The sequence below is a fragment of the Equus przewalskii genome, unplaced genomic scaffold (assembly GCF_037783145.1).
Source record: "Equus przewalskii isolate Varuska unplaced genomic scaffold, EquPr2 ChrUn-10, whole genome shotgun sequence".
NCBI lineage: Eukaryota > Metazoa > Chordata > Mammalia > Perissodactyla > Equidae > Equus > Equus przewalskii.
Window position 1 is genome coordinate 4,306,692 of NW_027228747.1, and position 222,229 is coordinate 4,528,920.

General features: G+C 41.1%; 8 protein-coding genes and 1 long non-coding RNA gene across 56 annotated transcripts; 3 read left to right on the forward strand and 6 right to left on the reverse strand.

Moving 5' to 3' along the window:
- Positions 1 to 9,547: 9,547 nt before the first annotated feature.
- Positions 9,548 to 21,103, reverse strand: MRPS21 (mitochondrial ribosomal protein S21). Of its 2 annotated transcripts, none has more exons than XM_008514899.2 (3): positions 21,015 to 21,103; positions 20,438 to 20,552; positions 9,548 to 9,851 (listed from the first exon to the last, which is right to left on the reverse strand). In XM_008514899.2, the coding sequence occupies exons 2-3, from the start codon at positions 20,518 to 20,520 to the stop codon at positions 9,671 to 9,673; spliced, it is 264 nt and encodes an 87-aa protein (XP_008513121.1). In that variant the 5' UTR covers positions 20,521 to 20,552; positions 21,015 to 21,103; the 3' UTR covers positions 9,548 to 9,670. The 2 variants fall into 2 exon arrangements, with proteins under 2 accessions (XP_008513121.1, XP_008513122.1); XM_008514900.2 differs by having other exon boundaries at positions 20,770 to 21,025.
- A 4,273-nt stretch (positions 21,104 to 25,376) lies between these two features.
- CIART (circadian associated repressor of transcription) lies at positions 25,377 to 29,183 on the reverse strand. Of its 7 annotated transcripts, none has more exons than XM_070607143.1 (7): positions 29,007 to 29,109; positions 28,535 to 28,656; positions 27,996 to 28,421; positions 27,735 to 27,810; positions 27,428 to 27,506; positions 27,200 to 27,311; positions 25,377 to 26,023 (listed from the first exon to the last, which is right to left on the reverse strand). In XM_070607143.1, the coding sequence occupies exons 3-7, from the start codon at positions 28,359 to 28,361 to the stop codon at positions 25,502 to 25,504; spliced, it is 1,155 nt and encodes a 384-aa protein (XP_070463244.1). In that variant the 5' UTR covers positions 28,362 to 28,421; positions 28,535 to 28,656; positions 29,007 to 29,109; the 3' UTR covers positions 25,377 to 25,501. The 7 variants fall into 7 exon arrangements, with proteins under 7 accessions (XP_070463244.1, XP_070463247.1, XP_070463249.1 ...); XM_070607146.1 differs by having other exon boundaries at positions 27,996 to 28,167; positions 29,007 to 29,085; XM_070607148.1 differs by having other exon boundaries at positions 27,996 to 28,115; positions 29,007 to 29,084.
- Positions 29,184 to 30,685: 1,502 nt separating this feature from the next.
- On the reverse strand, positions 30,686 to 39,868 carry CUNH1orf54 (chromosome unknown C1orf54 homolog). 16 transcript variants are annotated; one of them, XR_011536552.1, is made up of 9 exons: positions 39,738 to 39,868; positions 37,514 to 37,580; positions 37,286 to 37,341; positions 36,743 to 36,801; positions 35,439 to 35,522; positions 34,965 to 35,074; positions 34,442 to 34,557; positions 31,461 to 31,559; positions 30,686 to 30,775 (listed from the first exon to the last, which is right to left on the reverse strand). XR_011536552.1 is itself a non-coding variant. In XM_070607166.1 (9 exons), the coding sequence occupies exons 4-8, from the start codon at positions 36,786 to 36,788 to the stop codon at positions 31,464 to 31,466; spliced, it is 399 nt and encodes a 132-aa protein (XP_070463267.1). In that variant the 5' UTR covers positions 36,789 to 36,801; positions 37,193 to 37,341; positions 37,514 to 37,580; positions 39,738 to 39,817; the 3' UTR covers positions 30,686 to 30,775; positions 31,461 to 31,463. The 16 variants fall into 16 exon arrangements, 14 of the variants coding, with proteins under 14 accessions (XP_070463267.1, XP_070463269.1, XP_070463266.1 ...); XM_070607166.1 differs by having other exon boundaries at positions 31,461 to 31,562; positions 34,442 to 34,552; positions 34,965 to 35,023; positions 37,193 to 37,341; positions 39,738 to 39,817; XM_070607168.1 differs by having other exon boundaries at positions 34,442 to 34,552; positions 34,965 to 35,023; positions 37,193 to 37,341; positions 39,738 to 39,799.
- Positions 39,185 to 50,165, reverse strand: CA14 (carbonic anhydrase 14). Of its 14 annotated transcripts, XR_011536546.1 has the most exons (15): positions 50,003 to 50,058; positions 49,746 to 49,849; positions 47,637 to 47,733; positions 46,576 to 46,755; positions 46,039 to 46,181; positions 45,718 to 45,813; positions 45,458 to 45,524; positions 45,122 to 45,279; positions 44,889 to 45,009; positions 44,624 to 44,644; positions 44,429 to 44,513; positions 44,181 to 44,306; positions 41,992 to 42,027; positions 41,753 to 41,868; positions 39,185 to 40,335 (listed from the first exon to the last, which is right to left on the reverse strand). XR_011536546.1 is itself a non-coding variant. In XM_070607155.1 (12 exons), the coding sequence occupies exons 2-12, from the start codon at positions 49,798 to 49,800 to the stop codon at positions 44,243 to 44,245; spliced, it is 1,011 nt and encodes a 336-aa protein (XP_070463256.1). In that variant the 5' UTR covers positions 49,801 to 49,849; positions 50,003 to 50,165; the 3' UTR covers positions 43,831 to 44,242. The 14 variants fall into 14 exon arrangements, 7 of the variants coding, with proteins under 7 accessions (XP_070463256.1, XP_070463254.1, XP_008513117.1 ...); XR_544024.2 differs by lacking the exon at positions 50,003 to 50,058 and having other exon boundaries at positions 47,713 to 47,733; positions 49,746 to 49,950; XR_011536544.1 differs by lacking the exon at positions 50,003 to 50,058 and having other exon boundaries at positions 49,746 to 49,874.
- Positions 40,117 to 56,994, forward strand: APH1A (aph-1 homolog A, gamma-secretase subunit). Of its 4 annotated transcripts, XR_011536550.1 has the most exons (8): positions 40,117 to 40,250; positions 40,809 to 40,979; positions 41,136 to 41,209; positions 41,443 to 41,565; positions 41,719 to 41,846; positions 42,277 to 42,400; positions 48,920 to 49,823; positions 51,301 to 56,994. XR_011536550.1 is itself a non-coding variant. In XM_008514894.2 (7 exons), exons 1-7 carry the CDS (start codon positions 40,138 to 40,140, stop codon positions 42,783 to 42,785), a joined length of 798 nt encoding a protein of 265 aa, XP_008513116.1. In that variant the 5' UTR covers positions 40,117 to 40,137; the 3' UTR covers positions 42,786 to 43,508. The 4 variants fall into 4 exon arrangements, 2 of the variants coding, with proteins under 2 accessions (XP_008513116.1, XP_008513115.1); XR_011536551.1 differs by lacking the exon at positions 41,719 to 41,846; XM_008514894.2 differs by lacking the exons at positions 48,920 to 49,823; positions 51,301 to 56,994 and adding an exon at positions 42,721 to 43,508.
- ANP32E (acidic nuclear phosphoprotein 32 family member E) lies at positions 49,454 to 82,476 on the forward strand. Of its 4 annotated transcripts, none has more exons than XM_070607157.1 (7): positions 49,454 to 49,823; positions 71,368 to 71,517; positions 72,241 to 72,363; positions 73,119 to 73,284; positions 74,385 to 74,563; positions 79,149 to 79,203; positions 80,112 to 82,476. In XM_070607157.1, the coding sequence occupies exons 2-7, from the start codon at positions 71,458 to 71,460 to the stop codon at positions 80,180 to 80,182; spliced, it is 654 nt and encodes a 217-aa protein (XP_070463258.1). In that variant the 5' UTR covers positions 49,454 to 49,823; positions 71,368 to 71,457; the 3' UTR covers positions 80,183 to 82,476. The 4 variants fall into 4 exon arrangements, with proteins under 4 accessions (XP_070463258.1, XP_008513113.1, XP_008513114.2 ...); XM_008514891.2 differs by lacking the exon at positions 49,454 to 49,823 and adding an exon at positions 67,935 to 68,502; XM_008514892.2 differs by lacking the exon at positions 49,454 to 49,823 and adding an exon at positions 68,878 to 69,695.
- An 11,614-nt stretch (positions 82,477 to 94,090) lies between these two features.
- On the forward strand, positions 94,091 to 138,925 carry LOC139081439 (uncharacterized). Its single transcript, XR_011536557.1, has 2 exons — positions 94,091 to 95,091; positions 135,946 to 138,925. It is a non-coding gene; the product is annotated as an uncharacterized lncRNA (long non-coding RNA).
- Positions 131,287 to 140,157, reverse strand: PLEKHO1 (pleckstrin homology domain containing O1). Of its 2 annotated transcripts, XM_070607176.1 has the most exons (6): positions 139,878 to 140,157; positions 139,113 to 139,259; positions 134,741 to 134,881; positions 133,946 to 134,050; positions 133,453 to 133,554; positions 131,287 to 132,304 (listed from the first exon to the last, which is right to left on the reverse strand). In XM_070607176.1, the coding sequence occupies exons 1-6, from the start codon at positions 139,905 to 139,907 to the stop codon at positions 131,600 to 131,602; spliced, it is 1,230 nt and encodes a 409-aa protein (XP_070463277.1). In that variant the 5' UTR covers positions 139,908 to 140,157; the 3' UTR covers positions 131,287 to 131,599. The 2 variants fall into 2 exon arrangements, with proteins under 2 accessions (XP_070463277.1, XP_070463278.1); XM_070607177.1 differs by lacking the exon at positions 133,946 to 134,050 and having other exon boundaries at positions 139,878 to 140,062.
- A 4,719-nt stretch (positions 140,158 to 144,876) lies between these two features.
- On the reverse strand, positions 144,877 to 205,705 carry VPS45 (vacuolar protein sorting 45 homolog). Of its 6 annotated transcripts, none has more exons than XM_008514884.2 (15): positions 205,489 to 205,705; positions 204,716 to 204,850; positions 201,431 to 201,491; positions 197,623 to 197,702; positions 196,499 to 196,567; positions 196,246 to 196,383; positions 195,698 to 195,808; positions 193,037 to 193,171; positions 192,206 to 192,319; positions 191,626 to 191,793; positions 182,433 to 182,591; positions 181,841 to 181,948; positions 180,898 to 181,019; positions 169,358 to 169,489; positions 144,877 to 145,509 (listed from the first exon to the last, which is right to left on the reverse strand). In XM_008514884.2, the coding sequence occupies exons 1-15, from the start codon at positions 205,579 to 205,581 to the stop codon at positions 145,422 to 145,424; spliced, it is 1,713 nt and encodes a 570-aa protein (XP_008513106.1). In that variant the 5' UTR covers positions 205,582 to 205,705; the 3' UTR covers positions 144,877 to 145,421. The 6 variants fall into 6 exon arrangements, with proteins under 6 accessions (XP_008513106.1, XP_008513108.1, XP_008513107.1 ...); XM_008514885.2 differs by lacking the exon at positions 144,877 to 145,509 and adding an exon at positions 158,467 to 159,748 and having other exon boundaries at positions 205,489 to 205,702; XM_008514886.2 differs by lacking the exon at positions 204,716 to 204,850 and having other exon boundaries at positions 205,489 to 205,702.
- Between the last annotated feature and the right edge of the window lie 16,524 nt (positions 205,706 to 222,229).

Here is a 222,229-nt window from a genome sequence, read left to right on the forward strand (position 1 = left end):
AGGACTCTGAAAATAGCCCCCCCCCTCTATGCCTTTTGTTTCATTCATTAACAGAATATTTATTGACTGCCTACTACTACGTGCCACACATCCTAAGAATTAATATTGCTTAATGATGAAGTAAAAACAGGGGCTTTAAAGCCAGACTGCCTAGATTTGTGTTCCAGCTCTCTCACTCATTAGCTGTGACATTAGGCAAGTTACTTAAGCCCTCTGCTTCCTCACCTGAAAACAAAATTCACCTCATATGGCTGCTGTGAGGATCACAAGAGTGATTGGGGGTAATGCACTTTAAACAGTGCTTCTCACAGAGTTCAATAAAGCTACATGATACATAACAATATATCCAATTGCTTACATAAATGTAAAATAGACATCGCAAACTTACCTAATGAAAACTAAGCTCCTGATTCTAACCACCACCTCCCCGCAAAAATCAGCTCGTAACAGTCTTCCTCATCTCAGGTAATGGCAACTCTATTCTTACACTTAGGCAGGCCAATAATCTTAAGAGTCATCCTGGACTCCTTTGTTCCATTGACCCTTATTTCAAAATATATACAGAACCCATCTGCTTCTCACCACCTCCACTACTATCACCTTTACGCTCGGTGTTTTTAGTAATCTCCTAACTGCTTTCTCTTGCTTCCACTTTGTCCCCTATTAGTCTAGTCTCGTCATAAAGTAATTATCTACTACTAGCACGGTAGGCACTATAGCGATCATGTTAACACATCAGAAAGGTCATATTACTCCCCTGCTCAAAACCCTCCCCTGGCTTTCCATCACTCAGAGTAAAATGCCCTATAAGATCTGCCCCACTCTGTTACCTCAGTGATGTCATCTGCTACTACTCTTTCCTTCACTCATTCAGCTCCAGAATCCTGACCTTCTTCCTTGAAGGTGCCAAGCATAGTTTCACCTCAAGATCTTTGCACTAGTTGCTTTCTGCCTGGATTGTCATTCATCCAGATATCTGCATGGTTTGCTCCCTCATCTCCTTCAGATTTTTATTCAATGTAACCTCAGTGAAGCCTTTTGGGACCACCCTATTTAATTCTGAAGGCTGTGTAGCAGTCTTGGTTCCCCCCAATACTTTTTTTTCCATAGAACTTACCACCACCTACCATACTAGTACTAGATAACTTACTTATGTTTATTGCTTATCATCTGACTCCCTCTGCTAGAATGTGAACTCCTTAAAGGCAGAAATCATTGTCATTGATATATCTTAAATGCCTACAATAGCACCTGGTGCAATTATATTAATAAATATTTGTTGAATTAAAGAATGAATCTTTTTTCAGCAGTAGAACTTGCAGACCTCAGAACCTACTTAAGTCTGGTTTTTACCTAAAGAATGGAAATTCCTTAAGCGTAGGAATTGTGTCATATTGTCTTTGTATCTCCAGGACCTAGGACAGTACCAGACACAGTAAAGCCTCAATAAATGATAAATGAGTAAGACCTGTCAGTACTGTTTTCTTCATTCTAGCAATAAGCCTGTATTTTTCCCTTTCTTCAAAATGAGGCTCTAAACTTTACTGCCCCTTTAAATCAGTGATTCTGAAAAGCATGTGTGTGGGCAAAATATAGTTTGGAAAAAGCACGTCCAATCCATTATGACATGATTTCATATATGGGAAATGAAAAAAAATTCCATAATATTAGATTACAAACTATAGAAGAAACTAAAGATTCTGGAAACTAAGAAAAAGAAACTAAAATTCCAAGATGTTTTCTTAGATGATAGGCTCACCAGAAAAATAGTTATTCTCTAGGGAGGTTATTGGAATTTCCCAGGGAGCACAAGACTTTTGTACCTAAAGGCTGGTTTTTAAGAAGTTTGAGAAATACATACAAAAACCCCCCTTCCCTGATGGTGCAGCATGACATAACAGATTAAAACTTGGCTTTGGAGAACAAATTGAGGAAGCTTGAACATGTTGCTCAAGTTATTCATGCCTCAGTTTCCTCATTGTAGCTACAGCACCTAACACCAATGTTTCACAGAAGAGTCAAAGAAAAAAGTCTGTTAAATGGGTTAATGAGTTCCAATTCTGTGGGGTTTTAAGTTTCTTCCAGTGCTTTTAACCAGCTGGGTTTAATTCCCAGAGGGAAATGTTTTTCTAGGAATTTATTTTATTTCTGATATTTGGGTTTAAATCCTTAGTCTCCCAGTTACTAGCTGCAATTCCTTCAGGTAATTAATTTTTCTGAGATTGTTTCCTCAATTATAAAATGAGAATAAGAATTTCTACTTCAAAAGAGTGTTGTGAGGAGTATGTGTAAGGTATAAAATACATTTAGTGTGCTACTGGCATAAGGACATACAGACCAACAAAAGAGAATAGACAGCCTAGAAATAAGCTTTATATATATGGTCAGTTGATTTTTGACAAGGGTGCCAAGACCATTCAGCGGAGAAAAGACAGTCTGTTCAACAAATAATACAGGGAAAACAGGATATTCCTATGCATAGGAATGAAGCTGGATCCCTTCCTCACATCATAGACAAAAGTTAATGCAAACTGGGTCAAAGACCTAAACTTAAGAGCAAAAACTATAAAATTTTCAGAAGAAAAAATGGGAAAACCTTCATGACATTGAATTTGGCAATGATTTCTTGGATAGGACGCCAAAAACACAAGCAACAAAAGAAAAAAATAGATGAATTGGATTTCATCAAAATTAAAACTTTTGTACATCACAGGACACTATCAACAGAATGAAAAGACAATCCACAGAATGGAAGAAAATATTTGCAAGTCACATATCTGATAAGGGATTAATATCTAAAAATGTATAAAGAACTCCTATAACTCAATAACAACAACAAAAAACAACCCAATTCAAAAATGGGCAGGGCCGGCCCCATGGCTGAGTAGTTAAGTTTGTGTGCTCTGCTTCAGCAGCCCAGGGTTTCGCCGGTTCGTATCCTGGATGCAGACCTGGCATTGCTTGTCAGGGCATGCTGAGGTGGCATCCCACAGAGCAGAGCTGGAAGGACCTACAACTAGAATATATAACTATGTACTGGGGGAGCTTTGGGGAGAAGAAGAAGAAGAAAACAAAGACTGGCAACAGATGTTAGCTCAGGTGCCAATCTTTAAAAAAAAATGGGCAAAAGACTTGAATACACATTTCTCCAAAGAAGGTACAAAAATGGCCAATAAACATATGCAAAGATGTTCAATATCATTAGTCATCAGGAAAATGCAAATCAAAACTACAAGGAGAGGCTGGCCCAGTGGCATAGTGGTTAAGTTTGTGTGCTCCGCTTCAGCAGCCCAGGGTTCGAAGGTTTGGATCCCAGGCATGGACCTAGCACTGTTCGTCAAGCCACACTGTTATGGCATCCCACAAAAAATAGAGGAAGATTTGCACGGATGTTAGATCACCAACAATCTTCCTCATCAAAAAGAGAAAGATTGGCAACAGATGTTAGCTTAGGGCCAGTCTTCCTCACACACACAGAAAACCCACAAGGAGATACCACCTCATACCCATTAGGATGGCTACTATCAAAAAACCCCAGAAAATAACAAGTTTTGGTGAGGATATGGAGAGAAACTGGAACCCTGTGCACTACTGGTGGAAATGTAAAATAATGCAGCTACTATCTAAAACAGTATGGTGGTTTCTCAAAAAATTAAAAATAGGGGGCCGGCCAGGTGGCGCAGCGGTTAAGTGCGCACGTTCTGCTTCTCGGCGGCCCGGGGTTCGCCAGTTTGGATCCCGGGTGCGGACACGGCACTGCTTGGCAAGCCATCCTGTGGTAGGCATCCCACATATAAAGTGGAGGAAGATGGGCATGGATGTTAGCTCAGGGCCAGGCTTCCTCAGCAAAAAGAGGAGGATTGGCAGCAGATGTTAGCTCAGGGCTAATCTTCCTCCAAAAAAAAACCCAAAACCAAAAAAAAAGTCCTGATAAACTACAAGGAGAAATAGGCAAATCCACAATTCTACTCAGAGATTTTAATACCCTTCTCTCAATAACTGATAAGACAAGTAGGCAGAGAATTAGCAAGGATATAGTAGACGTGAACAACACTATCAGCCAAAGTGACCTGGTTGACATTTATGAAACACTCCACTCAATAACAGCAAAAAATAAATAAATAAATAAAATAAAAAATAGAATTCCCGGGGGCCAGGCCCATGGCCGAGTGGTTAAGTTCTGCTTCGGCGGCCCAGGGTTTCACCGGTTTGAATCCTGGGCATGGACATGGCACCGCTTGTCAAGCCATGCTGAGGCAGCATCTCACATGCCACAACTAGAAAGACCCACAACTAAAAATACACAATTATGTACTGGGGGGCTTTGGGAGAAAAAGGAAAAAAAAGAAATCTTAAAAAAAAAAAGAATTCTCACAGGATCCAGCAATTCTCCTTCTGGGTATACTTAAAAGAACTGAAAGCAGGGTCTCAAAGAGATATTTGTACACCCATGTTCACAGCAGCATTATTCACAATAGATAAAGGTGGAAGCAACCCAAATGTCCCGCTGACAGATGAATGATAAACAAAATGTGGTATATACATACAAAGGAATCTTTTTTTTTTAAAGATTTTATTTTTCCTTTTTCTCCCAAAGCCCCCTGGTACATAGTTGTATATTTTTAATTGTGGGTCCTTCTAAATTGTGGCATCTGGGATGCCGCCTCAGCATGGTTTGACAAGCAGTGCCACGTCCAAGCCCAGGATTCGAACCGGTGAAACCCTGGGCCACCAAAGCAGAGCGGGTGAACTTAACCACTCGGCCATGGGGCTGGCCCCCCATACAATGGAATCTTATTCAGCCATTAAAAGGAATGAATTTCTGATGCATGTTACAACATGGATAAGCCATAAAAATATGCCAAGTGAAATATGTCAGACACAAAAGGGCCAATATTGTATGATTCTACATATATGAGGTATCTAGAATAGATACATAGAGACAGAGTAGAGTAGAGGCTACCAGGGTCTGTGGAGAGGAGGGGTGTGAAATTATTGCTTAATGATTACAGTTTGTTTCAGGTGATGAAAAAGTTTTGGAAATAGCTAATTGTGATAGTCACACAACATTGTGCATATACTTAACGCCAATGAATTGTACACTTAAAAATGGTAAATTTCATGTTATATGTATTTTATCACAATAAAAAAAATTTAGTACAGTGCCTGGTACATAGTAACACTCAGTAGATCATTGCTATTATATATTCCTTCGAGAAATCTTTACTAAGCATTTAAATGCTGGGTATTATACTAGGTGCTGGGAATATAGTGATAAAAAAACCAAAGACTTAACCTTCAGGTAACTGAAAATCTAATGAAGGGAGAAAGACAAATAAGCAATAAATCACAACATATTATAGAAATAAACTACTATTACAGAAGCAAATTTATAAAGGTAAACTCAGGATACAAAAAGAAAATAGAGAGGCCAGGCTGGTGGCGCAGGGGTTAAGTTTGTACATTCTGCTTTGGAGGCATGGGGTTCGCCAGTTTGGATCCTGGGTGTGGACCTATGCACAGCTTGTCAAGACATGCTGTGGCGGGCATCCCACAGATAAAGTAGAGGAAGATTAGCATGGATATTAGCTCAGGGCTACTCTTCCTCAGCAAAAAAAAAAAAAAAAAAAAAAGGAGGAGGATTGGCAGCAGATGTTAGCCCAGGGCTAATCTTCCTCAAAAAAAAAAAAAAAAATAGAAGAAAGGAAGCTGGTAAAGGGATTAGGGAAAGCATCTCAGAGAACATCAAAACTGAGAGCTGGTATACAAGCAAGGAGAGCAGAAAAATAACATGTTCTGTCATCCAGAAGTGCATTTGAGGGGAGAAAAGGCTAGCGAAAAGCAGGGTTCAATCATGAAGGCCCTTAAATGCCATGCTAAGTGGTTTGGACTTTATGTTGAAAACAACAGGAACCAATTACCAACTTAAGCAAGAAAAGTAAAAAGATCAAGGTTGCATTTTAGAACAAACATTCTTGCCAAAGTGTTAAGGGATTGAAGGCCAGGCAACACTGAGAGAAGATGGTTAAATGGCTGTGGTAATAATCCAGAAGAGTTATGACAGTGGCTCAGACTAGGACTGTGGCATTTAGTCATGGAGACAGCCAGAAGGGATTAAGTGGATGCTGGTGATAGTTGAGCAAAGAGGAGGAATCAGTGATCAGGTTTCTGGCTGGCACAACTGGGGGATTTTTATTGTTAACATTTATTAAGCTCTATGTGCCAGATACTATGCTAACTACTCGACGTGCATTATCTCATTTAATCCTCACTACAAACCTGTAAAGTAGATACAATTATCCTCATTTTACAAGGAAAAGTAGAATTTATGTTAAATAACTTGCCAAAATCATGATTGAATCCAGATCTTTTTGACTAAGTAAAAAACTATAGGGGCCAGCCCGGTGGTGCAGCAGTTAAGTTCACACATTCCACTTCTCGGAGACCCAGGGTTCACTGGTTCGGATCCCGGGTGCAGACATGGCATTGCTTGGCAAAAGCCATGCTGTGGGAGGCGTCCCATGTATAAAGTAGAGGAAGATGGGCATGGATGTTAGCTCAGGGCCAGTCTTCCTCAGCAAAAAGAGGATTGGCAGTAGTTAGCTCAGGGCTAATCTTCCTCAAAAAAACCCACAAAACTATATATGTAAGGTAGCTGGCATATAGTGAAAGCTCTAACACTTTCCTTTCCCTTCAGTTACCTACATTTAACACATCACTCCATTGTTACTTTGTTAGCATACAGTGAGTTATTATTCCTTAGTATTTTCAGTTAACATATAAGCAAAATCTCACTTCATATTTAGTGCATTTCTGAAAATTTTAAAGTACAAAGTTACTCAACAGAGTCCCAATTTTTTTTAAAGATTGGCACCTGAAGTAACATCTGTTGCCAATCTTCTTTTTTTTCCTTCTTCTTCTCATCTCCAAAGCCCCCCAGTACATAGTTGTATATTCTAGTTGTAGGTCCTTCTGGTTGTGCTATGTGGGACACCGCCTCAGCATGGCTCGATGAGCAGTGCCATGTCTGAGCCCAGGATCTGAACTGGTGAAACCCTGGTCACCAAAGTGGAGCATGTGAACCTAACCACTCAGCAACGGGGCCAGCCTCCAGAGTCTCAGTTTTAAATGGGTACCTGTTTCCAGAGCCCTAAACACTGTAAGACCCTTAAATTATGACTGGAACAGGCCTGCCAGAGGCAATCCCAGTGGATGTCTAAGAGATGTCACAGATGCCTAAGATCAGGGTAGGAGGTATCGCATCCATCACCCTGTAAGTGGGTAAACTCCTGAACCCAATGCCGGGATAAAAGGAATAGGGCAATCCCTACTCATTATATGACCATGAGGTATCTTCCAGCTTCCCAGAGCAGGGAATGGAAGGTCTTTCTCCCTGCCAAGACAGCACAAGCCGAATGGGCCTTCAGCCAGCCAGCCAGTGAGGTCTCTCAACTGGCTATCTGCTAAAACCCACCATTTTTTCACTGCTCTGGAGGACACGGACAATGATCAGAACTAGAGATTAGGATAAGCGGGAGATAATTTCAGAGACAAAGTAAATTCCAGATCTTAGCCATTCCTTAGTATTTTGGAGGAAACCCAGGAGCAACTTTAACATCAGAGGAATACTGATAAGTAACAAGCCTGTTTCTGCTATCACAAACATACCCCACCATTTTGGCAGAGGCCAGGCCTTTATTCTTCAGCAACAGCAATTGGCAGGAGGTGATACCATGCCATGGCTCACAATCATTCAAAAGTGATGTATTAAAGATCAAATTCAGAGACTGAAAGGTGATTAAGAAGTATCCGTGTCTAATTTAACTTGTTAAAATGAGGTTGAACAAAGGTAACAGCTGAAGACAGCCTCTATACAGAATTTTTCCAAGCACAATGTAAGTTTCCAGAGGGCAAGATCAGATCTTCTATTTAGAGCTATTTCTATGCAGTGCCCTATAATATGCTTTATTCACCATGGGCCTTACTGCTAAGGAGTGGAAGACAGATGATCAAGCCTGAGAGGCAAGGAACAGTGGTTCCAGTTTATCTTCTTGCAGGCTTGCTTAATCAATAAGTATGGTAATTGTGAAAGGGAGAAAAGATATTGAAGACAAAATTAAGGCCAGAAGAAATGTGAAGCCACGCTAGTATACCACAAGGGGGCAATGTTTGAATACCAGCAACCTGGAGACTAGGGGCCTCGGGAGTCGGCTCTCTATTTACTTCCTTTTTGAACATCATGCTGAGAAGGCTGCAGCCTGGGTGGGGAGAGGTGGGCTGGCCTACCCTCTGAGTTCTCCTACAGGGGCTGGCACCAACTCTTCTTATACCAGCATCATGGCTGTCGGGGGACCAAGGCCAGAGGAAACAGACAGCAGGAGAGGAAGCAGAGCGGCTGGTCTTCCCACAGTGGTCAGACGGCCCAAGCTGTCTAGTCATACCCAGGAGTGCCTGTTGAGGAGAGGTAGGGACCCCCACCTGGAATCTTTTTTTTTTTTTTCCCAGTGAGGAAGATTGGCCCTGAGCTAACATCTGTGCCAACCCTCCTCTATTTTGGCTCGATGAGTGGTGTGTAGGTCTGTGCCCCAGACCCAAAGCAGAGCATGTGAACTTAACCACTACACCACCGCGCTGGCCCGTGGAATCTCTTTTGACTACTACAGGACAGTGGTTCTCAAACTTTAACAGGCATCAGAATCACCTGCAGAGCTCGTCAGAACAGATTACTAGGCTCCAACTCCAATTCAGAAGATCTCAAGTCCCGGAATTTTCATTTTATAATTTCTCAGGTGATACTGATGCTGCTGATCTGAAGACCACACTTTGAGAACTGCTGCTGTAGATATTTCTGGTTCTCTGCCCTTCTGTCTCCCAACACTCCGCAATTCCCTCTTTTCTACCATCCATCTACTGCCGTACTTCTTCCCCACCAAGCCTCCGTTAGTCTCCTTTAGGAAACTAAAGGAAAGATAGCGAACAGGAGTGAATGTTAGATTCGTATTAAGGATTCCTTTGGGCAAGGATTCCAACACTCTAGTCTAGCTGATGGATGTTTCAGAAGCAGAATTTATTCCAAATACATACACGCTTCCTCTCCTTTACTTAACAGTTGGGGGGCAGTTCAGTAAAGACTAACAGATGCTTTTCCAATAATAAGATCTTGCTTTGGGTTTCATAAAAATTGGGTGGGGAATGGTAGATATATTCCACTACGTTTTAGAAAATTTCCTCATCTCAACTATTTAAAAAATTATTATAGTAAGATATACATAAAATTTACCATTTCACCCATTTAAGTTTATAGTTCAGTGGCATTAAGTACATTCACACTGTCGTGCAATTATCACCACCAGCCATCTCCAGAACCTTTTCCATCTTCCCAAACTGAAACTCTGTACCCATTAAACAATAACTCCCCATTCCCCCTTCCCAGCCAGCCCCTGGCAACCACCATTCTACTCCTCGACTACTTTATGACTCCGTTTCTTTCACTTAATAAAAGAGGGTCCAACACTGACTAGTGGGATTGCTTCTATATATGCAGGCCTTCTTAGATATACGTGACTGAGTTTATTGTAAGAAAGGTAAGAGAAAATGGGATGGGAAAAAGAAAGGAGGTGGAGATAGAACTGGATAGGGGTTTTCATACTGGGCCGACTATCCACAGGCCTCAGCAGCCTTGCCATGGATCCGCCCGATTCTTTCGCATCAAGAAGTTGATCTTGCGAGCCATTTCCATGTTGTAGATTCGCCGGCAAGTTTCATAGCTTTCCCTCTGTCGCCGGCGGCAAGGCTTCTCATAGTACCGCCGTCGCTTAATGTCCTCAATGAGCCCATCCATGGTGAGGATTCTGTATAAAGGCAGGCAATGAAGTTAGAAGCTTGGGCTCTATTATTCTTTTCCAATTTCACAGGTGGCCAGAAGTCAACTGACCAAGCAATTGGTGTCTCTAAAAATTATGGTGTGAAATGGTGGCAATATAGCATTAATGCCCTACTGATAGAGGCATGAAATACGAATTTGTGGGGAATTAAAAAGCAATTAACTACATAGTCCTTGCTCTTGGGGAATTTCAGTCAAGCTCATGTTCTCAACCTTTTTTCTACCATAGCACACCTGAGGGATATGACACAGTCCCATAAGAACAGTGGCTCCCTATGGCAGTGATTCTCAACCAAGGGGTCATTTCCAGATCTTCAAATGAGGTGAGTCATATTTGAAGCAGGAAAAAAGTCACTAGGGTTGATTCCTACTTGGTCCTTAGTGGAGAACCTAGTTCTAGCCCTAATTTACTTAAAAACAGATATAGCTGAAGTCTATAGGTCTGAGAAATCTCTGGGCCTACCTAACACAGGGAAGGAATAGGCCCTTATCACACCAGTGATACAAATGGAAGCATTAAAATCACAGACTCACTCATCATTTTTCCATGTACCACCTGCTCCAACCACACTACTCTGCTGACTGAACACATTCTAATACTCTTTACTCATACTGCTCCCTCACCCTAGGATGCCACCCCAACCCCCAGCTGCCAACCTTCTGACTGACATTTCCCTCATCTTTTTGATACGAAATCCAGATACCAGTTCTCCAACAAAGGTTTCTCATCTTCTTAGAGAAAATCATTTATTTTATTGTATACCCATTTAGCAATGATTTCATCCTGCCATTTGTTATTATACAAACATCCCCCTCATTAGACTGAAAATCCCTCAAGGCAGAAACCGTGTTTTGTTAATCTTTAGGTGTCCATAAAATTGAGCTTAATCTGTTTTTTTTCCTGCCCACCCAATTCCTTGCAATGCAGCTTCTCTTGTGGGGTTTACAACACACCTAACTCAAACTCACCTTTTTGTTCTCACTCAGCCAAGACACTGGGGCTTATTCTATAATCTATGTAATCCCTAGGCTTCTGAGAGCTCTGGCTCTACTCTGTAACTTCTCTCTACCTCTTAACCCATCATCAGTTGGTCCTGAGGCGGTCTGGAGGCACCTGCTGCTGCAGCTTTCCATTCATAGCGTTGTTTATATGGCCCCATTCTTGCTTACCCTGTCCTTTCCTTACATGTAAAAAGTAAGTCACAAACACAACTGGAGATAAGGAGGTTAAGACATGGCTATTATAATTGGAAGGGGGACAGAAGAAGGAAATAAAAATAAGGGAAACCACTAGCTACTTCTGCCAGTGGGAAACCCTATTTATTGCTGCTGTGTGATACCAGAAAGCCCAAGATAACAACAATAGCTTGAATATGAACTTGAAAAGATTTAAGCTTTGGGTAAATTACAAATGTGAATAGACATGGGAACCACTGTCCTATGGGATCCTCTCCCAGGCTCTTCCTTTTTAATATTAAGAATGATTTGTAGGCTGCTAGAGAATTGTATTTGTATAGATCAGTTTGTTTAGGTTTTAGTGGCAGGGAGATGGGAAGCAAGGAAAATGCTGCCAACTCCCAGAAGCAGGAGAAGCAGATAATTCGGGTTCTGTTGGAGACACAGCCATGTCCAGAAGTCATGTGGATCCAACACTAGAGGCTTATAATAGAGAAGTAGGGCACCAAAGACCAAAAGACCCAGTATCCTGGACCACAAAGGGTATCCTTTGCTGGCTTTCTTCCTCCATTTACCCTTAAATGTTGGTATCCCTCCAGATTCTGACTGTAAACCTCCTCCTTTCTGATTCTACGTGATTTCCTTAACCTTTACCAGTGAGCCTCAACCCTGATGCACAATGAAATCATCTCCTAAAGGGTTTTTAAAAGGTCCTAATGCCTAGGCCCCATTCCTCAGTTTGATTTAATTGGTCTAGAGTGGGGTTATGCACAGGAAATGTTTTACAAGACTCCAGGTGTTTCTAATGTAAAGCCACACTGAGAACTGAGCCAGAGACTGCTGACTTCTAAATCTTTATCTCTAACCCCAATCTTATCTGAAAGCTAGCCTAATATTTCCAATTGCCTCAAAGCCTACAAAAACCAAATATATTGTCCCCTCTTAAAATCTATTCTTCCTCCTCTACACTCTGTTAATGGCATCTCACCAGATACTCAAGCTAAAAATCACAGCATGTTCCTGAACAAGGCCTTCTCCTTTACTTCCTACATCCAGTTACCATATCATATAAATTCTATAACCTGAAAGAGTTCTTAGATTTCTTCCTTCTCTCCTTTCCTATGGCCACAGCTCTAATTATGGTCCTTATCCTCTTGTACCTGGACTAGTGAAATAATCATCTAAATTGTCATTTAATCCTTAAGTACATATGGAATCCCAACTCTGAACCAGACACTGTGTTAAATGCTAAAATAGAAAACAAACCTAGACATGGTTTCCTACCTTGTAGTCTAGTAGAGAAGACAATTATACAAGAATTACAATAGAGTGTGATAGGTGCAAAGATAAGAGAAACTGTTATAGAAGCACCCAGGAGAGCCATTTAATCTGGACCTGAGGCTGAGAAGGTGGTTATGAAGGCTTCCTAAAGAACAACGTTTGAATGGTGAAGGGTAAGTAGGTTGCCCTATTTCCATTCTCCTTCCCTACACCAATTACTGTTCTGAAACATAAATTGGATCATGTCACTCTGATGTTAAAAAATCTTTCCCAATATACAGAATAGTCTAAGCCAGTAGTTCCCAGACTTGTCTGCACATTACAGTCACCTGGGGATCTTTTAAAAATTTCAAACCCTAGGTCACACTCCAGACCAATTAAATCACAAGGGTGGAAGGACATGGGCAGGGTTTTTCAAGTTCCCCAGGTGATTCCAACATGCAGATAAATTTGGGAACCACTGGTCTAAGCTCAAAGCCTAATCTCTCCAGCTTTAATAACTTGCCCTATAAAGCCCATGCCCTAGTCGCACTGAACTAGGTGCAGTTCTCCAAACTTATTACATATCGATTTTTGACCTTTGCTCATGATGTTCTCTTTACTTGGAATATCATTCCTTTCTTTTTCTGTTTTATGAAATGCTATTTATTCTTGAAGGCCCAAATCAATGGTTACCATGTCTGTAAATTGGTCCAGGTGAAATTAATCACTCCTTCCCTCCGATCTCAAATTTTAGCATGCAGCAGTCATGTGGAAAACTTGTTAAAACAGATTGCTATGCCACCCCCAGTTTCTGATTCCATAGGTCTAGGGTGGGGCCCAAGAATTTGCACTTCTAACAAGTTCCCAGGTGATGTTGCTGCTGGTGGTCCAGGGAGAACCAATACTGTAGCACACCGTTAATGCTTCTTTTAAAGGACTGAACAGATAGTATTATATTTAACCATGTTTTGTTTATTTTTTTTAATCTCCCTTACTGGGTCATGTGCTTTCTGAAGGTTAGAGATTAAGTCTTTATTCATTTTTGCATTTAACATAATGTGTGGCAAAGAGCAAATTATCGGTAAATCTATGACAAAAACGAATCCTCTAGGTGACTGACAAATGTCCACAGCTCAAGGGATTAAGTGACTTTATAGTAAACACAGTTCTTGGGAATATTAGCTCAGAAAACCTCAATAAATATCACCTTTACTAAGATGGCACATTAGGGTTTAGATAGAATTTTCACATCCATGATCCTAATTACAATCCTATGAAATTGACTAAGTAGCTAACGTCATATTTTTACAGATTGGGAAACTGAAGTTCAGAGAGGCTGACCTGCCCAAGATCACAAAATGGACCTGGAAGCAATACTCAGGTCTTTAGTGCAGTGTTCTACAATAGCATTCCGTCTCTCAAACAAAAACCACTGAGGTTCAGAAGACAAATTATTACAGTGTCTATGGGCAAAGGAGACAATGAGGGAGGAAAGAGCTGCGCTAGGCTTCTCACTAAGAGCAGAGATGGGGCCGGCCCTGTGGCCGAGCAGTTAAGTTTGTGTGCTCTGCTTCAGTGGCCCAGGGTTTCGCCGATTCGGATCCTGGGTGCAGACCTAGCACCGCTCATCAAGCCATGCTCATGCGGTGTCCCACATGCTGCAACTAGAGGGACCCATAACTAAAATACACAACCATGTACTGGGGGTTTTGGGGAAAAGGAAAAATAAATTTAAAAAAAGAATAAAGAGATGGAAGCCAAGATGACATGGCACACTGAGTCAAAGGAATGATCCAAACATTTAAGTATTTATTTCTGTCTAGATCTTGTTTCCTGCTGTTTAATGAAGGCCATTTTTTAGACTAGTATATCGGAGAAAAAAGTCCCTGAAACAGAAAGACAAGATCACATATAATATAAAAAGGACAAGGAGAATGGATTTGGGGAGAGACTGTAAAAAGAACAGAGACCCTGGATACAACTTCACCTAGGAAAAGGATCCTACTGGAATGACAAAGACAGTTTAAAAGTAGGATAAAAGAAAACTGCAAAAGGTGGAAGGAATTTAGACGCATACTCAGATATCTTACTGGAGTTTCAAGTGTTTTGAAACAGAAGCGATCACCTTACCAAGTAAATTCCTGTGTGGTCAGGCAAAAAAGCAAGACAAGAAAAAATCAACAAAAAAATATGAGCAGAGGAGGGGAAAGAATGAAAAGATCAGTGGCCCCCAACATAAGGACAGTGCTCCTAAATGGTGTTCCCTGGATGGCTCTAACTACTTCCAAAACACAGACCAATAAATTCCAAGATACCAGCTGAGGATTCCCTCCCTTACCCTGCACTTTCTAGTTATCCTAAAAAAGCACAGATTATCTTCAAATGCTCCAGAGTCCCTACAGTAGAGGCATCTACTCATTTCTAATAAAAAAGGATGCAGGAAGAGCTTTGTAAAACTCATGAAGTAAACAGAGAGGGTGTTACTAATGATGCTTCCACTTCCAAAGGCAGTTCAAGGACTAACAGACCAAGAGCTGTAAAGTAAACAGATCAGCCTGGAGTTTGGGTGCCTGGCAACATAACGCTAAAGGAGAAATCGCTGCCAGGTTTAGTGAAATTCAACGGATTATGTAAAAGGAGCTGAGCTGCCTGGGCTGGGGGAGGTTGGGGGTAGCAGACTCACATGTCAGTGTAGCCAGCCTACGTCAGGACCAACGTGTATGCAGAAGGATTCAATGGGCCCAGAAGGTCACCTACCAGGAATAAAAGGGGTCGACCGGGCATGCTTCCAGTATGCTTGCCTTTCCTTGCTTGGGGACCAGCCAATCATGTGGGGCTTCCTAGCAACCCCCACCTCTCCATCTCCTCATCACAGGGCAGCAATGAGGGCCCTCGTTATGTAAGAAGCATTTTGTGGCATTCTCGTTGGGCAGACACATAGGCTGTTTCCTTTGTAAGACTACCTCTGTGCTGTAAACATGCTAAAACTTTAACCACCTCCCTCTCCTTCCTACTGTTGTAATCAGACCATGGAACATGCAACTTAGTTTAAATTACCAACTATCACAAAGCTGAGAGAAAAGGAGACGCCTGGAATGTAAGAGAGATAAAGAAAAGGTGGCCAAAGAGAGGACATTAGGGAAAGGCAGAGAAAAAGAAGAAAAGTATGTCAGAAAATACTGTTTGACAGATAGGAAGACTGGGACACTCCAGAACCAGATTGCTCACATTACCATGCTTAAAAGTCCTTGCCTAGAAAATTACTCTAAGAGCAAAATACGTTTTTTTTCCTGAGGCTAAAATGCAATGTAAGGGATATGTATCTAACACTCCAAGATAAAAGGAACAGAAATGCAGCTTCCTAAAGAGTAAATCTAAATTGACAAAATAAGTATCCTCCCCAAAGATTACAAAAATCACTGCCATAATACTTGCCCCAAGCTGGCTCTTTCCAACCATATCCACTTCTTGCACTGCTTTCCTAGATAATCCCAGCTACAAAGTTTGAATTTTCCAAATTCGTAAGGAAGCCTAAAGGAGTTCATCACATTTCAGGCCCTAAGTCTCTGGGACTTGAATCTCTTCATTTATTTTTCTGTCTAACCACTCCTTTCTGATCATTTTATTTTCAAGCAATGTGAATTGTTTTCCCCCAAAACCTATTCCTATGTTGGTGTTTTAATTCCTGAAGTGAAGAAAAAGTAATGCCATGTTTCTTAACTAGGATACCTGACAGAGTGCCAAGGGCAGCATCCAGAGACAAAAGTCTCTGGATAAATCTGATGCGTCTGCTTGGAGCACCAATTTTAACTTTTTTTTTAAAATTTTATTTTTTTATTTTTTGAGAGGAAGATTAGCCCTGAGCTAACTGCTGCCAATCCTCCTCTTTTTGCTGAGGAAGACTGGCCCTGAGCTAACATCCATGCCCATCTTCCTCTATTTTATATGTGGGATGCCTACCACAGCATGGCTTTTGCCAAGTGGTGCCATGTCTGCACCTGGGCTGCCGAGAAGCGGAACGTGTGAACTTAACCGCTGTGCCACCTGGGCGGGCCCCATCCAATTTTAACTTGAATGGGGGTAGGGGTGCTAGTCCTAAAATAGATGTAATGACAACAAATTTAAAAAAAATCACCTAAAAGTTTAATTTAAAAAAAGAGAGACTTCAAAGAAATTCCATGTTTGCTTGTAGTGGCAGAACCCCTATAGTTCTTTCACTCTCTTCTGCTGTTAAGGACACTTCAGTGGAAAGGTTTGACAAACACTAAAGTAAGGGATTGACGGAAGATAAAGGAACATTTACATTCATTAAGTAGACATTTATTGGGAGCTTTCTGTGTGCCAGACACTTTGGTAAATACAAGGGATATACAAATGAAAAAGCACAGGACTCGGCCCTGAAGAAGCCTATTACAATGCTGGCTGAATATTAAAATCTCATGGGACATTTTTAAAAATATTGCTGGTCAGACACTACCACCCAAAGACTCTGATTTAGTCTCAGGTTGGGCCCTGGCATCAAGAATTGTTTTTTTTAAAGGGTCCCCAGGTGATTCTAATTGGCAGCCAGGGTTGAAAACCATGTGGTGTCACACTGACCAGGCTCCTGCTCTGACTAAAATTAGCAGTTCTATCCAGGAATAAAGTATGTATAAACTGCTAGTCACCTATAAAAAGAGAATCTTAAAAGAAGCATAAGGCTGTTGTTTAACAAAAAGGAGAGAAAAAAAGGAGAGAAAGAAAGAAAAAAGAAACTAATTTAGAGATATTTGATAACTGATTCCTAAGAGCAAGAAGGTCTGAGATAGTCCTGGCCAGGCCAGATGCTAGAAGGTTTCCACAGAAGCCTCACCTTCTGCCATTTATTTATTCTTCCCTCACCTACCACCCACTCACACCTGGGATCAAGAATGATTTTTAGATAAAATTTAAAAAAAGAAAAAATAGGAAAAGCAAAACTCTAATGTTGATTAAATAAAAAAAGATATTGGCTAACTGAGGATTTTGCCAGAGGCAGATATAGAGAGGTTTGGTGCTGAGTTAATTAGAATAATCCCAGACAAAGAAACAGGAAGTCTTCTCTCAGAAGGTGGAGCTGGCCTTGTGCTTTCTGCAAATCTGGCATCAATGGAAAGATGATCAACCCTTTCGGATAGGAAATTAGAAGTATTTTGTTTTTCAGATTTTAAATTTTTGTGAGTAGAAATGGGGGATGAGGGAGCAGTGCATACAGAAGGAATAAATGCTGTTATTCCAAAATTAGATTAGCAATAGGTTAAACAGAAGGAGCCTTGGTTGGAAAGAATCACTGCCTATAAGAAAAAGCATTCCAGGGGCCCGCCCTGTGGCCGAGTGGTTAAGTTCGCACGCTCCGCTTTGGCGGCCCAGGGTTTTGCCGGTTTGGATCCTGGGCATGGATGTGGCACCACTCATCAAGCCATGCTGAGGCAACATCCCACATGCCACACCCAAAAGGACCCACCACTAAAAATATACAACTATATACCGAGGGGCTTTGGGGAGAAAAAGGAAAAATAAAATCTTAAAAAAAAAGGGCATTCCAATACCAGTAGCATACCGGATCCTCATGACAAAATAAAGCTTAATTATTTTCTCATTTTTTCATCTCCAGGCCACCACGAGCACAACCCAATGATCAAGGAAGATAGGACAAAAAACAGCTAAAGCAAACTCTCAATCTCTCAAAATAAACAAACATATCACCCATCAAACAAAACCAAAGAGTAAAAACTTCCTTACAGTGACTTTCAAATTATGGTAATAGCTAACACATAATGCCTATGTGCCAAGCACTGTTCTAAGTAATTTAATTATATTAACCAACTAAAATCCTCACTTGAACTCCATGAGGCAGGTACTATTATTAGTTCCACTTTAAAGAAGAAGAAACTGAGGGAGAGAGACATTAAGCAGCTCACCACGGATCATGAGGCTAATAAGTGGCAAGGCTGGGATCTAAACCAGGTAGTCTGCTTCACAGTTTGAAGCACTTAATCGCTAAGTCATGTTGCCTCATTTATGTAAGAAAACTATTTTCAGGGTGTGGCTTTGGTCAAAAGTATTACAGTTGTAGCTACTTTTTTGATACAATTATAAGAAATAGTTCAATAAATAATGCTGCACTACAAATTGTTTGGCTCTTTGTCAAAGTAGCCAATTTCCTAAAAACAAACTTCTTGCTATTGTGTTCCCTGCATTTTAGGAGTGGGAAAGGTGAGAGGAGCTAAAGCTGAGCCTTTACAAATCTGTTTTACCATCAAGTAACAGCTGCCCTTTGATATCCCTCAATAATACAAACATCTCAATCACCCTGGCTGGAAGACCCACCTAAATCCACCAAAATAAATCATACAGAAAAAGACTTACAGGGAGAGGTCACAAAAAGGATGAAGTAAATTCCAAGACCTCCTTTTCAAAAATTCTGCATTTCATCTCACTAGCTAATTCACTACAGAGTCTGTAAAGACATTCATTTTACACTTCTAGCATAAGAGTAGAGAAGGATGACTAGACATCTCAACTCTCTCACAGATGTGCCACTACAAGGTCTGAAACACCGGAGAGCTGGCAATGAGCAGTGGTAGAAAAAAAATGAAGTAGGTCATTTTACCACCCAGTACTTAACTGATAATCTTTATTCTCAATGTAAGTGACAATGCAGAGGAAACAGCTTCTGCCCAAGGACATGACTGGCATGTACAGACACAGAAAGAGGTAATAGGGCTGACCGAAGACCAGATCCTTTTAAAAGACATACAAACCACCCTGAGCCTGCAACTACTTCTCAGTTACCCAGCTTCTGACAGTATCTTTGCCCTCATTTACTATGGTCTTCTGCCATCCAGCCCTCCACACCTAGAACTCTTTGCTTTGCAAAGAACTAGGTTCTCTTTCATTTACCCTCTTAGTTCCCAAGAACCCCACCAATATTTAAATCCAATCAAACACAGATCCTTAACCGGAAAATGACTGCCATAGGTCTATTTCCAGAGAAACTAGCAAATAATCTAGTAACGTAGAGCAAAGAACACTGCACTAGAAAGATGTGTTTTATACTCTTCTCCTTCACTGAATAACCGTGTGAGCCAAGAAATTTAATCTCCCTAGGCTTCCCTTACTTGTGAAATAAAACTACCTTACTAGCCTTAAGGAAGAGGGCCAGCTCATATGATCTCTTAAGATCTCTCTGATACAATTCTTTGATAATTCAACTCTACAAGCATTTGTTTCTCCAAACTCTGCCTCACAGTGGGGGGGAGAAAATGATGAATGAAGCATGCCAGAAAGTCAAAATCCTTAGAACTGATGACAAGGGAAGGCTAAGGAACTATCTGCTTGAGAAACTATGGTGGTAAGGCATTCTTTATAAGGGCCATTCTAAATCTCTTACCCTAGCATTCAAAACCTTTCAATACAGCTCCTCCACTCCAGCCAGTTTATTTCCATCTCTATGTTTTTGCTTATGCTGTAACCTTCCTTTAAACCTGTAATGCTTTTCCATCTCTTGCTTGCCCCTCCAAGATCCCAAATCTGAATTCATCTCTTCGACTGGCCTTGTCCCACAACAATCCCTCCCTTAGCATTCTGTTTATCATGGACTATGTTCCTGATCCTAGCAATTTTATATATTCATTTTCGCTTTGGCTCTTTTTTAAGTCTTGGATAGAATTCAGGTTCATTGTGAAAGGGATGATTGCTAATGAATAAGCTTCATACAGGCAGGTTTGGGGAACAGCTGCCGCTGCTTTTTTTTGTGAGGAAGACTGGCCCTGAGCTAACATCTGTGCCAATCTTCCTCTATTTTATGTGGGATGCTGACACAGTGTGGCTTGACCAGCGGTGCTAGGTCCGTGCCCGGTGTCCAAACCTGTGTACCCCAGGCCACCACACAAACTTAACCACTACGCCACTAGACAGGCCCCAAGAGCTTCATTTTTAAGATAAAAAGCTGAGGGGCTGAGAAGTTTCAAGAGACTGTAAACACCTGGACTGGCACTAGTTTGAGAACAATCTATGATAGGGGAAGGGAGAGAATAACCACTGCACTTCCCAAGAGAGCTGGTCTAAGCATGACTCTGGTCCCATAACAGTTACCTGTTGAGGGTCCTATATGCACCCTCCACGTTCCCTTCCTGTACCATCACAGTCCTGGCAATGAACTTCAGGTGTTTTGCCATAACCTTGGATTTAAGTCTGCACTCTGCAGGACCTAAAGGGATGATGGAGAGAGGAGGAGGAAAGTATAGAGACCAGGTAAGACAAACAAAACAGAATACACACTCTTCCGCGTGGCTTATTCAAGGTCTAGAAATGCAACGTGCACGGGAACATGCAAAACAGGGGCATGTGGAAGTCCTCTTATCCTAGAAAGTACACGCGAATCGTTATCAGGACTCCCTCGTTCTCTTTGCCAATACAAACCTTACCATAGGGAAGAAAAGAGACGGTGGCAGGGCGTCACCAAGGAGATTTACGTGGCTGGGCACCCGAGGACCGGGACACACCGCAGGGCCCCCTACACCCCGCCCAATTCCCGTTCATGGCCCCAGGAGGATTTGGGGTGGGAGTTGGGAACCGAGTCTTTCTCGGTCTTTCGGAAAGGGGGTAATAGCGCCCAACCCTGCCCTGCCGCCACAGCCGCCTTTCCCCATCGGCTGCACTAGCTCCTTACCCCGCGCACTCAGGACGTAGCCGACGCGGCGCTAGCTAGCGACCGGAAGCGGAAATACGTAGTCTCCAGCGCTGCGCAAAGAAACGGAGGCTGGAGGGAGAAAGCTATGGGGAAACCTGGACAACGTTCTTTCGGGCCCGGGTTAGCGGGCTTTCCGCTCCCCTAAATTTCCCCACCCCCAGGGCCTGGACTCAACACCTGAAAAAGCAAAATATTTGTTGCCTTAAATTCCCCTAAAACAGGGTCTCGCCTTCTCATGGAGTCGTCGTCCTTCAGCCTCTGAGAAGCTCAGCCCGATTCCGTACCCCTTAATCTCCTTAAATCCTTAATAGATATTTAAGCCATTTCTTTTTCTGGAAGGAAAATGAGAGACATATGAGAAGCTTCCTGAGTGTGCTTCCTGTTTTCTTTTCGCAAAGGACATAGATTCTTTGATATCTGCTCTCCGAATGAAAAACAGCTTCACACCCCTTAGTTGCCTAAAAACTAAGGAAAAGAAATGAACAAACCGTGAGTTTCCTACTCCATCATCTTCCCAACCGTTTCACTGAATAAAGTGAGGTCACTAAATAATTGGAAAACATCTGCAAGATTTAGAATCAAAGACTTTTGTAAGTCGGCTTGTATCCCATTTGCCTCCTAGTGAGACCGAGTAGAAATATATGTTTGTAATATATATATTTTTTAAAGATTGGCACCTGAGCTAACATCTGTTGCCAATCTTCTTCTTCTTCCTCTTCTTCTCCCCAAATCCCCCCAGTACGTAGTTGTATATTGTAGTTGTAGGTCCTTCTAGTTGTGGCATGTGGGATGCTGCCTCAGCATGGCCTGATGAGCGGTGCCATGTCCATGCCCAGGATCCGAACTGGTGAAACTCTGCGCCGCTGAAGCAGTGCATGCAAACCTAACCATGGACAGTCCTGAAATATCTTTTTTATTTCTTCCTCACTGTGGAGACACCCTTCCTTTTGTTTTATTTGTATGTTACTTTTACATATCCATTTATGGTTATTCACGTAAGTTCAGATCTAATGGCTACTGGAAAACAGTAGAGAAAGGATCAAAGGAAGAAAGCAGGTCCCAAGCAGGTACTTGTGTAGTAAGGTTTTTTGAGTACCTCCCCTAAAACACACAGGTGCATACACACCGATGCATCCTCCATCAATTATGCTGATAGAACACACACAAAAACTGAAGCCAGCTGCAGAGTCAGCCAGGTTCAAAGTACCAAAATAGAGCTAGACTGGGACATCATTATGTTTATCAATGAACTTACTGAATGCCTACTCTGGCTGGTACTGTTGATACCATTCCAGTGTTTTGAACCACGAGAGGACAGTGCGTAGATATAAAAGATAAACAGTAAAACAAGGTAATATATAATAAATGCAAAATAGATAGGTAATAGCATAATATGATAGAAAAGCACTGGATTAGAAGTCAGGAAATCTGGATTCTATCCAAATTCGGATACTTATCAGGCATATGACCTTGAACAAGTCACTTAAACCAGGAGTCTGCAAACTACTGCCTACAGGTCAAATCTAGCTCCACCCTGTTTTTGTAAAGAAAACCATATAGGAAAGCAACTGTGCTCATTTGTTTATATATTAGGTATGGCTGCTTTGGGCTACAATGGCAAAGTTGGGTACTTGCAACAGAAATATATGGCCCACAAAGTCTAGAATATTTACTATCTGGCTCTTGCTGACCTCTGGTAAACTCTAAGTCTAGCTCCTCATCTGTAAAATGGGACTGATATCTGCCCTCAGTCACACAAAATTTGTCATGGGAATCAAATGGGATATAATATAAAAATATTTTGAAAGAAAGGAAAGGGAAAAGTAACATTTTTGAGAGTCTATTATATACCAAACCTTGTACTAGGCCTGTTATGTACAAAATCTCATTTGATAGAGTAAAGGGTCAAAAACTGAGCCTATATATCACGTTTAATGGAGAGAATAATTGAGAGAGGGACTTGAGTTTGTCATTGAAAGAAAGGCAGGGTTTGGTTAACAGAAGCAGGAAAGGCTGGGCAAGATGAACAGCATAAACATGGAGTTTCAAGGAAAAAAGGCTTACAGTGTTCAGGGCATATAAACTGGACAGAGGGATCCTGCAGAGGAACAGAGGGAGAAATAGAGGCCTTGACTAAAGGTTTTGGACTTTTTTTCTCAAAGCATTGAGGAGTCATTAAAGGATTTGAATAGGGAATGACATGCAAAGCACTGTTCTGGTTCCACTGTTCTAGAAAATTAATCTCGTTATCAGCGAGAAGGGATTAGAGGTAAGAGAGGCTATTGCTATAGTCAAAGTTTAGACCAGAAGGACCCACAACTAATATATACAACTAGGTACTGGGGGGATTTTGGGATAAAAAGCAGAAAAAAAAAGTTTAGACTAGAGAAGTGGCAACAGAATGGATAGGAAGAAATGGATTTTAAGAGACATTCCAAATACAGAATAAAAAGCATTTGGTGACTGAATGGCACTAAGTTTTAAACCTAGTTATCTAGAAAAATGACAGTACCATAGACAGCACTAACAGAAGAAAAAGAGACTGTAAAAAGGCAGACAGAACAGGACATCTTTAAAAGAAAGATAATATTTTGATTGGTGAGCACTGAATAAAGCACCAGACTGGAAACCAAGAGTTGTGTGCCACACATTGTGTTGTCTTGCCTAAGCCACCTAAGTTTCCTCATATATAAAATGAGGGGGTAGAATTAGATACAAAAGGTACCTCTTGGCTCTAAAATGCTGAAATTTTCAATAAGTTTTAGTGTTAGTAATATGTAAATAGAACTGTCTAGCAGACATTCAGTATGTCATCTCAGGGGAGAGACTGGGACTTTTAAATTAAAGCCATGAGAGAAGATGAAAGCTTTAAGTGAAAGAATGTAGTCAGAGAAGAGTAAAGGGCCAAGGACTGAGCCTGGGGGGACACCCACAACTCTGCAGTGGGCAGAAGTGGGGCCATTAAGAGATACAGAAGTTGCTGCCAAATAGGTAAGAGGAGAATTAGGATAATGTGCTGTCATGGGATCCAAGGGAGGAGAGTTTCAGTAGGCAGAATCAAATGATATAGAGACCATGAAGCACATAGCCTTTTTAAAGGCCCCTGGTCTTGCTATTGATTGGGTGGAAGCTATATTATAATACCCTAATTCTGTGAGATCATTAGTGATTTAGGAAGGTGCAGTAGAGAGATAGCAGTAGAAGCTAGGCTGCGAGAGGTTAAGAATTGGGTGGTAGGTACTCCCTCTTTCAGGAAGAGTATGATTAAGACTACTCTGTCAAGAATTATGGAGAAAAGATGAGAAAGAGGACAATCAGGCTGAAGAGATGTTTTCAAGAAGGGGGGACCTGATCACAACTGTAGGAGGAATAATTATTACTTCTAGAAGAAAGCAATAAATAATAAATAATGCAATAACAAATTGCAGTTACAAGATAAAGAGGGGATAAGTGATACAGCAAAAGTTCGAGAGGTGGATGGTAATCAAAAGCATAGAGAGGTTTGCCTTAGAAAGGAGGTCATGTTCTCTGACATAAAAGGAGACAATTATTCACTGAAAACCGAGAACTTGAGAAATAGGGGAAAGATGTATCACTAGTATGAGAAACATGCTAAAGAGCCGATAAGCAATAACTAAAATGACTAAGTAGTTTGGTACACTGCAAAGGCTTAGGATGGAAGAGGACATTGTTCTTTTGGAAACTGGGACAAATCAGAGTAATATACGGAAAAGGGTAGATGTAGGTAAATTCACAGACTTCATTTTTGCCTCCTGATAACACTGGGTAGTTTTCCTTAGTCTAGCATACATTTAGCAGCTGCAGCTTTTTGAATAAGGATGACGCCCAGGGTCTGAGGGGATTCCCCATTCTGACAGTTCTAGGGTGCCCCTTCCTCTTCAAAACTAGCAACCACAGTGCCTTTTCTGGTTCTTGTGTCCCTTTTCAGGCAGCAGTAGATTACATATGCATTTATCCACAAGCATCAATAGCTCCCATCAAAGCAAAGAGCTAGCCCAGAGCAGAAGAACCTGCTAGTCTGGGCCAGCTGGAAGATTACAAGAGCAAGAGACACAAAGGGAAAGGTACTAGTCTCTGAGCCTGAATGAAAAAACAAACCCAACTCTGAACCCTGTAACTGTCCCAAGGGTGTTCCCTAGGACAGCAGCAGAGAGTTCCTTTTCCTCTCCCACAGGACTTATATTGTCCAATCCAGACTTCTAACTTGGTGGAGCTAATGTTCACAAGTGTTCCCATCCCCCTTTCTTCTTTTTTGAACCTCAGCAGATAAATATTGGTATTTTAAACAGAAGGTTTCAATTTCCCCCAATCAGCAAACTGTTTAGGTATAAAATTTCTTTAATCAGAAAGGATTTATCTTCCTTCAACACAAATGCACACATTAAAAATATATATAAGTAGACATACATTCACACAAATTATAAACCATAGTCTCAAGTCCTGGATTAGGGCTTGAGAGGACGGACATCAGGAGCAATTGGAGGAAGGCTTCTCATCTGCTCTAGGTGTCTTACATTCATCTCTCTGGTCATGGTGGGTAGACCAGGAGAAGACAAGGTACAGCTCCAGTCTGATAGAGTTACTGGCAAACTGTGGCAACGAAGTCCCTCTCCAGATAGTTTCTTAGGATCACCAGGGATGACAGGAGTTGCAGTAGTAGGTAGGACTGGAGTGGTTGGGGCAGAGTGGGTGAAAGGCTGCACTCCATGCTGGAGGAAAAGGATGACTCCAATGCTGGTTCCAGTGCCTAACGGACTATGGCTAAAGGAGATAGTACCTGGGGAACTTAGAGGGGGGTTGCAAATTGGAGTGGTGTGGATCCAAGTGAGGTTCATAGCTGGCCATTGAGGGAGGTGCCAAGGCTGCTTTGGTTTCAATACTAGATGTCCTAGCCGTGTCTGGTCCATCTTTTCCTTGGGAGGTGCAGGAGAAGAAGCAGTTGGATAACCTTGGTGGCTTGGAAAATGCTAGGGAGGGGGAGAAAAGAGGAAACAATTATATAAGAAAGCTTTCAGATGAACTCCAGCTGGTTGCTTAAAGCTTTGTTTTCCTTGGGAACTCTGCAATACAAATATACAGATAATTTCCTGCTAGACTATGATTAACGAAAAGTTTGAGTGATCAAATTATACTTTCATTTATTTAACAAGTACTTGAGGGCCTACTATGTACCACACACTATGTTAGGCACTAGATATCCAGACGTATACAAAATAAACAGTTCCACAGGTTAAAATGAATTTATAATTTGTAATTTGTAATTTGTAATTTATTTTAGAACTTCTTTTTTAAAAGTCTATTTTTAATTTTAATTTTAATTGCAATCATCATTTACTTCTTTTTTAACAGTCTTTTTTAACAGTCTATTTTTAATTGGAATCATCATTTCTCAATTTCTGTATTTTAAATTCTAATTTCCTATGTTGAGTTGCTTAAGAAGTGTAAATTAATATGCAGGCAACATCCTCCTGCTTATTTTAAATCAATTATTCCCACAGCAATAATAATTTTGGTAGTTGAAAACAAGGACTATCCTTTATCTTCAGGAGACTTTCCCCTCCCCATCATTTGAGTGCCCCCTAAATACCCTGTTATTTGAAGGCACAGAAGATGTCACTTCCACACTAGGTGTAAGAATCTATCCAACACTCCGTCTCTGGGTGCCCCACGAGTGCCCTCCTCCCCTCCTGGTGATGTACCTCTTATGACCAGTCCTTGAAACCCAGGCTTCCAAGAGGGTTTGGTACAAGGATACTCGAGCAGGAGTAAAAAGAGGGAGAGGGAAAGGGTTTTAGAGGCAGCAGAGGAGAAAGAATTTGTAGAGAGAAGCTGAGGAATCTTCCTGCATGACTCATTTGGCCAGGTAAGAAGCCTTCTGTATTTATGCAGAAAGCAGCTAAGCTGCAACATGAGGGAGAGGGCTAAACTTCAAGGAGTTCTTCACAATGACCCAAACAAAATGGAATAAAAAACATCTAGGAATCAACACAATGAAGGAAGATTAGGCGTTCCCTTCCCTGAAAAAAACTTGTTGAAAAGAAGAAAAGACCCAGAAGAAAATGGAAGAGGGAGCCCATTTCTGCATATACACTTCATTTCCTTGGCTGTTTTCCCACCTCTTCCTCAGGTTTATAAGTTCTTACCTTGGTCAGCTGGTGCCTGCTACTACCCAATGATGACTTCTGGGCAGCTATATGAGGAAACCAAGTCTTTAACATCCCTTCTACCTGTAGCAGGGTCCCTAGATAACGCTCCCTGTAAAAAAGGACATTTTTTTTTTTAAGCTGTTAAGTGTAAAAAAAGCAACAAAACAGGACTGGAGATATTTCCTTTTTTATGAAGTACTTAGGAAAGAACCAGGGGGGACTTACCCCATCTGTGGCTTCTGCAGAACACCTACGATACGCTGGATCCTGTCCATTGCCACACTCTGCTGGAAACTGCTCAATCCTGGGGTCAGGGAGAGACAGAGAGATCAAGGATTGAGATTCAAGAATTTAGTCAGGTAAAGGAAGGACAGAAGGGGCTTAAAATTGATTCACTTAAAGAAATTAAGTCACAGAAGCAAAAAAAGAATAATCCAGGCCCCAAACAAAGATTTAAGAGAAACAGACATTTAAAACATTAAGAGAGAAAGATGAACCTAGACCAAATGAATGCAGCTAATCAGATAATTACCTCTCTCAAAGCGACCCATCTTGAGCCCATTCAGTAGGTCTGTGAGAGGACGTATGAATCCTTGGAGTTCTCTGCACTGCGGAAAAACAGGACAAAGGCTAAGGAGGCTAAGAACTGCCCACACCAGGACTCAGTCTTCCTCCACCTCCAGATCTGGGAGCCAATACTATCCTCATAGGGGCGTTACCTCATAAGGCCCTTACCAAACAGCTGGGCGCTAAGCCACTCCAGTAGTGTCTCCTTTCACCTGCTTTCTCTTACCTTCTGAGCAAACAGCAGATCTCCTTCTGTGGTATAACCTTGGATGTTTAGACTGGTCTCCAATTCATCATCTCTTGGTCTTTTGACCCCAGATCCTGCCATGGGAGAAGCCAATCCCTGCTGTTCCGAGTGAGATGCTGTATGTTGGTTACTGGAAACCTTGGGTCGTTGCCTGCAGCGGATAGGACCAGGGCTGGGCCGAGCACCTGGCCTCTGCCCAACAGTGCCTAGGTTGGGGCCAAGGGTCCCCTTGTCCTCCCCCTCACTATCAGAGGGGAAGCCAAAGTCACTGTTCACTGGGGAGGTGGAAAAAGAGGAAGAGAGAGAGTAGGAAGAATAGGAAGAAACGCTAGATGGAGAATCCATAGATTCAGAAGCAGGGACTGGAGAGCAGCTCCCGGAGTACCCAAAGATCCGAACCTGCAACTGAAGAGCAAAGCGAGGGAGTTTGAAACCAGAATCTGAGGATTAGGAAAAGGACTCGGAGACTGGGGTGTACTGTCAGGGATAATATCTCTCCCCTCTCTCCCCAATATTACCTGTCTCAAAGACAATAGAGAAAGTCATCTCCCCCGCCTCCTTCCCTCCATTAAGAACCTGGACGGCCTCTCTGACCTCCGCAGAGCAGCTCTTAGACGACGCGGGCTCTGTTCTTTCTTTCCTGAGTTTAGAGTAAATTACCTGACTTGACACCTTCCCCCAGCCTGGTTGCTCGCCTGGTCTGTACCCAATCTGACCTCGCAGCGAGCCTATCTCTGCGGTCACGACACCAGCAAGCCGTAAATCTCCGGCACTCGAACCCAACTAGTGACCCTGTAGGAACCGCGCTCAAAGAGACCTCCTGCCTTTTCCCAATCTTTTCGATCAGGATACCTGCGGACCCTTTCCAATCGCGCCTGCCACGTGATGCGATCCCTCCCAACACCAAGATCAGCGTTCGGTCCCTAAACCCACTTCCTCCGGGTCTGATCCTCTCGCGCAGATCGCTCCCGGTCCTCCGAGTCTCCTCACCTGTGTTGGTCGGCTCAGCCTAGGCTGTCTCCAGCTCCTTCTCAGACTCTCCCAGTCTAGGCTACCCACCTCCGCCTCTCTCCCAGTAGGTCCCGCCCCTTCCCCCTCCCAGACACGTGCGGCTCGGCACGTGCCTTCCCCCTGCGTACACAGACCTCACATCCTCATTGGTTGTCTAGCCGGTGGCACGTGACCCTCGTTACTGAATTTCACATCCCATTTGCTACAGCATACAGGGGCTCGGCCAATAGAGAGGTAGTCAGGTGACGATTGGTTGGAAGGGAAGCATTCCGTGCTCCGCCCCTACATGCGGCTAGCAGAGAGCACCCGGTGATGAGAAAAGGAGGAGGATGGAAAAAGAGCGGAAAAGAAGCGAGGGGAGGAAAAGGGCGGAGCCCGTGGCCTTAAATAGGGTGGTGGTGCGCCGGAGACTCGTGGTTGGAGTGTGCAAGCTGGTTGTGTGACCTGAGGCGCGTGTCTCGAAATGTGGGATTCCTGGCTCCTCCTCGGGAGCCGACCTCTCTGCCCCCTCTTTGAGCGCCTCGGCTCACGAGTGCAGCACGTGGAAACCGTCAGCGACTTGGATCGGCAACGTGTGTGAGAGAATGGATGTGTGCCATAGTGTATCCTCTCCCCCCTCAGCGGCCCAGCCCTCGTGACTCCCGGGTCTCTGTTTCACTCTCCCCTCCTCCTCCTTCTCCTACAAGTTGGGTGCCTCCTGCCCTGCTGAGTGAGGAGGGTTGAGGACTGCTGCCGAGAACACCGCGTTCTCTCCGCGGCCCCCCCTGGGGCGCCTCCTCCAGCCCTTGCCTTTACATAACCCGTCACGCACGTTACCAGCTCAGATGCCAGCCCGCCTCGACTTTAGAGATCAAAGCCGAACTCGGTTGTTCCTCACTTTTCTACCCGGGCTCCTTGGACCCTGGGCCCTGAATTCTGTGATTCCTAGCACAGGGAACAGAGTGAGGGTAGGTTCTTGATCTCCTAGGTTATGCCTTTGTCCAGCTTCAGTTTCATCATTTGTCCGCTGGTGAAGATACGAAAGGCTCTGAAGGAGGGAGGTGGCAAGTCCGGAGTTTACTATTCGCTGCCTCTTGCGTTATTTAAAGTACAGTGTAGAGAAGGGGATAGGGATTCAGGGACTGTGGACTGATTGAAGCTGTGACATCGAAGAGACCACAAGGGGGCAGCCCAGTTCTGATTAGGGTCCCGAGGACAGAGAAAAAAACATTTTAAAGTATGTCCCTGCCTGCCCTAATTACTAACTGGAAAAGGCACATTGCTGCTGGTGAAGTGGGGGTAGGAGCGTGTAAATGGAGGAGGGTGTGAATTTTAAAAATCTATTCTAAGTAGTTTTTGATATTTTACATATGTTTAACAATGTGCTTATTTTATAAAAAGAAAAAAGTGTTCTAAATAAACCTCAACTCTTTCCCCAAACACATTGTCTCAACACCGTATATAATAAAGCAACAGAATAAGAGGGAATTATGGACTGTGGTAAACCTGTTGTCTGTGGGTGCTCTTCTCCATTCTTCCCCAAATTTCAGGTTTATTTACAGTCCTAATAATTCCCTTAAATTCTATTGTCACCTAACTCCTTTTCTAATCCCTTCCTACCCCCATATCCTGGTGCTCTCTTTAGTGTTGTGGCTTTAGAACAGACTCTCATGAAGGAGTAGAGAGTAACCAGATTATTTCATTTATTTTATCTTCCAATTTCATCTTCCCAAATCCCCATCCAAAGAGTCATAGCAGCCTTCTCTCTCCTAAAAAAGCAAAGAAAGGGGAAAAAAAACCCCCACAGGGTCAGGGGACTCAGGAAATTGCTCCATGCCCCCACCTCGATGAAAGCTCCACACATTTCATATTCTGAGCTAGATCTCCCCATGACTTCTCCTGGAAGATGTGTCCCCTCTCCTCTTCACTCCTTCCTTCTGCTAAAACTCTTCATGCCCCATAGTGTTTAGAATCTCAACCTAAATCCCTTCCCTGTAATACAGATTTCTCTTCCCTCCTCATTTCCCCAATGATTTCTCCCCTACATTAGGGAAACACTACCCCTCTGCCTCTGAACTTTGCCTCTTGACTCTACCGGTTGTAATGCCCCTCCCATTTTGCCCTTGGCACTTCCTATGCCTTAAATGACAGCTAGGCTGGAACCAGCTTTAATTACTCAAGGCAGACCGCAAACCTAGACAGGTTTCATTTCCATTCCACCTGCTTCTGCTCTACGAGGTCCTGAAATCCTCCCAGTTCAGAAAAAGTAAAGACTTATTACAAAAGTCCTTGCCTCAACATCTCCTAAACTTCTTTAAAGTTAGATAAGATTTTTCTAAATGTGATCCCTGTTCTTTTAAGCCGCTGAGAATTGACCATGCTAGAAACACTAGCCAGAGATACTGGTAAAAACTGCTTCACAGACTCCCCCAAGGCCAACGGCTGCACTCTCACCTTCTACGTGAAATACATCCTGCCCTGAACGAGGGCCCAGGACAGGAGGAGGGGAACAGGACTCTGCAGACTGGATGCAGCATCAGTCAGATCTGGACTCTGCTAAAATACAGACATCACACCACAGCAGGCCAGTGTCATCCTTCCTACCACCCCCACCCCCTCCGGAAGAATAGCCATCCCTTTACCCAACCTGTCTTCCTTTCCTCTGGACTCAGAGAAAGATCCAGCCCTCCTCCTCATCATTACAAGGAGTCCTTTCCTCTGTGCCTTTCAGCCATTCCTGACCATACCAGGGGAGGCCTGATTCAATTCAATGACATGTATTTCTTATCTGTTATGTGTATGACATTATGCTAGTCACTGTGCTAGGTGTTACAGGGGGGATATAAATATAATTGAGACATGGCTCCTGTCCTCAAGGAGTTTACAATCTAAAGGGAGCCTATGATATACTTTAAAAAATTTATCTGTCCTTGTTGTCAATCATCAGCTTTGCATTCCTACTGACTCCTCCCATCTGCGTTCAACTCATATTCAGGCTGTACTTTGCTCCTGGTTGCCCTTTCTAGCTGTTGCTTCTCTTTGTTCATTATCAGATTTCTCAAATGGTTGGTCTATACTATCCCTCCACTTCTTCACAACATACTCCCTCTCTAACTCCACAAAATCTAGCTTTTGCTCCAACCATTCAATTAAAACTGCTTTCAGGGCTGGCCCCGTGGCCGAGTGGTTAAGTTCACGTGCTCCGCTTCAGCGATCCAGGGTTGTGCCCATTTGAATTCTGGGCGCAGACATGGCACGGCTCATCAGGCCATGCTGAGGCAGTGTTCCATATGCCACAACTAGAAGGACCCACAACAAAAATGTTCAACTATGTACTGGGGGGATTTGGGTAGAAAAAGCAGAAAAAAGATAAATAAATAAAATAAAGTTAGTTGTTTAAAAAAAAAAACCTGCTTTCTTTGGGGTTACCAATGACCTCCTTCTCCTTGGTCTCTTGGTAGCTTTCGATTGATTATATTAAACTTTCTTTTCTAGACTCTACTTGGCTATCTGCCTACCTCTCCAATCAATTCTACGCCATGTCCTGGGATGATTCCTCCTCCTTCTACTAACTACAGGCACAGTCGTTGGCTTTTTGGTCTTCTGTGTATACTGGCTCTGCTAAGCTCATATACTTTTTTTCCCCTTCTTTTTTAAAAGATTGGTACCTGAGCTAACATCTGTTGCCAGTCATTTTTTTTTCTTCTTGTTCTTCCCAAACCCCCAGAACATAGTTGTATATTCTAGTTGCTGGTCCTTCTAGTTGTGCTATGTGGGATGCTGCCTCAGTACGGCCTGATGAGTGGTGCCATGTACCTGCCTAGGATTGGAACCAGCAAAACCCTGGGCCACCCAAGCAGAGCTCAAGAACTTAACAACTCAGGGCCGGCCAGGTGGCGCAGCAGTTAAGTTCGCACGTTCCGCTTCTCGGCGGCCGGGGGTTCGCTGGCTTGGTACGCCATGCTGTGGTAGGCGTCCCACGTATAAAGTAGAGGAAGATGGGCACGGATGTTAGCTCAGGGCCAGGCTTCCTCAGGAAAAAAGAGGAGGACTGGCAGAAGTTAGCTCAGGGCTAATCTTCCTCCAAAAAAAAAAAAAGAACTTAACCACTCGGCCATGGGGCCGTTGCCAGAGCTCGTATACTTTTGCAACTGTGACTTTGCAGTTAGAACTGTAGCCCCGACCTAGTTCAGCTACCTTTAGAGCACCCTCATAGGCCTGTTACCATGAATTCACCTTGGCCAATGCCAAATTTATAACTTCACTCCTAAACCACTCTGACCTCCTACAGTTCCCATTTGGTCGACAATTTTCTCAGACATCCGTGTTTAAAACTTATAAGTTATTTTAGCTCTCTCCTCATTTATTGCTCATATGAAATTATCACTGAAGTAAGCTATTTTCTTCAAAATATTTCTTATTTTTCTCCTGTCCCTTGAAAACATCACTTCCCTAGTCCAGGCCTTTAATGAATTGTTTCTGGAAGGATGCAAATCTCATGAATCTCTCTCCACTTCATTGCATCCTGCATACAAGCAGACAAATAGTTTTTCTAAAATACTACTTTCATTGTCTTTACCATACCAAAGAACTTACGAGGCTCCCTGTTGCTTTTAAGTCCAAACTTCAGCCTGACATTTCAGACTTTCTATAATTTGGCCCTATCTTGCCATATATGAAATTACCAAGCAAATACTAGAAGCCTTGTAAATTTTATTTTTTAATTTTCCACTGTTCCTTTCCATACACCCTCTCCTTCAATCATACCCCATCCACTAAACATGCTATGCTTGTTCTATCCCCCTCATTTATGCAGTTTTTTCACTCTTGGAATATCTATTCTTCCTTCTAATTGCTTTCATCCTTTTGTAAGTTACCATCAGTCAAAAACTCAGTTATTCTTCAAAGTGTACCTTAAGCACAATCACCTCCTAAAAGTCTTCCAGACAACTCCACCCTATACTGATCTCTCTCCTTCCACTGCCTAAAGCACTTGTCTATGTCATATGCTTTTAAATTTATATGTAATTTAACATTGTTGCAACCTTTTTCATTTTGATCTAAATGTTTCATAAATGTAAACTTGAGTTTTATAAATACTTGAGGGCAATAACAACATCATAGATTTCTTTTCCATCATCATCAGCATCTTGCAGCTTTAGGCATAGGTTACATACACATTAAGTACTACTGCACTGAAATTTAGCTGCACCAAATATTCCCAGTGTTCTGTATACAGGCTTAGTATTAAATCTCAGTGAAAGACAACGGCCAAGGTGGGATGAACACCTGCATTGCAGTACTAGTTATTTGGTTCCCCCATCCACCAAAGCCAGGTATTCCAGTCCTCCCTCTGCTGCAAATCATCAGCCCTGGGATCTATCCAGGGTAAGGGATATCTTGTCTCCCTCCCCGCTTATACCCAGTCCACTCACTGGTTCCATTGTCACTGGTTTCACCGTTACAGGCTTCTGATGGTCTGCATGTTCTGTTTCACGACTAATGGTAGTCTCTGCTGGTTCCATTACCTCCTTATCCAACCTGTTCTGCCCTCAGTAGGATTGGGAAACACAGAGTTATCATTGCCTCCTCCCAAGTTCCTCATAGATTCGTAGATTCTCTATTTAGAGTTCTTCTCTCCTTCACCCACCCCCCACTTCCTCCAGCCCCCACCCAAGACTTAAGCTCAGGCATCCTCCCTATTTTATGTTTGTATGGATTATGTACCCACCTCATTATGTACTCTTAACTCAAAGACTGCCCCCCTCTCTCAGCATCTTAGCCAACCTACTTTATTCTCCTCCCCAGCGGTGGTTAACAAATCTGTTTCCGGCCCACTACTTAGTTTCCTTTCACCTAATTCATTTATGTTCCTGCTAATCACTTACATTTCAACATTGCCCAGTTTCTTTTTAACAGTTACCTATCCTGACCCACTTACATGTAGAGATCACTTACCAGCCTGTCCTCTGACTCAAACAGGGAGTAATCAACAGTGAAATTTACACCAAAGTCATCTGGGGAGGAGGAAAAAATCAGTGGTAACAAGGAAAAAGGTAGCACTAAATCTAGAAATGAGAAGAGGAAGAAGCTGCTCAGAACATTTCAACTTGCTCAAGTTGTAAAATTTACTGATATAATCTAATTCTAAAGAACTTTAATGTCAAAAGTGTTTGTGAATGTGTATGCACTTATATTTTCAACCAGGTATCCAAAATAATTTACAGATTTGAAAATATTCAAATTGTTTCAACAAGTTTCCAAGGAATTAAAAATCACTAGCTTGAGAAATAACATCATGAGCCTTGATAGTCTTTGCTGATAGCCAAATTTCTCTCTGTCCGCGTTGCTCCATTGCAAAGGGAAAGACGAGACTTCAGACTAAGGGCCTCTCTCCATCCTGCTAAGGGCCAGAGCCTTACACATACTCACCATAATTGGGGGTGACTGTGTAATAATAGACCACCTGATAATAATCATCCTCTTCCAGTACTTCTTCATCCTCATATTCTTGTCCTATGGGGACAAGGACTAGAAGTCAAAGGGCACCTGGAACTCCTTAGCAACAGAAGGACGCCTGAAGTTGATCTCAGTTCTATCAGATTCCTTTCTCTTGGCCTCCCTTCCAAGGGTCCTACTATCTCCCTGCCTTTGCACTTTGAAACCCTTCTCAGTCTTCTGGGCTCCATATCTGTGATGAAGCCTGTTACTCTGTGCCCTTTCAATCCAGGAACTCCCAGAACAGAAAACAGATCATGTCACATACTGTAAACCCAAAATGAGAACTACACCTGAAAAAGATAGGAATCAGAGAGAGACCAGAAATCAAGAACCCAAAATCAACTATTCTGTATGCTCCAGACAGTATTATATTTTTAAAGGATCTTCTCTTATCAATGTCTCTCACAAATAAGGAACACACACACACCCTGAGGCTTTTAGACTTGGGTTTTAGTTTCAGGTTTACAGCTAATAGAAAAATCAGGAACAGGCCATTTAACATCCATTTTCTTAAAATGAGTCAACTGGACTAAATGATCCATCTGCATTAGTTTTTCTTCCTTCCCAGAACTAAAAATATGTGACTTTAACACAATTGTCAAGAATTCTAGGCCTCCTGCTAAACATTTCCCTAAGCTCCTTGAATGCTCTCCCTTAATACCATGAGATGACACAAGAATCTGGAGGAAAAGGAAACAATGAGAGCACCTGGGAGACTGGGAACAAAGGAGGGAAGGAGCCAAGCTGCTTTGGAGACCCTGTCCCTGAAGGCAGCCAGTTTTCCACTATCGTAAAGGCCATCCTCACTTCTGTCTTTACTAATACAAGATTTTTTCTCCAACTCTCTCGGAAAGAAGATACCCTGTCTTCCCTCACTAGCTTCAGACTGCCCACTTCAGAGTCCCCCTCTCTCCTTCACTCTCTTTAGTCCCTCTCACCTTGTTCAACTCTGTAGCGATGGAGAGCTGAATTCACTCTTGTTAGGACCTCCCCATGTCTGGGCTAATGGGCTCTATCCCCATCAGCCATCTCTTCTTTGACAGGATTCAGCTTTCCTCCCCCTTTCCAGGCTCGTTCTGGATCTCCCCTCCGCCCCCGACAGTGGACTCAAGCACAGATGAGAGTTATCACTCACCATGGAACTGCACCTCTCACCCTCTCCTCATTTTCTTTTCTCCCACCCTATTTATGGTAGAATACCTGGCCCAAAAGCTCAGGGAGAGAAGTGAACTTACCTAGGATAAGTGGCACAGCAAGGATGGCTACAAAGAAGATATTCATTCTGGATTGTGCACTATTGCTGTGAAAGCGAAAAAGGAAATTACAGCGTTTCCCACCAAACTTAACCCCGCCTCCCGCCCTCCTCCAAAGCAGGGAGGGAGCTGCAGCAACTCTTCACTCAGTGGGTGGGATTCCCTGACCACTTGCTCATGGACTAGATCATCATCAGTTACTACCGGTCCAGTCCTCCGCCAGAGCTGCCCAGATTAAGAGAGACAAAGTGGGTTCTGATGTGGACACGTTCAGTGAGCTCCCCTAGCCCTAGATTAGATCCATTCAGGATTCTCACTGCCACTACCAAAAAAACAATGCCTCTCCCCTGCCCCCCAAAACCTAACCTACCAAGGAGCTTCCCTTCTCCCCTCCTTTCCTTCCTTCTCTTCCAGGCCTCACAAAAAGCTCACCCTTGGGGCCTCCCCGTGGCTGAGTGATTAAGTTTGTGCGCTCCACTTTGGCTGCCAAGGGTTCTCCCTTTCGGATCCTGGGTGCAGACTTACACACCGCTCATCAAGCCATGCTGTGGCGGTATCCCACATGGAGGAAGTAGAATGACCTACAAGGAGGATATACAACTATGTACTGGGGCCTTGGGGAGAGAAAAAAACAAAAACCAGGAAGATTGGCAACAGATGTTATCTCAGGGCCAATCTTCAAAAGAAAAAAAAAAAAGGCTTGCTATAAAAAAAAAAAGCAGCTCACCCTGCCTCTCACTGTCCCTCACTTACCATCACCATCCAGAGTTGCCCTTCTCTCTGAGGCTTGATCTCAGTCTTTCTTGAAAGTCGAAATGTTCTGAGGAAGTGATAAGCATTTTTCTTGACTGAAAATAGTCCCTCCCTTCTGCCTATCTTGGACTGCGAAGGGGAGCAATATCAACGCCATTGTCCGACTATCAAAACACCTGCTGCATTGCTTCTGATCAAAATCTCTCAGCCAAGGCCAGTTATTTCCTCTCTGGTAACTACTGACCTCACCTCACCTCTTTCTCAGCTTTCTGGACACAGGACGGAGGAAGAGAGGAAGCAGATCATCTCTTTCTCTGCTGTGGGTGCCACGCCCCTCTCCCACTTTCAGTCTCTTGGTGTGTTCCCTTCATTCCAACCGACAGGGTAGAGTTCATCTTATCCTTCTCTCTGCTTTATATTTCCCACTATCATTCAATTCTATTCAGAAACATTTAGTAGTATGTGCTAGGCGGTGTGCTGGGCCTAGTTCGATAGGCAATTCAAGGTTCACACACAAGCAAATAAGAAAAGAATACTATTATTTTTTTAAAGGGGGTTAATAAATATGTGTTCAACATCTACCATGAGCCAGGTAGGCACTATGCAAATCTCAGAGGAACCACACATGAATGAGATAGATTTGGTACCTGCTCTCATCAGTCAGCAGATGCTGTGGTAACAACCCAAAGGAGAGATGAGAAGAGTTGTCTTAACCCTATCTCTTCCCCTTACTTGGCCTGCTAGGCTCAGAAGCAAGACACACAGAGCCTTGAGCACTGGCCAGGATGCTCCCACTCTGTCAACCTTATTGGGGGAGGATTTGCTTGGTGACTTTCCATGTAAATCTATACAATCTATTCCTATTTACATTGAAAAAATGTAGTGGTTAAGTTCGTGCGCTCCACTTCAGGGCCTAGGGTTTTGCTGGTTCAGATCCTGAGCGTGGACATGGCACTGCTCATCAAGCCATCGTGAGGCGACGTCCCACATGCCACAACTAGAGGGACCCACAACTAAAAAGTATACAACTATGTACCAGGGCGCTGTGGGGAGAAAAAAGGAAAAATAAAATCTTCAAAAAGAAAGAATGTAAACACTTATGTGGATGTCCATATATGCATTAAATCATAAATCCCTTCAGGAAGGAAAGAGGAAAGGAAGCCTGGTTCTCTCTGAACAATTTCTATGGGTTTTTGGTACTTTGATTACTCTCTCAAAAACAATATTCCAGGGGCTGGCCCAGTGGCACAGTGGTTAAGTGTGCACTTCTGCTTCAGGGGTCTGGGGTTCGCCGGTTCAGATGCCGGGTACGGACATGGCACCGCTTGGCAAGCCATGCTGTGGTAGGCATCCCACATATAAAGTAGAGGAAGATGGGTACGGATGTTAGCTCAGGGCCAGCCTTCCTCAGCAAAAAAAGGAGGATTAGCAGCAGATGTTACCTCAGGGCTAATCTTCCTTAAAAAAAAAAAAAAAAGAAAAGAAACCAATATTCCAGATTCCTTCACTTTCCCATTCTGGTACTCTTTTGCCTAAACCTTCTCCCTAAGGACTAACCCCACCCCCATCTAAAATCGGTTACTATACTCTCCTCTCCTACTTTAACTTTCTTTCACTCTAATACAAAATGCTTGCCCCTTCCTCCAACCTGAGGAAAAGACACCACTGAGGTTCACTTTCAGAAAATAAATAGAGGAAGTATGACAAAAGGAACTGAGTGACTTGGGCGGGGGTGGGACGCGGGTATGACACATGACACACACACGTGTCATTTTCCTTCAACCCCATCTCTCTAATTGCTTTTTACAGTTTTAACTCTGAATCCCCCCTAAGCTCCTTCCTAGCATTGCTCTCTTGCGTCTGATTCTCTTGTCATTACAGATGAAATCTTCATTAGCGATACCGTATTGCATGTTTCCTATACTAGTCTGTTCAAAGAGCTCCTACTTTTAAGTCTAACCTTCATCTCTTAGGCTGTAGCTCTAGCCCATTTCCTTTCATTCAAGTAAGAACAATACCCGTCCCTATCTCTCTGCACCCCTTATCCTGTGCTCTCTTTGTATTTATCCCTTAGGTTCTAACAGGATCTTCCCCCTCTACAGTTCTTCAAGAAGAGATGGGATTGCTACCACCCTTCCCCAGAAAATAACGAAAGGAAACCGCGGCCAAGGCCCAGCCGAACCCAGGAAACCGTGCCCCACCCAGGCCCAGTCCCTGCCCACACCCTTTAACCGGCTCCAGCCACTCCCGGGACCGAGGTCGAGGGCTCAAACCGGCAGCGGGACTACAACTCCCAGCAGGTTGTGCAACCACGCCCCCGCCTCCGCAGCTCCCGCCCGCCCCCCGATTCTCCATTGGCCTTCCGGGGGTGGGGATTAAATGGGAGGTGGCCGAGAGGCTGCGGCCGGGGTTTGTCCCCTGCTCGGCTTCCGTAGAGGAAGGCGCCCAGACCTGAATCTGGGATTTCGGTTCCCCCCCCTACCCCTTCCCCGGGGTCCGGGGGTGACATTGCACCGCGCCCCTCACGGGGTCGCGTCGCCACCCTACGCGTACTCCCTAGCTGGCGTGCTCTTCCCATTCGCCTCTCTTGGCCCGGCCTCCACCCCGCCCCCAGCTGCCCAGCCATGGGGGCCGCGGTGTTTTTCGGATGCACTTTCGTCGCTTTCGGCCCGGCCTTTGCACTTTTCTTGATCACTGTGGCTGGAGACCCGCTTCGCGTCATCATCTTGGTCGCGGGGTGAGTAGGGGGTCGGGGAGACGTGGGAGGGAGCCGAAGAGAGAGATCCGGAAGGGGCTGGAGGAACTGGGGCTAACCTGGGAGCCTGAGTTGGGAGAGACAAGTGGGAGGGGAAGATTGGAAAGGGTCGAATCAGGGGTCTGGGTGATTTGCCTTCTACCGCAGTTGATTTCCACCTTCCAGAGATCTCACAGATTCCTCCTATACTCCTCCCGGCGACGTCAGAGGAGGCCCAAGGCCAAGACTTGTAAGGGGGCTGTGCTGACCTCGGCCAGCTCTAAGGGAGAATCCAGGAATGGATACCTCGCCCTACTGTGCTCGTACACTCTGGCTCTCATCGCTCTGAAGACTCTTTAATCAGATTTCTACCCTTTTCCCTGCGTCCAGATCCATACAGACTCTCTTGGTGGAGACACCTATCCTATCTCCTCCCTGTTTCCCTTACCATCCGGAAGTCTTAACTTCCACTTTTCATGCTGCAGCTTTGGTTGGTTCCCCTCCTTGATTTCTCTGGCTGCCCCTATCCTTGCCTGTCTGATTGCCCTTGTCTTTCCTCAGGGCATTTTTCTGGCTGGTCTCCCTGCTCTTGGCCTCTGTGGTCTGGTTCATCTTGGTCCATGTGACCGACCGGTCAGATGCCCGGCTCCAGTATGGTCTCCTGATATTTGGTGCTGCGGTCTCTGTCCTTCTACAGGAGGTGTTCCGCTTTGCCTACTACAAGCTGCTTAAGTAAGAAGATGGGATGGTCTGGAAGGGAGGGCAGAGGATTGCACTGTAGAAGTGGGGCAGCCCTGGTGGTGGTTTGGAAGAGGAGGCACTAAGGGAGGACATTAGAGGGAAAGGAGCATTCCTGCCTTCCCTCATGTTTTCCCCACCCTACCCCAGGAAGGCAGATGAGGGGTTAGCATCGCTGAGTGAGGACGGAAGATCGCCCATCTCCATCCGCCAGATGGCCTATGGTGAGCCAAGGGAGAGGGACTGCAGGAGGGAGTTGGACACCCCCTTCCCAGGGAAGTCTCTAGACATCCACATGTTCTAAGTGGCTTCTTGTTTTCCTTCATACCTGACTCCTAAGGAGAGGTGGTCTGGAGGGAGAGTAGGTGTGGGGGAGTTGTGACCTGGAATGGGGAGGGATCACTGGTAATCAGGCTATAGTGATCTCTGACATTGATGAGACCCTCCCTCCCCCCAGTTTCTGGTCTTTCCTTCGGTATCATCAGTGGTGTCTTCTCTGTTATCAATATTTTGGCCGATGCACTTGGGCCAGGTGTGGTTGGGATCCATGGAGACTCACCCTATTACTTCCTGACTTCAGGTAAGATCCACTTTCTGTCTCACCTTCATGCCCCAACTGTCCCTGGCCCTGATCTGATTTATTGGCCCTCCCTGGGAGACTTCATTGGCTCACCATCTCAGGAGGCTGGGAGAAGATGAGGGATGTAGCTCATCCCCATCTCCCTCCCTGCAGCCTTTCTGACAGCAGCCATTATCCTGCTCCATACCTTTTGGGGAGTTGTGTTCTTTGATGCCTGTGAGAGGAGACGGTACTGGGCTTTGGGCCTGGTGGTTGGGAGTCACCTACTGACATCGGGACTGGTGAGTTGGGGATACCAGGGGCCTGAGTTAGAGAGAAAAGAATTTAATGGTGAGTGGGATGGAGGGGAAATATATCCTCACTTCTTAATGTCTTAAAACTTACCTTGGGAGGAGGAAGAAAGGTGAGTCTTTAGAGGTTTCTCACCTCAGCATCAGTTGTATCATCTGCTCCAGAGATACCCTGGGGAGGAGTTTGAATGGATTAGTCAAATTGTAATGCAGCTGGCGTGAGGTGAGCAGGAGTGGCAGAAACCTCTTAGGGAGCTGAAAATCAAGTCTCCTTAGCCACAACATGTTGGTGCTCTGAAAGGAAGGAATGGGGGATTTGAGTGAGATATCTGGGGGAGATTTGGGTCAAAGGCACAAAGAGAATATGGAGATTAGGCAGAGGGAGAATCTAACCTCTCTTCTACTCTTACCCCATCCCCAGACATTCCTGAACCCCTGGTACGAGGCCAGCCTGCTGCCCATCTATGCAGTCACTGTTTCCATGGGACTCTGGGCCTTCATCACAGCTGGAGGGTCCCTCCGAAGTATCCAGCGCAGCCTTTCGTGTAAGGACTGACTACCTGGACTGATCGCCTGACAGATCCCACCTGCCTGCCCACTGCCCATGACTGAGCCCAGCCCCAGCCCGGGTCCATTGCCCACTCGTCGGTCTATCCCACTACCTTCAGGGTTTTGCTTTGTCCTCTTGTGACCTTTAGTGTCTAGGCTTTACTAGGAGCAGTCTGGGTTCAGCCAGTCAGTGACTGGTGGGTTTGAATCTGCACTTATCCCCACCACCTGGGGACTCCCTTGTTGTCCAGGCCTCCCCATGTGTCAGTGCTCTGCTCTTACCCTGCCCAAGACTCACCCCCCTTCCCCTCTGCAGGCCGACGGCAGGAGGACAGTCAGGTGATGGTGTATTCTGCCCTGCGCATCCCACCCGAGGACTGAGGGAACCTGGGGGGGACCCCTGGGCCTGGAGTGCCCTCCTGATCTCCTCGCCCTGTATTGCTCCATCTCCAGTACTGGTCAGTGCAGGTTGCCAAGAAAAGGGACCTAGCTTAGCCATTGCCATGGAGATGAAATTAATGGAGGCTCAAGGGTAGACGAGCTCTGAGTTACCCAGTACCCCCTCCCCAGAATGGACATCTTGGTCTTTTTCTCAGGTCTGAGGGGAGCCATTTTTGGTGTGATAAAGACCCCAAACTGCCTTTTTTTGTGTGTATGGGGAGGAGGTATGTTGGAATTCTTCTCCTAACCTCCTTGGACTGTATTTTCCCTCCTCAAATTGCTCCTCGTGTCTGGGCTCATATCTGTCCACCTTTCCACATGGTCCCAGGCCTTGGCAGAAAGGAAGGAAGTGCATGTTTGGGAACTGGTATTACTGAAAACTAATGTTTTAACCTCCTCGACCACCAGCGTCCCTCCTCTCCCCAAGGTGAAGTGGAGGGTGCTGCCGTGAGCTGGCCCACTCCAGAGCTGCATTGCCACTAGAGGAGTCAGACTACCATGACATTGCAGGGAAGGAGGGCAGAATTTTTTCTAGTTTTTAATTAGGGTGTGTGGGGGGCAGGGAGGTTTTCTATAAACTGTATCATTTTCTGCTGAGGATGGCATGACCCATCCTTTTAATCAAGGTGATTGTGATTTTGACTAATAAAAAGGACTTTATAATTGTGGGGGAACTTGGCTTTTAAGGGAGGGGATAACATGTTAATTTGCCCTCTTGCCTCTCTTGTCTGCCTTCCTTCCTAACCTGGCAACCTCTGATCCCCTCCGAGCATAGCTTAGGAGCAAGGGCAGAAATCTGGGCTGGTGGTCTAACATGTTAGAAACTATGGGTTAAGCATTTTCCAAAAGTGGATCTCCCCTTCCAGGAATTGGGTACCAGGAGTTATTCATCCCTGCTGCTTTTTCCCTATCCTTTGCCCGCTTCTGCCACCTAAGGGTTAAGGAACTCTCCTAATCTCAGGAGCCCCAAAGATAAGGCCAGAGGTGAGGTCAGAAACTTTAATTTCCAAATATATTGAGCAAAAAAATAGAACCCCAACAACAGCAGCCTTTTTTTCTAAGAGGAGATCCTGCACTATATCTAGGGGAAGGGACATAAAGGTGAGGGGGTGGGGGACTTTGGGGTACATCCCCAACTTCCTGTAGAATTTAACTTGCTCTCTGCTTTGTCAACTTAGGGATTGTCTGATCTCCTTCTATATGTTTTGAGAGGCTGGAGGCTCTGCTGTTCTTCCTTAAATGAGGGCCTGTCCATGCCTCTCTGTAGGGGCTGTTCAGAGGAAGGAGGGGTGTCGCCCTACAGCTCCTATAGTATTTTCTGGCCAATCTGAGTACCCTATTTTAGAAGCTCCCTCATAGGCATGACGGGAAGGCATCCATGATGTCCAAGAGGGAGTCTATGCCTCGGTGGCTCGTGCTGAGGTGAAGACCACACTTTTCCGGCTTCCCAGCCTCTTCTTCCTGAAAGGGGGAATGGTTCATGGAAATGACTAGTGTCCTAGGTGAAACAGATTAGAGGTGGACTAGGAGAGTGCTTTTCAGTAGAAAAGAAAGGATTAGAAGAATGGAAAGTAGGACCTCACCGAATCTTTCTAGCAATGAAATAAACAGCCAGCAGAAGGCAGAGACAGCCAACCACGATTCCCACTCCTAGACTCAGCATTTCTCCTGGGAAAGACAAAGGTGGAAGGTGTCAGCCTAGGACTAACAGAGATTTTGAGCCTTTCCCTTACTCGCTGAGGAGTCCCCCACCCCATACCTGGGTAGAGCTGTCTTACCTGTGGTATACAAGAATCCTGCTGTAAGGGAAGAAAACTTAGGTCAGTGAGACTTCGCATCCCCATCCCAGCTGGGAGAAGCACACTGTACTTCCATGCCTGGGGAAATCACCTGGCTACTCGGGGTTCGGGGATGGTTCCCAGCCCAAGCAAGTCCTGGAAACCTCTTCCTGTCTTAGCCTTCTTTTCCTTCTCAGGGGCTCCCTAGTTGCTGCCATTGAGTCCCCCAGTTTCCCATCTCCTTTTCCGAGCCCTGTGCACTCACCTTGGATGAAAGAGGCAAAGACTGTTCGCTGATTGAGAGGCTGGGGGGCTCGGTAATTCTGTACCAGGAGCTCAGGGGGCTCTCCTTCTGTGGAGAACAGTGTCTCCTGAAGCTTTTCCAGCTGAGGAGTAGAAGAGTGGCATTGGCGGGGAAATGTCACTGGCTTTGGGGAGTGGAAAAGGGTCTGAGGTTACAATGGTGTCTCTCTGCTCCCTCACCTCTCCACCACTTACCTGTTCCATTGAAATCTGGGCCCTTTGATTGAAGACTGTCCAGAGCACGCTCTGGTAGCAGGGGGGTGTGGTAAGCGAGCCATTGTAACGGAAGAACTGCCCCAGCTGAGGGGGAAGCAGCTCTCCCACGTTGAAGGGAGGCACGGAGGTCTTCTCATCTGGAGGAGAACAGACTAGGACTCATCTTCCTCTCACTGCACCCTAGCTTACCTAGACAGGGCTCCCAGAAGTGAAGCCCCCTGGCCCTAAAGCTCACTGCTTCATCCCAGGCGTCTTAGGGGAATTTTCCTTGAACTCTAATCGTACTTTGTCCTAAGATAGATTTTTAGGGCCCACCTTTATGCCTAATTTCATGCAGGTGACCCAGAATGTGTTCATAAGCTGGATTCTTAGTCTCGCCCGCCTGGAAGGGGAAGAAAGGGAGAGAGTTTGGAATGAATCAATGTTCGCAATAAGACATTCATGTATAGAATAAATGGTCAGAGTGGGTTGCTGACTTGCCTTGGGAGGGAGACCACCAACAGACATGGGCAGAATAGGGCTGAGGGATACAGACGGAGTGGAGAGAGACCTGGGAGGGAATGGGGGCCACTGACCTCAATGAGGATGCCCAAGACAGCCAGGCCCTGAGGTCTCTGAGCAGCTTCACTCAAGCTATCATAGGAGTCAGAATCATAATGTACGATGTGGAGCTGAGGGAGGGGAGAGGAGATTGAATCATTTAATGTTTTTCTACTACCTCCTCTCAAAGGTTTTGACCCTAGCCACCAACACCACCTCTAGCATGCCCTCAATCTGTCCCATAAAGGTTGACCTTATCCACCACGTAGGACTTTCCCCAGTTTCCAGATCCTTCCTTTCCCCAGCACCACCCATGCCTGTCACTGTTGCTTAGTCCAAGCTTTGCTCCCTGGTACCTCTGCAGCTGTGGCTTTGCTGTTGATCTGGTGCTCTGACCCCCCCGGGGCTCCTTTCTGACCCCAGTGCAGATGGAGCTGGGCAGCTACATATTTTTGAGGAAGTCCTTCCAGGTACAGGGCAGGAGGCAGAGAGAGTTGCACTGTGAGGAAAAGAGAGCAAGCTAGGGTTGATGGAGGAATGTGAACACATTCCCACCTGTGAGTTGCCACCACTTCTTGGGAGACTTGGCCAGCCTTTTCTCTCTCCCTCCCCCAGTAGCACCCAGCTCTTCCCAGAGGTCACTGCTTTTCTAGAACTTCTACCCCTTTCTCAGTCAAGATCAAGTTGATGCTATGATACTAATCCATCCATAGAGATCTTGATCACAGACATTCAGTTCCCTTTTTTGGCTGCTGGAGCCTCATCCCCATTCTCACATCTCCATATTTATAGATGAAGTCTTCTGAGAATTCAGAAGTTAGGAGAAGGCCTCTTTCCCTGCCTCCTAAGATTGGAACTGGAGCCTACACCCTCTTGCAGCCTGGGCTTTTTACCTGTGTGACCATTATTGTGCATGTCCAAAGGCTCAGTGCCAGGCTCGTCATATCCGTGGGGCTGCAGAGCAGGCAATTCAGGATCAAAAGTCACACTGTCCGTCTGGATATTTATGGGGGACTGGGCATTGCTTCCACACTCAGGGTAAGAGGCTGGCCAATGGTCTTGACCATGTGGGCCTGGTGGGGGGAGTTACCATGGACATTTGTCATGTCCTTCAGCCCCAGCCACACTTGAGCAACCCCCCCCCCCCCAAGTAATACATCTGTGTGGAGGTAGAAATGCTCTTCCCTCCACCCCAGGTGAAACCCCGAGTTGTGCAGGGCTGGGTGAGGTAGGAGTCCCTGCTGGGCTTGCTGCTGCAACTCCCTTCACCTCCCCAGAGGCAGTGATGATTCCCCGGCTCTTGTGATAGATGGGGAGTAATGGCTTTACTTACCTGTAGTTTGAGGGCAAGAAAGCTGAATAAGAGGAACAGGGGTGGGTAGGAAGCCTGTGTACCCAGGGAGCTGGGATTAGAGTAGGAGCAGGACAACTGGGAAGAAAATGACCCTGGAGAGAGGGTCTCTGTGGGACTGTAGCAAGTGGCCTTGGGATTCAGATCTGTTGACTTGTCATCATTCATGTCTTGCTCTCACACTGGACCTTGCATTGACTCTGGAATTCCGTTGTTATTAATCAGGAGTTCAAAGGAATTGAGTTCACCTCTACCAGGGTCACAAACTCTCCTACCAGCCTCTTCCTCACCTGTGATCTCAAGCTCTGTCCTAATGCCAGATATGAGTTGGAGGGTGGGATTGATTAGGATAAAGAGAGAGCCAGGAGGAGATTTGGCAGCTAAGCTCAGGGTTTCTTTCCCCACCCGGTTTCCTTTCCACTCCAGCTCCCTCACTTCCACGTGGATTGACTGAGGACATAACTGGCTTTTCTGCTGAATCAGGAGGTGTGGGATTTGATAGTTAGAACAGAGTCCAGGAATTATATATGCAAAACCTAGGACAAGAGGAGATGGGGAAGGGAGGAGCTAGGGTGAGAAGCTAAAGGAAACCTCCCCACCCACACGGCAACAGTCTTTCTGCCAGGTGAAGAGGTCCCAGTGTGCAAGGGGTGTCGTAGGTCTTGGGTTCTGCTCTCACCCTCATAGGTCCAGTGTTGACCTGCAAGGCAGAGTACTTTGAGTTACAGCCAGTGCAGCCTGGAGCAGCGCCCTCCTCCACTCCCCTCTCTCTTGGGCACTCTGCACCGCTCCACCTCCCTCTGCTCTTTCTCCTCCCTCCACTCCAGCACTTCCCAGAGGAAGCCCTGAAACTGGACACCTCGGTGGAAAGGTCGGGGGGCCTATTTAAAATCACCAGCCAGGCTGTCCTTGTGTTTGCTAAGTAAAGGGGGAGGAGAAATGAAAAGAGATAAAGCCCAGAGACTAAAATTAACCTGGATCCAAATGTGCAGTCTGCCCAACGGTCAGTTTTCTCCAGCCTCTGCCAATCCAATCTAACACTTAGAAGATTGGTGTGAGGTGAGGGTGTGGGCAGAGGGTTTGGAGGAAAGGGACTAGAACAAGCGGAAGGAAAGAAGTTCAGAGTGGGGGGTGGTGCTGCTGAGGGGAGAAGAGCGATTATTCCTTTGCTTTGAAGAGTTGCAGAATCAGGGCACTGAGCTGTAAATTCCCGTTTAAGTTCCTCCTTCTGGTCTCAGTAACTCTAAAGGAAACATTCTCCATCACCAGGAGCCTCTGCTCCCTAGATTTCCAGTTGGCTAAGGAAGGCAGGAGTCAGGGCAGGGTCCACTCCACATTGAGGGTGGTGGGTGGCCACAGGCAGCCAGGCTGGCAGGGACAGGATGAAAGTGAAGCATTGTGTGTGGAAAAAGAGAGCTGCCAGCTGGGTCACGTGCCAGGCTCTCGTGCAGTCCTGTCTCGGGCTGAAAGGCCGGGGGTCTGCTGGTCGAGACCTCATCCAGGGCCAAACTGCTTCAAGGGAAAAGGGAGGCCTTCCTGCGGGTTTTCTCTACATTATTCAAATTGCTGGAGACTTTGGAGAAAAGTCTGAAATTCCTTCCTCTGTGTTTCTTGTTCCCTTAAATTCCTCAGACTTCTAAGATATCCTTGATCTCATCCCTGGACTCTTCTGCTGGCCCATCCCTTGGTTCAGATGCCCTGAAAAGCAGCCCAGGGGAGGGCTGGTGGCAGCCTCTCGTTTGCCAGCTCAGTGGGACACCCCAACAACTTGAGTTCCCTGGTTCTGTGCAGGCTGGCAGCCTTGCCCTTCACCACTCACTAAATCCTCAACACACTAATTCTACATCTCTTCCTCCTCTTTCCCTATTTTTTTCCTTTTTCCTCAGATGCAATTTGCAACTCTCCATTTGGTTTCCCTTGCCCTGACATCATCCTCTCTGCATTCCCCTTTCGCTCTCTAGACACCACTGCCCACCCCTCCCCCACCACATTCTGTTCTTCCAACAGATCTTAATTACACACCTACTATGTGCTGGATACTGGCTTAGCCACAGGAAACACAGAAATGGGGGGTAGGGTTCCTGGGGACACTCCTGGAGCCCCTTGGTCTGTTCTCCCAAGAGTCCCTCCTCCTCTCCTGGGGGCTCCTGAAAGTCCTTTGTACACTGTAAAGGGCCCAACAACGTTGACTATTATTGCTACTGGTTTTAGGGAAAAACTGAGGAATTTGTCTCCCTGTAGAATCAAGAGGGGACCTCAGCCATGAGGTTCATGGTTGAGAACTAGGGTCTGAGTTAGGCAGGAGGTGTAGGGTATACCCCCAACCCCCATCAGCCCTCTATCCTTTCACTCCAGGCCTCTTTGGCTCCATAATTGGAGGAGTTTGTAAATAAAGAAGGCCAGGAGGGCTGCCTGGGACTAGGGCAGTGAGGGAAAGGGCTCCAGAGAGAAGCTGTAGCCTGCAAAGAGATTCCCGCAGTGTGTGTACACATCCTGCCCCCGGCTGGTTCTCTCCTATCTCCGCAAACAGCAAGGCTGAAAAGGCAAAGGGAAAAGAAGGAAAGTGGTCTCCTTCCCACTCCTCTCTTTCTCTGCATCCCTGAGCCTATTATTCTAGCCCCGAGGCTTCCTTTTACACTCCTCCCTCCGGTTAAGCATGCATGGCGACTTGTGGACATCAGCACAGACACACAGACATCCAGATGTACCTACCCCCGTCTGCAGCCAGGATCCAAAGCACCTCTAGCAGGAGGCTGAAGAACAACATGGTATCCTCAGAAGGAGCACAAGGTACTGGGAGTTTGGGGACTAGAGGACTAGGGCAGGCAGAGAGAGGCGGGGAGGGGGAGAGAGAGAGAGAGAGGGAGAGAGAGGGAGAGGAGATTCCTGAAGTTGAGTGTATTTATTTTTTTCTCTTGCTATTTCTATGTCTCTGCGGGCTTCCAGGGGATTTGGTTTTCCTAGGGTACCGTGGGTTTCTGAGTCCCCAAGACAAAAGTCCTGCTGCCTCTCTCTCTGTTCTCTTTTTTATCTCCCTCTTGCAGTCTTCCCTCCACTTGCTGGCCAGCGACTTCACAATTGCCTCCTGCTTTTAAGGTGGCTCTGAAAGGGTGTACGTGGGGAGGGGGGGCTGCCTGGGTTGCTGGCGAACAGCTCCTTAAATAGCCGATTAGGCACGCAGGCTGGCCCTGCTCACAACCGAGCGCGGCGGGTTTCACAGGAGTCCTGGCCCTGGCTCAGGAGCCCAGCTGGGGTGAGCTCTTCCTTCCTCTGCTGTTCACACAGACACTGTTCAGATGAGTGTCCCCTGGAGTGGGCAGGGGCAGGGGCAGGGAAGGTGAGCTTTGGGGTTTAATCCAGCCTCCTCAGGGAGACACTGGGTTCTCATTCCCCGTCTGGCTTCTTTGAGGAGCAACTCCTTGGGTAGTACGGGCAGATGGTGGGAGGACCTGTTCCCAGTCCCCTGCAGAATTTGAGCTGCCCTGGAATAGGAAGAGTCCAGAGTTAGGAGAGAGGTAACAAGAAGGAGTTGGGAGACTCTGGGTGCTGGGGGAGGGTAGGAAGTCAAGGACTAAAACCTGGGTTGTGGCGAATAAGAGAAGTGAGGCAAAGAAAACTTGTTTGGAGTAATCTCTTTCTCCTGCGCCTGTCACCACCCCCTTCCCACAGTGAGGCCTGGGTCCACGTGCCTGTGTGGCCTGGGTGGGGGGTGGTTTGTTTGCTGTATAAAGCCCATTTGTATGCCCAGTGGGGGAGGGGCTGCAGTAGCACCATGGGGAGACAGCGGCTCCAACTGCCAGGCCCAGCCACCTCCCTCCCCAGGGAGCCCAGATCTAGGGCGGCTTTTGTCACTGAAGAGGACACTGACCCCTGGCAGGGAGGCCAGCGCAGGAGGAGAGATGGGGAGACCTTAGAAACAATCGCTCCCACCATCAAAAAAAGGGCAGACTCCAGAGAAAGGGGGGGAGGGAGCAGAGAGACCATGTGATCCAGCTGGAAGAGGGGCCCGGGGTCTTCCCTCCCGCCCAACAAAGGGCTGAGCAGGACGTGTTGGGCTGAGTGAAGCCTGCCACCAGGAGCTGGGAGCTGGGCAAGTGGAGCATAGAGGCTGCCGTGTCTCAGGAATGTGGGCTGGTGCTTGTTCCTCCACGGGACTGGAAATCCCGATCGGAATGTACATCCTAAATCCCTCATTAGAGAATGTGAAACTCTCAGATAATTTCATGCCAGACATTGAAACCTCTTTCTTCTCCATACCCTTCACCAGAGTCACCAGCCAGGAAGATGCACCTGATTGAGCTCCCTCTGCCGACCTTCCTCCTGCCAAGTAGCAATAAATAGCCAAAACAAAGGGAGCAGAAGCTAAATAGGGAGCAGGATGAAAGCCAAATGAGCAGAATAATGCACGTCCTGGCTCATCAGCGCCTGCAGAGGCAGGAGCCCGCCGTGCCTTTCTGTCCCCTGTGATTGATCTGCAAAGCAAAGCTATTTTGCAGATGTCATTTCCTTTTTAATTCTCTCATCACCCTCCAATTATTTTTCCCTTACAGAAAAGTTTATGATTTGAGGTTCCCCCAAAGCCCCACCTGTCCCATCTAAGAAGAATGAAAGGCTTAAAGTGTAAATCAGACTTCCTGGGAATCAGGTTAGTTAACACAGAGGAAGAGAAAAAAGAAATAAAGCAGAGATTTTTTGCACGGTAGGAAAGAAGATGCTTGGGCAGAGTGACCTCTGCCAGGACAGAGTTCTTTTGGAGCGTCTGGGACTGCGATGCAGCCTCCCAAGGCAGTAGTGTGTCTCGCCAGGCGCCACCTCCCGGTTGTCTATGAATTTTTTAGTTTTTAAAACTTTAATTTAAAATGTTTTGTGTGTCATTCCTTCTGGGAAGTGTTTCACTGCTGATGGGCTTCGGGATTTTGCCCACACAATTCAACATTGTTTCAACAAAGATGTCCTAGCCCCACATCAGCACTTTCCACTTCTGACTGAGCAGCCCCTCCAGGCCCTCGTGCTTCCTCAATGGACAAAGGCCCTGGTTTCTAGGAGAAAGGGAGAAAGGAGGCAAACGCCGCCTTCCTGGGACTTCCCTTGACTTTGATCTTTGGCTTTACTGTGGATATTCCTGTTGTCACCAGACTGATTTGAAATAGGTTGTCAAAAGGACCCTTATATGTTAAAAAAGACACCTCCTAATCCCAACACACACACACACACTCTCTCTCTCTCTCTCTCTCGCTCTCGCTCTCTCTCTCTCGCTCTCTCTCTCTCGCTCTCTCTCTCTCACTCTCTCTCTCACACATACACTCTCTCCACCTTAGCTGCTACTCAAACGAGCACTTTTGTTTCAATTCCTGCTTCTCCCCCTCCAGCCCATTCCTCACTCGGGTTGGCTAAAACCCTCCTAAAACCAAGGTATTTTGCTGCCTTCTGGCGCCATCTGCTGTCCTTTTAAATTCAGTGAAACGTGAACAGATCGGAGAATCAAAAGTGTCCAACTGTGTTGCCTATTTCGTTAATTTTTTCTTAAAAGGTCCTTTTTAAAAAGGGTATTTAAACTCACTAAATATCCTAAATAGTCTGAAAAACTTTACAGGAATCCACAAAGGGCTCTGAGTTTTTGTGGTGGGGTATGTGAAAGTTAATGAAGGAGGAAGGCAGACCAAAAGGAAAGGAGAATGGTCAACACAGGAACTTAAGCAGTCCAGGTGGTAACTAATTGCTGAGAAGAGAGAATCAAGGAGGAGACAGAATTAGATGGAATTTGATTTCCTAAAAGGCAAGCCATGTTGTGCCATGAAATACTGTAGACCCAGAGATATTCTGATTTGATAGGTAATCACACAAAAGTTTTCAAGAATTAAAGTCAAAGTAATTTGGGGGTGGGGATAGTCAGAACTCTTTGGATCATTTTCTTAGTTTTCCAGTTCTCGTTGCACGACAGATGCAGTATGAGAATCTTGTAGACAGAAGACAGGTAAAAGTTTGTGGTCTGAACTGTTGCAACTTTAATTAAAAAGGAGTAATTTTGTGTCCTGCATTGATTTCATGCCCAGAACACTGCCTGGTACGTAAATATTTGCTGATTGAATGAATGAATCTAGTCATTGGAACATATATTTACATTCTGCCTTTGGCATTTTGCAGAATTTTAGACCAGAAAGGTCCTCAGGCATCATTCCAACTCCCTTGTTGTACCCTGTAAAGACTGAGTTTTGAGGGATTTCAGGATTCTCCTGTGGTTAGTCATATACCTGCTAAGCTAAACCAGCACAAGGACACAGACACCCTTGAACGTTCTCCTACACTACCGGTTCTCAAATGTCAGTGTGCATCAGAATCACCTAGAAAGCTTGTTAAAATACAGATCTCTGGGCTTCCTCCCATAGCTCCTAATTCTGTAGGTCTGGGGTATGTCCAGAGATATGCATTTCTAACAGGTACCCCAGGTGATTGGTGCTCTAGTGGTTAAGATTCATCACTTTCACTTCTGAGGCCCAGGTTCGTTTCTTAGTGGGGAAACCGCATCACCCGTCTGTTGGTTGTCATACTGTGGTGGCTGCCTGTGGCTGTGATGCTGAAAGCGATGCCACCAGGATTTCAAATACTGGCAGGTCACCCATGGTGGACAAGTTTCAGTGGCATTTCCAGACTAAGACAGACTAGGGAGAACAACCTGGCCTTCCACTTCTGAAAAAATTGGCTGTGAAAACCCTATGAATAGCAGAGGAACATTGTCTGATACAGTGCCAGAAAGTGAGAGGATGGCATAAAAAGTCCGAGCAGGTTCCACTCTGCTGTACACAGGGTCACAAGGAGCCAGAATCGACTCAGCAGCACTGACAACAACCACCACCACCCCAGGTGATGCTGTTGCTACTGGTCTAAGGGACCACATTTGAGAATCAATACCCTACACCCACTGGAGAAGCAGAGGTAGTAAGGAGTTTGCCATTCTTTGTAGGATTCCAGCCATCTGGAATTGTTCTTTGCAGTCACCTTTGTAGAGGTTAGCAACAATTGCTTCATTAGTTTACACACGTATATTGAGTACTTGTAGGTGCTGGGCACCGTGCAGGCCCTAGAAATAAAAAGTTAAGAAGACATAATCCCTGCCCTCAAGAACTTCACAGTCTCTTAGGGGATGCAGACACCTTACTCAATTACTAGAATACATCATGAGACATTCTAAATGGTGGTAGAGCAAAGTGTTATGGGAACCAACGGAGGTAGGCAATTAGCAGTGAGATTTTCTTTACCTGACATCAACAATCATCCCACAGGATGAGAGCATAACCAGGTCTTATAGTTATGTTCAAGAAGATAAAAATTGTCACTCCAATGTAGGCTGACCCATGCTTCACCCTCTCTGAGAGTGACACCAAAGGATAGGTTATGTCAAAGCAGGATTCTCCTTATTATGTTTAATGAACTGCTTCCTCTGAAAAGACTAAGGAAAAAGGATATCATGGTGCCCTGTAATTGTAATTGTTTGTTCCGTCTGCTCTGGTGGCACTTCATTCTGCCTGTCTTTTCCCTTTTCTTCTTGTTCTCTACCATTCATCTAACTCAGATGAAGGTTGTGTACCAACCCAAGCAAAAGACATGATCACTTCTACCACTTCCCTTCATTGATGAGAAGGTTCTAGTTAGAGATTTTTTCTTTCTTTCTGAAAGAACTGTTATGTCTGAATTGCTATAGGAATAGGAATCAGAGGATAATATAGCAAAATCTCGTGGCCATGGGTAGCTTATTACTGGTTTAATCATCCCCCAAATAAAAAGTCTGTTCTCAGATCAGATTGTGACAAATGATTTGTTCTTTGAAACCTTATAGTGAAAGTTTGCTGTGCTTTCATTGACATTTTATTTGCTTCAAAATATCTATACATTTTTTTAAAAAACATGAGTCTTGAGGGGTAAAGGGAGTTGGCTGAGGTCACATAGAAATATTACTAGGACAAAGAATCAGGCTCTCACTGATCTTTCACTCAAAATGTGTTAACATACTTAAAAAACAAAAACAAAAACCTTTAAAGAAAATAGAAGACATTTTTGGCTCTGGCTGCTGCTGCCTCAGTTAATTCCCCTAGTGGGTGGGGCAGCATTGATCTGAGGAGGAGATCCAGATACAAAACCAACAACCTCTCCCTTTTTTTTTAATGCTTCAGGTCATTTCTAAGGAACATCTGCAGAAGTGCAATCCAGTTATTAATGAGCTCCTAGAGCCTGCATTCTCCCCATTTTTCTACCATCCAATATGCTTATTATTTCATGTTTTACATATATTTTTGTTTAATTAGCACTATCACAGGATGGTTATAAATCCATGCACATTGGGAAGAATTGACTTTTTTGCTCCTTTTTTAAAAAATAAAAAGGAAATAATTACTTAGAGTTGGCTCCAGAAAGGTAGGGAACATCAGATCTTAGCAATGGCTTGTCGCTTTTCCTCTTATTATTTTTTAATTATACAAATCATACCTGATTAGTCTAGGGAAAATAGAAGATTCAAAAAAACAAAAATAGTAAAAATAACATCATTCAAAATTCTCCCAATTAGAGATAACCCCTGTTAACATTTTGATACCTTACAAACTTTTTTCTATGAAGCTACATCTAAATGCATATATTTTGTGTGTATAAATACTGGTTTTTTACAAAAACTACACCGTACTATGTACATAATTGGCATATAACCTTTTTTCCTTAATACTATTTTGTGAACGTTCTTCTATTCTTCTATGTCAGTAATTATATATCACTATATACTTATTTATTTTTTTAATTTTTATTTCTTTCTTTATTTTTTGAGGAAGATTAGCCCTGAGCTAACTGCTGCCAATCCTCCTCTTTTTGCTGAGGAAGACTGGCCCTGAGCTAACATCCATGCCCATCTTCCTCTACTTTATATGTGGGACGCCTACCACAGCATGGCGTGCCAAGCGGTGCCGTGTCTGCACCTGGGATCTGAGCCAGGGAACCCCTGGGCCGCCGAAGCAGAACAAGTGCATTTAGCCGCTGCACCACTGGGCTGGCTCCACTGTCATCAATTTAAACTCCGTAGTATTGTATAGAAGTAACCTAATGTATTTAACCAATTCTCTGCCTTTGAACTATTAGGTTTTTAAAAAATTTTTACCTATGACAAACAGTACTTCAATCATAATACTCTTGTTCATATATATTTACACACTTGTCCAATTATTTCCTAGAAGTAGAATCGCAAGAGGGTGTATATATATTTTTTAATTTTTTAGTATGAAAAATCTCAAACTCCTTTTTTAAAGTCAGATTTAAGAAGGTATAATTGAAATAGAGTAAAATGCACCTTAAATGTACAGTTCTGAGTGTTGAGGAATCCATACAGTTGTGTAGCCACCTTCATAATCAAGATACGGAACGGTTCATCACCCCCGCGCCACCATAGTTCCCTCGTGCCCCTTTGTAGTCGGCTTCTCTTCCCACACTCATCCTTTCATAACTACTGATCTGCTTTCTGACCCTATAATTTTGCCTTTCCCAGAATGTCTGATGTATTAAATTATACAGTATGTAGCCTTTTGAGTCTGGCTTCTTTCACTTAGTATTCATTCATGTTGTTGCATATCAGGAATTTGCTTCACTTAATTGCTGAGCTTTTCCATTATGTAGATGTACCACAGTTTGTTTATCCATTTACCAGTTGAAGAACATGTGGGTTGTTTCTAATTTTTGGCAACCATGATAAAACCACTATAAACATTCAAGTAGAGGTTTTTGAGTGGACATATGTTTTTATTGTTCTTAAGTAAATACCCAGTGCTGAGTTGTATGGTAAGTGTATGTTTAACTTTGTAAAAACTGTCAAACCGTTTTTCATAGTGGTTGTACTGTTTTTCATTCCCACCAGCAGTGTATGAGAGCTCTGGCTGCTCCAGCACTTGACAGTGTCAGTTACCAAATAAAGGTAGCCATTCTCATAGATGTGTAGTGATATTTCATTTTGGCTTTAATTTGGGGTATGCACTATTTTAGAGTTTTTGCTATATTTATTGCCATATTGCTGTCTATAAATATTATACTCCTCCAATGGTATATACACAAGTTGTCACTCTTTTCTTCTTTCTTTGGGGAAATAAACAAAGGACCCTACAATTGGTGTTCCATAATTAGGCAAAAATTCACTATTTTTCTTTTCCTCGTGAAATTTTAGTTATCACACAAATAAAATTCATTTGTATCATGGTTAAATTTCTATACAATGAATCCCATCTTCTTACGGATTTTCAGTGTAAAGTGAGAGATCTGTTCATTTGGAGGAAATTTTGGCTTAAAGATGAGTAAAGTCTACATGAGTGAGTGTAGCAAGCTCTTCAAGGATACATATTGAAAGTAAACCCATCATTTTATAAGAAATCATAATGCTAAAGTAATTTATACTAATGCAAAATACTACTTGTCAAGATAGCTCAAATAACCAAGCAGGAGAAAAGCTTAATGAAATGGACCATATTGCACCAGTCACCCAGCTTCTATCAAATTTTGATATATTTCAGTAGGATTGCATTCAACACTTTGATTACTAAGACTGCTTTTGGCATTTTGTGGAAGCCATTGGCTTGATTGAGTTGAAGTTAAGTAGAAACAAAAACACAGCCTTGGCAAAAATCTAAACTGTATTAATAAAGAAACAGGGGAACATACTTACTGAAACACATGGCAGAAGAGTATACCAAAATCCTATCGACAGGCATTGTGCATTGAGTAAGTTGTTTATCTTGTAACTGTGTAAATTTTGATTTGGCATGCTAAACTCCCACACAACAAACAAAATACCTATATTCTTTTTTCTTTTTTTTTTTTGAGGAAGATTAGCCCTGAGCTAACATCTGCTGCCAATCCTCCTCTTTTTGCTGAGGAAGACTGGCCCTGAGCTAACATCCATACCCACCTTTCGCTATTTTATGTGTGGGACACCTGCCACAGCATGGCTTGCCAAGTGGTGCCATGTCCACACCCAGGATCCGAACCAGCAAACCCCGGGCTGCTGAAGTGGAACGTGCGGACTTAACCACTGTGCCATTGGGCCAGCCCCTATACCTATATTCTTATCTTTTACCAGGGAATAAGAAAAGCAGACATTGGTTTAAAGGTAGCTGGCCCATTCAATATGTTTTGTTGTATTTGTAGAAGGTCCACAAGTCAATTGTTAGCTACCTCATATTTTTTTTAGTTTTTATTTTTATCAAAGTAGTACAGGTACATAGTTTAAAAAGTCAAACAGATCAATAAATGTCATAATTAAACACTCTAGTCTCTGCACATCCAATTCCTACTTCCTAGAGATAATCACTGCAACTTTTTAACTTTTTTGTAGTCTATTACTCCAAATTTCCAATCTGTAACTCCAAATTTCCAAAAACACGTTTACACTGCTATTTCTTCATTTTTCGATTTTAGATATTATTATCTATAAACTTCCAACTATGAAAGATGAGCATTTACCTCTTTTACACAAGACTCCCTTCCCAACACGTTTCTACCTTATCTTCCTGATATAGTTATTATATCACATTTTAGTTAAATCAGCATTCAGCATTTAAATTGTCATCAATATTTACTCACAGCTAAGCCAAGGAGTGAATTATGATATTCCCTTTCTTTTACAACCTTTTTTTTTTTTTTTTTTTTTGGTGAGGAAGATTCACCTTAAGCTAACATCCATTGCTAATCTGCCTGTTTTTTTACTTGAGGAAGATTAGCCCTGAGCTAACATCCGTGCCAATCTTCCTCTAGTTTCTATGTGGGATGCCTTCACAGCATGGCTGACCAGTGCAGTGGGTCCACGCCTGAAATCCGAACCCCATGAACTCAGGCTGCTGAAGCAAAGCGCGTGGAACTTTAACCACTCAGCCCCGGGGGCCGGCCCCTCTTAAACAATTTAATTTCCCTTGTATTGATAATGGCTTTTTTCCTCCTTTTGCTTTAGTTTTCTAGTTGCTTATTCATCTCTAAACTCGCTGTTGAAAATGTGACTCCTCTCTTACTATGTTCGAACATGACGGTAATCTGTCATAACATTTGTAAAGGACTTTTCCTCTTGGAGCCCTCCATCCTCTAGGTCTAAGGACTGGCTTCTCCTCTCTCTGGAAGCTTTTTAGTATATTTCCTTTATCCTAGATGTTCTATTGTTTCATGATAATGTATCTTGGTATAGGTCTTTTTTTGTTTCTTGGAAGAGCACTCAGTGAACTCATTTTTCTAAAAGCTTATATCCTTCAGCTCTGGAACATTTTCTCATATTTATTTCTTTGATAATTTTGTTTTATATGTTCTCTTTCTCTGAAACTCCTGTTAATTGTATGTTGAATCTTCTAGACTGATCTAATATCCTTAACTTTTGTCTTCTATTTTCCATCTCTTTGCTTTTTGTTCTCCTTTCAGAGAAATTTCCTCAACTTTATCTGTCACCTATTCTATTGAATTGTTAAGATCTGCATTCATATTTTTCATTTTCATAAGCTCTTCTATGAATGTTCTTTTTATAGCATTATTATCGTGAATACATTATCTTTTATGATATTAACTTAGTCTTTCTTTTAAAGACTGTTTTCTTCTGCTGCCTGTCCTGTCTCTTTTTACTCTGAGTCATTTTTTTCAGTTTGTTTATTTTTGGTCTCTTCTTTTATGTGAAAGGCCTTTCTAAAATATTTGGTGATCATTACCTCTCCATTCACATTTAAGAGTGAGGCACTTAAAAGGTGTGTGCAATCACATATGAAAGCTTGTTGACTGGTCGACTCATGGTGAGGGGATGGAACTGGTATCTGGGCATTTGCTACCGTTTTGTCAGTATCTCTGGACTTGTCTCTTAGGCTGGTCAGTTTCTCCAGAAAGGAAACTTTTAACTTTTTACTGGAAGGTACACGCAATTGTAAGATGAATGGAGGAGAGAAAGGGGTTGGTTTGTCGAGGAGAATTCTCTCACTGTTTGAAATACAGATTTTCACTTCTTCTGCCAGTTTTCATTGCATCTAACCTGGCCTTAGTTATGCCTGGTGCCTCCGAGTTTAGAGTACTTTATTTTGACTTCTGTGGGTCAGAGTTGGGAAGGAATTTAGCTGCTTTTAATATGACCTTCAATCGATTCTTCTGTTTTAGCCCTACCCTCACTCTCATCTTCAAGGATTTTTAGTACTTCCAAATTCAGAATCTTTGTGGGGTTCTACAACGTAAATCAGTTTGTCTATCTCCTGCAGGCAGTTAGGTTTCAACTTTCTCCTCTCTGCTAAGACAATTACCTCTAGTCTATTGGGATCTCTGAAGGGGATCCCAATACTGGCATTCCTTCTTTGTTCAAGGGTTCTGAACAAGTTGAGAAAGAAAGCACAAAGTAAATGTGAAGGTAAACGTGTCATCTTTATTACTGTTACAGGCCAGATTGGAGGATGCAGCTTAGTGTAAGCGTCAGTGGGCCTGCTCACTGTACCCTAGAATCAGGCAGCCTGGCTTGGGGCAGACTTCAATGTGGAGGAGCACAGTAGAATATGTGTTCTGATGAACAGGCTCCCTCTCCCAAGAGCAAGGGGGATGGAGCAGAGTGGAACACTCCACTTAGGGTGGATGAAGAAAGGGCTGAGAGAGGCCCAGTTACACTGATTGAGCTCTTTTCACAAGAAGGAAAACGTCAGAAGTAAGGAAGAAGCATTTCTGAACTACATGGTTCATCAGCTTTATAGATTCCAAAATTTCATTGAGCTCTCTCATCAGCTGTCTTCTCTTTGCTCAATCTCTTTGTCCTTTTGGGTTTGGTCTTTTTTTTTTTTTTTTTTTTAAGGTTATAAAAGTTAACATCCTTGTGAAATTACAGTTGTACATTATTATTAGTCATGTTGTAGGTACACCACTTGACCCCTAGTGCCCTCCCCCCACCCCCCTTTCCCCTGGCAACCACCGATCAGTTCTCTTTGTCCATATGTTAACTGCCACCTATGAGTGGAGTCATACAGAGTTCATCTTTCTCTGTCTGGCTTATTTCACTCAACATAATACTCTCAAGGTCTATCCATGTTGTTGCGAATGGGACAACTTTGTCCTTTTTTATGGCTGAGTAGTATACCATTGTATATATATACCACAACTTCTTTATCCAATCATCAGATGCTGGGCACTTAGGTTGGTTCCATGACTTGGCTATTGTGAATAATGCTGCAATGAAGATAGGGGTGCATGGAGCTTCTGAAATTGCTGATTTCAGGTTCTTAGGATATATACCCAGTAGTGGGATGGCTGGGTCATAAGGTATTTCTATTCTTAACTTTTTGAGGAATCTCCATACTGTTTTCCATAGTGGCTGCACCAGTTTGCATTCCCACCAACAGTGTATGAGGGTTCCCTTTTCTCCACAGCCTCTCCAACATTTGTCATTCTTGGTTTTGGATATTTTTGCCATTCTAACAGGTGTAAGGTGATATCTTAGTGTAGTTTTGATTTGCATTTCCCTGATGATTAGTGATGATGAGCACCTTTTCGTGTGTCTATTGGCCATCTGTATATCTTCTTTGGAGAAATGTCTGTTCATGTCCCCTGCCCATTTTGTAATTGGGTTATTTGATTTTTTATTGTTGAGTTCTGTGAGTTCTTTGTATATTACAGAGATTAACCCTTTGTCGGATAAATAACTTGTGAATATGTTTTCCCACTTGGCTGTTTTTTTGTTTCAATCCTGTTTTCCCTTGCCTTGAAGAAGCTCTTTAGTCTGATGAAGTCCCGTTTGTTTATTCTTTCTATTGTTTCCCTCATGTGAGGGGTTATGGTGTCCGAAAAGATTCTTTTGAAGCTGATGTCAAAGAGTGTGCTGCCAATATTCTCTTCTAGAAGACTTATTGTTTCAGGCCTAATTGGGTTTGGTCTTTTAAAGATTTTCTTATTGAGATATAATTGACATATAACATTATATTAGTTTTAGATGTACAACATAATGATTGTATATCTGTGTATATTGTGAAATGCCGACCATAATACATCTAGTTAACATCCATCATCATACAGAGTTACAAATTTGTGTTCAGGTCTTATTCTTTCAAAGTCATTTTAGGGGGCTGGCCCCATGGCTGAGTGGTTAAGTTCGCATGCTCTGCCTCAGCAGCCCAGGGTTTCACCAGTTCAGATCCTGGGCGCAGACATGGCACTGCTCATCAAGCCATGCTGAGGTGGTGTCCCACATAGCACAACCAAAAGGATCTGCAACTAGAATACGCAACTGTGTACTGGGGTGCTTTGTGGAGAAGAAGAAAAGAAAGAAAAAAAGAAGATTGGCAACAGATGTCAGCTCAGGTGCCAATCTTTAAAAAAAAAAAGTCATTTTAGTAAGGTTTGAAAAGAAATGGAAGTAAATATGTATATTAAATTCACATTTAACCAGAAGTTTCAAGTTATTTTAAGTAACCTTGTTATCAAGGTTACAAATTTCTTTTAAGGCAAGTATTTGTTATTTCTGCTACTGGAGAAATGTAGAAATGCAATAATTCTTAGGGGGCAAAATCTCTAAGTCATTCCTAATTGATATTGCAATTTGGATTTATTTGTAGAAGACTCACTCTTTAATTTGTTTGACTTTGACTAATGTTAAAACTAGTTTACATTCCATTAGCTTATAAAGAGTTGACTCAAGTTGGAAAATCTCAACATAGAATTTTAAATTTTTGTAAATATTCCACAGAATTTGGTATTCACATAGCAATAATCAAAAGTTTACTGTAACAGTATGCATGCTTTCCTCTTCACCACTTACTGCCCATCCCTACAGAGAAAAGGATCCCAAATTAAAGAGAGAATGGGATTGGAAAAAACCTGGAAAACGCAGGGTAGTTCAATCATTTTATAGTATTCATGGTGCCAATCCAAACCTTTTCTCAAAAAAAAATCTGATAAATATCTTCAACTAAGGTTTAATAGAATAATCAAGTTTACTTATTAGTTATCCTGGGGTTTTTGTATCTCAACAGGGGTCATAATATCGAATGTCTATTTGTGGCATTTTGGGCATCAGTAGGGAATGATATTTTAGGAAGCAGAACATTTTGTGCATCCATGAATTAAACAGAATTATAATGGTCACCTTTGGAAAAAGATTTGAACTTTGATCAGAGGAACTGGGTTTGAGATTCAACGTTACAAATTACTGATCATAGGACCTTTGGTATACCCTTATTTTAGTCTTCTATTGCTATTGTTTAGTTATTCATTGCTAACAAATCACCTCAAAACTGAGTAGTTTAAAATAACAACCATGCTTTATTTACTCAAGATTCTGAAATTTGGACAGGGCACGGTGGAATGGCTCATCTCTGCTCCACATGGTGTTGGCTGGGGCAGCTTGACAAGGGCTGGAGGATCCAAGATGGCTTCACTCACATGGCTGGGGCCTCCAATAGGGTGGCTGCGACAGCTAGGTGATGTCTGATCTCTCTCTCCCTTCATAGTCTTTCATCCTCTATGGCCTCTCTCTATACATGGCCTATCTCTCCAGCAGGGTATTTGGACTTCTTTATTTGAGAACTGGCTCTCTGGAGAACACAAACAGAAAGTGCCAGGCCCCTTAAGGGCTAGACCCGGAACTGGCACAGTGTTATTTCCACTACATTTTATTGGTGAAAGCAAATCACAAGGCTAGCCTAGATTCAAGGGGAGGGGACATACTGATGGGAGGAGTGCCATGTGTGCACCGACATGGGAGAAATTGTTGGTGGCCATCTTTGGAGACAATTTACCCTACTACTTAACCTCAATAGGCTTCACTGTTTTCCTTTGGAAACTTTAGATAGATATAAGGCCCTATACAAATATAACAACTTACCCTGCCTTGAAGAGTGCCGACCTGGAAGGTTCCCACTGGATATTAGCACAATGGGCATATAGAATTATTGGTGTTCTCTGAGTATTGAGCATCTATGCTGGTGTTAAGGGGAGCAGTAGTGGCCTTGTTGGATGGTTTTCTGAGATGGGATTTCTCAGAGGCATGGGTAGGAATGATTTCTGGTAGTTCTAAATCAGTCTGAATTCTAGAGGACATACACTGGCATTAATTGCACTAGCTTAGTTTTATCTTGTGACTGCAAATTAACTAGTTTGGAAAAGGAAAAGGTAACAAGTTAAGAGGAAGAGAAGTTTGCAGTTATCTTTCACTCATACTCCATCACCTGTTCCCCAAGAAGGCATCAACCACACTCCATATTTCCTAGTGGAAGTATGAATTTAAACTACCACCTGAGAATTATTTGAGACCTAATCAATACTAAACATGTCTTGAGTACCCACCGTGTGCTCAGCGCTGTGCCAAGTCCTGTGAGTGATGCCAGAGAAAGCCAAGTTACTGACTTGGTTTTTCTCTAGGATTTTCCAATCTGGATGGGCAAACCAGAATTCAAAAAACATATATGAGATTTTGTGAGGCAGTGTAGGATAAATGCTGAATAAATAGAACATTTAATAAGTCCTCAGAATTCAGAGGAGGTAAAATCATTTTGGTTCAGGAAGAACAGCATAAGCAAAACCAAAAAAAGCAGAATGACTTTCACCTGTACAGAGCAAAAGGGCACTAGTGAGACGAGCAGAAAAATGTGTAGCAGGGAGATATTCCAGTTACTATTGCTGCATAACAACTCCCAGTTTAGAGGCTTAAAATAATAATGACGATTTTATTATCTTTCATGGTTTCTGTGGGACAGGAATTTGGGAAGGGCTCAGCTGGGTGGTTCTGACTCAGGATTTATGTGGTTGCAATCAGACAGTGGCTGGAGCTGGAGTTGGGGGCTGGAGAGGCTGGGGACTCCGTGGGTACCTCTCACTCTCTTCATCTAGGCTCAAGGCTTCTCCATATAATTTTTCCTATAGGTTAGTTTGGGCCTCCTGAGAGGGTAGGTATTTGGAGAGGGCCACTGTCATAATTTGGGTTCCCCAGGAAGTAGATTGGGAGATGGAAATAGCAGTCAGGACGTATATTGGGACCAATATCTGTGGAAGGGAGGAGAAGGAAGCAGGATTAAGCGGTGGGAGAAACTGAATGGCAGTGCAGTCCTAACAAAGGCCTCAGCTGACTTACTGGGGGTGCCCTGGAGCTGGGATGAATGATCCATCAGAGTTTGCCTAAGTCAGGCAAAAGGGCTGGCTGGGCCTTTATACCTCTGCGGTGGTCACTCATGGGATGTGGGCTGCCCCCAGAAGGAGGTATAGATAACCTTGGGCAAGGCAATTTTCTTCAGCAGAGCTAATCCCCTACAAGGGCTGACCCCTGAAGGTCATCTCCCAGCGGTACTCCCAGCACTAGAGGGAATATGTCCTTCATTCCTGAGGGAATTTCTCGGAGGTGCAGCGCAGTGTTCACCACAGCCCTGACAGGCTCTGTGGCTGTCACTGGAGGGACTGGGCCCTTTTGTAATGACCTGGCACTGAGGAAGTTGGGGAATAAATACTCCAACTTCATTATCCTCCAGACTTCCGATCTCCTGCCGATACCCCTCTCCCACGTACCTAACCCAGGAAGTCATAGGACTCTGTGGGTTTTGAGTCACAGAGCAGGGTGGAGAAGGGTGAAGAGTCGATCTGGAGGGGCAACAGAAGATACTCAGCAGCAGAAGATGAGTTTAGTTTTTGAACGTTAAGGACTTGTTGAGTTAAATAAGATCCTGATGCATACTTCTCATTGGTGGATTAAAGTAGTGTTCTGAACCACCACTCATTCATTCCACTCCTTGCTCCTTTGCTTTCATCCCCCTCCTAATTACTTAACCTCACTCTTCATTCTGCCATGTAAACCCTGCCTTATTACTTCAGCTTAAAACATGTCCTAAGTTCATGAGTTTGACTTTTCTCCTGGCTATATTTCATTTTTTCACCCTTCATTTAGGTCCATACACCCATCTACTAGCCGGGTAATCTTCATCCAGCCTATTCCCAGGCACTTTTCTTTCCGTGCACCAGCCCTATGGAGAATCTTTCCTCCCCCAGCATATTATTTACCCTGGCTTCTTGATTAAGACTGGAAAGAGGTAAGGTTCAAGGTACTGAGGTAACCCACATGAGAGGTGATATGAAGGTGGGGACAGTGGGTATGGGGAGAAGGCCCTCTTTAGCAGATCCCTGTCTAAGCTTACTGTGGTGTACTTTCTGAAGCTACTATCCAATGGTAAAATGAATTCATGGCCTTTTCTCACAGTCATTATTTCCAGCATACTCTCCCATTCTGTCTAATGTGTTCCAATACAAAAGCCCTGCCTTTTAACCCCAATAATCATCTCTTCTTTGAAACTCTTTGGTTTCCTACATTTTTTCCAAATTCGCCTCCTTCTTTTCTGCGCTCCTCAGTTTCTTTGACTACTTTGGTAGATAATCCCTCTCTCCCCTTTTCCCCCTCAACCGTGTTTTGATCTCCTTTGCCTGATAGTTCTTATTAGATATATTCTCTGTGGACATCTTATTTTTTCCTCATGTCCTCAACTATCACCCGTATGTAGATGGTTCCTAATAGGAATCTCCTCCCTTTGAGCTCTCTCTGGGATTCCATTCCAGAGTTCCAGCCCCTGCCGTGGCTGGTGGGATCAGAACACAGGACTTCTTCTTCCCAAGCTGGAGCTAAAATGTGCTTTCAGGTTTCTTTTTAGCCCTTTTTTTTCCTAGCCTTGTTTTTTAATTCTTCCTTGAACTGTTCCTCAATCCATTTTGGTTCAGTTTTCATATCATCCTGGTTTTTTCAGTCTGTATTAAAACAAACAACAAACAAACAAACAAACTCAACGAACTCCAAATTGCCCCCCCATGTCATTTTATACCAAAAGCTCTCCCTCTCCCCTTCTGTTTTCATTTTCAAAAAATTTCCTTTTTGAGAATTCAAAGGAAACACTTAGCAAGGGGAAGACAATTACTATTCTGTTTTCCTTTAAAGTATTTAACATGCCAAATACTAAATATTTACCTTTTAAATGTAAACCTATTTGAGGAGCTGTGTGTCTCTGTGTAGGGGGAGGGGGAAATGGTGGAGGAGGTGGGAGGGGTCTCTTCCGAAACCCTAAGGTCTCTAACCTGAGAAACTGAAAAAATAGCAAACAGCTCTGAGAGGGGCTGGACTAATTCACCCACTTCCTTCCCCATATCATCTGGAATTTCTTTGGGTATTTATCCTGAGAATGGTGTAAGGGAATGAAAAGGACAGAATTTAAGCAAGAACTAACAAAAGTTAGACTCTCAAGGCACAACTTAAAAAAGTATTCTTATCCCGCTCTTTTATATCTCACACTGACAGACTTTGAAAAGCGCATTTTACCTATGGCTTTCCACGGAAACCAACGAAAGGGAAATTAGAAAGGAGAGGCATCGCAGTACCGTTTTTATGCAAACTGATGTTTGATTTTCATTAGGCCAGCATTGTTTTTCCTCCAAAGTCTTAGTGTTTATTACAGTAACAATTACCTCACTAACAAGTCCTCCAGGGTAGTTTTATTTAAAGGTGCCTAATCTACATACTTCACCCAACTGCTTTAAAAATCGTTCAGTCCTTCATGGTGGAAGTTAACATACATCTTTATCCCAGCTTGGTTCTGCAACAGAAGCCTGATCCCGGCAGGACAGTGCCACGAAGGCATGCTTTTTATGTGAGGTGCACGTTGCTGTGCACGTTGGCTGCAAAGCAGGATCTGCGCTTTAAAATGGCCAAGAGCCTGTGCGTGCCGTGTGCTGAATTATCAATCTCGCAACTTGGGCACGTAAGAAGGATGTTTTCTCCCTCCCGTTTGACTAAAAACAGAAAAAACAAAAAAACAAACCCAACAGGCATCAAAATCGTCCGAGCGCCTAGGGAAAGCGCGCCAACCACACAAAGAAAAGGAGGGGGCTACTGGGATTCAAAATCATTTCCCCGGGACGAACACCCTCCTGGACCTATCGGAGTTAACTGCGCGCTTGGTCGTAGCCAATAGACACAGTGTTTCTGGTTCAGGTCCGCCCTGAGAACGGATAGACTTTTACGCAGTCCAATGGAATCGTGTGATGCTGGAGAATCAACCAATACACACGGGAGGTGGGTGGAGTGTAGGCCAGGGGGTTGGCGGTGCCGTGTCATGGAGGCTCAGTCTCTGAGCAGCCATTGAAGGGGAAGGAACTGCGGGTGTGTGTATGTGTGTGCGTGTGTGTGTGCGCGTGTGAGTGCGCGCGCGAGTGTGTGGACAAGGAGGTGGGGGCAGCCGAGTTAGAGTCCCAACTCCTTGGACTCCATTTGCTATTCTCTTCTTTTCCCCCCACATCTATCTGGTGGTGGTGGGCGTTTATATTTGCGTTTCTTTTCATTCATTTCCAAATCTTTTAAAAATTTTAGGGTTGGGGTAGCGGGAAAGGCAGGAAAGGGTAAGGGAGGAGAGTAGTAGCAGAAGAGCAGGAGGAGGACATGGAGATGAAGAAGAGGATTAACCTGGAGTTAAGGAACAGAGCCCCGGAGGAGGTGAGATGACTCAGCCCCCTCCCCTTCCCCATCAGCCCTGTATTCGGAGGATCGGGTTTCTGGGGGTCCGGGTGGGTGTGTGGGGAGGGATAAAGAATTAAGCCTCACTTGGGGTTAGGGTTGGGGGGAAATATTTAATTTTAAGTTTTAAAGCATTAAAATCTTTTACTTAAAATGGCGAAGGCTTTAAGTTTCTAGGGGCGTTTTTGTGTGTGCATGGGGGCTTAGCCCCTTTCGCCTCTCTTCGAGTCAGGCATCCTGGCCTCGTGGGGGTGGGAAGCGGGATGACGGGGCCCGCGCCGCCGCTTCGCCCCCCGAGTTCCTCCTCCTGGGGCCCTGCGGCGTGGGCGCGACCCCCCACTCCCACGCGCCCCTGCCGCAGCCGTCGTCGCCTGAGAAGTTAGTCCAACTTTTCTGCAGTGCTGCCAACTCTTTCATTTGGGGGGAGGCGCCCCCGGCCTCGAGGCCCCTGGGATCCCACGACGTCGCGCCGGCCGCGGGCTGGGGTCGCTCGCGGAGTCCGCGGACCGCCCGCTGCCGGCGGCGCCCACTCCCCCGGGACGCGGCGCGCGCCGACCGCCGCCGGGCGGAATCTGGGTCAGCGGCCGGCTCTCCTGCCGGGGCTAAGTTTTGGGACTCGTAGCAGTGACCAGAGGTGGGGAGGGGGACGCGAGGCATGATCTCCTTCGTCCCCCGCGGTGCAGTGAAATTCGGCGTGTCGTGTCGTGGCGGCCGCAACTCCGAATGTGAGCCCCGGAGACGGTTTCACGAAACTCAACAAACGGGCCGTAGTAGTTCGGCTCTTTCAAGATGGGTTCGGCGAGACGAAATGATGCGCGCTCGCCGCCGCCGCCTCGGTTAAAGAGACGGGCTGGGGAGGGGCGACGTGAGGCGGGGTCGCGGTCAACTTTCGGGGGTCGGGCGGGAGGTATTTCCGCCTCCTCTTCGAAGGCCCCTCCTCGGCCTCGCCCAGCCCTGCCCGCCCCGGGCGGGGGCGCTAGGGGGACGCGGGCTGGCGGGCGACCCTTTTCCCTGGGGAGTCCCCGCCCCGTGGGGGTTTCCCGTCGGTCGGGGCGGCAGGTCGCGAGAGCGGGGCCCACGGCCAGCGAGGAGCCTCGCGCTTCTGGAAGCAGAGGAAGGCGTCGAGAGCCGTGCTAATTGCGGCCTCTGAAAAGAACCCTAGAATTTGGAATGTAAGGGATATAATTTTTTCAACAGAGGTGGAGGTGGTGCTGGGCAAACCAGCACCGGGGATGAGTGGGGGCTGTCTGGTGGGCTGCGGCGGCGTGCGGAATGGGAACCCAAGATCTTTGTGTACTTTTAAGAAAAGTCTCTGTTTTTCTGATATTGGCAGGGAGCAGGAAACAGTCGCTGCTGTCATCCCAGAGAGACCTTGAAGCTTTCTAGGGCCTACGCTTTAGGGGCTTCAGGAAAAAACTAGCAAAATCAGACTTAAAAAGCTGTCTCTCAGGAGCACACATTTAGAATGCTGTTTTATGTCTTGGGTTGGAAAAGTGGATTCGTGTCCTCCCCCAACCCCATTCTTTCACCTACTGTATCCGTAGTAATTTCTTTGCCAGTTTTGGGGAGTGCCGGATGTTGCCTTTTCGCAGCCTCTCCTTCCTCTCCTGTGGTGTAATAACGGTCTCTTATATTTCTATAGCTCTTTACGGTTTACAAAGCACTTTTCGTGTTTATTTACTTTTCTCTTTCGGACAAACATGTAAGGTGGATTATATTGTATTGTTCTGGAATCCAAATTAGCAAACGGAGTCTCAGGGCAATGAAGTTCTTTACTCAAGTGGAAGAACTGGTTTTCTGACACCAAACCTAGCGGCCCTCTCTTCTCCACTCGGCTAAGATAGGAGTCAGAAGACTTGCAGTGGAGGTACAGCTCTGCCACATACTAAGTATGTGACCCTGGGCAAGTCATTCTTAACCTCTGGGCCCTGGCTTCCTCATCTCTCAACAGATCATGATGCCTTCTCTGCTCACTGAAATAATGTATCAAAGTCATATTCAAATAGAGAAGGTGGCATTCCTTGTTGCTAATTTTTAGCCCTCAAAATGCCTCAAATGTATTTTTGCATTGGGAATGGAGAACCAGTCTCCTGCCTCCTCCTTAAGAGTAAGTCCATTTAGGCCCACACCAGAAAGTTTTGTTCTACAACTCTGACCTAACAGAGGGTCCAGTTCCCCCCTCCCGGGAGTGGGGAGAAGTCACAAAAATGTTACCAGAGTGGCAGGGAGAAATAACATTTTGTCAAGGATATATTGTTCTGGGTGATCTTGTTTGCCCTCAGTATTAGGACAAATAACAAGAAGAGGCTGGACGGTGTCAGAAGGAGCTTTCTAAGTAAAGGATAACAAGGTGTTTTTGAGTTATGGTGGCATTTGTCAACCAAAGATAAGGAGATTTAAACTGAAAAAGTGAATAAAACAGTTTCCTTTCATCTCCCTGCTGTTTCAGGGCAGCTCACTCGAGTCCTTCCCCAGTAGCCTGGGTATCCCCTCACTGCGTGAATATATGCCCTCATGTTGAGAGTTCTTCTCATCAGGGTCAGAAACAAGTTTCACATGGGACTTTTTTCGAAGTTTTGTTTTTTATGTGTCAGTGGTTTGAAGCAGGCATTGAACTTCTTAGTCCAAGTTTAAATTTAAAATGTTAACTTATAATGATGACTTGAGACTGTGTTTCAGTTTTGGAGGAGAATGAAAAGGATCTCTGTAAGGAGATTGGTGGTTTTAATGTTCACATTTCCAGTGTCAGGACCCAGGGCTTTTGCTAAATAGATTGCAAACTAAAGAATCATTCACATTGTCTCTTATTGCAAACTAAAGAATCATCCACGTTCTCTCTTACAGGTGACAGAGTTAGTCCTTGATAATTGCCTGTGTGTCAATGGGGAGATTGAGGGTCTGAATGATGCTTTTAAAAAACTAGAGTTTCTGAGTATGGCTAATGTGGAGCTAAGTTCACTGGCCCGGCTGCCCAGCTTAAATAAACTTCGAAAGGTAAGTTGGCATTAGGTGTGAAAGCATCATGATTTCTATGCCAAGGGCTATTATGTCTAATTTTTGGCTAAATGAAACAATCTTTCTGCCTTTTAATTAGAAGGTTCTAAGTTTCTAGAGGTAAGAAAAAGGTTTATGTAGGATTTTTGGAATCAGCTCTGATATTTCTTTTAGAAATTTAAATTCTTTTTTTTACGATTTTATTTTTCCTTTTTCTCCCCAAAGCCCCCCGGTACATAGTTGTATATTTTTAGTTGTGGGTCCTTTTTGTTGTGGCATGTGGGACGCCGCCTCAGCATGGCTTGAGGAGCAGTGCCATGTCCGAGCCCAGGATTGGAACTGGCAAAACCCTGGGCCGCCGAAGTAGACCACGGGAACCCAACCACCTGGCCACGGGGCCAGCCCCTAGAAATTTAAATTTAATAATGAAATTGCTTTATGACATGAATTTGGATTTAACATCTACCACATGTTGTTCTCTGAAACATAAAATTCAGCTATTACACAACTGGAACCAAACCTGGGTTAGGAGCCCATTATATAGGGGTTCTAATATATTATTTGGCAGTTGTAGGTGGGAATTTGGAAATTAATGACTTGTGACAGTCTCTTGAAGCCAGAGAGAATGACAATTGTTTTTCGTCTTCAAATTGATATATTTAAAAAATCTTTGATCTGTCCCAAGCCTTCACTATTTGTTTTCTCCCCATGTTGAATATATAGTTGGAACTTAGTGATAATATAATTTCTGGAGGCTTGGAAGTCCTGGCAGAAAAATGTCCAAATCTTACCTACCTCAATCTGAGTGGAAACAAAATTAAAGATCTCAGTACAGTAGAAGCTCTGGTAAGTGGAAGAATTTGTCTCTGGACCTGCTTTTTTTGGTTGAGTTTTCTGAGATTTGCTTGAATTTTGTCTTATTAATTTCTGTTTCACTCTTTTGAAACTTCTGTATTTCTTATATTTTGATCTAAATGGTTATTGCTTTCTTTTCCTTTGGAATAAAACATTCAGATAAATTTTTAAATCACTGAGAAATTTATTTTATTGTCAACTTCACAAGTTGAATACCTGGTTTAAAAATTTTGAGTATTTTCTTAAATTCTACTCCTTTTCCTTCCTTCTTGATTATTTTTTGAGTTATTTCGTTATTTGCTCCTTTGTTTCCTGGTATGAGTGAGGAAAAAGGAGATGAAGTGAAACTCTGAAAATTGTTGCCCTGATTTTTAAAAAAGCGTGGGAGGAGGTTGAAATTGTTGAAAATAAGCTTGACTGTGGATTTAAACTAACCATGTTATTGTTGTTGCCTATTTATGTACAGATTTGGTTAACAAAATATATTGAGAGTAAGTAAGGCACTAAGCCAGGTGCTAGAGATACAGCAGTGAACAAAAGAAGGTTCCTACTCTCATGGAGTTTGCATCCAGGGACCTCATTAAGAGAATCGGCTGTGCTTATATAATACCCCTTCATTAGAAAATTCTGAAAATCCAAAAATCACTCTCTTGATTTCAAGTGTATATTTCCTGGTTCATGAATTAAAAAGAAATAACATGATATTGTAAATCTTGAATGTAAGTTTTAACTTTTTACTTTTCCAGCAAAATCTTAAAAATCTGAAAAGTCTTGACTTGTTTAACTGTGAGATCACAAACCTGGAAGATTATAGAGAAAGTATTTTTGAACTGCTGCAGCAAATCACATACTTAGATGGATTTGATCAGGAGGATAATGAAGCACCAGACTCAGAAGAGGAGGATGATGAGGGTAATCATTCTTAATACTCAGAAATGTATCACAATTATAACCTCTACTCTAGCCATACAAATTAGATTGGGCCTGGATATTTAGGTGTAGGAACAAAAAAAGATGTTTAGTAAAATAAGAAAAATTTAAAAACCCACAGCCCTAGTCCTGTATTTCTTTTTTCAGATTTCTGATAACTTTGGGGAATTTAATGACTATTGTAATATCAAGCTCCATGAAATTTTTTACCTGTATAAACTTGTGTAACGACCACCCAGTAAAAGTGCCAACTTTTAAAATAGTACTCTTTTTAAAGAAAAGAAACATTCATCACAATATTATCCATAATAGCCACAGAGTGGAAAAAACCCAAGTGTCTATCTAAACTGATGAGTGGATAAACAAATGATCTGTCCATACAGTGGAATATTACTCAGCCATGAAAATGAATGAAGTACTTGATACAAGCTACAGCATGGGTGAACCTTTAAAACATTCTATTAAGTGAAAGAAGCCACAAAAGGCCACATATTGTGTGGCTCCATTTATATGAAATGTCCAGAATAGGCAAGCTCATAGAGACAGAAAGTAGATTAGTGGTTGCCAAGGCTGAGGGAGAGGAGAATGGTCAGTGACTGTCGATGGATATGGGTTTTTTCGGGGGGAGGGAAGTAATGGAAATGTTCTAGAATTAGTGAACATACATTTTTGGATAAATAGGTGACTAACAGATCAGATGACAAAATAGCTGTTGTTAGAAATGAGACACTTACTATTGGTTGAAAAGTTTTTCATTATAAAAAGAAATTTGATGGATAAACAATGTTGTGGAATGATGGACAAGCAGGTTTTGAAATGTCCATGTAGTAAAATAAACTTTAGTACATATGACGTTTTAATGAAAATATGTTGGAAAAATTTCAATATTTAGAAACCATATTTCTCAATTAGTAAATATGGATCTTGTAAAAGGGAAATGTTAAAAAAAAAAATCACCCTGAGTTATTTTCCACCCATTGATGTAAGAGTTTGAAGTGATTAGGGCAGGGATAAAAAGGATCGACATACTAGCAGGAACCATTTGCCCAGCCATTTGCTCATCTTTTAAAATATTTTTAAAGATGGCGATGAAGATGATGAAGATGAGGAGGAAGATGAAGCTGGTCCACCTGAAGGGTATGAAGAAGAGGAGGAGGAAGAAGAGGAGGATGAGGATGAGGATGAAGATGAAGCAGGCTCAGAATTGGGAGAGGGAGAAGAGGAAGTGGGCCTCTCATACTTGATGAAAGAAGAAATTCAGGTGAATAGACACTTCTTACATGCACTGAAAATTGATTATTTAGGCATAGGACTAAGTACAATAAAAAGTAAGTTGTGTAGACATCTCAGAGTTGTTTGTAACTTGTGGGTGTGCATGTGTCTGTCTGCCTGTCTTTTTTGCCACTGCCCCCCAGTTCATCCAGTATCCAGATAATCATAAACACCTAGTGATTTTATCTCCCAGGTATCTTTCAACTCCATTCTGCTCTCAGCGGCATGGTATGGTGGAAAAGTTTTACAGATGTTTCTGAGCCTCAGTTTCTGCATTTATAAAACAGATTATACAAGCCTCATAGGTTTGTTTTAGGGATTTAACAAGATAATTTGTATAAAGTATCTACTTGCTGGCAAGTTGTAGGCACTCAAGAAAACTTTCCTTTCCCCTTATTATGTCTTGCTTACGCTTTTGTAGTAGCTTTCTAAATGGTCTCTCTGAGTACAGCGTCACCACTTACGTGTATCCTCCGCAGTGCTTGCCTGAGGAGTCTGCCTGCAAGTGCAATCCTAGCAACCAGCCTGCTAGAAACCCTTTAATGTTTCTCTGTTGCCACCAAGACTTACAAGGCCTTGTCTTGTGGAGCCCCTGCTTCCTTGTCTAGCTTCATCTCCCTCAACGCCGAGTTAAGGGTCACATGAGGCTGTTTCTTGCCTGTCTGTGTAACATTGTTTCCTCTATTTGAAATGACTTTCTACCCATGTCCTCTGATGAGCTTTATTTTCTTTTCTCTGAGGTAAACATTAATACAATAAAGCATGTAAAGTGCACTGATTTTATGTACAAGTCCATGAAATTTTATATATGCATATACTTGTGTAACCACCACCCAAATCATGCCTCTTGAACCCTTATCTTTAAAAGCTCAACTCTGTATTGCCTCATTATTGAAGCTTTCTGTGATTTTTCGTAGACAATCACCCCTTCCTCTGTTACCTTTGAACCTGGATCAGGCTTCTGTTGCCTATAGATATGTTAGTAAAAACTTGTTTACTTGGCCACTGTGTACTAGATGGTGAGCTCCTTAAGGGGACAGCCATTCGTCTTTGTATCTCAGCATCGAGTACAGTGACAGGGACATGGTAGGCTCGTGGGAGATGGCAGTTGACTTGAAGAAATGATCTTTAGCCCCTTGGAGATTAGATAAGTTATTTGCTCCTAATGTTAAATTATTGAGTTTTGTTATCATAATTTGTAATTTAAAATAACTTTTTGTTATTAAAAGTAACATTTCTTATTTGACTAGACATCGTTAGTATTCTCGTTTGTTCTCCTCTTTTACATTGGTTAGATAGATAATATCATTGATTAATGATAATTTTCCTCTGGTACCATTGTAAATATGGAACTACTGTGGAAAAAATAGGACTTAAACTTGTTTGGGGCCTTAGTGAGTTAGGAGCTATACAATAATGAAGAATAGAACTTTAAATTTTTTTTTTTAAGATTATGATAGTTAACAACCTTGTGAAATTACAGTTGTACATCATTATTAGTCATGTTGTAGGTACTCCACTTCACCCCTAATGCCCTCCCCCACCCCCGCTTTCTCCTGGTAACCACCGATCAGTAGAACTTTAAATATTTTAAGTATTCATAGAGAAGGGCAACCTGTTCAATTTACATCAGTGTACAGCTTGAATATTTTTCCCCTAAGTTATGACTAATTTATTTAGTAAAATAATACTCATGTTATTGTGCATTTGGCTTTTTATTTTCTCTGCCAGCAATTCCTCTTTAAGTCTAAATAGTATTAAGTAATTTAAAAATGACCTTCAGGGGCCAGCTCCACGGATCAGTGGTTAAGTTTGCACGCTCTGCTTCGGCTGCCCAGGGTTTTGCCGGTTCGGGTCCTGGGCGCAGACATGGCACTGCTCATCAGGCCACACTGAGGTGGCATCCCACATGCCACAACTAGAAGGACCCACGACTAAAATATACAGCTATGTACTGGGGGGATTTGGGGAGAAGAAGCAGGAAAAGAAAAAAAGATTAGCAACAGTTGTTAGCTCAGGTGCCAATCTTTAAAATAAATAAATAAATAATGACCTTTAGCTAACTGCAAATGTTTATGTTTATCGTTCCATTGGATATTGGGAAATATTAACTAAAAACAACGTAGTCAAGTATGGCGCAAAAATCTCTTAAGATAATACATAAAACATTAAGTCAATGTAGTACCTGGGTAGCAAGGGCCTTTTCAATCATTATGAGATAATTTGGATGGTTAAAAGGGAGTCTTGTTTTTAGAAGCTAAGAGCCAGGAGAAGCCTTAGAGACTATTGAGATTTAAAAGGAATTAGAGGGAAACAGAAATGGTATTTGACCAGCTATTTTTTGTTTGTGTCTTGTTTCTATTTCAGCTGATCTTCAGAGGTGAGAATTAATATGTATAAAGAAGGATTTTATGTATGTGTAGTATATTTCACTAAAAATGGGGATGGGGACTTTAGAAGAATTGGAAATTGTGGTGTCCTTGTACTATTTATAGTACAAATGAGGAAACATTTTATTTCCTACTAATTAAGAAAAGACAGTAGTCTTTATGGAACAAGTCTCTGGTGATCTAATAGATGATCTTTAAAGAAAAAAAAAGAGGGCTTAAAAACACAAATCAATTAATCTAATCATATTTTGTTTAAAACAAAATCCAGAGGAGTAATTAGCTTTTTAGACTTGGGCTTTTCTAAATTACCAAGGAGTAAATGTGATTAGTATCGCAAGTGTTTTTTAAAAATTTATAAATATTTAAATATCCTCATTTATCATTCCTTACAGATTTAAGATGTTTAAAATGTCTCATCTCTCTCTTTCTTCTTCCCTCCCCCCTTCCCTTCCCCTTTCCTCTTCCTTTCTTTTCTTTCCTTCTTTAGTTTAAGGCTGCAGGTTCTCTTGATTTTTAGTGTGGTTCTTTTTTGTACTATTTGCTGTCCCATCTGTTCCTTTTGCCCCTTGTGGCTTCGTGGTGGTCTGGTATGGAAAGCTTTATGGTGTTTGAACTGACTGTAAGAATGATTTCTGATATGTGTCATGCAGCTTAGTTTCTCAGGAGCTTCTAGCTAAATGCTGGAAAATTAGGTTGTTTAGTGTTTCTAGACACAAATGGGACTATGGATACCGTGAAAAGGGTGGTTTGTCCAAGTTTTCCCTAACTATCCAGCAGTTCTTGACATTTGCCAGTTAAAGTGTTTTTAAGGCCTCTGAGTAGCCAAAATATAAGTAACAAAAGACGTTTTCTTTGTAGTGGAGTGTTATTATTCTAAACCTATTTTCTTGTTTATATTCAGTCCTCTGATAAGCTTGTTGATCTATTTTCTGAATCCATGGCAGATTAAAATTGACATAGTAACTGACTGCGAAAGAGCAGGCATAAAAACTAGGGAGACACTAACTCAGTGTAGAGGCGAGGGTTTTAAAAAGGAGAAAACCATCCTACTGATACTAATGGGCTCTGAGGGAATTGGCATATTCTAATTAGTAGAATGCTCACGATCAGAATGGTGACTATGATAGCTCAGCAAAAAGGTTTGCTAGGTTTACATAAACTGGTAGAAGAGTATGCAGTGCACTTGAGAGATTTGTATCCCAATTGGCTAAAGTAAAAAAAACGGTCGTGATGTTTCAAGGCTGTGTTTAAACCTTAACTATCCAGATCAACTCATTCCACGAAAGTTGTAGATCAAGTTTTATTGTGATTTTTATTGATAGTTGCTATTTTGACATACAGATTTTTAGACGTAGAAGGAATTTACAGATCTTTCTAGATAGATACTTTCTTTTATTGATTGGAAAACTGAGGTCCAGAGGAATTGACTTATTCAACACATATGAGTGTGTTAGGGGTAGGATTCAGGTAATTCCTTCTTTAATCTATAAAATAGGAGACTATCTTTGAAATAGTCAAAAGTTACCCTGTTTGGGGCCAGCCCCATGGCCAAGTGGTTAAATTCGTGTGCTCCGCTTCCATGGCCCAGGGTTTCACCGGTTTGGGTCCTGGGCGTGGACATGGCACTGCTCATCAGCCCATGTTGAAGTGGCATCCCACATGCCACAACTAGAAGGACCCACAACTAAAAATATACAACTGTGTACCAGGAGGATTTCAGGAGAAGAAGCGAAAAAAAAAAAAAAGATTGGCAACACTTGTTAGCTCAGGTGCCAATCTTTAAAAAAAAAAAAGTTACCCTGTCCATTATAGTAGCCACTGGGCACATTTGGCTATTTAAATTAAATAAAATGAAAAGTTTAGTTTCTCATTTGCACGTGTGGCATTTCAAATGCTCAGTAGCCACATATGGCTAGTGGGTACTGTATTGGACAGCACAGATATAGAACACTTCCACTGTTGCAGAAAGTTCTTTTGAACAGTGCTGCTCTAAAACATAACTTATTTTCAGAAAGAAATGAGATTTAGTTGGGTTTTTGAAAAGAACCTATATACTTTAGGCAGAGGCTGTCAGAACACAGAATAACCATAGTTTGTTTGCTCATGTTGGAATGTATTTTATCAAACAGTGAAAAATCTGTGTCATGGCTTATTTATTCTCAAACTGAATATTTGAATTTCAAGGATGAAGAAGATGATGATGACTATGTTGAAGAAGGGGAAGAAGAAGAAGAAGAGGGTGAGTTACATTAACCATAAAACAATTCTTAAAGTGACAGCTGTTATTTATGGACTTTAAAGAATGAGTCTATAATTCAAATGATTACTGGTCTCTGATTTTGGTAACATATAGAATGCCTTAAAAGGTATAAAGCCTTTTTTTTTTTTGAGGAAGATTAGCCTTGAGCTAACTACTGCCAATCCTCCTCTTTTTGCTGAGGAAGACTGGCCCTCAGCTAACATCCGTGCCCATCTTCCTCTACTTTATATGTGGGATACCTGCCACAGCATGGCTTTTGCCAAGTGGTGCCATGTCTGCACCTGGGATCCAAACCGGCGAGCCCCGGGTCGCCAAATTTAACCGCTGCGCCACTGGGCCAGCCCCAATAAAACCTTTTTTAAAGGATAATTCTGTAAGGGTATTCATTAATTCCATTAAAAAAAAACAACAGCTTCTAACATTTAGTTTCAAAACAAGAATGAAGAGATAATGGAAACTTGGGCTCAATTTATTATTTTTTCAGTCTTTTATTTTGGAGAGGGTGAAGCCTTATCTATAAGAGAAGAATACCTGAACTCCATATCATGCCCTTTTTAGATTTCCTCTCTGGTATTCTTTACTTAGGTCTTTCAAAATAAATATAAAAATTCAATAATAATTCCGTTAGTATCAAGCCCTTACTTTCTTGATCTGTACTTCATGATTTGGCCACAAGGGTGCATAGCAAGCTGTCATTATTTATGGATTTCTGAGTCTATTAAGTCTGTTCAATACATGAAATTGAAAGAAATTCAGAGAGGGAACTTAACCTATAATTTTCTTATGCCGTTAACTTTTCACTAAGATAGATTCAAAGCTTTGTAACTTAAATTCATCCATTTGTTAAAATTAAGTATTTTACAATTTTCCTTTCACTGTTCTTTCAGAAGAAGAAGGTCTTCGAGGGGAAAAGAGGAAACGAGATGCTGAAGATGATGGAGAGGAAGAAGATGACTAGATCATTCTAAGACCAGATTCCCTAATGTTCCTGGGTGTGCAATAGAGTGATCACATCTTTGTTTCTTCATGTATGATAGCTGTCCCTACAGAAGATAATGTGTTACTTTTTATAGGAAAAGTGTGGTTTTACTATTTTTGCCTTATCATTCCAATAAGATTTACTAGTCTGTTAATGATCATATTGTATGTAGAGAAAAATTTTCATTTTGACCCATTGTGAAATTCCCTAGCAGTTTATTTAGAATCTTAATTTTTCTAATTGAAGCTCACTGTATTAGTCATTTTTAGCCCATAATTAAAACATGATCACTTTTGCACAGGCGTAGCATGGTGCATTTAATTCATAAGGTTTTAAAGTTATTTATAAATTAACTGAAATCACAGTCAGCTGGAATATGAAATGAAAATAGTTTCTTGAATGGTAGGTTGGTTATTTTTTTAGAGCTAACTCAGAGATCTTTAGTTTGAAGGGAATTAATTTTTTTTTTGGCTAAGGGTATTTGGGTGCTTTTTTGTCCTATGAGTAGCTTGGAAAGTAGGAGCAGAATAGTAAAGGTTCTATTCAGCGGTATAATTCATGGCTTTGGTGAAGGCTGCAGGAACCTTCTAAGCGAGGTGACTAAGATTCTATTTTTGAAGGAAAAGTTGCTTACGCTAAGTCCAGAGACATGCGGGTGAGCCCTTTTTGCTTCAGGCTGAAGATCATGATATGCTAATGGTTGTTTGTTTTGTTTGTTTTGTTTTTAAGTGTGCATTCTTCGTTCTCCTCTCAGCAAGTCCTCTATGATCGCCTTCTTTCTTGTTTCACACCCCTCCCTCTATCTCAAAAAAAAGTTGGGAAACTTAGGGACACCCAGGAAAACCTTCAGTCATACCTCAACCACCTTTTCAGACCTGTCTCAGTTTTAAACAAGCTTAGTGAAAGAAATTGAGTATTTTCTGAGATACGAATATCCTTATCAATCGTTTTATTCAACAGGCTCTGCTTACTGTAAATCTTTCTTGGTTGACAAGATGTACAGGCTGTATTAGTAGGATGAAAAAAGAAAAGCATCAGAGGAGGCTTTTGGAAGCAGCATTAGTGTTCCTCAAAAGTCAGAACAATTATCTGTTGATAATTAATGAGACATTCAAGTCAAATTTTTAAGTTGGCTTCCCAAATGATTTAGATACCACTCTGCAAAGTATTTTTAATTTTTCTGAGTAGAACCTTCAATTATTCTTCCTGTAGTTTTAAAGCATTACCAGATAGAGCATTAACTGGGATATACAGGGCAGTTGGAAAAATATTTGAAACTAAATCAGTATTAAAATTAAGATTTGTTTTCAAGTGGATATCCATTAAAGATAGAAAAATATTTGGGATAAGTGCGAGTGTGTTTCCTTATATGGCTACTAAATATCTTATGAATAGACAAGTACAGCTCCCTTTCTGTTGTGGAGGCTCCATGTCCGAGGCAGTTCCTTTTTAATCTCAAATATAAGTACCTAAATTTTTTTCCCCTTTGTTTTGAATATTTGTAAATTTTTTTAAAGTTAGTGTCAACAAATTAATTGGAGTTGCACTTCTCTGCTGGGACACATTTGAATTACTGAGTCTAGCACTGCTTCTTTAGTCTAAAATGTATGACTTGGGATTTTAAAGTAAAAATTATGAAGTTATTTGTGGATAAACTAACAAAGTTGCACAACTGACTGAAATAAAACTCTGGGGATAAGTTTAGCGGGGGGATTGGAATCTCCAAAAAGCTAGCATTTTATTCCTTTTTAACAATTGAAATGCCCTATTTTAGTCCCTGAGAATTCTCATCGCATAGTATGCCAGATTATAAAATACTTATTTTTAAAATTAAATCTATATATTGACTTTCTTATCAATCATCTTATTGTGCAATCAAAATTAGATTTCTTTGTTTTGAAAACAACACTTAGAGCCTCCAAATAACTTTTTAAGACTTATTTAGCTTTGTGGGTGGTATTTTCATGCAAATAAGTAAGGGTGGGTTTTATATTTTGTAGAAGTTTTTGGTCCTATTTTAATGCTCTTTGTATGGCAGTATGTACATAGTGTGTTAAATTCCTCAAAACTCTCCTTAAAAAACTTTGAAGTTAATACTTTTGTGCAACTGTGTTTTGAATAAAGCCATGACAGTGTTAAAAACAAACAAAAAAATGCAGTACTCCTGATTTATTCTTTTATTGTTTCTGACTATTCCGTTTTTTTCTGTGACTGCTGTAACTTAACGTTTTTGAAACCGAATTGCTTCAAATAAATTGAAGATTTGTTGTTAATGATTAGTTTCAGTGTATGATGTTGACTTTTTGAACCCCACCCTTGGGGGCTTTGGAGGTCTTTTTAAAAACCGAGAAACAGCTTGAAAGTGAACTCATTCAAACACTTGGATGTGATATGAGGCATTACAGTTTAATACTTTAACTCATCATCTAACTTATTAACTTTTTTCCCCAAGAAGCAGAAAAAATTCTGAATTCCCTTGATTTTCCTTTTGGAGTTGCAAATTGAGCCAGTACTTTTTGTATTTTGATTTGAAGTAATAACTTTGTTACCTACAGTTCAGGTAACTGTTTCTAGTTAACTAAAGTGATTATAAACCATTTGTACACCAATAGTTTTCTAAAATGAGTCCAAAATCTCCATTTATACTGTGTAATATTTATCTTCAGAATCCTTAGATAATATAAATACAAACATACATAATTGTTCATGTTTACCTTGAGTAAATCAAACCTGAACCAAACTGCTTTTTTCTGCTCTTTTGGTTTTCCTGTGATAAGTGATTTTTAAAATGTTTTGTTTGTAGAAAACTCTGGAATGTATTTTATAAAGTCAAGGCACAAATATAATAAGTAATGCTTTTATGGTTGCTTTACAGGTTAATATTGAGAAGGTCTTTTAATTATAGAACTCTGCTTCCTGAGAGGTGGGAAATATTGAAGTATATTTCAACCACAGGAATTGTTTATTGAAATCAGTTTGGTATTTTTTTGTTTTACATCTTTAAAAAATTCAAAGCCTGGGGGCTGGCCCAGTGGTGCAGCGGTTAAGTGCGCATGTTCCGCTTCAGCAGCCCAGGGTTCGCAGGTTTGGATCCCTAGTGCGGACATGGCACTGCTTGGCAAGCCATGCTGTGGCGGGTGTCCCACATATAAAATAGAGGAAGATGGGCACGGATGTTAGCTCAGGACCAGTCTTCCTCAGCAAAAAGAGGAGGATTGGCACAGATGTTAGCTCAGGGCTAATCTTCCTCAAAAAAAAAAAAAAACGAAAAACACCAATTCAAAGCTTTGTCCCTCTTGGTTAAAGAAAATGGTAGAGCTACACTAAAAGTTTTTGGTAGAGGTGTTAGATAATGAAGCAATTCTGTGAGATTGTGATTCAAAACACTTTTAAGCATTTCTTTTCTGTATTTTAAAGAAGAGGCATTGGAACATGTGACATTTATTCTTGAGTTGCTGAAAATGTCCCCTCTGTTGTTCCTAGTACTGGATGCAATGACATTCTGCAGCTGTTGCTTAATAATAGCATTCTACTACTGCATTCCTTTTTCATGTACTAATCAGTTTAAGATGTGAGAATTAGCTTGGGTAAGTTGGCCTGGGGCAGCTACTGTGTCACTAGTCTACTGAGCAGCCCTAACTTGAAGGAGAACAGGTTATACCACAGAATGAAAATTACAAAATGAGTTAATCTCCAGGAGAACCTTTAAAAAGACTTTATATACTGGTAAAATACTTTGATTTCATACGAATTTAGCCACTTTTTTGGGTGGTAAGACCCTGAGCAGGGTTATCACATAATAGCAATTCTGATTAAAAAAGAATCAGAAGCAAATACGACTTTTTTTCAATTTTATTAATATTTAAAAATAATTTAAATTTTTGTTAAGGTATCATTTGGACCTGGTTACTTATAAAATGGACACATCCAGATCACTGGTCAATATTGACATAGGCCATGAAAGAGGCACATAGCAGTGGTGAAAACAACCCATTCTAGCTGTTCAGGAAGGAACTTTGACATTGTAAACACTTGCCTATTTTCTCTGATTTTCCTGTTAAATACTCAGACTGCACCACTCACAGATGAAGGCCATGATCTGTGCCCTTCACCTTAGTTGTGACTTTTCCTGGATGGACTCAGTCCACAGCCCCAGAATTAGCTCTCAGAGGCTACCGGTTTCTCCACTTGGAGGTATTTTCTCCCAGAACCCTCTTCTCTTGGCACCGAGAAGCCGGCAAAAGGGTGCACAGTGGAGCTCAGTGTCATTTATACAGACAGCTGTGACTGAGGAATACTGGGGTTGGTAGAAGAATCTCTAAGTATAATGGAAAGAATTGCAGTTGAAGCAACTGTACTTCTTAAGAACCAATGACAGCAGCACCAGAGGAAACCAGCGTCTGCAAGGGTAGTAGCAATTACCGCCACGCTGCAACTCTGGCAGAGAAGCCAGCACAAGTCCAGAGCTTTTAGTCGTGCACCTCTCCCTCCCACCCCGCGTTTTCTGAGACTATTTGGAGTTAAGAACAAACTCATTTCCGCAGTATTGAGGATTTATTATTTGTAGGACATGAGTGAAACTTTCTGAATAGAATTCCAGGTGACAGGTCTTATATTTACCAAGCTATCTATATTGGGATATGTGGAGGGAAATTTCCTTTTTTATTGTTTTGATGGATTTGGCATTTTATCCTTTTGCACTGTTTGATTCCCCACTGCTAAGGTTCCTGGACTGTAGCAGGCAGGACATGAAGGATTAGAACTCTAGAACTCAGCCTCATCTATTTTGCTTTTACCCTACTCCCTTCTCACTTCAAGGACTCCAGCCTTAAGACTGAGTTTCTTTCAGGCCTTGTTTCCCATCACACTCCTCTAGGGCGAGCCAACCACATCGGGCAGTAGTCTCATCCCAGCATCACTACTTCAGATTCTTGATAGAAGGCTTGAAGAAACAGATCTGGAGATTTTACTTAAATGCTTACAGTGAAATAGTGATCTCCTGAGGTACGTTTTTGAGGTAAGTTATCTGTCATAGTCCTATGGGACATTTGCCTCTTTAAAATTTTACCTTAATTTCCCTAATCCTGAACCCCTGAGATAAAGTAGTTTTTCCTTTTCTAGGGTACTATTTTTTTTTGGATTTTTTTTTTTTTTGAGTTAATGATAGGTTACAATATTGTGAAATTTCAGTTGTACATTAATGTTTGTCATTCGTGTTGTAGGTGCACCACTTCACCCTTTGTGCCCACCCCCCATCCCACCTTTCCCCTGGTATCCACTAAACTGTTCTTAGTCCATAATTTTAAATTCCTCATATGAGTGGAGTCATACACAGATTATCCTTCTCTCACTGGCTTATTTCACTTAACATAATTCCCTCAAGGTCCATCCATGTTATTGCAAATGGAATGATTTTGTTCTGTTTTGCAGCTGAGTAGTATTCCATTGTATATATGTACCACATCTTCTTCATCCATTCATCTGTTGCTGGGCACTTAGGTTGCTTCCATGTCTTGGCTATTGTAAACAATGCTGCAATAAACATTGGGGAGCATAGGACTTTTGGGATTGCTGACTTCAAGCTCTTTGGATAAATACCCTAAGGTGCCATTTTTTGCAACACGGCGCCCTCCAGCGATTCTGGAGTCTCAAGCAGTAGGAGCAGGATTTGGGCGTCTTGGAGAGGACGGGACTTGACATTAGAAAAACGACACTCTAATTACGGAGAAAGGGAAATAGCGCCAATCACGTTAGAGTGTGCTCCTAATTTAATTCGCGGGACACACGGCAAGAAGTTGTGCCAAACCAGATTCTTAGATTCAAGAGCGGAGTCGAAAAGGTGGGGATTAAAAAGAGATCAGCACTGCGGCGGAACCGGGGGTCCCAAAACTGCTCCGCAAGGGGGCTTCCGAACCGCCTCGGATTGGGCCAGAAATGCCGCAATCCGGGTCACGTGCCCTCCTCCGCCCTCCTCCTCTTTGGATAAGCGACGGCCGGCGCGTTCCCGCAACTCTGTCAGGGAGCTGCGCATGCGCGGGGCGGGGTCGACGTCGCGCCGGGAGCTCGGGAGCCAATGGCGGAAAGCGCCCTCTATCCCACTTCCGTTTCCCTGCTCCTGGCTCCGCCCACCCCCGCCCAAACTTCTGTTCGCCGCCAAGGTCCTTGGGACTATCGTTTTTCTCATTCAAGCTTTCATCTTTTACAACCCTCGCTTAACGATGTGCAGAGCTTCTGTTTTCTTTCTAATTTAACTTGAAATATTGAATTATTCTTAGTCCCGGATTCATGAATATCATTCAATTTAGCTACTGTAAACGGCGGTGTATGATGTACGTTTTCAAGATCTCTAAGGTGGAGGTGCGATTGGAGCTGAGGCCGCTTTGCTTCTCCCTCTTGTTTGTGCCCATTCTGGTTCAAGTTTACACTTGGGTGACCTTTGTTGGGTGAACTTTGGTTTTTGTCCTTTGGAGCTAGCCCGCTATTATTCTCTGCTGATCCTATTCCCATTTTCCATATCTTAAAGCCAGAATTGCTGGATTGATCTGAGTTTTAATAGTTCAGTCAAGTGTGTACCTAAGGACGTTAAATTCTAGAAAATATGAGAGCAGCCAAGAACCCGGAGGGAGGCCGTTGAAAAATGACATGTAGCCCACATATAAAATGATAAAGAGCTTTAACATATGTAGTATCTGTTTGTAGAAGGAAAGAATAGTTTCATTCATCCATCAGGGGAAGGTTTTTTGTTTGTTTGTTTTTGTATTTTTAAAGAAGATTAGCCCTGAGCTAACATCTGCTGCCAATCCTCCTCTTTTTGCTGAGGAAGACTGGCCCTGAGCTAACATCCATGCCCATCTTCCTCTACTTTATATGTGGGACACCTGCCACAGCATGGCTCAACACTCGGAGCATAGGTCCACACCTGGGATCTGAACTGGCAAACCCTGGGCCACCAAAGCCGACGTGAACCTAACTGCTGCACCACTGGGCTGGCCTTCATTGGGGAAGTGTTTTAAGCTCAGCTTGCAGGCTTAGGACTTAAACTTTTTATTCTTTTCATTAGGGCAGGTGAATTGTAGTTTGTTTGAAGTGTCTCAAACTATTGAAGAAAAACTGTCATCAGGGGCCGGCCCTGTGGCCGAGTGGTTAAGTTCGAGCTCTCTGCTGCAGCGGCCCAGGGTTTTGCTGATTCGGATCCTGGGCGTGGACATGGCACTGCTCCTCAGGCCATGTTGAGGTGGCATTCCATATGCCACAACTAGAAGGACCTGCAACTAAGATATACAGCTGTGTACCAGGGGTGATTTGGGGAAGATAAAGCAGAAAAAAACCCCCAAACACACAGCTGTGTACCAGGGGGCTTTGGGGAGAAAAGGAAAAAATAAAATCTTAAAAAAAAAACCCTGTCATCAAATTATACTATTTCTTGGAATCAGTAAGTCACCTTTCAGAGAATGTTTGCTTCAGTTTCTCTTGTACACCAGAAAGGTTTCTTTGGAGCTATGGAAAGTGGAGAAGACAATTGAATTCTTGTGTACACAATTTATTTATTTATTTTTTATTGAGGTTATGATGGTTTACAACATTGTGAAATTTTAATTGTACATTATTATTTGTCAGTCACCGTATTGGTGCACCCATTCACCCTTTATGCCCAGCTGCCACCCCTCTTCCCCCTGGTAACCACTAAATAGTTCTCTTTGTCCATGTGTTTGCTTCTCTTCCAGATATGAGTGAAATCATACGGTGTTTGTTTTTCTCTGTCTGGCTTATTTTGCTTACATAATACCCTCAGGGTCCATCCATGTTGTTGCGAATGGGATGATTTTATCTTTTTTATGGCTGAGTAATATTCCATTGTATATATATATATACCATATCTTCTTATCCAATCATCAGTCCATGGCCACTTGAATTGCTTCTACTTCCTGCCTATTGTGAATAATGCTGCAGTGAACATAAGGGTGCTTAAGTCTCTTTGAATTGTTGATTTCAAGTTCTTTGGATAGACCCCAATAGTGGGATAGCTGGATCATATGACGTTTCTGTTTTTAGTTTTTTGAGAAATCTCCATATTGTTTTCCATGGTGGCTGCACCAATTTGCATTCCCACCAGCAGCGTGTGAGGGTTCCCTTTTCTCCACAACCTCTCCAACTTTTATTTTTTGTCTTGGTGATTATAGTCTTTCTTTCTTTCTCTCTCTCTCTCTCCCCCTCCCCCTCTCCCTCTCCCTCCCCCTCCTCCTCCCTCTCTCTCTCCCCCTCCCTCTCTCTCTCCCTCTCTCTCTCTTTCTTTCCTTTCTTTTTGAGGAAGATTAGCTCTGAGCTAACATCTGTTGCCAATCCTCCTCTTTTTGCTGAGGAAGACTGGCCCTGAGCTAATATCCATACCCATCTTCCTCTACTTTATATGTGGGATGCCTACCACAGCATGGCTTGCTGAGAGGTGCCATGTCTGCACCCGGGATCCATGCCGATGAACCCCGGGCCACTGAAGTGGAACATGTGCACTTAACCACAGCACCACTGGGCTGGCCCCGATTATAGCTATTCCAATGGGTGTAAGGTAATATTTTAGTGTAGTTTTGATTTGCATTTCCCTGATGATTAGTGATGTTGAGCATCTTGTCATGTGCCTATTGGCCATCTGTATATCTTCTGTGGAGAAAAGTACGTTTGTATCCTCTGCCCATTTTTTGATTGGGTTGTTTGATATTTCTGTTGTTGAGTTGTGTGAGTTCTTTATATATTATGGAGATTAACCCCTTGTCGGATATGTGATTGGTAAATATTTTCTCCCAATTGGTGGGTTGTCTTTTCATTTTGATCCTGGTTTCCTTTGCCTTGTAGAAGCTCTTTAGTCTGATGACGTCCCACTTGTTTATTTTTTTCTTTTGTTTCCCTTGTCCGAGTAGACATGGTATTTGAAAAGATCATTTTAAGGCCAATGTCAAAGAGTTTGTGCACACAATTTTTATAAATATATTAAAGGATGGGTTCACATTTCTATAGAATTAGCAACTTCAAATATTTAACTTCAGTAAAAACAATGCCAATAGTTTTCAGGCATTTTCAGTGGCTTTTGCAAAACAGCCACAAATGGGTAAAACAAAGGTCATCTACTTCACTTAAAATAAGAGAAGAGAACACACCTGGATTTTAAGAAGCCAAGATTTTCTGTTTGGTAACAGCATTTCTCAGAAAAGGATTTTCCTTTTGACAGGATAAATATTTTGGAGAAGTTTTTGTGGTTTTTTCCTCCTTAAATTGAAGGATTGTGTGTACTTTCGGCATTGTTTTGATGCTGCCACAGTATTAAAAAATAATTATTAGCAGAGGAAGTTGACAGTGAATTTGTTTTTTACAGCCCGTAGGACATTGAGAAGCTACTTGCTGAGAAGGAGTTATTGCCATCTGGTGTATGTTATGAGGCCAAAGCGCACACTGATCCCGTGATAAACCTTCTTTTCTTTTCGTGTCATCTATTTTCCCTTCCACCGTTATTCTACATCAGCTTTGAGTTTGCTGTTGGAGTTCAGGGACAAATAAGAGGTCATATAATGTAGGCCGTGTATAATGATGAAACGTCAATTCTGTGGTCTGTCTCTAAGACTCTGTCCTTGATAATAAAATACAGTGTGCTCTGATGGTTATGAAGCTTTCACTCCGTATTATATTATTCACTACTGTTAGTTCACATGACTGTAAGTAACTTTGCTTTCTTTCTGTTTATTATGTGTTCAATCTTTATAAGCCGTTTGCAATTAACAGATGAAGAAAAAAACAATAGAGAGGTTTGTGTACAAATCCTTTTCAAGACAAGGAGGTCTATAGCTATGATCAAAGGCATAAAATGTAGATGAATGTCCATTTAACATACTTTTTAATGTCTTTATTTAAGGTACTTAAATGCTAGGAAAAGAAAGATGAATAGTACACCCCTATCCCTTGAAGAACGTGGTCCAAACGCAAGATTATGAGCCAAGAGAGAAATGATGGGGGAAATGGCTGAGCTGACAGCTTGTGCCCACGAAGCTCAGAGGGGGCCAGAAGCTTGATTTGCTCACTTCAGTGAAGGTCCGATTCCCCGTTTAGCAGGGCTTGATTTTGTCACTGTAATGTTGATCAGTTTGTGAGGGACAGATCTGCATCAAGAGATTGATGTCTAAACCAGTGTCAATTTATTGGTTTACAGGGAGATTGTGTATTTGCATCAGCTGCAGTATTCTTGTTCGATGTTCTAGATCGGTGCTCTCCAACAGGAATATCGTACTGCCCACAAATGTGAGCCACAGAAATAATTTTAAATATTCTAGTAGCCATATTAAAAAAATAGAAAGAAACAGGTAAGATTAATTTTAATAATATATTTATTTAACCCAATATATCCAAAATGTTATAATTTCAACATGTAATCCATATAAAATTATTGGTGAGATATTTTACATTTTTTTTAAATGAAATCTTCAAAATCTGGGGTGGATTTTACACTTGCAGCGTATCTCAGTTCAGATTAGCCACATGTCGAGTACCCTTGTGGCTACATGGAGGTCTAGAGTATGTCTTCCTAGAAAAAGGGAACTGGCAGGCCAAGTTAATAATCAGAAGGCTCACTGGTGAGCGTGGAGTCAGAACAGAGGGTGCTAGATAGTCTTGAGGGATATTTTATTGGCCTGGTGAGCTTGATGAACCTACCCTGATCCACAGTGGAATATACATTTTTAGTGGTTTTAGGCTTTGTCATATTGAGCATGTCTTGCCTCAGCAGTAGTAGACTAATGCTCCCAAATTCTTCTTGTGATTCTGTGCAAACCACTTTCTTCTCTTAACACACTTTAATCAAACAGGGGTTTTTTGTTTTTTTTTTAACCTATTTTATATTTAGTCATGTTTGAATGCAGTCTAGTCGATCTGATTTGGATGTTCCTAATCTCTTCACCCAAGCAATTTCTTTCATGGGGTTAATATTTTCTACATCTGGCTAGTTTTATCCATGACGTGATTTTGAAAAAATGAATATATTTTTTATCATAAATGTACTTTAAGAATGTAAATTAAAACCATATCACCAACAATTTGGCAAACAGAGAAAGCAAATAAAAATTGCCACAATACAATAATTGCTTATTATAGTTCGTATTTGTATTTAGTTGGAATAATAGATTATAAACTCATATTCTGTTTATTTTTCCCCTTTTCACAGTAGTACATTAAAAAAGCATTTTCCCACATTACTAGTATTTCAAATGAAATGGAATTTCAAATGAAAGTAGAATTTTAATCTGTGGATGTGGCATAATTTATCCAATTTTTTTTGCACATTTCTCTCTCTTTGTGTAAATAACACTGCAGTGAACAGCTTGACACTGTGGTTGCTGTCCCATATTTTAGGATAGTTCCTTAGAATGCATTCCCAAAAGTGGAATTTGTGGGTTAAAGGATATTAATATTTTTATGCCTCTTAATTGCCAAATTGTTTTCCAAAAGGACTTCTTTAAGAATGCATCATCGATGATGAGAGTAACAGTTTTACTTCCCCTGTCCTTGTAATGGTTATTATCTTTCTGAAAATATTTACTATTTAATAGGCTTCTTCGTTCCTTTATTCATTAAATATCTGCGGAGCACTTATTTTGCTCTAGGCAGTGTTCTAAATGCTCAGGACACAGCAGTGAATAACACAAAAATTCCTGCCCTCACAGATCCTCCTGGGTGAAACAATCAACCAGATAAATAAATAAAAATGTGTGCTAAAGGAAAAAACTAAAGCAGGGTGGGGAATATGAAGTGTCATTGGCGTGAGCATTTTAGTTAGAGTGGCTAGTAAAGGTCTCATTGAGTAGGTGACAAGTTTTTTAAAAAATATTTTACCTTTAAATAACAGCCCCATAGAAAACTTGCAAGTATAGTAGCAAAAACTTTTTCCTGAACCCTTTAAGAATCACTGACCCATATAATGCCCCACCTCCCAAATGCTTTAGCTTGTCTTTCCTACAAACAAAAACATTCTCCTACAGAATCAAAATGTAACCATCAAAATAGGGGTATTGACATTGATACATTAATACTGTCCTATCCTTGTACCCTAGTCAAATTTTGCTCTTTGTCTCAATAATGCCCTTTATCCCAAGGGCTCCCGCTCTACAGCATAAGTTGTTGCATTTAGTTACCATGTCTCTTTAGTCTCCTTCAGTTTGAAACAGTTTCTCAGTGTTTCTTCAACTTTTATGACCTTGACACTTTTGAAGATCCCAGGCCACTTATTTTGGAGAATATCCCTTAATTTTGGTTTGTCTGCTGTTTCCTCATGATTAGACTTAGGGTTATGCATTTTTGGCAGGATATCAGACAAGTAATGCTGCGTTCTTGTTGCATCTTATCAGATGGCACACCTAATTTCTATTTGTCCCATTACTGGTAACGTTTACTTTGATCACTTGATGTAGATGGTATCTTCCAAGCTTCTCCACTGTGAAGTTACTTGTCTTCTCTTTGTAATTAAGTATTTTGTGGGGAGATAGTTGATCACATTCCTCATTAAACTTTCAGTTTGTTTATTTATATCTATATGAGCTCATCGTTTCCTATTTTAGTCAATGAATTAGTATCATTATTTTGGTCTTCAAATTATTCTCAGCTTTGCCCATTGGAACCCCCTTCAAGTTAAGCTTCTGTGTTCTTTTGACATGCTCATATCATTCTTTGAGCACTTCCTTGCTTTCTGGCACACCAAGATGTTCCAGGCTTATCTTGTGCTTTCCTGCCCCAGCCCTGGAATCTGCCACTTCTCGAAGGAGGCCTTGAGAATGCTATTTTGAAGCCACACTCTTGGTGCTAGGTGTGCTCCTTGCTATTGGGATGTTGCTCCTCCCGGGCCCTCTCAATGGACTGAGAATATGTGTATGTGAGTATGAACATTTACTTACACATATATACAAACAATATACACGTATATTTATTTGTATCTACATTGAAAACAATGAGTTCACTCTAATTTCTTTCTTTCTTTCTTTCTTTTTTTTTGGGGGGGGGGGGAGATTAGCCCTGAGCTAACTTCTGCTGCCAATCCTCCTCTTTTTGCTGAGGAAGACTGGCCCTGAGCTAGCATCCGTGTCCATCTTCCTCCACTTTATATGTGGGACGCCTACCACAGCATGGCGTGCCAAGCAGTGCCATGTCCGTACCTGGGATCCGAACCGGTGAATCCCGGGGCTGCCTAAGCGGAACGTGCAACTTAACCGCTGTGCCACCCGGCCGGCCCCGAGTTTACTCTAATTTCAATCCAACACCTCAGAGTTCATTCTGTTTTTATTCCTTTCCATTTTTGTACCTCTATACTCTGACCGTGAGAAATCTAGCTGCCTTTATCCTCAATTTATTTACTTATTTGATCAAACCCTGTGTGTGTAGTCAATCTTTTCCTCTGCTGCCATCCCTTTCTCCGCCTTGATGCCTTTCTGACCCCATTTGGGCTCCCACACTCCATGTCAGCATACCCTCTCCTTGCTCAGGTCTGAAACCCCATGCCAGGCCACCCCCCTGCATGGGCGCCCTTCTTATTTATCCTGCTTGGCAGACATACCACTATGGGTCAGTCTGTCTTGCTCTGTGCCACCTAATGTGGTTAGGACTGAATTGTTCAGGAAAGGAAGGGAAGGAGAGGAGGAAAAGTAAGGGCAAGTTTTTAGTAATGACCCAAAGGAAATGAGAAAGCTAACCATTTGTTATCTTGGTAAGAACATTCCAGATAAGGGATAGCAAGTGGAAAGCCTCTGTAGCAGGAGTATGGCTGGTGTGTTGGAGGGACATCAAGGCCATGTGGCTAGAACAGAGTATGCAAGATGGATAGTAGTGTTAGACGAGGTCAGGAGATAAGCAGTGGTGTAGGGTAAGAAGGAGATAGACCATGCAGGGCTTGGAAGGTCTTTGGCTTTTACTCTGAATGGGAATGGGGCAACTATTGGAGAACTGAGCAAAGGAGTGAGAGCATCTCCCTTGGGTTTTAACAGGTTCTCTTCTGCTGCTCTCCTGAGAACAGCGGAAGGGGGAAGCAGAAGCCAGGACAGCAGTTAGGAGGCTATTGCAGTCACCCAGGTGACAGACGATGGTGGCTTGGATCCTGGGGGTGGTGAGAAGTGAACTGAATTCTGGGTGTATTTTGGAGGTGGAGCTGACAGTAATTGCTGACTGATCAGATGTGGCACATGAGAGAAAGAGAGGAATCAGGATGGTACCAAGATTTTGACCTGAGCAACAGGAAGAATAGAGTTGCCATTAACTGAAGAAGGGAAGGCTGCAGGAGAGGCTGGTTTAGGGGAGAGACACAGTATCAGTAGATCAGACTGAAAAAGATTTACACTAAATTTGAGCCACTTGTTAAAAATCCAAGTGGAGGGGCTGGCCTGGTGGCACAGCGGTTAAGTGTGCACGTTCTGCTTCTCGGCGGCCTGGGGTTCGCCGGCTTGGATCCTGGGTGCAGACATGGCACCACTTGGCACGCCATGCTGTGGTAGGCGTCCCATGTATAAAGCAGTGGAAGATGGGCACGGATGTTAGCTCAGGGCCAGCCTTCCTCAGCAAAAAGAGGAGGATTGGCAGTAGTTAGCTCAGCGCTAATCTTCCTCAAAAAAAAAAAAAAAAAAAATCCAAGTGGAGATGGCAAGTAGGCAGCCGTATATTCCAGTCCGAGCTGGAGATATAAGTTCTGGGAATCACTGGTAAATAGATACTATTTAAAGCCGTGAGACTGGATGAGATCATTAGGGAATGAGTATAGATAGAAGAGAAGTCTAAGTACTGGAGTCCTGGAGCACTTCAACGTGCCCAAGTCGGGGAGATGAAGAGCAAAAGAGGTGAAGAAGGAGCTGTGGGAAAGGCAGGAGGGAAAACAGGTAAAAACGTGCCTCACTGTTGCTTGCATTTGCATTTCTTTGATTACTAGTTGCATGTTCCTTTTTGTAGATTGTTTATAACCTTTATCAGTTGGGCTTTTATGGTTTTATTTTTAAAAATCAATGGTATTAATTTCTCTGTGTACTAGGGATGTTAATTGTCATAGTAGATGAAAGTATTTCTACTATTCCTTATCTTTTTATTTTGGTTATATGAAAGTTTAAAATATTTATATAGTAGATCTATTCGTGTTTTCATTTGTGATTCATCTTGTTTTATGAAGCCTAGAAATTGGTCTCACCCTCCAGAGGTTTGATAGTCATTTATTTCCACTTTATTCTAGTTTTCATTGTCTTGATTATCTTTATTGACTTGTTGACCTTCTAGAATAGTTTTGGTGCGTAATGTGAGGTCAGGGTTTAAACCCATTTCCTCAAGCAGAGGGCTCACGTAAACACCAGAAAGCAAGCATTATTTGGCTCAAGCAGGAATTCGTAAATAGAATGGTCAGCAGGATTCATGGGGTCCTGCGCTCGCTGTCCAGGAGAGTGGTGTGCTTGCTTGAGTGTACCAGATTTACTGTGGTCCCACATGGGAATGACCTTGAGAGGGGAGCTGAATTCAGGTGTCAAAAAGCCTGAGCTTGGGTACCAGCTCTTTAGAGAGCTGCCGGGAACACTGGCTGCCCAGCACCTGGAGACTGCGGGGAGGTGAAAGTGACACCTTCAGTTACCAGCCAGCACGTTGTCAGGTAACCTTGAGAGAGCCCCCTGGCTCATTCTTTGGACAGTCTTTTTTGTCTCTCCACACCCCCAAATTGTTAGTTTTTCCAACTCTACTTATTATTGAATAATCTATCCCTTTGCCAATGATTTATGATATCTTTTTTAGCATATGTTAAATTCTTATGATTTATATTTTCCCTTTATCTAATTATTTTAAAATATTAATATCATTAACATCAAGATATTAACTTCATGAAGTTAAATTTTAAACGTGTATTAATATGATCTGTAAAACATATGCTATCACTTAATACAGGAATAGGTAGTATTAAAAGAAAGCGTTATTATATATATTTACTATTCTTATTCCTGAGAAGTCTTAAGGTCTATCTCTAATATCAATAGAGTTTTCTCTCTCTAGCTGAGTGCTATGGTTCTCTACAGTAGAGAATTTCCAGATGAAGACAACACTTAAAATAATGGTTTTCTATTTAATTAGAGCAGAAATTTACAAGTAGGTTTATTTGCACTTCACTTTTGAACACATTTGAATTCTTGCACTCTTAAAGGTGAGGCGTTTATTTATTATTCCTTTGTAATTATAACTGGCTGCTAATATTCTGGTTCATCCTTTTTAGTTACCTAGAAGATCCCCTCTCAGTCTGAAAATAAAATTATCCATTGAAAAATAAAACTAGTAAGATTAACAGTGAATACTAAAAATGAACCTTACCTATAAATATAGACTTCAAATCTTAAATTTAAAACTGAGCAAGTAATTGTTACGGTCTATTGAAAGAATGATTTGTCATAGCTGAGAAATGCTTATCTCAGAAATTTGAGGATGGTTCAATAATAAGAAATCTAATCTTAAAACATTGAATATGAAAAATACAATATAAAAGATATCTGATAAAGGTAAACATTCTATTTTAAATATTTCTTAGGAATGGAATGGAAGGATACCTCAACATGATAAAATCTTTTCCAGAACAACAATATTACCCTTAATGGCAAAAACTTAAGGATGTTTCCATTAAAATGAGGAGCAAAGTTAAGGATGCCTGCTATTGTCTGTGCAAATAAATGAAGACCAAACAAATTAGAAAAGCAAAGGCTATTTATTCAGAGCTTGCTATAGCAAGGGAGTCAGCCACAGTCGCTGGAGGTTCGTCAGAGACTCAAACACAGGCAGAGGAGTGGGAAAGCTTTATAGTGGAAAAATGAGAAGACTTCCGGTGTGCCCTGATTTGAGGCTGTTGGCACAGGGAAGATGTAGGCAGGCTAACTGGAAACAGGGCATCCTTGTGTGATTGGTTAGGGGAACATATTTGGCTTTCTCTAGTTGGTCCCACGTTGGAAGTGGGGAGGGACCAAAATTAGGGAAGCTGTCAGTTATTAATCAAGTCCTGGACATTTTGGGCTGGTTGTTACAGCAGTTATTGGACAGCTTCTTGAGATGTCAGGATAGGTGGCAACCTGACTTCTTGCAAGTCTGACTTACAGCAGACTGGTTTCCTGAGCTGTTTATTGTAGAGACGGGGTGGGTTTCCTGGGCAGGTGGCTCCAGCTTGTTGGTCAAGGTTTTATTTTCTATGTGGCCTGGGCATTGTGCCTTTGTATATTCGGCCTCTCAGCTTCTATAATTTAAAATAGTTTTGGAATTTCTGACTAATGCAATAAGATAGTAGACAAATAAAAGTAGATGATGGAATTTTTATGTTAAACTAAACATTTGAATTAATAAAGTAGTTCAGGAACAAATACTAATGTTCTGAATAATTAGGTAACGAAAAAAGATCTCATTCATCATTTCAACAAGGAAAATTCACAGGCATGCTCTCAATGAGGAGTGTGTTTGATTTATATAATCCAAACTATCAAACTATTACCAGAGAGAAAAAATATTGGAAACACCCTTTAATAGAAATGCCCTTAGTTTTTCACCACTGAATAAAAGGAGAGGCATGCTAAATTTTGGATGGAAAGCCTAAACATTGTAAAGATTTCAGCCCACATTAAATCAACTTAAAAACTCAATATAATTCCCCTTTAAATTCCTAATGGTATTTTTGTTTTTGTTTTTGCTTTTGTTTTTTGGTGAGGAAGATTGGCCCTGAGCTAATATCTGTTGCTGATCTCCCTTTTTGCTTGAGGAAGATTGTTGCTGAGCTAACATCTGTGCCAATCTTCCTTTATTTTATGTGGGATGCCACCACAGTGTGGCTTGATGAGCAGTGCTAGGTCTGTGCCTGGGATCTGAACCTGTGAACCCCTGACACTGAAGAGGAGTGTGCAGACTTAACCACTACGCCATCAGGCTAGTCCCATGACTGGAATTTTTTATTTATTTATTTTATTTTTTTTATTGAGTTATTGATAGGTTACAATCTTGTGAAATTTCAATTGTACATTAATGTTTGTCAATCATGTTGTAGGTGCACCACTTCAACCTTTGTGCCCACCCCCCGCCCCACCTTTCCCCTGGTATCCACTAAACTGTTCTTGGTCCATAGTTTTAAATTCCTCATATGAGTGGAGTCATACACAGATTATCTTTCTCTCGCTGGCTTATTTCACTTAACATAATTCTCTCAAGGTCCATCCATGTTATTGCAAATGGAATGATTTTGTTCTGTTTTGCAGCTGAGTAGTATTCCATTGTATATATGTACCACATCTTCTTTATCCATTCGTCTGTTGCTGGGCACTTAGGTTGCTTCCACATCTTGGCTATTGTAAACAGTGCTGCAATAAACATTGGGGTGCACAGGACTTTTGGGATTGCTGACTTCAGGCTCTTTGGATAAATACCCAGTAGTGGGATGGCTGGATCGTATGGTAGTTCTATTTTTAGTTTTTTGAGGAATCTCCATACTGTTTTCCATAGTGGCTGCACCAGTTTGCATTCCCACCAGCAGTGTATGAGGGTTCCTTTTTCTCCGCAACCTCTCCAACATTTGTTGCTATTAGTTTTAGATATTTTTGTCATTCTAACGGGTGTAAGGTGATATCTTAGTGTAGTTTTGATTTGCATTTCCCTGATGATCAGCGATGATGAGCATCTTTTCATGTGCCTATTGGCCATCAGTATATCTTCTTTGGAGAAATGTCTGTTCATGTCTCCAGCCCATTTTTTGATTGGGTTGTTTGATGTTTTGTGGTTGAGTTGCGAGAGTTCTTTATATATTAAGGATATTAAGCCTTTGTCAGATATATGACTTGCAAATATTTTTTCTCAGTTAGTGGGTTGTTTTTTTGTTTCAATCCTGTTTTCATTTGCCTTGAAGAAGCTCTTTAATCTGATGAGGTCCCATTTGTTTATTCTTTCTATTGTTTCCCTTCTCTGAGAAGGCATGGTGTCCGAAAAGATCCTTTTACTACTGATGTCAAAGAGTGTACTGCCTACGTTTTCTTCCAGAAGCCTTATGGTTTCAGGTCTCACCTTTAGGTCTTTGATCCATTTTGAGTTTATTTTGGTGAATGGTGAAAAAGAATGGTCAATTTTCATTCTTTTCCATGTGGCTTTCCAGTTTTCCCAGCACCATTTGTTGAAAAGACTTTCTTTTCTCCATTGTATGCCCTCAGCTCCTTTGTCAAAGATAAGCTGTCCATAGATGTGTGGTTTTATTTCTGGGCTTTCAGTTCTGTTCCATTGATCTGTCCACCTGTTTTTGTACCAGTACCATGCTGTTTTGATTACTGTAGCTTTGTAGTATGTTTTGAAGTCAGGGATTGTGATGCCTCCTGTTTTGTTCTTTTTTCTCAGGATTGCTTTAGAAATTCGGGGTCTTTTGTTGCCCCATATGAATTTTAGGATTCTTTGTTCTAATTCTGTAAAGAATATGACTGGAATTTTTTAAGAGGGGAACTAAAAATTTTTTCTAACATTGATCTAAAGGAAGAAACAAAAAAGAGCAAGATAAATTTATTCATTCAAGAAGTGTTTATTGATTCTATGTTCCAGGCCCTAGCGATACATCAATGAACAAGGTATTAAAATTTTAAAGTAATCAGGTATACGTAAAATGTGTTATCTTCTTTTCTTATTAATTGTTACTGTGATTAAAAACTTTAATTTTATGAAGATAAGGAGATGCAGACCTGATATAAAAAAGTAATGATAAAAACTTTAAAGAAATCATGAAAAAGTAAAATGTATTACTTTTTTTTTTTTTTACTAAATTCCTATTATAGCATAATATTGTTTTTTTTTTCTTAAAGATTTTATTTTTCCTTTTTCTCCCAAAGCCCCCTGGTACATGGTTGTGTATTTTTAGTTGTGGGTCCTTCTAGTTGTGGCATGTGGGATGTCACCTCAGCGTGGCTTGATGAGCAGTGCCATGTCCACGCCCAGGATCCAAACTGGCGAAACCCTGGGCCGCTGAAGCAGAGCATGCGACTTAACCACTCGGCCACAGGGCTGGCTCCGTAATATTGCTTTTTTTTTTTTTAAAGATTTTTTTTTTTTTTCCCTAAAGCCCCCCGGCACATAGTTGTATATTCTTCGTTGTGGGTCCTTCTAGTTGTGGCATGTGGGGCGCTGCCTCAGCGTGGTTGATGAGCAGTGCCATGTCCACGCCCAGGATTCGAACCAACGAAAGGCTGGGCCGCCTGCAGCAGAGCGCGCGAACCTAACCACTCAGCCACGGGGCCAGCCCTGTAATATTGCTTTTTAAGAGCTGGTATATTAAAATGATACATTTTAAATTCTCAGATTAACAAACATTTTTTTAAATCCTCATTACTGAAATAGATTTGGATAGGATTATTTCTAAGAATTTATTCTAAGAACATAATCTGTAAAGCAGATAGTGCACCAGGATGTTCATTGCAGGGGTAATTATATTAAGGAAAAACTGGAAGCAGCCTAAATATCCAAAAGCAGGGTAATAGTAAATTATCATTTACTCATAAGTGGCATATTATGCAGCCAGTAAGAATGATGTTTTGAAACAATTTAAATGAAAACAGGAAACATTGGCATTGAAAGGAACATTGGTAATCATGGAGTCCAGCCTCTTCATTTGACTAGAGAGTCTGGAGAGGTTAAGTGCCTTGCTCGAGGATGCACAGGGAGGAAGTATGCATTGTGGTCACCAGCACAGGCTCTGGAGTAAACTGACCTGGCTTCAAATTCTTTCTCTACCATTTACTAGTATTATGATTTGGGGGCTCATTTTTATGACCCCTGAGACTTAATTTCCTCATCTGTAAAATGGAGATAATAATAAGGTTGTGAGAGTGTTAAATCAAGTCCTTAATAAATATTAGTTATTAATATGCGTGTGATACAATAAAGAATATGTCTGGTCGTTGTCCCTGGTTCCTGGCACAAGCTTCAAAAACTTCGAATTCCCTGAGTGATGGGAGTGTCTTGTGTTATTCATTTCAAGTGCCTTCCCACCATACCTGAATTTATGCTAAAGAAGTGGCCAATGGTGGGCCCTTAGATATTTTCAAGTGAGGGGCTGGCCACACCAGGAAAACCAAGCACATGATTAGAGGGTTGGAACTTGTAGCCCCATTCTCCCACTCCCCACCCCCAACCTCCTGGGAGAGGAGAGAGGCCGGAAATTGGGTTCAGTCTCGTGGCCAATGATTCAATCAGTCGTGCCTACATAATAAAATCCCAATAAATACTCTGGATCCGGCACTCGGTGGAGTTTCCTTGTTCGTCAACACACTGATGCGCTGGGTTCCATAAGGAGAGGGCATGGGAGCTCTGTGTGCCCCGTCTCCTCTGCCCCAGGCCTTGCCCTATGTGTCTCTTGCATTTGGCTGTTCCTGAACTGTATTCTTTATAATAAAATTGTAATCTTAACTGTAGTGTTTTCAGTGAGTTCTGTGAGTGGTTCTAGCAAATTGTCAAACCTGAGGGGGTTGCAAGAACCCCTGAATTTGTAGTCAGCAGGGCAGAAGTGTGGGTGGCTTGGGGATACCCAAAACTTGTGGCTGGTGTCTGAAGTGGGGACAGTCTGGTGAAAGACTTTGCACTTAACTTTTGGGGTCTGCACTGACTCTGGGTAGTTAGGGTCAGAGTTGAATTGTAGGATACCCAGTTAGTGTCAGAGAATTGGTGTTAGAATGCAATTCCAGAATGCCATTAATATAACAATGATAATAATCGTACCACTATTCTCCTAGTCCCCAAATTCAGTCTTACTTCATCTCTTATCTCCCGGGATCAAGTCTCTCTTGTATGTCCCTTTCTTTGTAAACTTTATGAGACCATTTTATTTGAGGCATCACAATCTCTCTATTCCTAGTGTAGCTTTCTGACTTTGCCTATTCCTTTTTCTACTACAATGAGTTTTTTATAATAGTGACAAATTAATTTTCCTAAATGGATAATTTAATTAGTAATACTCTTTTATTTAAAAATATTCTGTGGTACCCCCATTGCTTTCCTCTACAGACCAACTCCTCTTTCCTATATTATTTCCATTCTTTCCACAGATGTAGTCTACTTTCTAGCCACACTGAACTTCTTATTACTATATGTTGTGGGTTGAATTATATCCCCCAAAAAGATGTGTTCAAGTCCTAACCTTCGCTACCTGTGAATGTGACCTCATTTGGAAATATGTAGCCTTTTCTCAGGACTGCCTTAGTGATCTTTGGTTGCCCCACATGAATTTTAGGATTCTTTGCTCTATTTCCATGAAGAATGTCATTGGGATTCTGATAGGGATTGCATCGAATCTGTAGACTGCTTTTGGTAATATGAACATTTTAACTATGTTTATTCTTCCAATCCATGAGCAAGGAATTTCTTTCCATCTCTTTATGTCACTCTCAATTTCTTTCAGTAACGTCTTATAGTTTTCATTGTATAAGTCCTTCACCTCCTTGGTTAAATTTATTCCTAGGTACTTTATTCTTTCAGTTGCAATTGCAAATGGAATTGTATTCTTGAGTTCTCTTTCTGTAAGTTCGTTATTGGAGTATAGAAAAGCAACTGATTTTTGTAAGTTGATTCTGTACTGTGCAACTTTATTGTACTTGTTAATTATTTCTATTAGTTGTCCAGTGGATTTTTTGGGGTTTTCTATATATAAGATCATGTCGTCTGCAAACAGCGAGAGTTTCACTTCTTCACTCCTTATTTGGATTCCTTTTATTCCTTTCTGTTGCGTAACTGCTTTGACCAAAACCTCCAGTACTATGTTGAATAAAAGTGGTGACAGAGGGCATCCTTGTCTTGTTGCTGTTCTCAGGGGGATGGCGCTCAGTTTTTGCCCATCGAGTATGATGTTGGCTGTGGGTTTGTCATATGTGACTTTTCTTTTGTTGAGGTAATCTCCTTCTATCCCCATTTTGTTAAGAGTTTTTATCATAAATGGCTGTTGGATCTTGTCAAATGCTTTCTCTGCATCTATTGAGATGATCATGTGGTTTTCATTCCTCAGTTTGTTGATGTGGTGTATCACGCTGATTGATTTGCAGATGCTGAACCATCCCTGTGTCCCTGGTATGAATCCCACTTGATCATGATGTGTGATCCTTTTGATGTATTGCTGACTTCCGGTTGCCAAAATTTTCTTGAGGATTTTTGCATCTATGTTCATCAGTGATATTGGCCTGTAGTTTTCCTTTTTTGTGCTGTCCTTGTTAGGCTTGGTATCAGAGAGATGTTGGCCTCATAGAATGAGTTAGGAAGTGTTCCATCTTCCCTAATTTTTTGGAGTAGCTTGAGAAGGATAGGTATGAAATCCTCTCTGAAAGTTTGGTAAAATTCCCCCAGAAAGCCATCTGGTCCTCGGGTTTTATTCTTCGGGATGCTTTTGATTATTATTTCAATCTCTTTCCTTGTGATTGGTCTATTCAGATTGTCTGTTTCTTCTTGACTCAGCTTTGGGAGGTTGTAAGAGTCTAAGAATTTATCCATTTCCTCTAGGTTATCCATTTTGTTGGCATATAGTTTTTCGTAGTATTCTCTTATAATCTGTTGTATTTCTTTGGAGTCTGTTGTTATTTCTCCTCTTTCGTTTCTGATTTTGTTTATTTGAGCTTTCTCCCTTTTTTTCTTTGTAAGTCTGGCTAGGGGTTTGTCAATTTTATTTATCTTCTCAAAGAACCAGCTCTTTGTTTCATTGATCCTTTCTACTGCCTTTTTTGTTTCAATAGCATTTATTTCTGCTCTGATTTTTATTATTTCTCTCCTTTTGCTGACTTTGGGCTTTGTTTGTTCTTCTTTTTCTGATTCAGTTAGGTGTAATTTGAAATTGCTTATTTGGGATTTTTCTTGTTTATTCAGGTGTGCCTGTATTGCAATGAATTTCCCTCTTAATATGGCTTTTGCTGCACCCCATATGAGTTGGTTTGATATGTTATCATTTTCATTTGTCTCCAGATATCTTTTTTTTTCTTAAAGATTGACACCTGAGCTAACAACTGTTGCCAACCTTTTTTTTTTTCTGCTTTTTTCTCCCCAAATCTCCTCAGTACATAGTTGTATATTTTAGTCGTGGGTCCTTCCAGTTGTGGCATGTGGGACGCTGCCTCAACATGGTCTAATGAGCAGTGCCATGTCCGTGCCCAGGATCCAAACCCTGGGCCACTGAAGCAGAGTGCATGGACTTAATCACTCGGCCATGGGGCCGGCCCCCAGACATCTTTTGATTTCTCCTTTAATGGAAATAGTAGAATCTTTGCTGATGTAATCAAGTTGAGACGAGGTCATACTGGATTAGGGTGGGCCCTAATCCAATATGACTGGTGTCCTTATAAGGAAGGACAGCCATGTGAAAATAGAGACACACAAGGAGAATGCAACCATGGAGGCAGAGATTGGAGTGGTGCTTCTATAAGGCAAGGAACACCCAAGATTGCAGGCAACCACAGAAGCTAGGAAGAGACAAAGAAGATCCTCCTCTAAAGCTTTTAGAATGAGCATAGCCCTGCTGACACCTTGATTTCAGGCTTCTAGCTTTCAGAACTAAGGGAGAATAAGTTTCTGTTGTGTTAAGCCACTCAGTTTGTGGTACTTTGTGATGGCAACTCTAGGAAGCTAATATGGCCATATCTCTCTGGTTTTCCTCACACTTTCCCCGTTGCCTAGAATCCCCCATCTGTACTCATTAAGATCCTCTCCCTCCCCAGGGCAGTTTCTTTTATGGATCTCTCTGGATGCGGTCTTTCTCTTGCCTATCCTTTGGTTGCTTGTCTAGAGCTCCCTGATGATGTGGCTGTTACTCAGCCTCCTATCGTTATTCTTCCTGTCTGCACCAAAGGGGAAACCCCTGGAGGTCAGGAATTGTCCCTGCATCTTCCACCTTCTGTGGCAGTGCCTTGTTTATAATGCTTGTTTAAGTTTTTATAATCCCCTTAGTTATTATTATTTGCCTCATTACAGAAGGGCAAGAAAGGGAAAATTTCAAGTATAGGTTAAAAATGGCTAGAGTTTACTTTTCTTGAAATATTTTCACTTAAACCCACACTGTATTTGTTGTTTAGACATAAAGCATAAAGTTCTCTAGAGGCATTTAACCATATCAAGGAAGGAGAAAAAAATTAATTGTGTAAAGCATTCCATAAGAGAAATACAGTAAAATCCTCAAATGACTATACATATATAGTTCATATATCGCCAATTCAGATTAAACTGCTTAGTACAAAGGACCCCTGAGGCCCACATTGATGCCAGCTGAAGATAAAGAAAATGTTCTGTAACGAATTAATTTACTCTGAGGACACTATTTTAAAAGTCAATATGCTAAATGACCATTGGCTAAGAAGAAATGAAGTCATGTTCTTTTTTTTTTTTTTGAGGAAGATTAGCCCTGAGTTAACATCTGCTGCCAATCGTCCTCTTTTTGCTGAGGAAGACTGGCACTGAGCTAACATCTGTGCCCGTCTTCCTTTACTTTTTTTAATATGTGGGACACCTGCCACAGCATGGCTTGCCAAGCGGTGCCATGTTGGCACCCGGGATCCGAACCAGCAAAGCCCGGGCCGCAGAAGCGGAACATGCGAACTTAACCGCTGCGCCACCGGGCTGGCCCCTCATGTTCTTATTGAAAGGCCAGATGATATTGAAACACAACAGGAGGAGGTGAAACTCGAATTTCTGAAGCTGACTTTCTTAAACTATAAATGCTAAGCTAAAATAATTTCTTACATTTCAAATCAGGGAATAACACATTTTGGCCAATTTAGGAAACAGCATCTGGATTAAGTATTCTTGTTTTTCATAAGGACTTTGGAAAAGATGAGGAAATAGTCTGTGTACAGAGTCTTCTTCATAAAGTTTCAAGAGTCCAAATCATAAACGACAATGAACATTATGTTTGGAATTGTATCTTTTCCAAATTTGTCAGTGGGTTGGCTGAGGAAGGAAAGTTGTTTTCCTTGGAGGGGTATATGCCATTGTTTTAGTTATTTGAAGGTATTATGACCCTTGAAGATTGTGATTATAATTCCTTAAAGAGCATCTGAATAATACCTCTCCATGATGAGGAAGACGGTGTGGACGCTTGCCATCAAGAGGACCACTGGGAATCGATACATCAGAACGAGGCAGAGCAGCAAGCCTTCACAGCGGCAGCTTTCCCTGTTAAAGTACTAGTGAAATGAGATGAGCATCCATTGTCAGCCAGTTCTCTCTATCTACATTAAGGGGATAGGCCTATTTTTCATAATTTATCAAGCTCAGCTCTCTCCTGCAGTGACTTAACTGGTTGTTTTTAACAACCACTAAAAAGGTCAGCTTTCTGCTAAAGGGTCACATCAAAGTAGCATTGTTAACTTCACCATTTTTGTCTTCTGAAGTCAGGTTCTATTTTCTGAATCATATTTCAGGTTAACAGCCAGTATGGTTGGGCTACTAGACTTATTTTATCTTTTGAGATTTGATAGGTAGCTCTTACCACATATTTAAATGCATGTGTCACATCCACTAAATTTGTCTCACGATGCTAGAGTGCATGCTCCTCATTGTATGTGTATTAGGCTCCAGGTTTTAATCTTGGGATATGTTATTTACTTGAATGTAAACAAGTCTATTTTAGTGAAAACATGATAGTTACTAGCAACTAGAGAAAGCACATGTTTTTTTTTTTAAACATTTTATTTTATTTATTTTTTTTCCTTTTTCTCCCCAAAGCCCCCCCTGTACATAGTTGTATATTCTTTGTTGTGGGTCCTTCTAGTTGTGGTATGTGGGACGCCGCCTCAGCGTGGTTTGATGAGCAGTGTCATGTCCGCACCCAGGATTCGAACCAATGAAACACTGGGCCACCTGCAGTGGAGCGCGTGAACTTAACCACTCGGCCACGGGGCCAGCCCCGAGAAAGCACATGTTTTAAAAACACAAACGTGATAATAATGTGAGACGTATTGATTAAATGCTGAAATTTTGACTTAACAGGATATTAAAAGTACTAAAAATTAACGAAATGTTCCTGTATTAGTTTCCTCTTCTTCTTTTTTTTTTGTGAGGAAGATTGGCCCTGAGCTTACCTCTGTTGCCAATCTTCCTCTTTTTGCTTGAGGAAGATGGTTCCTCAGCTAACATCTGTGCCAATTTTCCTCTGCTTTGTGGGACGCCACCACAGCATGGCTTGATGAGGGGTGTGTAGGTCTGCACACGGGATCCGAATCTGTGAACCCCGGGCCACCGAAGTGAGGTGCACGAACTTAACCACTATGCCACCAGGCTGGCCCCCTGTATTAGTTTCTTACTGCTTTTGTAACAAATTACCACAAACTTAGTCACTTAAAACAGTACAAAGTAATTTTCTTACGGTTTCGGAGGTCAGAAGTCTGAAACGGGTGTTGGGCTAAAATCACAGTGTCGGCAGGGCTGTGTCCCTTCTGGAAGTTCTAGTGGAGAGTCCATTCCTCGCCTTTTCCAGCTTCTAAACGCTGTCCGCATTCCTAAACTCGTACCCCCTGTATCTTCAAATCCAGCATTGCATCACTCTGACCTCCGCGCCCATCATCATGTCTCCTCTGACTTTCCTGTCTCCCTCCTCCACTTGTAGGGACCCTTGTGATTGCACTGGGCCCAGCAGATAATCCAGGATAATCGTCCGATCTCAGACTCCTTAATCACACCTGCAGAATCCCTTTTGCTATGTAAAGTAACATACTCTCAGGATCTGGGGATCAGGACATGAACTTCTGAGGAGGAGTCGGGTAATTATTCTGCCGACCACAGTTCCTTTAAATCAAAAACAGGAAATACTTTCCTTCACGAAAGAGTTTAAAGTGCTATGAAAGTAGCAATGAAAACATAAACTAATTTCTATAATAATTCCCTGTTTTTAAAAAAATCTTCTGGATGCTTTAAAATAATTGCATATCACAGAATAACCTGATTTTTTTTGTATAATTAAAAAAGTTATACACAATTACTCAAATAATATCACTGGGTGGCATATATCTCTCTTCTCTCTCTGATCAGAGCCATATCTTTCCAGATTTTGTGTTTTCCTTTAGCTTTTTACTTTGATCCAAGTCATGTTAACTTTTCTATGTTGTGGTTTTGAATATATAGTCTAAATCATCTGGTTGTCCTTTAAAAGATCAAAGCCTAAAACCTACTTGGGCCTTGCTTTATTGTATGATTAGAAGACTTTCTGGTTAACTCTAATTAGAGAGGATGGGATGAAACCAATATAAACAGAGTCAGTAAAGCAACAGCCTCGAAGAGGAGGACGGGGATTGATCGCAAACTGCTCCGCGCAGCTGAGACAGATTTCCGGCCCAAATTTCTGCTAATAAGAGCTTGACAATTGTAGAGCTATAATACTTTCAATTTCACTAAGTAATAAATCAAATATCAGATCTGAATGTGTTAATAAAAAGTGATATATTTTTAATCCTATGTGAATTAAAATTATTTATTGATTCTTATTTCTTGTTTTTTTCTTCAGTGAAACCAATTAAGTCAGTGGGAAATTTGGCGAGGGGAGGAAGTTACATTCAGTGCCTGTCCAAACTACTTTTTTGTTTTTAAAATATCTAGTCCTCAGTCATTTGTAGTCTTTACAATTCTTAGAATCAGGATTTATAAGCATCATGCGCTAACGGGAGGAATGATCATTCATGGCAGATCTGAATAAACCCTCCTAATATAACTTTCTAAAATCCAGATTTAAAACCTCTTTTGATTTTTTATAGGAATTTTCATATTATATTTACAATCAATACAGATTCTCGGTTGCCGGTGTTGTTCACGCTGGCCCTCCACGTTTTGCTAGAACGCATTACAGACCCACATACCTCCCCCACCCCTTTCTCTACCGTATTCCCTGCATTCGGCTAGAAGTGCAAGCTTTGTTTTCTAAGCACTTTGAAGAGAAGTGAACAGATCTAAAAAGTAAAGCTGGAACCGAAAGTTAAAGGTTTAAAGAGTTTCCCACTAGCTGGGACTTTGGGTAGGAGGAGGAGAGCTGAAAATATTGTGTCTATTTTCTTTTGTTTTTCATGCAGAGATGAAATTCTCCTTTATCTCACTCAAAGGAATCAGTCTAGAAAAGATTTTTTTTGCTCATAATTTTCAGGACTGATGTGAATGTTTTGGCTAATACAGTGGTTTTCAACCAGGAGCGATTCTGCTCCCCAGGGGACATTTAGCAATGTCTGGAGATGTTTTGGTCACAACTGGAGTTGGGGTGCTACTGCATCTAGTGGTAGATCAGGGATGCTGCTAAACATCCAACAAAGCACAGGACAGCCCCCCCACGAAGACGACTTAGCCTCAAAAGTCACTAGAGTGAAGATGAAAAATCTTGGGGTAGTAGGATGTCATTTAATTTGTGACTCTTTCTGTGGTATGATGTCAGATGGTGTTTAAAACTCTCATTATAAAAGTGTAAGCACTAGAGGGCAGTACCTGCCCCACAGAGGCAGCTGACGCTTCTCTGCTCTGGGGCCTCCGAAGGAAAGGAGCTCTGATTTCGGTAACCTGAGGACAAGCGACTGTAGGAGACCCTTGAATAACTACTCAAGTGATTCTAGATCAAAAGACAGTTTTAGCGATGACTGTTTCTGAAGTGAGTAAGAACAGAGCAAGCAGTTTTTTTGCTCCTTTTTATTAAAAAATGCTTTGTGAAGTTTTGCCAGAGAAAGGGGAAAATTCATGCTAGGTTTTCACACCTAGAAACACTAACGTCATTGTCGCTTACACTTCCGTTTGCTCTGTTGAAACAGGTGATGGGAAGTCGCTATTCCCAGGGCACGTGGATCACTGGAAGGCTGTGGGAGCTGCTCTGGAAGTGGGGAGCTTGGGGCAGACGGGCAAAGCCGACTGAGCCCCTTAGACAAGTCAGAGTCTGACTCAACTCTCTGACTCTCTGAAAAAGACAAATAATAACCAGTTTGTTACCTGAAGGTATTTACATTAGCTAACTATGCAAGAATGCAGTACAATTTTCTGTTTTCTCCTAAGAATCAGTCCAGTTTTCAAAAATGAAACAATTATTTTTTCTTTTTGATATGAAACGTTAGGCTCAAGCCTAAATTTTGGGGTATTTTAATAAAAATTGAGCCCCCTTGGGGCTGGCCCCGTGGCTGAGTGGTTAAGTTCGTGCGCTTCGCTGCAGGCGGCTCAGTGTTTCGTTGGTTCAAATCCTGAGCGTGGACGTGGCACTGCTGATCGAACCATGCTGGGGTGGCGTCCCACATGCCACAACTAGAGGGACCCACAACGAAGAATATACAACCATGTACCAGGGGGCTTTGAGGAGAAAAAGGAAAAAAATAAAATCTTAAAAAAAACAATTGAGCCCCCTTTCCCCAAACAGGACAAACCATTTGCTAAACTCACATTAAACCTACACATTCCTTTTTACGTATTATTAAATATTTAAGGTATACAACATGGTATAAAGACTGGACATCCATGAACCTGAATTCAACTTAAAAAACAAAACAACAATCCAGTTGAAACCCTCTGTGCTCCCTTCTCTGACGGCATCCTTCTCTCCCTGCCTCCTGCCCCGCCATCGTGCCCAGGGAAATGAGTTTCATGTGTAACATTCCTGTATATTTCTTCATACTTTTATTACATATGTTAAATGAGAACATATATAATACATAATTTTTGCATATTTTAAAACTCTATATAAATGGCATGGAAGTGTACTGTAATTTGTGCTTTCCCTTCAACATTATGTTCGTAAGATTTATCCATGTTACGAAGCTCCAGTTATACCAACATTTATTTCTCATCCTCCTGTTGTAGATATTTAGGTTGCTTCCAATTATTTGCTAATATAACTAACGATGTTACATACGTTCTCATATATAGCTGCTTTTGTGCACGTGGAAGAGTTCTCTAGGGCAGGACTTAGCAAACTATGGCTTGGTCCATAGGCTTTCCATCTGTTTTCACATGACCCAGGAGCTAAGAATGGTTTTTACATTATTGAGTGGTTTTAAAAAAATCAAAAGAAGACTAATATTTTGTGACATGTGAAAATTAAAATTTGTGTCCATAAATAAAACGTTATTGGAGCAGCCATGCTCATTTGTTTCTATACTGTCTATGGCTGTTTTCAGGCCTACTGAGTAGCTGCAACAGAGACTGGATGGCTTGCAAAGAGTAAAATATTTACTACCCGATCCCTTAGAGAAAAAGTTTGCTGATTCCTGCTTTAGTGCACACATGTGAGGATGGAATTGGAATTGCTGGGTTGCACAGATTTGTTTTTGCTGTCTTATCAATTAAATCTAAGTTTAAAAAATGCAAAACCCTACAATATGTTGCATCAGATTGTATATTTTCTAAAACTCTTAAACAGATGTGAAAGAATTCTCTGGATCTTATGCCTTCATTTGGTTTAAGTAATGAGCTTAAACACATCTTTGTTATATTTCTTTCCCCCTAGCTCTGGGTGGGTACTAACTGGCATAGTGGTACAGAGTACTGATTAGGTTTATTTTTCTTTTGAGAGGGTGCCGGGAGTGGGGAAAAAACTAGGAAAATAATGGGCTGGTATAATTTTTGAACTTGCTTTTAAGATCTCTTTTAAATATTTCATCTAAAAAATCCCAAGTAGGAGGCCGGCCTGGTGGTGCAGCGGTTAAGTGCGCATGTTCTGCTTCAGCGGGCTGGGGCTTGCAGTTCAGATCCCGGGTGTGGACATGGCACAGCTTGCCAAGCCGTACTGTGGCAGGCATCCCACATATAAAGTAGAGGAAGATGGGCATGGATGTTAGCTCAGGGCCAGTCTTCCTTAGCAAAAAGAGGAGGATTGGCAACAGATGTCAGCTCGGGGCTAATCTTTCTCAAAAAAAAAAAAAAATCCCAAGTAGTTCAGACTGACTTTATTGGTCGTCGGCTTTACTGCCCCCTACTAGGATGTAAACTCCATGAAGACTGCAACTTCTGTAAAAGTACCAAGCGCATAGTAGATGTTCGAGGAATATTTATTAGTTGAATGAATGAATATATAGAACGCAGTCCATCTGAATGAAAGCTTGAAATTCGTTGAACTGCTTGGATATTTGTAACACATCACTTAATACTAAGCAACAGTATATTTGGAATTATGCAGGATACTCCCCGTTTTCCTCTAGGTGTTTCACACAGTAAAGACGAGGTTTGTGACTTTGCTCTCCATGGTGAATAATAATGATAACAAAAATAGCTAGCACTAGTGAGTAAGTGCTAGGCATAGTTCTAAGTGCCTTACACGTACATATTCATTTAATCCATATGACAACCGTATGAGGTAGGTGCTATTATTGTCATCTCCATTTTTACCAGTGAGGAAAGTAAACACAGAGAGTTTAAGTAACTTGACTAAGTTCGTAAAACTAGTAAGTGGCAATGCAGAGACTTAAACCCAAACAGTTGGGAAGGATTTTGTTGTTTAAACCTGCAAGGAGGGATCATTGAAGTTCCATAGCCCAATCCTTTAAGTCAAGTTGTATAATAGAAATGCAACTTGAGGTGCTTTTTTGTAGTTTTAAATTTTCTAGTAGCCACATTAAAAAAGCTGAAAAAAATTGTTGAAATTAATTTTAATAATATATCTTATTTAGTCTAATATCTAAAATACGGTATCATTTTAAAATGTAATCAATATAAAAATTATTAACAAGATATTTTACAGTATTTTTTTCATATTGTCTTTAAAATGTAGCATGCATTTTACTTTTACCAATTACTCTTTACCAATTAGCAAAACAAATGGTCATTGAGAAGTTCTGATTATGTGCAGAAGGCATGGGGAGGTTTACTATAAAAAGACTATACCATTTTGGTTCTCAACAAGCTGGAAATCTAATGGGAAAGTAATATTAGTATAGAGATTTAGTCTAAACTTTATAGTCCTAAAGTACTAAACTTCCAAAGCGCTAACTTCACAGTTCCAGAAATGTAGAACGAGGGAAAGAGAGTTCATCACTGATCCTATGTTAAAACAAACATCTAGGGGCTGCCCCGGGGCCCGAGTGGTTAAGTTCCCGTCCTCACTTCAGTGGCCCAGGGTTTCACTGGTTCGGATCCTGGGCGCTGACATGGCACCACTCATCAGGCCACGTTGAGGCGGCGTCCCACATGCTGCAACTAGAAGGACCCACAACTAAAATATGCAACTATGTACTGGGAGGATTTGGGAAGAAAAAGCAGAAAAAAAGCCAGTTCTTTCAAAACCAACTTCATATTAATCCTAGCAGTCACACTGGCATTATTTGTGCATTATAGAGGCAGTAGGTTTTAAATTTAGGTTCTATTTTTTCCCATTATTAAAAGGACCCTTTGAGGTGCCGGCCCCATGACAGTGGTTAGGTTCACATGCTCCACTTTGGTGGCCCAGGATTTCACCAGTTTGCATCCCGGGCATGGACATGGCGCTGCTCATCGGGCCATACTGGGGCAGCGTCCCCCGTAGCACAACCAGAGGCACTCACAACTAGGATATACAACTATGTACTGGGGGGCTTTGGGTAGAAGAAGAAGATTGGCAACAGCAGTTAGCTCAGGTGCCAATGTCTAAAAAAAGGACCCTTTGAAAATTTGGAAAATATGAAAAACAAGAAGAAAAACATGAATCCATAATCCTAAAGACAGCTATTTCTGTATACTTCCTCCCAAGTCTTTTATATGGGTTTAAAAATATTGTGATCAGAAAATATAATTGTTTGTTTTGCTTTTTTCTTAAAATTATATCATAAGCTTTTGTTTTAAAATGCTCATAAATATCATTTAAAATGCCTACATGACAATAGTGTACTATGTCATAATTTGTTCAGCCATCCCCCATGGTTAAACATTTATTCCACTTTGCCATATTTGATGCTTCAGGGCTATTTTCCTTAGGTCCAGTTTCTGGAGGTGGAGATGCCCAATTGAAGAGGATAAACACTTTTAAGCTTCCTGATATATACTGACAAATTGATTACTGAAAGGGTTGTCCCCATTTGAGTTTCCATCAGTGTGAAAGAGGGCCCGTTTCATGGCAGTCACCAGCACTGAAGTAGTCTCATTTGTTTTTCATTTGCCTAATTGGGAGGCAAAAAATGTTATTTTATTGTTTTAATATCAATTCTTTGATTACTATTATTATGCTAGAACATTTCTCCATATTTATGGTTATTTCCTATTTATTTATATTTACCTTGTCCTTTGCTCAGTTTTTTCTTATCAGTTCATCTGAGTTCTTGATGTACTAAGACATTAGCTGTTATTTTTTTATTTTTTTATTTTTTTTGCTGGGAAAGATTTGCCCTGAGCTAACATCTGTTGCCAATCTTCCTCTTTTTTTTTCCTCCACAGAGCCCCAGTACATCGTTGTATATCCTAGCTGTAATCCTTATAGGTGTTCCGTGTGAGGGGCTGCCACAGCATGGCAACTGACAGACGGGTGGTGTGGTTCTGCCACCGAAACTGAACTGGGCTGCCGAAACAGAGCAAGGAACTTTAAACGTTAGGCCATCAGGAATGGCTCTGTTAGTTTTTTTTAATGAACAGTATTGACAGTTCTTTTAAAATAGTATTTCCATTAAACACCGGTTTTCAATATGTAGGGTTTCAAAAAATATTATTTGAGGAAAACATTTAGTTTTAGTCCTTTTTAGGCACTCTTTTTAACTGCTTTCTTGTGCTGTCAATGAATGTGGGCTCAAGGGGTATAAACTACTTATACTAAGTAATTACTTTAAGAAAAATAAAAGTACGAAGATAAACTTTCTGTAAAATCTACATAGAGTATGATGAGGATTTTAGGCTGGTTATTTTTAAAACTACAGATGAGAAGCAGGCTCCGAGGACTGGAATTTTGCTTGCCCTTTTGAGAGACGTTTGCATTTGTGAAGGAAGGGGGTATGAGCTTGTAGGGACCTGAAATTGACCACCCCAAGATATGTCTTTTTGGCATCAGGATTGTTTTGGGCTGATTGCTTTTGATAAACTGGGACAGAGAAGGAGGCTCTGGGGAATGGAACTTGCCCTTGTTGGGACACATTTACATTTGTAAGGTAAATCTCTATCTGTAAAAGATGCCTCCCTCTCTGTACCAGGAAGAAGAAGAGAGATGACCTTATCCTTAGAAACTCTTAATGGGGAAGGCAAGAACTTAAGTTGGTTGCTGTCTGGCAATCTCATGTAACTGATTTAGGGTGGTGGCTTCTGACCTTTACTTAATCCGATTTGATTCTTGTCTAAAAGTCATGGATCACCCAACAACCAGACCCCACCTGCACTGATACCATTTTAACTTTTTTTCATGTTCTTTCCTTTGTCTTGTAAAGAAATGATTCACATACCCATGCCTTATAAAATTAGCCCTAACCCTCAACTCGGGGCAGCAGCAGGAGCTCTGACTGCCTGTGGGTCCTGTCCTCACGCACCAGCTCTGCCTGCCCATGGGTCCTATCCCCATGCCAGCAGGGGCAGCAGAAGCGGCGGCAGCAGAATCTCTGACTGCCCATGGGCCCTGTCCCCATGCTATTCCATACTATTCTCTAAATAAAAGAGCACTACTGCCAGATCTTGAGAGTCCAAGAAATCTTTCTTTTGACTCCTTGGCTCACTGACCCCGCATCAGAGTATACCAAAGTGTAGTAAAAAAAAAAATGCTTTTGGAAAAAAAAAAGCTTTGGGGAATAGTTACTACTTTGGATTATCTGCACCAACTGTTTTCCTATAGTATTGCCAATAGAATTAATTGTACATGAAAACATTTTTTAAAAAATTTATTTATTGAGGCGAAATTCGCATAGGAAAAGATTTTTACATTCAAATTTTGTAAAGCTATATCGTTTGATTTGGAAAGGACGGATGGGCTATACACCTTTTTTTTTTTTTTTGGTACTCCAAAACCTGAATTGTGCCTTATTGTTGATTCTCAGCACGCAGGACTGACTTTTGTTTTTTCAATTAGTGCTGGTTTCTATGGGTTGCAAACTTTTCTCCAATAGCTGAAAGCAGAGACTTCTGGGCACTTTTTTATTTCTTCTTTCTTCACGGTTTTAAAGGAGCCCCTTGCCTCCTCTGTTTGTCATTGCGTGTACTGAAGGACAGAACAGAAAATGCAAAACAAGACAGCTGTACAGGAGGTTTTTCTTTTTAAAGAAGTTGATAGACAAATGGCACAGGGTTCGCTGTTCTCGCCAGCTGAGAGTTGAGCTTCCAGAAAGCGCTCCTTAGGGGAACAAGCACGGTAGTGTGGAGGGTCTGAAAGGCTCCATTGACACAACAGCCGGGAGGCTCTTGTTCCACATTGTCTGGTATCTGATGCCCTTCGGAAACCAGCTCTCGAGATTTCTACACCCCCAACTTCCCCCAAAGCTTAAAAAATTAGGTGGGTTTTTTTTTCTTTTTTGCCATTATATTTGGTTTTCTAAGTGAAATTCCTGAAAAGGTATTGGTTTTTGTTTATCTTTGCCTTTGGGTGTCAGTCAATGATTCGCTTAGTCGCTTGGCCTATTTAGTGGGAACACAGGGGTCTGGGTGGCAGAGCCAAGGCAGCGTCCCCGACAAGTCAGTGGGACAGCATCAGTGTTATTCTTAGCTAGAATCTAAGTTCTGTAGCAAAAAAGAGGACTGGGGTGGGGGAGATAAGGCAAATTTGAAGCTGATGATTTAAATTATTGCTGATAGTTTCTCAGTTGTCTTGAAGGTTGATCTGGAGAGATTTAATTTTACTCTAAGGAATAGCTTTCCAGTGGAACAAGATATTAACAGTTGTTAGAAGCGTATCGGTGAGGTTGCAGACTCACTCGTGGACTTCGAGAGAGCTCTTCCCAGGGAGACACAATCACCTGTGCCATGGTGGTTGGCGAAGAAGGGCCGAGGCCAGGCAACCTCTTCATCAATGATTTTCATTCCAGTGTTAATAGAGCTCCTATTATGTGCCTAAGCCTTGAGAAAGGCTATGACCTGTATCCCCGACTTTGAGGAGCTCAGACTGTAGGAGATCCTTAGAAACCAGCAGGCCACTCTGATTCTGCAGGGAGCACTGGGGACCAGGAAGGTGACTTGCTCAAGATGACACAGAGAGTTAGTGGCAGACTCTTGACTAGAAGCTAGATCTTTTTAGTCACAGTGATATCTTTCCATTTGACTATTGCTAAAAGTGCCTTATAGTTGTTAAAGAACAATTCAAGACAATGTATAATTAAGTGCAAATCGAATAATCAACCCCACTGCGTATGGGGATAGTTCAGTGCTAATTGGAGTTATCTGGAAGTATGACAGATTTTGAAGAATGGGTATGGTGTGGACATTACAAAAGAACCAGAAAAATCTCTTCTCTATTCTGTGTTGTTGGGGAACATACATGAAGAAATTTATATCCTTCAGTCCAAGTATGAAGCCTTTCAATGTCCTCTCTGTTGGAGCACGTGTGCCCAGGAAGTGTCCCTGGTGAACATCAGAATGATAGGGTGGGGGTGGGAGGGGAAGTGGAGTTCAGTGATTCACTGATTTCTGAGTAAGCTTGGAAAGGCCATCACACATTTAAGGATGAACCCAGATTGCTAGAACTTTGAGTCTATGACAGGAGAGGTCCTTGTGGAGGTCTTGACATAAAGAACTCAAGTCACCCCCTTGGACTCCTGCCTGGCTGCTAGGAGTCACTTCTTGGCCTTAATATTTGATCTCTTCTCACTCTCTATGCCGTATAGGTTTCCTCTCCCTTTTTAGAGGATTACGGAAAGCAAAAGTAACAATCTTAATCATCTGCCACTTAAACAATAGGAGATTTATTACTTTTAATGGAAAGGATACTTGTTCCAACAGGAGAAGGGTACGCATCAGAGAGGCAAGCCTGTGGCAGCCACATATATTTTGGTCATTGCTCTGCGGTCAAGTGTGTGTGGGGTCCTCAAAGATCAAACAGCAGATATGAAGGGAGAGGCTACAGAGAGCGCTGCTGGTTCGGGGAACAGGAAGTTCACTTCGTATGCAGTCTGGCTGGAGTTTAGAGCTGGCTGGGCCCTGAGGCATCTAGTAAGGGGAGCAGGGAGAGGGAGGATGAGGCTGAAGAATGCAGAGGAATTCTGTAAACCGAAGAAGGTAGACTTTAACTCAAGGTCAATGGGGAATACGCCTATCAGATTTACATTTTAGGTCACTCGGATTGCAGTGTGGGGATGGATTACGGCCGCAGGAGGATGAGAAGCAGTGGAGTCAGCGGGACTCATTAGACTGTTGCAGTGGTTGAAGGGAGAAGGGTTGATGGCGAACCTGTGGGAGCAGAACCAAGGAATTTTGGCCCTCAAGGCAAATAACTCAGAATTGACCTTCAAACAACTCTGTAATTCAAGATATGGCTTGCAAGTGGGTGTGACTGGTAATGTGCCTTCTGATAGCTTTCAACCTAAGTAAATCTTCCTGATAACCAGGTGCTATTCTTTTAAAATAATTACGTAAAAAAAAGAAAAAAATCTGCCTCTAAATTTTTGTCTCCAGGGGCAAAGCAGAGTGAAACCCTGGCAGTCAGTCTGGGGCAGAGGTCGGGGGGGGGGGGGGGGGGGTAGGGAGGCGGGGAGGAAGGGCGGTAATCAGATTAGGCAATTTTGAAGAAGTAGGATGGACAAGGAAAGCTTTTGAGGGAAAAAGATTTTGAGTCTGTTTTTAAAGTAGTTTTTTCAGTTGAAAGAGTAATACATGCCATGGTAAAATTCAAACAATTCTAAAGACATACAATCAAAAGTATGTCTCCTTAGCCAGAGTCAACTGCTGTTAATAGTTCTTATGTCTTCTTCTAGAAATTTTTCGTGGCACTGTAAGCTTATATTTTAATCTCAAAACAATTAACATTTATTTTTATTAAAATAAATATTAAAACATTTAATTTTTTAATAAAAATGGAAAGATAGTGCACACCCTGCTCTTCCCTTTACTAATTAACTTGACATTATATTTTGGCAGTCTTGCCGTATCCACTTCATTCTTTTTAATGATTGCTTAATAGTCCATTGAATGAACGTGTTATCATAATTTATTTAAATTGTTCTCCAAACTGATGGTCATTGGAGCTGTTTCCAATTTGGTGTTTGAATTAGATTTTAAATAAGAGAAGAGACATAACTTAATGAGGGAGGAATTCTAGGTGGTGAAGACAGGTTTATGCACAAACAGGGAGCCCTAGTATTTTTGTGGCTGAGGAACTGCTGTTAACTCGCCTGAGCCTCAGGGCGAACGTATTTATGAGGGTGGAGGTGGAGAGCAGAGGGTATTTACGCAGACCTCGGAGTCTATGTGTAGAGTTGGGATGTGACTTAGGCCCTGAGCTAACATCGGTGCCCATCTTCCTCTACTTTATACATGGGACACCTGCGACAGCATGGCTTGCCAAGCGGTGCCGTGTCTGCACCTGGGATCCAAACTGGCGAACCCCGGGCTGCCGAAGCCGAACGTGTGCACTTAACCACTGCGCCACCGGGCCGGCCCTAAGAACCAGGCATTTCTATCAGGGATGGATTGAAGCTGGCCCCGGCCACTGCACCAGTTAAAGATCTTTTCGGGGAGGAGGCTGCTGCAGCTGTGAACAGTGACCAGCCTTGCTCCGGTAGAAATGCCTTCTTGCCCATCTATGGCTGTCACCCTATCACATCCTAAATCCACCTGCTGTTACAGTTGTTTCTCTGGGCGCTGTAGCCATAGTGAGAGACGTGAAGTATTTGTAAGAGACAGAAAATAGATTTGATGAATTGAATAGAGAGTTGTGTCAGGGAGGAATGAGAAAGGGGCCATTTGTGTAAGGCCACCTCCCCCTAGTTTTTCCCTTCTGTTTAAGCACCCTTTGTCCTCTCCCACTCATGCTGGAAGAGTTCGTTTCAGATGCAGCCATTTCCCAGTTGCATGATCTTGGGAAAGTCTCAACATCTTCAAGCTTCAATAAAATGGGCGTAATAATTCCTGGTTGGCACCCGTGTTGGGAAGATTTAATAAGCTAGTGAATGTGAAAGGGCCTATGTTTCGTTTTGCTCTTTTCCAAGGCCTTGCCAGCATGGAGTTTGTGAGGCAATATGTAATCCAACTCAAGACAGTGAAGCGTATTCTGTTCTTTCCTGGGATGTGCCTACCAGTGTAAGCCTCCCACACCCTCAGACTGTGCGCTGTATTGAAACTATTCCTGGAAGCTCATCACCTTTTAGAAAATATTACCAGATTTCTTTACATTTGTATAGCACTTTATGGCCAGCAAAGAGACCTGAGCAACAATGATCTAATCTGAGCCTCCTAGAAAACCATCTGGGGTCAGTAAGGCATGTTTTTTTCCCATGGAACAGATGGTGTAACTGAGGTTCAGAGAGATTGATATAAAGAAATGGAAACTCAGAGAAGACACGTAAATAATAAATAGCAGAGAGCAGGCGTAGGTCCCCTCTCGACTACTGCAGGACCCGTGAGGCGAGTGGGGGCTTCCCTGCTCTCCTTCTGCCTTGGCTTGGAATTCTTGAGTCTGTTTTGCCAATCATATTTTACATCCTAGTAAAATGCATGTCACTTTAAAAATGTTTTCACTGAAAAAATAAGTACCATTAGCAAGATACTTTACAGTTTGAAAACACCTTAAAATCCATGGACTTATGTGATTCTTACAATAACCCTATGAGGTAAGTGGAGCAAATATGAGTAGTTCCATTTTGCAGATGAGGAAATAGATTTAGGAATTGAGACCCGTGCAAGGTCAAACAACCAAGAAGGAGCAGAGCTAGAATAGGAACCTGGCCTTCCGGCCAGCCACTTAATACCCTTTTATATTTTCATTATTGTTATTATGCTTTTATTGTGCTGTGTAATTCTCTTTTTTTAAAATTCAGGTTAGATAACCTTGTGCAGACGTTTATTGAGTACCTTTGTAAACTGCTCACTGACTAGTTGAAAGAAAGGTAAATAAACAAATGGTTACAATCAAAGACAAAACATACTTTGCAATTTGGAGATTTAATAAATGGTTTTTAATGATAGCATGATGACAACTTTTACTCAAAAGTTAATAATCAGAATCAACTTTTGTAAAAAGTGGGAGAGAGAAGCCACATACACACATACCCACGTGTGTAACCCCCCACATCAATGAAAATCATCCAAATTTTACATTCCAATAAGTAACTGGCATTTTCTTGGCATGTTAATCAGTAGGAAATTACAGGCTGCCGTGTTGTAGTGTATCATCAGAGAATGTCAAGTAGATTACAGTATTATGTTACTTTGATGTCATTATGTTACTTTCATGTCACTGCCCGGCATTGTTTTGGTCTTTTCCTTACCAATAGATACATCTACTAGATTTTATTTCAACAACATCATGTAAAAAAAGAGAACTTGTAACAATTTCCTTTGTAAATTGCATATTTCTTGTTTGATAATAAAGACTTTGCTTTCTTCCATCCTCTGGCTTTTTGGGGCCATAACTGGTTGTTGGTCTGCTCGCCCTTCTTGGTTCTCCAGGGCAACATGTGACCTGAAGCAGACTCTAAAAGAGGAAGGATGGGTCAAAGACTTAGTGATCAAAGATTAAGCAGAACAGTGTGTTTAGAGTACTTAGATTTGGAATTTAAAAAAGCGAAGAAGAGTAAAACTCTCCTGTATGGTGAAGAATTAACTTTACCCAAAGATCTAACCTTTGCCCTTGGCTCCTGGGAGGTGGTCTCTGGGGCCCTAAAATGTCCTCCCTGAGAGGAGTATCTTTTTTCGCCTGGGGGGTTTGGCCACTGGACAGTCTAACCATGTGATTTCTGACGGGGGGCTTTGGAACATGCCAGATCAATTCCAATCTCCAGAGGAACTGGAGACGACTGGTCAGTGATATGGGCAGTATGTGATCTGATCAAGCCTCAGTACGAACTCTGGACACCAAAGACTTGGGTGAGCATTGCTGATTGGCAACACTCTTGAGTATTGTCACACATCCTAGCTGGGAGGAGGTAATGCCACCAGGACTCCACAGGAGCAGATGACCAGGAACTTTGCGTTTGGGTCTCTCCCAGATTTCACCCCGTCTGTCTCTTCTTCTGGCTGGTTCTGATTTGTATCCTTCTGTTATAAAAAAACTTTCATTGTAAGTACAGTGCTTTCCTGAGTTCTGTGAGAATTCTAGCAAATTATCAAACTTGAGGGGGTAGTGGGATCTAGACTGGTGAATTAAACAGAGGTATGATAGAGACCACTATTCCTGCATCCTTGAGACACTTAAGGGTGGTGGTCATCTCTATCTTCCTTCCAAAATGGGATATTATTTTTTATTTACCCTCCTGTCTCGGGGCTGGAGGAGAGGGGAAAGGGGCACCATTTCAGAGGCTTCTATTCAACCTTCCCCACTGTTATAGCTCTTATCACATGAGCCAATGACACACTGTGGGGGCTTCTCTGCCAAATATATCAAGCTCAGTTACACATTCAGGAACTGGACCAATGACCACCAGGTGGGGCCATGGATCCAGTGGACTCTTAGATGAACTTCACCCAGGACTCCATTTTGACCGGGCCCATATCCCATCACTCTAACGGGGGCCACAAAGACATGTCAAGTCTCTGAACGTCAGTATCATTTCACACTCTGTGTCCTACTGGATACTCTCCCCACCCTAGTTTACAGTCACCCAGGGAGACGGCTGTAAGTCTCTCTGGGAGAAGGACTGGTGGAATTACGACAGTGTATACCTGTTGTGATATTGCAGGGTCCTTCTTCCTGGAGACTTGCCACTTTCTCATTCATCAGATTTCAGGTCTAGGAACTGGGCAAGAGATCACGACTTTTTAAAAAATATTTTATTTGTAACTGTAGTAAAAAACACATAACATAAAATTTATCTTTTTAACCATTTTTAAGTGTACACTTCAACACTATTAAGCATATTCACAATGTTCTGCAACCCAGTTCCAGGACTTTTTCATTTCGCAAAACTGAAACTCTGTACCCATTAAACAACAGCTCCCCATTTCCCCTCGCCCTGGCTCCTGGAAACCACTATTCTACTTTCTGTTTCTATGAATTTGACTGCTCTAGGTACCTGATATAAGTGGAATCATACCGTATTTGTCTTTTTGTGACTGGCTTAATTCACTTAGCATAATGTCCTCAAGGTTCATCCATGTTGCAGTATATGACAGGATTTCTGTCCTATTTAAGGCCGAATAACATTCTAATGTATGTATATACTACATTTTGTTTACCCATTCATCCTTTCATGGACACGAGTTACTTCTACTTCTGGCCCATTGTGAATAATGCTGCTATGAACATGACAGTGCAAATCACTCTTCAAGATCGTGTTTTCAATTCTTTTGGGTATATACCCAGGAATGGGATTACTGGATCATATGGTAATGCTATTTTTATTCTTTTGAGGAACTACCGTATTGTTTTCCACAGTGGCTGCACCATTTTTCATTCTCACTAACAGCGCACAGGCTTCCAGTTTCCCCGCATCAAGAGATCATGAATTTTTAATGGAGCAACAGTGCTCAGCCTCCTGCTCATGTAGTCTTGAATTCTTTGGATTATATACATTAAACAATGTCCTCGTGGGCTGCCCATCTATTTTGTCTCTAGGGACATTATGTTCTATTAACCAATGCAAATCTCTGTGGGTCAAGCTGCTTTGGCTGGCCCTTCAACCTTGATGGTCATTAAGATAATTGTGACCCCCTGGCTTCCACTGTTGCCACCTGGCCTCTACCCACTGTAACGGGGAGGGGAGGGTGATTATTTCCATTGCTATCAATGAGCCCAGCTCTGTGATTGCCTCTCCTACCTTCATCCCCGGCCTGCAGAGGAGAGCCACCACTGAACTTAGTGATGCTGGTGCCCCTCTCACCAGTACACTCCTAATGGCTTTGGTGAATGGTGTGTCTTCTTCTTTTTGTTTTTTGTTTTTTTTTTTGAGGAAGATTAGCCCTGAGCTAACATCTGCTGCCAATCCTCCTCTTTTTGCTGAGAGGAAGACTGGCCCTGAGCTAACATCCGTGCCCATCTTCCTCTACTTTATATGTGGGACGCCTGCCATAGCATGGTGTGCCAAGCGGTGCCATGTCCGCACCCGGGATCCGAACCAGTGAACCCCGGGCCGCCAAAGCGGAACGTGTGAACTTAACTGCTGCGCCACCAGGCCAGCCCCAATGGTGTGTCTTCTTGATCTTCCATGGAACATAACCCTATGGTGGGTCTTCAGGCCTCAAATATTAGATCCATCCCAGCATTTCCACTCTGTAAGTTTTTTAATCCTTTCCTCCACTGTCTGATGTGGCAACTCAGGCATTTCAACTTTGCTCAGTGTGGGCTATCACTTTTCCCAGGCTTCTAAGAGCAAGCACTCAAATAACACATTTGAACCATCCCTGGGGTTCTTGCAGGAGTGTATAGCCAGTAACTCAAAAGAGTGCCCCCAAATGAATAAACTCTTCTCCAGTTTTATATCCTGGTACCCTTGGTCACGCACACAAAATCCCATCCTTGGCAACCTCTCCTGGTCCTGCTGCTACATGCCAGGTATTAGTTCCTCTTCTCCTTCCTGAGGTCCAGCATGTTCTCAGCTGAATTGTGCTGTGACTTAGCCCTAGTGATCATCCTGGCATCCAGAAGAGGAGATGGGGCAGGTCCTGACCCCGGTCACTTTTTAGGGAGGGGCATTTGCACTGTCTTTCCTGGGGACAGTTGGTGCTAGCTCTTAATGGGGAGGGGTGAGCCACCTTTGTATGGGAAACCAAAAACTTCAGGGACATCCACAAATCCCAGGGGACCAGATGTCCCTATTCCATGTGTCAGGATTCCAGTTCAGGTTTTCATAACAGATCTACCTTGGCCGAAGTTTCTAGCTACCTCCTTCAGTTGAAAGTTGGTTTTTGAAGCTCTGCATCTCCATTAATTTCTGAGTTGGGCTTCGTCCTTTACTGCTTTTCTACTGCAGGAGATAAGGACCTCTTTGTAAGCTACCAAAGAAGCTTTTGCACACAGTTTCACTTTTTTGGGAACTGCTTTTCCTTATCTCTCTGTAAGATGCCAATGCAGTTTAGTAACAAACAGCCCATTTCCCTGTCCTTGTATGAGTTGTTTCCCTGTACTTTTTGAATGTCTGAATCATTTAACTGGCCAGGGTGGCCCCTTCATCAGATTATTCTCCTAAGTTACCACTGGTGAAAGTTTTTACGGCTGGAGGTTGTTCTTGTCTCTCTACTATTTTTCATTCAAATTTTGCTGGCAAACTGACTGGCTCCTTCTTTAGTTCCTTTCTCTGGCAATACCTTAACATCTAGAGCTAAGAAAAGTTTATTGGTACTTACAATATTCTGCCTGGAAATCTCCTTAGCCACCTCCAACAAATTCGTTAGGTCCATTTTCTATGTTTCAAGTACCATAGGTGACAATTTCATAAATTATTCCACCACTATATAACATGGGTGACTCTGTCTCCAGTGTCCAATAGCAATTTCCTCCCTGCCCAGGCAGCGCTACTAATAGCCTCTTGTTGCCCTTCTAACCTCTGTCTGCTGCCTGGTCCCAATGCCAATGCCTCGTGTTTGAGGTTTTAATTATGGCAGTATCCCACTTCCATGTACTAATTTCTGTTTTAGTATCTACTGCTGAATAACAAACCACCCCAAAACTTAGTGGCTAAAGACAACAATGATTTATTGATTTCTCAAATTTCTGTGGGTTGACTGGAGTGTCGGTCTTCTGGTCTCACCAGTGTGCTGTCTGTAGCTTGTGTTTGCCTGGAGGCTTGGCTGTTGGGATGGTTCCGTGTGGTTTCAGGGCCTCTTTCCCTATGTGGTCTCACATCCTCAAGGATGCTAGTCCAGGCTTCTTACGTGCAGCTGAATTTTAAGAGGGCCAGTGAGGAAACTGCAAGACCTCTTAGGGCCTAAGGTCTGGAACTTACACAATGGCACGTTCTATTGGTCAAAGCAAGTCACAAGGCAAACGCAGGTTCAAACAGCAGTTGGAGAAAAAGCACGGCCTCTTGAGTGGGAGGAGCAGTAAACTTTTATTGCAAAAGAACATGGGGGAGAGAGGTTGATTCACTGAGGACCATTATTTAAGGATCTACCACACTTAGGTAAAGTTTAAGATGCCTATTAGACGCCCAAGTAGAGATGTCAAATAAGCACTTGGCGGTAAGCACCTTGATCCAAGAGGGAGGTGCAGGCTAGGGAAGTAAATTTGGGAGTCACCAACATATAGACATGATGCTTACGTGAACTGTCCTGCCCTCTAGGTTCCTGGTTACTGCCGAAGTGTGGACAGTGCATGAGGCAGGGTGCTAGCAGAGCGCAGCCCCGCTGCAGCCAGAGCTGGGTGGGGGCTGGGGGAACAGGAACACTCTGTTCTTGCCGTGGCTCCAAGGCAAGTTCCCCACTTGGGCACAGAGCATTCCACCAGCCCCCTCCTTCCCCTTCCCTCCTCGAGAGAGCCACAGGCATTAGGCATAAGGTTAGCACAACTGGGCTGCACACATAGGACAGGATAGGACACCACTCCACTGCCTTGTTTTGCCACCTAAAAAAGGAACTCAGAAAATGGGGACTGAGGCACATCGCTCTGCTCCATCTTCTTTTTGTTGTGTTGCATTTGCTGCCAGGTGGGAAAACCATGCAAAAGCAACCAGATTCCCATTGCTACCACCTCTGACCATTTCCTCTCATTCTTCATCTAGAAGACAGTAATTCCGGCATCACCCCAAAGTGTCTGATGATGCTTTGTTAACCCAAACCTGATCACCCTTAATTTACATTTTTATGTGTTTCTTGGGAGGAAAGGGCTGTTTGCTGTCATAGTTTAGTATCTGGAAGAATCAAAAGCAAGAATGAGGTTGAGGGGCCAGCCTGGTGGCGCAGCGGTTAAGTGCACACGTTCCGCTTCGGTGGCCCGGGGTTCGCCGGTTCAGATCCCGGGTGCGGACATGGCACCGCTTGGCAAGCCATGCTGTGGTAGGCGTCCCACATAGAAAGTGAAGGATGATGGGCACGGATGTTAGCTCAGGGCCAAAAAAGAGGAGGATTGGCAGCAGATGTTAGCTCAGGGCTAATCTTTCTAAAAAAAAAAAAAAAAGAATGAGGTTGAGTCTAGTATTTCTGAAAGAGAGAGGTGACTTCAGAGCCATCCCCAAACCAGCAGGGAAGACAGGGGAGGAACCTCAACTTGTCCAAAGCAGGAAGCAAAGATGGGAAGGGGTTAAGAGTGGAGATTGGGGCAGATCAAGAGTTCTAGTACTACCTGCTCTTCCAGGAGTTACTCTTCTCCATATCGTCTTTATGAAAACGAAAACTGCCTATGTCCCTCGTTTTTGTAGCTGCACCAATCTCTACCCTCTTGATAACTTAGGAGGAGGTGGGAATTTGTATTTTCCAATTGCTCCGAAACCTTAATGCACTTCATGCCTCACTTGTTAACTCTCCAAGATTCTATTTTTAAACTGGTCCTGCTAATTTTTGCATTCTCCCCAGGCCTGCTCCCAAGCCCAGGGTTGGGGTAGGCTTGGGATGAGGCATGTACAAGTTTCTGGCTCCATGTCTCATTTCCTGAGCTGAGCTGGCTTGCACTAATTGACCCCGAGGGTCTCAGCTGGGTGAAGTTGGGTGTTTGTTAGATCTCGTTAGGCTTGTAATTAGCGCAGAGAATCTAGGTCAGAGGCAACTGGTTGGAGTGATGGTCTCAGGGGGCCTGACTAAAGGAGGGGAATAGCAAACAGGTTCCTCGTTCTGTGGGCGGGGTGAGCCAGGGACAGGGAACGGTGGGACCAGTGTCAAACACACAGACAAATCAACATGGGGTCACATGCGGAAAGGCGCTCAAACTCTGTGTGCATGTGTGCGTGTGTGTGTGTGTGTGTGTGTGTGTGTGTGTGTGCTGTCTCCTCTCGCATTTACTCCGGTTTCTTTCCAACCTCTCCATATATGGTGTGGCTCTAGAGCGGGCTGGGGATTGGCTGCTGTTGTTGGGAGCCTGGGAGGTAGGAAGAAAGCAGAAAAAGAACTGAACCAAGCAGGGGAAGGGAGTGAAAAGGGGGAGGGGGCTGTCGTGGAGCTTCCAGGCTTGCTGAGGGGGGCCAGGTCCACTCACCTGTGAGGTTTAGAAAGGGGAGAGGCTCTTTGGGAGTCGTTTTTGGGAGAATCAGGTAGCATTTACAGCTGGCAGAGGGGTTGGGAGAGAGGGCAAGAGCTATTTCCCTCGGGTCAGAGCTCTAGGCTTATCACAGCATGATTTCTGAAGACTGGAGCAGGAGTTAAGAGAAACTTGTGGGGTTTTTTTCTTTTCACCCTAAACAACCTACAGCTATGCTGTGGAAATAGCATGCAAATTAACTCATTAGCTTTCTAGGTCAACACCTCAGACATTTTCCTAATGGAGCGAGATCAGGATGTTCAATCTGATCCCCAAGCCCCTACTTAACAATTTAATGGGGAACAATAGGAAAAGTTGAGAAAAATGTCATTGAAATATGAAATGGCACTTAGCTGTTTTTTGTTTTCTTTTTACCAGTCTACACCCCTTATGCCATTTCAACTCTGTGGCCCTGGATTTCCTCATCTCCCCATCCTAGGGCCTCCCCAAAGAATCTCTGTTTTCCAGTTCATTTGTGTAAGAAGGGAATACAGAAAGTTGTTGGGAGAGAGGAAGGAAGAATAAATATACAGCCTGAAGAATGTCGGCAACTGTGTGGCGAACAAGTTGCCCCACATCCCTCTACTCAATCTACCCATTTACCCAAAACACAGCGACTGGGAGGAAGGAAGGGAAATACCGCAGGTAAAAGGACTGGAACGATGGAGGGAAGGACCAGAGGTGCTGGGAGGAGGGGAAAGCTGGAGTAACAGCATTATTCTCCTCCTGTCATAGTGCCTATGCTCAAAACACACTCTTTGTTAACCGAAATCATGCTGGCAGCCCACCGTCAGGTTATGCTTGGGTCTGTTTTTCTAGTGGGAAGCCTGGCTTCGTGCTAAGCTCTGAAACTCTTGAACATAGGGGATCCTGCTTTCCCACCCTCTCTATCTCTAGTGGTTAGCACCGGACCCAGCACTCTCTCCTTGAAGAAAGTCTTACCGGCAAAGCCTGGACTGGATCTGCTCATGTACTAGAACAAAGTGACAGTGATTAACCCCATGCCCCATTCAAACGGTACTCTTGCCACCTGAGCTAGTGTTCATAACCCACTGAGTCAAATAACCACACAGCACAACGGCCATTTAGAGTGCCAGCAGCATTGTCTCCACCTATCCAACAATTCTCCATCCTGCAGATGAGAAAACCGATGCTTGGAGAGCTTGTGCCTTGCCCACCGCCTCATAACTAAAAAGTCAGAATCTGAACCCAGATCTGTCTGGTTCCAAAGCATGGTTCATTTTACCACCTTTCGGCCTGGTTCTGGTGCCTGAAGACCCCAGGAGCCCAGTACTTGTCTCAGTCTCCCGGGGTCCCTGAGCTTGCTCTTCTGCTTCCCCCTACCTGTCATTCTCCTCTCCAGTGTCTCCCTCCATCCTCCAGCTCCTCTGGGAGCCGCAGATAATTGGCATGTTGGGATACACGTCATTCTTACTTTTGTGTTTTGTTCGTTATTTGGGAACAAGAAGGAAGAAAAGGAAAAGGGGAAACGATAGTAAATAAAATTAATACAAAGATGGAAATTTATAAAAAGTAAATATCATTTTAACCTAGATTTTCAATTTGTGACAATGGGTGGCTCTGCTGAGCTTGCTTAGTTTTGGAGAGTGGTGACTGCTTGAAGGACAGGAAGACTGGAGATGCAGTTTCCCTCACGTGCTACCCCAGGAGACCCTGGAAATGTTCAGGCGGCCCTTTGGCACATCTGCCTCACTCAGGTAGGATACGTGCTCCTCAGGGAAGAGACCAGTTCAGATAACCACAGCCTAGATCTGGGGAAAACCGTCATGACTGTGAGTGGTGGGGACTAAAACAGCACAAGAATCTCTCCTCCCTAGAGATGGTTTAACTCGGAAAGAGGCCCCCATCCTGCCTACATGAGTTGTGGGAGCAACGTCAGAGAAGAATGGGAATTGAAGGGTCTGTGTTTCACCAAAGGATTTTCCTTCTTTCCCTCTTACTCCATCTTCCTGAATGTCACATTAGGGCAGCCTCATGCCAGGATCTACAGGCAACTTGTTACCCAGTGAAGCTCCAGGTCGTGGCTCCTGGAGGTGAGAGATCTAGAGAAGAGGGTCAAGAAGCTGGCAAGGGATACACTTCTAAGTGCTTTTTCAAACCTCTCATCTACTTCTCTGTCCCCTTCTTTCCAAAAACTTTCTATCTTACCTTCACAACTCCTCTCTGGACCCTGTCACTATTACTAAACCTGATCTTAGAAACTTCGGAGGAAAGAAGCAAACAGAATAAAATGAGTTGTGTAGGACCTACCATTGACAAGAATGCTAGGGAGCCTGCCAGCTTGAAAGGTGGTCAGGAGCTTGGGGCTGTGAGCATCAAGATGTTTTTCTAAAGTCAGGGCTTGATTAGTGTTGGAAGAGAGGGTTGAGGAAGGAGAGGGAGAGGCTACAGGAAACTCGAGCTTGGCCGAAAGAGGAACCTGGGCACACGTTTGGTTTTCCCCGTCATCCTACCCAGCTTGCATCACAAATCAGTTTCGTTCTTAGTTCGGTTCTTCTGGGGGGTCAGCTGTCCCCAGTTCCCTGTGCTAGGCCCCCCGAGGCAAAAGACCAAACCAGTCCCATCTGCCCAGTGTTGTATCTGAATCAGTGTTGGGAAGGGTGTGGCAGGTGAAGGGAAGAGACATGTCAAATAAGAAAGCCAGGCAGCTCACTCTCAGTCAGAGACTCGAGGAGCAAGAAGCCCGTGTCTGGGGGGGAGATTTTAATTCCACAACTCGTCCTCAGGCCGAGGATAAATTTCTCTTCTGTGAGCGTGGACAGGTGGCACTGGCTTCCACGTCCCTAGAGCTAGAGCTGGGCAGCTGAAATTTCACCCTCCGCCTGAAAACCTGGAATGGGACATAAGAGACTCCCCCGCTCCCAACCCAGAAGCCTGTACACGTCCTTGGGAGCAGCAGGATATTCCCCACCACGTCTCAGAGAGGTGGCAGGTGTAAAATGGTCACTGTGCCTTTATTACCCTTTCTCTCTCTCTCCATCCACGTGAAAGCTTCTTAATACTGCTAGAGGGGTCACCTCCTCCTCACATCTGAGGCAATTTAGGTCTGAGAGAGATGGAGGGGGGTGAGGAAGGAAAGGAGGCTGGGAAAGGAGGGCTGTAGCAGGGTCGGGCGTCAGCAAGAGCAATGAGTTTGATTGTTTTGTTTTCTTTTTTTGACTGAGGTAAATAAAAAAGCTTTGTCCTGCAACACTGGGAGATAAGAGTCTGTCCACCCCCTACAAGTTCCAGACTCTTGTCCCTTTCCTTCACATCAGGCTCTTCCGGTACTGACTGTGCTGGGTGGTCTGTCTGAGGTGGGAGTCGGGGGTCTGCAGGTCCATCTGTCTGTACAGGTCCCTCAGCTCCCTGACTTCCTGCAGCACCCTCTTCGCCTGGCTCCAATTCGACGATGCCTCTCCCAGCAGCCGCTCCGTCTCCAGCAGCAGCTGCTCTGACTCGGAATCAGGAGGAGACCGAGGGGGCTCCTTGGCCTTTCGCTTCCCATCTCCCAGTCCCTGAACCTCTGCCAGCAGCTCCTGAGTCTTCTCTAGTTTCCTTGCTACCAGGTCCTGGATCCGGGACAGCTGCCCCGGGTGCGGTGGGATAGCGGTTGGGGGGTCCTCGGCCCGCAGGTGGAGGGTGCAGGCTGGGGCAGCGTCCCGCTGAGACAGGATCTCCTCCAGGGAGGCACAGCGGCCTTTCTCTGTGGGGGTCAACTTCTTGGGTGCCTGGGGGGTGTAGGTGGCCCCCTTCTCTGGCCTTTCCCACGGTTGGGGAAGGCCGCTTGCCCGGTCTGAGGAGGGCTGGATCCGGTCTGAGTCTGCTCTCCGCCGGCTGCCCGCCAGCTGGGCCACGGACTTGTCCAGGTCGACCCGGAAGCTCTCAGCACAAGAGGTTGGCTCCTCAGGGGAAGGGTCTTCCTCCTGGATCAGGTCCAAGGTTAGCATCCCATCTGAGGTAGAGGTCGAAGCCTGGAGAGGGAGAGCGAGGGAATGAAGGGGATAAACTGTCGTCAGTGGGCATTTCAGGAGCAACTGCCTGAAAGAGAGATGCGACCTGTGGTCATTTTCCTCAACACGCCTTCCCTGAACGAGGAGCCCTCCGCTCCCGACTGAACCCTTGGACTCTGTTGGCTATTCTTATTCCTTTCATAGTGATTTGAACTTACTTTTTCTTTTATTTTTCTGTGATTTAATTTCTCCTGTTTGCTTCCCATATTCTCCACTTTACTACGAGCTTTCTGAAGAGTGTCTTTTTCCTCTGTATTGTGGACTTGAAGCATCAAATTGGGTTTGACACACCCAGGATGCTCCACACAGCACAGTAACTGTCCTTTTCCATCTATATCCTGAGCCACACACCTCAACCCCCTCTGCTATTTGGAACTCAGAATCTCTCGCCTTAAAATACAACTTGTTCTGGTTCCAGAATACTGTAATTAAAAAACAGAGTGATAAGGGTATTCAGTCCCTCATACGTAATGATACACAGTTTCAACCATTCCTCACAGCCACCTTTCAGGGCAGGCAGGATTACTGCCCCCTTTACAGCTGGAGACAAGCAGCTTCAGGGAATTACACAGCGAGTAGATTGCAAAGCGAGGTTCCAACCCAGTTCTGTCCAGTTCCAAAGCCGATGTTCTTTCTACCGTACCTGACTGCCTGTTCTTTCTACGATAGAAAGTTGCCTCTCTCCCTAGAGACTTACACCTCGGACGTATGAAAAAAAACCCCACTTTGTATGTTACAGGGCTTCACTGTGATCCTTCCTCCTCTAACCGCCTGCGGTACTTAACATTGTCACTCATTAGGATAGCCGGCCACCAAACAGTGCCTTGTCCAGTATTGAACTCTTCTATTCTTCATTTTCCTGTGGGTGCATCTCATTCTCCAAAGGATGATAAATTTATTGAGGGCAGGGACTGTTGAACGTATAGTAGGTGCTGAATACGTATCTTTGGTTTGGAGGAATCAGGCAGGAGAACGGGGCGGAGGCCTCCGCGAGCCTCTGACTTTTGTATCACAAGTGCCTCTGGTGGGCTGTCTGAGATACAGTCCCGAGATGGACTGACATGGAACCGACCCTTCAGCAACTTTTACTTTCTTACAGTCTTACATACCACGGCCATTAGGTGTCCTCGAGTTGGGGGGCGGCGGGAGTGTTGGATTTTTGCCCTGTCTCGAGTAGGGTGGGCGAGATAGCTGTCCTCCTCAACGGTGACCTGAAGAGATGCACTGTGAGTCAGGGTGCTCTTCAGAGAGACTCTGTCCCAACCCAGCGCCCCCTGAGGCCTGAACCTGCCTGGACTGGGAAACAAACCCACCCCATTAACTGCTTCGGAGCAAATCCAAGGGCAAGAGATTTACTGGATGTGAAGGGGCTCCTTAAACTGGCCCAGCACTGGCCCATGCGTCATAAAGCAGGGAAAGAGGAACTGGCAGAACAGACTTGGAGAGATGGTGGAAAGAGAAGAGGGTTTTCAGAGAGAGAGAAAGAAACAGAACTGAGTGGTGGAGCAAGTAAATGGGGCCTGCAGCATGACCTTCCCTCTTTAGTGAGTGACAGCTGCTCCCTCTGCCCCAGCATCCCTCCCCACACGAGGAGCCCCCGACCTCATCCAAGATGCGGTTCTTGGCTCGGGTGATGGCGGAGTTGAGGGCACTAATCCATGATTCCTTCTCTTCGGGACTCACTGCCAGGAAGATCAGGTTGGGAGCCTATGAGCGGAGATTCTTGTTTCAGTCAGGGTGTTAGAGTTGGTGCCTCACCATGACAGTGAAGAAATAAGAAGTTATACTCTCATTCTCTTAGACTCAGCTTCCGGAAGGAGAGAGATTCTGCTTCCAGAGTCACCCATAACTTAAGGAAACCGGCCTCTGTTGCTGCAAAACACCACAGCCTGGCGGTTGTTTTAGAAATGACCACGGAAGAGCTAAGAAGAATACTGGCTATTAATACAGGACTGGAGACGATTAGAGGAGGTTTGGTAAAGGAGAGGTACTAAAATAAAGATCTTTCTTTAAATCTCTGAAGAAAAAGAATGTGGCAGGAACGGCCTCAAACAAAAGAAATTATTTAGAACTTCAACCACCTATCAGGGTACAGGGAAAAGTGATTTTCTTCTCAGAGATGTGTGACTGTGTGTGTGTGTGTGTGTGTTAGAGAGAGAAAGAGAGAGAGAAGATCTTATGATCTTTGTGGCTGGACAGTTTAAAAGGCTGGTTTGCCTGGAGGGAAGGAAATTGCCACAATATTCTCAGGTTCAACAAGAAAAGCTGGCAGGAGAGCAATTCGAGGCTGTCAGTTAAGAGAGCTGAGAGAACATGGAGGGGGAAGGTGCCCTCCCTTGCCCCGGCACCCCTGTACTGGTCAACGTTCCAGTGGCCAAGGTGGCAGGAGAAACCTACCGTGTTACCAGGCTGTTTGGAGTGGGCAAGAGTAAACTTGCTATGATTTTTCTTGCTCCTGCTCTTGGATTTCCGCAGCTCTTCACACTTCTCATAGTCACTCAGGTCAAACACCTCTTGAATATTTTTCTCATCTTTTACCTAGGGGAGAGTTGGAGGTAAGGTGATAAGGATAAAATTACTTAGTCCCTTCCCCCAAATTGTGAGTTTAGACTAATCTTGGGAATCAGAAGCCTCAGGAGAGGGAAGGGATGACAGGACAGGAAAGGGTTTTTCCTATCCAAGGCCCACAAAGGCTGACAGTGGGGTACAGCACTGGGGCAGCCCCCAAGTCCTGACTCCTCAAATGGGTTTCCATTTAAACTCCTTCTCCCCACTCTCCTAGGCCAAGCTACCATTTCCAGAGCCCTAGCATGTCTCTCTTCACTATGACCCCCACTTTGTTCTTCAAAGGACACGGCCGTACACTGCTAATAGGTTAATCTTATCATCCTGAAGTAAGCAAGACCCGGATGATTGCCCAGAGGAGATAAAGGCAGGGCCAATATCAGGGGATGTCTGGAGAGAATGAAGGGCTGTCTAAGGCCTCTCCCATCTTATGTTTACGTTGTCGCTTTCTTACTCCCTCCTGGATCCCTCCTCAAATATATATGATCATAAAGAGTCATCTATCTTGTTCATTCAGGAGCTTCAGCACCACAGGAACAGCAGCCCCTGTGTTCACTTTGTAGAGTTTGTTCAGACAAGCTGAAAAATACACCTGTAGTTCCTACCTCTCCTTCCTTCCTACCCAACCTAGCTCCTCCAGGCTTGCAAAGCCATTTAAAGCACCCACGCTTCCTGACACAAAGATGCACTTATCCTCTCCCTGGAGGACTAAATTTGAAGCTTGGAAAGAAGTATTCTGCTACCTCCTTCCACGATTCCAGTTCGAGAGCCTAAGTCCCCTTACTGCTGGAAAGTTCTTCTTTGGGTCTAAACTTAGCCCTTCCTGCTTGCGGTATCTGTCCTGCACGCTGGTTCTGCCCTTAGCAGCTTTACTCAGCATTTGGCTCTTGCGGAATGTCTACTCAAAGACCACAATTCTATCTACATCCTCCAAACCCAACCGGCCTTTTCTGAGCGCCACAGAGCAAATTCCATTAACATGTCTTCCAACGTCTGTTTGAAACTTCTCAGAGGTTTTTTTCTCTTCTCCCCCCAAGGTGTTCCTGTAGCCCTGGTGCCCTGAAGCTGTGGCTCATGGATTGTTTCGGCTTGCAAGAGGAGAGGAGACTTAGTCACTGGCCCAGACGGAGTAGCCTGTGATTAGAAAACCCTTTCACCCTCCGCTGCTTCGGCCCGGGTCTGGGAGACCCTGGGAATGAGCCAGTCACGTTTCCTGGGATGATAGATGAAAACTACCAGCACTTGTCTTTCTGAAACTAAACAAACAGATAAAAGTAGCCTCACATCTTTCTTGGAAGACATCCACCCTTCCTAACTGGAATTGTTTCACAAAAGAGGCCCCACTTCCCAAGCTCTGAAATAGGAATCGTGTGCGTGGAGATGACTTCCTCTATCCTCCTGGTTCTCATCAGCCTTGAAGTGGGGAAGTGGTTCTCTTCTCCATTCCCCAGTCCATCTCTGGTCTGGCATCTGCCTATTCTTCTGACTTGCTTCTGGACCCAGGGTGCTGACAGAGACGATGAGAGGCCTTGAAGGATTGTGGGCAGAAGTGGACAAGATGCTGGCCAGGGCCATCTAAGAACAATTCCCAGAAGCACAGGGCAGGGATGTAGGATGATGCATGGCTCCTCCTCTCCCCCTCCTGCCTCAGAGTCGAGACTATCAGCAGAGGCCAGAAATTCTGGAGAGGAAGGGGCTGGGTGTGTGTGTATGTAGCCAGGAGAAGAGTTACTTGTTCTGTTTTCCTCAGGGGAAGGAAAGGGAAGGGAAGGGAAGTGAAGGGAGGTATGCTGGTTTGAACACCGATAAGGAGCTGATAAGGAGCTCTGGGGAGCAGGAGGCACTGACAGAGGTTAGCTCTTGGGAGGGCAGGGGTAGGGGATGGGGTGAGGCAAGCAGGAGGACAAGTATATTCCAGTGCCCAGGGAAGACGGACAACTCCAAGACCCGTGTCCTCCACTGGGCTGTGTCCCCCATCTGATTCCCACAGTCTCATTTGTAATTACCCATCTTCCAAAGTCAACCATTCCTTTCCCCTGGCTCTTTGTCCTTTTCCCATGCTTGCCAAAAAAAGATGCCCTGAACCCAATTTCCTCTACCATGAGGTCTCCCTAAAGTCTAATTTCTGTTCCCATACACCAGCCCCATGATCATAAGGTGCCCTTTGACTGAGAACGAGCAAAATGACTAATAACAACAAATACGGAAGGATTGTTCTGGTGGAGGCAGTTGTGGGAGACCCTGCCTTTATAAAGAGGAAGTAACAAAAAAACACTGGTGCAAATTCTGGCGGAGAGGGTTAGGAATTTTCTCGCATTAACACGTAAATTATAAACATTATGCCATGCATTTTTAAAAAAAATTTTTGAATCTATTGGCTCAGGAGCTTTTGGGAAGTGGACAGAACACAGCCTAGAGTCCTCTGTCAGTTCCACCTTTAACCCAGGCCACTGTAGCATGGAAACTGGCTCCAAAGAAGAGTAATATCAATAGGCTTGTTCCCTCTTTTCCTATGCCCTCCTCAGCAGGAGGCCACTGGCCCCATGCCTAGTCAGATGCTCCTGACTCACAGGACACCAGACATCCTAGGCTGAGGTCATTCCATCCTTTCCCCTGTCTCTGTACCCCTTCCTCTACAAACAAGGATCAGCTATGGTTTTTCACCCCCAGACTCTGTTCTTTGGACAAATACAAACAAGAAAAAAATGTCTTGTTCCTTCTACCCTTTCCCTGTTCCCACGTTTCCCCTCTGACGTGTGGGAACTTCTCTCGGATTGCTCACTAGTTTCCTGCCATTATGAAGTTCAGGGAATACAGGAGATACCCTTTGACACTTGCTTTTTTTTTTTCCCCTTTAACTGGAAAGTGAGCAAATTGTGGAATAACATTCTGTAGGATTTGGGATTGGGTAGAGGTGGCCCTTAAACATAACTCCTCCTGCCAAAGCCTTCTCTCACCTCACTCCATCACCAAGTTCCCAGTTTAGCCCCAACGGCAGGTGTCAACACCCTAACAAGGGATCTCTTTGGCTCTGGCGAGGCCTAGCTCTTCCCTAGTGCCTTGGTAGACGTTCTGTTCAGATGAATACTTTCTCAAGGACTGCATGCGTGTCTGTTTCAATACCATAAAAGGATTTATTTACCTAAATATAGTCTGCTGCAGAAAGCAGAAGAGGTTAGAAATCAGGGAGGACTTCCCAGTTGGCCCTGGGGGGAGGGAATGCAGAATCGGGGGAGGAAGGGCACGCCACCAAGGGAACACAGGACAGTCTCCTAGGCTATGCTGATACAGTGGCAGAGGTAGGGCGGGAAAGTCTTCTAACTCCCAGAGGGGCAATTTCAGTTTCTCAGTATTTTCTCAACTACATGTTATGGATCTCAAGAATTAGAGATAAAAGGGAGAACGAGTCTGGATTCAATGATCTGGGCTAAGGTTCTGACCCAATGTGGACGGAGGTTTTCACTTTAACTACAGAGCCAAAGACACACAGACAGACAGGGGTTCATAACTCCACTTTTCTCCCTTCTGATACAAATGGGGGGGTGGGGGCAGGAAGAGGGTGGAGAATGAGTTCCTTGCTTCTTTTTTTAGTGGAGTGGGGGTGGGGAACAGAGAGCATCCTGATTAGGGACACTGGCTTCAACAGAAATAACTGTGTGCCACTCAAACACTTTACCTGAGGTCATAGGAGACTGTCCCTGGGTTGTGTGTGTGTTTTCTGTGATTCAGGGCAGCCGAGCTGCTGATACGACCATGCCCATGCTAGAGACAGGAAAGGGGAGGCCAGGCGGTCTGAGTGGGGGGACAGGAAGGGGTGGAGAATAAGCTGAACAGAGGGTTTCAGCAGCAATACCAAAGAAAATAAAATCCCATGTTCAGATAGAGACCAGGATAGGGTTGGGGGCAGCAGGGCACATTTCGAACTTTTGGGATGTCTCGGGAGAGGGTTATCATCGTTGTCAGAAAGGTAACTGCAAACAAAAACCATTAAATAAGATGCACAACTTCTAATTCTAACTCAGGTCTTCTCCCTAAAGGGTGACCTCTCTGTAGATGTGATGGGGGTAGAGACCAACCTGAACTTGCTCTTGGAACAAAACAGGGAGTGAGATAAGGGGTACATGAAAGGTAGACAAGCGCCCTGAGGACAGACGAAGCGGGGAATATGAGAAAACAAGGGTAGTTGGAGGCAAAGGGCACCTACCTCCTTCTCAGAGACGTAGAGCTGGTCCCCTTTCAGCACCACATAGCGGTTTTTCCAAATCTCCCTGAAAATCCCTTTCCCGCAGAATTTCCGGACCCAGCCGACCTTCTCAGGCGGTGCAGACTGATGATTTCCATCCTGAGGCCCCTGTCCCCGGGGCGAGAGAAGAACCGTGCGGTGAAGGGTTCACAGCTCTGTCCTCCTCTCCTGCCGTCCCCCCCACCTCCTGGGGCCCCGCTCGCCTCTGTCCTGCGCCGCCCGCCGCGGGCTGGGGTCGGGGGCCCGGCGGCGGTCCCCCACTCCGAAAGGTGTTCACTCCGCCGAACTCTCTCGCCGCCGCTCCCCTCCCCCTTCTCTCGAATAAACAACTGAGCGGCGAGGGGAAGGGGTTCGGGCCCGGGCGGCGCGGAGGTGGCCTCCGCTTCCCCCCGGCGCCCACCCCTCCCCCAGCCTGGCTCGCCGCGCCGGATTAGCGGCATTTTATTTTATTTCTCATTGTCTGCTCGCCCCTGCAGAGCGCGACGCCGGCGGGGAGGGGAGGCTGGGGTCGCGCAGAAACTAAGCCAACTTACAGCCGCCAGCGCGAGTCAGCGAACAAAAGCCCCCGCCCGCGCCGCCCCTGGGCCGGGCGCGCCGAGGGCGAGGCGGGGGCGCGGCGGGCGGCGGCGCGGGGGGTCGCGAGGACGCCCCGCCGCCCGCAGCCCCGACGGGCCGGGGCCGCGCGGCACAAAGTCGGCGGCGGGCGCGGGGCGGCGGCGCACTCACCCTCTTGGCTGAATTGTTCTTCTTCATCATGCCGGGTGGGCGCGGGCGCGGGCGCGGGCGAGGCGCCGAGGGGCGGCCCCGCGGCGGGGGCTCCTTCAGAGGGGCGGGCGACGGAGATGCCCCCGGCGCCGCCGCCGCCGCTCCTCCCTCCCTCGCCGCACTCTCCCCTTCTTTGTAGCTCCGGTTACACTAAAGGCCGGCCTCCCTCGCACTCGCACACACACGCACGCCCGCTCCCCGCCCCTCGGCGCCCTCCATCCCGGCGCCCACGCGGCCGGGCCCCGAGCGCGCCCCCGCCGCCCGGCCCGGCCGCTCCCCCGGCCCGGCGCGCTGTGGGCGGCCCAGCCCGCGCCCCGCGGCTCCATCCACCGGCCCGCTGACGTTGCGAGTTCAGAATAAAGGGCGAATCGCGGCGCCGGAGATGGTGCGCTCCCCCCGCCTTTGTTTCTGACTCACTGAGGGTAAAGCAGACAGACCGAAACCCAGCCGGGATCGGCTCCTCGAGGGGCAGAGAGACCCAGACTCGGTCAGACCGCCGATCCAGAGGTGGAGCCAGAAGAGACAGCCCCGGCGGACCTGCCGAGAGAGGCGGCAGAGGCAGCTGGAGCGGATGGGTAATAGACAGACAGAGATTTATGAAGACCAGAGATAACCTCAATCGAGATCATCTCTCGCGGATCATCTCCCTCCCAAACCCAAAATAAAAACAGCGTGAGCTGGGAGGGCGCGTTCCTAAGAACCGGCATCCGGAATTCCCACTCCCTGGGTGGGAGAACAGAGTGGCCTGAGCAGGTCAAATATTGTGGAAAAGTTTTATGCTTCTGAGGGTATCGATGTGTACGGGGGACGCGGTGGGAGAGAAGTTAATATTAATACACATTTCCTGCAGTTTACAAAGCCTCAGGCCTTATTTGAACCTCAGGAGAATAAGCCTAAGTATGAGGTTGTCCTTATGATCTCCACTGCCGAGAGAAAGAAAAGTGAGACTCAGAATGGCTGAGGGATTTGCAGACACACTGAGTTCTGGGAGGAATAGAATTCTGTCTCCAGAGCCGTGATCCGTTATACCAAGTGGCTTTAAATATACAGGTGAGGCTTAAACTTCTACCACCTGGGTGTCTGCCTGCTGCACTGACATGGGAAAATCCCATCCTGTCCACAGCGCTCACGTCCAGGGGAGGGAAGGAGCAGGACCTGAGTGGGGAACCTCCGCTGATCCCTCTTGGGCCAGATCTCCCTCAGAGCCTACAGACTAACATTTTAGTAACTTCATTTTCAAGACATATTTAGTGGGAAGAGGGGAGTCCGGAAACCTAGGTTTGGGTACTGGCTTCATCACTAACGGTGTGGCCTTTGGTCAAGTCGCTGAATTCCTCTAGGCCTCAGTTCCTCCGCACATGAAATGGTGGGGGATGAACTGCCAATTCCATCAACAAGGAAAGTTAGGGAAATGGATGACCTGTGGAGGCCCTTTGAAAAATACAAGTATTGCCCTCCAGGGCTGATTCTTAAATAATAATAAGCTAACAAACACATTGCCTGGCATATGTAGGCATGCAATAACCACAAAATGAATAAAAATCACTGGCACAGAAGAGCAGGAAAAAGTAAGAACTCTTTTTCCGGAGATGTTTTAAGATAAAAGGAACGTTGGCCAAATTTGTGGTTTGAGGAGTGGAGTGGTCTTGGCTTTTTCTGGTATCTGACAAATGAAGGAGGAGGATTCTCTCTTTTCCCAGCCCCTCCCTTCTTCCTAATCCAATAATATTCCTCTTAACCTCTTTTCATTTACCATACTAATTAATTCCTCTATTTTAGACTGATACAGAAATTTATCCTTTCCAAATGCTCTTATGTATCATTTCTTTAAATCTTTAGTGCCACCTGGTGAGATATATAGAATAAATATTATTATTCCCACTTGGAAAATGAGGAAATGGCATGGCAAATCAATCGACTTGCCCAAGTTTACACAGCAAGTTACTGGCTAAATGGATTAGAATCCAGGTTTTCTGACACCAGTCTATTGTTTAGGCTTCACACACACACACACACACACACACACACACACACACACTTACTCTCCTCTTTCCTTCCCACCATCTCTATTTCCCAACTTCTCTGTTTAAAAAGTGATTTAAAAAGAATGAGAAAATCCGGGGTATCTTCATAAGTGAGGAAGCAAAATGATGAGGAAACTAGCCTGCGTGATCTTTTGAGGGCTTGCTGGCCAGGCAGGTAGGAGTGTTTTGGACTTACACTTTAAATAGATTCTGTTTTATGGGAAAAAAGTAATTCATGACTTGTTCCATCTTCCTCCTAGGTCAGCAAATATCTGAGGGCTTCCTAGAAGCAAGGGCCTGGGGTCCCTGTGTGCTGCGTCAGGCAGGACAGGAGCTTTGTGGAACATCAGGCAGAAGGACTGTTGAAAAACCAAAGCCCTCCAAAGTAATTTTCAGATTCCAGAACAGATGCATGTGGGCTGGAGAACCTTCCCTTCTTATTTGCTCCTTAAGATGTTACATAAATCTTGGGTTTTCTCTCTCTCTCTCATTAACCTGCACTGCTGCACTGCCTCATCTTATCATCCTATAATATGGACAAAAGCCTGAGGGCTTCCCAGGAGGGTGTGTAAGGTAAAGAAAAAACAGCTGAGAGGAATGGGGAGAAAGGAGATGGACAGCATGACATTCAGCTTTTCCCTTACTTTGTCTCCGTTGGTCCTTTTACTCAACCCTCTTTCCAGATGCCATACTCTTCCCCTGGTCTGTTCTTCGAGCTGACTTCTCTCTTGCCAGGTGACCTTCATGGCACCTGAATTGGGATCTATGAATTGGGACTGTTTCCAAAGACCAATTTTTTTTTTTTTTTTGAGGAAGACTAGCCCTGAGCTAACATCCGTGCCCATCTTCCTTTACTTTTTTTATATGTGGCTTGCCAAGCGGTGCCATGTCTACACCCGGGATCCAAACAGGCAAACCCTGGGCCACCAAAGGGAACGTGTGAACTTAACCGCTGTGCCACCGGGCCCGGCCCCGGCCCCAAAGACCAATTTTTAAGTGAGAAATGTCAGAGTAAAACCTTATGGTTTCCTTTACACATTTTCATAGTACTGGCTCCTCTGTGAGCTTGACACTACCACCCAAGCCAATTTCTCTCTTTGGTGGAGATTAAATACTGGGAGACTCATGATGGGGTTACCTCCCTAACTGCGGTCACCATGGATAAGACAACTGCCAGTAGCTTTATTCTTCAATCGATTATTTTATAAGTAACTCCACTTCAGGGAGGAAGAAGGGAGCTGTAAGAGATAAGGACTTGTGAATTACTGCCTGCAAGTTTACTTGGCAGAAACTGTTATCTAAACAGTTGTTTAGTTAAAAACAAGTACTCTGGCTTTTGTAGAGTAAATGGGACAGAGAGGTGTTGACTAGGGCACTTTAATCTACTGAAGAGAGGTCATTAAAAACATATAAGACCTTAATTAAAATGTTTTTAAAGGGAAAAAATAAAGTACCAGTAATAATGTAATCAGCTCTGTAAATGTTAAATAAAAATATGAACCTTTGATCCTTAATCAAGAAATGCTAACTTTTGGCACCAAACATCCTGATGGTAAGGCTCATTTCTTAGACTTCTTGATATTGTTAGTTGAGTAGGTACAGTAGCAGCAGGCAAATAATGAGGAGAGCGACATAAGAAAAGTCTCTGTTCTTTTTTTTTTTTTTTTTTTTGAGGAAGATTGGCCCTGAGCTAACTGCTGCCAATCCTCCTCTTTTTGCTGAGGAAGACTGGCCCTGAGCTAACATCCATGCCCATCTTCCTCTACTTTCTATGTGGGACGCCTACCACAGCATGCTTGCCAAGCGGTGCCATGTCCGCACCCGGGATCCAGGCCGGTGAACCCCGGGCTGCGGAAGCAGAACATGCACCCTTAACCGCTGCGCCACCGGCCGGCCCCTGAAAAGTCTCTTTTCTTATTCTTCTTATTCTTCAGACTTATCTTGCCAAGAGAAAGGGAAGCACAGATAATTCTGCTTGGAGGAGGAAAGTTTCTATTTATTTGAAAAGACTATGTAACTTGTAAAAAGCTGCATTTAAAATATTGTCTTCCTAAGTGAAGTCCGTCTCACTTTTTCAGTAGTATAAAAAATTAAGAATTAAAATGTACCCAAAGGGACCCTCAAAAACAAGGAAGAAAGAAAAGAAAAGAAAAGAAAAGAACTTAGCTCTTAGCTCTACCATGGACTTTCGCACTGAGGGCTTCACGTGAGGGCGTGTAAGGTAAAGAAACAATGGTTGAGAGCTGAGAGGAACGGGGAAAAGGGAGATGGAGAGAATGACCTTTAGCTTTTCTCTCAATTTCTTGAACTGCTGATTAATGCAGTGGGAGGGTTGACAGGAATCCAATTGTTTTGCCTAGTGATTTTGTTTTCCCAACTTAGAGACAGGGATCAATCTTATTATTAGTCAAATTTCATTGAGTGTTTACAATGTCCTAAGTACTTATATATATTATCTCATTTTATCCTTACAATCCTATTAGGAAGATGCTTTATTGCTCTTGTTTTATAGATGAGGAAACTGAGCCACAAAGACACTAAATAACATTCCCAAAGCCACACAACTGTGACATAGATTTCAGCCTAGGCTATCTGATGCTAGAGAATGTTTATCAATATAAAAGAAAGGTTTAAAAAAAAAATAAAGACTTACCAAGAACCAGGGAGGAATTGTGCTGTGGTGGTTTTGCTATGATTTGAGGATGCCATAATTTTCTGGAATCAATGACATCATCACTTTCCACTGCTTTCAAGAGAAGTGAAATTGACACTAAAATTTATTATTTGCCTTGAATTTATTATTTTCCTTGACATACTTTAAATGCCTTTCAGGTGGAGGCAATGCCTTCGCTGTGTTTGGTGTAAAGCCAGCTCATGCTTCGTCTCATGAATTCTCATAAATAGTTATTAACCCCAAAGAAACAAAAACAAATCACTTGTATCTTCATAAAATGGATTTTTATTGTAGTCATACATGGTTTCTCAGTGCCACAGAGAATTGCAATGTAGGGACACACAATTTCTGGATGGCTCTCTGCAGAAACATGCCGAGTTTTCAGAAATGAGTTGTGCAGGAACGTGGTTAATGAAAAGTAAAAGGGGTCAAGAGAAGAGAGAGTGTACAGCATGTGCATCAAACGATTACTTTTTAAAACTCCTCTAAGCTCTGATAACCCTTTTCTCAAGTAAGATCCCAACAAAATTCATCAGAAGCTGAAGTGATTGTGCTATACACAAGGAATACATGTAGTTATTTGATAAGGAAACCAAGAGAAAAGTGGGTTGGGATGGGCTCAGACTTATTTTCAACTCATCACTGGGAAACTTGGTATCTGTGCCAACAGTTCAGGAATCAGCAGGCTACCTGGAGATGGGTTTTAACAACAAGCACAAAACCCAAGGCTCTTCTCCAGCACTTCTGGTCAGCGGGGAAAGCCTGCAGTGAGGCAAGAGGGGAAGCTGCGCCATTCTCCTCACCATTTCATCTTCTGCTTGTTGACCTTGACATAACTTGAGAGCTCTCCTTATTTCGGCTGTGCAGTCCAGAAGCTAGAACTTCCTCTAGGAAACTGACCAGTAGATTTGAGGTTAATCAAAGGAAAAAACAAAAGCATCTTCAAAAATAGAATATCTTGTTCATGACATCTAAGTAGATAAAAAGATATCACGGACAGTATACAAGAAGTACTGGTCTGATATTTGGGTGCAGAATAGGAGCATCAGTGAGCACTAAAACATCCTGACTAGAAGGAGAGCCCCTCTGTGCTCTTGCCCAGGGTTCTCTCTGTCTTTTTTAGCATTAAGCTCTGAAGATCTGTTAAGACTAACATTTCAGGTTTGAAATTTCTAGTTAGGAACCCAGAATTTTTAAGGGCAAGACTACTGTACTAACTCAGAACCATGTCAGCACCTCTTAATACACTCTTGAAACTGCCTCAGAACTTGTATTGGCCTCTTGTCTCTTCCTTATCCAATCTATTCTCCAAAGTGGCAGTGGAGTGAATTTTCTAAAATGCAGATTATATCCTATTGCGTACTTTCCCCTCTTCTGTTTTAAAACCTTTCTTTTGCTCACAGAATAATGTACAGATTAAAATTCAAGGCCCTCTGTGATGCGGCCTAACAATAAGCAATATGTGTATTTATTTTGTTCTGAAACTGTTTTAAGCCATCTATGTATGTGTATACATATGTATGAAATAGATACTATTATCCTCATTTAAAAAATGAAGAAACCAAGCTATAGAGGGGTTAAGTGACTTGCCAAGGCCACAACAGCTAGCAAGTGGCTTAGCTGGGATTCAAACCCAGGCTCTAGAATGCAGGCCCTTCGGCAGCACACGATACCGCCTCTCACTTGTCTGGTTCCGTCTCCCACCACGCAGCCAATGTGCCCTCCACTCCCCTCACTGTTCCCTAAACATGTCATGAGCTTTCATACCTTTATGCTTTTGCTCTTATGATGTCCTATGTCTGAAATGATGGACTACTCTTCTTTGTCTGATAAAATCCTCTTTATCCTTTCAGGTTGAGGATTAAAAGTTGCCTTTTCTGTGAAGCCTTCCCAAACTCCTCCATGCTGAACTAATCACTCCCACCACTATGATCACTCGGTCCTGGTGCTATTTTAGCACTGTATTAGTATTAACTAGGCACTCTATATATTATTGTTGCCAAAATAGACTGTGAGCTCCTTAGGGTTGGGACTAAGACTTATTCAGCTTGCATCTCCACCACTTAGCACAGAAGCTGACACCTAGTAGGCAGCCAATAAAGGTATACTGAATAAATGAATTACTTAAAATAGTGACCGGTGGCGAGAGAGCCTTCTCTAAAAAACAGGAGTTTTGGGGGCAGTATTTGTAAGCAAGCGGGACTCATTCTCAGGAGACAGATCTATATAGCACACAGAAGGTTGGAGGAATGACCTGGTACCCTATTATTACCATTGTTTTGCAATTTTAGACCCGGAAGATTCTGGGCTTAGAGGATTTAAAGTTCAAACTCCTTTGCAAAAGAAAAAAATGGTGAAGTAGAGGGAAAGGAGTAGAAGCTAAAGTCATTTATTCCTCTGCCGAAATACAGGCACCTCTGTCTGGCTTGGCTTTTTGACCAGTTGGACTGAAGACACTTGGAGGTCACAAAACAAATGTCAGGAAAAGGGGCAGCATTGCTTTTTTGAAAGATAACACAAGAAGTCTTTGATTGGTGACGTTTAGTAAGAATAAAACAAAAGTGCCGGGAAAGCCTACAGGAATTTCTCAGGTGATCTGTGCTTCACTTCAGACTCTGCTACATGTGCAAAGGAAAGGTGTAACTTTCTGGAAACTATACTTAAAGATCCACCTCTGTGTATTAACAAGATCTTACTTTCTCCACTGCAAAGAGAAAACACTATTTATATTTGCCAAGCCTAATTTTGTATCCCAGGGCCATTGTGACTTTTTAAAACATCTCCATTTGGGGACTTTGATGAGTCACTGCAGAATGCTTTAAAAATTATGGGCGATGAACATATTTGTATCTGTACCCCAAATTTAGACTATGTTTAAAAACAACAAAAAAGAATACTCTTTCTTTTGTAGATTTGTTTAAAATCAGTCTCACTTAAAAAGCAAACTCAAAAATCCCCTTATCCTGTGGTACTATAATCCAATTCAATTCAGCTCAGTTCAATTCAGTTTGATGAGTGTTCACCGAGCATCCATTATGAAGTAGGCACTAAGCTAGTTGTACAAATGAACACTTGTTATGATTCCTACCTTTAAGGGGCTCTCAGTCAGAGACAGATACACAATCACAACTCAGTGTGAGACACGGTGTAACAGAGACGGTACCAGGAGCTAACCTAGTGGATTAATGCCATTGCTTGTCTTGGTTTGTGCAACAAAACCTCGACACCTTGGTGATCAAGGGTGCTTTCCCAACTATATGGAGAGAAGGAAGGTGACGGAAAAAGCCCTGATTTTAGAAAGTCAACTGCAGAAAGTCTTGCATCACATGTTGAAAAAGAAGTTTTTCCACTTTTAAGTCTTTGGTAAGGGACATTTCTAGGATTTTAAATTTTAATCACTAAAGTAATTGAGCTGAACAATTGTGTTCCTAAATAAAGCTATATCTTATAACAAAACCATATTCCTGTCTGTCTGTCTGTCTATCTCTTCCTCTTTTTTCACTATCTGTCTCTTCCTCTTTTTTCCTCTATCCATCTATCTATCTATCTCTCCCTCTTTTTTTCACTATACTCCACAGTTAGAAATTACATGTGAGTTTCCTATTATACCAAAGACACCAAAGGAATCTAGAATCAAATCTGATGAGTGATATAATGAAAAAGATGAATGGAATTTCTGGGGAGCAGGAAAACAGAAAAAGGTTTTCAGGAAAATAATGAGAAAAAAGCCCAAGGTATTTGCCTTAATGGAGTAATAAGCTTCTAATTAGAACCAAACACTTAGCTGGAGATGCTGGAAGATAGGAGTGGCTGAGAGAGAAGAATAGGATGGAACTTTTACTAGTTCAAAATACTGAAAACTCGCCTCTCAATTCCCACTGCTTTCAGTTTTCAGAGCTACTACTATGTTTCATACCTCTTTGCTTTTGCACATACTATTCTCTCTGCCTAGAAGGCTGCCCCATCCCTCTCACACTTTATCTAGTGGAACTATGCATCTTTTAAAACCCAGAGCTCACATTATCACTCCTCTAGGAATTCATTTAGCTACATATCTATTTTCCAGGTAAGTCTGCGAGCTATTTGAGGGCACAGGGAATACATGAATATACTTCTTTTGTGAAAGTTTTCAATAGTACACACAGAGCTCAACCTTCCTTGATCCTTCTTCTCCCCACCACTCTTTCCAGAGATAACAATTTGATCAACAAATATTTACTAAGTGCCTACTACATGCCAGGTGCTGTTCTAGAAGCTGTGAATACAGAAAAAAGCAAAGTAAAAAAACTCTGCCCTCACGGAACTTATATATTCCAATGGGGGAGGAAGGAAGATAAACAAAATTAAGAAGTAAAATATAATAATAAAAACACAACAGTAATAATGGTGAACACATATCACTTACTATATGTGAGGTAACGTTCCAATGAGATAGAAACTATCCCACTTGACAAAGAAATTGAGGCACAGAGAAATCAAAGTCTTACATCTCGAAAGTAACAGAGTTGGGATACAAACCCAGACAATCTGGCTTCAGAGTTTGTTCTCTTAACCATGACGCTACCCTGCTTCTCTCTAATATGCTAGATGAAGAAAATGCTATGGAGAAAAATAAAGCAGGTTTGAAGGAAAGTTGGAAGTGTTGTCGGTGGTGTGAGATTTTAAATACAGTGGTCAAGGAAAGTCTCACCGAGAAACTGACCTTTGAGCCAAGACCTGAATGAGGCAATGGAGCATATCTCTGAGGGAAGAGCAAGTACGAGGGGACCAAGGCCTGGTATCTTCAGGGAACAGAAAGGCGGCTGGTTGTGGCTGGAGTGAAGGGAGTGCAGTGTTGGGTAGTAAGAGATGAGATTAAAGATGGTAAGGAAGAGGATGGAGGGGAGTGTGAAGATGAGATCATGTAAGGCCTAGGAGGTTATTGTAAGGAATTTGATTTTTACTTTGAGTAAGACGGGAAACATCTGGAGGATTTTGCACAGAGATGTGACATGCCCTGAATTAAGAATTTTCACAGGATCATTCTACTGCTATATTGACAAGAGACTGTACAGGTCAAGAGATAGGCAGTTGTAATGAGGGTGGCATGGACAATAGATGGTGGCAGGGCAGTAGTGGCAAGAGGGCATCAGATTCTGGACATATTTTGAAGGGAAGGATCACAAGATTTACTGATGAATCAGGATGTAGGTGTGAGAGAAAGAGGGGAGTTAAGAAAAGACCAAGGTTTTTGGCCTAAGCAACTAGAAGAATGGATATGCAATTAACTGGTATGGGAAGTCTGAGGGAGGGCTATGTTTAGGAAGAAATATCAGATGCTTGGTTTTGATTATGTTAAATACGGATGTTTATTAGACATTGAAGTGAAGTGTCAAGTAGACAGATGGACATACAAATCTGGAGTTTGGGGGAGAAGTTCGGACTAGAAACAGTGGTTCTCAGCGGGAAAGGGTATGATTTTATCCCCAGCGGACATTTGGCAATGTCTGGAAGCATTTTTGGTTGTCATAACTGGTGGAGTGCTACTGGCATCTAGTTTGTAGACACCAGGAATGTTGCTGAATATTCTGCAATGCGCAGGACGGTTTCCCACAACAAAGAATTATCTGACCCCAAATACCAATTGCGCCGAGGTTGAGAAACTCTGAATTAGAGATACGAATTTGGGAGTCATTAGTGGATATAATTTAAAGCCACAATACCGGATGTGATTGCCAAGGGAGTGGGTGTGTATAGATAGAGAAGAAAAGAGGTAGTCCAAGGACAGAGTTCCAGAGAATCCAAAAATAGGAGAAATGAACAAAAGAGACAGAGAAGGAATGGCCAGTGAGGTAAGAGGACGAGGAGAGTATAGTTTCTGGAAGCTAAGTGATAAAAGTGTTTCAAAGCCAAGGGACTGATCAACTGTGTCAAATACTACTGATATGTCAAGAAAATGAGCGCTAAAAGTTGACTCTAGACTTAGCTATGAGGAAGTCCCAGGGACCACAACAAGAGCAATTTTGAGGAGGGGATGGAAGCCTGAATGGAGTAGCTTAAGTGCAGAGGTGAGGTTTAATATGTGGGTTTAAGAGAACATGTAAGAAGAGGAATTAGAGACAGTGAGTATAAATAATTCTTGAAGAATTTTGCTATAAAAGAGAACAGAGAAATGGTACAGAACTTGGAAAGAGATAGGAGGTTTATAGAGGGTCTTTAACAATGGGAGAGAAAGCAGCATGTTTTGGGGCTGGCCCCATGGCATAATGGTTAAGTTCGATGTGCTCTGCTTCGGCAGCCTGGGTTTGTGGGTTTGGACCCTGGGCGCGGACCTACACCACTCGTTAGCCATGATGTGGTGGCGACTCACATACAAAATAGAGGAAGATTGGGACAGATGTTAGCTCAGGGCTAACTTGCCTCAAGCACAAAAAGAGGAGGATTGGCAACGGATGTTAACTCGGGGCTAATCTTCCTCAGAAAAAAAAAAAACCCAACAAAACAAAAAAAATCTCCAGCATCTTTCTATGCTTCTATGAATGATCCAATAGAGTGGAAAAACCAGTTTAGGAGAGGAGTGAGTTTGGAGTGATATCCTGGAGTAGGTGAGGGGATGGGATCTGGCTCCCGAGAGGAAGGACTGGGCTTAGCTAGGAGCATTGATCCACCGTGACGCAATGGAAGGCAGAGGGTAGCACGGCAATGAGAGCTGTGGAAGTTCTCTTCTAATGGCTTCTCTTAGCAGTTAATGCATATCTTGAGTAATATCTTCTTGATCTGTATAAAGAATCCTTAGTATAAAGTAGATGTTGAATTGTTTGCTGAATGAATACATGAATCAGATTCATACTGTTTCAAGAAGTTAAGACTCCAGCTTAAATGTTACCTATTGTGCTAAATTTTTCCTAAATATCCAACAGCAATTTTATTAGAAGCAAGGCAAAAGGTTGGCATTCGACATCTCTGTCTGAAAATACTAGGAATCTCATCACAGAGGTCATCCTGCTCTTCACTAGATGTATACTTTACCCATGAAGAACCTCTCAGTATTTCTCAAATGTGCTATACCTTTTTTTCCCTCCTGTCCTTTACCATGCTGTTTCCTCAGTCCTGACTGCCCTTTCTTTCTATGGAAATCCAACTTATTCTGTAAGGTCTAGCTCAAATGCTGTCTCCTCTGTGAAGACTTTCTTGATTAGCCTGCCAAAATCAATTATTTCTATTTAGGATCCACTTTATTTAACTTACACACATTAACACTTCTCAAGTTTTTGTACCTAAAAACCCCTAGCAACAGAAGAGAAAGAATTTATTAGTCTTGAGGGTATAATCCAAATTGGTTTACCAGCTTATACCTTTCTTTGAAGTCTGGTATTATGTTTTAAAAATGCATAACAATTTTATGTTATTTTTCATAAAAGAACCTTTTAAATTTTGACATGAACATATTTTAAGGTACTTATCAGTTACATTGTTTAGTTCTACCCCTGAACATCCCCCCACATGAGAAGAAAATAAACACTTCAAAAGATGTGTCATGTTTATTTTGTACCTTTGTGTATCCCTGGGACTAATCATATCCTAATTTGAGAAATACAGATTTGTTTGACTCCCCCAGTGGCCCATAGGATCACTAAAGATGGGGACATCTTTTTTCTTTGTATTTTACCCCTGCCTTAAAGCAGCTACTTAATAAATATCTTCCCTCTTGCTCCCAAACAATAAAATGATATCATTCTATCAATATCCTTGGCTCACGTTTCTTCTTGCTGCTCTTTGATAGAAGTAACAGTAAACAAAACAAAACAAAAACTCAATGACTCAAATGTCTGTGGACAGGTGAATGGAGAAGTAAACTGTGGTGTGCTCACACAATGGAATGTTATACAGCACTGAAAAATGAATGAACAAGGTTACATGGAATAATATAGATGAATCTCAGAAGCAATGTTTAATGAGAAAGGTAAGATACCATTTTGTATAAAGCTCAAAAATAAGCAAAACTAAACAATGTATTATTTAGAAATACATAGATAAGTGATAAAAATATTACTCTCCCCCAACAAAGCAAGGGAACTAACCAGAAAATTTAGGATAGTGCTTACTTGTTGTAGGGAGATAAGGGATGTAATTGGAGCAGAACACACAGATCCACATTATGGGCAATTTTTGAGTCCCTGAGTTAGGGGAAGGATTCAAGGGTGTTCATTATATTACTTTCTAACTTATATGTTACATATATTCTTCTATAAATATCAAATATTATATTAGAATACAGTAAATAAAAAGAAAGCTGAAGACTTTTCTTTACTCTGGAGTTTCTTAGAATCTTTAACATGCTGTGAATTGTGTCTTTCCAGGAAAAGGATACAGTGTTTCCCAAACTTAGTCGGCTATAGACCCTTTTTTAATGGAATACCTTGCAATATCTCCCCAAACAAATTTTCTATAGAACCGACCTTGGGAAACACTCAATTAAGATATAAAATATTCCCTTGATTATAACCAATTCCATTGAGGTTACTTTATCCTATGACACTATCTTACCAACAATGTAACTGCCTATTAAAAAATGTAGCTACTGCTTCTTAGTTCCCACTTTAGTACTGGACACCTGATTTATGAAAAAACAAAAAGCAAAGCAAAACACAACAAATAAACAGGAGCCCTTGGCCCTATTTCCTATCCCACTGAGAAGAAATAGTACAAAAAAGCAATCAACTGGATTCTGCATGTCTCCAGCATTGTGCATATATCATTCAGTGGAGGACCATGTGAGCAGAAGGGATTACCCCCATAGTCCACAGGGCAAAAGGTGGATTCCTCAGGGACAGAACTGCCTGTAATATCAGTTACACAGAGGATGGAAAGGAGGTTATCGTCTGAGAATAAAAAGAGCTATAGATGTACTTTCTCACCACCATTCAAGACCGCATCAGTTTGTCAGAGCAACCACAACTACAGGAGTAGAACAGTGGCCACCAGAAAAAAAATACGAGAAACAAAGCCCCAAATAACCTAACTGTAGAAAGCATGGACACTGAAGACTCTGGGTAAGTCTATTAATTATAGATGTGCTGACCCTGGGGGCCTCAAAGGGGACATTTTAAGTGAGCACAAATGGAAACTGAGCTACTAAAATTTTTTCTCCTCACAGACCACAAAGGTCATCTGGTGATTGGACTACCTTCACAGTAAATTTTATCACTGCCCCAGTATATTCATACCTGAGATAATAATATAATTCTGGGGGCCGGCCCTGTGGCTGAGTGGTTGAGTTCGGGTGCTCCGCTTTGGAGGCCCAGGGTTTTGCTGGTTCAGATCCTGGGCACAGACATGGCACCGCTCATCAGGCCATGCTGAGGTGATGTCCCACATGCCACAACTAGAAGGACCCGCAACTAAAATATACAACTATGTACTGGGGGGAGTTGGGGAAAAAAAGAAAAAAAAAAGACGATTGGCAACAGTTGCTGGCTCAGGTACCGGTCTTTAAAAAAAAAAAAAAAAAAAAAAAAAATATATATATATATATATATAATTCTGTTCTTGAATTATTTTAAAGTAAGGGTTTTCAAAACAAGTGATTTGGAGGTATGGGTGATAACAGAGGTGGCAGTGATGAATATCTATACTTTTTTTACTTTATTCCCCCAAATCTAATAGTAATAATACAGCAGCAACAACTAACATTTATTGAGTGCTTACCCTGTGTCAGATTCTCCTCTAAGCATTTTATATACTTAATATCACCCAAACATCACAACAATGATATGAAGGAGCTATTATCACCTCCATTTTACAGTTGAGAAAACAGAGGCACAAAAGTTAAATACTTTGCCTAAAGTGATACAAGTAGACACATGGCAAAACTGGGATTTGAAAAAGGTAGTCTGGCACTGGAGCCCATGCTCTTCATTGCTACGCTGCACTGCCTCTTAAAAGATCAAAGGGTACCAAAAGGTGATTTACAAATAGCTTCCATTCGATCCCAGAAGCTCTCATGATAATCCTAGTGAAAGAAGATACGTTCTGAGGGATGCATCATTTAACTGGCGAGGGTAATACAGTCTTGGCAGAGAAAAGACAACTCAGGGCTGTGCTGAGGATAATCAACTAGATACTTTACTACTTGATAAGCCCAGTGGCATCAGGTTGATGACTTTTTAAAATTTGTGGAACATTTTTTTCTGATCATTAAAAAACAGAAATGTAGATAATATAGGAAATGAAGTAAACGAGTCACTTTTGTGTCACTACATAGAGTTATCATTTTTGAGCTCTTCCTTTCATTTTTAAGTTTTTATTGTTTAACTGACAAATCCTGAAACAACTATGCAAATACTGTATTGAGCCTCACATACTACACAAAAAGGCATATCCTATAAATTTGTAAGAGGTAACATTTTCCAAAACGCAACATTCTAGCTGCGAGAAACATAAATCCATCCAATCTAGCTTAAGCAAAAGAAAAAAGCGTACTAGACGGGGTGGGCTCTATCACTGAACCAATGTCAGAAGATCAGTGCCTCATCAAGGCCTGAAATCTAGAACCGGAGGATGCTTTGAAACCAGACAGTATCTACCCCTCTGACTTTCTTGTTCCCATTTCTGTCTCTCTCATTTACTGGTCTCTTCTTTTAGCTTCACACTGTTTATCTGCTTCTTTCCTCTTTCTCTACATTGAAGTTGAAGCAAACTGTTTTTTAACCAACCTTCTCCATACAAATTGATGATTTTTAAATTTAAGTTTATTTATTTTTAAAAGGTTTTATTTTTTTCCTCTTTCTCCCCAAAGCCCCCCGGTACATAGTTGTATATTCTTCGTTGTGGGTCCTTCTAGTTGTGGCACGTGGGGCGCTGCCTCAGCGTGGTCTGATGAGCAGTGCCATGTCTGTGCCCAGGATTCGAACCAATGAAACACTGGGCCACCTGTAGCAGAGCGCGCGAACTTAACCACTCCGCCACGGGGCCAGCCCCTAAGTTTATTTTTAAGAATCAGGAGCAGCAAACCTCAGTCTTGGCATGAGCGTGGTCTGAAGGTATAAACTGGTAAAATTTTTCTGCCTGGCAAATTAGTAATTTAGCATTTTAGAAGTGTTTATTTTCTCTGATGCAGTAATTTCATCTCAACATTGCTAGCGGCACATAGAATCTAGGATCATACAACTTTGAGCTTGAATTCCAGTTTTGCACTTCCCTTGCTATATGATCTAAGGCAAATTACTGAATTTTTCCATGTTCCAGTTTCTTCACTTGAAAATTGGGATCACAGCAATATTATCTCTTGAATCATGAAGATTAAATGAGACGATAAATGTAATGAAGTCAGCAGACTGTCTGGCTTGCAGTATATGCTCACTTATTATTATTCCAAGTGAACAGTTGGACAAGTGTGGAAAGATTTATACAAAATGTTTATTATACTGTTTTGTTTTGTTCACCACTGTATATCTAGTCTCAAGATAGTTCCTAGAATAAAGTAGGTACTCAATAAGTATTTGTTCAGTGAACAAAAAACTGAGAATTGGTTAAATAAATTGTGGTATACATAACAGAATGCTACTCAGGCATTAAAAATGACATATATAAGTATTTTCACTGAAAGTACACGTACAGTATATTCTCTTACTTAAAAATATACATGTATACATTAATAGAAAAAGGTCTAAAAGGCTATACATCAAGATGTTGACATTTCCTATGCTGGGATGGTGGCAGTGTAAATATTTTATCTTCTTTTTTGCTTAGCTGTATTTAAATTTTGTGATGGAAAGCTATTTCTAATTTAAAAAAAATATGCTCCAATGCACTAATAAGTTGGGATCGGGGGACATACCCATATTTGAATCTTGGATTAAATCCGGTTTTTTAAAAAAGCATCTTATTAGAGTTATTCATTTACATGCCTATTTTGCCATTGGACATTGAGATTCTTAAAAGATATAGAACATGTCTTCATCTTTCTAGTACTTAGCACAGAACCTTACACATAATCAGCAGTCAGTCAGTGCTGTCAGTGATAGGTGACACACTCCATCACAGCTCTTGCAAAGTGGTGTCTGCCACTTTGGTCACAGGAGGAAAGCAAACTCCCCCTAAAATCTCTACAAAGATGGTGGTGATTCCAACAGTTTTAAAGCTGATCCTGAAATACCCATAAATGAAGAAGAACGTCCTCTAGAGTCCTCTTCCTTTGAAATGCAAATTCTGTCACAGGATCCTAATTTTTCTGTAAATAATTCAGAGATCGAACCAACTTGTGGTTACAGGAGAAGGTCCAAGTTTCTAGTGTTACTTGTTTAGGTACAAATCTATAAAGTACCTGTTGATAAGATGAATCAGCCCCCTCCCAGCTTCAAATTTACGTACAGAAATTCAAAATGCCAACTGTTTTCTAAGCGCCAAACTGTACTCTACAAAAACCACTAACATCACTGATTGTCAGAATGATTATCAACACTTAGGCATCATCTCAGGTAGTGATGAAACTAACAGCTGCCACTAATTTATCAAGTTCATAGTTTTTATTCTAAGACTAACACTGTCTTAAATCTTATTCTTAATTATCTTTGGATGACAAAAATCTTAAAACTAAATGATTCCTCACTTTTGTACTATTTTTTCCTGCTTTGGCTTACAATATTTCTTAGTAGGAAGAAAGCTTCACAAATTGTCCATTTGGCAAAAACATATTTTGCCTACCTTATAAATTTATAAGCAAGAGATTTTAAAAAAATCATAGCTGGATAAATATTCCTAATATATTATTTCAACTGAGTGCTTCAGGTCCCCAGACTGGAAACAAGGTCTCTGAGTTCAATTCCAGCTTTGCCACTTATTAGCTCTGTGACTTCGGACAAGGTACTTAACGTCTCTAAACCTCAATCTCCTCATTTGAAAACTGAGGTTATTGACAATAATAAATATATCTACCACATTGGGTCATTATGAGAATTAAACAAAATTGAATGGGTAAAGCAGCCCTATGCAATAGAAATGTAAAGCAAGTTACAAATGTGAGCTGCCACGTAATTTTAAATGTTCTGGCAACCACGTTAAAAAGGGAAAAAGAAATAGGTAAAATTAATTTTAATAGCATATTTGATTTGACCCATATATCCCAAGTATTATCAACTTTAAAAAATTATTAATGAGATATTTTACACTTTTTTGGGTACTAAGTCTTTGAAATCCAATATGTATTTTAGACTTGTAGCACACCTCAAATTGGACTGGTCACATTTCAGGTGCTCAATAGTTACATGTGGCTACTGGCTACCTTACTGGATATGGATAGCACAGGTATAAAGTATTACAACAGTGTCTAGCACATAGTATGTGCTAAATACATTTTAGTTCTTAGTATCATCATAACCTCCCTCCTAGGAATTGCTACGATTGGTGTTTCTCAAAGCACATGACTCAATACCAGCTAATATCAGGTGGTTCTAAGGCATGGCATTAAATAACACTGAATTACATAGTGAGAAAACTATTCCTTTTTTAATTATCTTTTTATCTTCCTGACTATAGCAAGGAAAAAGTGTTAGTTTTGTACTATAGTGCTTTGTTTTTAAAAATTTTATTGTATTTTTGGTGAGGAAGATTGGCCCTGAGCTAACATCTGTTGCCAATCTTCCTCTTTTTTCTTTTTCTCCCCAAAGCCCCAGTGCATAGCTGTACATCCTAGTTGAAGGTCATTCTAGTTCTTCTATGTGGGATGCTGCCACAGCATGGCTTGATGAGTGGTGTGTAGGTCCGTGCTCAGGATCTCAACTGATAAACCCCAGGCTGCCGAAGCAGAGCGTGTGAACTCAACCACCCAGCTATGGGGCCAGCCCCTAAAAATTTTATTTTTTTTATTGAGATACAATTCATAGACAATAAAACTTAACCATTTTAATGGTATCATTTTTTTCCCCCTGAGGAAGATTTGCCCTGAGCTAACATCAGTTGCCAATCTTCCTCTTTTTTTTGTATGTGAGCCACGGCCAGAGCATGGCCACTGACAGATAAGTGGTGTAGGTCGTTGTGCAGGAACCCAACCTGGGCTGCTGAAGCGGAGCATGCCAAACTTAACCACTAGGCCACCTGGGCTGGCTCTTAAGGCTATCATTTGATGATTTTAACAAATGCATATAGTTGTGTAACCATTTCCTCAATCAAGATACAGAACAGTTCCATCATCTGAGCCAGGGCTTCCTAAAAATCAAGAAGCTAACAAAAACCTCAACAATAACAAGACCCCATACCTTTGAATACATAATATCAAATTGTTTTCCAGAAAAGTTATACCAATTTACACTTCTACTAGCAATATTTGAGACTGCCTCACTGCACATTAATCTTAAGGAAATAATCAGAGATGGGACAAGAGTTTATCAACATACAAGACATTTATTGCAGCATTATTATATCAAATAAAAAACTGTAAACAATCTAAATGGCCAATATCAACGGTTAAATAGACACATTCTTAAAATTGACATTATATAGCCATTAAGATTATTTTAAATAGTTTTTAGTAACATGGAAAATGTTCTCGATATAATTAAAAGTGAGAAAAACAAGTGTAAAATTGTATAGACAATGTGATTTTAATTACATCAAAAACAAAACATAAAACAAACAAAACTCAAAAACCATTAGGCAAAGAAAAAAAAGTTTAGGAGGAAGTACACCAAAATATTAACAGTGGTTAGCTGAGTTGTCGTATCATAAACGATTTTTACTTTTATATTTAATTTTTTTATTACAATGAGGATAAGTTACTTAGGGGGAAAACGCCTATTTTTCTTCATCTATCTTGGCCAGTTAGAGAGAAAAGAATTGAAAAATGGGACCATTAACTATTGTGCAGGCTTATAGCTAATGAGGCTTTAAATGAATCCAGTAGTATTACAGAGAACCTACTATATGTAGTCAGTATTTTTGGCATGAAAGGGAATCTGACAGTAAGGGGATTGTTGATCTGGGGTTACCTTCTAGCAGGATACATCTTCCTCCTTGTCAAAAGTCTTAGGAAGTACTGAAGTGACAGCACTTGTGGCTAAAACGCCCTCTTCACCTACAGCTCAGGCGGGCCTCAGGCAACGGGCAGCACCGTTGGCTAATACATTCACCTTAGCTTCCTTTTCTTCTCCACTTCTATCCTGAATTCCGAGAAGACAGAGGGATTTCTTCTATTGTGAGAACAATTCCATTCATCTGGGTCTGGTTCTTGGCCTCTCAGCTCACATACCTAACTTCAAGTGTCACTTGCTGCCAGCAGGGACTAGAACTCTTTAATATTGAGTGACTTATGAAGTGATACAAGCCAGCTCAAAATGCGAACCAAGATGCTCATTTATATGCAAAGTAGGATCATGTGCTTCAGAAGCACAACTAGAATAATGGCTCCGTTCATTTTGAACATTTAAGAGAAATAATACTTCTCCTAATTCACATTAGCTTTGATAGCCAGGGTGATCCTGCTAAAATATGTCACATGTCATGGTTCTGCTCAAAACTCTACAATACACACAAGAAGGTGTACACAAATGTTTATAGCAGCATTATTCATAACAGCCATAGGTAGAAACAACTCAAATGTCCATCACTGACAAACGGATAAACAAAATATGGTATATGCATACAATGAAAATATTATTCAGTTGTAAAAAATAATGAAGTATTGAGATAGGCTACAACATAGATGAACCTTGAAAACATTATACTAAGTAAAGAAAACCACTCACAAAAGACTATATATTTTATATGAAATGTCCAGAACAGGGAAATCCATAGAGACAGAAAGTAGATGAGCAGTTGCTTAGGGCTAAGGGGGAGAGGAATTCTTTCTGAGCTGATGAAAATGTTCTAAAATTGACTGTGGTGATGGTTGCACTATCCGTAAATATACTAAAAACCAGTGAATCGTATACTTTCAAGAGGTGAATTGTATGGTATGTTACAGCTGTTAAAAATAACCCCAAACCCAGGCCAGCCCTGGTGGCCTAGCAGTTAAGTTCAGCATGCTCCACTTCAGCGGCCCAGGTTCAGTTCCTGAGCAGGGACCTACACCACTCATCTGTCAGTGGCCATGCTGTCGTGGTGGCTCACATAGAAAACAAGAGGAAGATTGGCAACAGATGTTAGTTCAGGGCGAATCTTCCTCAGCAAAAAAAAAAAAAAAAAAAAAAAGGAAAAAAAGAACCTAAATCCTACAATGCTAACTCACAGTGAAAACCAGTCCTCCAGCAGTCTAGGTCCTCCACCGTCAGGCCCCAGATCCCTCTCTACTGCATTTCCCTTTACTTTTCCTCTTGCTCATTCCACCCCAGGCTCTCCAGTCTCCTTGGACACACTGCATGATCTGCCTTAGGATACAGCTCTTGCTGTGCCTGGGATGCTCTTCTCCCTGTCAGTTTGGCTCACTCCTTCACCTCCTGCAAGTCTCTGCTCAAATCTCTTCTTAATGAGGCCTTTTCTGACACCATACTGAGTAGTGTGACTTACCCCTGCTGCCCCCATGTACTGCTGATTTCCCTTTACCCTGCTCTGCTTTATTCTCCCATAGCATTTATTACCTTCTGATTTTCTTATTTATTAAGTTTGTTATTTATTTCTGTCTTCCTCTGCATTAAAATGTAAGCTTCATGAGGGTTAGGATCTTTGTTTAATTCGTGGAGGTATCCCAATGCTCTGTAAACATTTGCTGAATGAGTGAAAGAACTATTGACTTTATGCTGTTCTCATTTGTACAATAAATATTTATCTATTCTAGAACTCATTACTAGGGAAATATGACTTCTGAGTGTTCCACACAGATGTTGGTGAAAATATCTGTGGTGCTATAGAATAACTCATGTCATCTATAATTCTTAGAAGTTGAAATTTGACTTATTTCCCCCAACTGAGGATATATTAGGCCAGTATGACAGAGACAAACAAACAGGGAAGTAGTAAGAGAGGGAAGTAATTCCATAAGAAGGGCAAACCTGGAGACAGGAGATGACAGCCTGCACACTGCAAACCTGCACGGCTGCCAGAGACATGATGGACTGATTGCTTGGGCACGCCCTTGCGTATGTCCAGGTCTGAATCCACTACCCAGAACCTTTTTCAAGGCAGGTTCTCTGCCTTCAAAAAGCATGAAAGTTATGCCTTTAAAGAGGTCCCTGTGATTGGTTATTATCTTTCATTTCTTTGTATTTCATTATGCACAAAAGAAGAAGAGAAAACAATACAAAATTCATAGTAAACTTCATTTGGCTATGGAGAGAGAAGAAAATATTGACAGCCTCTCTTTACTCAGAAGGCAATTTTATTAAGAATGTTGCTAAGGAGATAATTAGCTTCTGCAAAGTTCCTTGGTGTCTTAGTAGCAAATACACGCCTTCTATTTTAAATAGTGTTTAATCTAAACAAAGATTAACTACAACTGCACCTGATCAGAGCAGGCGCTATAGAAACAAATCATATAACTCCAGAAAGCCTGTAGAACTCTGCTTCATTGTCACCAGTGATTGAATCAGTGAAAAATATTGTCACAAAAGAACTGTTTTAAAGAAATAAGGTACTTAAGAAAGAGCAGCTTAAATTATAACTTTGAATGGCAAGTTGAATTTCAGATTCAACTAATGTATATTTCCTTTTAAAATCTAAGGGACGTATATCTTCAGGCACCTTCTGGCTTAAGATGAAACTTACTTATAAACAGGCCCAGGTGAGAGATCACCAAAATTTACATTCATTTCTGGAAATATACCAGGGAGGGAAGGAAAGAATTGCTTCCTATTCTTTATTTTTTGGTATTGTCTACAACTAAGATTTTATTTCAATTCACAGTAAAGCCAACTTCACTGTACTTTAGAAATAGAAGGTATCCCAGGATGAAGTTGTTAAAATTGCTATCTAAGAGGTAAGGGTACACATAATTTTCTAGGATGCAGGAGACCAACTGACCTACCTACCTATTACATTCAGTATCTTGCTCCAAATCATAAACTAGTAAGTGGTGGTGCTGGAATCTGATTACAGAATAAATCTGTAGTGATCTCAGATTTTATTTAAGAGATCAGAGAAATCAAGTGACCTGTGTCTCAGAGATATCCTGCATTAGGCATTTCCCACTCTGGAAGGATAGTTGCTTCTATATCAGCACATCAAGTGCCAGCTCCAAGATGATTTCTTTCCTATTCATTGGGACAGCCACTAAGCCAAATCCTTGTGGGGCAGCCCATGCCATATTCTACATGATTCCAAGTATAAAAGAGTGTACTTATCAGGGCACATCTAAAAGTATACTCTGTTCCCGATTGCCATATTCTCTCAAAATACTACTTCTGTGCTGTAGCGCTCCTGAGGTCACAGCTGTGTCTTTGTCACTTATTGCTTAGGACTTTTCCTTAAGAAATAACCTATGTATCACATAGGAAATTGCACAAACAAACTTCCCACAAAAATTAAACCCTAAAATTCATAGAAACAAATTACTCAGCTTTTTCTCCCCCATATCAAGGTTTTTATGGCTAGTTCACAGCAGCTATACTATATTCAGGTATAAAACTGATTTAAAAAAATATTAACTTTTCCACTTACTGAGAATCTAGGATTAAGAGTTGTGAACATACTCAACACACTAGTAATACCCAAGGTAGCCCACATTCATCATGAGAATTGAGCCTTTCCACTAAAAGCTGAAACTATGTTGCTTTCACCTACTTAAGCCTTTACAATAACTGCTCTCTGAAATAAAACTCCCACTCTTCTCACAGATAGTGATAAATTTCACTATTTACTTACTGGCTCAAGGGTATATTTATGAAAGTAAATTATAAAAACTTGATATTGGATCATTTATGTTTTGCAAACATTAACTAAAATTTTTGCGGGTTGGCAATTACCATAGCAACTCCCTTTTCTAAAAGTTTCATTGGTCAGGGGACAGTGAACAATCTCGTTGAAGATTTTATTGAGCCTTCTATTGCCAAGAATATCCGCTCAAATGTAATTCAGTGTACTGCTTAGCATACGGTTAGGTCAGACAAAGAAATACCAAAGCTGGCTACTTGGAAGAATCTAGTCTAAAGCTTTTGCAAAGCTGCCTTATGTTCTTAATTTTACATAAAAGATTATCTTCTCAGGAACTGAGACACTAATTTAAGGAAAAACCTAGGTTTAGTTTTTAAAAACAATTTTTAGGGCCCACCCAGTGGCACAGCGGTTAAGTGCACATGTTCCACTTTGGCAGCCCGGGGTTTGCTGGCTCGGATCCCTGGTGTGGACATGGCACTGCTTGGCAAGCCATGCTGTGGTAGGCGTCCTACATATAAAGTGGAGAAAATGGGCACGGATGTTAGCTCAGGGCCAGTCTTCCTCAGCAAAAAGAGGACTGGCAGCAGATGCTAGCTCAGGGGTAATCTTCCTCAAAAAAAAAAAACCAATAATTAAAAAAATTTTTTTAATAGTAAAATGCAGTTTTATTCACAGTACTATTAATTAGCCAAACACATCTGAAAATATATGCATTTTTGTTTGTATGTAATATGACAAAATTACAAAGAAATATATAAAAATCTTTGCTAATCTATCTATCTAAATCCAACACATTTTTTTTAAAAGATTTTATTTTTCCTTTTTCGTCCCAAAGTCCCCCGGTACATAGTTGGTGTACTTTTAGTTGTGGGTCCTTCTAGTTGTGGCATGTGGGATGCCACCTCAGCATGGCTTGATGAGTCTGTGCCCAGGATTTGAACCGGTGAAACCCTGGGCCACTGAAGCACAGCGGGCGAACTCAACCACTCAGCCACAGGGCCCACCCCTGAATCCAACACATTTTTAAAATTGAGATATAGATGTTTAGTTTTAAACTCTAATATTTCAAGTTAAAGAGAAGATGCTACAGTTCTTAGGCACTGGCCATGGGGCTACAAATACTCAGCGGGAAATATTATCTCTCAGAAGGATTATTTAGGGGTCAATTAGTTTTTTTGAATCCTGATATTAAAACCTATTTAAAAGCACATAATTATACATACATACCTGAGAGAATTCATTTAGATTAAGAAAATAAAATCCTATATGGCCATCAAGTAATAAAGAAAACTTTTTGAACCTTAAATTATTAAATATTATTTAGAGAACAATACAGTATCAGGCATTCAAGTGACACTTAGGAAGGAAATGCATAGTGATTAAAAGCATGGATGCTGGCTTCCAGTTGTGGCACTCTCTCTTATTAATCATTACTTGGGCAAGTTATTTAACCTCTCTGTGACTCGGTTTCCATATATAGTGGAGTTAATAATAGTACATACTTTACATAAGGATTAAATGACTATGTAAAGTACTTACTACAGTCCGCAGCATATACTAGATGCTCAATAAATATTAACTATGATTATCATTTTTATTAGCAGCAGGAGCAAAGGGAGAAACTTGAAAAAAAAATGCTTGTAATAGTATTATGTCACTCCTGTGCTCAACAATATTCAATGGTACCACATTGATTACTGAATTAGGTACAAAAGCCTCAGTCTGACATTTTAGGATGCAGGGCTACCCTTCCAAATAATATCAACTAATAGTTTTCAAATTAAATTTCACATAATGTCACTATGATTTTATACTCTCCCAAGATCATAACTACACTGACACTTCCATTTCTGGAATTAAAGCAGACCAGATAAGGCAAAAATTCTCTTGCAATAAAAAACATAGAAATGATGGATAAAAAATGACAAATCTCCTTTTAAATGAATAGTTAAGCTCTTAAGAAACTAAGGAAAATCTCCAAGAGTCATCAAACAAAGGGAACCAAAATCTTAGCTTGATAAGTATAAAGTGATGCTGTGACTACCCAACAGGGATGTGCCAATGTTCATAAACAAGGGCACTGTATTTTAACAGCCACAGAGGGTCAGCAGACAGGGCTTAGGTCTCAGTAAGAAAGGAAATTATAATTGAGTCTTCTGCATAATGTGGAGGCCCTCACTGAAAAGATGGAATAAAAAATCCAAAAATCTTCTGTTTGCACAGGGAGATAACAAGGAAACTTGAAAATAAACTGATATGGCTCTGCATGGCTCAGAAACCCTTTAGTACAGAAATTAACATTAAAAAATACTTCCAAACTGATAATACTCTTTGGGTACCTGGCCTAAATGAAAGAAAAACTATGCAGAAGAGATATACTTTCAACATAGGCCCCTCAAGAGTCCCACAGATAAAATGTTGTTTAATATAACTCAGAATCCAAAATTACAGAACACATGTGGAAATGATTCATCATGAGCTAATGTCAGGAGACACAACAGCAGAATTAGACTTCTAAGTAGTTCAGATTATAGAATTAATGTGGTTAAAGAAAAATGAAGGATTTGAAAACATGAGGAAAGAAGAAATTAATAAAAACATCAGGAAAATTTGAAAAAGAAGCAAATAGAAGGTATAGGCATGAAAATATAGTCTTTGAAATTAAAAACTGAATGGACAAATTAAACACAGATTAGAAATAGCTGAAGAGAAAATTATCGAACTGGAATACTGATCTGAAAAAATTACACAGAAGGCAGAACACAGAGATAACAGATAATATAAATGAGAGGTTAAGAAACAAGAACAGATGAAGGTCTAACATGTAGCTCATAGGAGTTCCAGAAGGGGAGAACAGAGGACATAGAAAAGAGGCAATATTCAAAGAAATAATGACTGGAAAATCTCCAGAAATTATGCCAAACATGAATTTTCTTATCAAGTAGAATAAATAAAACTAAAACCACATTTAGATACATGATACTGAAACAAACACACCAAAGACAAAAAATAATCTTAAAAGAATCAGAGAAGAAAACATTGCCTACAAATGAAAACCAATTATATTGAGAGTAGACGTCTTAACAGCAACAACTGAAAATAGTATTCCATTGTATTCTGACTTTTAAGTGCTGAGAAACAACTATCAATCTGAAATTCTAAAGTTAACTAAATAAGATATTTTTAGACAAAAACATCAGCTGACAAGCTGCTAAAGGACATTCTTTCATAAGAAGACAACTGGATCAGAAAAAAGGGCCAGGATGAAAGAAAGCTGATGAATAGCTGAAAGAAGTACTAAAGAATGTTCTTTAGTAAGAATACAATTGGATCAGAAAGAAGAGCCAGGACAAGAGAGCGGGGCGGAAAAGGGCAAATACGTGGGCAAATCTAAACAAATATTGACTATTGAAAATAATAATAATGATTAATTTGAGGATTATAAAAATAAAGTGGAACCAAAATGCTAGTCAATAATGGCTTGTAAATTGGTAGGAAGGTGATTAGAGATCTTTCTAAGGATCATTCTAAGATCCTCGTATTATTTGTGAGAAAGGTAGAAAAAGACTAATTTTAACCTCTGTTTCTTCATTCATTCAACAAGCATCTTTTAAGGAGAGGTAAAAGTAATCTATGGTAAAAGAAATCATAATAGTGATTACTTTGTGTGGAGTTGTGACAAGGAGGAGGCATGACGCGTAAGAGAGGCTTCTGGAGGTGCTGGTAACATTCTATTACTTGATCTGGATGGTAGTTACATAGATGCATTCATTTTGTGATATTTCATTGAGGTGTGTGCTATTCATTTGTATACTTTTCTGTATGTAATGAAGTATGTGTATGGAATATTTCTGTAAAAGTTATAAAAGGAAACTTTACTGCACAATTTACACCAAAATAAAATTGACAGGTTATTAAGATATAACTTTAAATATAAGTCCTAAAAATAATGGAAAAAATAGAAGTTAGTATTTACATAATCTTGGCTGGGAAAGAACTTTCTAAGCATGACACCAAAGGCAGAAATCACTGGTAGCTTTGCCCATATAAAAGTAAAAAATGAAATAAAATAAAATAAAACTTTTATACAACAAAAAACTACAAATAATATAAAACAAAACATCAAATACAGGAAAAAGATCTGCAAAATATATAACGGACAAAAGGTCAATATCCCTCATTAAACAGATATAATTCTTAAACATTTTAGGAAGAAAACGGAATACCCCAATTTCAAAATGGGCAAAGAATATGAACTGGCAATTCATAAAAGAAATATATATATGGCCAATGTGCTCCGGAAACTGACACAGGTTAAGCAATTTGCCTAAGTTCATGAAAATAGTAAGAGGGAAAGTCGGGATTCAAACCCAGGCAATCTTACAATTCAATTAATATTTGTTTAATGAATGAATGATTATATATTTAACTCTAAGAGATGTTTACATGATAGACTGCAAAGTGCAGGTTATAAAACAGAATGTACAATGAGATCCCTTTCTGTCCATACCTTCACATACATGTTTATACAGGCTTAGAAAAAAAAGTCTGAAAAGATCAAAATGTAACAGTGGTTAGATTATGGGAGGTTTTTTTTCCTCTTTATATTTTCTGAATTAAAAAAATTTTGGAATAAGTATATACTATTTCCATAATAAAGGGAAAAATTTATATTAAAAAGCCAAATAATAATACAAAGTGAAAAAGTACACAAACATCTCTAATGACTCTCAATGTATCTATGTATACATGGCTCAGCATGGATCTCTCAGGGTCCCCAATCATTAAATTCAACTATCATGCTATGGTTCTCTAGTCTCCTCCTCTGTTTTCCTACTCTTAGCTTCCAAATTAATCTTCCTAAAATTTTGTGACCCTCTTGTAATTTTATTGCTTAAAAGCTTTCAACAATTCCTCATTTTCTACACAACAAAGTAGAAATTCCTCAGCTTAGAATTTAAGGCCTTCCACAATTATGGCATTCAATCAACTTTTCACTTATTACACATTCCAGCTAGTTGACTACTTGCTATTCTTCTTCTGTGCATGTTGCCTACAGCTTGCCATAACGTCTTCATGTGGTTAACTGCCTAGAATGTGCTCTCCCTCCATATGTCCATTTTCCACCCAAGCCTCAGCTTATACACAACCTTCTCCATGAAACATTTGCTCATTTCTTTTAACCACTTTGAGAATCCATGGCTCTTTTTCCTGTCTCTCTAGGCACTTATTTTCTTGTTTTTTTTATATTTATCTTTCCTAATAGACAACGACTTACTTGAGGTAGGATTTTTATCTTATTTATCTTTGTATTCTTCTTACTAAATACTTTTTTCTTTTTAAAGATTGGCACCTGAGCTACATTGCTGCCAATCTTCTTCTTTTTTTCTTCTTCTCCCCAAAGCCCCAAGGATACAGTTGTATATTCTAGTTGTAGGTCCTTCTGGTTGTGCTATGTGGGACGCCGCCTCAGCACAGCTTGAGGAGCCGTGCCGTGTCCGTGCCCAGGATCCTAATGCATGAAACCCTGGACCGCAGAAGCTGAAAGTGCAAACTTAACCACTCGGCCACAGGGCCGGCCCCTACTAAATACTTCTGAATGAAATGTAATTAATCAACAAAATAGAAAAACCCACAGAATTCAATACCTTGATGTTCAGGTATTTTCTAAGTGCCAGTTTGTGGCTATTAGATTTCTCCTTCTTTGAACATAGGAAACATAAATTGTTAATAGGGCCATTCGGTCCTTACTCTCCGGGTCTCTGACCTAATTAAGTGATTTATGAACCTAACGGAGTATAGATCCTTCATCTCACATAAACTCTACATTATTCTATGAACTGATGCATTTTGGTGTACAGCAGTTTGGTCAGCACTGACCTTACTTTTCCTACTTTAAGGGAATTTAAGCTTTAATCTCTGGGAAAGGGGACAGAGTTGTAGGACTGAACGTTCTCTCTTACCTTTTCGTGTTGTGCACCGTGGTTCCTCCCAGGACAATCCTCACTCCAGGAGTGGTACGGTTCAGGTTATAAACTGTTAGAGCCTCTTCATAGGTGGCTCCTCCAATTACAAACACAATGATATCCTGAGGTCTGCAATAACGAAGAAAGTTAATATCATGGGATAAGAAGGAAAAAAGGGCAAAGATTTGTTACTATTATATACACAGTTTTGATCTCTAAATCTTTCTTTTTTGGTGAAGGAAGCAGAATTAAAGCAGAATAGAATAAAAGGTTTAAAAAAAGTTTTAATTATCTGAAATTGGCAGGAAGTAGAGCAGAAAATGCTGAATAGTGATTTGCTTTCTGTTTATGAGCGGATGTCTTATAATTTCTGTGCTGTGGATTTCAGAATAGCACAATAGTGTTCGCTGGAACCAAATGTGGCAATATTCTTTCATATTTAAGAGGCTGCAGAGTCCTTCACTGTGACATGATATTAATATAGCAGTAATATATGCTTGTACTACACATCCCCCTTAAGAATAAGCCCTTTGTCAAATACTTAGTACAGTGTCATTACAATGGCCTCTGTCCAAGGACCTCAAAGTATTTTGGAAAGCATTGGCATATTTGGATGTTCCCAAAACATAGGAACTAGAAACATTTAATATTTTGAGTGTAAAAAAAGGAGACACACAAATTAACAGTGCTTCTAGGAACTTCACCTCTTTTTTAAGATTTTATTTTTTCCTTTTTCTCCCCAAAGCCCCCCGGTACATAGTTGTGTATTCTTCGTTGTGGGTTCTTCTAGTTGTGGCATGTGGGACACTGCCTCAGCGTGGTCTGATAAGCAGTGCCATGTCCGCGCCCAGGATTCGAACTGACGAAACACTGGCCCGCCTGCAGCGGAGCGCGCGAACTTAACCACTCGGCCACGGGGCCAGCCCCTAGGAACTTCACCTCTTCTTAAAATCTTTGTTCCTAAATCCTTTGATAAACCGAGAAAAAGACACCATGGAAACAAACAAAAAAACCTGTGGGTGTAGTTTTGATACTGGACATGCTGAGACAGCTCAGTCGATAGCCTCATTTGGGCAGGACTTTGTAGTTTCACTGTTTCAATCTTTATCAAAATGGCTTCATAAAAGTGAGTGGTCTTCCTATTAGCTCCTTCTGTAGATATCAACAAGAAGGAGATCATATTATTTTCAAAACTGTTAAAGTTTGCCTTGTTTTTCTTTTCTCATGCCATCAAAAGAAGATAAAATTACTTAATCTTAGTAGGCAGGTAATTTTGTTAAATCACTTATTGGATGTTGATTTAAAACTACAACAAGCAGAAGCATCCATTTTGGAAGTTATAGCACAAAACTAAAAAGAAACCTCTTTAATCAAGAGCTATACACGCCTATGTATAAATTATGGGAAAAAACCCCAAAATTTCCTTTCTGTCTCTCTATCTCTTTCTAAAATACCATGAAGGATTTAACTGAGAGAGTATTTGTTCTTGTGGGACTTCATGGAAACAGAATCAGATACTGCAGCTATTTAAAAATGTTCTGGGGGCTGGCCCGGTGGCGCAGCGGTTAAGTGCGCATGTTCCACTTCTCTGCAGCCCAGGGTTCACTGGTTCGGATCCCTGGTGCAGACATGGCACCTCTTGGCAAGCCATGCTGTGGTTGGTGTCCCACATATAAAGTAGAGGAAGATGGGCACGGATGTTCGCTCAGGGCCAATCTTCCTCAGCAAAAAGAGGAGGATTGGCAGCAGATGTTAGCTCAGGGCTAATCTTCTTCAAAAACAAAAGTAAAAATGTTGTGATAATCTCTGAATTGCCAATACCAAATGAAAGGTTCCCAATGAAGAAAATGAATTACTTTGCAATTATTAGGTAGAGAGTCAATCATGACACTTCCATGTCAACTTGGATCTTAAAATCACGTCTCTGAAACACTAAATTTATTTCAGACAAAATAAGATTCATTCAAGACCACTCACCAGAAACAATGTGTTTAATACCATAATGCTTTTAGAGTTACATACTGTTATATATTCTACAATCATGTTTTATTATTTTAAAATGTACTGTTTTTGACTAGGTAAATGTTTGCATGTTGTATAAAATACAAAAGGGTACACTGTAAAAAAAAAAAAATAAAGCAAGTTTCCCTTTCACCTTGGTCCTCTTGCACCCTCATTTCTTTCTAGAGGCAAACACTCTTACTCATGTCTTAAGTATCCTCTCAGGGATATTATCTAGGGGTGTGTGTGTGTGTGTGTGTGTGTGTGTGTGTATATATATTGGTCCTTCTAAACTGACTAAGCTGATCACTTGCTTCTCCTTGATATACTTTCTTCACTTGGTTTCCAGGAGATCACATTCTTGGTTTTTTTCCTACTTCACTAGTTGCTATTTTTCAGTGTCCCTTGACGGCCTCGCCTCATCTCCCTAAACTCTTAATGGTGGAGTGTCCAGAGCCCAGTCATCGGTTTTCCTTTCTTCTTGCTCTACACTTACTCCCTAGATCTGCTCTGTCCAATGCAGTAGCCACTAGCTACACATGGCTATTTGCATTTAAATTGTTAAAATAAAATGAAAAATCAGTTCCTCAGTAGAATTAGCCACATTTCAAGTGCTCAACAGTCACATGCGGCTAGTGGCTACCTTATTAGATAGCATAGATATAGCACATTTTCATCATTGTAGAAAGTTCTATTGAACAGCACTTCCCTAGATGATCTCACCCAGTTTTGTGGTTTTAAATACATCTATCTGCCGATGACTCCAAAATCTGTCTCCAGCCCAGACCTCTCTCCTAAACGCAAGACTTAAATATCTGTCTACTTCGACATTTCCACTTGCATGTTTAACAGATTTCTCAATTCAACATGTTCAAATCCCTACTCTTCTCCTCCAGGCTTTTTTTACCTATAGCTTTCCCCATCTTAGTTGATGGCCATTCTATCCTTTCAGTTGCTTAGGACAAAAGCTTTGGAGTCATCCTAACTCCTCCTTTCTGGCTGCAGTGAAGCATATAAGTTGGGGACACAGTGAGAGAAAGAGAGGGAGAAGTAAGCGGAAGCCAGGTCATGGAAAGCCTTGAATCTTATAGGCCATGGGGCAATCACTGAAGGGTTTTAACAGGTTACCATAAACAAATTTGCTTTTTTGAAGGATAATTTCGGTGCTGTGTGAGAATGAATTGGGGGTTCCTGTTGGGAAAAGCTGGAGAACAAAACACTACTGTAAGACTTCTAGGAAGATATGATGAAAATAGGAACTAAAGAAATACCAGAATTGGAGAGGAAAGACTGATACAGTAGACACAAAAAATGTAGACTCTTCAGTGTGTGGTCAATGATTAAATGTGGAAGATGAGGATAAAGGAAGGGTCCATGACAACTTTAAGTTTTCTGGTTTTGGTGAGTAGGTATGGTGGTTTAGGTCTGAGAGGGAAGAAAGGAAGACTGATTTACTGAAACTAAGACAAAAACATGTTATGTCTGAGATGCCCGTGGAACATTCCAATGGAGATGGCCACTAGACATCTGGATATTCAGGCGTGATGATTACCCTGAATACAGGGGGCAGCTAAAGCCATGGAAATAGATGAGTTCTACCTTGGGAGATTATGTAGAATGAGAAGAAAACCAAAAGACAGAGTTTTGGAAGAGTCTTTGACATCTATAGGATAAGCAAGAAGAGTAGCCAGCAAAGGCAACTGAGAAGCAAATTGTCAGAAAGGTAGGAGGAGACCTAGAAGGGAGAGGCCAAGGGACACAGGAGTTTCAAGAATAGAATGGTTAACGGTGTTAAATGCAGTAGTGGGGTAAATACAGTGAGGACTGAAAGAGACCACTGTGCACATTCTCGCAATGTGATTTTGCAAGAAAAGTTTTAGTGTATCAGAGTGGAGTAAGAAGCCAGGGTACATGGACTGAAGAGGTGAGAAGTGAAGACAGTGACTTTATCCAAGAAGCCTAACTGTGAAGGGAAGGAGATAGGTTAGAGGAGAATCCAGGCTGAAGCGCTTTAAATTTATTACATGTTTAATAGGAGAAACTTGAGGATGCTTATAGCCTGTGGGAAAGTAGTTAGAGTAGGAGAAGCTGAAAATATAGGCAAATAACCAAGAGAAGGGCTTCAGAAGAGATGGTAGAAGTCTAAAACGAGTGCTGGCAGAGAGATTAGTTCTAAATAGGAAAAAAGCATATATTTCCTTTAGAATGGAGGAAGGAGAAAAAGGTAGGTACACGTAAATAAGTTTATAAATAGAGAAGCTGGCCATTGAAGGGGTTAACGTCTGACAGACAAATTTTTTTCTCTGTGAAGTAGGAAACACTGTGTGGGCTGGGGTGGGTTAGGTGATATGGAGAGAAGGGAAACATTCAAAACTGATGCAGAGATTGAGACAAAGATATAACTAAGGATACGTAAAAGTTTGACTGGGTATCCCTGAAGGCCCAAGTGAGGTTAGGAACAATGAATCTGTAGTGGCACTAATCTATAAAGTGCATGATTTCCTCTAGTAGCGCAAAGAAGCAGATACAAATCTTCAGGCTAAATTATTAATCCAATACTAATCTGGTGCTTTAGGCTGCAGGAAAGAGTTTCTTTACCAACTTACAGGAAAGCATTACCACTGTCCATGAATCACTAAAATCTTCTACACTATCTAGCTTTTCCTTCAAGTCCTTGCCTCCAGATACTGGCCAGCTTCCTTTTGTGGAGAAAGGTCATTTGCTTAGGAAGAGCTGTACAATAATGATAGTGATATTTTTCTGCCAAGTATAATGAACTCTCACTTATTCAGCCACTGACTATTCAGGCAAAATACAGGTTCTCTTCTTTGTTTCCAAGTGATATGTGTTGTTTCAATTCTTACTAATATTTCTACAGAAGAGGAAGGAGAATACGAACAGCTAAAACTCAAGTTCAGTTCTTGTCAGGATCTTTAGGGATATATTTCATAGGGAAGGGGATCAAGTAGGCTACAGTTGGCTGTCATTTTAAAAACTGGCATGCGTCCTTGCAACTTTTACCATAGTATTACCCTCATGGATATACACAATTTCATTTTAACACTAAAGTTCTAAGGATGTACAATTTTAATTCTTCCCACTATATTGGTTCTAGAAGTACCAATGATATGAGATAATAATGGCTTCTAAAGTACAGTCACAATGGGTTTAACATTCATTAAAGGATGAGTTCTGTGGGAAAAAAAATCCAACGCTGTAAGAATGTGCGGTCAAGGAGATAGAGGACACTCTACCAATAGTTTACTCTCTGCTGTGACTATCTGGGGGTCAGCCTAGATGGAAAACAGAAAAAAAAAAAAAGGTAGTTACAGCATTCAGATAATAAAATCCTACCACTGAAATGAGTTTTTCTCAGAAAATGAGTATTTTTTACAGTCAGATTCCACATACAATGCTCTTTAAGCTGAGGGACAACTCTAGCCTGAGACCAATTATGCAGTTTATCTTGAGTAAACACGCACGAATTGCACAGATTATTTCATTAAGAAGAAGAGAGGAAGTTTCTCCCTTACAGGGGGTATGGTGACTAACAAGAGGAACCAAACAGTAGCACTTTTGTTTTGAGCTCCTGCTCTGATAAATCAATTTAAAAAGCAGCTAAGCAGACTAATGAGGATCATCCTAGAAAACGATGTTGCTTCTCCATAGCTGCCCTCTGCCCCTCACCTGCCTCTAGAGTACATTTGTCTCTTATGGAAAAGAAAGGCAAGAACTGGGAAGGAATAAACTCAAGAGAGTTTCTAGCACAGCCAGAGAATGCTATCCTTTAGTCTGATAATTTCAGGGTGACAGAGTATTTCTGTATTACTGGAGAGGGAAGAAAATGCCATGAACGGTAACTGTGAGTGTAGGTTATATTAACGTAAGGACAAAACCTGGATACAAGGATAGGCTCTTAGAGCTTGACTCAGTTGTGTACCTAGCAAAGATGACTATGTCACATTTGGTTATGAACATTAATAAATGTTTTCCTGAGCCTCCTACTACTTATTCAAGTTGGCTTAAGGAGGAATATCGATAAAATGAAAAAAAAAAAAAACCACGACATTTTTCCTTTTCATTCCTTTCCCCAGTGAATTTTAAAACTAGATGTTCTGATGAGGCCAACAGTAAAATATACAGCAAATCATTTTTATATGATAGTTGAAGCTAAGTGGAATACACAAGTTCAATTCTTTGTACACATCTTCCTGTGCTCTGTAATTCACCATAGCAACCAAAGGCATTAATTAATGCAGACAGCAAACATTAGAAAACAGCAGCCAGTTCATGCTGTATACAGATATACAAGGAAACCTTGAGAACCCAATCAATTTACATCTTATTTTATTAGAAAACTACAAAATTTTTCACATACAGTATTTCTGGAAATCATTATTTCTATATGTAGATAAGTACAGCAGGAAAACAAACTTTTAAGAGGAAATATTTTATCTACTTTGTCGACCAGTGTAACTATGGCTAAAATTCAAATTTTTGAATATACTTACAGATGGTAAAGATCTTATGAGCATTTATTGTAGGAAAAAAGGCCAACGAGAAAGGACCGCTGCTTTTACAGAAATAAAAATAAGCTGCAGCAACAAGATTCTACTAAATTTGTGTAAATGTGAAAAAGTACTTCCTTTTTGAATTGGCTGATTCTGGAATGTACAACCCTCATCAAATGTTTAAGCTGCTTGTTTTTATCAGGGACAAGAAGCAATTCTGGAGTGAGAAAAAAAAATAGCCTGATAAATAGGATATGTGGGAGTCCCGTGTGCAAGAGAAAGACAAAACCCAATTTGTGGATATAGCTACAATGCCAATCAGGTTGACTGCTAATTTAATAGCTAAGGGCTACAAAACATTTCTATAAGTGCTCCTGGTTTTGCACAGTTGTTCTTGACACATTTCCTTTGATACTTTCTAATATTACAATAACAACAAAACCAAGAAGTTCTAGCATGATGAGACTTCAGTTATCATAAAGATGACTAAAATCAATGACTCTTCTCAATGTGATGATCCAGGGCCAAGAGAGGAGCTAGAGCTGAAAGTGGGATGCAGAACCAAAATACCACATAGGGTTACTGGCAAACTGCAAAAAACCTAAATTTTCTGGTAACATCAACCAAATTTATTCTCTAGTTTAAATTTTCCAACTGTAAATCTTATATTGACTGCTATAGATGCCTACATAAGAAATTTGACAAATATCTGTTGAACACCTATTTGTGAAGCACTGTGTTAAATACTGTAAAAAACCCCAAACATTAACAAAACATAGTTCTTACTGCAAGATTACAGTACTTAATACAATACCTAATAGGAAGGATAGATACGTATACAACTAACATGTATGTATCTCCATATCCAGAGATAACCACTATTAACAATTTGTTTATTCTTTCAGAAATATTTACTGAAAACATATGTGCTCGCACGTATATATTATATACATATTATGTATATATGTATAGTCAGGCAGAAACTTAATTATATACACATATGTATATAATCACATTTATGCTTATATACAGTTTATTTTACACAAAAGGTGTACTATAGCATCTGGCTCTTCTATCCACTCTATCTTAGAAAGTTTTGATATCACCCCATGAAGAGTTATGCCATTTTTAAAGAAGAATGCATAGTATCGTACTGTAATTTATGTAACCAGTCCTCTACTGATGGATATTTATCTTGTTTCCATTTCTTTCATTATTACAAATGATGTTTCAGTGAACATTCTTGTTTACATGTCTTTGTGTACTTGTGCAAGTATATCTATATGGCAGACTTTTAGAAATGGAATTGTTTAGTAGGTTTTTTCAAGTCCTCTGTAGTCTTCCTTCTGTTAAGCAGGGCCAGGAGGTGGCGTAGATATCTTCTGCGCTCCTCACTATAGTTTTGTAACCATTTCTCTACCTTCTTCAAAATGTTGACTGTCTTAGATGCTCATGATATAGTTTTGTCCTAACCTCTTTTCCTCTTTTCCTCTTATTCTCTGAAGACTTTAGCTCTGGTTTACTGTCTTCCTTTTCACTCCTGCTTCTTTCAAGATTTTCCGTCACTTTAACATTAATGTGGATTACTCATCTCATATCCTGGCCTCCTCACCTACACTCATCTGTTCTTCCATCACTCACAATCACAAACTTCCATGATTATAGCATAAACTTTTCATTACAAGTATCTGTACTATGACATCTTGAATTCAAAATCTCTTTCTCCTATAACCACCTCCTCAACTTGTAATTCACTTACACTAATAACCTCTACTGTAATAATTCTTTGACCTCATCAAGACCGCCAATCCACTCAACAATACTTTTTTTTCCTATCCAATACTGTCCTCCTGTTTTCATTTCCCCAAATCCTAGCTGGATCCAGCTATCAGCCTTCTCCTCATTTAATCTAGTGCAGCTAAAAGTTGCTAGAGAAAACCACACAACTAGGCTCATGGGCTGTATTTTAAATTAATGACTGCAAAACTCGAATAGGCACTCAATCTTGCCTAGGAGTCTTACTTACATTTATCTAGTAAATTCGATTCCTAGCCTACAAGATGACAATTTCACAGTGTTTTCTCTTTTCACCCCCTACGTTAGCTGATAACTTGGTATCATATTTTATTGAGAAAATAGAAGCAATCGGACAAGATGGACCCCATGTTCTCACTACCAGCACCATTAAAATAAAAGAAGTACCTCTGCTCCTATCAAAGTCTCCTCTGCTTGTGCTGTGGATCCCCTAAAGACTTCACTTCTGCAGCTCTTCCTCTTTCACTTCTGCATTAGCTATTTCTCCTTCTTTAAGATGATCTTATCAGATTACAAATATGCTCTAGAATCTCTCTTTCCCTTGAGCCCACAATCTGTTCCAGCTATCATCCCATTTCTCTGACCCTTTCATGCAAAACTTAAAAAAAAAGTTATACATTTATCTCCATTTTATCTTATATCCTGTAACCCTCTCTAATTTTGCTTCTAACCTCACTGAAACTGGGGAATAAGGTCACCAAAGACCTTCATGTTGCCAGATGGATTGTTGTCTGATGGATTCTTCACTGTTTTCACCTTCTTGGTCTTTATGACACCATCTTCTCCTGGTTTTCCGATCTTTCTGTCTCCAACTCAGTCTCCACTGCTGGTTCCACATCTTATATTCAATGCTCAGTCCTGGGCTCTCTTCTTTTCTCTTTCTCTCCTCTCTCCCTAAGGAATCTTATCTAGTCCCATGGTTTTAAATATCACCAAAATCTTGTTGACTTCCAATTTAGTATCCAACATTTCCACTTGGTTATCTAATAGGCACCTGCAACTTAACAACAGAACTCTTGATTTACTCCCTAAACCTAAGAGTTTTTCTTGATTTCTCTCTTACCCTTGTCCCATCAATCTACTCCATTAAATAAGTTTATTGATTTTACCTTCTCTCACAGCTTCCTTATCTAAACCACTTTCATTTCTTACCTGGACTATTGCAGCCATCTCCTAGGTAGTCTCCCTGCTTCTATTTTTTGCCTTCAATAATCCAGTCTCCCCACAAGGTGATCTTTTAATACATAACTCATTTCATGTCACTTACATGCTTAAAGCTCTTCGATGGCTTCCTGTGACATTTAAGATAAAAAAATCTTTACCATGGCCTGTAAGACCCTATGTGATCCAGCCTCTACTTATCTTTCCAACTTATTTCCTCCTTCCTCACTATACTTCAACCACACTGGGCTTCTTTCTGTTCCATGAAGTTGCCAAGTTCTCTCTTTACTCAAGGTCTTTGCTCCGGCATTCCCTCTGCTTTTTCTCCTAATCCTTATGTAACTGGCTGTTTCCTGTAATTCAAACCTCATCTTAAGTATCACTTCCTCAGAGACGTTCTCTCCATCTACAGTAGCCCTCCCTACCTCTATAAAGTTACTTTGTAGCTTATTATCCTATTTATTTCCTCAAGAGCGCTTATTCAAATTATATTCTTTCTTTCTTTGTTTACTGCTTTATTGTCTGTCTCCTTTATGTAAGTTCCTTGAGGGCAGGCATCTTGCCTTTCTTGTCACTCTATATCCCCTGCATCTACAACAGTTCTTGACTTATTAAAGGCATTCAATAAATATTCGTTATATAAAAGGATGAAGCAATTGAAGTATTAACTACATACGTATTTTAGGTAATGGTGACAACCGCTAACAGAATGCTGACAATGTATAAACGTGCGTTTTGTTGGAAGAGCATTATTTTGAACTTTGTAAATGAATCACTCACATTAGGAAGGTCTGCTGTCGTGAACTAATCATACACAATATAGTCTTCTGGTGGTCAATGGTGTCCTATAGGCAACAAGTAGCCAATTTCTTGTTCAGTAATTCTTACATGAAATTCATAAAAAGTAATATTTTTACTTTTATCATATTAATTAGAAGCCTATTTAATAGAGTTAAACTGTTTTTCAAAAAGCCTCTAAGACAGGTGAATAGCTATGGGCTGGTTTTCATTCTTCCCACTTAGCTGACATTTCTGAATCTTGAAGCCAAGGTCCTTGACCGTTGTATCTGAATGAGTGTACTCACTGAATTTAACCCCAGATATTCTGCCTCTCAACTTTGGACTTTATAAAAGATTTCTTTTTCTGTTCTTTTACCAAACTACAGAGTTTTTTTTTTTAAAAGGACAAAGTGAAAAAATATACTTCATCATATAAAAGAGTCATCTATGTAGCTCAAAACATTTTTCCTTTCAGAAATTCATTATATTTACAAAACACTATTCTTCCAAGGCTCTCAGATTATGATTAGCTGAAATAATAGAAGAATTATACCAACAGTAAAAATTCTCACATCAATCTGTGTAATAGGATTCAGTTACATATATTCAGCTCTTTATAACATGGTCCCAATAAAAAATATAAAAATATAATTTATAACTGGGTAGAATTTGTGTATATTTAAAATTTCAGGTTGCTTACGTAAATTGTTTTGGACAAGTTTTTATTAAAACTAACACACCACTGGATTAAAATGACAATTAATTGCTTCCTTCAGTTAATACTCGAAAAGAAAGCCATGCTTTTCTCCTATGTAACAAATGGGCTTTGTTAATTAGGTCTCAGTTTGTATGCTAGCCACATTTGGCAAAGTCCAGTCCTCACCCAAAATAGTAACAACCTGCTCTGGATGGCGATCAAGTAGCAAATCTATTTTTGGCTTTAATGTTTGAAACTCCAAATGCCAGATGCCATGGAACTGAACCTTAAATGGCATAAGTAAACTGGTCTGATACTAAAGGACAGAATAAAAGTATTGTGGGCACTCCAAAATAACTGCTTCTTTACTCTGAAAGAATTAATGTTTCAGGCTTATCCGATGAATTTATATCTAACCTTGACACATGTAAAACTAAAAGAATCTTAGAAGTGAAACAACAGGGGAAGGAGGAGCAGAATGATATAATCTTAGTTGCAGTTCCTTACATTACTCTAAAATTTCTATTTTCTTAGTGTTTTGGCTTTTATTACTAATATCTTTGTTATCTTACCTGTCTCTGAGTGTGCTGGGACCTAGATAAGGGTACAGGTTTTCCTTAAGCTTTCCTTTGATGAGATGGTCCAGGGTTTCATGTAGGAAAGGTTGATGCTGAGTATATACATTTTCTACTCCCTAAGAGAGGGGGAAATGGTTCTTATGTCATTTTTGGGAAATTTGAAATATAACAGTTAATGATACTCACAACAGAAAAGAACATGCACTCAATAGAGATTTCTTGGGATAGATTCAAATGGGAATTTTATAACTAAATAATGCTAAAAATTATTTTCACCAATTTAGAAATGTTCCAATATCATAAAAATACTCTATAATTTAAGGCTAGCTATTATAAAGGAATATTTAAAATGAAATTGCTTAAATCCTTTATCATCTCTTCATTGACTTTCATCCTTTTGTGAACATATTATATGACAGATAAAGCAAATAAAAAGAAAGGACCATGTAGAAAAGGAGACTAGAAACACTCAGGAAAATGGAAAAATTTCAGGAAACATAGGAAAGGCTAGCAGATAAAAACGAATTTTTAAGAAATTTTAAGAAAATAGGTTAGTATTTTCAGAAGATCTACACTTGTTTGCTTCATCTTTAATTTCCTTCACAGAAAAAACTACCAAACAAATCTTAAATTATAACCAAATGGAGTAAAATAGCTATGACCAACGGAACTGTCTGTCTTTTTACTCTTGGGTATTTCCTGGAAATATCTCATTATATCCTGCTCACCTATTTGGTCCAATGCTGAACGCCATTCCAAAATTGCAAGCATGTAAATAAAAAGCTTTCAGGAGGACATCTGCTTTAATTTCATTTAATTGACATAGTACTAAATCAGTAGCAATCCTGAAGTTACTTTGGAGATCATATTCATTCACGCTAAGTCTCATGGGCTTCAGCCATTTCTCACTTAGGAAAGCACAGGGAAAATGTCATACCTTCAGTCCTTTGAGGAACTGTTTGGTAATAGCCACCGCGTCTTTGGGGCTGAAGAGGTCACTTCCTCTGACCCGTTTACCACCATATTCAACAAGTGCAGACACAAGCTATAATATAAAGAGACACAAGCTCTTATTGTCTGGAGATCAGGAAACTCATTTCATAAGAAAATAACTTCAGTAAGGAAATAAAGACATGAGAGGACAGAATTATACATTTCTGTGAATAAAAACAGTATGACATCTGGATGGACCTTGAGGAAATTATGTTAAGTGCAATAAGCCAGCGAGAGAAGGACAATCTGTGTATGACTCCACTCATATGAGGAATTTAAAATTATGGACTAAGAACAGTTTAGTGGATACCAGGGGAAAGGTGGGGTGGGGGGTGGGCACAAAGGGTGAAGTGGTGCACCTGCAACACGAATGACAAACATTAATGCACAACTGAAATTTCACAAGATTGTGACCTATCATTAACTCAATAAAAAAAAACAAACCAAAAAAACAGTATGACATCATTTGTCAGAGCTAAGAATATAATAATAGAGTTGGGTCCTGTTTGGTGGGACTAATATATAAATTTGGTTACCTTTCGATACTTTTCAGAAACACCTTTATTCCTGAGGTCCATCATTAGTCCTGGTAGGCTATTGCTGCTGTGTCGCTCATAATGTAGAGCATAAAGCATCACAAGGCGGGCAGCATCAAATTCTGTCACTTTGGGGTTCTGCAGGAGCCGCTTTACATTCTGAAGAAAGAGAGAACTGATATTTATCCCCCCTTCACTTGAGTAATGTATAATATATTAGATCTAATAATTATTTGAATGGCAGTGATACATTGAGTTCATGACTAAGATTACTACTATGGCAACGTGCAGTCATAGGTTTAGCAACTGTTTCAACTAGAGAAAGTGAAATGCCTTTTGCCTAACATAAAAATTAAGGAAATAAATTTCCATTGTAGTTGCTGTCAGACAAAAATGAATTTAACTATGGATAGTTCCTCTTTTCTTTCCTTTGATGAGATGGTCAAGGGTCTCACGTAGGAAAGGTTGCAACTTCCTTACTAAAACAAGGAACATATGCTTTTTCTATCACTTCAATCAACAGAGCTCACAACAGAACTGACCAGTTGACTTGAAAAACTCTACTGCTTTCTCTTAGCATTAGTGATTGACCAGTGAAATGGAGACAAGTTGGTAGAATTTTACATAGGAGGACTGGGCTTAATTTCCAAGAAGCATCAGATGTAACAATATGTCTGAACATAGTTTACAGAGACGTAAGTATGTAATTGCATGTAATCTTTAAACTGAATACTTATGATCTTAAGAGGGCAGGTACTGACAGCAAAGGAAGCCAGACAAAATCATGTTTAGGTTTTGTCAATCCTCACATTCAGGGACTTCCATATAGTATAGATTTATATTAATCATGCAGCAGAACAAATTAATTCAAGCCAACAAATACTTTTGGAGCCTGGCTCTAAGCATAAGGCACTATCCCAGGGACTGGAGGGGACAGAGAGATGAGTTAGAGACAGTCTGTCCTCAGTGAGTTCACAGACAACAGGGTGAAGGGGGATGAACTAAGTATAGCCCACTCTGCTACAAAGCATGCTTCTTTAATGCACGTTAGCTCTATGAGATTGGTAAATACGTATCAGTTTGACACAGAAGACATATTGCTTTATGTGTAATTTTTCAGCATGTTAATATTTAGAAGAGACCAGGGACAAACTTCTCTTTAAAGAGGAAGCTTGACCTAAATGTTAAGAAAAAATGATGAAAATCCTACAGAAGTGTTTTCTCTAAGAAGTAGCTGGTTTCCTAGCTTTAAGAAGGGCAGTACTTTCCACTATGTTAAGCTATCTGGGGAAAAGTCAAGTGCAAATGAAAAGGATACAAAGCTATTTCTATGTTAAAAAAAAAAACAAAACTAAACAACAACAAAAAACTGATTGATATCTCCATATCATATTTTAAATTTTGATGAAACTAGTCTCCATGAGAAGCAAATGTTTTTGAGATCTTACATCTTGACAAATAAAACGTGAGCCCTAGGAATAAGGTCACAAAGGATGACTACATATGTTCCTAGGTGCAAATGCCAGAGGAGATTTTACTGTGTTAGTATTTTTATTAGGATTATTGTTTTTATTAGGGGTCTGATGAAAAAGTTATAGATTTTTTCTTTTTTTTTTTCAGTTACATAGACTTTAAGTGATCTGCTCATAACCCTATTTTCCCATAACGCTTGTTTATTTTTAGTGCATGATTTTGCAGAATGTGAGGTTTTTCGGGAACACATGTGGTATTATAACAGAAACATATATATGCAAAAAACAAAACAAAACCGCAAAATTGAAAATCAGTGCAATGGGGAGAAGGGGACACAAAGTGAAGAGAAATATATCTGGTTGTTGAGGAATCAAAGATGACTTCATGAAGGAGGTAAGAACTGCAAAAGACCCTAAAGATTCAGTAAGTGTTAGAATTAGTCTGAGAGAAAGAGGAGATGCTATTAATAGGAATAAGGAAATCAGAAAGAAATGGGTTGGGCTGAAAGACTGGCAAGAACCTTGGAAGGCACTGGATTTTGAGGACATAAGAACTAACAGCTAGTATGGTGCTTTACGACTACAAGATGCTTTCACATATATTATCTTTTCAGTACTTCACAACAACCAGATCTAATGTCTAAGAACTCTTCTGTTCACACTAAAGAGGAAGTCTGATGAAATGGGGAATCTCCCAGGTAGCTCTCAAGTAGAAAGTTCTCTGAGCAGGATTCCTACTGTTGCTTTTCCCAGTTAACGTTTTACTAACATCGTCCTTAAGGGATCTAAAAGGAAGAAATTTCTCCTCTACAGATTTAAACCCTGCAGTCATAAGAATTTCCTTACTTTTTTTCCCTTTTGTGGTACCTTTTCCACAGAATACTCACTGAATACAACCTATTTAGAATATCTGTTCAAATGTTCCACTAGTTTCTACTATAATATGAAGCAACTTCAGGGTGCAAATTATTATCAAGTAAATACATACAATTTCATATGTATCTCAATCCACTTGACATAAGTTTAGAACATGCATCTGGGATCTCTGTTGTCACTTTTCTTTTAGGCACAGTGTTTTATTTCCTGCCCTTGTAGTCATTTCCTTTTTACCTTAAATCTACTCAATTTCTGGCTGACCTGTCTCTGTACTTTTAAGCAAATCTGAGATACTCAAGAAAATATAAGCCCACAAAACTGGTATGGGGATAGTTAAAGACTATTTGTAGCAATCAGCTTGTACCCTTCCTACTTGCTCCCTTTCTAATTATCTTCATTTCGATCTTGACTTTTGGCTCTGTTTCCCATTAAAGGCTCCACATTCTATTCCTTGAGATTTGGTATTGGTATTTAGAGTCCCTGGCTTGACTTTCAGCTCTCCCTCAAGGACTTGGCCCAGATCTGATCCAAGATTACTTTGAGTAGATTACTTCCCTTATTTTTTGAGCCCTTAGGACCCAACCCATGGCTCAGGTCAGTGTTTTGGCTAGACTTGTTTATTCTCTCATAAAAGGAAACCTGTAGGTACAAGCTGAGCTCTTCCCTTTCTTTCACTATATAAGTCCTTGAAGAAACATGACTTTTTTTTTTAAAAAAGATTTTATTTTTCCTTTTTCTCCCCAAAGCCTGCTGGTACATAGTTGTATATTTTTACTTGTGGGTCCTTCTAGTTGTGACATGTGGGATGCCTGCCTCAGCATGGCTTGATGAGTGGTGCCATGTCGGTGCCCAGGATCTAAACCAGCAAAGGCCTGCGCCGCTGAAGCGGAGTGCATGAACTTAACCACTCGGCCATGGGGCCGGCCCCCGGAAACATGACCTTTTTGCCTGCCTGGATCCCATGCTATCCTTTGATGTAATTTTGAACTACTTCCCTCATGGGTACCTGACTCATCAACTTGACTGACAGTGGCATACATTATATTATGATTCCAGGGTACTAACCAGAGAAGAGGAGAAAAAGAATCTGAGAGACTGCTAATTACATGGCAGGTATGTGCTACGTGGTGGTATTTACACGTTGGAAATATGACTGAATTATATAATGAACTTTTTGGTTTCTCTTTTCTTATTAAATAAGGCTTGAGGCTTATTTCCATAAGCCTTGAGACTATCAAGAGAGAAAAGTATACTGTCACACAACAAAAATGGCTGAGTAAAGAGCAAAACAGGAAACTACTGTCCACTTAAGAAGATACAATTCAAAAATCTTCCTCTGAATTCTAACATTTCTGTAGGCCTAATCAAGGAATAGGAAAAGAAAAGCAAAAACACTGTCTTTGAAGGTCAAGTTTCAAAAAGGAGCTAATGTTCACCCAAAAGACATCAATTAAAAAACAAGTCTTTTCTGATAGAAATTCTTGTTTTGGGCTGACTACTTTTCTGTTTTCTTAAACCAAAACTATGATGAAGCAGCACAACATGAAAAAACTTTTATAATGACATACTTACATTTTAAACCATTGTACAAGTTACAGATGAAGTCAGCAACTAAAGAGTCTCCATTTTTTGCTTTAATTTAACCTAAAGAACAGGATCTCTACCTTGTTATCTATTATCACATTAATGTAGTAAAACAGCCCATGACCAGCATTCTAAGCCCACAGATGAGAACAGTAAGATGGAAGTGGCAGAAGCCTTCAACATGCTGATATGATAAAAAATGGGTCTAATCTAACAGTTTGAGAGAACAATGTTGTGGGACTATAAAGAGCTTATCTAGGAAAAATGATAGAAAGTAGGCAGGACCCAATTCTACCGACTGGTAAACATATCTGAGTCAGTATTCTTTTTCTTAATAGTTAGTCAACATAAAATTTAGCTTTGCTGTAGGTCTTCTGCTGGTCTACATCATTTCTGAAACACTGGTTAAATTTTGGTTTAGAGAGAATAAGATCATTTTTATTCTTAAATGGTGAAAGTAAAATTGTCAGCTCAATGTGTCCCAAACAATTTTCTTATGATTATAATGAGAAGCAAAAAAACCCTTCTGAAATCAGGGAGCGATCCAAGGTCATTAGTGGACTAAAAAACACGTCCTGGATGCCAGAAAAAAAATAAAATGTACTGTCAAATAATAATACTGATAATGGTGTTAGTTAATACCTGTTGAATGTTATAAGTACCAGGTACCATATTAAGTGCTTTATATGTATTAGCCTATAGCACCCTCACAAAAATCTTTGAGGTGAGTACTGTTATTTTTCCCCATTTTACAGACAAAAAGACTAAGACTTAGAATGGCTAAGAATCGTTTTCAGGGGCTGGCCCCGTGGTGTAGTGGTTAAGTTCGGTATGCCCTGCTTCAGCAGCCTGCGTTCATGGGTTTGGATCCCAGGCAAGGACCTACACCACTCCTCAGCCATGCTGTGGTGGAACGCACATACAAAATAGTGGCAGACTAGAAGGATGTTAACTCAGGGCTAACCTTCCTCAAGCGGGGAAAAACAAACAAAAAAACGAGGAGAGATTGACAACAGTTGTTAGCTCAGAGTGAATCTTTCTCAAAAAAAAAAAAAATCATTTTCAAATCCAAGCCATCACAAGCCAAATTTCTCAGCCACTACTCTATACTGCTTCCAATAGAACTCTTTCTCTTCATTTTTCTAACAAATATTTATTGAGTCTTTTCTGTGTCATTAATAGGATGATTTGAGATCTCTTACCTAAGGTCAGGAAAGAAGCATAGTCTTAAAATAGACTAGTTCCTCCTTCTAAATGAAAAGCTGTGATATGATGACACAGGCAAAAAAACTGCTTACTTTATGAAGATGTTTCTCTTCACGGTATGAAAAAAATCTTCCTTACTAATCAAATGAGTCTTTCCTGAGGTTATGGATATGTTTCAATGATAGTACACTGCAGTTTGGTTCTAGTGAAATTCTTCTAAACCAAATTCTTGTTAGCCTGTAGGATAACTGGTTAGAAGTGGTAGCAATTTACAGGTTAATTTTTAGTAATATACGAGTTTTTTTTCTCACCGTGATACAATTTCTATTCAATAAGGCAAACCCCATCTCTACTCAAAAACCTCAATTCATTGCTTCATGACGTATTATCACCTAAGGTCAAGCTAAGGAATGCTATAACCCATGTAGAGGTCAGGCCCCTGGCATCTACTCATTATCAAACAAAAGTTCCCTTTATAGACAATTTAAATCATGTTGCCAAAGAAATCCTTTATAATGGAGGAGTCCCCATATAAATCAACTGCTTACTGTAAAACCCCAATTCTTTGGGCAAGAAAACCTTCAAAAGACACTTTTCTAAAATATAAAGTGGATCACAAATGGAATTCATATTCTACATTATCTATTTTTCTTTTAAAGTAAACAAAAAATAAGATTTCAGGCAAGGAACTACAATGATCTTTTCTGACTGCTTTCCATATGGTAGAGAGATACAAATAAAGATACTAAAATTGGCTAGTGATTGTTCGGTTCTATTGTTTTAAAGGGGGAAAAATGATAAGGAAACATAAGGATATTTAAATTTAGTTTACAGGACAAAATTTTGTTTTTATTTAACAAGAGAAGAAAATTCATTTTATTGAGAAAAATAAGTTTTTATAGGAATACTTCTACTAGGCCCACAAAACAACTACAAACTGTTATTGGCAGTGTTGTTTAAAGTAAGTTGGCCAAGATAAACAGATTGTGATACATCTTTACAAAACATTGCTATATAGTGATTAAAAAGAATGTGTGTTTAATTTCTGGTCTGGAACAGTCTCTGAGATACATGGTTAAGTAAAGAAGCAAAGTGTAGAACTCTGTGTAGACTACAGTATCATCTGAATTTAAAAAAGAGAGGGGCGTGCCCAGTGGCGCAGCGGTTAAGTGCGCACATTCTGCTTCAGCGGCCCGGGGTTCACCAGTTTGGATCCCGGGTGCAGACATGGCACCACTTGGCAAGCCATGCTGTGGTAGGCGTCCCACGTATAAAATACAGGAAGATGGGCATGGGTGTTAGCTCAGGATCAGTCTTCCTCAGAAAAAAAAGAAAAGGAGGATTGGCAGATGTTAGCTCAGGGCTAGTCTTCCTCAAAAAAAAGAAAAAAAGAGAGATACACACACATGGGCTTGCACATATACAGAATAACTGTAAGGATGCATATGAAACTAGTAGCAGACTCAGTTTTTACTATATATCTCTTTCACCGAGTACTTAATTATCTGTTTAAAAATTATAATTTAATACAAGTAAAAAATAATAAGTGAAGTCAGCCTGAAAGTTCTCTGTGAAGATTTAAGAACAGGGATAAAATTAAAAATGATGACGGAAGTATTTTTCATAAATATAAAGCAAATTGCACCTTTATGATCTTCAAATGATACTGTTTTCAGAGGAAATCTAGATAAACATCTTAAAAAATTAAAAGCCAACAGTTACAAATTCCAGTAAGACCTTGGTATAACTAGAGCAACCACAGGAAGGTGGATTTCTTTCTTTTGGTTGTATCATATACTTAAAAAATTATGCTTAGAGGAACTAACATTTACAAAGCACCTAATATATGTGAAGCATTTCATATATCTCACTGAAACCTAATACCAATCTAAAGGTTTGAAATCATTATCCCTGAGGCTTGGGCAAAGTAAGTAATTTTCTCAAAGAAATGTCAGTATGTAGAGACAGAATATTAGCCAGGACAGTCTGCTCCAAAGCCTGTGTTGTTTCCATTACACCATGCTGGCTTTATCTTATAAAGCAAAGTAGCTCTGCAGCAGGGAAAGAAAAAGAGCAAGTTTTAGAATACACGGCCCTACGGGCCAGTCTGGTGGCACAGCAGTTAAGTGCGCACGTTCTGCTTCAGCGGCCCGGGGTTCGCCGGTTTGGATCCCGGGTGCGGACATGGCACCGCTTGGCAAGCCATGCTGTGGTAGGCGTCCCACATATAGAGTAGAGGAAGATGGGCACGGATGTTAGCTCAGGGCCAGTCTTCCTCAGCAAAAAAATAAAGAGGAGGATTGGCAGATGTTAGCTCAGGGCTAGTCTTCCTCAAAAAAAAAGAATATAGGGTCCTATAGGAAATGTGCTACTTATAATAAATGGCTTAGAATGGCTATCTCCCAAAAGACTCTTATTCCCAAGTTACTTATTGTCAGTGATATCATATTTTGTCTCAGGAACCTTGGAATTATCTCTGATTTGTTCTGTCTTGTTATCCTTATATCCAATCTGTTACTAAATTGTTGTTTTCTCCCTTTGAAATGTCTCTCAGATTTGCCCTTACTGTACATTTTTACTATCACTGAGTCTACTAGCCTCTCTGACTTCAGTTTTTTCTACCTCTAACGCATCCTTACTAGATTAAATTTCCTAAAATACTGCTTTCATCGTATCAGCTTTCTACATAACACCCTAAAATGGATCTCTTTGCCTATCTCAGCAAGTACAAATTCCTCTTACAAGCTTCTTCATAAACTGGTTCCTGTTTACCAGCTCCTCTCCTGTTTCTCTTCCACACCCACTCTCAACAGGTCAGACTGTTTATTATTTTCTGCATACTTCTGCATCTTTGCTTTTACTGTTATCCCTGACGGAAATCCTCCTCCAGATTCTATTCATTCTTACAGTCCATCTTAATATCATCTTCTCTACGAAACTGTCCCTAATAACCTCAAATTGTACTATAGTCAGTATCACAACTTTGACTTAATATTATCTTGAAACACTACCTAATTGTTTCTTGTGCTTTAGTTTTTGTCTCTTCAATTATACTGTAAATTTCTTGAGGCCAGGGTCTGATTATGTCACTTTTCTTCTAAAATCCTCTGGTAGCTCCCATCACTTTAAGATTAAAGCCCAACTTCCTTTCAACAGCCATAACCGGGCCGCAATCTTCCTTTCTGGCTTATCTAAGACCACTCCTCATCTGGTACCCTGCATTAGCTACACTGAATTATTCTCTGTTCCCTTAATTTTTTTCCCACATCTCCATGCCTGCATTCTCTCTGCCAAGAATTTTCCCCCTTTTCTCTGGTTGGTGCACTCCTATTTATTTATTTGTCCAGACCCAAACCTAATGTTATCTTCTCTAAGAAGCCTCATCCTTAGGGAAAACAGTTGTCCTTCCTCTGTATTTCCATATCCCTTTGTAAATACCTCTAGTATAGCACTTAGTGGATGGTATTATAATTCCTGGTTTAAATTTCTTTCTTCCCTACTACAGTGTGAGCTGAGGAAAAGGATGGTATCTTATTTAACTTTGTACCTCTAGAACCTCATAGCACTATGTACATGTTTGTGGAATGAAAAGCTGATGTTCAATAATAAAAACCTTAGACAATGAATTTTAATATATATTATATTGTTAAAGTCTTCCTAACAACCCTGTGAGATAAGTATCATTATAACTATTTGACAAAAGACGAAACTGGCTCAGAGATTAAGCCAACAGCTCCAGGTCACAAAGCCAGTAAGTGGCAAACCAAACACTAAAATCTAGATCTTCTGATTTTAGTCTAGTATTCTTTCTAGTAGACTAGGCTACCCTCCTAAATACTGAATTAACTGCCTGAACCCTTTGGGATTGCACATTATTCTTCTCCTGTGGCTCTTATCATGTATCTATCTTAATATTAATTTGTGTTCTTGTTTTAACTCCTATTAGACTGTAAATCCCATGTTGGTGAAAGATTACTTGCCTTTGTTTCTCTTGCTCTGCCTGGCATAGTGACTTACATATAGTGGGTGCTCATCAAATTGGACTGAATAGATACCTGGAGGGCACTAGAATGGTCATTTTGACAGGCCAGCTCTTGTTCAACCTCCGAAACCTCCAGCAGATTCCGCTCACTGACCAACCGAGACAGCTCTCCAACCACTGTCACATGCTTTGATACAGTTCCAGACATCTTCTTGAACTGTGGGTAATTCTCAACAAAGGCCTGCCATGGGAAAAACATCAATTGGGGGTTCTATTATTTCTTGACTGAGGATAGGCACGTATGAAGAAGGAAAAAAAATAAGCAGGGATTGTTATTCTGTCCAGACTAAGTCTTACACAACTTTCAATTACATGGCGTTTTGTTATGCTTAAGAAAAGAAGAACTGGTATATGTTAGTAGCCTATCTTTAAATCGTCCAGATATTGACGATTTAAAGAATGGAAAGAAGCAGATGGCTTATGATGAAGTTTTCACCATATTGTTTCCTAAAGAGAAATATTACAGAAAATAATCTCAAACCAAACAAAATGAATCAAGGCAGAAATCAGACCCAGAATATTCCACAAATGTTGCTTACACGAATAGTTCCAAAGTCTTGCATGTTAGTCATCCATGTACATGTTCAATTTACCTTCATGTCTGCTATTGATTCTAGTTTTTGCTGTTCTTTTGGTTTCTTCTTCTGAAAGTCTTCCATGAGATTCTTTATATTGCTACCAATCTCAGCAAAGTTCAGGTACATATTCTGTGAAAAAGGAAGTTGGAAACACAGTTCTATCAACTAATCTGACTTTCAGACAATTTAAAAGAAGAAGTGGGGGCCGGCCTGGTGGTGTAGTGGTTAAGTTTTCATGCTCCACTTCAGCGGCCTGGGGTTTGCAGGTTTGGATCCCGGGTGCAGACCTAGCACAGCTTGTCAGGCCATGCTGTGGTGGCATCCCACATAAAATAGAGGAAGATTGCTACAGATGTTAGCTCAGCAACAATCTTCCTCAAGCAAAAAGAGAAAGACTGGTAACAGATGTTAGCTCAGGGCCAATCTTCCTCACACACACACAAAAAAGTATTAAAAGAAGAAGTGAAAAAAATAATCCTGAATACAGTTACAATTGAAAGGCAAGAAGATTCCATTGTAATTACCAAATCTGGACATTGGCCAGGACTCTGGTGATGAATACCATTACTGTTTTCACAAAAGGCTACAGAAGGGAGGGAAGCAAATAAGCTGGGTTCTAATTTTTAAAGTATAAAACTAAATATGTCATTTCTATGAAAAAAATATTGTTCAAGGGTCAGAATCCAAGTCTTCTGCCTTCCCATGAGATGCAGTTTATCTATAGGATGCCTCGATCATCCTTCCACATGAAATCCCATACCTGCTCTCATTCTAACAAGTCAATATTGACCTTCTTACGTAAAAACAACTAAAAACAATTAAAAACAATTTTTTTAAATCACCTACGTTAGCATAGAATTCATCGTTTTCAGCAGATAGGACCACCTCTCTTAGGTCTTTACTGATCCCCGGCACTCTGGAAAGATCAATCCGATTGTTGTTTATGCCCAGTAGTTCATGGACCATGGCCTGATATGTCCACTAAATAAAGAGTTATGACAAAGAAAATTGGTAACTGACAAAACACGGGAATAGTAAATGTTCAGGAAAACAAATAAAAACTGGTAACATTCTTAGTAACTAGTCTTTACATGGAGGTTCTCTATTTAGTTGAAATTTTATTAATACTTTGTGCTATAATAAGCATTAAGACTGTCATTCTAATTGGTTAAACATTCAAAAGTCAAAATACTTTTAGATTTCACACTTTTGGAAGAAGGGCAGCAAAGATTAATATTCCTGATAGAAAGGAAACAAATTAGATCTATCATTAGCTCCAATTTTTGCCTGTGTGAATTAAGAGTATATTTTTGGCTTCACAGATAGGGCTATATTGGTACTGCAGTTACAAGCTGTACCATTTCCTGTACGCTTCTGTGGTTTTCTGCAGCATGAGAAGTGTGCTCTTGCAGATCTGAGTTGTGCTATATTTGTCCTGGAAACACTAATATTATCAGAAAAAACCTTGTGAGTTTATCAAAACACTCATATTCAGAAGCTTGCCTCTGAATCTATTTTATTATATATTTTTACTTAAAGTGAATTGGTGAAGGATTGGTTTCCAGTCGTACAAAATGTGAACTTATTTGGTAAAACCGGAAAGGAGAAACTCCAAATTTTGGCTTCTCACCATTTATGGAGAATGGGTTACTTTTAGTCATAGGCCCATTAGACAAAACTAAGTATTTTCCAGCAAATTACCCTCTAAATCTAGAATCTAAATGCTATAAATATTTATATATGTATACTTTACCTTAAGCAATCTAGATTTATTAAGAAATAACTTGAGGTCATAAAAGAAGTTTCTTTATTTACTAAAATAGTTGCCAAATGAATCCTTGAAAAAGCAAGTTTTATTAGGGCATTTGAAATAAGTACAACAAAATGTTTTATGCTTCCATAGACAGCATCCTGTCCATGCTTCTGCCATTAGCACTTACTCTATAATTAAAATTATCTGTTTACTTCTTTTCCCATTGGACCATGAGCTCTCTGAGAGCAGAGACTGTATCTTTTAACCTTTTATCTCCAGTACTTAATATAGTGCCTGACACATAACAGGTCTTCAGTGAAATTTGTTGAATGAATGGTTGCTTTTCTTTGGGAAACAGAATTACAGGCAATCATTTTTCTTTCTACTTTTTTGTATTATCAAAATCTCTTTAGTGAATATATATTACTTTGAATTTTAGAAATAAAAAGCTACCATATCACAGAGAAGTTCCATTCCATAGCCACAGATTTCCCCTAGCATTAACATTATTATAAGCTGGAAAAAAACTGAAATATAGACTGTGCTGTGCCTGTTGCTACAAATCAAAAGTCACTATTAAGAAAGCACCTACTATGTGCAAAGCACTGTGCTTGAACTTGCAGAAGAACAAACACAGGTACGACACAGTCTGCCTTGAACCTAGGAGAGTGTAAAAACAATCAAAGGTACAACATAGCAAGTGCAGCATGAGACGTAAAGAGAGACACAAAGTTCTGTAGCAATTTTAGAGAAAAAAAGAATGCTTGAAAGTTGAAGGAGACGTTTTGAGTGGTTTTAAAGGAGAAATATTATGATAGGTGAAGATGGGAAGAGAAGATATTTCAAACATTCCAGAGTTTAGACAAAGGTCACAAAATGAATAACATTATGGTGGAAACCATGTGGCATAGCTGCACTGTAGTGAGCTGGAGGTTTCATATAAGGTTGGGCCTACACTGTGAAAGCTCTTGGATGCCAAGTTCAGGAGTCTGTATTTAACCCAGTAGACGAATGGGAACCAATGAGGATTTTTAAACCAGGAGTAATAGGATCAGAACTGTGCTTTAGGAAAAGTAATTTAACAACACGGCACCTATGAAATATATTAGAGTGGGAAGAAATTAAAAGTGGGGGAATCAGGGGCTTAGTGGTGTAGTGGTTAAGTTCGCACACTCTACTTTGGCAGCCCAGAGTTCGCAGGTTTGGATCCTGGGCACAGGCCTACATACCGCTCATCAAGCCATGGTGTGGTGGCATCCCATATACAAAATAGAGAAAGACTGGTACAGAGGTTAGCTCAGCAATAATCTTCCTCAAGCAAAAAGAGAAAGATTGGCAACAGATGTTAGCTCAGGACCAATCTTTCTCACAAAAAAAAAAAAAGTGGGGGAATCAAGTAGATGACTATTTCAGTATTCCTACAAGAGATTAGGGTCTACACCAAGGTAATGGCAGTAAGAATGGAAAAGAGCAGACAGACCCTGGAAAAGTAGAATTCACAGAACCTAGAAGTTGCCTTGATTAAGGGTGGGGTTAGTGGCAGAAAGAGACAGGAAGGATGAGGCAGAAGAGAGTCAAAGATGACTGTGGCTGGAAGAATAGTGATACCAAATACCAGGAAATATAAGGCAAAAACAAGAATAGCTGAAAATAGGGAAGCAAATAAATGGACCATGCTGTTCATTTCCACATCTGTATTTTGATGAATCCCACTTGAAATCTTCCTTCTATTATGCTAACAAAGGGTTCTGCACCTGGTTTAGCAATGGGGTGATGGCATCATCGCAGCGATCTAAAATAAGTAGCAATGGAGGAACCTCAGTCCGCCGGAATTCAAACAGTTCATATTCTTTAGTTATCACTTGCTGTGGGTGAGAAAGAAGATGGTTTGGTCAACCAATTAGTTGCAGATAGACATGATATAAATAGGAAATTAATACATAAAAACCACATTTAACAATAGTTCTTTGCACCTTCACAGGCATTCCATAAAAGGAATCAGAAGCTTGACAAAGTTTACTAGCATTCTATTTAAGAGGTTAGGATTTGAAACTCTATTTTACAAGTGGTTTAACTGGATCAAAAGAAGTTAAGCAGCTTGCAAATGTTTCTTGGGTTAAACCTAAGAATCTTAGCTCTGATTTGGTGCTTTTGGGTTTGAATTACAAATACCTACCTCTTTGCCAGTAAACCTAACACATTATCTCCTTGGTTGTAGATAAAATATTCCTTTAGTTTTTGAAATATGATAAGGAAATGAATGGTTTTGATGTTTTGGAACTGGGGATAGGGAATGCCATACCTTAACACATTCTGCAAGTCTCTTTGCTGCCTCTGATGAAAGCTGATAACGAATCATGGGACATTTCTTCAGAGATAGAAGGAGCGCTGTCAGTCCTTGAGTTGTTCTGGATAGCTGGGCTGGATCCCAATTTCGACCCTTTTTGTTAAAAATGTATATTCAGAGAAAATATTTGAATTTTTTCTTACAAGTCTAGTTACTTGCTGAATTATCTCCCACCTGATAGACTTTTTTTTAACCCTTTCTTTCATACCTGGCAGCAACCCAAAATATTGAGAGAAAATAAATGTGGATTCACAGCAATGTAATCACCATAAAATTCCTGCAAACAGAGCACGAAGACCAGTTAGTCATTCCATAAACTCCAACTGTATCATGTAGTAATACTTTCATATGTGATATAATCAAATTTGAGGAAATGCAGGTGTAAAAAAGATACAAAAATTGATCAATTAACAATTGAGTAGCAATACTCAATGTGGGAGTTAGTAAAATAATTATAAAAGAGCAGCGATTATAAATCTTTAAAAAAAAACCCAAAAAACAAAAGCTGTAGAAGTATATACATTATATTTCTGGAGACCTCTATGTACACTTATCAATTAGCAAAAACAAAACACTCCTATAGGATATACAATGTTACACTCAGAAAAAGAATTTTGCTGTTCAGTGTATTCTCATGAGGGAGAATATGATTTAAAATAGGTCATTTTTAAAATTCATTTATCACCTAGCACATCCTTCTGAAAATTCAAAACTTGTTTATTTGCTGCCCTGAAGAGAATATTCTTCACTTATTGATAAACATGTCTAAATGCTTGTGATAAATGTATTCAAGAACCCTAAAGTGTCTAAGAAGGGAAAGATAATATGCTATGTTCTAAGGTGATGTATCAGGTAGCACATAGAATAAATATTTAGGAGTTCCAAGTTTCAACCTAATGACAAAAGTCTGCTTATTACTTCCCAAAGCAAGATAATCACAAACAGAACTTTAACAAACCTCATTCACATCCTTTACTTCCTATTCTCTCCCAATCATACACAGTCCTATAGATGAACATTCTGATATTGTGGCTTATAAAACTAGCATAAGACATATCTGACTCTGTCCCCAACCCTGTGAAACACTTCCTACCAATCCAGTAGCATTGAGTACTGGTCCAATCTCCTTATTCCCATTGACTCCTTTAATTCTCTTCCCATCCAATTTGATACCTCTTCCAAACTTTCTAAATGAGTATAGTCTGGTGCAATGCACATTTATTGTGTCTGATCAAGTCTCCCCTCTTTTGAGACAGCACCTCCCTTATTTTTAGACTGAAATTTTTAAAGAGGGCCAATGTAAGAGATGTGTTAGAGGATCAATATGTTTACCTGAACCTCAGCCACAACTTCCTGTTCATCAGCTTCAGCTAATGACTTCACATCACTCTTGCTGATCACATTACTGAAATCTGAAACAGACATATGAGTTGTGGTTTACTCAAAGGAGATCATCTCTGCTGCAATTAGACATAAGTGGGCCTGACTGTTAAAGCCTAAAGACTAACTGAAGTTTAGTATACATTGTGGTATATGTCAAAGTCAAACAACTTCAAATTGGAATGAGTAGCACAAATATATTTAAATCCATAAATTCATAACAGTCAAAAAAGAAAAGGGGCCACCATTGTAGGCACTGGCAGATGCTAGGGAACCAAGTTATTGAAAATAGCAAATAAAGGAAAAGAAGTAAGCTTTTATCTTTCTGTATACAAACTGTACCACCAGATAACCAAATAGTAGATGAGGGAAAATTTCTCTTTATAGAAATATTCCAGATAAAAAACAAAGAAGGAATGGTAATGATAGAATTAAAACATCATCATCCTTTTTTTCAACCACTAATGAATCAACAGATGGACTTAGGCATTGAGTATCAACTGCTGCTAATATCACAATAAGAGACAATCACCGAAGCACACAACACTACCTACGAAGTATTCTGGCCAAAAAGAAATCAAACCTGAATCTAATTAAGCCTCTATATCCAGATACCAATTTACAGGAACTAGAGGACGGAGGAACATTTTAAACTGCAAAGAACATGTTAAACTATCCCAAGGGATGCAATCAGCAAGATCCAGCTGTGGGAAACTTTAACAGAGCAACGTAGTTTCTTCAATAAATAAATTGCACAGGAGAGAGAAAGAGAGAATCTATAGATTAAAGAAACGTAAACAACCTATCAACCAATAGCAATGTGTGGACCTTACTATGATCCCGATTCAAACAACCAGTGAGAAAAAAAAAGACGAGAATTTGAAATTTGAACACCGAACGACTACTTGAAAATAGGAATTATTTTTTGTTATTTGGATGTACTAATGGTATTTTTTTAAATGAGTCTTCATCTTTTAGAGACGCATACTGAAATATTTGTGAATGAAATCATATGCTATCTTACATTTTCTTCAAAATAATATTGGTGTGGGAGTAGGTGGCAGTACAGCTAAAACAAGATTGGCCTTGGTGCAGTAATTGTTGAAACTGGGTGATGGGTACATTGGGAGTTATTATGCTATTCTGTCAACTTTTGTATGTATTTTAAAATGTCCATAATAAAAAGATTTTTTTAATAAAAGGGAGGGGCTTGTTATACAAGATATTTAGTAGACACAAAAATATGCAAAAATAAAATTATTTAACAGGCCAGTTTAGTGCTAATATAAATTGTGATGAAACTCTGTAGTGAATAAAATTACTATATACAAACTCATTTTAGTTTATTTCAAACAGATAAAATTGTGAAATTGATTGCTCCACCCAAGAAATTTCAACAGTCTATTTTTCCTAGGCTTTAGTGCTAACTACTTTAATATATATAATTTTTTCTTCTATTACAGAGATTTACAGCCCGATTCAATCTTTAGAACCAGAAGAATAAATATTAGATTTATTATTTGTTATTAATCTCAACCACTGTATCAAAGAACTCTATTTATTTATTTATTTTTTCTGCTTTTTCTCCCCAAGTCCTCCCCAGTACATAGTGGTATATTTTAGTTATGGGTCCTTCTAGCTGTGGCATGTGGGACGCTGCCTCAGCATGGCCTGACGAGCGGTGCCATGTCCATGCCCAGGATCCGAACCAGCAAACCCTGGGCCACTGAAGCGGAGCACGTGAACTAGACCACTTGGCCACGGGGCTGGCCCCAAAGAACTCTCTTCAGAGAAAAAAGGAGTCCTTCATCTCATGACCTATTCAATTTTTAGCTAAGAGACTCAGCAAGAGTGACTCTGTTAGGTGTCCACTTAAATTTGGCAGCACAGGGAATCTCTCTCTCTCTCTCTAGGTATGTTACCGAGTACAAACATTTCTACACTTTCCTAAGATCCAGCTTGTGATCAGACTAAAAAATACTGGAATGATTACACACTTATCAGAATAGCTAAAATGAAAAGGGACAACACCAAATGCTCATAAAGATACAAAGAAACTGGATCACCTGTACATCGTTAGTGGAAATGTAAAATGGTATAGTCACTCTAGAAAATGTTTAGCAGTTTCTTAAAACACTAAACACACAACTACGATATGACTTAGCAATTAGTCTCCTGAGCATTATTTATTACAGAGAAATGAAGATTTATGTTCATACAAAAACCTGTACATGGATGTGTATAGTAGCTTTATTTATAGCAGCCAAAACTGGAAACAACGCAGATGTCCTTCAATGGGTGAATAAACAAACTGTGGTACATCTATACCAGGGACTATACTCAGTAATCAAAAGGAATGAACTACTGATACAAAACAGCCTGGATAAATCTCGAGAGAATTATGCGGAGTACAGAAAAGCCAATTCCAAAGGTTATATACTGTATGGTTCCATTTATATAACATTCTTGAAATGACAAAATTATAGAAATGGAGAACAGATTAATGGCTGCCAGGGGTTAATGAGGGGGTTGGGGTGGGAGAGAAGTAGAGTAGTTATAAGAGGGCAATATGAGGGATCCCCATAGAGAGGGAAATGTTTTGTATCTTGATTGTATCAATGTCAATATCCTGGATGTGATAGTGTCCTCTAGTTATGTAAGATGTCACATTGGGGGAAATTGGGTAAAGGAAATATGGGATCTCTGTATTATTTCTTACAACTGTATGTGAATCTACAGTTATTTCAAAATAAAGTTTAATTAAGACAGAAAACCTGTGACTATTAGCCAAAAAAACAAAACAAAAAACTAGAATGACAGAAACTAATAAAATTGCCTATTTTTACCTGTTGAGATTGTTGTAAGGGCCAAATGAAATAATACATGAGAAAGTTCTTTATAAAATTCAAAGTCTTATCACAAATATTAATTTTTGGTATGGTTACTAAATTGCAGTACATGCTGAAGAAAGTATGTATGTGTTAGACTATAGTCTAAACTCTAAAACTTCAAAGCCTTCAAGTAAGCTTTAAAACTTCTCAAGTGCCCTACATACTGATTGTTAAATTTTGTCCTTTGTTTTAGAAACAGCATCGAATAAACTATACTAATTCTATAAAGATCAATAATGACATCTAGAGGAGAAAAGATGTAACGTCCAAAGCAGAATCTATTACATCACAAAACCTTGTACATATTGTATAGTAATCACAAACCTAATTTATTTCCAGGACTCCCTCTCGCCCCCAAAAAAGTTATGCACATAAGAGATATCTACCTGATGACTTGTACTTTCAAGTATTACTTAAAGTAGTGAAGAGAAGTGGTATATTTTCATCTGGTATGTAAAATGAATCTCTGCTTTTCCAACAAACTCAAGTATATCCTCCCTCCAAATAAATAAATCAGCTTCTAGGCCTCAGTTTATAAAAGTGTAAAATAGAAGTAAGTATGCACTTCTTTTGTAAAGGTGGGATGTGAAATCTGGCTACTTACTACTTTTGATTTTCAAAGAATCTTAAGAGGCAAAGTAAAACTTAAATTTTTTTTTTTTACCTAAGCCATCAATGATGAATGGAAATCACATTTAGCTCTCTCAAACAGAATGTTGGTCATAAGACTTTTAATACTTCAAAAGGACATAAAAAAAAAGACGCTTATAGTGATGGATTCAATAAACTTATCGATGACATGAAGTGCCCAAAGAACATGCTAGCTAGGATAAAGTTACATGATTGAATAGGTGAAACAACACACTTACAAATAAAATATATACTGTATTTGGGTCTTCGGAGCTCCTGAATCAGATAATCCACATTCTCCTAGAAAAGAAAGAACAAACAAAGTATGAGCATTGCTTATGCGAAAAAGCAATAAATGTCCATTGATTTATTTATTTAACTATTTACTGAGAGTCTACCGTGTGCTGAGGTCTAGATTAAGTGTATATATGTTGGGGGGGGCGGTGAGGGCTGGGGATGAAAAAGAGATACATTAAATTTAATGATCAAGAATCATATATAATATTAACTAGCTGTGCTACCTTGGTCAAATTAACATTAAAAAATAGGAGTTGGCCCCGTGGCCGAGTGGTTAAGTTCACACGCTCCACTTCGGCGACCCAGGGTTCAGATCCTGGGCGCGGACATGGCAGCGCTCATGAGGCCATGTTGAGGTGGCGTCCCACACGCCACAACTAGAAGGACCCACAACTAAAAATATACAACTATATACTGGGGGGATTTGGGGAGGAAAAACAAAAAATAAGAAGTTGGCAACAGTTGTTAGCTCAGGTGCCAATCTTTAAAAAAAAAAAGATTAAAAAATAGGAAGGACACAGATGTTGAAATAAAACACAAAATTGATAATAATTCTGAAATTTGTCTCAAGCTGCTTGTCTATAAATTGTATTCATCTGATAAAAATTCTTATATGAAATATCAAAATATGCTTAGCTCTTTAAAAACCAACTTTCAAGAGAAAATATAATTATATTCACTTTGGCTTTTAAATTGTTGGGACCTAAACTCTGTACAACTGCAAGGTTTGTAAAGTATTTGCAAACAGCAGCTAAGACTTCTTCTAAAGTTACACAATTTTAAAATAACATATGAAATTTAGAAGTAAAAAACAGTTGATTTTTATATGATCTAACCATAAGAATTCCAATTGTTGCTGTTAGTGCCCTCGAGTCAAGCGTTGACTCCTAGCGACCCTGTGTACAGTGGAGCTGAACTCTGCCTGGCCTTTGTAAACCATCCTCTCATCTTTGCAAGCCATATCACACAACGCCCCGCTGCTATGCATAGAGCTTTCACGGCCAGTTTTCTTCAGAAGTGGACAGCCGGGTCCTTCTTCCTAGTCTGTCTTAGTCTGGAAGCTCCACTGAAACTGTCCACCATGGGTGATCCTGAATCTGCTGATATTTGAAATACCAGTGGCATGGTTTTCAGTATCACAGCAACACACAGCCATCACTTGGCTACAGCATGACAACCGACAAATGGGTGGTGGTGTGGTTTGTGTGTTTCACTGATTGGGAAACGAACCCAGGGTGGGGCAGAGAGAGTGCCAAATCTTAACCACACCACCAGGGCTGGCAAGAACTCCAGTTACATAAGATCATAATGCAGGTTTTTATCTATTTTTGATACTATAACACATGATTAAATTTCAATGTAAATTAGATCCCCAAAGTACACGATATAAAAATATCATTTTTGAATGTTAGGAAAAAATCATACATTTCCTTACAGAATTAAAAGTAATATAAACCACACATATTGCTTGCTAAATGGGAAAAAGGTTTTTAAAATTGTCATTTAGATTAAAATACATTAAAAATTAACTTTATAATATAATCTTAAGAAAAAATTGTTTTTAAGAACATATTTTGAGTTCCAGTGAGTGTATATATAGCTGTAAAGAGTTTCTCTAATAAAAAATGTTAGGAAAATGATGGACTACATCTAGTCCATACTATATCTCTAAGATCCCTCTCAGAACCAAAATTTCATGACTAAGAGCTACAAATATGAAACAACTGGAAACTAGTATAAAATATTACTAATTAACATATTCATTAATTGAGGAACTACTGAGTATCCACTACGTGGCAGGCATTGGGGACATAATAGTGTGAAAAAGCAGATACCATCTCTGCTTTTATGGAGCTTACTGCTGGTAGGTGAGAAAGATATTAATTAATCACACAAACTATATAAAACTTCAACCCTGACAAACAACAGGGAGAGGAAGATGGTGCTATAAGTCCTTATAAGAGGGCGGGGTTTGACCTGGTCAGTAATGCCAAGGAAGATTTGCTTGAGGAAGTGAAGAAGTTCCAGGCAGAGAGAAGAGACTGTGGAAAGGTCCTGTGATATGATGTAATACAGTGGACTGAAAAATTAACGTGGCTAAATGCAAAAGGGGGAATGATTTGAAATGCGGCTGTAGAAATGGTAGGAACTAGACAACACAAGGCATTGTAGGCCATAATTAAGTTTGTCTTCATCATAAAAGCAATGAGAATTCATTCAAGGATTTCAAGCAGGGGTAACATGATCAAATTTATATTTTGGAAAGTACATAATGTACAAGCATGGTAAAAAGAGTACATTGGAGTTGATGAACATGAATACAAAGCAAGAGAATATACAAAATAAGATTGAGGGGCTGACCCGGTGGCGTAGTGGTTAAGTTCATGTGCTTTGCTTCGGCAGCCTGGGGTTCACAGGTTTGGATCTGGGTGTGGACCTATACACCACTCAAGTCATGCTGTGGTGGCATCCCACATACAAAAGAGAGGAAGACTGGTAGAGATGTCAGCTCAGCGCCAATCTCCCTCACCAAAACAAACAAACAAAGATTGAAATAGCTAGGATTTTTAAAGGAGGACTCAAGCTAGATTTAGATGATGAATGAAACTGATAGAAGGCTAAAGAACCTTTAATTAGGGGAAGAGAACAGAGGACAGGAATGAGTATGTGGAGGGATGATAAAAGGGTCTAGGTGGCTGTAGTGGAAGAGCAGAGGTAGGACATAGGAGGTCGGATACGTAGGGGCAGACTAGAACAGCTAAAGGAGGGCTTTGAAGCTTGGGCTATTAAATATAGATTTAATAATGGAAGTAAAACTGAGTCATTCTAGGTTCCTGAGCATAGATGTGAATAAAATGATAAAGACTTAAGACACTGATATAAACATCTAAGTATCTAAGGTTAAGGGGCAATGGTGTTCAGTGTGATAGGTATGGAAGTTAATCCAGGAATAAAGTGATGTGGGTCTCTGTTATGGAAGTTAGTGGCTTTGGAAAAAGCTGAGAACCTAAACAACATCATCAAGAAAAAAACTGGCTTTTTCCTTGAAAAACTGGTCAGGAGTGAACTGAGATGTGGAAAGCAGGGGAGTCAAGGTTATAACTCTGATAAACCAGGATAATTATGATGCCGCAAATGATAACACAAATTTATTTTGCCTCCTTAATGCCTTCAGATCACGTGTTCTGTATTTGCCTGGGCAGATGGCAGCTCAGTTTATGTAGTACCTTCGTAGGTCGAAGAAAACAAATTGCTTTCAGGTGTTTCATGATTTCTCGATTTTGAGAATCAATGCGTTCAAAAAGGTATACTTCTTTCTGAAGAATCTCCGATTGTGTGTATACCATACTCACTATGCCAGTCTGTAAAGAAGAATTAACTAATATTATGACGGTCTAGAATAATAAAAACAAGTAGCAATATCTACGACTTAATTTTTTTTCATTAATACTTAGCTGGATAACAAATATTAATATAAGTAATAACATTTACTGCATCCAAAACATGGAGGCAACGTACCAGAATGAAAAGCATTCTCTCTCTGAACACGGAAAATTCATAAATTTCCCACCAAATGTTTTCCGTCATCTTAAAGATTTTTTAAAAAAATTCCGTGACCAACAAACAATAACCTATTATCTCAGCTTGAGCCCCAACAGCCTTACTTTAAAAATACAACGCTGAGTGGAAATAATAGGACCATCCCACAGTCTTCCAAGTGCTCTGTCTCACATAGTATTTCGTGGCAGAGACATTTGGAAAAGGATTTCTGACTTCAATACATTGTTCGGGTACAAGAAGAAATCTCGGGTAGTAGTTAGAGTCATTTAGACCGAAAACCTACTGGGCAAGCTTTATACAACCTTTCAGTTCCACACAGAGCTGACCCTCATTTAAAAACTCTTTAATCAGATACAAAATCCTACAGCGGAACGGGACCGGCTATTGGAGGGGAGGGAGGGTTCCCTCACAAACAAAAACTGAGCAGAAGCAAACTCACCGTCTCTTTATCCATGAGAAGTACTTTCATACCCGGCCCGCTGTCCTCTATCATTTTGGAAATGTACTGCTTCACAGCAAAAACCACATTCATGGTGGCAAACTGACAGGTTAGCCCTACAGCCCTTCCCACCCCCTCCGGTTAAATTAACCCCCAGCCTCTTGGCCCCGTCTCAGCCGCTTCCTTTCCGCCCGGCACTGGCTTCCGGAAGTCCGGGCGGCCGCGGTGGTGGGAGTTGTAGTTCCGCTGCGCGCCCGGGGGACCAAGCCTCGGGGCGCCATGGCAAAGTCGGGCTGAGACATTTTGGGCCGCCACACCCAGACGTGATTCTCTACCCGCCTCCAGCCTGGACGTGTTTGAGGCCCGGACTCTAGGACTGCTCCAGCCCTTGGTCCGGGATGCCCCGGCCTGGCCCTGAAGTCCCGCCCGCTGGTTTGGGGAGAACGTGGCGTCAGGTTGGCTCCGAGGCGAGAAGCGCGGAGCGTGGCCGTGGTCACAGTTGGCCATGAATGCTTTCTTGGGTGGCAGTGAAGGGTGAAGGGAAGGGAGGTGGCGTAATGCCGCCGGACGCCCGGGACTAGGAGGGACGGCATTTGGCAAATCCTACGCGGTGTTTGCTAAGTGGTGGCCGAGAGTCGGTTTCCTCGGCCTCGTTGGGTCGTTCGCAAGGGAGGCCAGTGCCCTGCAAAGTGAGGCCGCACTGGTTTTCTCAAGACTGAGGGGGCGTCCGAAATGGAACAGATATTTGTTGAATGGATGACTGAACAAAGGGAATGCCTTTAGGGATGTTTTGGGGGAGCCCTCGGATCCGCACGAGGGCCTGGAGCTGGGGTCGGCAGGCGAGCCTCGCAGCCCGCGGGTCCTGCGGAGCCCGGAGGGACTCCGGGCCCGGCGTCCTGGGCGCTCGAACTCCGCGGGCTCCGACTCTCGCGGTGCTGGGGACCTCGACGCTGCAACTGCGGCCGGGAGCCGCGTTAAGGGAGTCTGCAGTGGGTAGGCAGCACGTGCCCGGCGGGCTAAAGCAAAAGTAGCGTGGGGATTTTAAGGGAAAATTTACAAAGTTTGATTTAAGAAACGTCAAAAACTTAGCAACAAAATGAATCTTAAAGCCATCCACTTCTAAATGTCTGTATTTGTGTTTATACCCCGCAGGTCTTCTCTCCCTCGTACTGTTTCTCGAAAAGGAGGGTAAACAGTTTTCCGCACCTTTACGTTGGGGAGTTGTAAAGTCAGTAAGATAACAAGAAACAACTGCGAGAAATCAGTGACTGTAATTGCTTGTAAATATTTCCACCAAAATAATGAGTAGTGTTTGATGGGGTCAGTTTAATCAACAAGTTCATTACCAAATCAGTCGTTCTTTCATTATGTTGTAAGAAGTATACAGTTAAAACTAGACCCAGAGCACGCTAACATTAATCTGGCTGTTAAGACTACTTTATAAAATGTTATATACAGTGTATTTTCAAATTCTTTAAGCGATCAAAACCCACTTGCTATATAGATTTTTTTTCATCTGAAATTGCGAAAATTATTTTCTCTCCTTTTCAGTTTTTCTACCAAGTAACTAAAACTTCGCATTGGGCATTTTTTCTATTTTTGAGATATGTTTTCAAAGAAAAGTTAGAGTAGAATGAAAATGAGAATCTTTGGATACAAATGAGAAAAATCTAATGTTATATGAAAATTCTATTCTTAATCAATTTGAAATGTTCATATGTTACAGAAAACAGCAAACCAATGCTTAATGAGAAATGAAACACTTATGAATCTTGTAAGTTAACCAATATTTGAAAATTCACCTCCCCCCTCCTGTGTCACTTCGTTTTTGTTTTCTTACCTATAATTTGGACTTTAGTCTAAGATTGTGTTCCATTTTATGTCTGTTTTAGAAAGAACAAGGAGAGAAATTTGTCCGTGAACTTTGTGCTTTTTTAGACAGTAGTCAATCTGTAAGTAGTATGTGGAAAGAAACTACATCCTTTTGATTATTTATACTTGGACAATTATAAATTTTAAAGGAGGGCGAAAATGCCTATTTTGATAAGGCTTACTAACTCGTTCCGTTGCCATGAAATTCCATTGATGTCAGTGGCAGTGTTATTTTATACATTGATAAGATGTGGAATGTAAACATTTTGTACAAAATAGTTATATATTTAAAGTAGGCTGTGATGGTCTGGAAGTTTGACAGCCTTTTTCCTTTCTGAAGAAAACTACAAAGGCCATTTTAAATATCTCCAGATTAAGAACTTCTTTCTATCCCCATACCTCTAAAAATAGAACTGAAACTAATGATAAAGTCCAAACTCTTGCTTTGTGACTCATCTGGGATAAACCCAGAGTGACTTGTTTTGTTATAGGCAAGACACAGCAAATTCAGAGGGCAATATGAAGTGCCCTACTTATGTTTTTTTACTTAACGTGCAAATAAACTGTATTAACAAGAAATATTTTCAATAATTAAGACTTCAAATTTAAAAAATAAATCATGACATTCTTCAAATGTGAATGATTACATCAGTTGTAAAATTTTCTAATGCAGGCACTTGAAAAATTTATTTTCCCTGGGTCTAAGAAATCTGCTTTGAGGATAGAAAACAAGACGTTAAAAAAATACAGTATTTACAGTTGTACATTTTGTTTAGACTTGTAAATATGTATGTCAAGGGAATAATCAGTAATGATTACCTGAATAATTACATGTGCTTTAGCTTCCTACAAAGTGTGTCCTATTTAGTGATTTAACTACCCATTTTATATTTAATCAAAATCCTGTTTTTCCTCTATAAGAACTCAAAACTTGATATAAAACAAAGAATATGTAAATAAGCTTCTGTATAATTATAATAACAATATGGCCAACTCTTAGTTATCTTAGATTATTAATTGTCTACCGTTCTTCTTGTTGCTATGTGTTAAGATTTCCCCAACAAGCCCTGGATGGGAGGAAAGTAAAGATGAAATTCAGTGAAACTCAAATTAATTAGATTTTCCACTGGTTAGCAATTGAAAAAATATTTGGAGAAAGAATGACAGTATTGCTAGCATCAGACAGTCAGTCCTTGTGCAATGTTCTTAGCCTCTCTAACCATTTCTCATCTGATAAATGGTGATAATATAATCTGCCTTATGAAATTGTGAGAATTAAATGAAATGCAGAAAAAATGGCACATAGTAAATGTTCAATAAATGTCAGCTTTGATTATTTGAAATCAAAAGGTAGACAGATCTTTTAGCTTATTGCTTACTTATGATGTATTTAATCCCCTTTGATAAGAAAATTTAAAAATAGAATCAATTTCAGTATTTGTAAACTATAGCTTCCAAATATAATTTCCATAATAACTTTATCTTGCATTACTATACAATAATGGAAACATTAATGGGAAGATTTGGCCTGCTCCACCATAATTTGTAAAGCATACAATTTTCACAAAGACAAAACTTAGGACAAATATGCTTCAAGTGATTTCAGATGTTTATTGCCTACCAAACTCAGAATTTGTTAGATTTTTATCACAGTTGGTGGTTTAGTACTGAACTTTGTGGTAGCAAAACTACTGAAAAGTTTTACATCACTAAGTAAAAATTATTTGCAGGGCTGGCCTGCGGCCTAGTGGTTAAGTTCAGCGTGCTCTGCTTTGGTGGCCCGGATCCCAGTTATGGACCTACACAACTCATCAGCCATGCTGTGGTGGTGACCCACATACAAAACAGAGGAGGATTGGCATGGATGTTAGCTCAAGGCTAATCTTCCTCAAGCAAAATAAGCAAATTGGCAACAGATGTCAGCTGAGGCTTAATCTTCCTCAGGAAAGTAAAATTATTTGCATGAAGGGTTCTGTCTGCACTCAGTAATTTCAATGATTCTGCCTTTCTGGTGGTGATGTTAACTTTGATCACTTGGTTTAGGTGGTGTCTGCTGCTTTCTCCACTGTAGAGTTACTATTTTTCTCCTTGTAATTAATAAATATTATATGGAGAGATGCCTTGATGTGTTACAAATATCCTGTTTCTCATCGTAATTTCACCTGCTAATTTTAGCCAGAAGGCATTGATGGTTCTTGCCTGAAACAATTGGTGTTTACCTGATGCTAAGTATTTTCCTCATTTGTTCTATAGTTATTATTTGGAATTCTTCGGTAAAAAAGAGCTATCCTTTCCCCCCATTTATGTCAGATAGACTTATGGATATTTAAGAAAATTATTATCTTAAGCCGTAGGAAGTATATATAGAGGTTGAGAGCGCAGACTCTGGAATCAGATGACCTGGATTTAATTATTCTGTGTGCCAGTTGCGGGACTTTGTCAAGCTACGTAACTGCTCTGTGCCTTAGTTTCCTCATTTCTAAGTGGAGAAAATGACCCCCACCTTAGTTTGGTGTGAGAATTAGGGGAGATAATACATGTAGTCTTTAGGCTAGCTTTAATTACTCTTTCTTAGCAAATATTTTGTACTGTGCTTAGTTTTACTATTTATAAGTTTCCCCACCCACAAATTGAATATAAAAAATATTTGTCATGTGCTTGCTTCCCTGAGAAATTGTTAAAATTCACAAAATGAATTTAAAAGTGCTTTGTGGTGTTAAGGAGATGTATAAGTTCTTATTTCTGAAATTATATATGTATATTGCTAAGATCCGTTTGGTGATCATGATTTTGTTCTTGGGCTGTTCTTTGTGTTAGAAATGTAGATGACTATAAAATGTGATAGAATTATTTTTTACATTTTAGATGTTTCAAGAGAACAGGCAAGCTACATGAAGTAAGTACCAGAAAAATGTGTGTTCTTATAAATCCTTAAATTTCATTAGTGGTAAAGTAGTCTTAATTATATTTTTTATAATGAAATAATTCCTGTACAAATGGCTCAATATTGACTTAATCAAGCATTTGGTCAGGGTCACACGTTTTTCTTCACTGGAGAGAACATTTAATGTTGAAAAAATAAGATACAAAATATTTTGTTTACACATCTTTCTATTTGAAGCCAATGAAATTTAATGTAGGATGTTGTTACTCAAGATTTCTCTTAGTAATACTAATAAATATAAGCAACCACCTTTTACTGATATTTTACATGTGCTGAGCCCTTTGCAAAGATCTCAGTTAACTTTTGCAACTTTGCTTTGAGGTGAGTATCATCTCCGTATTACAGATAAACTGAGGTTTAGATAAGTCGGCTAATTTTCCTAAGGTGACACAGAAAGCAGCAAATGGGAGAAGCCTATCTTTTTCAGTGGGCATCTTACCATAGATTTCTTTGTGCGCATCGATTTTTAGAAAGTATCCTCATTTCTTTGAGGATAGAGAATGGGTTTTTTCCATCCTTTTGACCTAGTGCAGTGTCCTGTACACAGAAGATACCCAATAAATATTTGATGTTGGTGATACTCATTACTGGGCAAAGTGCTACAATGGCATATTAAGTAAAGTGTAGAGTTTTACGTGGACAAAACAAAGAGATCAATATACTGATTTAGGTGATTCACGCCAATAATTTATTGAATGATATGGAATAAATTCTGGGGAAAATATCATGGATTTTCTTTCCAAACTCCCAGGTAAATTACAGGGATGTAAACTTGACCTTTCTGGTGCTCTTGTAACAGATGACACGACATTTGTTTTTTTCTGACTAACATTTGTTTTTTTCTGACACTCTGTAGCAGTGATTAAAGAGAGGATTAATTTCATAGAATTACTGATTAAGAATTCACTTGAGAAAGCATCAGTTTTTAAAAAGTATTTAATTTAGCTTTGAGTTTTTCAGTGTTCAGGCAGAGGGCGCCCTTGGACCACCAAGAAGGTAATGATAACTAATAGGCTTTTTGTAACAGGGTTCTGGCCCACTGAGTAATGGCTACATGAATGAGGGAAAATGCATTGTTTTGGCCAAAATAGATTACAAAATGCTTTAATGTTGAGTTTAATCTGTTTTTGGCTTTAAATGTTATTGAATTGTTGCATGAATATGAATTGCTAAATGGATATGAGTTGTTGCATGAGTTATAAAATGCTTTATAATTTTTTCACTTCTTAAGGAACTAGGTAAAATTAATTGCTATAAGGTTCAAATCAACAAGCATTCTAATTTGGGAGATTAGTTTAATAAATATAAAGTAACATCTAAAATTTGAAGGGGGTGTATCTGATTATAACTTCTATTCATGTCTGATTGCAATTGACAGTCCATCTGTCAATATGAATATGTATGTGTTAGGCCATGTGCTCAGTGCTTTCTGTGCATTATTCTCACAACTCAAAGACATAAGTAGGGCCGATACCCTCTTTTTAAAAATGAGAAAATCAGAGCTTAGAGAGATTAAGAAGATTTCCACTAATAAGTGACAAAACTGGGATTTGAACCTGGAGGTGTGAATACCAGAATCCATGCTTATACCCAGAATACTGTAATGCAAATGACAGCTTCCTTTGTTCATGGCACAAAATTTACAATTAATAGTGAAATTGGTTTCTTTCCCTTTAATTTCTAGTTATCATTGAAAGAATACAGCAACATCTACTCACTACGACTTAATTGAGGAATAATATTGGGAGTTAGACTTTTATTTCCTGGTGATGTAGTGATTTCAACTCAGAGGCTATAGAATGATTCAGTTCCTGGTCAGAGGAATGCTCAAGTTTAAAGAGTACCATGATAGAATGAAAAGAACACTGAATTGAGAGCCAGGTAATCTGACTTGTAGTATATTTTATTGCTAATGTCTGGATGAGCTTCAGAAATGATTTAAGCTCACTAGACTTTTGTCTTTCAAATGAAGGAAATGGACTTTGAAAACCTCAGTTCAGAAATCTAGGAGTTTTATATTTTGCACATGGAAATTATTCTCTTTGCTTTATATCTGCATACTGTACATGTCTTGTTCAATTTCTGCGAGTAGTATATTAATATAAATCTAACTATGTATGCATCTGCTTTAGCACTGGTATGAAGCACCCCAAATGGTGTAAGGCATCTAGTTCTCAACACTGGTCGCTAGAGGATTAATGGTGGATATTCGTTCTTTCAACAAGTGTTTATTAAACACCTGCTGTGTGCTAGCTATGGAAAAATAGCATTGAACAAAACAGACAAAATCCCTGATCTCATTGAGTTTACCATCTAGTGAGGACAATCAGACAAACAAAATAAGTAAAATTTATGGGAATTAGGTAGTGATAAATTCTATAGAGAAAAACAAAACAGGTTTCAAGAAGGGAGATGGAGGAGTATTGGGATGTGTAAGGTTTGCAGTTATAACTAGAGTGGTCCAGGAATTATTTGTGGAGAAGTGCACGTTAAGCAGAAACCTGAAGGAGGTGAAAGGAACAAGCCATGTGGTATCTAAATAAAGAAACTTCCAGGTAAAAGAAAGAGCAATTGCAAAACCCTGGAGGTGGGAGTGGTCTGTTCATAAAAGAGCAAAGTGGCCAGTGCAGCTGGAGCTGAGGCAGTGAGGGGGAAAGAGATAATGGGGAGCAGTTTCTGCAGGACACTATTATGAGGGCGTTGACTTTTATTTTGAATTGAAGCAGGAAGTCACTAGAGAGCTTTGAGGAGAGGATCAATTTGGCTCCTCGGTTGAGAATAAACTCCAGAGGGCAAAGGCAAAAAGGGAGACTGGTTAGTAGCATTTACAATAATCCAGGTGAGAGATGGGAGATCTTAGCCAGGGAGGTGGAGATGGTGAGGGGATGGTTGGATTCTGGAGACTGTGATAGTATTAGCTGGTGATTTGGATGAAGGATATGTGCAACAGGAGTGCCAGCAAGGTACCAGGTTTTTAGCCTGAACAATTAGCCGGTGAAGCTGCCATTGACTGAGATGAAGAAGACTGCAGGAAGAGCAGGTTTTGGGGGGAAGACTGCCTTTCCCCCTTCAATTCCACTGTTACTGCATCACCCATATGCCACACTCCTGGAACGCTGCAACAGCTAATTTTTAGCCTCTTCTTTTCTAATCCGTCCTGTATGCCATAGGAATTAAGACAAGGTTGTTTAGACTGGGGAAAAACGAATGCTTGGTCAATATCCAAAGGTTAACCATTCTTTGCATTTATTTTATTTGTGTAGTAGGGATTTGCCTTTGCATTTGATTGTTTTTGAAGTTGTTTTTAACAGTTCAGTGAACTCTGAGTAGAACTATGAACAATGTAATTGTTTTGTCTGCTTTATTAGAGATGCTTTTGTAATCATGTTAATTATATTTAACTAAATAAGGCTTGCATCTCTTTATAACTGATGTTTATACCTTCTGTAAGATAAATATAAAGCCTTTTTGTTCACGTTTTTATGTTCTTGAGGACTTGCTGTACGATTGCAGGGAGTTTAAAAAAAAAGTGGAGTGCGTTTGTATTATTAGTCTGATCTTAATGTTGTAACGTATTGATCATGCAAAATATATAATTGGTTTGTTTTTTTATTTAACATATGCAGGACTGTAACAACACAAACTAGAGAAGATGACATAAGGTACAAAAAAGCAAGTAAGTTAGTATCTAATAAAAATGTTTGGTTCTAATATTAGTGGAGTTCTCTGGAAAGTAAGTTGACTTTCTCAATACGTTTTTGTCTCCTTTTTCCAAAAATTTCCCTCAACTCTGGTATATGTTGAATAATATTCTTTATTTTAAGAGTTTAATTTGAAAACAAATGTTATCTTTTTTCAAGTAAAATATGAAATCTGAATCTAATAATTCCTCTCTCTCTCTTCTTTTTTTTTTGGTGAGGAAGATTGGCGCTGAACTAATATCTCTTGCCAGTCCTCTTCTATTTTGTATGCGGGATGCCACCACAGCTTGACTTGATGAGCAGTGTGTAGGTCTGCACCCAGGATCCAAACCTGTGAACCCCGGGCCACTGAAGCAGAGTGTGCAAACTTAACCACTATGCCACCAGGCCAGTCCTGAATCTAATAATTCTTGATGCTATTATTGATCCCCGTGGCACCACTGGATAATTTTTTTTTTCTGCTGAGGAAGATTAGCCCTGAGTTAACATCTGTTGTCCATCTTCCTGTTTTTTTTCGCTTGAGGAAGATTAGCCCTGAGCTAATGTGTGCCAGTCTGCCTCGACTTTGTATGTGGGTTGTTGCCACAGCATGCCTGACAAGTGGTGTAGGTCTCCGTGTAGGATCTGAACCTGTGAACCTGGGCTGCTGAAGCAGAGAATGCTGAACTTAACCACTATGCCACGGGGCTGGCCCCTGGATAACTTTCTGTTTAGAGACCTTGGCCACAAATACTACATAAACATAGTGATATATAATTTATCTATTGTAGTACTGAGTTTTTTTCTATCAACTTAAAGGCACAAATTAAAGAACCATTTTCACAAGTTAATACATCTTGTCACTGCTTCATATTTTAAACTCATTTTTTCAACTTTGTGAGGATGGGTTATTTTATAGACCAGATTGTAATATTGGGTTGTTATAAATAGTATTCTTTGCCACATATCCTTGACCTTCAGGTAAGCAGTGGATGAGTTTATTTGGTCATTGCACGTCTAATTTTGGTAAGGGTTTTGTGTTTTTAGCTCTTTGAATGGGATTAGGCATCACATATATGTGCAGAAAGAAACTAAACCTTTAAACAGCTCTGAAATTTGGAAAAATATAGTTGTGTGAGATTTTATTTACTCAAAACAATTTTTGTATACATTGTGTTAAATCAAAAAGTGTATTTGAATCATTGATTATGAAGAAATGGGTGTCCAATATCATCTGGAAATGTTGTAACGATCATAACTCTTACTGAGCTCATGAACCTAAAATTAGAGGATCTTAAGAATCCTATGAGTTGGAAGGGAATGTAGAAATTATCTTGCCTGATGTCAAAGTCTCTCTTCAACATCTCTAGCACAAAGTCATCCATTATCTGCTTGAATATGTCCAAATAGGAGGGAACTCACTAATTCACAAGAAGGCTGTTTCATTTATTTAAAGGAAGATTAGCCCTGAGCTAACGTCTGCTGCCAATGCTCCTCTTTTCGCTGAGGAAGACTGGCCCTGAGCTGACATCCATGCCCATCTTCCTCTACTTTATATGTGGGATGCCTGCCACAGCATCGCCTGCCAAGCAGTGCCATGTTCACACCCGGGATCCGAACCGGCGAACCCTGGGCTGGAATGTGCGAATTTAACTGCTGTGCCACCAGGCTGGCCCCAGCTATTCCATTTTTGAAGAGTTCAAATTGTTAGAGACCTATTCCTTATATTAGAGCCAAATCTGTCTCCCTCTAATGTTTACCCTTTGGACTTAACCCTTTAAAAACTACATGGAGTAAATTTAAAGTATCTTTCATATGAGTGGCATCTCTTGTGTTCTCCCCACCAAGTCTTTTTTCTAGCTTTACACAGCCTAAGTTTCTTCAATATTCTTTATGTGACATGGTTCTTAAAACCTTCCTACGAAGTTACCTTGCTCTGAACTAAGTGAAGCTTATCAGAGTATCATGTAGAGCAATAGTCGTCAAACTTCTCTATGCTGGAATAGACTCACCTGGGGTGCTTGTTTCTTTCTTTCTTTTGTGAGGGAGATTGGCCCTGAGCTAACATTTGTTGCCAATCTTCCTCTTTTTGCTTGAGAAAGATGCTCCCTGAGCTAATATCCATGCCAATCTTCTACTGTGTATATGGGATGCTGCTGCAGCATGGCTTAATAAGTGGTGTGTGGGTTCATACCTGGGATCCAAACCTGCGAACCCTGGGCCAGCGAAGCAGACTGCATAAACTTAACCACGATGCTGCCAGGCCAGCCCCTGGGGTGCTTGTTAAAATGGAGATTCCCACAAGCCAGCCCCGATGGTCTAGTGGTTAAAGTTCGGTGCTCTCCCCACTTCTGTGGCTGGGTTCGTTTCCTGGTCACAGAACCACATCACTTGTCTGTCAGTTGTTGTGCTGTGGTGGTGGCTCACATAGAAAAAGCAGTTAAAAAGAGTGCCTAAAAAGGACTGAAACTAAATGTTTTCCTCAAATGATATTAAAAAAGCCCTACATGTTGAAAAGCGGTGTTTAACAGAAATACTATTTTAATAGAACTGTCAATACTGTTCATTAGATAAAAACCACAGAGCCATTCCTGATGGCCTAGTGGTTAAAGTTCCTTGCTCTGCTTCAGCAGCCCGGTTCAGTTCCAGTTGTGGGACCGCACCACCTGTCTGTCAGTTGCCATGCTGTGGCAGACCCTCACACAGAAGACCTAGAAGGGCTTACAACTAGAATCTACAATGATGTACTGGGGCTTTGGGGAGAAGAAAAAAGAGAGGAAGATTGGCAAGAGATGTGAGCTCAGGGTGAATCCTTCCCTGCAAAAAAAAAGAAAAAAGGCGATTCCTGGACCTCCACCCCTGGAGATTCTGACTTAATAGATCTTAAAGGGGCTCTGGGAGCTATACTTTTAATTTGTACCACCTGGTGATTCTGATGCACAAGGTCTCTGGACCTCCCTTTGAGAAATACTGTTTCAAAATGTAGTATTAACAGATCTCCGAATTCCTTACCAAAAGGCCTCAGCTGGTGAGAAAGACAAATGTGTAAAATGACCCTTACATGGCAGAGCAGGGTGCAGTGAGTGTGGGACCACAGGCTAGAGAGGGCATGCTGATCTTCAGCCCACTGGGTGAGGCCCATCTTGGGAGTAGTCTGCCCTCAAGTGGGGGACTGGTTCTCTGTGCGGGAATGAGTGTGAGGGGAGGGGAAAAGAATATATACTGCCAACAAGTAACCAAAAAGAATAATGATTTGCTTGTATGGTAAAAAGAACACTTGCAAATAGCTTTGGGTTAAAAGAAAATCAAAACTGAAATGAAAGACAATACTGAGAACATTATATAGCAAAACCTATAGTATACAGAAAGGAGTATTAAAAAGAAAATGTACAGCTTTAGAAATGCACTTAGAAAACATGAAAGATTGAAAATCAATGAACCAAATATTAAACTCAATAAGTTAGACGAAGAACATCAACTCTAAAAAAGGCAAAAGGATGGAATTAAAAGAGGTAAGGAAGTTGAAACAAACAATAAAAAGTATACTTGATTAGTAGATCCAAAAGCTGATTTCTTGAAAGATCAATAAAACAGACACATCTTTGGTACATCTGATAAAAAGAGAAAGATGGGGAAGGAGAGAAAATACAAAAAAACAACATTGGGAATGAAAAGGGGACATAATCGCAGAAATAGTGAAGATTTACAAAGCATAAAAATGTATTGTGTACTACTTTATAGCAATAAATTTAAAATCTAAGTGAAACAGGAATTTCTAGGAAAGGCAAACCAAAATTCACTCAAAGAGGTAGAGACTCTAACAGCCCAATAACCGTAGAGGCAATTGAAAAGGTAGCAAAAGAAATGTATTTAAAAAGGAAAAGAGCACAACAACGTGCATATACTTAACTCTGCTGAACTATACACTTAAAGATGGTTAAGATGGTAAATTTTATGTATTTTTTACAATTAAAAACATTTTTTTAAAGGAAAAGGAAAGACCCCAGGTCTAGATTTTATGGGCAAGTTATACAAAATCTTTATCATCTGTTACTTCTACATTCCTATAGCATGGAAAATAACAAAACACTTGCAATATATTTCTACAAGGTTAACCTAACCTTGACAAGGAAAGCAGAGATTAGCACAAAGAAGAAAAACTTACGTCCATCTCATTATAACTGTAAACATAAAAATACTAAATCAAATATTAGCAATTTAAATTCAACAATGGGGGCCAGCCTGGTGGTGCAGTGGTTAAGTTCACATGTTCTGCTTTGGTGGCCTGGGTTTACCAGTTCAGATCCTGGGTGTGGACCTACGCACTGCTTGTCAAGCCGTGCTATGGCAGGTGTCCCACATATAAAGTAGAGAAAGATGGATATGGATGTTAGCTCAGGGCCAGTCTTCCTCAGCAAAAAGAGGAGGATTGGCAGCAGATGTTAGCTCAGGGCTAACCTTCCTCAAAGGTAAAAAATAAATAAATTCAGCAATGGGTTAAAAGAAAAATAGATCATAGACATCTGCTAGACTATAGCTCCATGAGGAATCATTGTTGGTTCCCTAATACATGCCAAGTGCCCAGAAAAGTGGTTGACCTGTGTTAGGTTCATAAATTGTTGTTGAGTGAATTGAATTGACTAAGTAGTATTAATTCCAGTAATGCAAGTGTTTTACATTAGGGAATATGTTCACTACACTGAGAGACTAAAGAATAAAAAGATAATCTTGTAAGATGCTGAGAAAACTTTTGATAAAGTTCAACTCCCATTCCTGATGAAAGCTACTATAAACTAGGAAAAAGAAAGAAATTGCCTTAGAGCCAGCCCTGGTGGTCTAGTGGGTTAAGATTCAGTTCTCCCACTGCCACCGCCCAGTTTCCTTTTCTGGTTGTGGAAGCACACTACCTGTCTGTCAGTTGTCATACTGTGGCGGGAGCTCACATAGAGAACTAAACTACCAACTAGGATATACAACCATGCACTGCAGCTTTAAAAAAAGAAAGAAAGAAAGAAAGAAACAAATTGCCTTAATTTGATGAGGGCGATCTACTAAAACACTTAATTGAACATCATACTTTATTAGAAGCCTTTTCATGAGGAAGACAAGAATGCCTGCTATAATTGCTGCTATTCAGCAGTATTCTAGAGGTCTTAGCCGATGTAGAAGAAAATAAATAAAGAGGTAAATACTGCAAAGGAGGAGACAAAAATCATATACAGGCAATATGAATGCCTGTTTAGATAATCTAAGACAACCAATGAAACACTAATTAGAATTAATAAGAGAGTACAATAAAATGGCTCAGTATAAGATAAACAAAATCAACATCTTCATGTATGCAAGCAATAACTAATGAAAAAATGTAATGGAAAAACTTATTTATAAGGATAGCAAAAGTAGAAACCCATCAAGAAATGTGTGACTTAAATGAAAAAAATTGTAAATATTTTCTGAAAGACAGTTTAAAACATTTTGAATAAATGAAGAGATTTATAATCTTGGATGGGAAAATTCAATGTTATAATGATGTCAGTCTCTCTTATTAATCTCTAAGTTCAAAGTAATCTCAATCAAAACTTCAATGGGAATTCTTGGGAGGCTAGGGACTTGACTATATGAAGAGAGACTATAGACAAGAAAAGACAATTAAGAAATTTTTTTCTTTTAAAGAGCAATGTGTAGCAAATGGAGCTGGAAGGACTTGCTTTGTCAGATATTAGACTATCAAGAGTAATTAAGATCGTTTGGTAAATGCAAGGGAAAGACAGATTGGTATAAAGTAGGATGTACAGATATAGACCCATCTTTAAATGGACTCAATGATAAAGGTTCTATTTTAAATCAACGGGGAAAAGATGGACAACATAAGAGGTGTTGAGACCATTAGCTATCTGTTTGGAAAATAAAGGTAGATTTCCTCCTCGAGACCCTATACAGAAAGAATTGTAGATGAATTAACAATCAAAATGTACAAATAAAAATTATAAAAGTGCTGGGGCCGGCCCAGTGGCACAGCAGTTAAGGGCGCACGTTCTGCTTCAGCAGCCCAGGGTTCGCTGGTTTGGATCCCGGCTGTGAACATGGCACCGCTTGGCAAGCCATGCTGTGGTAGGCGTCCCACATATAAAGTGGAGGAAGATGGGCATGGATGTTAGCTCAGGGCTAATCTTCCTCACAAAAAAAATTATAAAAGTACTACAAGAAAATAAAACTATTTTTACTCTTCATAATAGCCTCCCTAGGCAAAACGTAAAATTCAAAAACCATAAAGCACCATAATTTTGGACTTGGTAAGTTAAGTATGCATAATAAATTATTAAGGGTAACAATTTTTAAAAGTGGAAATAACAAATTTTAAAAGTTTGAAACTAAATAAGGAGAAAGAGGGAATAAAGAAAACCCAGTAATCAGAAAGAGGGCAGGAAGTGAGGGGGAAGAGGCATGGCAAAGAAGTCTAAAAAACAAAAAAATAAGGTGATGGAAAACCCAAATATATCAGTAGTCATGATAATCAGGATAAATGGATTAAACTCACTAGTTTAAAAACATATTTACTTATTATATTAAAAAACAGTATATACTGTTTGCAACAGATACATGTAATATATAAAATTTTTATTTAAAAAAATAAATAATATTTCAAAGTAAAAGTATAGGAAAAGATACAGCAGGCAAATACTAACTGAAAGAAAGCTATCTGATGCATTTTAAGGCAAAAAGAATTAAGACCTGAATGAGAAAAAAAAAGAAATAAACCTTAAAAATTTGAATTCAAGATGAGGAAGCTGTTCATAAACCAACCACAAAGAGCACAAACTTTAAAGAAAAAGATCAATTAATTTTACTACATTAAAATTAAAAGCCTCTTTATACAAAAGCACCATAAACAGAGGAAAGACAGCCACAGTCCAGAAGACACATGTGGGTGTGTTTAGGTGTGTGTGTGTTTATATTTGAAAGGATTAGTATCCAAGATACCTAAAGCACCATCCCCAACAGGTAACATTTAAAGTGGGCAGATGTATAGAATCCTATGCTTAGTTTAGTTGGTGCAGGATGGGGAACATCTGATGTAGGAGCAATTCTTAGGTAAAGGACCACAAGCTTAACTAAGAGTCAGTGTGATCTGGGTTACAAAAGAGAAGCAGATGCAAACTTCAGTCATAGCAAGAAAAGAACACTGTTCAAAACTCTATACTGTCCAGATTATACCCAGAGTATTGAGTTTTTCACAATTAGCAAATATACATGTAATTTTATGTGTGTGTGTGTGAGGAAGATTGGCCCTGAGTTAACATCTGTGCCAATCTTCCTTGACTTGAGGACTGGTGTGTGGGTTTGTGCCTGGAATCCAGCCAGTAAACGCTGGGCCTCTGAAGCGGAGCACACAGACTTAACCACTACACCACCAGGTCGGCCCCTCATGTAATTTTTTTTTAACTAAAAAAAGGAAAAGGTATAATGAGGCCTGAAATCTGTGTGATAAGATGTCAAGTCTGCTAAAATAGATACTTGTTATCCAACTTTCCAAATTTTATTGCTGTTATCTTCTCTCTCATTCTATTCATTACTGAAGGTATGTGCCTTTATTGTCATTTTAGAAGGGTTTGTACAAGGTAAACACTTGTGTTTCATCCACTGTCCATAAGCAGTTCTTTTCTTCAGATTAAGGAATGAGCAATAAGATAAACAGCTTTTATTAAACAAAAAGGAGGGGTGGTGGTATTTTGTGCTACCTCTTGAACTTTTTTTTTTTTTTAAAGATTGGCACCTGACTATTGCCAATATTCTTTTTTTTTTCCTGCTTTTTTTTCTCCCCAAATCCCCCCAGTACATAGTTGTATATTTTAGTTGCGGGTCCTTCTAGTTGTGGCATGTGGGACGCTGCCTCAACATGGCCTAATGAGCGGCGCCGTGTCTGTGCCCAGGATCTGAACCCTGGGCTGCTGAAGCAGAGCGTGGGAACTTAACCACGGGGCCGGCCCCTACGTCTTGAACATTTTAAGATCTATTCTATCAAGGACAACTAGCATGTTTTCTTAGGAATCGATCTTTAGGATCATCTTCATTAGATAAAATGCTGAGTTGACTGGGCCACATCTGATCTAATTTTTGCCAGCTCTTATTTTCTTATATATGCTTGACAGTAGCCATAAATAAAGAAAATGTCTTATTTAAAAATTCACCATTGTATTTTGTGTCCATAGGATGAATATGAGCAGTAGAAGAGCAGTTTACCGTT

Bases quoted from the DNA above. Each gene is read 5' to 3' on its own strand.
- CUNH1orf54 (XM_070607161.1), bottom strand. The intron at 36,802-37,285 runs GTAAGTCTGCAC...TCACAGCAATAG, and splicing joins CATGGCTTGATGAGCGGTGT to TGCACAATCCAGAATGAATA. The intron at 31,563-34,441 runs GTGAGTGGACTG...TCTGTATTTTAG, and splicing joins AACCAGTGACAATGGAACCA to CAGAGTCCAGATCTGACTGA.
- APH1A (XM_008514893.2), top strand. From the start codon at position 40,138: ATGGGGGCCGCGGTGTTTTTCGGATGCACTTTCGTCGCTTTCGGCCCG. The intron at 40,980-41,135 runs GTAAGAAGATGG...ACCCTACCCCAG, and splicing joins GCCTACTACAAGCTGCTTAA to GAAGGCAGATGAGGGGTTAG. The intron at 41,210-41,442 runs GTGAGCCAAGGG...CCCTCCCCCCAG, and splicing joins CATCCGCCAGATGGCCTATG to TTTCTGGTCTTTCCTTCGGT.
- CIART (XM_070607142.1), bottom strand. From the start codon at position 28,361: ATGGATTCTCCATCTAGCGTTTCTTCCTATTCTTCCTACTCTCTCTCT. The intron at 27,507-27,734 runs GTAATTATCTGA...CCCTGACCCCAG, and splicing joins GATGGGTCGCTTTGAGAGAG to GATTGAGCAGTTTCCAGCAG. The intron at 27,312-27,427 runs GTAAGTCCCCCC...CCTTTTTTACAG, and splicing joins CTGCAGAAGCCACAGATGGG to GGAGCGTTATCTAGGGACCC.
- CA14 (XM_070607150.1), bottom strand. From the start codon at position 47,718: ATGAGGGTGAGAGCAGAACCCAAGACCTACGACACCCCTTGCACACTG. The intron at 46,182-46,575 runs GTAAAAAGCCCA...TTTTCCTCACAG, and splicing joins GCACAATAATGGTCACACAG to TGCAACTCTCTCTGCCTCCT. The intron at 44,307-44,428 runs GTGAGGTCCTAC...TCCCCCTTTCAG, and splicing joins TTCATTGCTAGAAAGATTCG to GAAGAAGAGGCTGGGAAGCC.
- ANP32E (XM_008514891.2), top strand. From the start codon at position 68,449: ATGGAGATGAAGAAGAGGATTAACCTGGAGTTAAGGAACAGAGCCCCG. The intron at 68,503-71,367 runs GTGAGATGACTC...TCTCTCTTACAG, and splicing joins GGAACAGAGCCCCGGAGGAG to GTGACAGAGTTAGTCCTTGA. The intron at 72,364-73,118 runs GTAAGTGGAAGA...TTACTTTTCCAG, and splicing joins TCAGTACAGTAGAAGCTCTG to CAAAATCTTAAAAATCTGAA.
- MRPS21 (XM_008514899.2), bottom strand. From the start codon at position 20,520: ATGGCAAAACACCTGAAGTTCATTGCCAGGACTGTGATGGTACAGGAA. The intron at 9,852-20,437 runs GTAACTGTTATG...GCCTTTATACAG, and splicing joins GCATATAGGACCCTCAACAG to AATCCTCACCATGGATGGGC.
- PLEKHO1 (XM_070607176.1), bottom strand. From the start codon at position 139,907: ATGATGAAGAAGAACAATTCAGCCAAGAGG. The intron at 139,260-139,877 runs GTGAGTGCGCCG...CCCCGGGGACAG, and splicing joins AGAACAATTCAGCCAAGAGG to GGGCCTCAGGATGGAAATCA. The intron at 133,555-133,945 runs GTCGGGGGCTCC...GCATCTCTTCAG, and splicing joins AGAACCGCATCTTGGATGAG to GTCACCGTTGAGGAGGACAG.
- VPS45 (XM_008514884.2), bottom strand. From the start codon at position 205,581: ATGAATGTGGTTTTTGCTGTGAAGCAGTACATTTCCAAAATGATAGAG. The intron at 196,384-196,498 runs GTATGAAAGAAA...TTTAACAAAAAG, and splicing joins ATATTTTGGGTTGCTGCCAG to GGTCGAAATTGGGATCCAGC. The intron at 191,794-192,205 runs GTAAATTGAACA...TTCCCATGGCAG, and splicing joins AATCAATAGCAGACATGAAG to GCCTTTGTTGAGAATTACCC.